The following is a 288358-nucleotide window of genomic DNA, read 5'->3' on the forward strand; positions in this document are numbered from 1 at the left end:
AACAAAGACTGAACTCTTGACACTTATATTCTAGAGAGGGCACAGAGAACTAGAAAATAGATGAATAAATCAATACATTTGTTAGGTTTAGTCTAGTTTGTAAAAATCATCAAACCCCCAAATTGAAGTGGCTTACCACAACACAATAAAGGAAGTTTATTTTTCACTTACATAATGGATCGATATAGGTGTTCCTCATGGGCTGGCAGGCTTTCACACTGAGATTTGGGGGGCCTGTCTCTTTTCATCCATGGATCTGCTATCCCCTTGAGTTTTGGAGTTCTCTGTATCCATCCAGCAGACAGAGAAACAGAGTGTGGAGAAAGTACACCTGTTTCTTCCTTGCCTTGTCTCAGATGTGATACACATCACTTCTGAGTATGTTGTATTACTGAGGACACGTCACAAGGATGAGAGAATTGGAAATGTGGCCCCTGATTGGACAACTCTACATTATGGAAGAAGAAACACAAACATTGTCCCTCTCTGTTCCAGTCTATCCCTTTGGCCACCAAATATCTGGTTTATTTTATTCTCAAATACAGAGTACATTTACTCCCTCTGTGAGGATGACAACAAAAGTCCTATCTTGCTGGATATTCAAAATCTCTGAGTGATGCTCATTTCTCTTCATTAGGCCTGGATGGGACTTGTTGTGTTCCTGGGGTCTATGAACTAAAAGATAAGTTCTCTTTACTTAATGGTGGAGCAGAGACAGGAAAACGGTCAACTCTCAACCCTATCCCAATAAGACTATATTTCCTGGATGTTCTTGCTATTAGGTGTGGTTGTGTGACTTAGTTTAGGCCAGTGGGATATGAGCAAAATTGATGTGTGCAACTCTTGCATCATGCCATATTGTAAAACCAAGCTGCTTGCCCTAGATCTCTTCTCCCCTTCCCAAGGGTTGGAAGGATTTGGGTTGATTTTGATAACTGACCATTTGGGCCACTTGTTTTTTTCCTGCTCCCATACTTTAAATTCTACCCTTTAAATTTGACTCCTATGTAAAGTGGAATTCACACAAAAAAGAGAGTGAGCCTAAGAAACCCTAGGCACATACCCTCAACCCCAATAAAAGCAGAATACTAGGCCCACTAGTGCTCTTTCTCTTTACCTGCAACTTTGCTATGTGGCCTGAGCTATGCTGTGTAATTTACAGGTCTTGTAAGTAATAAACCTTTATTTTTTTAAAGTCCCATGATAGTTGTTGCAGAAGAGTATTTTGCAATCATAAGAACCACAAGGGCTGGTCCAGCCACAACATCGGTTATTGATAGGCTGAGACCAGCACAAAACACTCCCATACTTCTGGGGCACCTGGCTGGCTCAATCAGTAGACTCTTGATCTCAGGATTGTAAATTCAAGTCCCATGTTGGTGTAAAGCTTACTTTACAAAGAGTTAACAAACTACTAAAACAATAAAACACTATGATATTTCTTTTTTTTAATATAATTTATTGTCAAATTGGCTAACATTCAGTGTGTACAGTGTGCTCTTGGTTTGGGGGGTAGATTCCCGTGATTCATCACTTACATACAACACCTAGAGCTCATCCCAACAAGTGCCCTCCTCAATGCCAATCACCCATTTTCCCCTCTCCTCCACCCCCTCATCAACCCTCAGTTTGTTCTCTGTATTTAAAAGTCTCTTATGGTTTGCCTCCCTCCCTCTCTGTTTGTAACTATTTTTTCCCCTTCCCTTTCCCCATGGTCTTCTGTTAAGTTTCTCAGGTTCCACATATGAGTGAAAATGTATGATATCTGTCTTTCTCTGATGGACTTATTTCACTCAGCATAATACCCTCCAGTTTCATCCATGTTGCTGCAAATGGCATGATTTCATTCTTTCTCATTGCCAAGTAGTATTCCATTATATATATAAACCACATCTTCTTTCTCCATTCATCAGTTGATGGACATTTAGGCTCTTTCCATAATTTGGCTATTGTTGAAAGCACTGCTATAAACAATGGGGTATATGTGCCCCTATGAATCAGCACTCTTGTATCCTTTGGATAAATTCCTAGTAGTGCTATTGCTGGGTCATAGGGTAGGTCTATTTTTAATTTTTTGAGGAACCTCCACACTGTTTTCCAGAGTGGCTGCACCAGTTTGCATTCCCACCAACAGTGCAAGAGGGTTCCCATTACTCCACATCCTCACCAGCATCTGTTGTTTCCTGAGTTGTTAATTTTAGCCACTCTGACTGGTATGAGGTGGTATCTCAGTGTGGTTTCGATTTGTATTTCCATGATGATGAATGACGTTGAGCATCTTTTCATGTGTCTGTTGGCCATCTGGACGTCTTCTTTGGAAAAGTGTCTATTCATGTCTTCTGCCCATTTCTTCACTGGATTATTGCTTTTCAGGTGTGGAGTTTGGTGAGTTCTTTATAGATTTTGGATACTAGTCCTTTGTCCGATATGTCATTTGCAAATATCTTTTCCCATTCCATCTGTTGCCTTTTAGTTTTGTTAATTATTTCCTTTGCAGTGCAGAAGTTTTTTTATCTTGATAAGGTCCCAATAGTTCATATTTGCTTTTAATTCCCTTGCCTTTGGGGATGTGTCAAGCAAGAAATTGATGTGACTGAAGCCAAAAAGGTTGTTGCCTGTTTTCTTCTCTAGGGTTTTGGTGGTTTCCTGTCTCACATTTAGGTCTTTCATCCATTTTGAGTTTATTTTTAACACTACCATAGTTCTATGTTCTTCTTTATCCTCCCCCAAAACAAAACAAACTTACATTAACTGTATTAATGATTCTAACAACCACCCAATTACTAAAGCCAGAGAGCCATCTACTTTCCTCCTGTCCTCATTCATCACACTCATTCACAAAGTCTACTTCCTAATTTTCTCTCAAATTCAACCACTTTTCTCCATTTTTATTATCAACACATTCATTCACTGATTCATTTGTTGACTCTACTATGGGCTAGGAATCTAGAAAACTGAAGATATCAAAGATAATTAGGCATGGTTTTTGACAGAGAAGAGTTTTCAGTATAGTGAGGAAAAAGGTAAATAAAACGATGCTTATAATACACTGTGAAAATCCCTGTTCCTCAGATTTGCCCAGGGTGCAATGGAAGCATTGGGAAGTGGTTGCTAATCAGCCATGTGGTGATGGTGAGGGTAAGTCAAGTAGTACATACTTCTCAAAGGATGTGATGCCTATTTTTGTAGACCCATACTATCAGGCTGGGCTCTTTCATGAACATGTCAAGCAGCAATATTACTTAGAATTAAGGAAATAATTTTCTGTGAGACCTCATGTTGCTAAGTGATCATCTCAACTAATCCAACATTACTTTACTGAAAAAACTCGTACATAAAGGATGCAAGAGGGAGAATTGCCATTAACACTGACTCCAAAATAGCCAGAGAACAATCCTCCATCAAATGCCCTTAAGGGACACTCTAAGTAGTTAAGTGCTAGTAACATCTCTAAAGATAAGTTTTAGCATCACCATGGAAATGACTCCCCTCAAATATACTAATGAGATGACAATGAAGGCAGCTGTTGTATAATGAACACAATATGGACAGAAGCAAAATTACCAAAAGAATGATCTAGGAAGAGACCAAGAAAAATTTTCAGCCATAGGCTTCTTGGGATAGAATGGAAAAGGACCTATAAAATTCTAATATGGAGTTTGAGTACTGTCTGTAAAGTTCTCGTAGTATCCAGCCACCGCTATGTACCATAAATTGGGTTTTGATTATGCCGTCTAGTTTCTCAGCTGACACTTCTAGTGCTTGTGCAGACCTCAGGGAGCTCACAAACATCAACCAAAGATCATTAAAAATCTTTAGAATTGTTTTCCCTCCTAATATATTGGAGAGTGTAGAGGAACACTGTAAATGACTGGAAACTTTCCATGAGGGCAACAATTTTAGAAGTCCCAACATTTACAATTAATATATTACTTGATCCCCCCAAAAGCTCATTAAATGAAACCTGTAGCTTTTGGTCCGTTAGCCTTTCTCTCTATTGTTCTACAGCTTTTGCTTTCTTTTCTCTATTTCCTGCCATCTCCTTCCTTGCATCTGGCTTCCTTCTCCTTTCCTTCTTCCATCTGTGCCCTCTCTCTTCAATTGCTTTCCTTCAAGAGTTGGTTTTATCTGTTTGAAGACTGAATTAAGATTCTTTTCTACTAAGTCACACTACCAGGAAGATAATTTCCTCCAACAGACTTTTGACTATAGTCACATATTCTTGGCTCATTCTTTCCCCAAGTTTATTGCATATTGGTTGCTGAATGTGATGGTTAGTTTTATATGTCAACTTAACTAAGCCTCAGGGTCCCAGACATTTGCCCAGGCATTATTCTGAGTGCGTTTGTGACGATGCTTCTGAATGAGCTTAATGCCTGAATCAGTAGACTGATTAAAACAGATCGCCCTCCCCAATGTAGGTGGGATTCATTCAATCAGCTAGAAACCTGAATAGAACAAAGAAGCTGAATGAGAGCAAGCACTTACTGCCTGACTGCTGGCCTGGGAAATTAGTCATTTCCAGCCTTCACACTTGGACTGAAACATTGGTTCTTCTTGAGTCCTAAGCCTGCTGGCTTTTGGACCAGAAGTATACCATCAGCTCCTTTGTTCTCAGGCCTTCAGATTCAAGCTGGAACTACACCTTGCCTCTCCTGGGTCTCCAAGTTGCTGACAGCATATCTTAAGACTTTTCAGCCTCAGAGATCCTGGGAAGATGGCGGCGTAGGAGGACGCAGGGCTCACTGCGCGTCCTGCTGATCACTTAGATTCCACCCACACCTGCCTAAATAACCCAGAAAACCACCAGAAGACTAGCAGAACGGAGTCTCCAGAGCCAAGCGCAGACGAGAGACCCACGGAAGAGGTTAGGAAGGGCGGCGAGGCAGTGCGCGCTACACAGGCTGGCGGGAGGGAGCTGGGCGGAGGGGCGGCCCGCGGGCCAAGCAGAGCCCCCGACTCTGGCTTGCAAAAGCGGAGGGGCTGGACGGAGTGTGTTCTGACAGCAAGCAGGACTTGACATCTGGAAGTTTATAAGCTAACAGCTCTGCTCGGAGAATGGGAGGGCTGGAGGACAACGGGAGGGAGAGTTGTTGAGCCCCGGATGACAGAGCTCAGCTTGGCGGGAACAAAGGCGCTCACCAGCGCCATCTCCCTCACCCATCCCCCAGCCAAAATCCCAAAGGGAACCAGTTCCTGCCAGGGAACTTGCTTGCACCGCTCAAACACCCAATGCTGTGCTTCTGCGGATCCATCCCTCTGGCGGGTCTGACTCCCTCCTGGTGCCGCAGGGCCCCTCCCGAAGCGGATCTCTGAAGGAAAAGGAGCTGAGCCTGCCCCTCCCGCCCCTGTGCACCTTGCCGATCCACCCCAGCTAATACGCCAGATCCCCAGCACCACAAGCCTGGCAGTGTGCAAGTAGCCCAGACAGGCCACGCTTAGTGGCCTCCTAGTGAATCCTGCCCCTAGGAGAGGGGAAGAGAAGGCACACACCAGTCTGACTGTGGCCCCAGCGGTGTGCTGGGGGCAAACATCAGGTCTGACTGTGGCCCCGCCCACCAACACAAGTTATTCAAGACAGCACAGGGGAAGTGCCCTGCAGTTCCACACAACTCCAGGGACTATCCAAAATGACGAAACAGAAGAATTCCCCTCAAAGAAAGTCCAGGAAATAACAACAGCTAATGAACTGATCAAAACCAATTTAAACAATATAACTAATCAAAACCAATTTAAACAATAAGTGAATTTAGAATAATAGTCATAAAATTAATCACTGGGCTTGAGAACAGTATAAAGGACAGCAGAGAATCTATTGCTACAGAGATCAAGGGACTAAGGAACAGCCAGGAGGAGCTAAAAAATGCTATCAATGAGCTGCAAAATAAAATGGAGACAACCACGGCTCGGATTGAAGAGGCAGAGGAGAGAATATGTGAACTAGAAGATAAAATTATGGAAAAAGAGGAAGCTGAGAAAAAGAGAGATAAAAAAAATCCAGGAGTATGAGGGGAAAATTAGAGAACTAAGTGATGCACTAAAGAGAAATAATCTACGCATGATTGGTATTCCAGAAGAGGAAGAGAGAGGGAAAGGTGCTGAAGGTGTACTTGAAGAAATCATAGCTGAGAACTTCCCTGATCTGGGGAAGGAAAAAGGCATTGAAAACCAAGAGGCACAGAGAACTCCCTTCACACGTAACTTGAATCGATCTTCTGCACGACATATCATAGTGAAAATGGCAAAATATAAGGATAAAAGAAAATTCTGAAAGCAGCTAGAGATAAACGTGCTCTAACATATAAAGGGAGACCTATAAGACTCGTGACCAATCTCCCTACTGAAACTTGGCAGGCCAGAAAGGAATGGCAGGAGATCTTCAATGTGATGAACAGAAAAAAATATGCAGCCGAGAATCCTTTATCCAGCAAGTCTGTCATTTAGAATAGAAGGAGAGATAAATGTCTTCCCAAACAGACAAAAACTGAAGGAATTCATCACCACTAAACCAGCCCTACAAGAGATCCTAAGGGGGATCCTGTGAGACAAAGTACCAGAGACATCGCTACAAGCATGAAACCTACAGACATCACAATGACTCTAAACCCATAACTTTCTATAATAACACTGAATGTAAATGGACTAAATGCGCCAACCAAAAGACATAGGGTATCAGAATGGATAAAAAAAAAAAAAGACCCATCTATTTGCTGTCTACAAGAGACTCATTTTAGACCTGAGGACACCTTCAGATTGAGAGTGAGGGGATGGAGAACTATTTATCATGCCACTGGAAGTCAAAAGAAAGCTGGAGTAGCCATACTTATATCAGACAAACTAGACTTTAAATTAAAGGCTGTAACAAGAGATGAAGAAGGGCATTAGATAATAATCCCAGGGTCTATCCATCAGGAAGAGCTAACAATTATAAAAGTCTATGCGCCAAATACAGGAGCCCCCAAATATATAAAACAATTACTCACAAACATAAGCAACCTTATTGATAAGAATGTGGTAATTGCAGGGGACTTTAACACCCCACTTACAGAAATGGAGAGATCATCTAGACACACGGTCAATAAAGAAACAAGGGCCCTGAATGATACATTGGGTCAGATGGACTTGACAGATATATTTAGAACTCTGCATCCCAAAGCAACAGAATATACTTTCTTCTCGAGTGCACATGGAACATTCTCCAAGATAGATCACATTCTGGGTCACAAAACAGCCCTTCATAAGTATACAAGAATTGAGATCATACTATGCATACTTTCAGACCACAATGCTATGAAGCTTGAAATCAACCACAGGAAAAAGTCTGGAAAACCTCCAAAAGCATGGAGGTTAAAGAACACCCTACTAAAGGATGAATGGGTCAGGGCGCCTGGATGGCTCAGTCAGTTAAGTGGCCGACTTCAGTCGAGATCAGGTCATGATCTCACGGTCCGTGAGTTTGAGCCCCGCGTCGGGCTCTGTGCGGACAGCTCAGAGCCTGGATCCTGTTTCGGATTCTGTGTCTCCCTCTCTCTGACCCTCCCCCGTTCATGCTCTGTCTCTCTCTGTCTCAAAAATAAATAAATGTTTAAAAAAATTAAAAAAAAAAAGAATGAATGGGTCAACCAGGCAATTAGAGAAGAAATTAAAAAATATATGGAAACAAACAAAAATGAAAATACAACAATCCAAATGCTTTGGGATGCAGCTAAGGCAGTCCTGAAAGGAAAATACATTGCAAACCAGGCCTATCTCAAGAAACAAGAAAAATCCCAAATACAAAATCTAACAGCACACCTAAAGGAAATAGAAGCAGAACAGCAAAGACACCCCAAACCCAGCAGAAGAAAAGAAATAATAAAGATCAGAGCAGAAATAAACAATATAGAATCTAAAAAAACTGTAGAGCAGATCAACGAAACCAAGAGGTGGTTTTTTTGAAAAAATAAACAAAATTGATAAACCTCTAGCCAGGCTTCTCAAAAAGAAAAAGGAGATGACCCACATAGATAAAATCATGAATGAAAATGGAATTATTACAACCAATCCCTCAGAGATACAAGCAATTATCAGGGAATACTATGAAAAATTATATGCCAACAAACTGGACAACCTGGAAGAAATGGACAAATTCCTAAACACCCACACGCTTCCAAAACTCAATCAGGAGGAAATAGAAAGCTTGAACAGACCCATAACCAGTGAAGAAATTGAATCAGTCATCAAAAATCTCCCAGCAAATAAGAGTCCAGGACCAGATGGCTTCCCAGGGGAGTTCTACCAGACGTTTAAAGCAGAGATAATACCTATCCTTCTCAAGCTATTCCAAAAAATAGAAAGGGAAGGAAAACTTCCAGACTCATTCTATGAAGCCAGTATTACTTTGATTCCTAAACCAGACAGAGACCCAGTAAAAAAAGAGAACTACCGGCCAATATCCCTGATGACTATGGATGCAAAAATTCTCAATAAGATACTAACAAATTGAATTCAACGGCATATACAAAGAATTATTCACCATGATCAAGTGGGATTCATTCCTCGGATGCAGGGCTGGTTCAACATTCACAAATCAATCAATGTGATACATCACATTAATAAAAGAAAAGAACCATATGATCCTGTCAATCGATGCAGAAAAGGCATTTGACAAAATTCAGCATCCTTCTTTAATAAAAACCCTCGAGAAAGTCGGGATAGAAGGAATATACTTAAAGATCATAAAAAGCCATTTATGAAAAGCCCACAGCTAACATCATCCTCAATGGGGAAAAACTGAGAGCTTTTCCCCTGAGATCAGGAACACGACAGGGATGTCCATTCTCACCGCTGTTGTTTAACATAGTGTTGGAAGTGCTAGCATCAGCAATCAGACAACAAAAGGAAATCACAGGCATCAAAATCGGCAAAGATGAAGTCAAGCTTTCACTTTTTGCAGATGACATGATATTATACATGGACGCGTCAGGCTCTGGGCTGATGGCTCAGAGCCTGGAGCCTGTTTCTGATTCTGTGTCTCCCTCTCTCTCTGCCCCTCGCCCGTTCATGCTCTGTCTCTCTCTGTCCCAAAAATAAATAAACGTTGAAAAAAAAATTAAAAAGAAAAAATTCTTTTTAATGGTGTTATTGTAGAGGCCCCTGGGTGGCTCAGTTGGTTAAGCATCCGACTCTTGATTTCAGCTCAGGTCATGATCTCACAGTTCGAGCCCTGTATCGGGTTCTGCACTGACATCACGGAGACTGCTTGGGATTCTGTCTCCTTCTCTCTGCCCCCCACCATACACTTTCTATTTCTCTCTCTCAAAATAAATAAAAATTTTATAAGTAAATTGATTAATCAATAATAAAATAAAATAAAATAAAATAAAATAAAATAAAATAAAATAGTGTTATTGTTCCAATCTACAAAGGAAAAACTTGTCCAGTGGGGACTTGGGTTCAGTGGTTTGCTAGGCATGACTCCATGACCAGAATTTCCTGGATCCCCTACGTTCTGGTTAAGCTAAGAAGTGCTCTTAAGTCATCCTTGATCACCATATTAGCTTGTGAGTATTTTTTTAAGTTTATTCATTTATTTTGAGAGAGAGAGAGAGAGAAAGCACATGCACATGTGACTGGGGGAAAAGCAGAGACAGACAGAGAGAATCCCAAGCAGACTCCATGCTGCCAGCATGGAGCCCGATGTGGGGCTTGAACCTATGAACTGTGAGATCATAACCCAAGACAAAATCAAGAGTCAGAGGCTCAACTGACTGAGCCACCCAGTCACCCTGTCTTGTGAGTATTTTAAAATTCACCCTAGAATAGTACTTTATAAGTTGGAGTGGCTTAATAGTACCTCTGATGTGGTGAAAATGTCTTTAGTCTTTTTCTCAATAACCTGTTATCTAGTCTTATCACAAGAGAAATATCAAATTCCAATAATGAGGCATCTTAAAAAATACCTGACCCATACTCACCCAAACTATCAAATGCATCAGAAATAAGGAAAGTCCATGAAACTCCCACAGCCAAGAGAAGCCAAAGGAGATGTGACAACTAAATTCAACACGGTATCCTGAATAGGATCTTGGAACAGAAAAAGGACATTAGACAAAAACCAAGAAAATATGAATATAAACTATTGACAATAGTTAATAATAATCTATCAATATTGGTTCATTAATTGTAACAAATGTATCACATTTATGTAACATGTCAGTAATAGGAGAAACTGGGTGTGGGGTAGTATATGGGAATTCTGTATTATCTTGTCAATTTCTCTATAATTATAAAACTGTTCTAAAAATAAAGTCAATTAAAAAATCCTAGGGTATCTATAAAAAAAAAACTACCAAACTAGTAACTAAGTTGGGAAGTTTGCAAAATAGAAGGTTGCACGCTAAAGAATTAACTCATCAGGCTTGAGATGTTCAAACCCTACACATGCCAGAAAACAGACTGGCTTTTGACAGACTCTGGGGAAATAAGCTCTAAGTTCTTAGAATCTCTTGCCTGATGAGTGTCTTTGTTGAAGACTATCAGTCTGGAGTACTCTCTTGTCCAGAAAGAGAGCAGTACAGAATTGAATACAAGAGAGACTAATGTCCAGGAGGGGACAAGAGCCCCAAACAAGGGTTTTGTCTCTGCATTTATTGAGCTCACAAAATATTACCCACGTGGTGAACATGAAGAAAACAAGATCTTACACACGTGGTCCTGGAGGAAACAATCAAACAGTAATCATTAACTTGTGTGTGTCAGAAGCAAAAGATCTGGGGGGCAAGTGGACTTTGTGATCGAAGTACAATAGTATATTGGTGTCAGATGGAAAGTAATTTCTTGCAGGTGATAAAACAAGTTTCTCATGATCCCATTACAATATCTCACTAACTAACCTCAGGTGCTTTTGCCCCATGGTGGCAGCTTTCCACCCTAAACTTTTTTCTAACCCATTTATGTAAGTAGAACCTACATCACCACATGTCCTTGTACACCTGGGGCCTTGGGCCACACAAGAGAGTTTCTGCTAATAAAGTAATTTATGGTAGATGGGGCACCTGGGTGGCTCAGTTGGTTAAGCATCCAACTTCGGCTCAGGTCATGATCTCACAGGTTGTGAGTTTGTGCCCCACATCGGGCTCTGTGCTGACAGCCCAGAGCCTGGAGCCTGCTTTGGATTCTGTGTCTCCCTCTATCTCTGCCCCTTCCCCACTCATGTTCTCTCTCTCTCTCTCTCTCAAAAATAAATAAACATTAAAAAAAAAGATTTATGGTAGAGACCTTAGGCCACGCTGTATCATTTCCACCTCTGGAGAGACTGGAAAGATTGAGTAACTATGGTCATTCACATTCTCCATTCTTACATTACTGACTCCCAAGAAATAAATCCTGGACACCAAGGCTTAGGTGAGCTCCTTTGGTGGGCCATTCTTTGTATGTGTTGTCACATGTCATTGCTGGGAGAATCAAGTTCTGTTCATTGATTCCACTGGAAGAAGAGAGCATGAATCTCACTTCTAGTCTCTACCTGCCTTTTCCTTTGCTGATTTTTTTAAATTTTTTTTAACATTTATTTATTTTTGAGACAGAGGGAGACAGAGCATGAACAGGGGAGGGCCAGAGAGAGAGGGAGACACAGAATCTGAAACAGGCTCCAGGCTCTGAGCTGTCAGCACAGAGCCCGATGCGGGGCTGGAACTCACGGACCGTGAGATCATGACCTGAGCCGAAGTCAGACGCTTAACTGACCAAGCCACCCAGGCGCCCCTCCTTTGCTGATTTTAATGCATGTCCTTTCACCACAATAAACTGTAATGGTGAGTAGAATTGCTTTTCTAACATAGACCCAAACTACAAAAGTGCACTAAATAATTCTAGAATTTCCATTTCACTCTCTTTTTTTCATTTCACTCTTTTTTATAGATTAAATGATTTGATTCCATTTTTTCTTCTATATTCTAAAACTCATTAATCATAGTTATTTCAATATCTCTCTCTGGCCACTCAAAATCTGGATCATTCATGGGACTATTTCTGTTGTCTGAGGTTATTCTCCTTTGCTTTTTGATCAATTAGACTGTTTCCTGGCATTTCTACTGAGTGTTTATTAAATGAACAGTGTGTGCAATGAATTGTAGAGGCTCTGGTTGGTTCGCTAAAGAGTTAATTGTCTTTTGGAAGTCAAATAGTATATTGGCAACCTCATGATGCAGTTAGTGAGAAGTAGACAATTTGGACACAACATTTCCTTTCATTGTTTGTGGGTTGCTTTGCTTTATAATACTTGTAATTATACTGTACTTTTATTTTCTCTCTCTTCATTTCTCTCTACTTTAGAGTCTAAAGAAGCTGTAAAGCCGCCATAAAATTTGAGAATTAGGGACATGTAGAAAAAGGGACCAATAGACACCGATAGGCATTTTGTATGATGTGATCTTCATCTCTCTTTCCAGGACATATGTGAGAGGCTCATTACCCAGGACCCATATCTGAACTTCTTTGAACACATTTCCTAATGACCCTGGACACCATTATGAAGTGTGCCTTCAGTCACCAGGGTGGTGCCTAGGTGAACAGGTCAGTGACTAAAAGGGGCTAAACTCATTCGCCATCACCTATTTCATCCATTAGCATGCTGTCCCATCTTTTCTCTTCTAATATCTCCAAATTCTGCCTGGAAGCAGTGTTTAACAAAAGCAAAATCATCCCCCTTGGAAAGCACAATTTCCTGCATCACCATGCCTGGTTTATAAATTCAGCCATCAAAACCTCCATTTTAGGGATGCCGGGATAGTTCAGTCAGTTAAGCATGTGACTCTGATTTGGGCTTAGGTCATGATCTCATGGTTCCCGAGATCAAGTTCCAAGGGGGGTTCTGTACTGACAGCGTGGAGCCTGCTTGGACTCTTCTCTCTCTCTCTCTCTCTCTCTCTCTCTCTCTCTCTCTTTCCCCTGCTTGCTCTTTCTCTATAAAAATAAATAAACATTTTTTTAAAAACCTCCATTTTAATAAATATTCTCTAGTGGCCAGTGAGCACACAGGTTTGTCTTGGGCTTTGCATTGCCTGAAACTTGCATAAAACAACCAGTTGCCATAATGATGATACATAAATGCCAATGATGGATGCTTCTTCAGTGATGGTTGGACAAAAAGTAGCAGACAGGTGGTTCTCAAGAAATAAATGGTATCTGGGGCACCTGGGTGGCTCAGTTGGTTAAGCATCTGACTTCAGCTGAGGTCATGATCTCACCATTCATGAGTCCAAGCCCCACATCAGGCTTGGGCAGAGCTGGCTTCCTATCTTCTGTCTCCCTCTCTCTCTACCCCTTCCCCTCACACACTCTCTTTCCCCAAAATAAAATAAAACATTAGAGTTAAAAAAAAAGAAAAAGAAGAAGAAGTTCATCTGGGTGGCTCAGCCAGTTAAGCATCTGACTTCCACTAAGGTAATGATCTCATGGCTCATGGGTTAGAGCCCTGAGTGGCGCTCTGTGCTGACAGCTCAGAGCCTGGAACCTACTTCGGATTCTGTGCCCCCCCTCTTTTTGTGCCTCCCCTGCTCACATTCTGTCTCTCTCAAAAATAAATAAACACTTAAAAAAAATTAAAGAAATGGTAGCTAAACTTGAGGCAGAGTAGGGCCAGTTGTAGAATCCCAAACTCCTGAACTCCAGCCAGGTTTCTATCCATTAGGGCCACCCCCATGTCTCCTCAGGAATCCCCTGGAATCCCATCAATGGTCACTCCACTCAGACCCCCAGGCTGAGCAGACTCCTCTTTCTCAGGAAAAGGAGAGTTGCTGGTCCAGCACCCATCTTCCCAGGGACTGTTTAAGCTTTGCCATCTGGTGGCAATTCAAGATATTACAAGCAATAGGGAGCCGATAACAGGAACAGACATTTGCAAAAAGAAAGCACTGTATTTTGTGAATGAACTTCTGGAAAATGGGCTCAAAGCAAACTGGAATGTTCTCTATCCTCTTATGGTTTACACTGTGGTAGAACTGAGAAATGTAAATGGATTCAACCCTTAGGGAAACTAATAAAAAGCATGTGCCTTTCAAGAGCCTTAGAAATGTTCATGTTCTTTGATGGAGTCATTCCACTCCTGGGAGTTTATCCTAAGGAAGGGTTATTGCTTCAGGGCTTTGATGAAAAAGGCACAATGACTAGGGTCATCCAGATAGAGAGAAGTCAGAGTGCAGAGATCCATGGGAATAGCTGGAAACCAGACCTTTGGCCCCACTGCAGACTGAGCTGGGATATCAGGAACCTGTGGACGGAGAAAGAGACCTGGGAACGCGGTTTTCTGGGATGCACAGTTGGGTTTCAGAGACTGGGAGACTAGGCTGTTCTTTTCAGGCAAATGGGAGCCCACTGGACTCAGTTATCTGTCAACCAAGCCTAGGTCCGCCCAGCCCAGCTGGCTTGCAGACTAACTCCAGACCCTATTTGGTAAAGAAAGACCTTTGGGAAGAGGTAAAACCATTTTTAATACCCTCAACTGGGCCAGGTGAAAAGAGTGAGCATAGGGTGAGCAATAGCTGGTAGGCAGTGGGAATAGGTGGTGAGTGATTGGCAGATGGCTGTGCATGGTGACCGTAGACTACAGCATGCCAGGTCTTATGCCAGGGCCTTACAGTGGACTCTCACTACAAATATGAAGTAGATCCTCTTTTTAATGTCCATTTAAAGAAAAGAAAATGGAGTCCTAGAGAGGTGAAGCGATTTGCTCAAGGTCATGCAATAGATTTAATTGAGCTGGGACTAGCTGACATATTCAGCCCATTCCACAAACACCAACCACTTGCTCTGTGCAGGGACTGTGCCAGATGTCCTGGGGGTGTTCTGCCCTCCAGGAGCTCACAGACATAGAGCGTGGGGAGGGAAAGGGGTGTCAGAGAGCCATCCTGAGGGGACATGAGGCTGGCAGAAGGAAAACTATGAGCCCTGCACATGAACAACACAGGCACTAAGATGTGGAGCAGCGTGACAGGGGAGGGAACTGGAGAACTTCAAGAAGTGTAAAGTATGTGGCAAGAGGGGGAGACCGGAAGCTGGAGAGGTAGAAGGAAGCCAAGTCACAGAGGACCCTCAGTGTGGCCATCTACTGGCTGCTCAAGATATTGCGGGCACAACAGAAAGGAAAATTATAATGGCTGTTGCTTTGAGTATTTACTATATGCTTTCTGTACATATATTAACTCATTTACTTTTCACCACAACCCTATATGATGGGCATTGCACCCTAGATTTTCAGCTTCAGACACTGAGGTGCCTTTGTTATGAACTTGCCCAATATTACACTAATATAAAGTTGACAGGGAGGGATTTGCTCAGGGAAGTTTGGCTTCAAGCTCATGCCCATAACCATTAAGCGGCACCTGCCTGGAGCCATGGAGTTCGTCTCACAGGTGTAAAGGGCTGGGTCCCAGTTGGCTCTGTGTTTGGGACAAGTCTCTCTAGTGGTAGCGTGGAGGCTGGTTTGAGCATGCAGCAAGATTGAAAACAGGAACATAGGAAAAATGGCTGCAAACATCCAGGTGAGCTGGAGACCTGAAACAGGGGAGCTGGAGTGAGGCTGAAAGAGAGAAATCCGGTGTGAATCCTGTCGCTGTCTTGGGTGGATGAGTGGTGGTGCCACTAACAAGAACAGGGGACTCACGTTGGTGAAAGATCAGGATTCCACTTGGACCTGAAGCACCTAAGGAGTGGTGCAGGAGGCAAGTGGGTACCAGATGGAAGGGCTGATCTGGAAGTTGATACTTCATGGGCAGTAATGGGAATGAACTGAATGCATGAGATCCCCATGTCATTCTTTCAACAAACATGTACTGGAGACCCCCAGTTTTCTGGGCCTGTGCTGGACACTCAGACACTACAATAAACAAGACAGATGTGGTCTCTGCCTCACAGTTCCACGTTCACAGAGAGCAACGCCAATGACCCAACATGAACCAACAGGCCTGTGGGAACCTGGTGAACTGAGGACACGTGATCAGGAGCCAGGAGGCTGCAGAGAAAATGGCCATGATCCCATTATGTTGTGAGCAGAAGGATCACCTTGCAACAAGAAAATGGGACTCTAATGCACTTGGTGAGGGCAGTTCAGCAGTGCTGCAGCTGAAATTGAGGCTACAAAGTTGAGGAGCAGGTAGGAAGGATGGAGACAGAACCGGCAAATGTGGACCACTCTTCTTAGACACTTGAAGGGATCCCTTTCCACCTGCCCAGATGCATCTTTCCAAACGCAGTTAGCTCTGCAATGGCAAACACTGTTTTCTTCAGCTTCCGATGTCGCACACACACACACACACACACACACACACACTACAGAGAACTCTATGATAGGGGACAATTAGCAATGGACTTAAAGCCAAAAGACTAGGGGCACCTAGGCGGCTCAGTCAGTTAAGCATCCAACTCTTGATTTCAGGTCAAGTCATGATCTCACAGTTGGTTCGTGGGTTCGAGCCCCACATTGGGCTCTGCACTGACAGCACGGAGCCTGCTTGGGATTCTCTCTCTCCCTCTCTTTGCCCCTCCCCAGCTTCACTTCCCCTCTCTCTCTCTCTCAAAATAAATAAGTAAACTTAAAAAAAATTTTAAAAATAAAGTCAAAAGACCAGAGCCCAATACCAATAACTAGGCCAATGTCGCTAAAGCCACCCCCCTTTCTGTGTCTGCATTTTCTCCTCGAGAAAATGGGCCCAGTTATATCCACCTGGTAGGTGATAAGAATGAGGCTCCAATCAGAACGTGTCCTCTCTGCTATATAGTAACCCTCAGTTTCCATGTAAAAACCAGCAGTGCCACCACCATCACTGTGTTTGGATTTGAGGGAAGGCTCTTCCCGGTCTCTTGCTCCAGCTTGTTAGCTTTTGGGGTCTGGAAGATGCTTCCCTCAGCTTCTCCCCATCTCTCCCTCTCCTCCTCCCCCCTGACCCTTTCCCCACTTTGTCAGTACCTGTCCTCACCACCCCCATCCCACATGCCCAAGCTCGTGGCCAGAACCGGTCAAGAGTCTGGTTATTCATTTGCAAAGTCCATGTGCAGAACTGTACCGGCCTCAGCGATGCAGAACAAAGCCACATAACCAGCTCCATTATGCCGGTGCCTCCAGAAGTCCAGAAGGGCAGCTGGGTCCAGCATGTTCTGTACTCACTAGCCAGGCATGTACTCATTAGCTACCTCTCACCCCAATTCGGTACATGATCTCAGGCTTCAGATTCCACAGTACAATATTAGCAAACTGGGCTAAATCATTCTAAATATTTTGCTAGCTCTGACACACTGTGGTCTTGCATGCAATTCCTCATCCTGTAATGATAGTAGAAATAAAAACAACAGCTAACATTTATTGCACACTAAATGTGGGCTAGGCGCTACTCTATGTGTCTTACGTGCACCGTTTCTGTTAATCTTTACATCTGTTATTAGATAGATACCATTTACTGCCTCCAATTTTACAGATGAGTAAACTGAGCTTAGTGAGTTGCGTTCACTCATCCAAGATCTCTTGGTATTAAGTGTCCAAGCAGTGCCGTATCTAGGCTGCCTGATCCAGACCTGGGGTCTTAACCTCCCAGTGGGCATCCAACTGGAAAAGGCAAAATGTCTGGCTCAACTACTAACTGCTCACCTGAGCTTCAGACCTGAACTGTGTACCCACCTTGCCCTCTAGTCCATCCCCAGATTCCACTGCCAATAAATGCAACCTTACCCCCACATGCACTCTTGCCTGTCTCCTCCCTGGCACCTGCCATTCCCAGCGCCATTCACTAGCCTGTATGGTGCCTTTGTGAGAATTGGAAAAAACCACCCTTCCCTGCAGGCAGACACAGGCCCAAACCAGCTTGCAGGGCCCGATTAGTGGAGACACAGCCTGTATAACCCAGCGCAATGTCCCAGCCTCCCCCACCTTGCACCTTGCTCAGGACAATACTGGAACTTGTCCTTGACTTCTGTCTCTCACACTTTCTCATCTCTCTCTCTGTCTCTCTCTCACACACATCAAGCTTCCTCTTTTCTGCTTTTCCAGGGGGTCTCCCAGGAACATATCCAAGAACCTTTGTCATCCCTTGTCCTCTGGAGTAGCACCCCAGGGCAGAAGCCACTGGCCTCCTATACCATTTCTGAGAGAAAAGGATGTGTGTCATCAGGACGAAGCCCCCAAGAGCCTGGCCCCCACCAGTAGTGCTTACAACCTAAGGGACTCACAGTCTTGGCCTTTGGGACCACAAGGAGGGGAGCACTGGAGGCCGGTGCCCTTGAAGCCTACAGAAAGTTGAGGACGTTGCTGGCACAACCTGTGGGGGTGTGGGGTCCCTGGAGCCATGCCCTGGGAAAGCCTCCAGTACAGCAGTAAGGAGGAAGAGCCCTGCCTGACGCTCAAGTTCAAAAGCTCTGCTGAATCTCCCTTCCTGTTGAGTGTGCAGCCACCAGATGGCAGCCGAGGCTATACGCAGACAGACTTGGCTGGGTGGAGCATGGATGTTCAGGGGGGCTGGCTCATCACTGACCCCACAACCTCCAACCAGAAACCGTGAAAGAGTGAGTGCGTGTGTGTGTGCAGTGTGTCTGCACCTATACGGGCTGAAGGGTATGGACAGACATACACCTGGATGGAAAACTAGGCTTAGCCCCTTCCTTTGGGTTTCCTCAGCACACCTAGGGGTTCCCTTCCCCTGAGTCCAGCCCTGCCCAAGGTGCCGGTGATGCAGAGGGAAGTGACCCTGTTTCTGTGCTCGAGGAGCAACCAGGCCTCACAGTTAAACAGGTCACAGGGTGGTGTGTGCAGAAATGGCTGGAAAGACCCAGGGGAATGCCCAGCCCCGGGGTGGGGAAGGACTTTCTGCTGCGCCTAGGGGGCTTTCTGGCAAATGACAGCTGCAATAATAGCATATATTATCTCTGTTTCCTCCCAGCAGCCCTGCAGGGAAGACACAACAGAACCAATCCTACTGGCAAGCCAGTGGGCACTAAAGGTGCTAGGCGGTCCACAAGCAGTGAGGAACAGAGATGGAATTTGAACCAGAGTCTGCATGATTCTCAAGCTCAAGCTCTTGGCCGCTGTGTGTACTTCTGGGGACTAGAAATGGAGAGGACACCCAGCTGGGGGCTCCAGGCCCTAGGACAGACTTGGAGGGGGATAGATGCCTCCCACATTGGTCCCAGAGCAGGTTCTGACAGCTTCAACTGTGTGGTTCACCTGTGAACTTGGTTCAAGGGGACAAGACAGTGTGTGTGTGTGTGTGTGTGTGTGTGTGTGTGTGTGTGACTAGGGTCACTCCTGGAGTGCCACTCTGCATCCCCAACCCCACCTGTACCCTAAGCTGGGGGAGGAATCCCTGGTGAGCAGTAGTCTTGATCTGATGGCTCCTGTATTTCTACTCATGTTACACTGAGCGTAAGGGAAGCAATCTTGAAAATCATTCCAACCACCTGGCACTCTGTCCCATAACGGGTGACACTCGAGATAGATTTCCTCAGACTTTTTTTTTTGACACCAACTCCAGACTGAAAGTTCCTCTTCCAGTCTAATTGAAGTAAGCAGTGTTGCCATCTACCTTCAACTCTGAAGTTCCTGGGCGGAGCCTTAAGTGGCTGAGCTTCATGTAACCTATAATGTAACCCTGTGAAATTCACACGTTTTAGGTAGAGAAGGAAAAAGAAAGGTGCAAGCCCTGTTCCAGGAAGCAGGAGGAGCAAGAAGGCCCTATAGCAGTAGGAGAATCTCCTGGTCTCCCTGCCAGGGCCTGGGCAACCTGGGCTTTCGGCCCAGAGAGCAGGTGGACAGATCAGCGGTAGATGGCGCCACACTGAGAGGTGAAACTCCAGTGAGGGAGGGCAAGGGACTTGCCCCAGCCAAGGGATAGGCACCAAGGAAGCCTGGCAGGTGGGGCCCGCGGGGGAAGAGGCAACACAGGGAACCTCCTGGAAACAGAGAAAGGATGCAAGGGGAGAGAGGAGCCGGTGTGCACTAGCTCAGGTGGAAGAAGGAGACGGAAGAGACAGGAAGATGGAGATAAAAGCAGAGGCCAAGAGGTGCACTCATAAAGAGAAACAGAGATGGATAAAGGCGGGGTGGGGGGGGCGGGGCAAAAAAGGAGACCAGGACTGGGTGGGAGAAAAGGGTGGGGAAGGAGCAGGAAGTCGTGAAGACATAAGGGCCTCGGCGCGGGGGGGGGGCCTGCCGGGCCAGCCCGCCGCTCCAGTCCCTCCCCTTATCTGTCACTCAAGGCGATCAGAATCCCCTCCCCCCGGGGCTGGCCGGGGGAGCTCGCCTCCCAACCTGCCCCAGCCCAGAGGCTCCCTTCCCCAGGCCCCCTGATCGCCGCCCCCTGGGACTGGCTGTGCAGCCCCGATAGATGGTGGGGGGCCCAGCTGGTGTGTTATCAGCCTCCTCCAGGAGCAAGCCTGAGCCACTCAGCGGCTGCCAGCCTGAGATTAGGCCCCGGAGGGTCATTAAGCACCGCCCTGGCCCGGGCCCAGCCTCCTTTCCCTCCCTCATCTGGCCAGGCTGGCAGGTGGGAACCGGCGATAAGGACTGGGGGCTCTGGGGCCGGCAGCCCCATGCCCCCTGCCCTCTGCCAGGGCAAGAACATGGGGTGGGGGAAGGTCAGTGCCAGCGCGACACCTGCAAGGACCCCAGGGTTCCCACCATCCTGGTCCTTCCACCATGGAGAGGGGGCTAGGGAGCCTCCCAAAGAGGCCAAGGCAGGGAGAGGGTGGCCTGCCCCAGGAACCTGGCAGGACAGCGACGGCCAACTGCCACGGGCTCCTGCTGGGAAGCCTCACAGGTGAGAGGGGCGGGGCTTCACTTGCTGAGCATTGGCAGGGCGCTTGTGGGGCCGGTTCTGAACCCACCTTCCACCCCTCAGGGACAAGGGGCGGGGGCGGGGAAGGAACGGAGCTTCCTGCCAGAAGAATGCAGGCAGCCAAAAGGTTCAGACCAAGGAGGCTAGAAAGGAAGAAGGGGGTGTTTGTGCCTTAGCAGAGGCCCTCAAGTAACCTCCATCTCTCCTTCAGGAATAGGCTGGTCTGGCTGCCCCCCTGGTTCTGCCCTCTGATCTAGTCAGGGAGGACTTCCTAGACAAAAAAGAACCTTGGCAGGGCCAAGAAAAAGGAATATGCAGAGTTTAAACTGACAGAGGTGGGTAAGAAGGCATCTGTCTACATGAGCACAGCCACAATTCTCTGAGCTTCAGCTCAGAGAAGGAAGGCAGCTTGTCCTGAGTCACACAGCAGGCAAGGGGTAGGACTGCCGTCCCTCTGCTCAGGGCTCTTCCCACTGCTGCAGGCTGCAAACTAGACCTCCGTGTGGTGAGAAAGGCTAATTCAGATTTCAGATGGATCTCTCCCTGAGTATCTGGCTGAAGCCTTTGAACAGCAAGGCAATGGCTGAAATGGTGAAGCTAGGGGGCTGTGATGGGTTGAGACAGCTGGCAGAGGGAGATCTTTGGGACAAGGTGGACTGCCTCCTACCCTCTAGCCCCACTCCTCTAGATCTGGGAGTGCTCCTGGGTGGGTCTCAGGTTGTCACCCACCTGCCCCCGACTCTGCCTGTTCCCATAAGAATGACAGTCACAGGGATGAGGGGCCTCCAGGGTCAGCCAGCCTGCTAAGTACACCTCCTCCCCTGACTCCCTCCTGCTTCATTCTCCTGGGGACCCAGTTCCCTGACTCCACCCCCACCCAGAACTAGGAGTCAGTGGCACTTGTGAGGATGATTTTACTCCAGCTCTGTGGCAAGACTGGCCAAACTGTCCCCAGAGGGGAAGCTCAGCTCAGAGAGGACTATAGCTCTCTCAAAGTCACATAGTAAGCCGGCAGGGGACAGGCACTCAAAGCTGGGCTTCCTGAGTCCTAGCCCAAGACTCTTGGAGCTTGCTAGAGCTGGCTGGATGAGGGATGAGTGAACCGCCAGCAATCAGGCCACATGGAGAATAGGATAGGGAAGGGGAATGCTGCTGCACCAAGAAGGGCCCAGAATCACAGTTGTTAAGAGCAGGTCAGGGGAGGGGTGCTGGCAGGAGGGTCTCTACAAGGGGTAGAGTGGCTGAGCTTCCTAGCCCCATGGGCTTCTCAGAGAGGGCTTCCTGGATAATCCTCCAAAGTCACCATGACAGTGGCTTTGGAAGGTGATTGTCATGATTCAGAAAGCAAGACTGGGCCTGGCTGTAAACCTGAGGGGCTCTTTCTGAGCCCTGGGAGCATCAGGCCTGGAAATATGAAACATCTTTATTTCACAGAAATAAGAGGCATTTCCAAGGTTAGAGGAAGACGGTATGAGGCAAGGCAGGAGGTGATGAGCTGACTGTCCTCTTCAGAAGGGTCTTCTGAATTGAATTGGGTAGGAGACCTCCTAGGAAACCCCCCAGAGCCATAGCTGAGCCCTAACCTGGATACAGCCTGAGCTTCGACTTTGGCTGGTGACCACTCCAGAGAAGGTGGGCAGTGTGGAGTTGGAAGAGTCGGCCCCTTACTGTAGATTCCTACACAGAGAAGGAGCGGCTTGAGTGGTGATCTGGGCATCCATCACAGGCACCTGGGCTCACAGCTGGGGCCCACAGGCAAGCGGGGGTCACATGGGGGTGCTTCGGACCCTGCCCTCCTCCTCGGGGATATTTTCATAGGCATTCTGGTGCTCGTTGGACCTGAAAGAGGATGACAGGGGTCACCACCCATTCCATCCCATCCCCTTCTCCCTGCCTTATCCTGCACTGGTGACAGCAGTATCTTCCAGAATAAATAATCCTTGAGTGCCAGAAGGGGTTCCCCTGCCCACATCTGGCCCCAGGTGCACCTGAGACTGGAGACCTCTCAGCACCCCTTCCTGAGCCCCATCTCTCTCCTACACTGAGCCCTTCCCCCACTGGGCCCCCACTGAGCAACCCCCTCATGGAGTCCACCTCCATACTGAGCTGCCTCCCCTACTCACCCCTCTCTCCACATTGAGTGCCCCCGACTCATCCCTTCAGAGTCACCTTCCCCCACTGCACTCCTCCCTATGAATCCCAGTCTGCCTGTGAGCTGCTCCCCCTACCCGTCCCTACCCCCTTATTGGGCCCTCTCCCCAGCTGAGCCTCAGGTCCCCAAGGAGCCCTGCACCCTCACAAAGCCCCCATTGCCACCTCCCTGAGCTCCTCTCTTCACTGAGCCCTTCCCCACATGAGTCCTCCTCCTTCCCTGCCCTCCCACCTTCTAGCCCCCTCCCACCCCTCAGAAGCATCTGGTCCTTCTGGAGCGCAGGGTGGTTACCCTGTACCATCATCTCACCTGAAGCTGGCCGCCATCGAGGAGTACCTTCCATCTGTTCCTACCAGGATTCCATCTGCCTTGTTTCCAACGGTCATGACTGTGTTCATGGGCTCCCTATGGATGGGGCTCATCAGTAGGGCTCCCTAGGTCCCTACCCTCTTTGTTCTCCCTCCTCCCCCTTGCCTAATCAGGCCTTTCTAGGCTCTGGTTCTCACGAGTCCAAGAGCAGTGGCTGGCCCTGGGCAGAAGCCCTTCTCTCCAGTAGGGGCCCTGCCAGTGGCCTGATTCTGGCCCCACTCCATGGGCCTTCCCACCGTTCTCCCTGCTCCAAGGTGGGGGCCTCAGGTCCCAGTCCAAGATTTGCAAAAGATGTATCCAAGGCCTCACACTTTGTGCAATTTTCCTTCTGGCCTCAGCTCAAGACCCAACAGGATTTAGTGTCTGCCCAGATTTCCACAGGGCTTTCCCCAGGGAATTAGGTACAGACATGGTCAACTTCCACTGAAGGCACAGCTTGGATCAGTTGAAAAAAAATAACATTTCTGACAAAAAGTTCCTGGCCTCTTATTCCAGTTTAAACCCAGTGACTGTGGCCTCTGCTCCTGCCTACCTGAAACTATTCTTACATGGGTCACGGGGACTCTTACTGCTTCTTGTCCTTCCTTGGACACCCCACAAGCACCTCAGACTTAGTATGTCTCAAATTAAACTCAGCAGTTGCCCCCAGATCTGCCTCTTATGCTCCGTCTCCATAAGTGGTACTATGTGAAGCCTGGACGCATCCTTGTCCTTCCTTCCTCCTGCCCCCTGCCGTCCCCATCCACCAACTTCTGGGGACCAGACCCCTAGACAGCCGCCAGACATGGCGCCTCTCTATCCCCTCTGCTCCCTCCAGAGTCCAGACTCTCTCCTGACCTCATGCTCTCAGCCCCCTGCCCTGCCCTTCTCACCTGCAGACTGGCCCCTACCCCACGCATGCACCACGGGGCAGCCAGAGTGCCTGTGCTCAGGCCAACTCTCATCCCAGGACCAGCGTACAAGCTCTCCCCGGATTCCCACTGCACGAAAGATAAAGCCCACAGTTTGGGGTATAGGTGTACGAGGGTCTGCCAGGCCCGGGCCCTGCCTACCTTGCCAGTCTATCTCAGGCCTCCCATCCTTCTCTCTACGCATGACTGCTCGTGTTCCTGCAGTGGGCTGTACAGGGCCTTGGCTAGCACCCTGGCACCAGGCCCTTCCGTGGGAGCTACTGGCAGGTGCAGCCTTATTCCAGGATCGGCCAGCACAGAGTGGACTGGATTTCAGCCCACCCCCCTCGACCTCAGTGTCCTGCACTTTGGACCCCTGGTGGCCTCGATGCCCTCTTCCATCAGCTGCAATGCTCTTCCCGTGCTACTCTATCCTGAGAGGCGCTCCTCTGCATTCTTTAGGCTTCAGAATAAACATGCAATTGGAAGCCTTCTTGGACTACCATCCCCGGCCCCCCAGACCAGGGCAGGCCCAGCACTGCAGTCTGCTCTCCCTTTTACCATTGGTACTTGCACTGGGATCAAGGGATCACTGACCCTGAAGAAAGATGGAGCCTTTCTTCCCAGAGATTTTCACAACCCCCATCACAGGCTAAGCCAGTGTCCTGACTCTACAGATAGAAACACTGAGACCTTGAGAAGAGAAGACATTGTCCCCAAAGCTCGCAGAACCGTGGAGGCCAACAGAGCCATGTCTGGGGGCCGGCGAGCCCGAGCGCCAGTCCTAGAGAACTTGGGCCTCAGTGTCACTTCTGCACAGTGACAGGACTGGACTCCGGGTCTCCGAGGCCCTCCTCACCACTACTAGAGCAGTAGCGGTGGTCCTGGGGCCTGCCCTGCCTGCCCAGCCCAGACCCCAGCACCCCCGCAGCACTCACGGCTCTTCCTGGCACCAGAAGTGGTTGACAGCAAAGGCAATTGCGACCAGGACCAGGAACACAGCCACAGCGATTAAGCCCTGCATCCAGGGCTGCAGGTTCCCCAGGCCTGGAAAGAGGGGAGCAGGGATGCTGCAGCAGGCTCGGCAGCAGTGGGGGCTGCAAGTGCAGAATGGAAGAGGGGGGGAGGGGGAGGGGAGCAAGGGCTAGAGCCTGTGTCACAGGCCATCAGCCTGCTGCCAGGACCAGAAGAGACATTCTGAGGCAGCAGGGCTGGCAAGGAGGACCGACCTGACCCCACTGAGCTAAAGTAAGGGATGATGGGGGGTGGGGGGGGCGGTGGTGGCGGGGCACCTGAATGGCTATCAGTTAAGCTTCCCGCTTCAGCTCAGGTCATGAGCTCTGCGTGGACATTGGGCTCTGCGCTGACAGTGCAGAGCCTGCTTGGGATTCTCTTTCTCTCTGTCTCTCTCTGTCTCAAAATAAATAAATAAACTTTAAAACAAAAAAAAGGGACGATGGTTGGAAAACAAGAATTCGAAGAAGAAATGAGGAGCCAAGGAGGGACAGCCCAGAGCCTCCACCTATCCCTCCATGTGAGTCACATGCAGGACGCCCTACAAGTGTCTGGGCCCCAAGGACCAAAGAGCAGCCCTCTGGATGGCCGGCCTGGGCCTTGCCAGCTGAGGGTATCTCCCCATCTCCCTGTGAGAGGGCGGGTCTGGCATCTGGAAGATCCTGTTCTGTAATGACTTTGCTCTGATACTAGGTAGGGGGTGGGAGTGTGGGACAGGCAAGACTGCTCAGCCAGGGGTGCCGGGGTGCCTGAGAGATGGCGGGGACAGAACACCTTTGGAAAGGCAAAGCAGAAGGGCAAGTTCTCCTCCAGGTCGTGGGGCCCAGGTAGAAAGCTTCAAAAGCTGCTCCCTTTCTGTCTTCTCCAGCTGGATGCCTCTGGGACTAGGCCAGAGACCAGGTTGAGGCCCCATCCATCTACCTTTTTTTCTTCTTTTTAATTTTTTTTATATTTATTTTTGAGAGAGAAAGAGAATGAACATGAGCAGGGAGGGGAAGAGAGAGAAGGATATAGAGGATGTGAAGCAGGCTCTGTGTTGGCAGCAGAGAGCCTGATGTGGGACTCGAAGTCTTGAACCGTGAGATCATGACCTGAACTGAAGTCGGATGCTTAACCCACTGAGTCACCCAGGTGCCCCCCACCTTCTCTATCTTTTGACCCTTGACCTTCGACACCACCTTTAACCCTCATGGTTTCCCAGAATCTCTGCCCTCAGTCACTGGCTGCCCCAAAGGGCTCTCCCCTCCCCCAGGCATGACTGTGTTCCATGAGCCTGAGGGAGCTTGACCCTGCAGAGGACAGACATGCAGTCGCAGGCAGGTCTCAGGAGGGGACAGAGGCCAGCAGGAGGCTCCCGAAGGGTCTTGCCTCCAGGCTAAAACACATGCATCGCTAGTGTCATCCTGTACTTTGAGGGGCCCAGGCTGGGCATCAAAAACCTCACTCGGCCTCACTCTCACTCAAAAGTCCTTCCTTGAGTCTACCTTAAAGCTCTCCTGCTGCAGCGAAGGCCCTGCCTCCTCTCTGAGCCTAGTAGGTACTGGGGACAAAGGAGGGATCTGGGAACTCTCTGGCCTGTCGCCAGGTCAGTGTGGTTATCTTGACTTCCATACTTGCCAAAAAGCAGTGCTTTGGCTTCATTGTTTGCCCAAGAAACAATGGTTCCTCAGGTCAGTGACTAGGCCTCAAGCCCTGGGAGGCCCCTCCCTGCCTCCTCCAGACCCTTCAGCCAACTCCCTCCAGACACACAGGGAACTCCGGTCCCTGCTTCTCCTTCCAGGTGGCTCTGAAGTGAACATGTAGCACAAGGGTCAGAACCTGGAGACAGAGGTGATCTGAGTTCTGTCCCCGCAGGAGGACTCAACCATCCTCCCTTCGGCCTCAAACTTTCACTTTGATTAAGTTCTTCTTTCCAGCTTATCTCTCAAGTCAGGCAAAATACCCTGAGGGCAAAGCGTCTCCAAAGGAAACCAAAACTACCCTCTCAAGCAATCAGGACTGCCCTGAGCCAGCAAGACCTCTGTGATTGACCCCAAGACAAAGACCTGACCTTCACTGCCCACCTGCAGGTACCCACCCACCTTTGTCCCACATTTTCCTTACATAAACCTGGAAGTCTTTTCTCCACTTTAGGGATAGCCTTTGAGACTCTGGTCCACCGTCTTCCTGGTGTCGGCCTCACTGAAATAAATCCCTTTCCTGTTTCCCCACCACTCGTCTCTCCGCCTTTGGATTTTGTCAGTGGTGAGTGGCAAACCTGGTCTGGGCCCCTGGAGCCAGGAGCTCCTGCACCCTGGCTACATCCCTTCTTGCTCTGCTGTGTGATTCACACAAGTTACTCGACCCCTCTGATCTTGTTTCTAAGAGGGCTGCCAAGACTGCAAGGCAGAAGGGAAGTAGACGTGCATGCGAGCTCAGGGCTCCTACAAGGGAGGGGTACTCTGGAAACATCTTTGCCGGTCCTCTCTGGACCCAAATCCCACCTGCTGAGTCCCCCACACTTCCAGATCTCAGGGTGTGGCTCCTCACTGGTGTGAAACTTTCCTGCACCCCAGCCCTGGCAGCAGCCCTGGGAAGTAGGCAGGGCAAGTTTACAGTCCTCGTATTATGGATGAGAAAACTGAGTCTCAAAGAGGGCCAGTGATTTTCTCCAGGCTACAAGACATAGGCAGAGCTGGACAAATCTCAGGTACGCGGTGGGGACCACACTGGGGCACTGTCCTCTTCCCAAGCCCAGGAAGCAGGCCCCGGACAACACTGCCCCTCCCCTGGAACAAGCCTGCCATTTGGGGGGTTGCTTGGGCCCCTCCCTCCTTCCTTGTAGCCCCTGACCCCCTGTCCTCAGGACCCTGCCATCTCTAAGGCAATTCCTGCTCCTAGATCTTGGGTCTCAACTCCTCTAGGTCTCTAGTCCCCACCCCCCACCTCCCCACCCTGCATTCCTCACTCGTGGAAAACAAGTCCCAGACAGAAGCCTTGCTCAGAGATCTCTGCCTTTGGAGGTTCCTCCAGTGAGCCCAATCCCTGCTTCTCCTTCCCAACTGTATGTGTCCAGGGTGGTGAGGGAGGCCAGAGGACCACCCCATCCTCTGCTGGGTTTCCACCACCCAGCCCAGCCCTCCTCGCCACAGCCACCACGGCAGGCCCAGTCCCACGCTACCTTGCTGACAGCTGGCGGGTGGCACTGCCGTGAACAGGCCCAGAATGAGCAGGATGAGGGCCGACATGGCTGCAGGAAGCTTCTGGGCCTTCTCTCTGGCTGCTGGTATCTGGGCTCCTGGAGCTGCCGTGGGGTCTGTCTGTGTCTGCCTGAGATCAGCCCAGGCTTAGTCTGGCCCTGGAGAAGAGGCGCAAGTAAGGAAGGCGGCGAGGGAGGAAGGAGGGGAGGTGGAGAGAAACCGCCCTCCCTCCCATGGTAATGAGCTTCCAGGCCTGGCCTCCCCTGGCCGGTGCCCTGCCCACTCAAGCTGGCATTCGAGGTCATCTTTCAGAGGCTGGGTAAGAAAGCAGGTCTGAGGACCAGGGAGACAGGAAGAGAGTTGGTGCCTCACCTCCAAGCCCCCGGCCTCCCCAGTTTTTGTGTCTGCTTTCCCCCTTCCTGGCAGCAGGGCTGGGCTCTGGGGAAAGGAGTGACACATTACTGCTCCTGCGGGCGGGGCATCTTGGAAGGCTGACAGTGGGATTAAGAAATCTGTTGTCTGGCTGCTCGGCAGGAGCTTGGGGAAAACCCCAGTGGCTAGGGAAAGGTCAAAGCTGACCCTCCCCCTCAGCCTGGTCTATTTCCTGTTCTCCCCCTCACCTGTCTCTACTCAGCCCAACCAGACCAAGGGGCTCCAGTCTTGGGACTCAGTCTTGGCTTCTGTCCCTCCATCCCTGGCCTAACTCAGTAGCTCTATAATCCACCCTCCCCCATGGGGACCATGACAGTGGGCCTGAAGGTCCCAGTCCCCAGCCTTCCCTACCCAACCCAGCTGTCCTGGCCCAGTTCAGCTTTCCTCTTGGCCCCACATGTGGTACCTGGAAGCTGGATGGAACCTCCCTGTGACAAGGTCAAGGCTCGGTCAGAGGCCTCTATACACACCTTCTGACCCACCCCCACCCAACACAGGGAGACTAGCGGGTGAACACAGCCCTGCCATGGAGGCAAAGAAAGGACACCCCCAAGTGGAAAGATCCAATAGAAGTCCCAGAAGCCCTGGGCATTCAAACCGCAGGGTCACGTGGAGTCCGTCTGACCCTCCAGCTAAGGAACTAAGAATGACCCAAGTACCTGTCCAGGCCCGGGACCAAAGGTCATGCTGGGTCTCCTTGCCTTACCCCTTCCCAGGAGTACAGGAAACCAGAGATGCTGAGAGTCTCACTCCACAGACACCAAGAACGGAGGACCCAGCACACCAGGGCAATGCCTCAGAGGGAGTGTCCCCAGAAGGCCCTCCACAGTCTCCCTGCCCAGAAGCCACCAAGCCGCTGCTCACAGGACCTCATGGGCAATCCTTTCTATAGCAAGATGGTTCTGCCAGGGGCAGCAGTCACGTGTTCTGCCACATCCCTACTTCCTGTGTCTACACATTCAAGCACAGCAGGTACCACCATCATCCAAAGATGGGGTGACGCAGGTGGTCTGAGGGAATTCAGCTCGGACTTGAATGATACATCCATATATGTCCTGTTCTCCCTCCCTAACCCCAACTTGGAGTCCTCAGAATCTTCTGGCACAAAGTTTGGCTAGAGTAGTCACCTTTCGTGTTAATGAATAGCTAGGGAATCACTGATCGGTATGCAAGGAATGGGGTTGAATTTAATAAACATCAGGATATTTTCTTGGAGAGTTTTAAGCAGAGGAGTCATGTGGCCAGATCTGCATTTGAGAAAACTTCTCTGGCCCGGGGGGGGGGGGGGGGTGGAGATTGAAAGGGAATGCAAGGGCTGGAGAAAGGGGAGAAAGGGCTGCTGGATGGCCACACACCCAGGGCCCGGGCTGCACCAGGGCAGCCTCGGTGCATCTGAGCCCTCTAGGAGATGGGGTGGATAAGGCGTGGCTTCTGAACACATGACTAGCTGGGGATGGCCGGTGAGGGACAAGGATTTGCCCAGGGTGATGCCTGGTGTCTCAGAGACCCTAGCAAGTTTCAGAAGAGGTGGGGGGATGATGGGCTGCAGGCTCAGATGTATTGTGGTGCCTGTGGATCCTCCATAAGGAAACATCCAGAAGGCAGCAGGATCTTGAGTCTGGCGTAGAGAGCTAGATCTGGGAGCCATGTGTGGCACAGCACTGGTAACTGAGGCACAGGAACACATGGTCACCCCAGGGTGTGTGTGCGCGCGTGTGTGTGTGTGTGTGTGGTGTGTATGGTGTGTGTGGTGTGTGGATGTGTGTGTGGATGTGTGTTGTGTATGAGTGTGTGGCGTATGTGGTGTGTGTGTGTGGTGTGTATGTGTGTGGTGCGTGTGCATGTGTGCGTGTGGTATGTGTGTGGTGTATATGTATGTGTGCATGTGTGCGGTGTATGGGTATGTGTGTGTGGTGTTTGTGGGGTGTGGTGTGTATGTGTTTGTGTGGTGTGTATGTATGTGTGTGATGTGTGGCAAATATATGTTATGTGTATATGTGTATGTGGTGTGTGTGTGTGTGTGTGCAGGGGAAAGGAGAGAAGCCAGGGACCAGGACACAGCCGCAGTGATAAGCGTCTGTAAAAAGGAAGGTTAGAGCAGGTTAGAGCAGGAGGAAGAAATCTCAGAAGAATGAGGTGTCCCAGAAATCCAGAAGGAGAGAGCCAGTAAGAGCCGGGCAGGGAAGTCACTGTAGTGACCCCCCCTCCAAGGAGTTTCCCCCAAAAGGAGCCCAGCCTCTCCCATTGGTCCCCAGGTCTCATGTCCTGCTTCCCTCACCCAAGCATTCCCCCCTTCCCTAAAGAATCCAGGAAAGGACAAGGACTCCCAGGGCCCTGTTTTTGGGTGGGGGGGGGGAAGGGGATGAGCAGGAAGGACATCAGGTGACCAACGGGAGGAAAACACACCTCCCAGGTCAAAGTCCCAAGCTTTAGAGCAAAACAAGTTGTTCCGGAAGAGGGGGGTGTGGGTGGACATTTGGCTTTGAGGCTGGTCTCTGCTGTCTGGGCGTCCTCATCCAGCTGAGGGGGGATCATCTCCCCAGCTGCATGGACACAGCCCTGGGTCCCCATGGTAACAAATTGGTCCCCCTGCTGGTCTGGTGTGGCCCCAAGATCTAGACTCAGGCCTCAGCAACTCCACAAGACTGGACGCTGTGTCCTCATCTCTGAGCTGCTGCTCCATCAACACTCAGTTCCTCCCTCGGGGTCCCAGCCCAGCTCTGCCACCATGAATCATCAGGCCCCTTGGACCAGTCCTCCATCCAGCATCCAGCTACGCCTTGTGTGATTCACCCGTTAGAAACATCCAAGTGGGCCTAGACTTTCCAGCCATCCCGCCTGCCATTGTAGTTGTTGCCAGCAGGTGGCAGAGTCCAGCTCCAATCCCTGCCAGGTTGGGAAGGACAGGGAGGGGGCCAGTTTGCCAGGGGAGATTCTGCAATTTCCCCTTCTTTCGGGCCCCCTCACTTCCGCCCCCTTTTGGGGGTGGTTTGGAGGAAGGGAGGGTGGACACTGACATGTAAACAGTCAGCCAAGCTGGGAACAGTGCCCATGGCATGCTCAGGGCTGTGCCGTAGAGAAGCACAGACCACTAAATTGTTAAGGAAGCCATCCTGGAGGAGGTGATGCTAGGAAGGAAAAAGGTTAGCTGTATCATTGGACCAAGCAGAAAGGCAGCCCCAGAGAGAGGAGAGAGCTGAGAGCAGAGAGAGGACAAGCATGGAGACACATTGGTGAAGGGTATCTGCTCTTAAGATAATATGCAAACTTTAGGGGTGCCAGGTGGCTCAGTCGGCTGAACGTTGGACTTCGGCTCAGGTCATGATCTCACAGTTCGTGAGTTCAAGCCCCACATTGGGCTCTCTGCTGTCAGCATGGAGCCTGCTTTGGATCCTCTGTCATTCTCTCTCTCTGCACCTCTCTGGCTCATTCTCTCTCTCTCTCTCTCTCTCTCTCTCTCTCTCTCTCTCACAAACAAACATTAAAAAGAAGAAGAAGAAGAAGAATGAAGGCAACAGGGGCTCCTGGCTGGTTTAGTACAGTGTGTGACTCTTAATCTCAGGGTTGTGAGTTTGAGCCCCATGCTGGGTGATGAGATTCCCTAAAGGTAAAAAATTCTTAAAAAGAAAAAAAGAATGAAGGTAACAAAGCACAGTCCCTCTGTGATATTTCCATATTACCACACACCATTGTTGCAGGTATCTGGATATATCCCTTATGCTCATCACTATTCGAAGCATATCAGTCATTGGACTGACTGCCACTAGATCTTACTGTCTAATACATTATCAGACTATAAGTAAGTTACTCTTTTGCAAACTTGCATTTTTAATATTCTAACAACTACATTTCGATATGATTGGTTTCCTTTTTTTTTAATTTTTTTAATGTTTTTTTCTGAGACAGAGAGAGACAGAGCATGAGTGGGGGAGGGGCAGAGGTGGGGGGGGGGACACAGAATCCAAAGCAGGTTCCAGGCTCCGAGCTGTCAGTGCAGAGCCTGACGCGGGGCTCAAACTCATAGACCTCGAGATCATGACCTGAGCCGAAGCCGGACACTCAACCGGCTGAGCCACCCAGGCACCCTGGTTTCCTTTTATTTTACACATTTCAGTCCACAGGCTGCACCAGACCACTCAAGGGTTTCACGGCACCAAAGAGGTTAAGGAGTCGTGACTCACAGGAGCCTAGGGCAGGTCTGTTCAAAGCAGTGCCATGTGATCTCAAGGTCAGACCTGAAGAAAGATTGGCACTTTCTGGACAGGGGCTTTCTGGGGCTCAGGGCTGGAGTCCATGGTCAGAGTGAATGGGTGCTCACCCTCATAGAGCACCCCATGCCTGGGAGCTGGAAAGGGCAAAAAGCACCAGCGTGGAGGCAGCCAAGCCAAGGAATGTACTGGCTGTGACTCCTGGGTCCTAGGCGACCCCACTGGGCTGGTGAGATTTATGACCAGGACCTCCCAGTTGGGGAAGATCAATCACCCCCTCCTGCTGCCTCTTCACTCAGCCAAGAAACTAAAGGGCTGGCCCTGTGCCAAAAGCCCAGCCTGCCAGCAGAGGTCCCGAGGCCAAATCCTTTGCCAGTGGTTCCAGCACAGCCCTGCTCCCCTGCCCAGGGCTGCAGGCCAGCAGTGGAGCCATGCTGGGGGTGCTAGTGTCTAGAATCACAATCTCCCCTGGCCTACATGCTCATCCTGAATGGTGTGACCTTGTTCCTCATTTTTCAGCTGGGGAAGCTGTGACTCAGAAAGGGACAGTCACTAACTGAAGGTCACACAGTAAGTTAGTAGGAGAGATAGGGCTAACCCCTAGGCATCCCGATGTGTAGCCCAGAGCTCAGTCCCTCTGTCAAGCACCTATGTATTGGTCAGTTTCCCAAGTGGCATTCCCAAATGGCTTGCTTTCATTCATTTGCTCAACATATTTAATGTCTACCATGGGGCTGGAAATACAGTAGTGAGCAAGATAGGGCTTATACAATTATCTAATTAACTATCTGATTACAGTTGACCCTTGAACAACGTGGGTTTGAGCTGCTTGGGTCCACTTACATGTGGATTTTTTTTTCAATAAATGTTGTACAGCACTGTAAATGCATTTTCTTTATGATTTATTATTTTCTTAATAACATTTTTTCTCTAGCTTACTTTATTATAAGAGTACAGGATATAATACATATACAAAATATGTGTGTCAACTGTTCATGTTATCAGTAAGGCTACTGGTCAACAGTAGGCTATTAGTAGTTAAGTTTTGGGGGGAGTCAAAAGTTATGTGTGGATTTGTGACTTTTGGGGGGATCAGTGTCTAACCCCCATCTGCTCAAGGGTCAACTGTAACCTAATTGCACCAAATATTTTAAAGGAGACGAAGAGTGCCAAGAGTATATAAATGGGGATGCCCTCTACGGTAGGAAATCAAGAAAGGGTAATATTAAGTCTAAAATTCATTCATTCATTTATTCATTCATTCAACAAATATTTACTGAATGCCTCCTGTGGACCAGGCACTCTTCGAGATGCCAAGGATACAGCAATGATCAAAATGAAGTCCCTCTTCTTAGAGAGCTTACATTCTAGAGGGGTTATCCAGGAAACAAATAAATAGATACAATAGGTCATATGGCTATATGGGAAAGACAAGACAGGATCAGGAGAATAGGATGCTATGTGCTATTTTACATAGATTCATCAGGGAAGGCTCCTGTAAGAGGGAACATTTGAACAGAGCTGAGTTGAGGAAGCAAGATGTTCAGCTGTCAGAGGGGAGAGGGTGACAGGCAAGGAGAATAAACAGCAAGTGCAAAGGTCCTGAGGAAGGGGCATGAGGAAAGCGTCTGTGTGACTAATAAAGAAGGGAATGCAGGAGAGGAGTTTGGAAAGGCTGCGTGAGACCCACTCACATGGAGCCTTGTGAGTGACTGTAAAGACTTCAGCTTTGAATCAGATGGAGTTGAAGAGGCTATTGGAGGGTCTGAGCACAGAAGACATGATGCTGCTGCTTTGTTGAGGAAAGATCCCAGAAGGCAAGAAAAGCTGAAGCAAAGCAGTGAGACTAGTTAGGAGGCCACCACAATACTACAGGCAAGGGATAACAGCAGCTTAGGTCAAGGCAGCAGCCATGGCACCAGGGATACGTGATTTGAATCTAGATACATTTTGAGGGTAAAGCCAACATGATTCGGCATGTGGGGGGAAAAGAGAAGCCAAGGATGGTTTCAAGGTTTCGAGCTTGTTCAACTACCACAGACTGAGATGGGGAAGGTTCAACAGGGGCAGGATTCACATGTTTTCTCTGGAGATGGGTATGTGGGTCTGGAGTTAGGAGGCGTGGTCCAGGCTGAAGACGTGTATTTGGGAGCTGTCAGGCAGCGATGGAGGGCTCCCCCGGACACAGGGAGACAAGATCTGAAGTGCCGGGCTTGGGAAGTCATAGGCAAGAGCTACTTCCAGGCTGGGGAAGAGCAGACAGGAAAGCTTGCAGGCAGGGGGAGCCATCGGGGCATCAGCCTGTTGAGAGAGCAGAAGGTGATCCGGAAAGGGGTCCTGATGGCCTTGCAGGACCTGTGAAGAGATTCGATCTTTCCCTTACAGGTAAAGCCACACCATTATAGTATTTTAGGCAAGGACGTGGCACGGGCAGTCTTGCATTTCAGCGAGGTCTTTCCAACCACAGCTGGAAGAATGGGTTCGATAGACAATGCAGTGAACAGTGAGCCAGTGGGTGGGCTGGGGGTGGGGGAGGGACCCAGGAGACAAGAGGCACAGCTGGAGTTAGGACAGCACGTGGAGCGAAGCGGGAGGGTGGGAGAGCAACTCAATGGGGAGAGCCGGCAGGCTAAGGTGACTCCCTGGATGTGAGGAGTGAAGGACTCAGAAGAGTAGAGTCAAGTTGCACCTAGTCCCCCATCTTAGACAACACTTGGATGTTGGTGCTAAGAATACTAGAAGAGCAGCAGGTTGGGGCCGGGGTGGGGAGGGGCGCGGTGAGGAGAGAGCCTGTATTCATTCAACAAAACTCTCCAGAGTGTCTGGCACTCAAGGGCTAATGAATGAGACAAGCAAAAAGCAATGAGCCAAATGCTGGATCCCAGGGCAGGTCATCTGAGTTCACGGCACCCAGGGCACATCTCAGGATGCAGCTCGGTGTGTGAGAGAGATCTGAGCCAGAAGTGGTAGCTTAGAATTCAGCAGCTTACGGATGGTAACTGAGGCCTTGCCAGGGCTGATGTGGCTGGAATAGGGAGGGATGAGAAGTAGGGCTAGGACCCAGCCCTAAGAAATGCCTGTGTGAATGGATGGGGAGTGGATCTCCATCTGAATCAAAAGGAAAATGAAGAAGGAACACATATCACCTTTACACCACTTAGGATCAAATTACAGGCATCAGGTGCACTCCACATTTCAGGACCTTTGGAGTCATGTAACTGATTTTATTTCCCCCTCACAAAAACTGTTTTCTTCCCTGGTTATCAATTTTGCCATTAGTCTATGAAATATTTGGAGAAGATGAGATTTTCAGCCTGAAAAGGAGCACTCTCAGGAGTCTCTGTCTCCAGTTATCTGCAGGGCTGTCCTTGACCAGAGAAAAATCATCCTCTGTGCCCTCTGAGCATGGAGCTGGGGATGAGAAGATTCACAGAGAGACTGTTTTTGGTTCACCGAGACAAAGCCTGTCTTGAAGAGTATCTAGTGATAGCAAAGAAGCCCCTGTAAAGTGATGAGCTCCCCGTCACTAGAGGTGTGCAAGTTGGAGCTGTGAGGTTGCAGAGAGAGGTAGAGTACAGGAAGGGGCAGGGAGGGGTGAGTGGACTCAATGGTGACGTCTCTGGGGCCCAGGAGGAATGAGCTGAGCGTCGAGACCCTCACCCAGCACAAGTTGTGTGACCCGGGCACCACTCCCCACTTCTCTGAGCCTCTGTTTCTCAGCCTCTGTTGCTGCACTGGATTGGTCAGAGAGTAAGGCATCTGAACACCTGGTAGCAGGAGACACTTGATAATGTTAGGAGCACCCAGATCTAAACACAACGTCCAGTGTTTGAGCTATACTGCCCTGTTCCAAACCAGTCCTTTTTCTGAACAGAAACCCCAGCAGGGCAGTAAGAGGCATTATGGGCACATTCTGTTGGCCACATGTTCACCACCTCTAAGTCAGTGTAGAAGAAGCCACACTCAAACCATCTGCACATTTCACATCTGGAGCTTTGGTCTGAAAGTCAGACTCTGGCCTTCGAAATGAAAATTACTTTAAAAGCCTGCAGCTTCACGCAGAAGTTAAACATAATGCAATCATAATTTCATGGTTGGGGGAAAAATATATATATTTTTTAAAGATTTTATTTTTAAGTAATCTCTACAACCAACGTGGGGCTCAAACTCACAACCCTGAGATCAAGAGTCTCACACTCCTCTGACTGAGCCAGCCAGGTGCCCCCAAATACAGACTTTTTTTTAAAGAGAAGAAATACAACAAAACATTCATTGGTGAACTGGGCCGAGTTTATGATTTTTGTTTTGTTTTGTTTACCTCTCTTTCTGTTCTTTCCAGAGTTTCTATAACAAGAAATGTTTGTTGGGAGAGAGGGGGAAAAAAAAAAAAAGCTCATAGTTTAAAAATAAATAAAATAGGGGTGCCTGGGTGGCTCAGTCAGTTGGGCTGCTGACTTCAGCTCGAGTCATGATCTCATGGTCTGTGAGTTCGAGCCCCACAACAGGCTCTGTGCTGACAGCTCAGAGCCTGGAGCCTGCTTCAGATTCTGTGTCTCCCTCTCTCTCTGCCCCTCCCCCACTCATGCTTCATCTCTCTCGCTCTCCAAAATAATAAATAAACATTTAAAAATGTTTAATAAACAAAATAAACCTGCATTAAAAGGCAAAATTAAGTCACTTTTCCAAATTTTTACTAGTGCCCTTACCTAGCGCAGAGTTAACCCAGAGCCTCTCTTTGCCAAAGTATCTGTCCCTGGCCAGGCAGGGGCACTAGAACGTTATGGCGGAGCCCAGTCTGTCTATTTTCTGGCTAATGGGAGCCTGCCCCCGTCATGCTCTTCCAGAGAGGCCCTCCAGGTGCCAGGACACACATAGGAAGCATCTGGGGCCTGCCCTGCAGCTCAGTCCAGAGACACCCGTAACACCAGAAATGCTAGCACTTTTTGAAGGCATGCTTACTATGCGCCAAGCACTGTGCTAGGTGCTGCGGACTCACAGCCCATTTAATCCTCACAATATCGTGAGTGCTATATCCCCATTTTACCATAGACAATATCATAGACAATTTCAGAGAAATTAAACTCAGAAAGTAAGTGGATCCAGAATTTGAATCCACATTTATTTGATTCTAAAGCTCTCAAGTATTACATTATACTTCCTCCTCATGTTAAAAACAAATCAATTACTAAAAAGCCATGAGTGCCGTGAAGGAAGCATACAACTGGAACCTCGGAGAAGGCACTATTAAAGTCCCCAAAGGGGTAGGAAAGATCAGGGAAGACTTCTAGGAAGAGGTGTCCATTGAACTGAGCTTTGAAGGATGAGTAGGAATTTACCAGAGCATAGCACACAATCAGTCAGAGTGGGTGTTCAGTGGATATTTTTAATTGTAAGAACTAACAAAGATTTTAACTGAATTTACAGATGAAATAACATGATGTTTGGGATTTGCTTCATGATAATCCATTGTGAAGACAGGGAGTATGGGGAAGGATGGAGGTACAGATGACACAAGATTACCCACGTGGCTGATTGTTGAGGCTGGTGATGGATGCATGCCATTTATTATATTATCCTCTCTATTTTCACACAGATTTGGAAATGCTCTTAATGAAATGAACGTAATGACCCATTTGTGCCCACACACCACGAGGACCTGATGAAATAATTCAGTAAATATTTACCGAGCACCTATGTGCACCCACACACTCTGGGCATGACGGAGCCGCCAGTGACCAGTGACACCCTGTCCCAGCACTGGCCAACTCACGGATAGGGAGATGAGGCCGGGACTCAATCCAGGGCAAGCGGCACCAGGTATGGTTCAAGGGGCTCTGAGTTCAGAAGTAAGGAAGGCCCCAGCCCTCAGCAGGGGGATGCAGGGGCAGGGGTGGGGGGGGGCGGATCCAGCAGATGCAGCATCTGAGCATCTGAGGTAGTTGAACACACAGGAGTGCACCTGTCGTGGGGCATTCAGGGCAGGCACCTGAGCCAGGGAAATGCTCAGAGGTGGGAACTAAGAGACAGTGCACATGAAACACGTGGGGAGCTCAATAGGCCCTTAAGGGAGGATGGAAGGCAGAGGAGGGCACAGCACTTTCCACTCCAGTCTTGAACTGGCCTGATTTTTTAGGACACTCCCTGGACCATGCTTGTTCCCCCCTTCCCTCCCTGAAACTGTCCACATCCCCAGAGCACTCGGAGCCATCAAAGTGAGTGACGGCAGGCTAATCACAGCCACTTGGGTGTGAGGAGGCCCCTTGTCTCTCTCTGAGGACCCTCCAGCAAGGACAAGTGCAGGACAAAAGCTGTGCCTCCCCCTCCTCGCCTGCCACAGCCCTCATTAGCATCATACAGAAAGCCTGCCCGCCTGGCAACTGGGCAGGCCAGCCCAGCTTTGGCTAGGCCCCAACCAAGCAGATGTGGACCCTGAAGGGGCCTGTGGGCAACCCTGCCCCCCCTCCTCAGAAACTAACCACGCCAGGCAACCATGGCCCTGTCCTGCCAGCCCCATCAGCCTTTCCTTGCATTGCCCCACAGAATCTGCTGGGACTGCCAAAGAGCCAAATGGAAGCAGAGAAGCAGAGAAGCAGAGTCCTGAACGATGACTCCTGGGGTCTTAGAGACCTGTCATTAGGCTCAGGGTCAAATCCTAGCATCCTAGACCGGGGCAGCCACTTCAGAGAGCTGCTTTAGAACGTGCCATTGCTGGAAAACAGACACGACACTCAGCTTCCCAGGACTTTAAGTCTCCAGCCTGGTCGGGCAGGTAGCCTGCAGCAGAGATCTGAGGTCCCAGGCGGTCCTGGACGAGATTGCCTGGGGGCTTGGGGCTGGGAGTGCCTGTGTCTGTCTGGATCCCACCTATTCAGGGGTAATGGAGAGGGGCGTGAGAGTGATGGGGAAGCCCGATAGCCCATTGAAAGCGCAGTGCCCTGGGGACTGCTGGAGAGAGGGGCGGAGCACGAGGGAAGGAACCAAGGCCAGCCTGTGTGGGAACGGCCAGAGGGCAGAAGGCCCAGCCTCCGGAGATCCTGCAGAGCCTGGGACCCAGGAGCACCACAGGTCCCAGGCTGCAGAGGGTAAGCTGGGAAGGGCGAAGGACCCTGGGCTCCCAGGTCGCAGCTGGCTGAGCTGTCACCAGGCATGGGGTGGGAAAGAGTTTTTCACCCTGGTCCCGTAGGTCCACTGGGTCTCAGAAAGGCAGGGGTCTTTTGTGGGGCCTAGTTATGGGATGGCAAGGGGTTGGGGGTTGCCTAGGGAGAGGGGACGTTATCTGCAAACCACCATCTGCATCAATGAAGCTGAGTCAGGAGAGATCACGTCTCCCCAAATCAGGGAGCTCACAGAATAACATAACCAAACATAACCTCCCTTCCCACAATGTAGGGGGGAGCCCTCCGATTTCCACTCCAAGTAGTCCCATCCTAATGGCCTGGGACTGGGTGGTGCCTCTCTGCAGTGATCCCAGCTGTATTCAGGGGTTCACCTGTAGTGGGGTGAGCAAACTGGCTCCCCAAACAGCCAGGGTCAGAATCCCAGCTGGGCTTGTCTCTTAGCCACTTGACCTTGGGCAAATCATTTAACCTCTCTGACCTCTGTGTTTCCTCATCTGTAAAATGAGGAGTGACTGTCCTCTTGCATTGGGTTGTTGGGACGAGTCAGAGTGTGATAGCAGAGCCAAAAGCCTCGCCCTTTGCTATAAACTGTAGACACTGAGCACAGGTGGGTGAGGCTAACCTTCAGTGACCCACTTCCTCTTCCTGAGCTTCCCAGGTCTGGGGCTGGGGTCCCTCGGCCTCTCTCAGTGAAAATCTGCTCTTTCCTAGGGGACTGGCATATTAACAGGTCTAAACTTATGTTAATTCAAATTAAACAAACTTAAAAATTCAGTTACTCAGTCACACTAGCCACATTTCGAGTGCTTGATAGCGGCATGTGCTCAGCGGCTATCATATTGAGCTGGGCAGACACAGAACATGGCCATCATCACACAAAGCTGTATCGGACAGTGCCGGCCTAAAGGCATGAGACAGCTCCAGGTTGGGAGTTAAGAGATCTGGACTCTGGTTCCAACTTATCTCCTAACTCATGCTGTTTAAACGAGTCCCTTTGCCCCTCAGAGCCTCAGTTTCCCCATCTGTGCAGCCTATCCCACACTGTGCAAGGCAGAGCACAGTCAGTGCTTGACGAGGCCCTTTTGATTGATTCTATCACCCCACTGCCTTGGATCAGGCCCACAAGGAAACAGGTGTGCGGGTGGAGCTCTGCTGATCTGGAGGCAGAGGGACTCACCTGCCCACCCTCATGCTCCAGCTGCTCCGGAAAATACCCTGGAGTCCAAAACTTGTCAGGCAAGCCTCCCTGAGTCTCAGTGTCTCAGACAATTGTCTGCAGGTCAGCAAAGCCGGAGCCTGAAGAGCAGGCCTTACAGTGGGCCAGCGTGTACCTTTCCATAGGCTTACACAGGCCTGAGAAGCCGGAAGACCCCAAACTCATCCCTCTCAAAGCAGGCAGGGCCTTGGGGAGGAGGCAGCCTCATGGAAGGCAGCCCGGAGGGGAGGAGGAGAGGGGAGGTGTGGAGTGGAGAGTCAGAGAGTCAGAAATGCGCTATCAGCACTGCCCGTCCTCCCCACTTCCTCTCTTGAACGGATCACATCCTGTTATTGTGTGGACAGAGAAGGCCAGGAGCTGGGGAGGGAGGCAGGGCTCAGACCAAGTGAGTGGCGAGAGAAAGGAGGAGCCAGAGGGAATGTCACAGTGGGCATCAGGTAGCTCTAGCAGCCCAGCCCTGCCTGACCCCAGGTGGCCTGGCAGGAGTAGGGCACCCAGGAGGGAGGACCAACATCCCCGGAGCAACTTGCATCTGCCATTAAGAGAAGATGCTGGAGCTCAGGACAGGCTGTGCCTCCCTGCAAAGGCACCTGGCGGGCAGGAAATGGTACCTTCTTCAGGAAGCCTTCTCCAGCCTCCTCCCCAGGCTCTTTTCAATTCAGCAAACATTTACCCTGGGCCTGCAGGGCCAGAGCCAGACTTCCCTCAGCCCTCGGGCCTCTCTCTCTCACAACACTTTCCTCTGGGGTTGTAATGTTCTGGATCTGTTCCCCTCCACCTAGCTTCCACCCAGCCTTCGTGCCCCCTTCGGACAAGGGGACAGGGAAAGTCCCTTGCTGGCCCCCCAGCATCGCCCAGCATGTGGCGGGTCCAGAGAAGTTCCTGCTGCTGTGAATGATTAGTGTTCCCACTTCCCTCTCTGCCCTCTTTCTCTCTTCTGCCGTTCCCAGGTATAGCCCTGTCCCAAACCCATTGCTAGCAATAACAATGGCTCTTTCTATAAAACACAAGCACTTTATATAGATTATTTTGAAATCCCATGCCAGCCCTGTTAGATGGGAGTTAATATCTTTACTTAACAGATGAGGAAACTGAAGCTCAGAAAGGGTAAGTGATTTACCCAAAGTCACACAGCAGTACAATCAGTGGTAGTCCTGAAATTTAAACCCAGATAAGTCTGACCCCAAGCCTAGGCTCCTTCTGTGGCCCACAAAGCGCCTCTCTTTCTGCCTTTCTTGCTCAATCCCACCCATGTCCTGGCCTCTCCCTTCCTGAACTGACACCACATCGACTGTCCTTACTGCCTGTCCTCAAGCTGAGCCTGTTGCTAGAGGCAAGCTCTCCAGTGCCCCCACCAATTGCTCATGGTCCTGGGCAGATTCTACAGCACAGCACGGGCCTGTCTGCTCTAAAAACACCCAACTACTTAGGGACTATTTCTTCTTCCTCTCTTGAAGGGCAGTGAACACTGGCTTTGGACTCAGACCTGAATTCAAATCCTGAGTAACTGGTGAAACCCCATCCCCTCTCTAGGCCTCATTTCCTTCTCTGGACAACAGAGAGGATGCTCTGGGTGTCCTGACTTACTCCTTTCACTCTGACTCATGATGTCCCAGCACCATGGCCTGTCCTCAGCACATTGGTCAGATGTGCTGGCCTGGCTCACATCAGCCACAGGGCCAGAGAGAGCACCGTTAGTTGTTTTGCACGTAGAGAAGGGGGAGTGGGCAGCACAAGGGGGCAGGGCTGGTATGAGCACAGGGATAAACAGCCTCCTGATCTTCATCAGCCACACCTCGCCCCACCCAGGTCCAGTATGATAACCAGGCCACTGGGGCCCAGCCCCAGAAAGCTCACACCCCGCCTCCCCACCAACAGAAGCAGCCCCAAGAGCAGAGCTGTCCATCTGCCCCAACCAGCCCAGAGCTGTGGTTTTTGGCCGGGGTGGGGGTGGGGTGGGGGAGAACATTGCAGGAGGCATCTTTGTAGGGATGACCCAGCCTCATACCTATCCCACCCACCCTCTCATTCCATGCTGGCCTCAACACTGAGCTAGGAGTTTCCATACGTGGGAACCTCATCATTCAGTCAATGTTGAAAGGATCCCATGCCAGGTCTGCCATGGGGCACTGAGGCCAATAGACCAATCAGGCATGGTCTTGCCCTCAGGGGGCTCATGTTTGATTGGGGAAGCAGACAAGTGAGCACAGAGGGAAGGGAAGCCCCATAGAGTCAGGACAGACTTCTGGGTGCTGGGGACAATTTAGCCAGACGAAAGGAAGATGGAAGCAGATGATAGATAGAAACAAAAAGTGCAAAACCGAACAGTTAAAAACACGATGGCAGCCAGGACAGAAAGGTGAGTACAATAGGGGCGGAGAAAGCAAATAGTGGAATGGGCGGAATGGCGAGAACATGGTCTCTTCCCTGAGGTGGGCAGAAGGTGTCCTGGGAGGCAGGAAGTCTAGTCTTGCCCTGCCTGCCACTATTGTCATTGTCCATGGGATGTGTGGCCCTGGGAAGACTCTTCCTCTCTGGGCCTCAGTCTTCCTATCTAAAGATGGAGACACTAGTCCAAGCGATCCCCAAGGGCCTGGCCCACTTGGGCAGTCAATAGCCCCACAGACTCTGCCTGGTGGCCACAGAGTCAGGTCTTCCTCACCTCTCTGTAAATGGAGTCCCTGCCCTCTCCTGGGAAAGATCCTCCTGGAAATAGGTACTCCTCCCTTCCCATTCTCCTCCTCCCCAGATGCCATCCTCACCAGAGCCTCGGCTATCACTGCATTGGTCTTGGCTAACCACTTCCTCGACCCCAAACCCCCTTTCACTATAGCTTCTGAAATGTCACTCTCTTGCTTGCATGAACATGCATCTCTCTCTCTCCTCCACCCCCTCTCTCACCACCCGAACCCCCTTCTCCTGCCCCAGGACCAAGTCTCCTCTTCCTATCTTCCCAAAGGCTTCCTTGCCCTGGGCCAGGGAGATGCATACTTGGGAGTCTTCTAAAATCTCAGGAGCTTCCCTACAGGCCAGAGTTTGACCCTCAAGCTCTGCATGGCCCTGGCCCTCCTAGATTATGGTTGGAAGCTTCCTAGGACAGGTGCAGCCAAGATCAAAGCCTGGCAAGATGAGCAAGGCTAATCCCAAAGGAGCCAGAGTCATCCAGGGGCCCCTTGAGTTCCCTTCTGGGCACATCTTTTTTCCCTGCTACTAATCACCTTCTAATGTGCTGTAACTTCACTGTATCAACACCATAATCAGCATATTTAATATGCGTGTGTGTGCGTGTGCGCGCTTACTATCTCCTTGCTAGAATTCAAGCAACTCGAGAACAGGGATTTTGGTTTTCTTCACTGCTGGATCTCCAGTACCTAGAATGATACCTGGCCCGTAGTAGGGCTCAAAAAACACGACTACATGGAAGGATTGGTACTCCACTGGAAATGCTAACCCACTGAGGCCCCTGAAGTTCCAACAGTCCATATGCAGAGCCCTCTCTGCCCCCCGAACCCAGAGTCCCTGTCCGTCACGGCATTTCCATTCCTAAGCCTCCCCTCACTGATCACTTCTCCCAAAGCCTCAGCCTGTCCCTGAGCCCCACATGAGACCTGCACCCCCCAATCCTCGAGAGTCAGGTATTAGAGCCGCAGCCTCCATGGAGTCATCAGAGCACCTGGGACCATCCTCTGGTGAGACCTTAATCTGTCCTGAACTTAATGAGGAAAGCCACTGCCCCAGCCATACAGGCTGAACCCAGCACACAGAGGAGGCCACCTGTGGGGTGGCCCTGCGCCACAAGTACAGGTACACAATGTTCATAAGAGGCCCCCTCTGTGAGGCCTGGGAGAGGGAAAAGAATGGAACCTCTAAGGCGGGGAGCCTCAGGGTGGGATCATCCCACCCTGAGGGAACAGCTGAGTCCTGGAGGCCCCTCTATATCCAGGGAGACAGACTCTTGTCAGACCTTTCCTTTTAATGTCCCAACTCTCAGGCCTGGGGGTGCAAGATCCAAGTACAGAGTCCAGGCCCCTTTGTAAAACTTTTATTTAGAAATCTTCCCAATATATCCTTATATATATACACACATCATCACCACAAGGGTTTTGTCGCTAAAGAGTCACGCCCACAGTGTTGGCCTCCCGGCTGTACAAAGGTCAAGGTACCCGGAGCGGTTACTCCCCTTCTGCAGAAAAATGCGGAGACCAACACAACTCATCACGTACAGTACAACATTGACGGAAAGTGCTGGGCCCGCCCACAGGGACAACGCGCTATGTACAGGGGCAAGGGCAAGCCTTTGGTGGGGGCCACGTACCATCGAAATCACAAGTACGAGACCAGACCAGCCCCAAAGGCCAAGATAGTTGTCAGCTGACTACAGATGCTGTGCCCTCTGTTCTGTTTTCGGAATAGGATAAAGGTTGTACCATCTTGTCGTTGCCACCACCAATAAAAGCATGTGAATTTTCCTGAAAAGATGTGAATCCCTCCGGTCATTACAATCATCTCTCTTCTCCACACTTTTTTTTTTTCCTTTACATTCCTTCCCTTTGCAGAGATATGATTCTTGGAATGTTGCCATCTCTTTACAGGTGAGGCAGAGGAAGAAGAAGGGTATGCTGGGTGGGGCGGGGGGTGCGCAGTTGGACATGAAAATGAAAATTTTGGATCTTCTGTAGGTCTTGCAAAGACATGAAGCCTTACCACTCCCTACCCAGGCCAGTTTGGGGAAGCTGTATTACGTTTTACATATTCCGCCCGTATCTTTTTCCATTCTTACTCCTGTGCCTCCCCTTGGAAGGCAACGAAAATGAGGTCAATCTGGAGAAATGTGGACAATCAGGATAATTCAGGCAAAAGTGGTTTGGAACCTAGATTACTCAAATGCTATGCAGTCAGGCAGGCTGGCCCACTGCCCAGGCCCTGCACTCAGGGTGAGAAACCCCACTGCAGCAATGATATTGAGGGCAGAAGGGTTCTTTCTGGTTTCAAAATGCTACTTTCATGATTCCACTCAGTCTACACCACAGCCCTAGGAGACAGGCCAAACCAGGGTGTTTATGAGAAACTGACATTGAGAGAGGTAACATCCATATTGTCTGAGAGAGGAGGAAGCCAGAAGGTTGAGTTCCTGATAGAATATGTGATCATCTCCTAAATCGTCTCCACTCATCCATACTGTGGCCACTTTTCACTCCCAAGTCAAATTACTCTGCCAGGAGGTAGAGTCTTAAGACCTAGGACAGGGGCTCCATCTTTAGACAGATGGGATTCCTCACAGGAGCTTCCAAGTACTGGAAAGAAACCAATCCTAAGTTCACCAAAATAGGATGTTGGGGGTCTTAAATGGATGGAGAATGGTACTATAAGGGTTACCATGTTCCCCCCTTACTCACAAACTGGACCCCACAACTTAAGAAGGAGGGGAGGGAGCAGGGATCATGCCATCTGCATTCAGCTGTGCTCAAGGTCCTTCACCACAAGGGATTGTTTTCCCTCTAACCCCAAAGGCAGAGCCTGGTGGGAGATGGCTGCGGTGACTTGAGGGTACAATGACAGGTATACAGGACTTGGGTGGAGTTTGTTCCACGGGGTTGGAATGCATGTCACAGGCAGGCCTGGCCTTAAGAAAACCATGTCCCACCATGTGGATTGACACAAGAGATCAACAGGACAGTGGGTCCACTCTACAAAAAAATTCTTCACTTTACAAAAGGACTTGCAGTAGTAATTCTTTAAAAGATGAAGGATAAGGGTTTGATTTACAAAACTTTCATGTACAACTTTTGGAGGGGGACACTCTTATTGCAGTAAGCCAGCCTCCCATACACACCCTAGGTGACTGAAAGCTGTATAACCGAGGGGTGTTGAAGATTCTGCTAAGTGATTGTGCATATGTCTGGGTCTCAGCCAGGGCCTGGTCTCTGGTCTCTGGATTTCCCATGCCCCAGAAGGGGGCTGGCGCCTGGATCCTATCAAGACCTAAAGATCCCACCAGTAACTGAAGTCAAGCAAAAATCCCAAATGCCAGAAATTCATAGGACAGGGTTTGTGCTCAATTGAGTTCAGAACACAGACCAGACCATCAGCAAGCAGACTTCCTGGGGGTGAGAAGGTCCCTCTGAGCATCTGCGAGGACACACAGATGGGGCTGTGCATCCATTGTCAGCACAAGCACATGCCCATCGGCACACCGGCATTCGTTCACCGTACAAACAGTGATGGGGAGCTCAGAATACAGGCAGGAAGCTCTGAGACACCATCGGGATGTGAACCCACAGCCCTAAACAGCTCTTGCTCAACTCATTCTAATCACTTTCCCTCTCTCTGCCTTCACATGAGGCCCAACAGGGCATGCTCCCAGCTACAGACTCGGTCCCCACAGCCACAAGGATTAGGAAGGCAAGTCTCAGTGGGGAGAAAGCAGAGCTTTGATCCTGGGGCAAGAGTAAGGGCTACTGGGTTTTCTGACCCTCTGGCCCAGCTAGTCAAGAGCAGGCTGTCCACTGGCCATCTTCTTCAACCAGGCCCTGAAGAAGGCACCTCGAGGCTTGTGACTCTCTGCGGCAGCTGGCAAGCTGGGTGGACCAACATGGGCCTGGGTGAAGATGGGGCTCACCCAGAAATGGGCAGCTACCAGGTACCTACATATTTGGACAGAGTGGCCACACAAGCCACTCCAGCCAGCTTGGGGGGGGGGGGTGGTGCTGAAGGCAAGGCAGAGGCTGCTGGATGCCCCAGGGGAGAGCCGACAACCCCAAGTCTCAGCAAAGACGGGGGTTCCCAAGCTCCAGGCCAAAAGCAGTGCCAGTTGAGCTCTTTACTTTAAAGTCTTAGGGATTTGGGGGAGGGGAAGACCGTGCCGTCTTCATAAAAAGTACCTACCACTTTGCTCCATTTTTCTGTTCTACCACTGAGTCAGGAAACAGGAAAGCCAGCCGGGGCAGTTAGGACTTCCCAAAGTTCAGACATCAAGGAAGGCTCGTCAAGTCCACTGCCCTGCTTCAGAGCTGCCCAATCCTCACCCCACCTGCCCCGAAGCCCACGGTCCCAGCAGCCTGAGGCTGCCCTCCTGGCCGGTCCTGAGTGGCCCTGGCCCCATCACCGAGGACCTGCTCCATCAGCGGCTGGCAGCATGGCAGGATGGAGGCTGCGGGCCGTGTGCTTGGGTGCCGGCTCTTCTGTGTAGCTGTCCGGGCTGGCGGCCCCATCCAGAGAGCTGCCACAGCTGGAGTTGGGGGAGAGCACGTCCTGCAGCAGGTCGTCTGCAGGTGCACCGCCCCCTCCCCCACCGCCTCCTCCACCAGCCCCCACCACGGGGTCCTTGCCAGGCTTGGCCCGTTGGGTACCCTCCTCCTCCTGGTCATTGAGCAGCTTGGCCAGGAAGTTGATGTACTTCATGGCCAAGCGGAGGATCTCATTCTTGCTGAGCTTCTTGTCTGGGGGATGTGTGGGGATCAGCTTGCGGAGCTCAGCAAAGGCCCCGTTCACATTCTGCTGCCGCCATCTTTCTCGGCTGTTGGTGAAGATGCGTCGCACGACTTTGGTGTGAGGACCTGGAGGTAGGGGGACAAGAGTTAAAAAGGTGAAATGGAGGTGCTCCAAGGCACCTTCTCCTGTGGGGAAGAAGAGAAACCAGTCATTGGGAAACTGGGGAAACCCAGAACGCCTTCCCTTACCTTTTACTTAGAAAACTCCTATTCAGCTTGTAAAGCCCAGTTCATCTGTTTCCTCCTCTCTGAGGATTTCCCTCCACCCCTTGGGACAGACCTCACCAACCATCACGGCCCTCCAACTGCCTGATCTCCATTACTTTTGATCATTGCTGTATGTGTCTATGCTTGTTGCCCTGTCTGGGCTGTGAAACATTTGAGGACAGGGACCATTTGTCATTCATTCATTCATTCATTCATTCATTGTGCCAAGAGGCCATACCACATTAGTCAGAAAGACAAACTCTGGAGCCAGACTTTCCGGGATGATTCCTGACTATTACTCACTAGAGAGTGACTGGGCAAGTTACTTAAACTCCCCGTGCTTTAGCTTCATCATCTGTAAAATGGAGGTAATACTAGCAACTGAAGTCACAAGATTGTCATATGGATCTAACAACGAACACAGGTAAAGTCCTTAAGACAATACCTGCCTCAGATAAAACATTCAATAAATGTCAGCTATTATCATCCAACCATCAGTTATTTACTAATAACCAGGCACCAAGGAACATGAGGAACAAAACAGACAGGGTCCCTGCCCTCACGGAACTTCCATTTTAATGGTGATGACAGATGATGAACAAGTACAAACAAATAACAAATGAACAGGAAGCGGAATGTAATAAAATATGGAAAGGAGCCACTACATTTAGCTGAGGTGGTTGGGGATGGCATACTGGAGAAAAGTGACATCTAGAAGGTAAGAACTTACGGCTAAACAAGAGCCAGCAGCCACAGGAAGGGAAGAGGGAATGGTATGGCAAAGGCCCTGAGCTGGAAAATGGCTGAAGCCAGCCTGGCTAATCAGTGTGGTTGTGATCAGAGTAGGCTGAATCTAGGCCCCATAAGTCTCTGCAGTCAGGGTGGGGACTTTATACTAAGGGTGATGGCAAACCCAGAGCAGGGGTTTGGTAAATGTTTGCTAACTGATCATGCTGGCAGGAGGGGGAATGGCGTAGAGAGCACAGACAAGAGGGAAAAGGGCCCACCCACCCTGTGGGCTCTCTCCCCAGGAGAGGAGTGGAGAGACAGCCATGCACGGCACGGCCTGAGGCTCTGAGCAGGTGTCTGGGGCTGCCTCAGTCTCTCCATGTCTACAATGCACTGATTACAGACTAGACCAATTTCAGACTATATTCACATACTAAGACTTGTGGAGCAGTAGCAGACACCAGCGTGCATGTATTGAGCACCTATGATGTTCAAAGCACTGCACAAAATATCCAAGCCTGACCTGGGATGCCCAAAGCCAGAGAAAATAGAACAGGGCCCTGCAAGTGTTCCTGATCTCCTGGGCTGAGGTGACTGCTTCCCTCCCCAACACTGAGGCACACAGCCAAGCTCCCAGCAGTCATCAGGAAGCTCTGTGCACTGAAGGAACTCCCAGTCCTGGGATATTTGTTTGCCCTCTTTGATGACCCCTAGAACCAGACCTCAGAATGGGGAAACTTGAGTAGGGGAGACGAGGAGAGGAAGGGTCAAGGCATCACCTAAGACCCATGCTCATTCCACTGAGACTGAGGCTGGGACAGCTCATCCATGCCAGCACTTCTAGCTTCATCATCTGTCTCTCTTACATGCACGTGCACACACACATACACACGTATACACACATGCACACATACCCACACACGATATTCTCTCAGAGCGGATCATTCACTCCCTGCCCACTGTGCCTCTGAAAGCTGTCTTTCTAAACCCCAACAGGCCCCAGCCCAATGCACTCTTCGCCAAAGGCCAGACCCAAGCTGGGAAAAACAGCACTGTGCTGGCAGTCCAACCCTGGGCTGCTGCGGAGGAAATAACTCCATGTTCTTTGGCCTCCAGGCCAGACAGAGGGGTGTCCCTCAGCTGTGACATAGAGAAGACCGTCCCTGCTCCATGGTAATGCTGACTGATCTTTAGGGAGCTCCTAGGTGAGGAGGGGCATTATAAGTGCTGTCACAGCTACAGCTAGACAGAACTCCAGAAGGAGCACCTACCCTGAGCCAGGCCCTAAAAACACTTTACCCCATTGTACTCTTTCAGCAATCTGTAAGGAAGCAATTACTCTCCCCACTTCACAAATGAGGAAACTGAGAGCCAGAAAAGTTCAGCAGTAGGAATCCACATCAAGTCCCGACTTTACACCTCGAATTAGTGCCACTTCTTTGGACTCTTTCTGGTTATACCTTTGACTTCCAAGTCTCATGGACAGATTCTGCACCCCCACACACATACCCTCCTCTCACCTCCATTTCTGCCTCTTCCTCGCTGGCACCTTCCCAGAGAACTCCCCACCTCCACCACCCTCCTCTTCCCCCCAGTCTGTCCATCCCTCTGCACCCTCTGACTCTCCGTGGCCAGGTACTGAGTAGGTGCTCAGTAAATGTTAGTGACATTTATGAGTAATGGTTTCCCTATACGTCTGTGCTCCCCCCAAATCCTCACCCTCTTGCCCCTCTCCTCCTTCCTCTCTTTTATGCCTGATTCTCGCTGCCTCTGCCCTCTGCAAAAAATGCCTCTTCCCTGGGGAACTTCGGGACTGGTTCTGCCTATTTCCTGTTTGGTACACCCACCTCCCCTCTCTAACCTAACAGCACTGACACGTCATCACCCTTCCCTCTTGGACCTACACCCCATATCCCAGGCTGATCAGGTCTTATGAGGCCTGTTCCTTGTCCAGACTCTAGGCCCCCTCCCCTCCAGAACACCACAGAGGACTCCTCTCCAGAAGCTCCAGCTCAATACATATCCCTCTTACTGGCTCCTTGAATAAACCCAGTGTGGCTTCAAGGCCTCAGGTGCCCTTCTACTGGAGCCCAGGCCCCAGCCAGGCTGAAGCACTGGAGGCTCCAGGGATTGGCTCCAAGTCCTGGGCTCTGGAAGAGCTGCTCTCCTGCCCCCTGGTGTTGGGTCCCATCTACTGCATCAGATCAACACTGGGGAGAAGGAGGGATACTCCAAATTTCCCATTCTCCAACCCCTTCCCCCAAGCTAAGTGCCAAAGATTACTCAGGTAGTTCACTGTAGTAGTGCCAAGGACCTTCTCGGGGAATCTAGGATGTCAGGAAGGGAACTCCAGTTCTCAGTTCTGGGTGTGGAACGGAGACGAGATGGCCCCACATATAGGGTCCTGGGACAAGCCCTTAAATGTGCAATTCCAGGCAGGGAGCAGACTCCAGACTCCAAAAAGGACTTGGGAGGTGCACGAAATCCCTGAGGGCAGCGCTTAGAGGCAGGGAGCACCACGTGTTCTGCCCTCCGCCTGCGATTCTTGCCAGGGGTTGGAACGGAGCTATAGTGGGGACTACAACTGACTCCAGGGGTTTGGGTTAAATGCCTCAGTGTGTCCTCAGCACCACTTCCCTCTTCCCAGGACCATGAGGGTGGCCCCCAGCCCCGCCCATGACTTCCCCTAGTCCCAGGTCTAGTTGCAGGGTGAGGATTCTGGCAGACTCGGGTTCCAAGGCAGCCAACCCAGCTATGTGAGACACCCATGGAGTAGTGTCCAAGGATCCCACCTTCAAGGGGCTCTAAGGAGCATGAGGGATGACACAAAGGTGGAAGCAGGTACACTCACCATCAGTAATCTCCATCTCATAAGGGGAGGGCCTCCTCTTCACTCGGTTGTTGGTGGCGAACATAGGGAAGGCATCTGGCTCCCCAAAGAACCCACTGTGGGAGGGAGCAGGCAGATCACAAGATCACACGTAGGTGGAGGGGAGAAAGCCTCCTCAGCGATCCTCCCCACGTGTTCTTGAGCCTCCCACCACCCTTGGGAAAACAAGGGGGCTCCTGCTCCCTTCACACCTGAGTTTGGAATAGAAGGAGCATCACACACACACCCAAACACACTCACAGAATGCTCCCACCCTCTCTCCCCGGTGAGACAAGCAAGGGAAGGAGGGACCACACTCCCACACACCCCTCCCCCCACACAAATGATAAGTGAACACATGGAACAAATGCAATAATGAACACACACGCAACTCACAGGCAGGCATACTCCCCTTCCCGGTACAAGCACAGGATCCCCAGACACCTCCCCTCCCAAACAGGTACTCATACAGGCAGATGTGGCCTTCATACCTTGTGTGCTGTGCAACTCTAGCCCCTCACAAGGCACACCATCCCTTTCCCCCCAGATCGCCCCACCTTCATCGGGGGTCCCCTGGGGGCCGCCGACATTCAACAGAAAGGAAACCTTGACTCACCACTGTTTACATGCCCCCCCCCATCACCCACTCTGTGCTTTCCATGGCTTCTTTCTCGGAGTCTCCCACAGACTCAATAACTGGCCCACATTATCAACCCCTGCCTCGTCTTCCTGTCTGCGCGCCACCTCTACCTCTATCTCCCCGCCATCTCAGTGGCCCCAGCAGGAAAATGGACACCCTCACACCGAGAGGGGTATACACCGCGCCCCCCCCCCACCGCCGCCCTGCCCAGCCCGGCCGAGGGGCAGAGGGGCTCAGGAGGGGTTCAGGAGGAGAGGGAGGGATCCAGTCCCCAGATGCGCCCTGGAGCAGTTTCCGAAGAGGGAACCCTCTTGCAACGACCATCAGCTCCGTATCTCTTACCTGTCCACTGAGGGCTGCAGTTTCCAGAAGAATCTCACAGCGGAGCGCATTCAGACACATTCTTGCCCGGTACTCACACTCCAGCGGCTCCCTTCGGGCCACTAGCCACCACGCACGCACACACTACCAACACCCAGCACAGCCAGCGCGCTTCCACTCACTGCCGGCCACATGCCTGCACGCCCGAAGACGTGGACCCCTCGCGGGCTCACGCACACCCACGCAGGCCGCACACGCACGGGGCACGCCACCCCCGGCCCCGCGCACACGCACACTCCCACAAAGGGCTCCCGTCTGCTCGCGCACGGGCTCCAGCGAGCAGACTTTTCCGCCCTCGGGTCTACTACTCCCTTCCCTTCCTGCGCTCCCGCCGCTAAGCGCGGTCGCTCCAAGGGGCACAAGGGGCGCCCGGCAGGATGCTTCCCGGGGTGCCGCCCGCCCACCCCGTCCCCTCCCGCCGCGGCCCTGACCTGCCGAGCGAGGCCAGCGGCTGGCTGAGGCTGTAGAGCAGCGCGCGGCCGGGGGCGGCGGGGGCCGCCAGCGCGGGTGGGCTCAGCTGCACCATGCGGCCGTCGCCGGGCAGCTCCGCGGGGGCCGAGGCGGGCGCGGGCCCCGGAGGTCTGCACAGCTCGGTGGTGGGCACCCGATGGCGCGCTTCGGCCGCCGCCGCCGCGTCGCGGCCCTTTAAGTCCCGCGCGGCGCCGCCCCACCGGCGGGGCCGCCCCCGGACCGCCGCGCGCGCCCAGCTCGATGACCGGGGGCTCCGCGGGGGCCGCGCGGCTCGTCTCCTTGGCGACGCCGTTCAGCAGGACCAGGTGCGGAGGGGCCATGCGGGCCTCGGCCGCGTCCCGTCCCTCTAGCGGGGGGTCACTGCGGGCCGCCTCGCTCGGCGGCCGCTCCGTCATCCTGCGGGCAGACAGACAGACAAGCGGACGCCCGCTCTGACAACCGCCCCCAGCCCACCGAGGGGTGGGTGAAGGGGGTGCAGGGCTCAGAGAAATTCTCGCACCGAGACGTGGGAAGAGGCGGACCAACTTAGCGCCACGTGGACACACGCCCTCCCCCGGGGCCTGAAGGCCCAGCGGGGGGCTGGGGCAGGAGGGAGAAAGTGGGGGGGGGCTCTAGTTTGGGAGAAGGGAGAGGGGCCTGGGAGACACAGAGACTGAAGAGATGGAAAAACACGACAGGCATTGGAGGAAAAGGAATACAGCCAGCGAAAGAAAACAGAAGGGGGAAAAGGAAGGAAATGTAGAAAGAGGCGAGAAAGAAATACCATCTTGTCCCCCTGCTCAGGCCGCAAGGGAAGAGGAGGGAACAAATCCCCTGACCATGTCTTCCCGCCCCCTTTTGGTTTTGGCGGGGAAACTGTGGCGCGGAGGTGGGGTGCTTTTCCAACCACCCTCAGCAATACCCGCCCCCAGCCTGCCGCCCGCACATCCAGAAACCTGGGAGGGGTGCAAGTAGGAATTCAGGGAATGGAGGCTACAGGGCCTGGGGGTCCACTGTGCCACAGCTGGCAGCGCTTCTTGCTCTCTTTTTCAACACATATGCACCCCCCTGCAGGGGTTGTCTGTCTGTAGTAAGTAAATACACCGTGTATTCTGGGCAGCTGCTGGAAACCCCGGTGGCCCTTTACTCCCACCGAGACCAGAGATGAGACACTGGGAAGGAAGAAAATGATCCTAGCCCTACGTCCCCCGCACACTCCATCTCCTTCTGCCTAGCTGGACTCAAGTGAGGTGGGGTCTGGAAGGGAGGCTTGGCTGAAGGGCTATGGAGCCTCAGCATTCAGAATGCTCCTGAGGCCACCGGGGTCTAGGCTCCCATCTGTGAGCAGGAAGAGGTATCACGAAGGCCCTTGAACTCTTCCATCCCCCTCTCCTGCCGTGGTGTTGTCCTCTGGGAAATGGGGGCAATACCTCATTTATGCATTTAAAAGCACCTGCAAATGCTCAAGTAAACATTATCTGGACCATCCAGGGGAATGCCTTGCCCAAGGTCACATGAACCTATTGGCCACAGAGCCACAGAGCGGGACCAGAACTTCTATCTCACTCTGTCTGAGCTATCCTCCTGTGTACCCCCTCCCATGTATATCCCTGGGGCTGAGGACACTCCTTCTCTTCTCCACAACCATACACCAGGGTGACCACAGAGGCTCCAGTCCCCATTAACACCGACTGGGGGCCTTCCACCGCCCTGCTTCGATGTCAATAGAGCCAGGCTCCCGAAAGAATGAAAACCAAAAAAACCATGAGACTCTGGGTCTGCAGTTTAGGGATGCTTGTGAGTTCTTTTAATAAAATACATATATAATCAACCCAACAGGCTTCATAAGATGTCCAAAAGAAGATTTCTGCTCTCTGAATTAGATGGTTGGGATATTTTATAGCAGAAAATACACAAAAATCCAATTCATCCCCAACCAGAGGGCATCTAATCACTCGCGGCAGCCATTCTGCCACTGCACCGCTCTGGACAAGAGTTGGCCTGGGAAATATCCTCCAGCTCCAGAAGAGAGACCCAACCTTCTGAAACCTCTTCGGGGCTCAGCAAAATTGCCACCAGACACACAAGCTGATGGAGAATTGTCATTCAGATTGCACTTCTGCACTGGGTCTGCCAGCTCCAGGGGCTCGCCCTGGAGACAACAGAATTCCCCAAGACCTGGTGTACATGAGCTGCAAAAGCAGTGGGTTCACAAGGCTTCATTGGAAATGAGTTTACGATTATGGCGGAAACAATAGATCTGTATCCACAGAATGGGACTGCCAAGACACTGCAGCCACTAGAAATGCACCAGAGGTATACCAGTCTGGTGTTCCTGGCTCCCCTGCAGCAGTGAAATGCACCAGTAATATACCATCCTGTGGCAAAATATACAACCCCCAAGGTGCTGGTTCCCTACCTTACTGTCCCCACACACCGTTGTGTGCCCGGTGACACGTGCTTCAGCCCCAGCTTCTAACCAGAGTGACCAACGGTGCACACTGCAATCACCAGACTGAGTTCAAGCTCTCCTTATGACACATTTATACCCTCTGATTAATTCTGAGGCTTCATGTAGGCGCGGGTCCCCAAGGGGCAAGAGGAGCACATATTCCAGATGAGTTGACTCTGGCCCCAAATGCCCTCCCCAGAGGCCTATAAATATCTGTATCTCGGAGGCTCCCCGTGAGAAACCTTTGATTGGCCCCCAGGGTCTGTGGCCGACCTCTCCCCGCCCATCCCTGGACCTTAGGAAAACCCGGCAGGCTGTTCTGCAACCAGGATCACCCATGCCAAGGGTCCATGCTCCAGAAGAAGCCAACAGCGGACTCATAAGCACCTCTGGTTGTAGGAGACTAACCCAATCACTTGGCTTTGGTTAAGATTACTGAAAGGAAAGCCCGAGTGATTCTTACTTTGTTCATTGTTTTTATTGGGAAGACAAAGGAATGGGGAGAAGCTTTTGAACAGAATCGCACTAGACTATTTTGACCATTACAACTCCTCTGTCTTTGTGCGGCCCAGAACCCAGCTCGCAGCCCCCAACACCGGATCCTCATCTCCTGTTGCCTAGCTCGGCCGCAACGTTTCCGTTCGAGACCTGAACAAGGCAGGGATCCCAGGAGCTCCTGGGGGGCAGCAACGGGGTCTCCGCAGCTCCCAATTCCGGGCAGGGAAAATTCTCATGTGAAAACAGCCTCCGCTGGTACCTGGGGTAAGAGCTAGCTTCCTGCCCTTCATATTGCACCCACACCCAAACGAACCCCCGGGGGAGCCCCAAGCCTGCGCTGCATTCGCGAGAACAGAACCATATTCCCTGCTACTACCAGAGTGGAGGAGTGTTTCAGCGGCGCTCCGCTCTAGGCCTCAGGCCCCGGTCAAGGCCCACCGGAGTTGGGACTGCACTAGCCAGGATGGCTGGGCCTTCTTCCTGCCAGCGGCCCAGGCACACGCAGCCTGCACCACCCAGAAATAGCTGCCCCAGAGTTAGGAGCCTTGTGAAGCAAGCACAGGACCAGGACTGATGGGAGCGGCCTGGGGGGCTAAGTCCAGCTAGGTGTTTTTACCCAGGACTGAAAAAAGAAAGGGTCCCGCTTGAAACCACAGAGGCACAGATCCCGGATTCCCAGCTCTGGGCTCGTCCTCCCCTCACCCAATCGGAGACCGGACTGGCCTCTGTCCTGAGCCTCCCCCACCCTGGGCCGGAACCCAAGGTCTTCCTGGACACTGTTGCCACCGATAACTGTTCCCCCAAAACTCACCTGGGGCATATTTAGAAAGACAGGCCCCTCTGAATAGGATCTCCACTCCGCCGGAGAGGGGCGGGAGCCAAGGTCCAAGTTGTGGACTGGGGTCTTTGCTTTCCCCCTCTCTCGCTGAGAGACCAGCAGTTAGGCCACGGTGTGGTCCTGGGCAGTCTGCCGCGCCCAAAGCGAGTTTCCAGGAAAGATGGGGGTGGAGAGAAAGAGGGAGGGCGAGAGGGAGGGAGAGAGAGAAATGGGGGTCAATGGCTGGGAATTACCTCATGTCCTCGCCGACCAGCCCAGGGAATTGCAAACAGCTTTCTGCCCCCAACTTGCAGGTGCTTGAAGCCTCCCCCCCAGCCCCCCTTTAAAAAGAACCCTACACCTGACCAATCAGGAATAACTATTTACTCCAACAACAAAAAAAAAACGAGCTCTCCACAGACTGCCAGAACATTTTCGGGCCCTCCAACCGGGATGTCTGGTTCAGCGCGGCCAGCCGAGTTTGTTTTCTAAGCACTGACGTGTCTATGCGGTTGGCTGGCTTGGGAACCGGGTCAGGCCCAAGCAGCAGCCACAACGCCTAGCACGGGTGGGTGGGAAATGTGTGTTGGAAAAGGGGATTCCAGTCTTCAGACCCTGATCTGTGGGGCAGAACCTCCAAGGCCCCCATTCTCTCCATATCCACCTCTAGCCCAAAGCGAAACCAGAACCCAATTCCAAAAGCTACTTTCTCAGAGAAATGGAGTCAGAACAGCACTGATCCAAGAGGATGGGGGAGGGGAGGGAGAGATATCTTGATCTATCTAGGTCCCCTCTTTTCTTCCCATTGAGAAAGAAAGAAAGAAAGAAAGAAAGAAAGAAAGAAAGAAAGAGACACAGGCAGCCCCCGTCTTCCTTTCAACCATCCCCACACAATGATTTTCAATTTTTCAGTGTTCAGACTAGCAGAGTAAAGGAGAATTCTAGTAATTCCTTGCAGCAATAAACAAGGCAAAGGGAGGAAGGATAAACACAAATCCAATACTGCTTCCCAGGGTGTAGTGTAGTGAGATTTAGGCTGCTTTTTTTTTTTTTCCTCCGAAGGGTTTTAATTTGTTTTGCCTAAATTGTCCAGTTTATGATTACACATCGAAGCCTTGGATTAATTCCAAAGGACTCTTTTTTTACCCCCAGCTTTGGTAGAAATACAGGAATAATTCTTCCCTGCAGTTTCAGTCCAATGCGGGAGATTTTCTTTCTCCTCTTCTAATCGAAATGGGGGGAGGGGTGGGAAGAAGGGAGAATTCACTCAGTCCCGTATCTTAGGTTGGGTTAATTTTTGCTTTATGACAGAGTCTGTGTGTCCGTCCTTCTCTCCATTTTCTCTCCCAACCCCAAGCTCAGCAACTTAAAAAATAGAGCGGGGGGGGGGGGGGGCGGGAAACGGCGCTGCTTTGTTATCGCTCCAAAGAAGCTAAAAGGGACAAGCCGCTTCGCTTCTGAACGATTACTTTAATTAAAAAGGATGATGATGACGATGAGGATGAGGATGATGGCGACGACATCAGTAACCATAATAACTGGCAAAACAAAATCCATTTTTTCGCAGCGAGGGCAGCACTAACCCCATCCCTCCACAAAGCCTGGCCGGGGTCACCGACGCGACGTGTACCTGACCCACGCGGCAATGTCGCTCACCCGGGGAGGGGATAGGAAAGTGTTCTTTGGAGATTATCCCGAGGGTCCCCACCCAAGGCGCGAAACCTGGAGAATGCGCCCATTGTCTTTTCCAGGCCTCTCCCGCAGACCCCGGCCGAGGTACCCGCGAAACTGACCAGAAATGGATGAAGCCTGGGTGCGGCGGAAACCGAAGCCGGCGGCTACCGGCTTGAAGGCGCGGGCCTTGGCGAGCGCTGCTCAGCTCCGAGCCTGAAGAACCTCCCACTCTAACAAACCCCTCGAACACCGGGGCACAGGCTGGCCTCTGGACAGAGCAGCCGCCGACCGGGCTCCGTCTGCCCATCCAAGCCAACACTGGCTTCCGAATACATCATAATTTGGAATAAAATGTGAAATCCCTCTCCCCGCCCCCTTGCCGCCTCCTCAACTTGCGGCCGCATCTCCTGCTCGCCCTCCCCTCCACCCCCCAGCGATTTGCAAATGCACTTCTAAAGGACACAAGCACACAACCCAGTATGGACAGGACCACACACGGTCCAGCCCCACAGAAGGGAAGCAAAGTAAACACAACCCAACACTGCCCCGCAAGTCGACATGGTCGGGCCCGCACATTGTCCAACGCGCCACAACGAAATCAGTCCAACGCAATCGCTCACGGACAGACAGCTAAGGTAGTCAGGATCACACACGCCCGACACAACGAAACCACCCAAACACAATCGCCAAGGCCACACAACCCAACACCCAGAGGCAGACCCGTGTCGAGAAAGCCAACGAGCATAACTGTATACAACGATGAAAACGCAGAAGGGCTTGAAGAATCCAAATCAACAACCCAAAGGGCGCGGACACCATCACACTCGGACACACAGCCCATCGCCTGGGAAGACCACACTCGGAAGAAGTCAGCATTGCCGACGGCTCACACACGCACTCACAATCCCACCGCATGCACACAACCACCAAGAAGAAATGAAAACCAACCACCGCCTCGCGCATTTCTGTATATTGCGTAAGGAAAAAGGGGAAGGAAGGAAGAGAGTCTCCGTGGCGGGAGGGGCGGCGGCGGCGAGCTGAGGGCGTCCGTGGAAAATGCCCCCCATCGAAAGAAACCCAGGGAAAAGGAGCGAAGACCTCTTCTGCGAGCGGGGGGAAAGGGAGAGAGGAACTGACGGGGAATTCCGCGGGAGGCCGTAGGTTGCCTCCCCCTAGAAAAAGGACAGAATGCTCACGTTTTGCCGCTACGGGGGGACGCGTGTGGCCATTTTGAGGCCTGGTCCTCAGTGCGGAGGCCCGCCCCCGCCCCCCGTCCCCGTCCCCCGCCCGCGCGCCCAGGCTCCTCCAGCGACGCGCGCTAATCCCCGCTCACGTTCTGGGCCTCGTTAGCATGGGCCGAGGCGCGCCGGGGCCGTGTGCGCCGCCGAGATAAGGCACTGCCGCGGGTCCGCTCGCCCCCGATAAGCGCCTCGGCCATTATGGGCCAAATGATTCATTTTAATTTGGCAATTTCACCGGAGGGAGCGGGGACTGGTTGCGCGGCGCTGGGACCGGCTCCGGAATGCGCCACGGAGAGAGTTGGGCGCGCGGTCTAGGACTCGGCGAGTCCAGCCCCATTTCTGATCCCGAAGCCTCTGGGGAACCGGGCACCCCGCAACCTCAGTCCCACGGCCTTCGAGACACCTTTCTTCAGCGACTCTCATCCCAGCACCCCGTCCCTACCTCCGACACCAAAACCATCACTCCCAACCCTTCCCCGGCATCCATTCTTTCTCCAGTCCTAGACACCCGGATTTCAATGGGCAGTTCCTCATCCCAGGAAGCTCCCAGCATCCCCCCACCCCCACCCCGGCCCCCCAGCCCCTTCAGCCCTGGCTCCTTTCTGCTCTAAAATGGAGCTTGCTTGCCTCCCGTGGCATGGACTGAGCTCACAGCCGGGGGCTCTGTGGAGGCAGAATTGCTGTCAACGGAGCGATTTAAACGTCCATTCCGCTTGAGTTCCAGGCTGAGCCCAGAGCCTGGGGAACATCCCGTCCCTCATAATATTTTAAACAGTTTAATCCTGCTACTGAAGCGCCGTTCTAAGCACTCTACACATACAAATTCCTTTCGTTCTCATAAACAATGCTGGTGCTATTACCATCCTCCATTTAGAGATGAAGAAACTGTGGCACAGAGAGTAAAAGAAACTTGACCAATGTTACACATCTGGTGAGTGGTGGAGCCTGGGTTGGAAGTTCATTTGGCACCAGTGCCTACCTGGAGCCCAGCAGATGACGAAAAGCAGCCAGAGCCTAGGCTGGGATGACAGATCTGGGTTCAACTCATTGCAGGGACCAAGATCTTAGTGTGGGGTAGAAGTCTGAGTTCAGCGAGGAGTGGTGACAGGCTCAGCTCATGGAGGGCATCTGGTTTCATTCTTTTATGGTGGAGGGGAAAGCCCAAGTTTAAATCTTGCAAGTCGCTTGGCTCCGAACCTCTGTTTCCTCTTCTGTAAAATGGGGAGATAATACCTACCTCCCAGATTTGTTGTGAGAATTAAATGACCTTTAAAAGGCAGTTGTGAGAACAGTAATCTATGGAACCCTCACAGCCCAGAGCCCAGGATGACATCATATGCACTTGCATGGCAGTTCTGGTTATTGTTACAGACAAGGAAATTAAGGCATGGAGAGATGTGACTTGGCCAAAGCTCACAGTGAACTCAGGAAAAGCTGAGACCCAAACTCAGGTACCTAGTTCCCAGTCCACAGGTTTACCCACCATGCCAGGATGCTTGGTCTTCCCCATAGCTCTGCTTTGGAGCTTCTTTTGCAGCCTGAAAACTGGGGAAATCCCTTCATCTGGTCCCGGACTGAGTCCCAGTCAAGGACAGTGCCCAGAGTCTGGTCACAGTCTGAGTACTGGCCCCTCCTTGCCATCAAGATGACTCTCTGTGAAGATAGGGTCAATTCAGTGCAGGCTGTGGCCTCTATCCCCCCTGTGCTCTCTGGTGGAAGTCAGGGCACCCTGTGCATACCGGTAACTTTTACAGAATCTTCTGGGAGAAGGACCATCCAAGTTCTGTGAAAAATAATTTAATTCTTGGACATGTCACAAGGCGTCCCCTGGCCCAGCCATTCCAGCCTTCCACAGGGACCCTGAGGAGAGGCTTCTGGGGTCTATTAGGCCCGATCTCTTGCTCTCTCCCCATGGCTCCAGCCCTGCCTCACCCACTATCATCACACTGAAACCCCCCTTGTGCCTCAGCTACTGCTGCTCCTTCTGCCTTATTGGCCTTCTCTTGTCTCCTCGCGTTTCTCACGATTCAACCTTTTGGCCACTTCCTCCCTGAAGCCTCCCTGCAACGGGGCTGGATTTCATCTCTCCTCCTCTGGTCCCCGTTGCCTTTGCCTGACTGCATCATTTAACTGAAAGCGGGGGACTCCTGTAATTCTGAGTTCCAGAAGTCAGTTCGCTTCTCTGAGCCCCTGCAAATAGGTGCTGGCCATTCCCATATCAGAAAGCCCCGCCAGGGAATGCTTCCCCGAGAAAATGATGCCTGGATGGAGAACTGAGAGTGAGATCTGAGGGTGGGTAAAAGAGTGAACATTGAGAGCCTTCTGCGTGGGCCAAGGGCTGATGCGGAAGAAGGGCTTTAGTTTCATGCAAGGAACAGAAAAGAGTCCAGTGTGGCTGGAACAAGCCTGTGGCCAATTTAAAGGATTTAGGAGGAGAAACCATTTTGTTTATTTGGTTCCGGGGGAGGGGGATGCATAGTGTCCTAAAAAGGATCAGATTTGCATTTCTAGAAAGCTCTTTGGCTGCAAGGTGACGAAGGGGTGGGGGGGGGAGGGTAAGAAGTGGGAAGACCAGTTCTGACACCAAGGCAGTGGTCCAGTGGGAGGGTGGACTAGGGTGCCGAGGAAGAGATGACAAGAGGCAGATGAAGACGACCTGTATTTAGGATACAAAACTGGGGTTGTACCCATAGGGTTTGGGGGATGAGAGGGAAGCAGAAATCCAGGACCCCTCTGGGTTTCTGGCTCTCCTTGGCTTAGGCGGTGGTGTTATTCCTGGAGATAGGGGCCTGGAGGCCAGGGAGCATGGGGAGAGATTTTCCATTTGGTTTCGAATTTCTTGAGTTTAGGTGTCCGGGGCAGCTACAAGCTGTCGGATTCTCCTACCGGGCATTAAATGACCCCGCAAGGCTGTAGGGAAGGAACACAGGCGGCAAGGCTTTCGTCAACCCTGCGGCAGAAGAGTGTGCCCAGGTATCCGTGGCAGGGCGCAGAGGTGACGCTCACCACCCCCTCTGTTCGCAAAGCTCGCAAAGCTCGAGATTCTGACAGTCTGGCAGCCATCGCGGACCTGCCCCAACCCCCGCCCCCAACACCCCCGCCTGAAGCGAGGAGGGGGGGCTCGTGACGTCTACACCCTCCTCCCCTGCCCTGTTTCCGACGGTCGGTGGAAAAACGGAAACTGCGCACTGAGCAGGGCGCCGCCTGAAATAGCATCTGGTGCCTGTCGGTCAGCGCTGTCCGAGCGTCCAGGAGCGAGTGACGCGGCCCGCGGCCCCGCCAGGAAATGCCACCCCTCCTCCGCGAGCCTGGAGCAGGGGCCTCCGGCGGGCAGGAAACCCAGAGCGCCCGGGCTGGGGTGGGGAGCAGGGTAGGGTGGAGGGGAGGTTGGGACCCAGACAGGTCAGTCTGGAGTCTGGTCCTGGAAGGGAGCATCCTGGAGAGAACAGCCTCGCCAGGTTTGGGGCCTGAGGCCGCGGTGGCCACTCTCCGACCTGTCCCCTGCCTCCACCCCTACCCCTACCAAAGGCTGGGCTCTTCCTAACCCCCAAATTTGAGGTCTTAATTTTTTCAAGCGTTTCAGCCCACTCTGTCTCTGGGTACTAGCTGATCTCTGAGCTTTCTTCCCTGAGCTTGTCCTCTGGAGGAATGCAGGGTGTGTGCGCTCTGGTGGACAGCCAGGTTTACTTTCAGTGCATTTATGTGGAGGCACAATGTGCCAGGTACTGCCCTAAGCACTTCATAAGTATTAATTCAGTTAATCCTTCCAACAACCCAGTGAAGTCGGGGCTGCCCTCACCTGCATTTTGCAGGTAAGCAACTGAGGCACAGAAAGGTTGAGCAACTTTGTGGAGAACGCCCAGCTGGTAAGTGGTGGAGCCAGAATCCCGGCCCAAGGCAGTCAGGCTCCAGGCTGTGCGGCTTCCAAGGGCAGTCCTGAGTTCCCATCCCTGCTCTCTCACTTGTCAGTAGTAGCTTTGTAGGAAAGTGTGTCAGTCTCTGTGCTCCACTTTCCTCATCTGTAGAAGAGGGGGTGATTGTTGTCCATACATCATAGTGTTCTCATCACAGGGTTATTTGTAGTGGTAAAAACTCTGGGGGCACCAAGGTGGCTCAGTCGGTTAAGGGTCTGACTTCGGCTCAGGTCGTGATCTCCCGGTTCATGAGCCCCCCGTGGAATCGGGCTCTGTGCTGACAGCTCAGAGCCTGGAACCTGCTTCTGATTCTGTGTCTCCCTCTGTCTCTCTGCCCCTCCCCCACTCATGCTCTCTCTCTCTCTCTCTCTCTCTCTCTCTCTCTCAAAAATAAATAAATAAATAAACACTAAACAAATTTAAAAATAAAACCAAACTCCGACTTGAGGAGGTGACATCGTTTCCCCCCTCCACTTCCATGGGACCACTGTCTCCATTTTGGCCTCCATTCCCTGCCCTGAAAGAACCCGCCCCCTGCCCATAGGTGGGGCTGAGAGAGAATTCCAAGCTGAAGCGTGGTGAGTGCCATCTGTATGCTGCCCAAGCCCAGCGCGGACACCACAGCTCCCACGGACGGAAAGGGCTTCAGCCCAGAATTCTGCTTCTCAGAGTGGGACATCAGCACCACCTGGGAACTCATTAGAAACGCCAAATCCCAGGCCCTGGGCCTGATGCATCAGAAACTCCGGGAGTGAGGCCCAGAAGCCTGCATGTCCACAGGACGTCCAGGGGATTCTGATGTTCACCAAACCCTGAGAAACTCTGCCCTAGTTACCGCTGTCCTCTGCAAGGCCCACCATAAAATAGTTGAATCTGTTAAGAAAGCACCGTGCTTCCTAGTGCTTTGAAGCCATGTCCCTGTCCCTGCCCCATGCTTCTGACAGGAGCATGCGGAAGACCAAGGCTGCTCCCCAGACCTGGAATGGTTAGTGCCTAAACTCATCTGTCCTCACAAGGGAGCCGCCCAGCCAGCTCTGCCCTCAGTGGTCGTGCTCCCAGAGCTGTCAGAAAAGGAGAGGCACGGGTGCTGCCCCCAGCCCTCTGGGCAGTGAACGAACAGTTGCTGGTGGTCACTCAGACAGGCCCTGGGCCTTGGGTACACATAAATACTTGTGGGCAGGACTGCTAGACCGCTGAAGGGGGCTCTATGTCCTGAGCACCTTCCGCGTACGCCTGCACAGCTCCCTGTGTCTGGCTCTTCTCTGCCACGACACCCTCTATGATAACCCTGCCAGGCTGCTAGTGTGACCCCAGCTTTCAAGATGAGGAAACCGGCTCAGCTCTCCCGAGGTCACTCAGCTGGTCTGCAGCCACGTTACCTTGGGCCCAATGTCCTCTTCATGCCTTCTGGCTGTAATGACTCATTTGCTACATCGAGAGAACTTTAAAATCGTGGACACTTTGGATGGCACTGTGATATGTCCCGACGTAAATCCCTTGTGACCCTAAAAAATAAAAACAAATAGCCAAAAAACTCATGAAGAGGTGCTCAAGTTTACATTAGGGAAATGTGAATTCAAACTGCAATGAGATACCTGTGACACACTGACTAAAATGGCTAAAATTTAAAAGACTGACACTAGCAACTAACGGTGAGGATGTGGAGAAACTGGAATTCTCATAGTTGAAGGGAAACGCAAAAATGACTCAAGCACTTTGAAGAACTCTTTGACAGTTCCTTATAAATATACAGTTCATAGGGACGCCTGGGTGGCTCAGTCAGTTAAGCGTCAGACTCTCGATTTTGGTTCAGGTCATGATCTCACAGTTTGTGAGATCGAGCCCCGGGTCTCAGCTCTGCGCTGAGCATGGATCCTGCTTAAGATTCTGTCCCTCTCCCCCTGCCCCTACCCTGCTAGGGCTCTCTCTCTCTCTCCCTCTCTCCCTCTCTCTCTCTCTCTCTCTCAAAAAAAAAAAAATAGTTGATAGACATATACTTATTTGGGAGAATTGAAAAACATATATCCCCAAGAACTCTGGGATGCAATATTCATATAGCCGCTTTATTCATAACAGCTAAAACCCAGAAACAATCCAAATGCCCATCAACAGGTGAACAGATAAATTGTGGTACATTCACGCAACAGAATACTACTCAACAGTAAAGAAAGAACCAACCTACTGATACATGCCAGAATACGAAATCATCTCAAAAACATTATGCTCGGTGAAAGAGGACAGGCACAAAAGAGTATACTTGTGTATGATCCCATCTATAGAAAACTCCAGAAAAGGCAAAGCTAATCTATAATGGCAGAGTTCAAGTTAGGGTTGGTGGTAGAGGAGAGATGACAGCAAAGAGGCACAAGGGACGTCTCTGGGGATGAAAATATTCTCTGTCTCGATTCATGGTGCTGCTTACACGAGCGTATGTGTGTCAAAAGTCAATAACCTGTACCCTTCAAATGGGTGCATTTCATTGTGTATAAATCATGCCTCAGTAAGGTTGATTGCAAACATTTTTTTTGTGTGGCCTGGCTTCGGTCTTATCCTGTCCAGGATGCCATCGCTGATCAATCCTGCACTGATACCCCTCACTCTCGCTGTCCTCCCGAGCAGGCCCCAGAGCCCCCGGCGGCAGTCTGACGCACGCTGCTTAGGGCCAGGCACACGAACAGCAGTAGCTATCTGGGGACATGAGAGGAAGTGGATTGATGGTGTTTGCAAAAGTGACAGACACATCTGCCAGGAAGTAGGGTCACTTCCTCTGACCCTCAGTTTCCCCATCTCTAATAGGGATGGGGCGAGGGGACCACAGGATCTCTCTCCCTTTTATCTCTTATCATCTCTTTCAGTGTGCCGTCTCTATCTCCAGCTCTCACTCTTTGGGTCTGCTCTTCTTTCTGTCTTTAATCTGGCTCTCATCTGTGCCTCCTTCCTCTTTCTGGGTCTCCGCTCAGGTTCTTAGTGAGAGCTCCCACACCCCACAGGTACCCGGAAAAACAAGGAACCCACTTCCCTGTCACATCCTAACAAGTCAGGCCCGACAGAGTCATAGCCGGTCTGCCAGCTCCTATGGGGTGACAGTGAGAGGGCGATGAAAAGGAGGGTGGGAAGGGAAAGGGAGAGTTGTTTTAAAGGCACCATTAAGGAGACACATGGGCCTACCGGGCTCTGTCACACAACCATGAGTCGCCAGGAAAACCTCTCGTCTGCACGGCCCTGCGTGGCCTGGGTTCTGCGTGTCCAGCCCAGAACCCATTCCACAGGACAGGGCCCTAATGGAGTGGAAGAGAATACTTGATGAACTGTCTGCCCCACCAGGCTTGAGTTCCTCCTCAACTACTTCGTGGCTGGTGGCCCTAAGCAAGTTACTGCACTTTTCCCTGCCTCAGTTTCCTCATCTCTAAAATGGAGGTAAAAAGAACACATGATTCACAGGGTTGTTGGGAACCTATGACACATATATAAAAAGCTGAGCACAGAGCTGAGCGCCGTCTCATAAATAGAAACTGTAATTTTCTTATGAGCCTCTACCCCATCGCGTATTCAGGCCTACAGATACTGAGATGGAAGAGAGAGATACAGTAGCAAGGATTACATGTTCTGCCAGACAGGGGTATGCAAAATGCTTTGGAGACCCAGGAGAGACTGTGTGTGTGTGTGTGTGTGTGTGTGTGTGTGTGTGTGTGTTGGGTATTCTTGCTGGGAAGGATCAGACTAGACTTTGCAAAACTGGTGTTGTCTGTCTTGGACTGGGAGTAGCAGGGTCAGATGATGGGGAAGTGCGATAGCAGGTGCAAAGGCCCAGTGGTGGGAAGGGAAGGGTACATGTGGGGATGGTGAGAAGTTCAGTGTGACTGTCACTGTTATACAAAGGGGCTACACAAAGCGGTAGATGAGGCGAGCATGGTGGGCCAGGGCTATCCAAAATGCATGCCCACCCAGCTTCACTCATTCCTTTATTCCACACTTGCTAAGGGTCTAGCTTGTGCCAGACAATATCCTGGGTGCGGGGGTGACATGCTCCCCTTGCTTGGACAGCATGCTCTGTGCTAGGTTAAGAAATCTGGCTTCCTTCTCGTTCTATTCCTAAAAGCTGTGATGGGAGAGCAGTCATCCACCCTGTCTGGAACTCAGTTTCCTCACCTGTACAGTGGGCATGGCCCCTGCTTATGCATTCATTTTAAACAAACACTTTTGAACAGTAATTCTGGGCCCTGTGCTGGCTGCTGGGGATGTGACAGGACTCAGAGCCCATCTGGGCTGCCTGCCAAGGCGCCGAGGCTTGTGCCTGCGAGGCTTGGGAGAATGCAGAGTTGCCGAGTGGATTAAAATATACATGGGCTGGGTACTGTGCTCCTCCCAGGTCAGTCCCACCCTGGTCTTGTTTCCCAGGACCATACACTGGGGCCCTGTTGCACTGGGTGGCAGGGGGAGGAGAGGGCGGGATGCACACCAAGTAAATCTCCTCTAAGCAGAGGGAGCCAAGGGCTTTGGCTGCCCTAGGACTTCCAGGAGAGCAGAAGTTCCTGCCTCCAGCTTTTTCTCCTGTGTCCCTTAAACATCCCTCCAATATGGTGCCAACCACTACATCAGGGGGATTGTGTACCCCAAAGAGCTCCTCAGAGACAGGTCTGGTTTATCTGTGCCCCAGCATATCATAGAGACAGAGTAGCAGCACCGCAATGGTATGTTGAAGGAGTAAGAGTGATGGAACTGGAGAAAGAAATCGAGCGAGAGGGACACCACCCAGCAGGAACCTGGGCTGTGAACTTGGAGGAAACCCAAACTGCCAGCCCTCCTGGTCCTAGAAACCAGCCACCAAGAAGGTGCAAGGGCACCCTGTGTGGCCCTCACCAGGAGAGAGGAATGGTTCCACAAGCACACAAGCTGTGAGTCGCAGCCCCTTCCTGGGGCAGCCCAGGAAGTGCAGGCTCTCGCGGGGGTAGGGCTGCTGGACACCTGGTCTCCACAGATACTCTCTGTGCTGGGTGGAGAGGAGAGCACAGGTGGGGGCTTCAAGAGTCACAGTGCAGGCCCCTCCGGGTGATTCTGGGGGTTTGGAGCAAGTCACTTACCAGGAGTGACTCCGCTATGGTCCCTGTATCTGCCCCCTTCCAACCAGCATCTTATCAAGGTAGGAACTGAGCTTTATGAAACTGACACACATGCTTACTTCAAGCCCCTGCTGCTGCCGAGGGGAAAGGAGGAGGAGAAAAAGAAGGAAAGGATAACACGGGCTCTGAAGCCAGACAGGCCTGAGTTCAAATCCTGACTTCACCTGTGTGACCTTGGGCACATCACTTTACCATGGAGTCTCCATTTCCTCTCAGGGGGAATCCTGACATAATGCCCAGGTTAAGAGCAATGGCTCTGGAGGCAGACTGTCCAGATTTGAATCCTTGTTCTTCCTAGTGGCTGTGTGACCTCAGGGAAAGTTACTTAACCTCTCTGTTCCTACTTTCTAGCCCATAATGGGGGTAATAAAAGTATCCACCTCTTAACATTTGTTGTGAAGAATAAGTTAACAAATGTTAGAACAGGCTTAGAACAGAGCAGGTGTGCTCACTGAACTATTGTTATTACTTCACCGAGAACTTCTATGAGTGTTTGCAGGTGAACCCTCATGTTTGCTTCTGTCACTTCACAGGGCTATTGTGAAGTCTAAATTAGGTTCGAGTAGGACTTGGATAAATATGGGTGAATATGATTTTGCACATGTGTGTCTGTGCATGCGCAAGTGCATTTCTACAACAGCAGGGTCTAACGGTGCCTTTTCTTCCTCTGTTATGCTCCCCAGGGTCTAGCACAAGATATAGCAGGGACGTTCGGCAAACCTTGTGCCTGTGACTCTTCACTGGATGAGGGGATCGTACATGGTCCCTGACTTCAAGGAGTTCCCAGCCATGGGTACACATAACCAACACACAAGTTGGCTGTAATAAATCTAGAAGAAGACAAAAAGAGAACCGGAGGGAGGATTATGTAAAGTCAAAGGAGAAAAATGTCACTTCCACAACAGGATTCTGGGAAGGTTTTCTGCAGGATGGGGAGGGGATGTGGGACAGAGTAGACTTTAAGCTGGGTTTTGAAGGATACACACAGGGTTTGAACTCATGGCGGGTTTAGAGGCAAATGAGCTGGGAAGTATGTGCGTGCACACAGACACTGCCTTTTTTTTTTTTTCTTCTTCATAGTATAGGGAGAAAAGGAAGGGCCTAGGTTATTGCTTGATACCTAACTTACTCAGATACCATGGCCTATGATAGGACGGTCTAGAGTCCTGAATTCCAGTCCCAGCTCTGTGCTTACTAAGCTGTGTGGACTTGAGCAAGTCCCTTCTCTTCTTGGGGTCCCAATGTCCTCATTTGTACAATGAGGACCCAGTGATTTCTGAGGACCCTGAAGCTCTGACACCCTCGAATACCTGATGTCATCTTTTCCATTGTGTTCTTAATTAGTCCCTCTCATCCTCCTGGTCCCAGACCACCCACGAAGAGGCAGGACACAGGGCTCTCCCTAAATCCATCCTTTTTCTGGAGTTCAGCCTCTGACCAGGAAGTGGAAAACAGGATTTCCTCTGAGGATGTTCTCTGTGACCGACAGTTCCGGTTTGGGGAATGGAGAGGAGATAGGGAACATCACCTATGCTTCCAAACTCTAAAAACCCCTTTTCGTGGGTTTGAGGTTTCTTTCCACACTGGACTTTGAGCTCCTTCAAAACAGGGAATGTATAACTCAGAGCTGGAGAAAGACATGTTGCTATGGGTTCGAACAGATATTCCTCAACATTTTGGTGGGGGAAAACTGAATTCTCTTTTTCTTTTTAATTCTTTTTAATGTTTATTTATTTTTAGAAAGAGACAGAGATGGAATGTGAGCAGGGGAGGGGCAGAGAGAGACACACAGAATCCGAAGCAAGCTCCAGGCTTGCTCTGAGCTGTCAGCACAGAGCCCAACGTGGAGCTTGAACCCACAAACTGTGAGATCATGACCTGAGCTGAAGTCTGATGCTTAACCAAGTGAGCCATCCAGGCGCCCCCTTTTTTTAAGTTGTGAAATACATTAAGCATTATAAAAAGTGGGGAAATTTCTTTTTTCTCACCTGTGACTGTGGCAATCCTTCAAAACCCTTCACGGCCCAACTCCAGTGCTATCTCTTGCAGAAGCCTCTCCTTCCTCTGGACTTACAAACCACTCCTCACACCCCGTATTTCTGCATCACTGCTTCATAATCACAGCATGCAGGAGATCAACAGGCTAGCCCTTCACCTCAAAAATGGGGAAACTAAAGCCTAGTGACAAGAGGTGACTTGCCCAAAGGGACAGAATTCGGGGCAGAGCAACAAGAGGGACCCAACAGTTGCTCCCTCAGGGTTCTTTCTAGCATATTTTCTCCCTATCTTTGGTTTCCTGCCTCCAACTCCATCCTCCAATGCTGTGCCTCTTCATTTCTCCTTGCTTTCCAACAAGCCGTTCCCACTGCTGGAAATGGCACTTCTTCCCCTTCCCTATTCTATATAGTTCCACTATGAGGGCTGGCCTCACTGTCCTGCTAATGTTTGCATGTCTCTCCCCCGTTAGATTGAGATCCGACAGGGCATTTGTCCCATGAATCACCTTATGCTCAGCATCTAGAGTGCCCAGCAGAATCAACAAGGGATACCTGTTGAATGATCAGGAGGAAAACAGGTGCTGGCGAGGAGAGGAAGAAAGGGGAAGAGGCCTTTGCTGGGGCTAGATGCTATGGAAGAACACAAGGTTGATGTCCTGGTTGTTAACTATAGATGTGTGGCCTTGGCCCAGTTGTACCTTATCTGTCTTTCTCATTATGTGTTAAGAGGGGGTTACTGATGCCTGCCACACATACTTCAGTCTGGTCCGGGATGGGAGGATTACATGAGGAAGTAGTTGGAAAGCACTTGGACAAGTGTGAAGCAGTCTGCTAACCTAAAACACTGCCAATAAGTTTATTTTGCGAGCTTAAAGCCCTCTCGGTTAATCTAGGAGGCTAGGAAAGGTTCTGCCCGCCCCACCCCCACCCCCTTAGTAACGTCTAGAAAACAAAGGCACAGAAACTTTTGTTCTTCTAATTTCCTGGAGCTCTTACAGTAGACTCAGTTGAAGATTCCCAGGATGTAAAATCATTGAAGTGAGCTCTTTAACATTAACAGAGCTGGGACTGCCTACTTCAGGACACGAGGGAAAAGGGTAACTTCTGGTGTTGACTAAAGGGAGAGCGGACTCCTTCTTCGGCACAAGTAAGGCACGGCCCCTTGGAGGACAGCACCTACTCAAAACCGCACTGACTACAGTATTCGGAATCATTCATTCAGCTCAAGATGTTTGTTGTAGGAAGCTCTTCCAGGATTCCTCAGGCCTCAAGAGGAGTTGTATTTCTCGGTGGGCTTAATAAGAGCTTGGGCTCTGGAATTCTACTTGAGCTTGCACCTCTGCTAGCAATTTGCTTGGGTACATTATTCCCCTCAGGCTGTCCCCTCATCTAAGAGAATGACAATCACGAACCAGCTCCGGTCAGCAAGGAGGCTTAAATGAACCGCTGCATGTGAAGTGAGCACGGGCCCGTGCTAAAATGATGAAAGCGATCAGGATTATGCTTCTGTGGCTCCTTGCAGTCTGGATCACTCCTTTTGACTTTTCAACTGTCTCATACTGTGGTCTGTTTCCAGGGTGTATCTGTTTTCCCATAGAGTCTCTGCAGCTGGCAAAGGCAAGGTTCAGGTCTAACTTGCCCACACCCACTTCCGTGCCCCTTAGCACAGTAAGGTAAGGCAGAGGACAAGTGAGCACAGACTAGCCAGCAAGGGGTTCAGAGGCTGAAAGAGGGGACATTTGGTGAAGGCAGGGGTGCCAACTGGCCAGGACCTAGACGAATGGGTTTGTTTCCCAGAAGCTGGGTAATGGAAGCTCCATTGTTTCCTTATTCCATTTGAAGAAGCACCCGTGTATCTATAAATGGTATGCCGTGGGACTGGATGAAAGGGAAAACTTCAGGCAAATGTCACTTGAGAGGCAATCATATCCAGAGTCTTTTAACCCAATTTTCCCAGTACTCATGCTTTCCCCAAAGATGCTTGAAAGCTACCTTAGCAACTAATTTACCAAATAACTTCCCACAGTAAAACGTTCTTAGACAACTTTCCAGAGGAGGCTTCAGTGACGGCCCCTCTTCTCTAGACATGCGTTTAGTAGAAAGAGACATGTTTGGTTGAATTAGTCTGCGGTCTAAATTCAGTCTCCAAAACTGCTTAAGTGTCTTATCAGAGGCCTTAAATTAGATGTGGTAACAGAGGGGACGGAATTAGATTTTGCCTAAAAAGCCTCAGGTTCAGTTTTTATTGTTCAGACAGAGAGCTTCTTGTTTGGTGTGAAAATTACAGGGTTCCCAGTGATAATGGTATAGTTAATGAGGCTGTCAGTTAATTCACTAGCATTCTCAGTTTTTTCAATAATGTGCAATCTAAATTATACCCACACTCGCTTCTTGGATGAGACATTGCAGGCTAATGTTAAACGGAGCACACTTGAAGTAGCATTGACAATTCCGTTCCTTAAAAGTTGACTCTAGTGAAGACTTTAAGTGGGTTTTTAGGCTATTTATTAAAATAACTAAAGTCCCAAATGTAGCCTATGGAAACAAAGGGAAACACAGAATCATTATGGCCATTTCTACATCTTGATTTTAACCCCAAATAGCAGCACTGCAGGGAAACAGACACCGACTGGTCCTGGCTCCAGTGGGGAAGAGCACAGAGCAACCAGGCTGCTAACTAACTAAAAACTGTTTTTATCAGATTATTACCTCAGAAGGCCCCAAACGAGCTGGAAAGTATTTAGAGATACAAAGTCCCCTTCTTTCCAGCTTCCATATCAAACTTTGATAGAAGAAAGTGACATCTAAGTTAACTTCAGCAGAAGAGCTTGATCTCTCAAGTGAATGAGGGCTTTTTCCTTTTAGATTTAGAAATACGAATTTTAAACTTAATTTTTTTTGTTTGTTTGTTTTGTTTTTTTTAAATTTTTTTTTTCAACGTTTATTTATTTTGGGGACAGAGAGAGACAGAGCATGAACGGGGGAGGGGAGGGGCAGAGAGAGAGGGAGACACAGAATCGGAAACAGGCTCCAGGCTCTGAGCCATCAGCCCAGAGCCCGACGCGGGGCTCGAACTCATGGACCGCGAGATCGTGACCTGGCTGAAGTCGGACGCTTAACCGACTGCGCCACCCAGGCGCCCCTTAAACTTAATTTTTAAGAAGGTGGGAGAAAAAAAGAAGCAACCCTAACAACTTGGATGGATCTCAAGGACATTAAGCTGAGTGAAGACTAATTTCATCAAGTTACACACCGTGATGCCACATTTATATTAACATCCTCAAAATGACAACACTGGAGTGATGGAGAACAGACCACTGGTTGTCAAGGATTTGGGCTGGAGGCGGGTATATTTTAAAAGCATAGCACTATGGAGTTTCTTTGCTGTGATGAATCAGTTTTGTATGCTGATTGTAGTGGTGCTGAATCAAATCTATAACAAGTGACAAAATTTCATAGAGTTATACACAAAAAGTAAATAAATGAGTGCGTGTAGAAACCTGTGCAACCCAAAAGGTCTGTGGTTTAGTTACTAATATTGTACCCAATGTCAATTTCTTGGTTTTGATCATTTGCTATGGCTATGTAAGATACTATCATTGGGGGGTCACTGGCTAAAGGGTACACCAGAACTCTCTGCTATTATTTTTATAATTTTGGGGGAGTCTAAAAAGTTTTTTTTTTTTAACAAGTGTAGAAAGAAGGACATGTTATAGCAGAGTACAAAGGAAAACAGTAAATCTGAACATTTTTATTAAGTTCTACTAAAAAATATTAAAACACGTGAAATACTCAAAGTCTGTAAAACACACTCATACTCAGTAATTTTCTTATTTTGTGATAGCTAGTGCTATAATGTTGAAAATGTTACATAACATCAACCTACCAGACTGCAAGAGTTTTACTTCCACAGAATTCGACAAATATGCATCCTAATTAAGAGAACATATATACTTGTGTAAAACATCTTCAAGTTATTTTTAAAAATAAAACTTTCCCCTTAAATTCAATAAGGGTGGGTTTAGTTAATTTAGTGAGGGTCATGATAAGTCTATCTCATGTTCTTTTAGGTGATAGTGGGTAGACGCAGAGATGCAACATGCTAGGAAAATGGACTTACTTTTCACAAAGAACAGTTCAGATTTAGAGCTGGATACTACCTGTGTACGTAAATTTGTTTAAATGACTGGTCTCGGGATTTTTTTTAAAAAAGTCGCAGTGATGCTGAACGGCTCTATTTGAACAGAGAACCTCACCTCCCACCAGTCAGCCATCTCCCAGACCATCAGGTTGCTTGTTCGGCTCTTTGCCATCAGCTGCTGCCAAGAAACAGAGCGGCCCTGAGAATGCTTAGGGATCCCCAAACCACCAAGCGGCTCTGGCTTCCCTAAGTCTCTTTGGGAGACACCCCATCCTCACATCAGGAGGGTGGTGAGTTTAAGGTTCAAAATAGTTTTGGCAACTGTCTGAGCCGCTTTACATCTAAGAAGGTGCCTACTGAATTCATACTGTTCATCTGCTTTAAAGTTTCAGGTTTGAAACTTTCAGGAAGAATTGGAGAGTCCCTTTCATTTTCTTTCTCAGGATGTTGGGTAAACTCTGCTTTTCCAGTTCGGAGGTTCACTGCAGGACTTGGTTTAAAGTTTTTTAATAAGAAAGCTGGGTTTTCATTCAATTGCTGCATTGCTTTTGGCCGCACAACTTCATTTGTAATATTTCTCAGTACTGGCATATCTGTGTGGGTGCTCACGGGTTCACAGTTGTGACAATTAGTTATTTCACAGGTGTTCCTAGAGGGCTCTGTCTGACAGTCTAGTTGCTCAGGTGTGGATGTAAGGTTTTGATTCAGTAAATGTTCACTCTTGCCCTCTGTATGGTTTGGAGGCTCCTCTTCATCTTCACTGTTGTCACTGCTTTGAATGAGTCCGTATCGCTTCATATATTTTTTGGTTGCAAATGACATGTTGTTTGGTGAAATTAAACTAAGCCCCACTGTGCTTCTGTCTGTATTAATATGTAGAAGACTAAAAGATGAGTCACAGTTATTTTGGTTTGATCGACTGAGGGATAGTTGTGACAGCTGATTTTCATTTAAATATTTCAGAGCTATAGCATTCGCCTCCATGCTCAAATCCACGCCGTTGGGGCTTAAGCCACTCATACCAACATTAGCAAATGACATGTAGTTTAATCCAGAAATCACTGCTTCGGGGCTGATGCATGCCAACACACTGAAAGACACAATGGAGCAGGCCATCATTTATCTTATTTTGAGTACTAAATGCTGTTATTCTAAATGTGTTCCATTCTAAGAAAGCAACAAAAGGTTTCCAGCTTCAAGATTCACGGTGCTTTTTTATCTGAGTGTGCAAACATCTAAGTCTTAATGATCCAGGTACATTCAAGAGATAAATATGGTAAACTAGAAGGTAATCCATGATTCAAAGACTAAAAGTGGACCACAAACTAGTTCTCCTAAATTTATACATCAGTCATGATTTTAAGAACAAATACAATGCCCCCAAATGTAAAAGCCGTTCAATTTTGGCAAAAATAAATAAATAAATAAATAAATAAATAAATAAATAAATAAATAAATAAAATCAAACAGAGCAAATATCTGATTATGTAACATTTACAAGCTTTGGTGAGTAGCTCAGAATATGAAATTGTCCGTAGTTGAAGAGACTCCATTTGTAATGAGTGAAAAACATCAACCAGTCTCTGGATATGGGCTTACTGTATGTATCTCTGTATACACTAATTTTCTTTCATTAGATATAATCCTCAACTTACTTTTGGTTGGTGTCATCTCCTTAATATTAACTGACTTGCCTTTTTCCTTTATATCATAAATACAATAATAATAGCTGCTAATTTTTACTGATGCCTGATTATGTGCCAGGCACACTCAGTATCTCATTTAATCCTCACAGAAACCTTTCTCAGAGGTATCTTGCCTTTCAAATATTCCAACCTCATTGTACACTCTATACAACACTTCACATTTACATCATTTATTGGCATTCCATATATTTAACTCACATTTCTTTTTTTTCTCTTAACTTTTTAATGTTTATTTATTTGAGAGCGCACAAGCGTGAGCGGGTGAGAGGCAGAGAGAGGCAGAGAATCAGAAGCAGTCTGTGCTATCAGTGCAAAGCCTGACGCGGGGCTTGAACTCATGAACTGAGATCATGACCTGAGCTGAGGTTGGTCACTCAACCAACTGAGCCACCCAGGTGCCCCTCTTTTTTTTTTTTTTAAATGTTTATTTTTGGGAGAGAAAGAGAGAACACGAGAGGGAGAGGTGCAGAGGTGGGTGGGGCACAGAGGATCTGAAGTGGGCTCTGCACTGACAGCAGAGAGCCCAATGAGGGGCTCAAACTCACGAACTGTGAGATCATGTCCTGAGCTGACCTGGACGTTCAATGGACTGAGCCACCCAGGAGCCCCTAATTCACATTTCTTATTTATCATCTAGCTCCTTCATGAAAGCCCATGAGGGCAGGTATTTTTAAATCCACCACCTCATGTCAATATCCTTGGTGCCTAAACAGTGTCTGGCACATAGTAGGCACTTACTGAATATTTACTGTATGAATTAAAGAAATAAGTACTATTATCTTTATTTTTTTTTTAATTTTTTTTTTCAACGTTTATTTATTTTTGGGACAGAGAGAGACAGAGCATGAACGGGGGAGGGGCAGAGAGAGAGGGAGACACAGAATCGGAAACAGGCTCCAGGCTCTGAGCCATCAGCCCAGAGCCCGACCTCACGGACCGCGAGATTGTGACCTGGCTGAAGTCGGACGCTTAACCGACTGCGCCACCCAGGCGCCCCCTATTATCTTTATTTTATAGCTGAAAACACTAAGGAATAGGGATTTTTTTTTTTTTTACTAATTTGCCTAAGCTGAACAGCTAAGAATTGAAAAGCTGAGCCCAGGTTGCCTTATTCTCTAGGGCTCTACCACCCCTGTGTTTCACTATTATTTTGGTATCAGTTTTTCTGTTCCCTAAAAATTAGAGTCTTTTGTGTACTGTTTGTTGTGGTAAACATTATATTCTACTCAAATACACTGTAATTTTGCATATCACCCGATGAAGAAATTCAGTTGTTTTGTATGTGCCAGCCACTGTCTGCATCCCTACCCCCATAAAACCCAAATAATGAGCAGGTATTTTCATTCTGAGAAGTATCTGAAATTTTGAAGAAGCTATTTTCAACCGTTAATATTCCTGAAACCAATGATATCATCATCAAACAATGAAACAGTGTGCTCAATAATGTTGGTCTTTAAAACCACCTTATAATTTTCCCTTAATCTTCTTGGTACTTAGGTACTTAATACGATGGAAGAGACACCAATATATCTAGACATTATGCTTTTATGAAATGTTCACAGTGATAATATTTTCTAAATATAAAATCTTTTCTACTTTCTTTGCCTATTTCTTCAAAATTATAAGCAATTTGCATATTAAATCAGAAGACCTGTACATGTTAAAAAATATATATCTCTAGAGATAATATTAATGTAAATAAATTAAAACTTCTAATTCAAAATGCTAAATATTTAGAAAAAGTAGGTCTAATTTGAGTTACATCTTCTTTTATTATAGAATAGCTAAAGAATCTATATACATCCACAAACCAGTCACTATCAGTTTGGAAGGTTCTTCAAGTTTCGTTGTGTAACACAGCTAGCTAATTTCAATTAGGGGTTAGGGGAAACAACACTACTTTGAAAACAAAACAGATCAATAAGGCTCAAAACGAATGCATATAAACACTAGGGTAATTAAAGATGAGAAACAACAGGAGGCCACTCACTAATCAAATCCTAACAGCCTTGAGCACAAATATACTATGTTAGCATCTCATTAGATGGACAGTCTCAGAAGGATGATGAGAGTCCATTTATGCTTCTATAGGAGAGTCCCAGGCCAACAACTATTCCAAAATTACAAAAATTATTCCAACTTATTTAAAGATGAAAACTAACTTTGACTTTATTGTTCTGTTTGAATACCAATTAGTAAACTCCTACTTATCCTACACTGGGTTTTCAACTAATAAGTAGAAAGGAAGGAAGCGACTAAAGAGACTGCTTAAGATCTGTTTTGAATTTGAAAGGAATTGGAAATATGCCTGTAGAGGCTGCTGCCAGACCTCAAACCACAATCTCCATCTTCCCTACAATTTCTAGGGGTAAACTTGTTTAGCACCTTCTTTCATTGCTCTCCTGCCTTTGGACCCTCCTAATCTCTGCAGTTCTGAACCTGGAAAGCAGAAAGGAAATCTTCCTTCCCTTGTCTCAGTTACTCATCTGGTGGGAGGATCTAATTCCGAAGTCTGTACATGAAATGAGTTCTCACATAGGTACAATGACAAAGAATAGGTGGTTTATAAACTAGGGGAACAGTGTAGATTGTAAGAATTATAAAGAGTACTTTCCTGGATTACTAAACTATAATTTGTAACACTATTTCCATAGGAAAATGTACCTTAAATTCTAAATGCCTGCCTTATGAACTTTTAAGCATACCAGTTATATTATACTCATAGATGTTAAAAGGTAACAAGGCCACAAATACGGACAATAAGTACCGAAGAGGTGCTAAAAATAAAGCATTCACTGTATGCTTCAATAATGACCCAAACAGATGGGATTTCACTAATTCAGCAAATGACTCATGGAAGACCCACCAAGTGTGATAGAAGCAATGAAGATTCAGAGATATATACTACTCATGATCTTGCTGGAAAACCTATCACAAGAATAGGCTATAGAATAGGATATATTAGGAACAAGGTAGTCTGAGTAAAAACATCAATATTCTGGTGAGGGGCCCAGGAAAGCTTGACAAAGGAGCTGCCATCTGAGTTCAGCCTTGAAGGATAAGAGGATTCTGGCAGGCAGAAAGGTGAAAAAGAATATCCCAGGTGAAAGTAATAGTGAGGAACCTTGCAAATCCCAATGGTGGGTAAGCTGGAAGGCTGGCAGACAGTGGGAGGAGATTATACTAAAAAAAATTAGTTTGGGGCACCTGGGTGGCTCAGCCGGTTAAGCGTCCTTCGGTTTAGGTCATGATCTCATGGTTCAGGAGTTCGAGCCCCAAGTCAGGCTCTATACTGACAGTTGGGAACCTGGAGCTTGCTTCAGATTCTGTGTCTCCCTCTCTCTCTGCCCCTCCCCTACTTGTGCTCTCTCTCTCTCAAAAACAAACATTAAACAACAAAGTTGTTAAAAAACAGAACAGTTTAAGACAAAAAACAATATGAATTAATTAATTAGGCTTTAGATTCTTTCAGCCTAAGATTAATGACAAACAAAATCTCACTTCTTTGTGTTGGAGAAACAGTTTCAGTGTGGTTTCATTTTTAATCATAATAATATGCAGAAGCCATTAATAATCAATAAAATATAAATTAAATAGTTTAGGGGCGCGTGGGTGGCTCAGTCGGTTAAGCGTCCGACTTTGACTCAGGTCACGATCTCACGGTCTGTGAGTTCAAGCCCTGCGTCAGGCTCTGGGCTGATGGCTCGGAGCCTGGAGCCTGCTTCCAATTCTGTGTCTCCCTCTCTCTCTGCCCCTCCCCCGTTCATGGTCTGTCTCTCTCTGTCTCAAAAATAAATAAACGTTAAAAAAAAAAAAGAATAGTTTAATATATTTTTGGTCTAAATTAGCACACGTGTTCAAAAGGACAATTTTAATATAGGGTAATTATAATACAGTATGAAAATACTGCTAATGTTAGGGACCTCTCCTATGTGTTTCTACAACATACTATATATATCCTTCCTTTTCATAGGCGGTAACAGAATATATCATAGTTGACTATTTATGTGTCTTTTCCACTGCACAATGGGCTCTGTGAGGGCAAAGATGTCTTCAACAGGTTATCTTGTATACCATGATGTCTCTCAGAGCTGGCTCAAAATAGAAGCTCAATACGTATTTATTGAAGTAAAATGAATGAAAGTATTGGCGAAATAATACATATAGCTGGTAAGACTATAAAACCTTCTCTTTCAGAAAGCAATGTCACAACAGCTTTAAAATTTTCCTACCCTTTTGACTTAGTCTTTCCATTTCTGAGACTGTAAGGCAATAATCCTAAAACTAAAAAAAAAAAAAAATGCAATCTTTGCAACAAGATGTTCATTACAGCAACATTTCAAAAGGGGCACCTGGGTGGCTCAGTCGGTTAAGCGCCTGACTTTGACTCAGGTCATGATCTCACCGTTTGTGAGTTTGAGCCCTGCACTGGGCTCTCAGGCTCTCTGCTGAGCAGGAGCTCACTTAGGATCCTCTGTCTTCCTTTCTCTGCCCCTCCCTGAGCTCTCTCTTCCTCTCTCTCTCAAAAATAAACAAACATTAAAAAATTAAGTAGTAAGAAATTGGGGCACCTGACTGGCTAGCTGGAAGAGCTTGTGACTTTTCATCTCAGGGTTGTAAATTCAAGCCTCACGTCAGGTGTCAAGATTACTTAAAAATCTTTTTTTCGTTAAATGTCTGATTATTTTTTAGAGAGAGAGCGCAAGCAGGGGAGAGGTATAGACAGGGGAAGATAGAAGATCCGAAGTGGGTTCTGCGCTGACAGCGAAGAGCCCGATGTGGGGCTCAAACCCATGAACCACGAGATCATGACCTGAGCCAAAGTTGGACACTCAACCGACTCAGCCACCCAGGCACCCCCAAATAAAAATCTTTTTTTAAAAAAATTAAAATTAAAAAAAATAAAATAGAAATTGAAGCCAACTTGACAAGTTCTTTTCTGTTCTGACAAAAGGGAAGGGTTAGGTAAACAAATGCTATATATCCCACTTAATGGATTAGGATATATCCCCATTAAAGATGATGGTTAGTAAGAGTTACAACAATTTGGAAAACATGCTTATTTCCCAGTGTAAAGCCAAAAAGAATTTGGTTTTTTTTTGGTAGACACACACGGTCAAAACACAAAGTAGCAAACTATACACCACCATCAGACCTCACCAAAAAATTAAATGAGCAAGAGAGCAAAACAGTAATAAAACAAAACAAAAAACAAACTATGGACTTTGGAATTAGAGAGAGTAGGTTTAAAATCACAGGTATGGGGGCCTTGATCAAATTGGTACTTAATTTCCTTATCTATAAAACAGGAATAATAATAGTGTCTACTATATAGATTACTAAGGGTTAAATGAAAAATACTGCATAAAAATTCAGCACAGTTCCTGACACACTATGAACGCTCAATAAATGGTTGCTGTTAAAAATTATTTTAGAGGGGGGAAAAATTAGAGTGGTACCTCAGTCAGTTGAGCGTCCAACTTCGGCTCAGATCATGATCTCACAGTTCGTGAGTTCGAGCCCTTCATCGGGCTCTGTCCTGACAGCACGGAGCCCACTTCAGATTCTATCTCCCTCTCTCTCTGCCCCTCCCCAGCTTACACACTCTCTCTTCTCTCTCAAAAATAAGTAACATTTTTAAAAAATTAAAAAAAAAAAGAAATTCTCCAGAATTAAAAAATTATTTTAGAAAAAGAAAAGGAAACACAAAAGCAAAGTTCTAATAATAAATGAGTTTGATTGGGATGAATATGGTTTTTCTACATTTTACAAAATAAGTTTATATTACTTTGACAATGAAAACAAATATCAAGTTCTATTTCCAAAGTTCTACAATATTTTATACAACTTATACCATATAATAAAATCTAAAAGATTTTTTTCACATAAAGATATAACTATGTTACTTACCCCTCTATGGAAATACCTAATTTAACATATTGTTTCGAACTGAAAAACAATTTTTTTCATATTGGCTTTCACTTCCTTGAGAAAATTATCTTATATGAAATTAAAATCCTATCTATGAACGTATATCTATGAGTTTTTCAACTGGTAATCAAATTTTAAAAATGGGCATAGCCCACAGTATTAAAATTCATAAAGAAAAATGGTAAAATTGTATATATAGTAAAATTGCAACTGTTTCTTTTTTTAATTTAATTTTTATTTATTTTTTTTAACGTTGGAATCATACTGAAAATGCTTTATTTATTTATTTATTTATTTATTTTTCAATATATGACATTTATTGTCAAATTGGTTTCCATACAACACCCAGTGCTCATCCCGAAAGGTGCCCTCCTCAATACCCATCACCCTCCCCTCCCTCCCAGCCCCCTAATTTTTATTTTTTGAGAAAGAGAGTGAGTGCAAGTAGGAGAGGAACAGAAGGAAAGGGAGGGAGAGAATCTAAAGCAGGCTCCATGCTCAGTGTGGGGCCCGATACGGGGCTTGACCTTCTGAACCCTGGGATCATGACCTGAGCTGAAATCAAGAGTCAGACGCTCAACCAGCTGGGCCACCCAGGTGCCCCTAAAACTGTTTCTTAAAAAACTGATTTTCTTTGGATGTTATCAGTTCAAATGACATTCTCTTCATTTTCTAAAATGCCAACCCTGAGCATATATAATTTTCATAGTATAGATTTACAATGTAAATTGTTATGTAAATGAAGAACAGAACAATCTTGATAAAACAATGACTACCCCACAATGGTAAATCAAAAGGCTCTACTTTCCATTTCATTCTAAGCATCTAAAAAACAAATCAAGTTCATTATATGCTGAAAATTTATTAATTCCACTGTTTTACTGTAAAGACATTAAAACTGGGTAACTACTACGAAGAAATAATTACCTAAAAACTACTCCCCAAAGGCACCACACCAAAACACAGTGTTCCACAGATAGCAGGATAATTTGTATATTCTCTCACAGTATTGAGATAAAACCTTCAAAAATACTAGCCTTACTCTCTTATACTGTTGGTAGGAACATAAACTGGTACAACTCATTTGGTGGGCAATGGCAACAACTACCAAAACTTTAAATGCATATATCCTCTGATCCTGCCTACTTCTAAGAGTTGATCCTACAAAGATATTTGTATCAGCTCCTGTAGAAAGATGTTTATTTAGCATTGTTTGAGATAAGAAATAAGAGATTCAGTCTAAGTCCATTAACAGAGGTCAGGTTCACTATATTCTGTGTACAACAGAGTATTACGCAGCTGTTTAAATGCATGAGAAAGAACTACATATACCTATAAAGAAAAGTATCTAAGACATAATGTTAAGCAAACAAAACAAAAACAGATTGCAACACTCTTCACACACATATACACCTGAATATGCACAACATTTTTGCAGAACGCAAAAGAAACAGTTAAGAGGAGTCAAACTGAGGAATTTGGGGAGTGGGAGCTTTTGCATTTTATCTGATATTCTTTGTATTATTTAATATTTTCTCTTTTTTATTTAATATTTTCTTAAAATATGAGACCATGCTACTTTTGCAACTATGAAACAAAAATAATTAACAGAAAACAGGCTAACCTTAATAATACAATTTTCAGATTTTTATCCTTTTAAAAATAAGTATGTGATAAAGATCATCTTTGATGAAGAAGAATCTGAACAGAAAAATATGGCCAATTGTAATCGGTAAGCAATAAGTAAGGTTTGTATGACTAGACTGTTGAAAACCCATTTCTAGGGAAAGGAATGTTTTTGCCTTTTAGTCGACACAACTGCATAACCCAACGTCCAATAGGTGGTGCAGACCCTAGCCTCCAGGAAGGCCTTCTAGACACCAACAATGAGTAAAGTCCATTTCTTTCTCCAAGCCTTCCAGAGCATTTTGTTGGCATCTTCCCCCAGGTGGGATTTATGTATATAAAACCTACTCTCCTACTAAAATGAAGACCCTAAAGGGTAGAGATGATCTCTTAGTCATCACACACATAGTAGGCCCTGAATTCATGATGCATCAATTGAATGGAGTGGCGAGCTTATACTTTTTCTCATGAGACTGCTGCAATACATCTACAATTTTGTTTGATCTTTTAAAACAAATTTTAAAGTTACCTGGCATGATCCACTTTATGTGCATTTTTATTCACTTTAGTGGGAGAATCAATTTTTACTCCAAGGTTTCTTAGTTGTTTAAGGGTTGCATTAAGAACACAATCTTTGTCTGCTGGCCCTGAATCACGTTTTTTTTTCTTTGTATGGTAAACATTTTGTGTTCTGGTACATTCATGGCTGATAATTACTGCTTTGGTGGACGGCTGCTCAGTTTCTTTGGAGGAGCTATTCAGTAGGTGGTTCACTTGACTCTGATGAAAAAAAATGTATTTGAAAAATCACTATTAACAATCTTAGGAAACAAAAGTGTAAATAGCAGCATAAGCAAGGCCAGGGAAAAGCGAAATAATATCTTGCCAAATTCTATAAAGAAGCAAATATATTTGGAAATTTTTTATACTATGGGGTTTTTATAAAGGAAGCCCATCTTAACAAATGATTTCATCAGGCTCTGAGGAAATTTAGAACGTCTGTTCAGAACTTGTTCATTTTAAAACCAAATTTAAAATCATTTCAGTAATATTTCAAGTGTTTTCAAGGGTTTATAGTAGCTATAAAGTTCTAAATCATGCTTTCATTTGAAAAATGGTAATGTTTCGGGCACCTGGATGGTTCAGCTGGTTAAACATCTGATTTTGGCTCACGTCATGATCTCACGGTTTGTGAGTTCAAGTCCTGCATTGGGTGAGCTCAAGCCCCACTTTGGGTGAACACGAGCCCACTTCGGGTAAGCCCTGCTTCTCTCTCCCCCCCACTCTCTATGCCCCTCGCTCACTTGTGCACACACACTCTCTCTCTGTCAAGAAAGGAAAATGGTAATGTTTCAGAGTTATAAATTAGATCTTTATGTTCAGAATCTGACTCTTCTCCTTTCTCCCTTTGAATGAGAATGACCTGTGATACTATCTCTGCCTTCCTGGCATTAGAGTACATTTCATTCGCTGAGCCACAGCTGCTAGCACCAGTATAGGACCCCGCAGGCAAATAACAATTATGTGTTCATTGATGGATACTTAGGGCCCTATGAAGCATGGAGACATCCAGTGTTCCAAAGTCTACAGTTTGGATGGAAGTGACAGCCAGGGTCATTCAACCTTCAAGTCTCAGTTTATATTCCAACTTTTCCAAGATGACTAGGTGACTATTTCCTCCAACCAGAATTATCCCTTTTTAGTCCATGCTGCCTTTGTTTATAGCACTTCTCGGCCTGTCCTATAATTGCTTGCTACTAGTATCCATGTGCTATTTCCCCTAGATTCTCACGAGCAGAGACTACCATATTCATCTTTATATTATTCCCTTTACTTAGTTTATTTCTTAGACTAAGCTAAATATTCTATAAAAATCTGCTTACCTGAACTCAGTAAATATTATCATCAATATTCTCCTACTTTTCAACTTTCAAACTTCCTGCAAATTGTTGCTTGTTTTTTCTGGTACTAGCTTAGTTTGAATTTGGCATAATATCAACACTTCTGTTTTAAAATCAGGTTCCACCCCCCCCCCAACCTATCTAAGTATCTGATGACTGGCATGCTTATACTGAATTTAGGTTATCATAATCACGAAAAGCTAAAGGAAATAAATTATGTATCATTAATTTGGGGAAATCTTTTTATATCAAAGTCCCAATCAGTTTAAAGACAGGAAAGGCTTAACTAGTCTACTTTAAACTAAATAATCATCTCAGAAAAAAATGAAATGCATTACATTTCTTACCAATAAATCCTGGTATATTTTCTGCCTGTCTGATGGTTGAGGAGGCAAGGGTTGTATCGCTTGCTCAGTTTTGGGTTCACCTGATGTTACAGGGTTGTTACTAGCACCCTCTGTTGGTCCACTCTGTAAGCACATGCTTATACTCTCTGCTGGCACAGAATTTGCAAGGAACACGGGCACATCAGGTTCTTTTCTCACACCTGGAGAAGAGCTGCTTGGATGGATATATAAATAATGTAAGCGTTAGTTATCAAGACACCTTTAACATATATTTGAAGTGCAGTAACTTTGAAAGAAAGGGATAAGACTCAAGCAGCATTTTGGCTTGTATTTTCAGATCTCATCTTGATAAGGCTGTATATAAACCAGATCATGACACCCTTTTTAAGTCGTGTTATTTACATTTAGACAATTTTTTTTAAAAAGGCAAACAACCTGCTGATTTCTCCTGAACTTGATACAAAGGAAATTTTCAGAGTATCTAAAAATTATAAATGTATCATTTCTTCACTTCAAGTTTTAAAATATAGTTAAGGGGTGCCTGGGTGACTCAATAGGTCAAGAGTCTGACTTCGGCTCAGGTCATGCTCTCATGGTTTGTGAGTGTGAGCCCTGAGTCAGGCTCTGTGCTGACAGCTAGAAGCCTGGAGCCTGCTTCAGATTCTGTGTCTCCCTCTCTCTGCCCATCCCCTGCTCGTGCTCTCAAAAATAAAACAAACGTTAAAAAAAGAATTAAAATATAGTTAAGATTCCTGGCAAATGGAGAGTTCATAAGCTGCCATTTATAATCACATTATATATTTGGTAGTACTTCTTTTCTTCTTCATGCTGTTCTATATTTTTCAAATTTTCTACAATGAGCATTTATTACTTTCAAACTTAGCATATAAACACATATCTTTACATTTATTATGGAACACAATGTTAAAAAAACATTTCTTGTAAGAACAATAATCTGTGGCTAAAGTAGAAAAATAATAAAATATCAGCTAGCAGAAAGCTTACTGTAGGCCAGGCACTGTTTCAAGTGCATTACCTTGTAAAATACTTACCATATACCGAAAACACATATAAGATAGTTACTACATATTATGCCCATTTGAAAGATGAGGAAATTAAGGCAGAGAGGTTAGATAACTGCCCAAAGTTATACCAAATATGAAGAAAATAAAACTCATACATAGTTTAATGCCTAGAGATAACCACATTTTAGAGTACTTCCATTTATATATATATATTTTTTTACAAGTAGTATTTTCTCTGAAAAACTGTACCATACCAAAGGTAGTTTGGAGGCAGCTTTTTAAAACCTAACATTAGGGGCGCCTGGGTGGCTCAGTCAGCTAAAGTGTCCAACTTTAGCTTGGGTCATGATCTCGCAGTCTATGAGTTGGAGCCCCTCATCGGGCTCTGTGCTGACAGCTCAGAGCCTGGATCCCGCTTTGGGTTCTGTGTTTCCCTCTCTCTCTGCCCCTCCCCTGATATTGCTCACACGCTCCCAATCTCTCTCTCTCTCCCAAAAATAAACAAACATTAAAAAAAAAATTAAAACTTAACAACATAAGTATCTTTTCATTTCACCAAATATTCTTGAAAACAAGCTTTGTTACACAGTATTTTATTTTATAGATATAGTATAATTCTTCTAACCACAAGTCTTCTTTAAAACTCAGCTTATTTCCAATTTTCCCCATATTACTTAATTTTAACTTGATATGAAGTGCCTAGTACTCATTTTGGTACTTGACAAGCTCAGTAAATATTAGCTGAAATGAATATTTGTAAAATACCAGTTAAGTCATAATTCTAAGGAAAAAAATCCATAAATTTGACTACATGAAATAAAAATTTTTACATAGCAAAAAACATCAAACAAAATCAAAAGACAACTGACAAACTGGAAGAAAACATGCACAACATATACTACAAAGAGCTAACATCACTAATGTAGAAGAACACTTAAAAAGTAAAGGGTGAAGGACCTGAGATTCTAGCAGAAATATGTGAGAGACGTAAACTTACAATTCACAAAGTTATCAAAATAAATCTTGACATGAGGAAGTGATCCGACTCATTCATAATTTTTAAAATGAAAATTAAAACTCCACCAATATACCATTTATCACCTATCAGACTGGCAAAAAGTTTGTTTTAAATATGCCAACATTTTGTTGGCACAGCTCTGGGAAAATAGGTAGTCTCATACACTGCTGTTGAGACCACAAACTGGTACAATTTTCTGCAGGGAAACATGGTAATATTTAACAAAATTACATATGCACTTAACTGTGGATGCAGAAATCCCACTTCTAAAACACTTCAAAAATGCACATACCACTAGGTAATCACTATAGCAATACTTATAACTAACAATTACTGGAAACAGTCAAAATGTTCATAAGTAGGTGTTTATTAAACTATGGTACATCCACATAGTGGAGTACTATATAGTTATATAAAAAAAGAAGATCACTAGGACTGATTTGTAGTAATTTCCAGTATATACTGTTAAGAGGAAAAAAAGCTCAAAAAATACCTATGGTACGCTACCTTTCTACACTTCACATAAGAAAGAAGTATAGAAAATAAAGACACAGGGGAGCCTTGGGTGGCTTAGCTGGTTAAGCATCTGACTCTTGGTTTTGGCTCAGGTCATGGTCTCAGGGTCATGAGATTGAGTCCCATATTGGGCTCTGCACTGAGCATGGAGCCTGCCTGCATAAGATTCTCTCTCTCCCTCTCCCTCTGTCCCTCCCTTGCTCACACACACGCTCTCTCTCTTTGAAAAAAGTAAAAAGAGAAAAAGAAAACATAGACATACATGCTCGTTTGTGCAAAAGAAATACAGGAAACCTGGGTGGCTCAGTCGGTTGGTTGAGTGTCCGACTTAGGCTCAGGTCATGACCTCACAATTTGTGAGTTCGAGGCCCACGTCGGGCTCTGTGCTGACAGCTCGGAGCCTAGAGCCTGCTTCAGATTCTGTGTCTCCTCCACTCTCTCTCTGCCCCTCCCCTGCTTGCGCTCTGTCTCTTTATGTCTCTCAAAAATAAATAAACGTTTAAAAAAAAAATACAGGAAAGGTAAGCCAGTAACTAAAGAGATTGGTTATCTAAAGGAGATAGATGAGTGGGAAAGGGGGTAGTAAAAAGGGAGATTTCGGAACAGGGAGGCAGGAATGAGAAGGGAGCAACACTCCTTTGAGTATATGCCTTTTTATGTAGTTTGGTCTGTTAAAACTACAGTAAGTTTCAGGTACCAAAAAAAACCACAAATAAAACCAACCAGAATACGGAGGGACCCCCAAGTGGAACAAACAGTAACGAATCAACCTAATGATATTACAAACAAATAACCACATAAGGAAGTGTGGAAGAAAATAACCTACCTAAATAACTATGGAAAGAGGTATTTTCATTGGATACTGTAGGGTTAAAGGTAAAAAGAATTATAAAGAAACATACTCTAGTAAATCCATTTCAGAATTCTTAAGCAATTCCAAAACTACTTTATGTGTACACTAGAACTAAACAAATAAGTATAGTGTACATGAAAGCCAGGTTTCTCACTGTTAGGAAAAGAAGGTATAAATAAGAAAAAGGGATATGTTGGACTGGAATCAGAGGATTGGTATGAAGTCAAGGATTTTCAAATATAGATAGATACATATAGAAATAAATATGGGGGGGGGGGTGTATCCTAGATAGGAGGGCCTAGAAGCACAGATACAAGGTAGCAATGAGTACACCTAGTGCCCAGATCTTGACTTCTAAATACGTTCTCTGGTACCACTGCTCCTGGTTTCTGTGTTTGAATCCAGGGTTGGGGCAGGGAAAATACAAGGCGGGCCTGGAACATCCTGTGGTACCAAAAAATAAGAACATATGTGAAAAAGGATGGGGGCTTTTCCAGAGGTAACAGAAGCCAATCTAAAAGAATTTCCAAAGACCAGGGCGCCTGGGTGTCTCAGTCGGTTGAGCATCTGACTCTTGATTTCAGTTCAGGTCATGATTTCCCACAGTTTGTTGAGATCAAGCCCCATATCTTGCTTGGGATTCCCTCTCCCTCTCTTTCTGCCCCTTCCCTGCTTGTGCCATGCATGCTCACTCTCCCTCTCAAAATTAATAAAAGAAACACTTAAAAAAAACATCTAAAAGAGTTTCCAAAAACCTAAACTGGAACAATTTGAGCAAATAAAAATAAATAATAATAGTTTGAATGATAACTCTTAGAATAAAAGTAATGCCCAGGAGTACACACTGACATAAACAAATGAATAAACACGTAAGAAGAGAAGGAAAACAGCTTTTCCTTACAGAAGAAATCCAATTTACAAATGTAGAAGGAATGGGGCGCCTGGGTGGCTCATTTGGTTGGGCTTCCGACTTCGGCTCAGGTCATGATCTCAAGGTCCTTGAGTTCAAGCCCCGCCTCGGGCTCTTTGCTGACAGCCCGGAGCCCGGAACCTGGAGCCTGGAGCCTGCTTTGGATTCTATGTCTCCCTCTCTCTCTGCCCCTCCCCCGCTCGCACTCTGCCTCTCTCTGTCAAAAATGAATAAACGTTAAAAAACATTTTAAAAAAATGTAGATGTAATGAGGAAAATACAAAATCATCAGCAAGCAAATACTATGGTAATCATCGCTACAGGCAAAATCCATAGATGGATGCTAAAATCAGAGGGAGAAAGCTCAAGAAGTGAATATTTAGAGTCTCAATGTATTTTCCTTATTTATTAACTACAAAGGGAAAAATTTTAACTTTGTAACAATAAAAACTAGCATATGTCACCTTAACTGGGGGTTCAAAGCTAATAACCTTAAGCGACATCATGTAACCCGCTGATATGATGCACCAAGAGGGCCATAACACCTCTTTTGTGGTAATCTTGCCAAAAATACAAAAATTCATTTTGATCATGGGAAAGTATCAGACAAACCCAAATTAAGAGACACTCTACAAAATAACTGACCAGTCCTCATCAAAAGTGCCAAGGTCATGAAACACAAGGTAAGACTCAGGATCTGTCACTGATTGGATTAACAAGATGTAATTAATACACCAATGTGAAATCCTATACGGTTTCTTGGAAAAGGACATTATTGGAAAAACTGGTACAATTAGAATTTGCAATTTAGTATAGTATTATACCAATGTTAATTTCCTGGTTTCGATCATTTTACTATGGTGATATAAGGTATTAACATTATGGAAATCTGGGTAAACTACGATTTTTCCAACTTTTCTATAAATATAAGATTTTTAAATAAAAATGTTTAAAGCAAGACACAATTCGGGGTGCCTGGGTGACTCAGTCGGTTAAGCGGCCGACTTCGGCTCAGGTCATGATCTCGCGGTCCGTGAGTTCGAGCCCTGCGTCGGGCTCTGTGCTGACAGCTCAGAGCCTGGAGCCTGTTTCAGATTCTGTGTCTCTCTTTCTCTGGCCCTCCCCCATTCATGCTCTGTCTCTCTCTGTCTCAAAAATAAATAAACGTTAAAAAAAAAAATAAAAAAAAAAAAGATACAATTCTACATTTGGTTTGTTTTTCTCAAATATAATTTGATTAAGAAGTCTGAGATCCTAAAGAAGGAATAATACAATAAAAATACAAGGCACAAATATTTTAACAAATAATAAAATTTACAAATAGAGATTATTATAATCACCATTTGGCTTCTCAGACACAAAGACACACTGTTCTTAAAACCAGGAAGGAGCTCTCCAAGTCACCCACTCCATCCCTTCCTTAAGATGAAAGTACATTTACACCAGTAAAGACACCAGTGAATTTATCCTAAACTTAAAAGAACTTCAGTGTAATTATGTTGTATAATTTCCTTTAGTATCCAAATCTGGTGTAATTAATTAAATACCGAGAATTAAATCTTAAAAAAAAAATTTTTTTTTGGTATAGTTGACACACAATGTTATATTAGTTTCATGTATTATTAGTTTCAGTATATTAGTTTCAGGTAAATCTTATACACAGAAAAAAAGCATGTTTAAAAACCTTAAGTGGGAGAACTATTTGCAAATTATGCATCTGATGAGGGGTTCATATCTAAAATACATAAAGAACTCTAACTCAACAACAAAAAATCAACTGAATTAAAATGGGCAAAGGGCATTTCTCCTCAAAGATGATATAAAATGGCCAACAGGTATATGAAGAGATGCTCAACATCAGTAATCATGAGAGAAAAGTGTAAGTGAAAAACAATAAGATATTACCTCACACCCATTAAGACTACCACTATAAAAAAAAAACTCCAGAAAATAACAAGTGCAAGTGTTGGCCAACAAACCCTTCGTACTGTTGACAGGTCTGTAAAATGGTTGCATCCACAATGAGAAACAGTATGGAGGTTCCTCAAAAAATTAAAAGTACAACTACCTTGTGATCCGACAATCTCACTTTTGGGAATATATCCAAGTGGATCGAAAACAGGGTCTCAAAGAGATATTTGTACACCTATGTTCACAACAGCATTATTCACAATAGCCAAAAGGTAGAAGTAACCCAAATGTTCATCGATGTGTGAATGGATAAACACAATGTGGTATATACATACAATGGAATATCACTCAGTTTTAGAAAGAAGGAAATCCTGTCACATGCTACAGCATAAGTGAAACTTGAGGACATTATGCTAAGTCAAATAAGGCACTCATAAAAAGACAGATGCTGTATGATTCCACCTATACAAGGAATCTAAAGTAGTCAAATTCAGAGAAATAGAAAGTAGAATGATGATGACTACCAGGGGGTGAGGCGGGAGGAGAAAGGGGAGTTGTTCTTTAACGGATATAGAGTTTTGGCTTTACAAGACGAAAAAGGTCTGGAGATCTGTGTTACAACAATGTAAACATACGTAATACTGCCCAAGTGTACCTTTAAACATTAAGATGGTAAATTTTATGTAAACGTATTTTTTAGCAAAACAACAAATACCTTAAATGATTTCTTAAAACAAATACAATTTCTTATTCTGCCAATCAAAGCTCTCCAAAATTTGGTAGCCAATTTGGCTTTTCAGCCAATTTCTCACAATGTCCCCTGTTTTACTTCTGAACAAAATGGATAACTAGTAATACTCTAAATTCAGCCCATACATTTTAAGTCCCCAGCGCAGTAGTTCTCAATCTTGGCAACACAGCAATATTACTTGTATTAAGTAATAAATAAGTAAGTTTTTAAAAAACACAACTGTTTGGCCCGCACCCTTCAGAGACGCTGAACTGGTGAAGGGCCCAGATATCTATCTGTACTTTCAAATGCCATGGACTCAAGAATTAGTGCTTGAATGCATCTGTGTTGGCACACTCTTGTCAAACCCTTATCTACTCTTGAAGGGTCATTTTAAAAGTCTGCTTCCTCTAAAACCCTAACTGGAGGGGCGCCTGGGTGGCTCAGTCGGTTAAGCGTCCGACTTCGCTCAGGTCACGATCTCACGGTCCGTGGGTTCAAGCCCCGCGTCGGGCTCTGGGCTGACAGCTCAGAGCCTGGAGCCTGTTTCGGATTCTGTGTCTCCCTCTTTCTCTGACCCTCCCCTGTTCATGCTCTCTCTCTGTCTCTGTCTCAAAAATAAATAAATGTTAAAAACAAAATAAATAAAAAAATAAAACCCTAACTGGATATGTTCTCTTGCTTCTTTTAGCCACCATTAGCACTTCCTTTTATCTTTTATGTCACATATATTCTCATTTATGATACAGTCATCTGTGTGTTCATCATACTTTGGGCAAATTTTTTAATCTGGGCCTCGGTTTCCTCATCCATGAAAAGGGAAAAATGATATCCATTTCCCTGGGTTGAAAAAAATGACACAGGATTAAAGGAGACACAAAGTGCCTAGCACAGTACCAGACAATCATAGTGGGTGAATCATAAGTGTTAGTTCTCTTTATCTCTTGCTGCTTTCCCCTTATTCCCCAAACATCAGATTGAACCTTTTTATTCAACCATGTTAACTAATCTCACTTTAGTGAAAACACCAAACCTCTTAAATGGAGAAGCAGAAATCTAGTCTTTATAGAGATTTTTATGGCTTTTTGGGAAATTACTTGTTCTGAGCAGGGTTTTTATCATCCAAACAGTTGCAAAGCACTTTATTTTTATGGAGAATCCATGTCAGTTACTGAGTTTGCCTTACTCCATCTTTAGCTAGATGATAAAAGTAATTAGGCACTAAGGCACTGTTCTAAGTGCTTTACATATATTAACTTATTTAATCCTTACAACAACCCTATGAGATAGGTGGTTTTATTCTCTCCATTTACAGATGAGAAAACTGAGTCATCCATAAATTATGAAACCTGCCTACAGTCACACTGCTGTGATTCAAATCCAGGCAATCTGACACCTGACCCCATGATCTTAATCATAATCACTCTTCTAAACTGCATTTTCAAGAATCTTAAAATATCTGTTTAGGGGCACCTGGGTGGCTCAGTCGGTTGAACATCGGACTCTTGATTTCAGCTCAGGTCATGATCCCAGGGTCATGGGATCAAGCCCTGTGTTGGGCTCCACACTAAGCCTACTTGAGATTCATTCTCTCTCTCTCTCTCTCTCTCTCTGCCCTTCTCCTTCATTCATCCTCTCCCTAAAATTAAAAAAAAAAAAAAAAAAAGACATACATATGCGTATCTGTCTTAGTGTTTAACATAGCAAGCAAAAACAAAAGAAAAAGAAAAGAACCAAAACATTAAAGATTTTAACCTCAAAAGATTTAAGATTAAAACAAAATTTTATTTTATTTATCTTTTTTTTTTAAGGTTTTATTTTTGGGGCACCTGGGTGGCTCAGTCAGTTAAGCAGCCGACTTGATTTCAACTCAAGTCATGATCACATGGTTCATGAGTTCAACCCCCACCTTGGGTTCTGTGCTGACAGTGTAGAGCCTGCTTGGGATTCTCTCTCCCTCTCTCTCTGTTTTTCCTCCACTTGTGCCCTTTCTCTCTCTCAAAGTAAAGAAACTAAAAAATTAAAAATAAAGATTAAAAAAAAATTTTTTTAATTTTAAGAGAGAGAGAGCACTCATGCACAAGTTGGGGAGAGGGGCAAAGGCAGAGGGAGAGAGAGAGCAGGAGAGAGGAGCAAAGAGAGAGGGTGAGAGAGTCTTTTTTTTTTTTTTTTTTTTTTCAACGTTTATTTATTTTTTGGGACAGAGAGAGACAGAGCATGAATGGGGGAGGGGCAGAGAGAGAGAGAGACACAGAATCGGAAACAGGCTCCAGGCTCTGAGCCATCAGCCCAGAGCCTGACGCGGGGCTCGAACTCACGGACCGCAAGATCGTGACCTGGCTGAAGTCGGACGCTTAACCGACTGCGCCACCCAGGCGCCCCGGTGAGAGAGTCTTAATAGGCTCCATGCTCAGCATGGTGCCCAACTCCAGGCTTGATCCCATAACCCTGGGCTCAATCCCTCAACCCTGGGATCATGACCTGAGCCGAAATCCAGAGTTGGAGGCTCAACCGACTGAGCCCTCCAGGCACCCCTAAAAGATTTTATTTTTAAGTAATCTCTACACCCAAAGTGGGGCTTCAACTTACAACCCCGAGATCAAGATCACATGCTCTACTGACTGAGATAGCGAGGCACCTCAAATCAAAATTTTACAAGATGACTCTAGGGCACATGGGTGGCTCAGGCATTAAGCATCTGACTTCAGCTTAGGTCACAATCTCACAGTTCGTGAGCTTGAGCCCCACATCGGGTGACCTCAAGCCCTGCTTCAGGTGAGCACAAGCCCCACTTCTGGTAAAAACACAAGCCCCAGGTTTAGGGGGAAAAAAAAGAGCACCTGGGTGGCTCAGTCGGTTAAGCATCTGACTTCAGCTTAGGTCATGACCTCATGGTTTATGGGTTCGAAACCTGCATCAGGCTCTGTGCTGACAGCTCAGAGCCTGGAACCTGCTTTGGATTCTGTGTCTCCCTCTGTCTCTCCCCCACTTGCACACACACTCTCTCTCTCTCTCCCTCTCAAAAATAAATTAATATTAAAACAAATTTTGAAAAAGGGGGCTCCTGGGTGGCTCAGTCGGTTAAGTGTCTGGCTTCAGCTCTGGTCACAATCTTGTGGTTCATGGGTTTGAGCCCCACGTCAGGCTCCGTGCTGACAGCTCAGAGCCTGGAGCCTGCTTCAGATTCTGTGTCTCCTCCTCTCTCTGCCCCTCCCATGCTCATGCTCTGTCTCTCTCTGCCTCTAATAAATAAACGTTAAAAAAAAAACAAAAAAAACCCCACAACAACACAAGCTCCAGGTGAGGCCCGTTTCTCTCCCTCTCTCTCTCTCTCTCTGCCCCTTGCTCACTTTTGTCCTCTCTCCAAAACACAAAAATAAAAATAAAAAATAAAAGATGACTCTAATAATACAGCAAGTGGTATACCCAAAGTGTTTTTTAAAATGTTCTATTTATTTTTGAGAGGGTACGAGTGGGGGAGGGGCAGAGAGAGGGGGACAGAACATCCGAGGTGGGCTCTGCACTGACAGCACAGAGCCCGATGTGAGGGTCAAACTCACAAACCGAGAGATTACAACCTGAGCTGAAGATGGACGCGCCACTGACTGAGTCACTCAGGTGCCCCCAAAGTATAACTTCTAAAAGAAAAATAAGGATTGTTTCACATGAAAGCCTATAAATACCACTACTCTTCAGCGGCAAAAAGCTTTTAATTACCAACTTTCCTTCAAGGCAAATAAATTTATCCCTCATAGACTGCTTTAACATCGGAAAGAGAGATCCAGGAAGACATCCAAGGGGGACAGGGAACCCGGATGCCTAGGTGCCATGTATGAACACTTAGCAGTGGGAAGCATATCATGAATCAGACCACATGTTTGGGAAGAATCCTACAGAAGCACCAAAGCCACTATGGACAACAATGGAGACAGTATTTAATCCAAATCAATACATTATGCTGAACAAAGATCAGATTTATATCTAGCTATGTGTTGGAATCAATAGAGCTGATTAACTGCCCTGAAAAAGCAATTAACTAACAGTCTACCAATTAACTGAAATATGTTTCAAAAGTTAAAAACCACATTGGATTGGAGATGTTTAAAGTTCTGACTTAGAAACTATTTCAGGGGGAAGACACCCATAATGCTAGAAAGAAGCCTGCAGTTTACAGAAGTCCAGAAGGAGAAATAAGGATAACCATAGTTCATTCCTTTGTTCTGTTTCTATAATTAGTCCAAATAAAATGTGGATCTATCTCGGGGCTCACCTTAAATTGCTCTTCCTATCACAGAACTCATATGAAGTAGGTAACATGGGGAACCATACACTAGGTCGAGTTCTAAAGACACAGAATATGGTAATCAGAATAATTAAAAATGTCAAATATTATCACAAGGCTTATAATTTAAAAAAATAATCAACTGTCTGCCCCATGCCATCCCACCACCAAATTCACCTCTTTTAACTGCTGTTGCATGTGGTGTGTTACACCTACATCATTCCTCTACTGTCAAGATGCACTCCATGTATTCTACACCTGATCCCTTCCGGCACTTCCACAAGTCCAAGCGCCTTCGCCTCCTCTGGCCTTGACTATACTAACCGGTTTCCCTACTTCCATTCTAAACCCCTTTAGTTCATTTGACACAAAACAGCTATTTAAAAAATGAAAAATCAGGGGCGCCTGGGTGGCTCAGTCGGTTAAGCGTCCGACTTCGGCTCAGGTCATGATCTTGCAGTTTGTGGGTTCAAGTCCTGCATGGGGCTCTGTGCTGACAGCTCAGAGCCTGGAGCCTGCTTCAGATTCTGTGTCTCCCTCTCTCTCTCTGCCCCTCTCCTGCTCATGTTCTGTCCCTCTGTTTCTCAAAAATAAATAAATGGTAAAAAAAAAAAAAAAAAAATCAGATCACACTACTCTATTGTCTAAAATACACCCAGGCTTTAATAAGCATAGAGTAAATTCAAAGCTCCTTTCTACATAATGCAAAGCCCCCACATAATTTGGTTCCTGCCTGTATCTCTGACCACAGTTCCTAAGCTCTCTCTCCCTCGGTCACCATATCTGCTGATGAGAGAAACAAAGGCAAGAGAAATGTAACATAAGTTAAATCTCTTTACAGCTTGCAGCCCCCTGATAGACACCTGAAACCTGCAGAGTGTGACCTTCCTCAAGCAACTCATGGCTGCCTTACTTCCTTAATGTTTTTGTGTTATTAAAGACTAAAAATAAGAGTAGCCTTGTCTTAACAGTAGCTAGCCCCTCAAGGTCCTGAAAGCCTTGGTTTCAAATTCCTTAGAAACTACGCTATCCCTAACCCCACTAACTTAAAAGTATATAATCAGTCACTCCTCACAACCCCAGTGCAGCTCTTTCTGCCCACAGGTTCTGTCCTGCTGCTATAATTAAATCACCCCTTTGCACCAAAGAGGCCTCAAGAATTCCTTCTTAGCTGTTTGCTCGAGAACCCCATTATAGCCACAACGGCTTTCCTAATTGTTTCTTGAACGGTCAAGCTCATGCATACCTCAAGGTCTACACTTGCTATTTCCTCCACCTGGAACACTCTTCAGATGTTCTTATGGCTGGCTCCTTCTCATCATATTAGTCACTGTTCAGATGTTATCCCTCAGTGAAGGCTTTCTTCACCATGCCCTACTTAATATATCCCTCGCTCCCATGCCACCATCCCAGTCACACTCCACTTAATAACCCTGGTTCTTTTTTTCTTTTTAATGTTTATTTATTTTGAGAGAGAGAGAGAGCGAGCATGTGCATGAGCAGGGGGAGGGGCAGAGAGAGAGGGGAGAGAGAATCCTAAGTAAGCTCTGCTCTGTCAGCACAAAGGCTGATGCAGGGCTTGATCTCATGAACTGTGAGATCATGACTTGAGCAGAAAACAGGAGTCAGACACTCAACCAACTGAGCCACCCAGGCGCCTCCCTGGTTTATTCTCTGAAGAGAGTAGTATTCTCTGAAGAGCAGTAATCATTATATGACATTAAATTATGTGTTACTTATATGGTTATTGTTTGTCTCTTTTAAGTCATGAAAATTCCATTAAGTTAGCAGCTTTTCCTGACCTACTGCTCATCTCTAGGGCTTCGTTCTATGGCAGCACATATCAGAAGCTCAAAGATATTTGAATTTGTTTCTTAATTTCCTGAGGATCTTAAGTTACTTTGAAATCCTTGTTTAATAAAAAAAAAAAAAAATTCATAATGAAAAATTTCAAACACAAGAGAATAGTATAACAAACTATTATACACAGTTTTAAAAATTACCTACTTGCAACCAATCTTATTCCAATTATCCCCTTAGCCATTTCATCTCCCACCAGATTATTTTGAAGTAAATCTCAGATAACATTTCATATATAACACCCAGTCTGTATCTTACAAAAATAAATTCATAGATATATAAATTTTTGCAATATGCAGAATCTTTAAAAATTCACAAAATTCAGGGCCCATCTCCATCTGGGATCTAGCTATCAGAATCTACAGTGAGGCCTAGGCATATGTATTCCTGAAATTTTCTTCAGATATTCTGATTCAGCTAGACTGTAACACAACCAAAGATTGACATCTGGGAATGGTTCTAGAAGAGTCAGAATTGTCGATTACATAAGAACCATCTAAGGAGAGTCACTACAGCTGAAAATACCATTTACAAAACAAAGTTTCTGAGTTAGAACACCAAAAGAATATTGGAATTTAAAAAGAGAAACGGGAGGATGAATACTGAATCGAAGACACCTTACTTGGATACAGAAAGTGGCTGATTAAATTCTTCTTCCGCAGCAATGTTGCTCTCTTCAAAGCTGGGAATATCAACTGCTTTTAATGAAGATGCACTACCTGGAGGACTTGTGACTCCATTATTAATATCAACAGAAAAATTCATGTCCTCACTGGAAATCTTTGTATCATCTTGCCTCAGCTGAGATTCAGGCTCTTGACCATCGCCTGCTGCATTCCAAAACAAGCTGGCACCTAGAGGTTAAATGATGAGCCAGATACTGAAACAAATATTTTACTATAAAAATAAACCTCTGACAAACCTCTAAGACTAACTATTATTTTAACACTATTACCTAGAAATGTCTTCAGATTATATTTTTTTCAGAAATGCCATAAAGAGATTAGGTGAAAAGACAGAAAACTGGTGCACAAAGGTAAAGGGGACATTCTGGGCCCTCTCTTCAAGATGTGTGGCTCTCAAATGATGTGTTTTACATATTAAGGTTCTGAATATGATTTGGGGTGTATGTATGTGTACTGAAAACTGCTGTTATGAAAAACAAGGGAAAATAATATAAATACAAATTCCTAGGCTCTGTGATTTTTATCCTTAAACACGGTATTTATGAGACTACTCAGGGGCATATCAGGCAAGTATTAAGAATCAAATGTTTCCCAAACTTTATGGAGCATTTGCACAATTATTTGCAGAACTATTTACATTTACTCTTATTGGCTTACTGTTTTTCTTTAAATCAACTCACTTTATTTTTACCTAGCTTCACCATTTCTGTGAAACCACAGATTTGATGTGCTGTATTTTTCCAATACTCATAAGAATAAATGTATCTACAAAATATAAAACACTCATCTTTAAACCATCCCAAATTATCTTTTGAATCTGAGTGGTATGCATTCCACAACTTGGGAAATACTGCTATGCATAATGACTTAAAGAAATAGTTAAAATCAACAAGTACATCCAAGTCAAAATGGTTTCTACTTTGAGGGTCAACCTGGGTGATTAAAAAAAAATAAATTAATAAATGAATGATTTAATTTTGTATTCGTGAAACATTAAAACCTGTCTTAAGAAAGGACAATTATAAAAAAGTTACATGAGTGCTGCTACTCTTCTGGGATATTTATCAATATATACCTTCAGGAAACTAAGTATCATTGTAAAAGAAACATGTTTCTAAAAGTCACTTATTCTAATGATTATTAATAACACATTTTTCTGCATATAAGTAATAACCACCCTAGATCATCCAAGCTGAATTACTGAATATGAATCTACGCAGTTTCAAAATAATTTCAGAATGTAAGTTTAAACATGTAAATGACTTCATTCAATGATCTTTTACTCAGCACACATGATTCAGGCATCATGTTAACTAATGAGATACAATAGTGAATAAGGTAGTGTTTCAGATCCCCAAAGCTTACGGATGAGAAGCAACTGTAATATAGTAAATAGAGAGTTTTATAGGAGCAAACATAGATGTTTGCTATCTATGTACGTTTGGTTGGCTCACGATACCCGCAGCTCCTTGTCCACCACCCCTCTACATTACACACACACACACTTTCTCTGGGGACTACCACCCCTGCAATTAACAAAGGTAGGACTCCAAAAGACGTGTTCCTATTATGTGCTTCTCACCCCCTTACCGCTGAACCAGGGATTAAACCCTAATCCAAACTAGGCCATTCAGGTTCTCTGCAATTTGAAACAAGACTGAAGACAGTAACCTGGTTTGTGTAACACACGCCCTTTGGAGCTTTGGGTGAGCTGTATTTTAAGATGCAAAGCAGTGAAGAAAGAATGAATAAATCAGCCACGCACAATAGTTGAACAGGTCCTAATGGTATTCCAGTTTCCAGTTCTAGTTTTTTCCTGAAGTCCAGCCCCATTCTTGGCCTTGGTTTTCATGAAACATCCTCATATCCTTCCAGTAAATTCCCCTTCCTTGCTTAAATTATTTCAAAGAAATAATTTAGCCAAAGAATCTTGACTAATAATTTAGCCAAAGAATCTTGACTAATATTCAGTAATAATTGACTTACTGTACATGAGGTTCTTGCTCCCCTCCCTCCGTGCTCCCCTCCACGTGGATAGTTAACAAATGGGTTCAGAAATAGAATACAGAAATCTGCCTTCTTTCTTTTTTCTCCCTCTCAAATCTTTACTTTCCAGCTCAAATCTCCATCTGCTACTTTTCCAAGTCTTAGGTCATCAGCCCACCTCCACTCTTCTGATATTTGAGTATCACCATCTTCATTTCCAAAAGCAGCTCAAATGCAACAGATATTTACACTGAACTCATCCTCTCTTCCCTGCTTCCCTAGGTCACCTAGGCTGAAAATCCTAGGATAACTTTTATTTTCATCTTTAATAAACTTTCAATATTAGAATAGGTCTAGATTGATAGAGATGATAATACAGAGTTCCTGTACACTCTCCTCACCCAGTTTCCCCTGTGCCATCTTATGGCACACTTTTCAAAATCAAGAAACCAACGTTGGTGCATGACAAAAATCTCCAGATTTTATTTGAATTTCACCAATTTTTCCACTAATGTCCTTTTTCTGTTCCAGGATCCAAACCAGGGTATTACACTGCAATTAGCAGGAGTACTTTTGAATCCTACACCTCCTCCAACTGCCACATCTAACTAGTTACCAAATCTTATTAACACCCTGCACAACTCTTTCTCTTCATTATTGTCACCATCACTCTATGTACTAATAGGCATCTTGCTAGATCTTGGAGACATTCTTGAAGACATTCTTAAAGATCTCAAAGGGTCTGGTGATGAGCAAACATGCAAGCAAACAAATATACATCATTTACATTATTAATCGATTTTTTAAAAAGACCTTCAATGATGCATACCAAATAAAGGAGACTTTCCTTTTTAAAAGATGTAATAAAGGCTCTCCATAAAATATTACAGCACTAGACAATTCAGAGCCTGTGTTTTCTCACTGTGCCCATACTATTTTCTCTACCCACCCTATTCTGCCATCTCTCAATTCCACCTACTAAAATCCTACATACCCTTCAAGGCCCAGAGTCAGTAACACCGCATAGATGAAAAAAACTTTCCCTGATCCCTCAAACCACAGATGATTTTTCTTACAAGAATTGGGTCCAGCCTAGGAATGTATCAAATACTATGCATGATGTCATGTGGTTTCACATTTGTTTTCAAATACAGTTCTCTTTCATGAAGAGTAAAATTACACAAAGACTTAAATAAGTGATACTCTCATCACCCTGGTTTTGGTTCTATTTGTACCATGCACCAATTTCAACATCAATATTTTAAAAGTAGATATGAAAAGCATTTTTTAAAATTCCTTCCAAATAAAAAAAAACAATTACCTGTGCTCACAGCAATGCTCACACTTTTTCTCATGTGCAAGCCAGGAGAAGACTGTGCTTCCATGGAAACCAGCTCCATCTGTCTTGCTGCTTGTGCCGTGTTTTCAACAGAGGTTGTCTTAGGGGAACAGGGCTGCAGAGACTGTGCCTCCAATAAACGCTGAATCTGTATCAATTAACAACATATTTTAAACCGGCCATGGAAGTAGTCACCAAATTGCAGTGGAGTTTAAAAATGAATTACAAAGTGTCCCAATTACAAATAAGTGGCTTTTAACTAGATTTTTTTTCACATTTCAGTTAGATCATACCATAAAACTTATTCAATGCAGAAATCACTATCCTTCATTATTAAGACCCACTTAAGTGGGCTAAATGTAAATTTTATTTTATTTTACTATTTATTTATTTATTTTAGTTTTTGAGAGTAAGTGTGAGCAAGCAGGGCAGGGGCAGAAGGAACAGGAGAGAATCTTTTTTTTTTATTTTTTTAAAAAAAAATTTTTTTTTCAACGTTTTTATTTATTTTTGGGACAGAGAGAGACAGAGCATGAACGGGGGAGGGGCAGAGAGAGGGAGACACAGAATCGGAAACAGGCTCCAGGCTCCGAGCCATCCGCCCAGAGCCCGACGCGGGGCTCGAACTCACGGACTGCGAGATCGTGACCTGGCTGAAGTCGGACGCTTAACCGACTGCGCCACCCAGGCGCCCCATGAACAGGAGAGAATCTTAAGCAGGCTCCACTCCTAGCGAGGAGCCCAACATGGGGCTCGATCTCATGACCGTGAGGATCATGCCTTGACCCAAAATCAAGGGTTGGACACTCAACCCACTGAGCCACTCAGGCACACTTTTATTATTTCTTTTAAAGTAAACTCCAGGCCCAACGTGGGGCTTAAACTTATAACCCCAAGATCAAGAGTTGCATGCTCTACTCACTGAGCCAGCCAGGTGTCCCATGGCTAAGCATAAATTTAAAAGTGAAACACAGGGGCACCTGGCTGGCTCAGTCGGAAGAGCATGTGTCTCTTGATCTCGGGGTTGTGAGTTCAAGCCCCATGCTGGGTGCAGAGATTACTTAAAAAAAAAAAAAAAAAATTAATAAACCAAAAAAAGTAAAAACATGAAGGTATTTAGATTGACATTCATAACTTTAAACTTGTGTAAAAAAGCCTAAATGTTAGCACTTCAAATAAATATTTCAAGAGTGCCTGGTTCGCTTAGTCAATTGAGGGTCCAGCTTCGGCTCAGGTCGTGATCTCATGGTTCATGAGTTCAAGTCCTGCATCAGGCTCTGTGCTGACAGCTTGGAGCCTGGAACCTGCTTCGGATTCTGGGTCCCCCTCTCTCTCTGCCCCTCCCCCACTCTTTCACTATCTCAAAAATAAACATTTAAATAAATAATAAAAATTTCATTCCTATTCCACCTACAAATCAAAAGTAAGATAAGAGCTACACTTAACCAAATATTCAACATTTTTACACAAGGTTCTTCTTATAAAGGTTAACCAGAATAGCCCATGTTTGGCTGTGCTAAACTGGAATTATTAGTTTTTTTTAATGTTTATTTATTTTTGAGAGAGTGCAAGGGGGAAGAGGCAGAAAGAGAGGGGACAGAGGATCCAAAGCAGGCTGTGCACTGCCAACAGCAAGCCCAACGCGGGGCTCGAACCCACGAACTGCGAGACCACGACCTGAGCCAAAGTTGGATGCTCAACAGACTGAGCCACTCAGGCACCTCACAACTGAAATTATTAATAACAGTAGTGAACACTTACTGTTTCCTGTTTACAAGATACTGTATGAAGAGTGTTTATGTACGATTAATACAACCATCCCATGAAGAATGTACTATTTTTTAAATGACATTTTTTTTTTAAGTTTATTTATTTTGAGAGAGAGAGTGCTCACATGAGCAGGGGAAGGGCAGAGAGAAAAGGAAAAAGAGAATCCCAAGCAGGCTCCACACTGTCAGCACAGAACCCAACACAGGGCTCGAATTCTCGAACCATGAGATCATGACTTGAGCTGAAACCAAGAGTTGGACACTTAACTGACTGAGCCACCCAGGTGCCCCAAGAACGTACTACTATTTTAAGTTTACTTATTTTGAGAGAGACAAAGACAGCACAAGTGGGGGAGAGGCAGAGAGACAAGCCTGACACAGGGGTCAAACCCACAAAACTGTGAGATCACAAGCTGGGCCGAAACCAAGAGTCGGATGCTTAACTGAGCCACCCATGCATCTCAAGAATGTGCTACTATTAAACACACTTTACAGATAAGAAAACTTGAGAAATTAAAAATAAAGTCACTTGCCCAGAACATGTAACTAATAAGTAGCAATGCTAAGGTTCAAACACCAAGTTTTCTTTACTCCTTTTAAAACTGAAATAGAATTCACATACCATTTAAAACTCATCCCTTTAAAGTATACAATTCAGTATTTTTTAGTAAAGCCACCACAAGTTTGCAACCATCACCACCATCTAATTCTAGAACATTTTCATCAATCCCCTGAAAAAACTCTGTAACCATTAGCAGTCACTCTCTATTGCCCATCCCTAGCTTCTGGCAACCACTAATTTACTTTCTGTCTCCACATATTTGCCTATTCTAAACATTTGATATAAATGAAACCACATAATATGTGGCCTTGTATTTTGCTTCTTTTACTTAGTATAACATTTTCAAAGTTCATCCATGTTGTTGTATCTACCAATACTTTGTGGCTGAATAATATTCTGTGTGTGGATATGTCACAGTGTGTTTATCCATTCATCAGCTGATGGGCATTGAGTTGCTTTCACTTTTAGCTATTATAATGTTACTATGAACATTTGTATACAAGATTTTATGTGCTCATATTTTTTCATTTCTCTTGGGTATATACTTAGGAGTGGAAGAGCCTCACTTTTTAAACACTGTGATTTTCTACTTCCCTGTAAATTACACTAATGTGTTTAATTCGTCTCACTTATTTCAGCAAATTAACTTTACTAATGTAAGAAAATATAAGTTATCCACAAATTATCAAGATAGGTAGAAATACAGCCTGCATTAATAATACAAAATAGCCTATGTACTTATAGTGGTTTGTAGCATGGACTTTGGTGTCATGATGTAAGTTTAAATCCTACTCTGCTACCTTTTGGATAAGCTATTTAACCACTATGAGCTTCAATATCACCTAAAGCTAAAGTAGTCGTAAGGATTAAGAGACAAATAAAATAGTTGTAACTTTTTGACTGCTAACTACAGTCAGGTCCTACACTAACCACTTGATACACGTACATACACACATACACACAAACTCATTTAACCATCAAATCTACATGTAATAGCAATCACTGCTCCCAATTCACAGATGAGAAGAGTGAGGTTTAGAGAAATCACACAAGAAACACTTGATAATAAAGCTATAGTGATTAACTAAATAGTACTGGTGCTGGAATAGACAGGCAAATCAATGGAGAATATGGTACAGAAATAGATACAAATACATGGTACTTCTATTATAAAAAAATATATCTCCAATCATTAACAAAAGATCCATTATTCAATAAATATATGAGGCCAGTTATCTGATTATTAAAAAGGGAAAAACTTCTTATCTCACATATCAAAATAAAGCAAAAAATATAATTCTGAAGGGGGAGGGAAGATGAAGAATATATTTTTTACAATCTGGAAGAGAAAAGGGCTTTCTAAACATAATTAACACCCAAAAAGAAAATGATAAATCTAATTATATCTAAACTGGAATATTCTGTACAAACAAATGGTTAAAACACAAAACATTTAACACAAACTGTAAGAAATGCTTACCACATACATATGATAAAAAATCAATTTCCTCAATATACAATGAGCTCTTAAAAATTTAATTAGAAAAAAACCTAAAATGGGTAAATGACAGACTTTATACAAAGAAAAAATAGCCAATAAATAATAAAATGATCAATCTTGATTATAATAATATAGTACAAATTAAAACAATTTCTACTTATGACTGATACTCATTTTTTATTTAAGAGAGAGCATGCGAGCAGGGGAAAGGGGTGAAAAGAGAGAAAGAAAGAGAGAAAGGGAGAATCTCAAGCTGAAACATTTAGCTACATTAAAATTTCTGCCAAATATCTGTAAGGGTTTATAAAAATCAAGCTTATATTCTACAATTTCAGAGAATTTACCTAGGTTTAAAAAAGAGCAAAACTACATTTTTCTCAAGTGTCTCATCTATACCATTTTTAAGCAGCATTTTTATTTATTTATATTTTATTTATTTTAAAAAGTTTACTTTGAGAGAGAGAGAGCACACGCACAAGCATGCAAGGGGGGGAAAGGACAGAGGGGGGGAGAGAGAGAGAGAGAGAGAGAGAGAGAGAGAACGAACCCCAAGCAGGCTCCACACTGCCAGAATGGAGCCCAACACAGGGCTTGGCCTCAGAAATGAAAGATCATGAACTGAGCCAAAATCAAGAGTCTTTTAACCAGCTCAGCCACCCAGACACCCCTATTTATATATTGATTTTTAACTTTACTTATCTAAGTAATCTCTACACCCAATGTGGGGCATGAACTCATGACCCTGAAATCAAGAGTCCCATGCTCTTCTGACTGAGTTAGCCAGGTATCCTTAAGCAGACTTTTTTATATATCATTACCTTTTTTTATTTTTGCAAAATGCAAAACAACTTTACAAAACAAAGATGTTAAAAAATCATACATGCATATAATGCCAATTATACATATATTTGCACAGTTATAGGATGATGGAAGAAGTATAGAAGAATATATTTCAGGTTGTTTTCATTCATACTCATGGGAACGGGAAGGAAGATGGTAGGGGATTTGGGGTACATATGTGGAAGAAAGGTGCCAGTAAGGAAAGGAAAAAAAAAAAAAAAAAAACGGCACAAGACTGAATGGTGTAGAATATAATTAAAAGACTAAAAACTGCCATAAATGCCTGAAGAAAGGAAGCATTTCATAATATAATGAATAAAATCCATCTAGTATAGATACACAGAAGATGTTCCGGAACTACTCTTGAAAGGTACACTGGCTGAAACTTATTAAACATACTACAGGGTTGACAAGTTAGAGACGCATCAGAATCCATTATGCAGGCTTTATATCTAGTGGTATACCAAGGTCTAGTAAATTACATAGACTTTCTGTTAGAGGCAACAAATGAAAAGAAAAATGCAGTTATATTGCAGGTTAGGATACACACCAGGCAGAGAAGAAAGGCCTGCTTTCTACTCCTGGTTCTACTCCTAACTAGCAATGTGTCATTGGCTAAAGTATACTCTCTCTAATCCCTTTTGCATTTATCTGTAAAACAACAAGAACTAGAATCCACTTTCCAAGTTTCCTTCTAGTTCTGATATTCTACAATTTTTTTTTAATGTTTATTTATTTTGAAAGACAGAGAGAGCAAGCAGGGGAGGGGCAAAGAGAGAGAAGAAAGAGAATTTCAAGCAGGCTCTGAGCCATCAGCACAGACCCCAATGGGGGGCTCTAAGTTAGTTACGAATCAGGAGACTGACCTGAGCAGAAATCAAGAGTCAGACACTCAACCAATGGAGCCACCTGGGCACCCCTGATATTCTACAGTTTTACTCCATAAAATCTAATTACTGAAGAATTGCCAGTTATTTTTAAGTAATCATATTAATACCAAGAACTTAGAAGAAGTAAGAAAGCTCACAAACCTGTGCCTGAAGCAGTCTCAGCTGTCTGTCCTGTTCTGTGAGGAACCTATATGCATCCGGAGACAGTCCCATCATTCCATTATCTGGCCCGGTCTTGGGTGTGTGTGTGCACACTGCACAGGGCCGTGAGTTACATGCGTCCACGTGTGAAGGCAGTCTTGCCACAGGCGATGGTTCTACAGTGCTGTGGGGAGGGCAACCACCCGTGCTTCCCTGGGGTCTCAAGGCTATAGGACTACTTGAAGCACAGAATGCATTAGAGTACAGAACTGGACATCCACCTGGGTGAAATAACGAATGTTTGTGAAGGGCTTCAGACTGGAGATCTTGAATGGACCCTACGGTATTCATTCCTTGCCAAGAATTTACTGGACTATACTGAATATGGCCATGATGCTGACAACAACTGCAGACATTTGTAGAATAGTAAGATGGTGGTGGTGGAGTAGGTATCTGAAGTTCCATTGGTCTTCCTGAATTACAGGATGAAAAAACAAAATTGTGTGGGTGGGACTGTGAGGCAAGAGAAGACTGCTTGGAATTACATGTGGAGGATCCTATAAGATATTCTTCTTTGTGTAAATTTGTATCAGGAGATGGCCCATTAAGAGAAGATGGTTTACCACTGTTCCTGTTATGGGGGTTCCCTTTTTTACAGGTAGATGATTGTCTTACTTTGCCATGTCTTAAAGGAACAGTGCTCTGGGTTAACTGATTTGGTAACCCTCTCAAGGAAGGCTCTCCAGCTTTAGCTTCTAGGCTGTGTTCGTCATCGTAAAGCTGGGGTTGCAATGGATCCAAGTGTTCAGAGTGGTTAATCAACAAAGAAGGGTTTTCATTATTCACCATTTCCAATGGCTTAGGGAGAGGATTTGATTCTAAGAAATTGCCATCCAACACAAGCGAAAGTTCAGGAACTGATGGTTGGATCTTAGAAACCTATAAATGGGAAAGAAATGAAAGAGGGAAAGTATTTTTTAGGATGCCTCACTTTCTTCACACTAATATTTTCCAAATTATATCCAGTTACTTATTAAAAAGTGTTTATTCTTTATTTAGACAGTTGACACATATTTTCTGGGCATCTTCTACGTGCCAGCACTAGGAATGTAACTGTGAGGAAAATAAACAAGGTCCCTGCCCTAACAAACTTACTTAACAATGGAATTCCTTTTATTGGAACACTGATTATTGTTGCTTAAATCACATAACACAATATGGGAAACTGTTTTATAATAGACTTTTTTTTACCCTCTCCCCATAAAAAAAATTATCGCTGGCAGAATGCTTTAATAGATCTAGTAGCAAATAATGTTTCTGTATCTTAGGTAATAAAAGATCTTTCAATAAATATTTCAGAATATTTTTCTACTAAGTAAAATTATTCACTGTTCTTCTTTTTATCAATACCAACTAGTAATTGGAAGAGCAGAAAAAAGTAAACAATACTCGCTGTGGTAAATTTGGTTATAATTTGATAGTAATTTTTAAAAATCTTTCCCATTCCTGGGGCACCTGGATGGCTGTTGGTTAAGTGTCCAACTCTCTCTCTCTCTTTTTTTAATGTTTGAATGTTTATTTATTTATTATTATTATTTTTTAATGATTTTTTTTAATGTTTATTTTTGAGACAGAGACAGAGCATGAACGGGGAAGGGCCAGAGAGAGGGAGACACAGAATCTGAAACAGGTTCCAGGCTCTGAGCTGTCAGCACAGAGCCCGACGTGGGGCTCGAACTCACAGACTGCGAGATCATGACCTGAGCCGAAGTCGGCCGCTTAACCGACTGAGCCACCCAGGCGCCCCTATTTATTATTCTTAAAATCATGTTCATTTATTTGTTCTTGAGAGAAAGAGACAGAGTGCACAAGGTGGAGAGGGTCAGAGAGAGAGGGAGACACAGAATGTGAAGCAGGCTCCAGGCTCCAACCTGTCAGTGCAGAGCCTGACGCGGGGCTCGAGCCCACAAACCATGAGATCATGATCCGAGCCAAAGTCGGATGTTTAACTGACTGAGCCACCCAGGCACCCCTAATGTTTATTTATTTTTTATAAAGAGAGAAAGGTAGAGAGAGAGAGAGAGAGAGAGAGAGCGCACGCATGAGCAGGGGAGGGCAGGGAGAGAGGGAGACACAGAATCCAAAGCAGGCTCCAGGTTCTGAGCTGTCCACACAGAGTCCCACATGGGGCTTGAACTAACGAACCATGAGATCATAACCTGAGCCGAAGTCAGTGTCTTAACTGACTGAGCCCACCCTGGCGCCCCCGACTTTTTTTCGCCTCAGGTCAAGATCACAGAGTTCATGCGATCCAGCCCTACGCCGGGCTCTGCACTGATAGTGCAGGGCCTGCTTGGGATTCTCTCTCTCCCTTTCTTTCTGTCCCTCACCTACTTTCTTCTAGTAAGTAATTAGTCCAATTAAGGCACAACAATTCTACAATCAAAAAATTATGACAGATTAGCAATCTCCAAAATCAAGTATCATGTTTTCTCAGATTTGGTTAATAAGAATCACTGTCAAGTTCTGGTGGTAGTACAGAATGTTGAGTCTACATGGGTTTTTTAAAAGCACCAGGTTCTGAAACCAAACCTCCTGAACTACTAGCTTTACTGAATTCCAATTTTACTACTTACTAGTTGTTTAATACTGGGCAGGTACTTAACCAATCTGTGCCTCAGTATTCTCTGGAAGTAGTAATAAAAAGTACTTATTACAATATGTACACACATATGTATATATATCGCATACAATAATTACATATACTTGTGAGAAATATCTGTATCTATATATATAGATATAGCCACATTGATATATATAGCTAGATACATCTTAGAATAAAAATTAAATAAGTTTCAGGTAATATTATTGAATGCTTTAACATGAAGAGATTTTCGGTTTCTAAACAATAGGTGGGTTCTTTATAAGATCAGTGATACCTTCTGACTCACAGGATGAGGACTAGGAATTGGTCTTGGAGAAAAATCTTCATCTTCAACACCAGAGTCATGATCATTTATTGGCATTTTCCCTGGAGATAACTTTTGGGAAGACCTAAAAAACAGAAGGGAATAAAGAAAAGTCTTCAGTAATCTTATTTGTTCATTTGTTCTTTCTTTTTGAAAGTGAATAAAGTCCTTTAATAAACCAGAGTAGTATCTGGATCATTTAATTTAGTATTTGACAACCACAAATTATTTTTTTTCGGGCCAGTGTTAGCTGCCTAGGAAAGCTGGTGCAGTCAGATTCATGCTTAATAAACTACCTCTCTTTGCCTGATCGCGGGAAGTTTACAAAATATCAGGGGCACCTGGGTGGCTCATTCAGTTACGCATCCGTCTTCAGCTCAGGTCATAATCTTACAGTTCATGGGTTCGAGCCCTGCATCAGGCTCTGTGTGGACAGCTCAGAGCCTGGAGCCTACTTTGGATTCTGTGTCTCCCTCTCTCTCTGCCCCTCCCCTGCTGGCGCTCTGTCTCTCTCAAAAATAAATAAACATTAAAAAATTTTTAAAAATATGTATGTATTTAAAAAATTTTAAAATATGTATTTTAAAAATAAAGTATGTATCAACAGTTACTGAGCATCTTCCGATTAACACTTTGAGGAATGTAGTTATAAATAAGGCATAGGGCTTGCCATAGCAAAACTTTAGGGGCGCCTGGGTGGCTCAATTGGTTGAGCATCTGATTCTTGGTTTTGATTCAGGTCATGATCTCAGGGTCGTGGGACTGAGCCCCTTGTCAGGCTCGGTGCTGAGTGTGGCACCTGCTTGAAATTCTTTGTCCTTCCCCTGTGCACGTGTGCACAGTCTCTCTCTCTAATTAAAAAAAGAATTATAATCTGGTGACAGAGCTGTACACTCACTGCATTAAACACTGTGTTAAAAAGGGAACTTAAGAGAGAACTACTACACTTTCCTGTGCACTGATAGCTGTGATGGGAGAGCTTGGAGATATTAACTGAGGTGCCTCCTCCTACTGAGTCAGTTGTAATCATTGGGTGACAGCTGCCTGCTCCAATAGAACACAGACACAATTTTGAGTACTGAGTTTCAAAAGCCAAAATTAGAGTTTAAAATAAAATTTGGAAGACTATATGCATCAGATTTTTTTGCATCCTAGATAAAGTCTCAATAGGATGAGTTCAGGGAAGAGAAAAGCCAGAAGGAAGCTAAAAGAGCATAGACATTGATGGAATCCCTAGAAAGTGTCCTACATCCTGTCTCTCTGGTCAGGGAGCACAAAGAAGCCCCCAGGTAGGAGGTGTGACAGCAGAAGAGACCTTTGCCTAAACCCTGGTGGTCTGGAGAAGCAAACACAGAGTTCTTTCTGCACCAAGGTGCTGCAGTGAAACAATCCGAATGTCTGCATGGTGTGTTTAAGCAGTAGGGTCTGCACTCAGTCCCATAAAGTTCTCCCCCTACACCCAAGAATGACATGGAGAATATTATTGTATCCCCTGTGCCTCAGGGGAGCACAGACATGACAGAGAACCAACGACCTGACTAGAGTAAGGAGGTCACAGCAGAAGCCTGCACAAACCTACTGCCAAAGACCAGACGCAAATGAAAACATCTCAGCAGATGGCAGCTTGGATGGATGATAATCATGTCACCCCAGGACACTACTACTGGCACAGCATTAATTCCTCCAAATTGCATATAACCTCAGAGGAAAGAAGACAAACAGAACTTGAATTACTGAAATTTGGTTTCTATAACCAATTGGGTGGTCAAATTAGAAATTAAGTTCAATTACTTTTAAAAAGAAAAAAGTTAACATTTTTTGAACACCTGAGTTTGTGGCAAGGAATTAATATTTGCTACATATTTACTTGTGGTAACACAAACATGTAAACACACATAAAATTTCTGACATTCAGCAATAAAATCCATTTCTGAGCTTTTGTAGGACCCAAGGCAAAAAGAAAAAACTTTATGTTGTATAACTATAACATCAGTTCTTTAGGTGAGATGAACATTTTCCTAAAATCTAAAAATGATCATTCCTAAAGCTCTGATCAGAGTTGAAAACTGGCAAAATTTTCAAAAACAATGTTAAAGAAATTGGGGCACTGGGGTGGCTCAGTCTGTTAAGTGTCCGACTTCAGCTCCAGTCACGATCTCATGGTTTGTGAATTTGAGCCCCGCATGGGGCTCTGCTCCGACAGCTCAGACCCTGAAGCCTGCTTCAGATTCTGTCTCCCCTTCTCTGTGTCCCTCCCCCACTTATGCTCTCAATCTCTCTTTCAAAAGTAAGTAAATAACTTTAAGGAAAAAATGAAGAAAAAAAAAGAAATTATAAGTGTCTCCTAAATTTGGCTTTTTCTTCCATAAATAATCCATAAAATCTTGAATAAAGACTTCAAAAGACAGTGATGGTATTCCTGAAAACCTGTAGGAACATAGGTTTCCGGTGATCTAACCTATTCCCAGGATAAGTTAAAATGCCCAAAGACGGAGAGAGCACACCTCGGGTATCTGTCTAATCTTCAAAACCTGTAACTATGTTTACCGCACTTGGGAAAAGGAAGTTTGCAGATGTGATTAAGTTAAGATCTTGAGATATGGAGATTATCCTAGATTACCCAGGTAGGCTCAATGTAATCACAAGGGCCCTTATACAATGGAGGCAAATGGGTCAGAGTCAGAGAAGAAGATGTGAGGATAAAAGAAGTCAGACAGAGATCTGAAGATGCTATACTGCTAACTTTGAAGACAGAGTAAGAGGCCACCAGACAAGTGATGCACATGGCCTCTAGAAGGTGGAAAAGGGAATAAGATGGATTCTCTACTAAAGCTTCCAGAAGGAATGCAGCCCTCTCACCACTTTGACTTTAGCCTCAAAGACCATTTCAGACTTCTGACCTTCCAAACTGGAAAATAATAAATTTCTTACAGCAGCAACCAGAAACTAATACAGATTCAGTCATAATTCCCATTTTACAGATGGAATAATGATGTATAGAACCAGGACTTGAATGCAGATGTCTTATACCATAAACTGAGCTCACAACTATTATGTTGTGACCTCTATAAATAATTGGTATAGTTGGCATTTATTTTAAAATCATATCATAGTTAATTTCCACCTACAGAATCAAGTGATAAATGAATCCTATAAAAAAAATCAAGCCATTTTCTCAATCACCGCAATAACCTATAATGAACCTTACACCTCCTGTTTTGCATGCAAGATACTAAACAGTATTATAAAGGGACCCAAAGACAGGTTAAGGTTATATTCAAAACGTTGAGAAAAGGACAAATTAACCACTAGGGCAAGTTAAAATAACATTTGTAGGAGTATCTGGCTGGCTCAGTCAGTAGAGCATGTGACTCCAGTAATATGGAGAACATTCAACACTTCATCACTGGACTATAAATCTCACAAGGGAAGAAATCATGTCTGTATCTGTTTTTAATACCACCATATCTCTAGTCTTTAGCACATTACCTGGCATACAGGAGAATACATAAGAAAGCTGGGATAGGGATATGAAGGGTTAATTTTATGTGTCAACTTGGCTAGGCCACAATAACCAGATATTTGGTCAATCGTTATTATAGATGTTTGTGTGAAGTTACTTTTAGACGAGATTAACATTAAAGTCAGTAGACTCCAAGTAAAGCAAATGATCCTCCAAAATGTAGACAGGCCTCATCCAGTCAGCTGATGGCTTTAATAGAACAAAGAACGACCCCCTGCAAGAAGAGGGAATTCTGCTGGCAGATTTGGACTCTAAATGCAACTCTTCTCAGCCTCCACAACTGCAGGAACCAATTCCATAAAACAAAGCTTTCTCTCTCTCTCTCCCTCCCTCTCTCCCTCCCTCTCTCCCTCCCTCTCTCCCTCTCTCTCTCTCTCTCTCTCTCTCCATCCTGTTGGTTTTGTTTTTCTGGAGAACCCTAATACAATGGAGTATCTTTTTTTTTTACCGGGACAAGTATACACTGACCCAAAAAATCACAGCCAGTATTCACTTAATAGTCCCCAAGAGCATTTTCTTTTTTAGGTAGAGAAGTTTTTTTACCACAGTTTCTCGGATAGACCCAAGTTTAAAACTACAAGTCAGAGAAGAACAAACAGAAGGCAAACTAAACAAAAACAGGAGCTTCTTCCTAAGCAAGATAATTTCTTGACACTTCCTGCCCCTATGTAATAAAGCAACTCAAATGACAACTACATTAAAGTTGTCACTTCATCCGAGTATGAAGTAATGCATGGACATCTTATGATATAAGATAATACAATCAGTTTCATCAGATTAGGGAGTTACTTTCATTACTCATTAAAGCTAATGAATATAATAAAAAAAAGTACACATGAAAATAGTGTCTTTTACCTTTTAATTGAAAGATTCTTGGAAACTTTGTTGAAAAACTCTGTTTCTGCATTTTGGCTTTCAGCAGTCAGTTCAAAATGGATTGACTTTTTATCAGAAGGTTCAACATTCTGAAATAAAGAAGGGCATACTTGGAGAGCTGACTTAAATAGAAACAACAGAGAATTCTATTTAGATGAAAAGTAGCTCTGAGGGGCACCTGGGTGGCTGTCGGCTAAGCCTCTGACTTGATTTCAGCTCAGGTCATGGTTCGTGGGTTCAAGCCCTGAGTCAGGCTCTGTGCTGATGGCACAGAGACTGCTTGGGATTCTCTCTCTCTCTCTCTCTCTCTCTCTCTCTCTCTCTCTGCCCCTCCCCCACTCCTACTCTTATGCTCACTCGCTCTCTCAAAATGAATGAATGAATGAATGAAAAGTAGCTCTGAAACAACGGGAAGTAGGAGACTTATTTCTATTACTGTAACCTTTTTAAAAAAATTGTTTTTAAAATTGAGATATAACAGACACGTCACATTAGTTTCAGGCATACAACATAATGATTTGATATTTGTATATACTGCAAAATGCTCACAATAAGTCTAGTTAACATCCATTACCGTACAAAGTTATAATTCTTTTTCCTTGTGCTGAGAACTTTCTTTTTTTTAAGTGTTTATTTTTGAGAGAGAGAGAAAGAGAGTGTGTGCAAGGGGCAGAGAGGGAGACAAAGGATCTGAAGCAGGCTCTGTGCTGACAGCACAGAGTCTAGTGCAGGGTTCAAACTCACAAACTGTGAGATCATGACCTGAGCCAAAGTCGGACGCTTAACCAACTGAGCCACCCAGGTGTCCCGCTTTTGCTGAGAACTTTTAAGATCTACTGTCTTAGCAACTCTCAAATATATATTATTAAATATAGTCAACATGCTGTATGTTAGATCCTCATGTCTTATTTTAGAACTGAAAGTTTGTACCTTTTTTTTAAAATTTTTTTTTAACGTTTTTTTAATTTATTTTTGAGACAGAGAGAGAGACAGAGCATGAACAGGGGAGGGCAGAGAGAGAGGGAGACATAGAATCTGAAACAGGCTCCAGGCTCTGAGCAGTCAGCACAGAGCCCGACGCGGGACTCGAACTCACGGACTGTGAGATCATGACCTGAGCCAAAGCCGGATGCTTAACTGACAAGCCACCCAGGCACCCTGAAAGTTTGTACCTTTTGACTTCCTTCACCCATTATGCCCACCCCAAACCACACTGCAACAATATGTTTTCTGTATCTATGAGTACAGTTTGATCATTTTTTTTCACTTAGCATAATACCATGTTGTCACAAATGACAGTATTTCTTTTTTATGGCTGAATAACATTCCACCGTGTGTGTGTGTGTGTGTGTGTGTGTGTGTGTGTGTGTGTGTGTGTGCATACACACATTTTCTTTATCCATTCATCCATCAATGGATACGATACTTAGATTGCTTCCATGTCTTGGCTACTATAAAATAGTATTGCACTGAATATGGGGGTGCAAATACCTTTTCAAGTTTGTGTTTTCATTTCCTTTGGATAAATATCCAGAAGTGTAATTCCTTAAACATGTTAGTTCTATTTTTATGTAACCTTTTTAAATTGTCCATTTCCCTGCTACATAAATGAAAGCGAGAACTTAATTACCTGTATTATGTAACTTACTCAATAATCAGGGACTCAGTGAAAATAATAACTGAACTGAGGATATAACATAAAGAATGAGTAAATGATATATGTGTCTAAAATGGAAGTAAATTATTAGACCTCACTTAAAATAATTATATTTATAATTAAAATACAAAAACTTGATTCATGAACTGATAGCCTATAAATGAAATTAAAGAAGGCACAAAGGGTGCCTGGGTGACTCAGTCAGTTAAGCATCTGACTCTTGATTTTGGCTCAGGTCATGATCTCATGGTTCGTGGGTTCTGCACTGACAGCAGAGAGCCTGCTTGGATTCTCTGTCTCCTCCTCTCTAACCCTCCCTCTCTCAAAAATAAATAAATAAACAGTTAAAAAAAAAATAAGGCACAAAATAATATCAGAGCGAAAACACATGATTATTTAAATATATTCAATATTTTTGTAATAAAATACAGAATTAAAAAAAAAAGTTTTATTTAAGTAATCTCTACATCCAACATGGGGCTTGAACTCACAACCCCAAGATCAAGAGTTGCATGCTCTTCTGACTAAGCCAGACAGGTGCTCCCAGAATTTTTTTTATTATTAGTTTGACCTAGGACGATCAATCATTTTACTGAAAAGTGGTCTTTGAATGTTTTTACATCATGACACTTATGGTTTCAAAGATCTACTTTTTCTGTGACCATCACCTAGATGTATTTTTATGTGTTTTATGAGCTATAGCAACAATCTATTCTGATTCCTAGGATTATATATAAACACTGACTTTCTTGAATTTTAGAGACAGAGAGAGGAAGACAGAAAGCGACAGCACACAAGTCAGGGAGAGGGGCAGAGGGAGGGGGAGAGAGAATCTTAAGCAGGCTCCATAATCCGTGCAGAGCCCAGTGTGGGGGTCAATCCCATGACCCTGGGATCATGACCTGAGCTGAAACCAAGAGTTGGATGCTCAAATGACTGAGCTACTCAGGTACCCCTAAACACTGACTTTCAAATGTGAGAAACCATTTGTTATATCTACACATTTAAAAAATAACAGGGCACACAAAATGCAAAGATCACAAACTAACTCTCAATATCATAAAATGATATATAAATTTCTTGATACTCTTCAAAGGTTTCAGAAAAAATTGGGTAAGTTATTCTGCGGAAAAGCTCTGATCCTGTATTACAGTTTGGTTCTGGAGACATGGTCTAAAATTTATAAAACGATATTAACCATAAATGAAGTTAATATTTAATAAGAATAATTATAAACAAAGCCTAATAGTCTGAGTTACTATTTATTTTAAAGGGTAAAAATCATTGGGTTTAAACTGCCAACAGGCAACCCTAACTAGTGATTACATGTTAGGAATCAGGGGCACCTGGGTGGCTCAGTTGGTTAAGTGTCCGACTCTTGGTTTCAGTTCAGGTCATGATCTCACGGTTCGTGCGATTGAGCCCCGCGTCAGGCTCCGCATTTACAGCACAGAGCCTGCTTGGGATTCTCTCTCTCTCTGCCCTTCCCCCGCTTGCTGTTTCTCACTGTCTCAAAAAAAAAAAAAAAAAAAAGTGCTAGGTAATCAAATCACTTACTTTGAAAAGATGTAATGTTTCCTTGCTGGTTAGTAGCTGGAACTGAAGGTCAGATGACCTGCCATCACAGGGGAGGCATTCATAAAACTCAGGATCCTTATGTGTCACAGAATAGAGAACTATAATGAAATTTCCAGATTCTGAAAAAACCCTGGACAAAAAAATGCCATTAAATTAAAATTTACTGAGGATAATGAAAGTACACTTTTAAGAACTCCTACAAGAGCCTCTCAACCTAATTAATAAACTACTTAAACAGTCCAATTTTGGGAAGAAAACTGGGGAGCAAATTTATGCTTACTTTTTTAGTGTTACTGATTTTTAATTTTTAAAATACACTTTATTATAAAGTACATATTCCTTGTAAAAACTTTAAGCAAAATAGGGATATATAAAATAGAAAACCAATTCACTTTATGGTTTAATGTATATAATTTTCTCCCAGGCATGCAAAAACATCTTATACAATCTAACAAAAATAGACCATACCATACATACTACAGTTGACCCTTGAACATAGGTTTGAACTGCACAGACCCACTTAAATATGAATTTTTGCCAATATAGCACAGTACTATAAATGTATTTACTCTTATGATTTTCTTAAGAACTTTCCTCCAGATTGCTGTATTGAAAAATACTTGTAATACTGTCAGAACACGTAAAGTATATAATACATAGAACACAAAAAAATATGTGATAACTAACTAGGTTATCTATAAAGCTTCTGGTCAACGGTGAGCTAGCTATTAGTATAAGTTTCTGGGGAATCAAGTTTTATGCAGTTTTTTGTTGTTGTTGTTTTTAAGTAGGCTTCACACCCAGCGCAGAGCCCAATGCAGGGCTTGAACTCACGACCCTGAGATCAAGACCTAAGCTGAGATCAAAAGTCAGAGGCTTAACCGACTAAGCCACCTAGGTGCCCCCAGTTTTGTTTTTTTGTTTTTTGTTTTCTTTTTTTAAATAAACTCTACACCTAATGTGGGGCTTGAACTTATGACCCAGAAATCAAGAGTCACATGCTCTACTGACTGAGCCAGCCAGGCGCCCCTATATGCAGATCTTTGAACCTGCATTGTTCAAAGGTCAATTGTATTCGCAATTGCTATTTTTAAAACTTTTTTTTTAGTGTTTATTTATTTTTGAGAGACAGAGCACAAGTGGGGGAGGGACAGAGAGAGAGGCACAGAACCTGAAGCAGGCTCCAGGCTCTGAGCTGTTAGCACAGAACCTGACAGAGTGCTCGAACCTGTGAACCACGAGATCGTGACCTGAGCCGAAGTCAGTCACTTAACAGACTGAGCCACCCAGGCACCCCTGCAATTGCTATTTTTTTATTTGACTATCTTGGATTTCTTCCCATGTCACTATTCTATATTATACCTCAGACCTCTTTATTCTTTTTTAGTGACTAGCCAGTATTACAATTTATAGTTGTATCATTTTTAACTTCTAAGTGGGTATTTTAATTATTTAAACATTTCATGATTATAAACACTTGACAAAAACCTTCATTTTATTATTCACTCTATGACTCAACAAAAATATTTATGAAGTCATCATGAATCCTTAAAACCAGTGCAGATATCCCCTCTTTTCAAAAGTTCACATTAGGCCACTTCACTTTTATAGGAGACAACATTAGGAGAACCTGTTTTTACTAACCAAAAGAAATCTGAAGATTTTTGCTTTTACAATACAAAGGCAAAACCGAAAATAACGTGCAGCATCTGTTTTGCATGAGCCATTACAGAGACAGCACACACTGCATGAGAGGGGCCCCACCAGGCTCCTTCCCCAGGAACCACACTCAGTAGCTCAGTATCGAGCAGTCATAGCTTTGAACTCTATCTGTGAGTATTGTGTTTTATCTCAATTTATTTTGTGCATCCATTAGCAAGACATGACCTAAGGTGTCAGAAAAGCCAGAGAGGTTATTTATTTTCTAGGTCTGGGAACGCTCAAAAATTTTCCCATATATATTAATGGTAATCTTTGCTTTACATCATTTCAACTTAAGCAAGGTTTCATAGAACGCTCTGATCTTTCAAATGGTGGGGGGTGGGAGGGCGGGAATGGGATGACAGCCTATAGTTAAAAATACTTTTAGAAAATAATAAACGAATAAAAACACTTTTAAGTAGTTGTCTCTCCTTGGTAAAACACTGAATGAAAAATAAGTGGGGATACATTACACCCTTAATTTAAAAACAAGAAGTGAGTGCTGTAGAGGCAGAATGTGTATTCTGCTCAATTCCTCTCTCTTGGGTCCGACAAGACCACTGTTCAGAATGTTGTAAAGTACCAACCTAAGCTATGCTAAGCAGTGCTAACTCTTCTTTGGTTCAAAGGGCTGGCAGAAATTAAGGAGTTCAGGTATCAAAGAAATTGCCTGGGGCGCCTGGGTGGTTCAGATGGTTAAGCACCTGACTCTTGGACCCTTGATTTCAGCTCAGGTCATGATCTCATGATTTGGGAGTTCAAGCCCCGTGTTGGGCTTTGCGCCGTGTCAGCTTGGAGCCTGCTTGGAATTCTCTCTCCCTCTCTCTCTACCCCTACCCCACTCATGCTCTCTCTCTTTCTGTCTCAAAATAAAGAAATAAAATATTTTTTAAAGTATATTATAGCTACTCAAGGTAGACACAAACCGACCTGGAAATTTTTAATAGACGAGAAAGCTAAGAGGCAAATGTGGTATCACATACAAAATAAAAAATTAAATGAGGAATTGAGGGGCGCCTGGGTGGCTCAGTTGGTTGAGTGTCTGACCATGATCTCATGGTTTGTGAGTTCGAGCCCTATATTGGGCTTGGTGCTCTCAGCGAGGAGCCTGCTTTGGATCCTCTGTCCCCCTCTCTCTTTCTGCCCCTCCCCAACTTGCACTCTCTCAAAAATAAATAAAAAAAACATTAAATTAAATGAGGAGTTGAGGTTAGAAAATTTCTTTGTTAGTTCCAATGCTTGTGCTTCAGCTCCAGAAGAAAACTAAACATTTCATCTCAAATATTTCTTAGGGTACTAGTAGTAGCACTGTGTAATTTAATAAAACACAATAAGGCAACACACTCAAACTCATTTTCAATCATTTCATTGAAAACTGATCTCTTTATTTTTAAAATAAGATGCTAGAAGAGAGGATTTCTAGGGTTTTTTCCCCACACCTAAAAAATGTATCGTCTATGTTACAGTCCTGTGGTTAGACAAGTGAATTCCTTCACATTTCTAAGTATCCTGCAACCTCACCTTTTTTGGTCTGGTTTTATTCCCATTTGATGTAAGATTTGTTTTTTTTTAGTGCGCTTTCTTAGTCTTACAGTTTTTAAGTATTATAAAAGTCTTCTGGTATGTAAACGTTATAAAAGTATTAAGGCACTGCATGAATTTTAAATGAGACCAGTAAAATATGAACAGGGGAGAAGGTCAAAATAAAATAACTACAAAATAAAATATCACTTGCCTTTCTTGAATAGAAGAACTGAACATGTATCGTAAGCAGCAAGCCCACACCTGAGGACTATAAATATGTATAATTCCAGACAGCCAACTAAAAGAAAAAATAGAAATTAAAAGCTTAGTAACTTCCAAATTAACACTTAGTGTGCTTTAGATTACCTTCTTCTCAAGGTAATAATATGGCAGAAATTCTTGGTATTCAGCAGCAATACATTTAATGGCTCATAAATATGAAATCTATAAACACTAGATCTCACTAATAATTAAAAGGAATACAGAGATATAGATATAGGTGTAGGTATAGATACAGACGTAGACATAGATATACACATAGACAAAGAGAGTTTCCTCTCTGCCCTCTTCTCCCTGAGAGGACAAGAAAATAGTGGGAGACAAAATGGTTAACAATAGAAAGTAGGAATCAATTAGAATCAATTAGCCTGGACTAGAAAGAATGGGCTGAATTAGGGGAGAATGAAGTGAGCAGGAGAATATAGTTAGCAAACTATAGGTATTGAGAGGATTAAATGCTGTAACATATATAAATTGCCCAATATACCCAAGGCTCTTACTAGGCATTCACTTGGTATCAATAATCCATAGCAAACACTGTACATTTCGTAGTCTACAGAACATTTGTGCCTTCTCATTTTTTAACTGTGCACATACCAACAATCCTCCCTTCTATTATCCAAACTCTTCAAGGTCCAGCTCAAATTTGCCTTCTTTAAGAAAATGTCCCTGGGGGCGCCTGGGTGGCGCAGTCGGTTAAGCGTCTGACTTCAGCCAGGTCACGATCTCGCGGTCCGGGAGTTCGAGCCCCGCGTCAGGCTCTGGGCTGATGGCTCAGAGCCTGGAGCCTGTTTCCAATTCTGTGTCTCCCTCTCTCTCTGCCCCTCCCCCGTTCATGCTCTGTCTCTCTCTGTCCCAAAAATAAATAAACGTTGAAAAAAAAAAAAAAAAAAGAAAATGTCCCTGTCATCTCTCTAATAAATACTAATAACACGCACTGTCTAGATTGCTCATTTCATAATAAATCATATACTTCCTTATTATTTTTCTATTTCTACTTGTATATTTTATTGCCCTTTATTATAAAATTCCTTGGAGAGCTTTAAATCCCAACATAGTACTAATAGTACTATGCATAGGGTAAGCACTCAATAAATACTCAAAGAACATACATTTCTGACTGAATAATCTGTCTAAATGTTATTAACCACAAACTCTAAAGAAAACGCCATTCGTACTAAAGGGAATTTCTGCAAAAACTGCCTGGCAGTGAATTTTAAAGTGTTATTCTGAGCCCTGGGTTCTTTAAGGTGCCTTGAATGAAAGGGGGTAGTAATGAAGATTAAAGAAGCAGGGTTCGAAGGCTTCAACTTCAACCAGAAGAATTTGACTTTATGTGCTTTATTTATTGGAGTTCTTCCTAAGATTGGGCAAAATATGGTTTTAACTGATTCTGCTATGAAAATAAGAAAACTTAAGAATCATTGGTCTCTGTGGCTTTATAAGGTGACTTAAGTATTAAGTTTATATTCATAGTACAACAGATGAACATGCTTATCATATACATTTGAATACATATGTGGCTAAAAAGGCTGTCATAATAATACAACACTTACATTCCCACTAATGGTAGAGAGCAAATCTTGGGATCTGATTCCAGCAAAAGTAATAATTTGCGTGTTTCATCCATGGTAAGATATCTAAACAGAAGAAATTCATGTAAAAACAATTAAGAGTTTGTACTTTCTACCTAAAAGAGATAACCTAAATACTTGAAGAAGCATATTTTAGGCAGAGAAGATGATTCAAATGAATGTCCCTCCCACCCCACACAGAAAATAGTTCAAAATGTAGAAAAAAGAATTCAGTAATAGAGATGAAAGAGATTTAACATCTTAAATTTCTATTCAAATGGTCATTGAAGATCACACATTTTTTTAAAAAATTGTGCTCTAAAAGTGTCCGCTCTCTTTAAAAAATTGTGCTCTAAAAGTGTCCGCTTATTTTAATTGGGAGTAGTAAAATCAAGGCTGACAATTTCAGATTCAAAGAGGTTTCCCAAGGAGAAGTGGATTTCCTATTACTAGAAGTGCTCAAGCATCCAGGTGACTTCACAAGAATGCAGAAGATGTGACTTCTCACTGAAGGTAGCTGAATTAGGTGAGTTATGCTCAACCTTCCATGCACTACATTCCTCCAACCATTATCAGAGAACATTAGAACCAACATGATAGAACCTCAAAATTCACTTTTTCCTAAAAGGACATTATACCACATTTTACTCTGTTATTGTTTTATTATTTACAGTAAGGTTTTTTTTTTTTACAGTAATCTCTACACCCAATGTGGGGCTTGAACTCAAGACCCCAAGATCTAAAGTCACATGCTCCAACAACCAAGCCAGCCAGGTACTCCTATTACTGACAGTAAGTTTTAAGGGCATGAATAACGATAGAATTGTCAAGAATTAATTTTATCATTATGGTTTTTTTTTTTTTAATTTGAGAGACAGAGCGAGTACGAATGTGTGTACGTTCAAGCCGGGGAAAGGGGCAGAGGCAGAGAGAAAAGAATCTTAAGCAAGCTCCAAGCTCAGTGCAGAGCCCAACGCGGGGCTCGATCCCAGGACCCTGGGATCATGAGCCGAAATCACAAGTTGGACGCTCAACCAACTGAGCCACCCAGGTACCCCTATCATTATGGCTTTAAAACACAAAAATAAAAATACCATTAGTCTTGGTAGTACCACTGAGGACATATTTTATTGCTACAATAACCTTAAAACACAAAGATAATGAGTTTTATCGGGCCATGTGACAAGATGATTAAGCCTGAGTTGGCAGGGAGATTTATGGATCAATAATGACACTTAGGAGTGCCTGGCTGGCACAGTCAGTGGAGCATGTGACTCTCGATCTTGGGGTTGTAGGTGCAAGCCCCATGCTGGGCAAAGAGACTATTTAAAAATAAAATCTTAAATAAAAAAATGACACTTAAGCCTGCTTTGAAAGCTCTTCTGCCTTCACCATCTGATAACTTTCTATTCTTTAGTTTGGACACACATTCCTGCTTTCCCTGCACTATATATAAGCCCCTATTATGTTTACCTGCATCATGTTTATGCAAGAATATACTTAACAGACAATAAATATGGTTTTTACCTACTTAATTCTAGTGTCTAACACAATACTTATTCCATAATGGATCCTAATAAATATCAGGGTAAATAAATGAATGTGGTCAAGGGAAAGGACAAACGTCACAAATTAAATAAATCTAAGTAGGAAGGGGCTACGGGAACTAGGTGATTAGACAGAATAGTGAATATCCTGGGTTACTACTAGCATGTCAAGGGGTCACAGAAAGAAAATTCAAAGAAACAGAAATTCATGCTTCACTAGTAGATGGTCATGGGGACTATGAAAAACAAGTTCATTTTTCTGGCTAATTTTAGCACAAATTCCCATATCCCAACTGAGAAGCACTTTATTATTCCAAGAGAATCAAATGTTTCACTAAATTCATACACCTTTTATCACTATCACCTCTGACCATACCATGACTTTGGAACACACACTTTTTCTTTTGTACCGCTCCAGCCAGAAAGGCGCTCTGGTCAGCCTTTGGGACTCAAATATAGGACTTTTCTTGCTATTCCAGGGACCCTCTGAAAAGAAAACCCTCTCTTTTTCTTTTCCTCTTTTGAAGAGGCATTTTTAGATTGGACTTAGAGTGGAGTGTATCTTGGCAAACACTTTTGGCTCTAGAGACCTAACAGGAACTAGGGTGGAGTCACTGGCAAAGGAAGCCAGAAGCGAACTGCTTAGACTTTAAAGCAGACGGTGCTTACATTGTCTAACCTAACTCAGGAAACAACGGATAAAGAAAGTGGATGAGGATCCAGGGAAGTATCCCTGCTGAGGGTCAGAAAGCATGCAATTTGGCTTTCCGTCCCTCAAAAACTAAGAGTGGTGATAGGAAGCTGGAGAGAATGCTGCTCTAGCTCTGTGGGGAAACTTCACCCTCCAGTGGCTGACAATTTGGCAAGCAAGAGTACTACAAAGTTTGATTTAGCAATCTCCTTTCTCTCTCTGCAGTGCTCACTATTATTCACAATTAATACTGCAAGTTATTAAAAAAAAATTCAGCCTCTATTAGGCTCATAGTCAGATTATAGCTTAAAAAAGAAAAAGACAAAGACAAAAAGATGATAACCCAAAACTCGGCAAAATACAAAGGGTAAAATGACATGGAGGATAATCTCTCCTATTTTTCAATTACAAAATACAACCAATTTTTAATATAAATTTTACCGGTAATTTTTCTTGGGGTGATAGGCACAACTCTGAACTACATTCAACAAAATTTAACATCACATTTTAACCTTCTATGGTTATTTATCTAGCCACCACAGATCTCTGACATGTCAACTGAATGCACAAATATTTCACATGAAAATATACTAATGTGACCAATATTTAAAATTAATTTCTCTGTTACTTACCCATATTTATAGGTACCTTGAACTTGAGAAATATTCAGATTACTGCTCAAGTTTCTTGCCAGGGCTGTTGGAATAATAGGGATGGGCTTCACAGGTGTGCATTTAAAAGTATGCGCTAGAGTTACTGCTGCCCAATGCAAGTCCAAATCCACATTGTCCAAACTTTCCCTGGAAGTGATATGAGCTCTTAGGGAAAGCAGTTTACCACAATCCAAGGAATCTTTGCTACATACATGGTGCTGCAGAGCCTGAAGAATCAATATTATACAATTATTTTAAAACTGTGAGGGGAGGGAAATAAAAAATAAAACTTTTTTTTTTTTTTTAAGTAGGCTCCACACCTAGTATGGAGCCCAACACAGGGCTTGAACTCACCACCTTGACATCAAGACCTGAGCTGAGATCAAGAGTTGGACGCTTAACCAACTAAGCCACCCAGGTGCTCCATTAAAAAATAAAACTTTAGGGGCGCCTGGGTAGCGCAGTCGGTTAAGCGTCCGACTTCAGCCAGGTCACGATCTCACGGTCCGTGAGTTCGAGCCCCGCGTCAGGCTCTGGGCTGATGGCTCAGAGCCTGGAGCCTGTTTCCGATTCTGTGTCTCCCTCTCTCTCTGCCCCTCCCCCGTTCATGCTCTGTCTCTCTCTGTCCCAAAAATAAATAAACATTGAAAAAAAAAAATTAAAAAAAAATAAAATAAAATAAAAAAATAAAACTTTGAGGGGCGCCTGAGGGGCTTAGTTGGCTGAGCACCTGACTTCAGCTCAAGTTATGATCTCGTGGTTCGTGAGTTCGAGCCCCACGTCTGGTTCGCTGAGGACAGCACAGAGCCCACTTCAGATCCTCTATCTCCCTCTCTCTGCCCCTCCCCAACTCACACTCTCTCAAAAATAAACATTAAAAAATGTTTATTTTTTAATTTAAAAAAATATAACTTTGAAATTTGTCCACATCTCTAAAGGTTTTGTTTCATACTGGTGCATGTATACACATATATACCTTGGATTAACAAAATTAAACAATTTCTGATTTGTGATATTTCAATTCTCTCATTTCTTCCATGTGACCAAAAAGCTACATGCATAATTATGTCAAAGCAAGTAAGAATTACTGTACCAAGCTCCATCATCTATTGCCAGATGTGCCAGCAGCATTTCAAATTCTTATCAGAGAATGTCACTTCCAATAAACATTCATCACATGAAAAAAATGAATGTTAAACTAACTCTGACTCAATTCAGAAAACCTAAAGTCCATTCTTTGATTATTTTCTTATTGCCCTAAAGTGTCAGGTAAGTTCTTCCTGCATAGTTGCTCATGCCCACTGTGTCCTTCCTAGAATCGGCCACCACTCTAGAGGCTAATTACACCCTAATACACATCTGACTATTGCAATGGCTTACCTACTCTCTCTGACTTCAGTCAGGCTGCCGTATCAAATAAACTATCCTTGATTTCATATTATCTCCTCTTTTCAGAAACTTTCAATGACTCTACATGGCCCATATAACAAATGTCAAATTCCTCAGCCTGGCAGATAAGGCTCTCTATAATCTGGCCAAGCTCATAGTCCAATCTGATTGCCCACAAACACAGCAAAAATCTACATCCTTAATATCACCCTGAGCACATCCTGCACTTCGTTATCTTGGCCATATTGCTTCCCCTTCTGGAATGCTACCCATATTACCTCCCCAGAATTTCTACCCTCAGAAACCACATTTAACTGTATTTTAACAACATTCAATCAGAAATTATTACGAATACTTGTTAAATATGGGTTTATTGAAATACAACACAGGACATATAATTTGATACTTGTGTTGAACTAAGAATAATCAAGTTATCAACAAATCCCACCTTAAAAGCTGAACTGAAGTCATCTGCATCATGAACTATTACTTCTTTTGAACAAACTCCATGAGTATAAATTTTGCAAGGAATCACAAAGTCCCCAGGAAGAGCAGCAGTAGGGGTTCTTTCTAAACATTCAGGTACTTCTCGACCAGGATCAAAACGATCTACTGTCAATGTCACACTTTCTTCATCTGAAGAACAAAAATAGCAGTTATTATTATAGCATGACAATAAAAATTTGAAATCAACCAAGCCAGCCTACAACTACAGCAAAGCATTTTGTTCATAGCAATAGTACACTAAACTCTTATTTTAAAAAATGACTTGCATATACATTCTTCCACGTTCACAGACTATGAAGTCTGTGATGGGTAGTGTCAAGTTTTACTTACCTTTGTAACCTTGGTATACAGCAAAGAAAATAAGCACGAAGAATATTACAATAATTGGCTGAATTCAAAAGACAAATTCTATTACAGTTATAAAAATATTTTTTTACATATATTACCTTCATCTACTATGAGAGAACCAAGTAAAAAGCATGGCAGGTTTTTTTTATTCTGCTTAGCATGACGATAAGCAAGTCGGATGGTCTTTTCAGTTACCACAAGCTTTGGATTTCTGAAAAATAACAGAAGTCTTTTATGAATGTGATAGATCTGATATCCTAGAAAACCCTCCTGCCATGATAATGCCTAAAATATAACACACATCTTTTAATATGTATAGAAAAATCATTGTTGGGGTGCCTGGGTGGATCAGTCAGTTAAGCATCCAACTCTTGATTTCTGCTCAGGTCACGATCTCACTGTGAGATTGGGTCCTACATGGGGCTCCATGCTTCAGCACAGAGCTTGTTTAGCATTCTCTCTTTCCCTCTCTCTCTCAAAATACATAAACTTAAAAAAAAAAAAAAAAGAAAAATCATTGTTGAGAAATCCTAGGGTCAAAAATGGGCAGGAGGTGGGGAGTGGGTAGAGAGAGCTGCCTGGAAACCAGGATTGTAACAAACAGACACTGAAGATATCGTTGTTCTCTGAATCTTTGCTGAATTTTATGAACCAGAGCAAGGATCAAGAAACTATGAGGCCAGGCTCCTGTTTTTAGAAATAAGGTTTGATTAAAATATCACATCCATTTGTTTACATATTGTCTATGGACTTCAGATACTAGCATTATTGAATCCAAAATATACAAAAATACAATTCAAATGTGTAAAAGCATATAAAAGGGACTCTAAAATACGGTCAAAGAAGAAGATACTATCAAAAAAGACTAGGCAGGGGCACCTGGATGGCTCAATTGGTTAAGCTTTCAAATTTTAGCTCAAGTCTTGATCTCAGAGTCTTGAGTTCAAGCCCCACATTGGGATCTATGGTCATAAAGCCTACTCAAAAACAAACAAACAAACAAATAAACAAAACTAGGCAAATTTAAAAAAGAACCACAAAGGACCTGCAGAAATAAAAATATAATCAATTAAAGACTCAATATAATGAACTGGGGATAGGTACATGGATTCTTATTATTATTTTATAAACTCTGCATAAGTATTATAAACAATCATATATATAGTATACTTCCACATTTAAAAAACCTAAATGAACAGGTTAAATGGTAACAAAGTACACTTAAAGAGAAAATTAGCAGTTGAAGAAAAAAACATTGTAGTAAAGACAAATAAAAAATATAAAAGATAGGTCAAGAGACATTAAGAATGAACAAGTCTAAGAAATATTTAACTGAACTTTCACAAGATTGTTTTTTATCAATGATACTATCCTTCTGTGCCATCTGGTCTAGAACTTAAATACTTTGTGACTTGTATCTCTCCTTTATTCGACTGAATCCATCATCAAATGCTACAAGCTATTTTCTCAAAATACCGGTTTCATTCTTTCCTTTTGATCTCAGTACTGCTACACTGCTCTAAACCCTTATAATAGCTCCCGTTTATTGAATACTTCCTATGTTCCAGGCACCATGCCAACTGCTGCTTTACAGAGTCTGTCTCATTTAATCCTTACAAGAGTGCTATGAAACAGGTATCATTATTCCCATTTTATAAATAAGGAAACTGATCCTTGCCTACTTTATTGAGGTTGCATTCATAAGTGGTAGAATCAGGATTTGACCCTCTAGGCAGTCTGACTCCAGTTACAGCACCTTAAACAAACCACTGTGGCATAAATCTATGTTGCTTAGATTACAAAAAATCATCTCACAGCCAGGCTAACTCTAGACTCTCCCCACTATGACCCATCCTTCTTAGAATTCTGCTATTAACAAATAATTCCCTTACATACAAAATCGCAGTGAATCTCTATCTTCTATTAGTTTAAGCCTAAGCTGTTATGTCTTTCTTTCAAGATCCTGGTTATAACCATATTTTACAGTCCTTCTAACATGATCTATCCACTCAAAATCAGTTCAATCTTCTCAATGCTCTACAAAGGTATTTATCATATTTTGTCTTTTGAATTCCTGTAAGACTTAGAACTTTAGATCTGCGAACTGTGAAATTAATATTACTCCTCAAAAGCATAAGAAATAGATTTAGGGGCCCTGGGTGGCTCAGTGGGTTAAGAAACGAACTTTGGCTCAGGTCATGATCTTGTGATTCATGAGTTCGAGCTCCGCGTTGGGCTCTGTGCTGACAACTCAGAGCCTGGAGACTACTTCAGATTCTGTGTCTCCCTCACTCTCTACCCCTCCCCTGCTCACGCTATCTCAATCTCTCTCAATCTCTCTCTCTCAAAGAATGAACCAACATTAAAAAAAAAATTTTTTTTTAAAGAAAAGAAACGGATTTAAGAAGTAGCAGAAGGGATAATTTGTTTGAGTGGAGGTTTTGAATGGAAAAGTTAAAAAAAAAATGAATTAGTCATAGTAATCAACTTCGCCTTACACATCCTTTCGACTCCTGTTTATACTGGTTTGATCTGAAAAAAGACACATCTTATACCTGTAGTAATTGAGGTGTAAATAGATGAAATCTCCTATTGGCATCGGGTTCCAAAGTGCACATTTTGATGGAGGAAAGTAGAAAGGTACCATTCTGCTTGTAGGAAACCTTTAAAAAGAAATTTAAATCAAAGCACAATGAAAAGCAAACTTGGCAGAAATTTTATAAGAAAGAGTTTAAAGTTAAATGATGAGGGGGCACCTGGGTTAAGTGTCTGATTCCTGATTCTGGCTAGGTCATGATCTCATGGTCGTGAGATCAAGTCCCATATTGCACTCTGTGCTGAGCATGGGGCCTGCTTGGGATTCTCTCTCTCTGACTCTCCCCTGCTCACCCAGTGTGCTCATATGCACTCACTCTCTCAAAATAAATAAACACTAAAAAAAAAAAAAAAAAAAAACAGAGTTAAATGATGAGGCTTATCAAACTACTTTTGTAATTTAAATTTTTTTTAATGTTTATTTATTTTTGAGACAGACAGAGACAGAGTATGAATGGGGGGAGGGCAGAGAGAGAGGCAGACACAGAATCTGAAGCAAGCTCCAGGCTCCGAGCTCCAAGCTGTCAGCACAGAGCACAGCACAGAAGGGCTCGAACTCGTAGACCGTGAGACCATGACCCGAGCCAAAGTCAGATGCTTAACCGACTGAGCCACCCAGGTGACCATTTTTATAATTTTAAAAGAGCTTAAAAATATTTTTTAAAAGTAAAAAAAAAAAAAAAAAGTAACTTTATTTCAAGAGAATAAGTATTCAAAATTTAGGTATAGCTTTTCCCTATCCTTTTTTTCCTATGCATACAGAAATTTATGTACACATGTTTAAAAAAAAAAAAAAGCCAGGAGGGGTGCCTGGCTGGTTGTCAGTAGAGCATGCAACTCTTGATCTCAGGGTCAGAGTTCAAGCCCCACATTGGGCATGGTGCCTACTTAAAAAAAAAAAAAAAAAGCAATTGGTAGCATCCATTCTATATATCCTTTTTAAATAACAGAGAAATAAGTATAAACCATGAATTTACATTTAAATTTAAAATTAGAGGCACCTGGGTGGCTCAGTCAGTTGGGTGTCCAACTTCGGCTCAGGTGATGATCTCACAGCTCGTGGGTTAGTGCCCTGAGTCAGGCTCTGTGCTGACAGCTTAGAGCCTGGAGCCTACTTCGGATTCTGTGTCTCCCTCACTCTCTGTCCCTCCCCTGCTTGTGACCTGTCTCTCTCTCTCTCTCTCTCAAAAATAAATAAACATTAAAAAAAATTAAATTTAAAATTAAAATGCTATCCTTCTGAATTAATTTCTAGATAGTATCTAATAAAATTATGAAAAGCACAAAAACTTAATACAGTCTTTATTTTTCAGTGGTTCCAAACTTGGTATCTTGGGTCCTATCACTTAAGTTTAATTACTGAAGCATCAAAAGGACATCATTATAATTCCTTAGCAAAGACTCTAGAGGCAGTGTAAAGCAAGGCTTCAATGTTAAATCATACAGAGTGCCATCACAAAGTTTATTTTACGTAAGTGAGTGACATGAGAACACCACAATAAGAAAAAACAATGGAAAGAAAGGACTGGGGAAAAAATAGCCAGTCACACATAATTAAAGCAAGAAAGGGACGCTTGCCAGGCTCAGTCAGAAGAGCATGTGATTCTTGATCTTGGAGTCATAAGTTCAAGCCCCACATAGGTGTAGAGATTACTTAAAAATAAAATCTTTAAGGGGCGCCGGGGTGGCTCAGTCAGTGAGGCATCTGACTTGACTTCGGCTCAGGTCATGGTTTCAGTTCTGAGACTGAGCCCCACGTTGGCATCCATGCCCAGCATGGAGCCTGCTTAAGGTTTGTTTTCTCCCTCCCTCTCTCTCTCTCTTTCTCTCTCTGTCTCCTCCCTCTCTCCCCCCCCCACCCTGCCCCTTTCCCACCCAAGTGCACTCTCTCAAAAAAATTTTTTTGTTTTATTTAAAAAATTAATAAAATCTTTAAAAAGAAGTAAAAAAAAATCAGGAAAGTTCTGACAGTGTATCATGTATTAAGGATACTTTATTCTAGACTCCAGACCTTACTTTTACATTATCAACTGATGAGGCTTCTCAACTAAAATACTAGCCTCGGGGCGCCTGGGTGGCGCAGTCGGTTAAAGCGTCCGACTTCAGCCAGGTCACGATCTCGCGGTCCGTGAGTTCGAGCCCCGCGTGGGGCTCTGGGCTGATGGCTCAGAGCCTGGAGCCTGTTTCCGATTCTGTGTCTCCCTCTCTCTCTGCCCCTCCCCTGTTCATGCTCTGCCTCTCTCTGTCCCAAAAATAAATAAAAAAAAACGTTGAAAAAAAAAATTAAAAAAAAATAATAAAAAAATAAAATACTAGCCTCATTTTACTGATTACCTACTACTGAGCACTTTACGTACAGAGGCATCCTGAGCACTTTACGTACACAGTATGTCTCACTAAAACTATTCTAGAAACACTTTATTATCCATTTTATAGATAAAAAACTGTAACTTTCCTAACTTCATACAACAATTAAGTAGCAAAGCTGGGATCTGAATCTAAGTGTGGCTAATTTGGAGTTTATACTTCTAAAAGCTGAATGGTATAGTGCTTTAGAACCTGGGTTCAAATTCTCGCTCTACCACATTGCTAGCTGTATGTTTTCAAATCCACGTCTAATTTGAATTCATAATATCTATGAGAAGGATTTTTAATCTCCTTTTTTTGAAATGAGGCCATAGTCTGAAATTGAGAAATCTGTTCAAGGTCACAAAGCTAGTAACAGTTTATCTATGTTTCTATATCTAATATATTTATCACTTATCAATTGAGAGGCAGTATGATGTGGTGGGTGAAAGCAAAATGTGGTGGAAGTCAATTGTTTAGGTCTGAAAACTTGTTCCAAAATCTGCTAGCTGTGTGACCTCGATCACATTACTTAATGTCTCCGTGCCTCAGTTTCCTCATCTGCTGAACAGAATAATACTGGTATCTCCTGGTAGTTACACTGAATATTAAATGAGTCAATATATGTAAAGGGTTTAGAGTAGAAGTCACATAAGGTTTAAATCCTGGCTATAACACTTACCAACTGGATAACTTTGGGTTGGTTAATCTCTCTACACTATAGTTTCCTCATTTAAAAAAAAGGCGGGGGGGGGGATTGGATAATAACAGTACCTACACCTCATAGATTTGTTGTGAGGATTAAATAAGAATAGTGCAGGGTGCTTAGCACAGTACCTGGCACATAGCAAAATTTCAAGAAATGCTGCTATTAGTCCTTTTCTTAATCTAAGGTATGCAGGTAGACTTTAGAGGCACAAACAAAATTTTTGATAACAAAATTTTGTGGTACAACATTTTACATGTATGCATATAAGAGTTTTTTCTTAAGGAAGGGGATTCATGTTATCAGATATTCAAAGGAGTCTGTAACCCCAAATTAACTCAGAACTGCTGCTTTAAAGCCCAGAGATTACTGAAAATCAGAGGTCATTAAGTTAAAAAAAACAAGAGTTGAGTATTTTAGGAATAATCAGTTTATTTTTAAAATTTTTTTAAGTAATCCCTACACTATGTGTGGGGCTCAAACTCATGACCCCAACATCAAGAGTTGCATAACCTACAGATTGAGCCAACCAGGTGCCCCAGGCAAAATGTGTAGTTACCTAGAATGTAAGGCATGAATCTGACTCAATAATATTATCTTACCTGGAATATAAGAAATGAATTTGACTCAATAATAAATAAAAAAGGGAACGTATTGACTTGTTGCAAACACAACAAGTTCTTCCAAAGAATAGAAGTTGACAGATTTTCAAATAACAGGTGGCAGTAGGATAAAACAGAAGGGTCAAAATTAAGCAAAAGGATTATGATAGCCTCTTTGGGTTATGTTTCCCATTGTCTTCAAAAACACCTGGCACAAAAGAAAAATATGGAGAATGAAGGTAACTCATGGATGTAGTTATAGTTTAGAAGAAAAAAATTCACATGTCACCGTTAATTGTTCCTCCCTGGGGGAAAAAAAGAATAATGAATGATCCAAACAGCCGCATAACACAAGCCAATTTGCCTTGTCCCCATAGTATTGACAGACTGCGAAAATTAGGGGACAGGTGGCAAGCTCCTCCTTCCTATTCCACATGAGTGGGGAAAGGCTTAGGAACATTTAAAGAAACTTGGGACATCCAATGTGCAATTTTTCCCATCAAGGATTAGGGTTTAAACAAGGGAAGGAACCTAACCACTTTCTCATTTGTCTAGGATGTAAATAAGTATGTACGTGATTTTTAGCCCCAAGAACTCAGGTTCTGTTTCCCATCAATAAAGATGCTCTGTGAAACCAAAAAAAAGGAGGTAGGAATGAAACTGATATTTACTAAGTGCCTACTATGTACCAGACCCTTTATTTTAGTGTTCTTATTTAATCCTTCACAATAATCTTCTGTTACATAGAGATTACTATCCCCCATTTACAGATGAGGAAATTGAGGCTTAGAGAATTAATTAACTTGATCAAGGTCACCCACCTACCAAGTGGTAGAGCTAGGATATGGAACCAGATTTTCCCAATTGGAAAGTTTGTGTTTTTTTCCTATTCCAACCTATCTTTCCAACTTATGAGAAGCAGTTAAAAAAACATTTTGTGAAACAATTTCTATACCTGGTATTCATCTGGGGCCCTGTAAGAGGATATCTAGGCTCCATGATAGTTGGTGAATGATGTATTCAATATCAAATGCTCAGTATCCTAAAGAAGTAAAGAGAATGTTACTAATGAGTGACAAAAAAAAAAAAAAAAGAAATACGATTTAACCACATATTAACAGAAGTGTAGGCAAAATTAGGTAACTTATATTAAGTACTTTCATCTATAGAACAGTAAGATAAAATGCTCATGGATTCTGAACATTTTCATACTTTATAGTCATTTTGCCTATAAATTAATATTAACATTTATTCTAGGCAGCAATACCTACCAATGTATCTATTCATTAAGGAAAGCACAGATTCTGGGTTGCCTGGGTGGCTCAGTCAGTTAAGTGCCCAGCTTCAGCTCAGGTCATGATCTCAAGGTCTGTGAGTTCGAGCCCTGCATCAGGCTCTCTGCTGTCAGTGCAGAGCCTGCTTCAGATCCTCTGTCCCCTCGGCACCACCCCCCCCCCCGCCCCTTTCCCACTCACATTCTCTCAATGATACATAAACATTATAAAAAAATAAAGAAAAGCACAGATTCTTAAAAAAAAGAAGAAAAAAGAATGAAAGAAAAGCACAGATTCTGTTAACAAGATCCTCATAACCATTTAGTAAGCTAGGTATAGTAGGGCAGGCAATACTTAATACATGAAATTTTGACCAAAAGTGTCATAATCAGAAAACCACAAAACAGGACATCGGAACAACTTGAACTAGATATTTACTGGATCTGTAATGAGGTTAACAAATGTTAAATCTCATGGAGATGGAAGACAAATATTACATCCCCACAAACTGACTTGTTCCCGTGAAAAATCAGTGGTCTTTGTTTGGCTGCACATGCCCTCTCTGGGTACTTCTTTTCCACTGCCGTTGCTTCCACACCCACCTGTACATAGCAAACTTTCAGCTTCCATCTCTCTTCTAAGTTTCAAAACCGTATTTCTAATTGCCTGCTGGGTATCTTCATTTAAATATTATCAAAGCAAAATACAGGGCTAGTCCTTTCTTTACAGTTCAGTATTTCCTATACTCTTTTATTAGGCCTTAGAGTTCTTTAGGCTCTGTACATTTCACTTCAATTTTAGCAAGAAGGAATCGTCTGAAGCAAGATAAGAGAGGAGAGTTATAAATGCAGGTACAGAAGAGATTTTTCAGACAAAGCCAGAGGCTGAAATTATTTACTATAATAATATCTTATTCAAAGTGCTCTTGTAAGGTTGATAAAAAGTCCCTCTTGGAGACATCTGGACTTCATGTGTCTTCTATAGAATGAAGGCTTTAAACTTGAAAGCCCTTCTACACCACTTGGTTGTTACGGATAACAGTATTCAGATTGATAACTAACTGTAGGAAATATATAAAGTGCCATCTTTCTTCAATGAACAAGAATCTTAAACTTGTCTCTTCTTCCTTTATGTATTAGGATAAAAAAATAATGTTGACCTATTTCTCATATTAAAACAATACATGAGTTTATTTTTACAGTATCACGTAAGCAGTGAAAGCTAGTGAAACTGAAACCACACAACACCTATACCTAGTAAAATATATTCCCCTCGGATAATGGCATGCATCATGGTTTATCAAAATGGAAACCCTGAAGTCATCCTTACCTCTTCTTCCTCCCTCTTTCCCATATAAATTCTGTCTTTCCATCTCTACCACGGTAGTTCCTGACTACATCAACTCTCACCAGATTTACTGAAAAGCCCCCACAGTGCTCCTAGAAGGGTATTTATGCATATCTGACCAAATTACTGCCTCTGCTTTAAAAGCTGATGGGTCTTGTTTAAATACAGAAAAAAACACCTCCACGATCTGGCCCCACTCTATTATTCCAACCTTATCCCTCATCCACTCATCCTACATTCCAATCAAATTGAACTACTTACAATCCCCCGAGTTTGGGTGTCTTTTGCACAGGCTGTCCCTTTAACTTTAAATGTCTTGGTAAATCCCCCTCATCCTTCACAATCCAAATCGAATGTCACTTCCTCTGGAAAACCATCTCCTAAACACCGCCTGTGTTCACACACATAGCATTTTCACACTTTATTGTTCACACATTTCTCCCAGTAGACCGCGAACTGCAAACACTAACTGATCCCTTACCAAGAAGCCATCTGAATTAGATGTGAGAAACACAGGAACGAACATGCAGGGCTTCAGTCCACAAATTTTCATAGTAAAAACACCTTTAAATGGCACGTTATCGACTGCAAACCTCTTTCACATACCTAAGGACAAACGATTCATAGGAAATTCACGGTCCGCTTAGTTTATTTCTTCCACTACTTCCCCTTCACGTCATCAGCCCCAGGCTCCAGGAGCACTGAGAAGCCACCACAAGGCCCTGAATGTAGCCCACCGTCCTTCTCCGTGCTCCACTGCCGCCCTTCGGGAGAATCCGCGACACAACGCCCCACTCACCGCCACCGCCGCCCAGCGGGGTCTGTTTGTTGGGCCGGAACAGAGGTCGGCTCCAAGGAGCGCCGCTGCCGCCTCCGCCCCGCCTCTAGGACGTTGGGGTCGCGGGAACCAAGGCGGCAAACACAAGCTCGGTAAACCGAAATCCGCGCCGCGCCTACTGACTGGTCAGAAACCCAACCCTTCAGGGACAGGGGCGGGGCTAGAGGCAACGCGCACGGTCGCCGAGGCGTGCTAGTACGCTAACCAATCAGCTCTCTGCGCCGTTCCTGTGCTTGACCAATCCCAAGCCTCACTGGAGAAATAGGGGCGCCATCGGCTCTCCACTATCAGGATCCGGAGGATTTAAACACTTCATTTTGGTCAACGGTTAAGTTCCGGGCAGGGGAGGACATTGCGCAGGCGCAATGAAGAACTTAACCCGATGTAGTGAGGGTGGCAGAGGAAGCCGGAAGTGCTTGTTGTGCAGATTGTTTGTGGGAGGTTAGAAGCGAATCAAACCGTTTGCTTGAAGGAACAAAAGAGAGGAGTTAGATTTCTTTTCGTTTCTTTCCTCTTTTTTTTTTAAATGTTAATTTTATTTTGAGAGAGCGTGCTTGCGAGTGGGGGAGGAGGGTAAAGAGACAGGGAGAGAGAGTCCCGAGCGGGCTCTGCACTGTTAGCACGGAGCCCGGGCTCCATCTCCTGAATCGTGAGATCATGACCTGAGCCGAAGTCAAGAGTCAGATGCTCAAATGACTGAGCCACCTAGGCGCCCCTCTAGTTTCTTTCCTAAGAAGAATCCTCTCTGAATAACAACAAAAATTTTCTTTTAAATGTCTTACCGTTGAGGGGCTCCTGGGTGGCTCAGTTGATTGAGTGTCCAATTCTTGATTTCGGCTCAGGTCATGATCTCAGATATTGAGGTGGAACCCCTTGTCGGGCCCTGCCCTGAGTGTGGAGCCTGCTTGAGGTTCTCTGCCTCCCTCTCCCTCTGCTTCTCCCTCAAACGTGCCTGTGCCTGTGTGCATCGTCTCCCCCTCTCCTCCCCCCCCCCGCCAGTAAATAAATAAATTCCTTACTATTGAGGAAAAAAATAACGTGACTTAAATTTATAAACCATTTATATTTAGTGTCTACAACTAATGTTGGTAATTGGGCCTTTTCTGTCATTTTTTATATGGTTGTCCTGCAACAACCGAAGTAGGTATTAGTATCCCTACTCAACAAACGAAGAAATGTAAAAGATGACACAGCTAATTAGTGCAGAGTCAGGATTCCAAATGCCACTTAACTTTCTTCCACATTCCATTTCTGTTAGTTTCCTGAGCAATATGGGAGCGTCAAAGTCGAGATGTGTTTGTAAGCTGTATTGTTCTGAAGGAGCTCACCCTTTTGAGGGAGTGAAGACACTCTCCTGAAAAATGTATCAAACTAGCCAAGAAATATATGCTATATAGAATGTCATTCTCTGCTTTCCCGGAAAAATTCCTAGAATCTAAGGCATACATTTTAAGAGAAACGATGGTGAGTTCCTCAGTGTGAGAGTAGGAAGAGCCAGTGATGCATGTCTGACAAAGTGTTGGCAAACCCAATAGGGAACTTTGGAGCAAAGATTGTCCATTAGAGGAGCCCCACATTAGGCATAAATGGCTAGAATCCTTGCTGCGTTCAGTCATTGCCTGGGCCTTCCCAGAGAAAGCAAGCACCAAGGCAGATTCAGAAGGGCACAGCAAGAGGCTGATAGCTAAGTGTATGTGATTGGCATGCTCTTTCTGGAGAGAAATTCAAGTGACACGCCTTGATGGCTGTCATGAGTTATGTTAAGTGCAAAGTCCCTGGGGTGGGATCTTCTTGGCATCTTTCAAGGAAGGCCAAGTAGGCTAGTATGTCCTTAGCAAAGTGACTGAGGAGAAGAATATTAAGGGTTGAAGGGGGAGACGGTGTTGGTAAACCACACAGGGCCTTAGAGGCCATGATAAGGATTTGGCTGCACTTTTGAGTTAGATAGGAAGCCTCTGGAGTATTTTGTTTTATTTTTTAAAGTTTATTTATTTTGAGAAAGAAAAGGGGGAGGGGCAGAGAGAGGGCAAGAGAGAATCCCAAGCAGGCTCAGCAGTGTCAGCGCAGAACCTGATGCAGGGCTCGATCCCATGAACCATGAGATCATGACCTGAGCCTAGATCAAGAGTTGGGCACTTAACTGACTGAACCACCCAGGCACCCCTACTGGAATATTTTAGAAAGGGGGCTGACATGATCTGATTTTAGGTTTTGGAAGGACTACTGTGGTTGCTACTTTGAGAATAAACTGTAGGGAGCAAGGGGAAGCAAGGAGACCAGTTAGAAAGCTGTTGGAACGACCAAGGGGAGACAATGATGGTGGCTTGAACCAGAATGGTAGCATTGGCGGTGGTGAGAGGTTGTTGGATTCTGGATATGGTTTGAAGGTAAAATCAACAGGATTTGATTACAGATTGAATTTAGGATGTAAAAGAAAGGGACTTTGTGTGGGGCCCTCATGATCTATGGTTTTCTTTAGAACTACTTTAAGATATCTGAAAGAGAAATGTAAGATGAGCTGCTATGAATCAGACAAAAAGGAAAGGATGAGTGTAACACATAATTCCCTACTCCTTAGGTGTGTGCTTGGCATAGTGAAATCCTTCCAAAGTGTACAGTATAGAAAGGATGGAAGGAAAGAGTAACTTTACAGTGGAAAAACAACGAAAGCTACTTCAGCCAGGTGATTAACGCCAACATTAACCATCATACGTCATGTTGATAGTATGTCCACGGGATACGCTGTGTTGAAAACAGCTCTTTACCTTTGTGGTCCTCCTTTCAGTAACCTATAGACCCAGTCGTATTCTGAGAAAAACACTGGACAAATTCTAATAGTGGGGAATCCTATAAAATACCTGACCTGTACTTTTCAAAACCATCAAGGTTGTCAAAAATAGGGAAAGTCTGAGAAACCAGCCAAGAGGAGCCTAAAGAGATATGACAACTAAATGTAACGTAGTCTCATGGATGGAATCGTGGAACAGAAAAATGACACGAAGTTAAAAACTATGAAAATCTGGATGAAATGTGGACTTTAATTCATAATAATGTAGCAATATTGATTCATTAATTGTAACAAATGTACCATACTAAATATAAGATGTTAATAATAAGGGGAAACTGTGTGTGGCGTATATGAGAACTCTGTACTATATTCTTAATTTTTCTGTAAATCTAAAACTGTTCTAGGAAATAAAGTCTACTAAAAAGAAAAAAGGAAGGGACACCTGGGTGGCTCAGTTGGTTAAGCATCTGACTCTTGATCTTGGCTCAGGTCATGATCTTGCAGTTTGTGAGTTTGAGCCCCACATCGGGCTCTGCGCTGACAGTGCAGGACCTGCTTGGGATTCTCTCTCTCCCCCTCTCTCTGCCCCTCCCCTGCTCTCTCTCTCTCAAAATAAAGAAATAAACTTTAAAAAAAATTAAGAGAAAAATATAAAAGGAAGGGCAATAGGAGAGTTGAAGCATATGCTAATTTTTTGAGCAACAACAATAAAATAAAAAGTATTTTTTGCTTAATAACTCAAATACTAATAAAACTTCAATTAAACATCTTATTACCACTGGATTTTTAAGCAGGATATACATTTAATGATATACATAAAATAGATATTTTTCAAATTAAATGATGAGAAAAGTAATTATTTATTTTAGGATTGGAATGACTCAGCCTTATATTTAGGACAGCTTAGAGGTGCCTGCCTAAAGGACCTACTGCCCCAGATATTAAAAAAAATTTGAATTTTGTTATAATGTAACAAGCACTGGCTTTGGGGATCTGGCCTCAATTCTGCCATTTAATCTCTCTAGGATTGACTTTCCTCATTTGCACATTGTACATCATCATAAAAAAGAGTTAATGAGTGTGAAAGTTAATTAAAGTTAATTAAAAGAATACCCATATATTATTATTTGTCCAGTTATATTCACCACAGACAGTGTTAATAAATGAGCAACACATTCATAGAGATTAAGGGAATTGATTTGTATTTGTAAATTAGAGAATTACAAGTTTGTAATTGTAAATTAGAGAATAAGCTTAAGGAAATAAAATCTACAAATGCCATTCCAAGGATCTACTATGCAATGGCATAGGGAATTGGAAGGATATGACAAACATAGAACAAGGAAGGCACAATTCTATTTTTGTTAATGTTTATTTATTTTTGAGAGAGAATGAGAGAGAGAGAGCAAGCAGGGGATGGGCAGAGAGAGAGGGAGACAGAGGATCCAAAGCTGGCTCTATCCTGACAATGGAGAGCCCGACATGGGGCTTGAACTCATGAATCATGAGATGATGACCCGAGCCAAAGTTGGACGCTTAACCAACTGAGCCACCAAGGCCCCCCAAGGAAGGCACAATTTTAAAGGTGGGGTAATAAGAGGTAATTATCCAAAGCAAATATAAATCATTATTAGATTTCAGGCCAGTTTGAACAGACTGAATATATACTATGCTATTCTTTAATCCCCATTTTTATATATTTATGCCATTTCAAGACTGTATGGAATTGCTCTGGTTATAGGTCCCCACAGAGAAAAGCTACAGGCCATAATTTTCAAATTTGCAAGTGCTTTAATTTGCTTCACAGAGAATCATTTCTAGTATTTCATACTTTTTAAAAAAAATGTATGAGTTTGTTGACAATGCTAAAACAGGGAAAAAAATTGTAAAGGGCAAAGTTCATCCAAAATTCTACATCCTAACACATCAGTTGTTTTTACTTTACCTTATTCCCTTTCAGTCACTGTCCACATGACATAGTCTTTATGATTACATAAAGTGTAATCAACTGGGTACATATTCAGTGTCATAAACCCTGGCGTGCCTGCTAGAAGTCTGAGAGAATTAAAGAGCAATTGTTATCACCAGGAACAGGGAAGTTGGAATCAGTTATCAGTTCTGTTACTCAATTTCTCCAAACACCAATTTTCCCTTTCTCTATTTACACTTCTGAGCTAAGCTAGACTACTGCTCTTTAAAAATAACTATAGCTTTGCTTTTTTTTTTTTAATGTGCAGTGTGGGGCCCAATGCCAGGCTTGTCTCATGATCTTAAGATCAAGACCCAAGTTGACTTATTTTACTTATTTTTTAAAAAATAGGGGCACCTGGGTGGCTCAGTCGGTTGAGTGTCTGACTTCAGCTGAGGTCATGATCACGTGGTCTGTGAGTTCAAGCCCCTCGTCAGGGCTCTGTGCTGACAGCTCAGAGCCTGGAGCCTGCTCTGGATTCTGTCTCCCCCTCTCGCTGCCCCTCCCCCGCTCATGCTCTGTTCTGTCTCTCAAAATGAATAAACGTTCATTTTTTTTTAATTTAAAAAATAAATAAAAATAATACATAATCTTTGTGTGGGGCATCTGGGTGGCTCAGTTGATTGAGCATCCACCTTTGGCTCAGGTTATGATCACACGGCTCATGAGTTCGAGTCCCGCGTCATGCTCTGTGCTGACAGCTGGAAGCCTGGAGTCTGCTTTGGATTCTGTGTATCCCTCTTTCTCTGCCCCTACCCAATTCATGCACTGTCTTTCTCACTCAAATATAAATAAAACATTTAAAAATTTATAAAAAAATAATAATCTCTACACTCAACTTGGGGCTCAAACTAATGACCCCGAGATCAACAGTCACATGTTCTGCTGACTGAGCCAGCCAAGTGCACCTTATTTTACTTTTTTTTAACTTGGATTGCTTGGAATTAAGACAGAAATGATTAAACAACACACACAGTTAACTTCTCTAAAATTATTTGCTTAACTGAGTCAATGTAAAATCATCCTGATTTTGCAGGCAAGGAAACTATAGGTGTAATCACCCTACCTATAGTTTCAGAGTTAATCAGCAAAGACACTGTAGGACCTGCCAAGACAATCTCCCTTCACTGCTCAGCCTGCCATTTTACAGTATAGACCTGACTGAGCTCAGCTGACACACTCCTGAGAGGTTAGGCATATTGTTTGTTGTTAGGTTTGACACATCAGCTTTTTAAAGGCCATATTTCCTTTAACTAATGTTCTCAGAATCTTTGCTAAAAAGGTCCTTTGAGAAAGCATTATAGCAAGAACCATATCTGCAAAAAATGCAAATCTAAGTAACAGGAATCTTCATTTTAGAAACTCCACGAAGCATCGGGTTATGTAACACACTAAGCGTCTGCCAGGAAATAGATTACAATATAATAGGTGGCAATGAAGGCCTGAATGCAAAACATATGGCCTGTCATTCACCCTTCTATGCCTCCACACACCAGGTCTTTGTTTCATCACCCAGCCTGATCCTACAAACCAGTTCCTACATATAGGCAAGAAAGGTGTTTTTGGAATTACAGGGAAGTAGCTGCCAAAGACCATCACAAGTAGAACTTGAGTGGCAGCAACGAAATTAGTCAAAATCTTCCAAGGACCTTGGAGTAGTACCCTTAAGAGAGTGAATCATATTGTAAAAAGAGCAGGTTGTCATGCTGCACAAAGAGTAATCAGACATGGTCTCTTCCTTTCAGGAGTTTTTTTTTTTTTTTTAATGTTTATTTATTTATTTTTTTTGGGAGAGAGAGAGAGAGAGAGAGAGAGAGAGAGCATGAGTGGGGGAGGGACAGAGAGAGGGAACACAGAATCTGAAGCAGGCTCCAAGCTGCCAGCACAGAGCCTGATGTAGGGCTCGAACTCACAGACTGTGAGATCATGACCTGAGCCAAGGTCAGACGCTTAACTGACTGAGCCACCCAGGTGCCCCTCCTTCCAGGAGTTTTAAATCTAGTATGGAGATACACAATATACTACAACAGAAGTAAAGGAGGGAAGGAATAGGTGTGTATGGGTGCTGCTGGTGGTGGTGTGTGTAGAAGCACAAAAGGGGGGCACCCAACCCAGTCTTGGGAATTTGGAGAGCTTCCTGGAGGAAATAAAATCTGAGGGGAATCCTGAAAAATGAATGGTATGTACCAGCAAAGAGGCATGGTCAAGAATGGGAAAACAAAAGTGTGGGAATAGATGATTTCTCTCTAAAGGGCAATTATGATAAATAGGACAGATACATGGTGACAAGACTCTATTTCTTAAGATCCTATAGAATTCCCTAGAACATAGCCATACCCTGGAAATAGTAGGCATGCACTGAATATATGCCCCAAAGACCTAATGTACTTGATAAATAAACACATATGGGTTGGAGTTAGTTTTGAGGACACCTCTTATTATACATTTTTCTGAGATCAGTCTTTTCATCTGTAATGAGAACTAAGTTGGAAGGGATTTTATGAGTATGGAACTTTTTATCTTATAAAGGGGTTTCTACTGTACAGAAAGAATGCATATTTAAAGCCATCCACATGGAGTTTGTATTTAACTTTGCTATCTACTTCTTACGTGGTCTTGAACAAACTACTTCCACTTCCTGGCTGTTTCTCCAGCTGCAAAATGACAGTGCTAATGTCATAGCATTATGATGATTCTACAAGGCAAGGCTGATATGTAACCAACACACAACTGGTAAGACCGTATTGGTGGTTAAAATAGTGCATTATTTTCATATGAGTTGGTATATAACTACTCCCTTGAGCACTTTGAGAGCCCTCCATCCTTCTCCTGGAACACCAAGGACCTCCCCATGATCCAGCAATTAGAGGGCTGATGCCTAGTAGAGCAATCTTGGGACAAAAATACCTACAGATATCCTGATTGTACTGATTATTAAAAGTTTGAATATCATCCAAAAAATAGGCAATGTAAGTCAAATGCCTGGTACTTAGTGGATATTCAATAGATATTCATCAAATTTATTTAATCTATGAGTTCAATCTATGTGTTTAGCTAGGAAATGACCCTCTACTGGGTGACATCCTTTTATTCAGTATATAATTACTAAGGCATATTTTCATTGAATATCTGGTTGTTTGCATGTAGGTGGAATTCATTCTTTTCTCTGCCACCTCCAAGGAGTGGGAACACTGATCTAAGGCTAAAAAAAAAAAAAAAAAAAAAAAAGATTTCTTTGGGGACAAATTAGGACCAAGGTGCTAAGAGTTAGACCTTTCACAGTGAACAAGTAGAAGGGTTAAATGTTAAATTGTTAGAGTAGCAAGGTGTCTTTTATGAATCCTTGGCTTGGCTCCATGGGACTGCCTGGTGTGGTAACATCCATGTTTGGAAAAACTCCTCCATGTTTGTCCTCTTTCTACTCATAGCACTACTCACACTGAACACTCCAGGTCAACGATGTGGGGGAAAGGGGGAAAGGGAGAAGAGAGGGCGGGGTTCCCACACTAAGCATTTTACGTTGTGAGCCATTAAGTTTTGGGGTAGGTTTGTTATGTAGCAATAGATAACCAGAACAGGCCTAAAGTGCCAACAAATAAGAAATTGTTCTTCGGCCTAGGCTTGTTCTTCCTGAAAATAATTCCCTGGAAAACCCTTGGCAGAGATAGGTATATGGGTTTCACTTTTTTATTTATTTCCACACCAGTATTTTCCTTAGTTGCCTTGCATGGTTGGCACAAAGAACTGGGCAAGGTACAAGACAATAAGTACTCAATCTATGGTGGTTATAGTTCTCCAGGGCGACTTAGAGAGAAAAGTCACCACATCTTGCTATATATAGGTATTCAATGACATTTTGGACCCAAACTCCTGTGTGGATTCCTTATTCTGGTGGACTCTCTCTTGGAATCAAGAAAGGCTACTTTTTTGTCTATGGCCTAATGCCTTCACTAAAAGCTTGTGAATAGCTTCCTAATCCCTTTCCCACAGACCCCATATGTTGAACATCTTTCAACTTTAATTGCCAGGAGAGATACAGAAAAGACACTTAAGAGAACACGCACCAAGGAAAAGAAGGCACATTTGCTTACAGTATGGCCCTTTTTGTACTCCTACTCTCAGTATTATGACCAAGTGTTCTTATTTTCAGCGGACTTATCTCCTAGCTCCTCTTCCCCAGGGGGTGGAGGGGCTCAAACAAACAAAAAAAGGAATATTGTGAAGGCATAGGAGTAAGCTATTAATCATAACGTTTCTTTAGCTGCGATAATCTGAGATATCCCATTCCCTCTTCCATGGTGGGAAGGAAAAGGTAGAAATGATGGCAAGGTGGGAATGCAAGCTGGTGCAGCCACTCTGGAAAACAGTATGGAGGTTCCTCAAAAAACTAAAAATAGAACTACCCTATGACCCAGCAACTGCACTACCAGGTATTTATCCAAGGGATACAGGTGTGCTGTTTCGAAGGACACATGCACCCAATGTTTATAGCAGCACTATCAACAATCGCCAAAGTATGGAAAGAGCCCAAACGTCCATCGATGGATGAATGGGTAAAGAAGATGTGGTATATATATATATATATATACACACACACACACACACACACACAATGGAGTATTACTCGGCAATCAAAAAGAATGAAATCTTGCCATTTGCAACTACGTGGATGGAACTGGAGGGTATTATGCTAAGTGAAATTAGTCAGTCAGAAAAAGGTAGTATGAGATGGGGAAGAGGCTGGAAATACTGGGTGAGGGAAGAGGAAAGGAGCAGTAGAGAGGAAAGAGGCTGGGGGGCAGCCAAACAGAGGCTATACCACCTTCTTTCCCTCCTGTTTGCTATCATTTTCCAACCCTCTGGTCATTCTGTCTTCAACAACTTAGTTCCTCTTTCATAGTTTCTCTGTTTACTCTAATGCTAATTCATGCAGACTGCTTGGATGACAAATCTAACACTTTGGCCACCCAGTTCTAACCACAGGGCATGCTTTCTGTTTCAGCCTTCCATTCTCATGGTCTCACCTTGTTTGGGCTCATCCTGGATTTCAACATCATCAAAAACTTACAATTTCCAATCCAAATATCAACTTGGCCAATTCCAAATATCCCACTCAGACCACCAGCATCTGTACTGCCAGTTCACTTGCTCAAGTACCCTGCTGCAGCCATTCTTCAACCTCAGTGCTTCTAATGCCTTGGCCCCCTCCTCACTCCCCTCCACGTCCCCACTAGCAGCCCTAATATGCCATAATTGGCTTTCTGTATGTTTTTGATTCCATATACATCATCACAAACATTCTCTTGAAAATACCATCTTGGTCCTCTCTCCCTCTGTTGACTTGCTTGGCAAAAATCCAATCCTGGATGACCTCAGGAATCCGTCTTCTCTCTGCCTGCACCTGAACAAACACCTTCAATGATTTAAAATCCATGATCTCGGGGCGCCTGGGTGGCTCAGTCAGTTGAGTGCCTGACTCTCAGTTTCTGCTCAGGTCGGGATCTCACGGTTTGTGGGTTTTGAGCCCCGTGTCAGGCTCCGCACCAACAGTGCGGAGCCTGCTTGGGATGCTCTCTCTTTCTCTCTGTCTCTTTTTCAAAATAAATAAATAAACCAGGGCCTCTGGGTGGCTCAGTCTGTTAAGCATCTGACTTCAGCTCAGGTCATGATCTCACGGCTCGTGGGTTTGAGCCCTACATCAGGCTCTGTGCTGACAGATCAGAGCCTGGAGGCTGCTTCAGATTCTGCGTCTCCCTCTCACGCTGCCCCTCCCCACTCATGCTCTGTGTGTGTGTCTCTCTCTCAAAAATAAATAAACTTAAAAAAATAATAAAATCCATGATCTCAAATACCAAGTGCGCTTTTAATATCACTCAGAAGTCATACTGATTGGTTTTCTTTAGAAAACCAACTTTTCCATTCTCAAAAAAGTGTCTATTTCATATCTTCTCTCCTCAAACATCCTACTTCAAAATCTTTACCTTCATCTAATGTTGCCTTTTCTTTACTGAGAAAATAAAATTTTCAGACAGGAACTCTTCCTAACTTCAAACTTTCCTGAAACTGTGCCCTTCTTGCAATTCCTATTGCCAATTTATGTGTTTGTTTCTTAAGATCTTCTAAGTCATCTAAGGCCCTCCATGTGCCCCTTGGAACCCATCTGATTTTTCTTCTCAAGGGGTTACCTCTCTCCCTTTCTATCAAACCATTCCCAGGAACTTAAATACAAGGTCTAGTATAGCACTGCCCAATAGAACCTTTTTTTCTTTTAAAGTTTATTTATTTTAATTTTTTTAACATGTTTATTTATTTTTGAGAGAGCCAGAGCACGAGCAGGGGAGGGGCAGAGGAAGAGGCAGACACAGAATCTGAAGCAGGTTCCAGATTCTGAGCTGTCAACACAGAGCCCGATATGGGGCTTGAACTCATGAACCATGAGATCATGACCTGAGCCAAAGTCGGATGCTTAACCAACTGAGCCCCCAGGCGTCCCTATTATATATTTAAATGTTTTATTTAATTTTTTGAGGGGGTGGCAAAGAGAGAGAGAGGTGACAGCAGTGAGTCCGGTGTGGAGCTCGAACTCACAAAATGTAAGATCATGAACTGAGCGGAAGTCCGAAGTCGGACACTCAACCAACAGAGGCACCCACGTGCCCCTTATTTACTTTGGAGAGACAGAGGAGAGAGAGAGAGAGTGAGAGAGAGAGAGAGAACAAAGGAGGGCAGAGACAGCGAGGGAGAGAATCTCAAGCAGGCTCCACATTGTTGGCGCAGAGCCGGATGAAGCGCTCCAACTCACCAACTGTGAGATCGTGACCTGAACTGAAATCAAGAGTCAGGCATTTGACAGACTGAGCCACCCAGGCACCCCTAGAACCTTTTGTAGTGGCTACATTCTGTATGCTCACTGTCCAATTCAATTGCCACTACCCCATGTGACCTTTGAGCACTTGAAATTTAGTGTGAACGAAAAACTGAATTTTGTTTTTAATATAATTAATTTAAATCGTCACATGTGGTTCATTCCTTGGACGCCTTTTCTTCTCCCTTAAGGTTTTTCTCTCACGCAGGCAGGCAAGAACTGGAGTTACAATTAAAGGGCTTCCCACTGCAGTTAGAATGTAACCCCAACTCCTTTCCATAACCAAAGGGCCTGAACGACCTGCCTGGGCCTGACCCCCCCACTTTCCATCCTGTGCCTCATTCCTACAACTCAGGTCTCTCTGGCTTTTTCCAACAGAAGCCATTTTAGGGTTTTTTTGCATATGTTCTTCTTGTGGGAACTACCCCAGTCTTTACCTGCTTTCGCTCTTTCCTATGCCCTATGTCTTGGCTTAAATGTTACCTGACTACCGCCTCCAAATTGTATCCATCCTTTGTTATTCTTCCGCTTTTTTCCTTCAAAGCCTGTATCGCTATTTCTTTCTCCCTTCTTTTCTGTCATCTATCTATTCTTCCCTTGGCTTGTTCAGGTCGGCTGCCTCCCCACTGCAACTTAAACTCCTCGCAAACAGACAATAGGTTTTCTCTGTCGTGTGTCGCGTCGCACACTCCAGCACAGGCCTGTCAGACAGGCGCGCGATGGGGACCTGCGCACTGGACGAACTGCCTGCGGAGGGATGAATGAGCCGGCTGAGGGGCGGGGACTAGTAGGGGGGCGGACCCGCACGGGCGGCGCCGGAGCGCAGCCGCCTAGAACGCAGCAGAGGCACCGCCCCTTCCGGCCGCGGCGCGGACGCCTCGGCAGCCACTGCGGCGGGGCCGCGGCGGGCGCCGACTCGGCCCGCCCCCTTCCCCCCGCCCCGCCCCGCGCCGCCGCCGCCGGCCCGGCCGCTGTCAGCTCCCTCAGCGACCAAGACGGCCAAGACGCGGCTGAGACGCGGTGTATGCTGAGTGGCTGCGGCCGGAGGCTGCTGCACGTCCTGGGCCTTAGCTTCCCGCTGCTGACCTGCCGGCCGCTTTTCCTCTGGCCTCACCGCCTCATGAAACCGCTGGTCGTGTTCGTCCTCGGCGGTCCCGGGGCCGGCAAGGGGACCCAGTGCGCCCGCATCGTCGAGGTGAGGCCCGGGTAGCTGGCGCGCTCCCTGGGCTTGACCGGACGCTGGGTCGGCTTGTCCCGCAGCGTCGGGCGGTCCGCGCGCCTCCCCCCCCGCCCCCCCCACCGGCAGCCGCGGACTCAGCGGACTACTAGTCCCGGCGACCATCGCGTCGTCCGCGTGGCGGTTATCGAGGGTTCTGCGGTGCGCTGCCTGTCGGGACTCGTAGTCCACGTCCCCTCGCCGCGGGGGGTGCCCAGAAGGGAGGGGGACCGCTTGGGGTCGCTTTGTTCCTGCACCCCTCTCTCCTTAACGTTTTGGGGACCAATTTCATCCGGAGAGTGGGCTGGGAGGGGATCCGGGAGGATCAGCCTTCGGGGACCTCCGGCGCGCCGAGTTCAGTGTGTCACCGGTTATGGGGTGGGTGAAGGCGGCGGGAGCGTGGATTTAGGTTAGAGGCGGTGTGCGCTCGCAGCTGTGTGGAAGGGAGACCGGTTTGTCTACTTGGCCCCTGCCCGCAAGCCCTCTAGAAACGCCAACATCTCAACTAACCTTACCGTGGTCTTAACCCTGGAAAGGAACCTCAGGGGACAGGGTGTTGCTTGAGGTAATAATCTGTGATCTGCCCGGAGCACTTTCCCGCTCTGTCAATGGCAGTACCGGCTCTGAGGCTCAGCCCAGATTCGTGTGGTCGGAAAAGCCGAGGAGCCGAGTCTGAGTTCAAGCTTCAACGTCTGGTCTCGCTGCCAACTCAGGCTTTGTCCTTGGCCAAGTCACTTCCTCTCTCCGAGTCTCAGTTGCGCCCTAGACCATAGGAGGCTGTGCACCCAGATTTAAACTCAATGTAAAATACCTCCCAACTCTAAAATTCTGTTACTTTTTTTGTTGTTGCTTCACGGCGTGTTAAGGTTACCGGTTCAGTTCTGTTAATTTTCGAATAGATAACGTGGTTAGTGACACTGTGAGGAGTAAGGCTTATTGAAGAATCTGGGGAATGATGTTGGGAGTGAAGAAAAACAGAGGGTATCTAGAAACAAGAGACGACCGGCAGAGCTGTAAAACACCCAAACAATCCCTGTGAAACTCGGTGACCACAAAAGTTTTGACCCAGAACTTCTAAAATATTTCCCTCCTCTTTTCCAGAATATGGCTTATATTAGCTTTGGGCGTTCACTTCTCTCCTCTGTGTTCATAAAATCCACTCCTGTCCTATATTTTATTCTCTAAAGAACATCTCTAAAGAAGATCGAATGGTAACATCTACTTCATTATGTTTTGCAGCTGTCTTTATAATTATTGATCATTTTTAGAAATAAAGGTGGAACTATTTCAACCAAAAACATATTTTCTCCTTTTTTTTAAAGATTTTTTTTTTTGAGAGGGAGAGAAAACACGTGAGTGGGGGAGGGGCAGAGAGAGACTTCCAAGCAGTTTTGGTGCTGTGAGCACAGAGCCTCAGGCAGGGCCTGATCCCACAAATCATGAAATCATGACCTGAGCTGAAATCCTGTCCCATGCTTAACGGACTGAGCCACCTAAGTGCTCCCTCCCTATTTTTGTTGGTTCTTTTAACTTTTTAAGACTAGTGGCGATTGGATGATTTCAGGTTTGGGTTTTTTGTTTTTTAAATATATGAAATGATTCTTACATGTATATAGCATGATAGGGGAAGGAGAAAAGATCAGAACCAGACACATATGGTTTCAAACCCTTTGTCATTTACTATTTCTTGTCTTCTCTTTCAAGATTTGTAAGTAATGTCTACATCCCACGCGGAACTCGAACTCTCACAACCCAGAGATCAGGAGTTGCCTGCTCTGTCTGCTTTACCAACTGAGCCAGCAGCCAGGTGTCCCCCCCCCCTCCCCCCCCCGGAAGTTGTTACTTTTGGCTGGCCCTCCTCTGTGAATAGAGAGGAATAATACATATCTGGTATGGTATTTCCAGATATTAAATGAGGTAAAATATCTGGCACACATAGATGTAAATAATTTTTTTCTACATTTTGACTTCCCGTTTGTAATTTATGAGATTGGTTATTTTTACTTTGAAATAGTATTACTTTAAAAATTGGCTTACGGCTGCTATATTTGAATGCGTTTAAATATTTTGTTTCTGAATCATAACGTGGCTTTAAACATCCACATCCAAGCTAATAATAGTCAAATTACTCCACTGCTTTAAAAATAATCTACACATTCTGTAACTGGTATTTATTCTTTACTCTGTTCAGCAGTGGCTAATAATATTTTAAACCTATTAATTATCAACTATAAATTTCCATAATTAAATGTTTCATAATATATTATTTTTTAATATTTTGGCAATTATATGAGCTCAAATTGTTTTAAACTGTCATCTTCTTTCATGAAAATAGTTGCCATTGATTCCAGTTGCCGTAAACAATTAAGCTGATTTCTGCAAATTCCAAATAGTTTATAATTTAGCAATTGCTGTCTCCTAGCTGATGTCTAATGAGCAATTAAGGCAGAGGGCTTTTCTTTTCCTCTTTGTCTTTTGTATTTTGAACCAATATTTTATTTCATAGGCAAACATAAGCTGAATCCTAAACAATTGTAATTTTGGGGACTAAGTTTTTTCTGTAAGGAAAGATTATACGAGTCAAGGTTAAATTCTCTATCTGTGATGCCAGTGCTAATTTAGCTCACAGGGTACCTGAAATGTGGCTGAAATACAATTTGAGGGGGTGAGTAATTATGTTGATTTCCAACTCAGGCTGCCAGAAGTACCTTTTTAGGTCTGGCTGCAGAATCAGAATATCTGGCCCTCCAGTGTCCTGGGGCATCACAATTAGTGATCAAGGCTGTAACTGGAGGGAAGCTGGTATATATGTATGTATGTATGTATGTATGTATGTATGTATAATTTATTTATTACCTATCTGTCTCTTTCTTTTCTACCTCCTTTCCTCCCCCTCTTCCTTTCTTCTCTTCTTTCCTTCCTTTTTTCCAAACTTCCTTCCTTGCTTCCTTGAGGTGAATTCTATCTCTACTACTTATGCTCCCAGACCTTGAGGGAAGAAAAGGCAAATCTGATACAGTATCATCTGAAAGTGTTCTGAACTGAGAAGGAATGATCTGAGGGAGATTTAGGGGTTGACTTTGCCCATTTATTTGTACTGGTCTTCGTCAGTTTTATTTATTTGTTTGTTTGTTTTTTATTTAAGTTTATTTATTTATTTTTGAGAGAGAGGGAGAGAGAGAGAGCGCATGTGTGAGCAGGGGAGGGGCAGGGAGAGAGAGAGAATCCCAAGCAGGTTTTGTGTTGTGCTGACACTTAACTGACTGAGCCATCCAGGCACCCCTGTTTGATTTTCTAATTGTTTCTAACTCTGTGTCCTCTTGTACTCTATTTGTTTTTGAAAATTGACTGTTTTCTAAATCATGCAATCCTTTCAGGGATACTTCTCCTTTTTTAATTTTTAAAATTAAGCTTTACTTATATTGCTTTGACCCAAGAAAAATTATGATGCCATAACCTAAATTTGTCTTTCAAAATAACCCCAATTTTGCATGTGTTAGCCGGAAAGGATATTTTAACCTCTCTTTTAAAGGTGGTGGACATTTTGCTTACATAAACAAATTATGCTAAAGCTTATCTCCATGCCAAATTGATTTCTCTAGTACCCTAAAAGGATTCTTATCATTTTCTGTTTTATAACTTTCTCCTGACCTGTATGGAGGAACTTATACTTTGTGTGGTCCTCCTACCTACTATACTTAGAAATTTGGGGACGGTATTAAATTTAAACATGTAGAAATCAGAAAGTCGATTTTATGTATCTTTGTGTTTCCAGTGTGGAACATTGTGCTTGGCACTTAGTAAGGGCTTAATAAGTATTTGGTGGGGGGCGGGGGGAATGTTTTTTGAATCCGTTTTAGAGGACACTAATTTGTCCTAAGATGTAAAAAGTTTTAAGAATTTGGTCTTTAGGGGGCGCCCAAGTAGCAGTTAGCTCTCCCAATTTCAGGTCAGAAGTGCTTGAGTGAGACCTAACCCTGTCATATAAATATTTCTTATGTAACACTTCTGCTTACTCTCAGTGAATAAATGGTATGGTTGTGAAAATCTGCTGAGTATTCTAAAATATCCAAGCTCCTAATTCCAAATCCCCAAAGATTACCTCTCATAGAAGAATGATGATAGGATGATCCACTGGACATTAAGCTTGTTTAAGAATAGGCCTTTCTCTCCTTTTGGTGGGATAGGGTAGAGTAAGAGATAGGTTTTTTTGTTTTTCTGGTTTTTTTTTTAAAGAAAGTTTAAATTATCTATAAAAGACATAGTCCACAGTATTCTTGACTCTTCTGAAGTACCACCTTTTTATTAAAGGTGGTTGTAACTTAGAATTTTTTTTTTTTTAATAAGAACTTGGAGGAGGGGAGAATATATTGAGATATTACTGTCATTACTTTTCGAAACTTCCTTTTTTCCTCCTGCTTTGGTTTTCAGTTATAAAAACAATACTTACTTGGATGCGAAGAGTTAAATCTCCTCTAATTCTGATGTCACTCGTATTAGCTGTCTAGTATTAACTGCTTCCCCATCTCTCTCAATATTCATAGAAATAAAAATACCAATATATGTTTTTTACCTCTAGATGGGATTTTTCTATTTTCTGCTGAATGTATCATGGATACATTTCAGGTCTTTACATACCTTTCAGGTCTTTACATATAGATTTAACCCATTCTTATTAGTAGCTGTAGAATATTCCGTAAAATACATGTTCTATAGCATAATTGTACCATTCCCCTACTGATGGACATTCAGGATAGTCTGCAGGAATTGTTTTACTATTGCAAACAGTACTTCAGAAAACTTCCTTGTAAAAACAACAGCAAAAACAAACTTCCTTGTAAATATAACATTGCATATGGATACTATTATTTTTGTAAGTTAGGTCCCTAAAAGGATTGCTGAGTCAGAGGATATATGCATTTTTAATTTTAATTGATAATTCTTTATCAGAATTCTTTTCAAAAACATAGTTATTACAATTCCATTAGCAGTGTATGATTCTTTATTAGCACTGGATAGTTATCAATTTAATTTTTGCAAATTTGTAAATCTCCTTTCTAAAGTTTTTCTGAGTAAATTCCTTATTTTTTTCAAGATGTCCATAAAGAAGAAAAGGCATAATTTGAAAAATTTCCCTTGTCATTCATTCCAAAAACAGTTTTTTTTTTTTTTGTTTTTTTTTTTTTTTGTTTTTTTTTGAGAGGTAGGTACTCTGATTGTTGCTGAAATGAATAAGGCTTAGATCCTGCTGTTGAGGGAAGTTTACAGTTTAGAGTGGAGTCAAGGAAGTTAATTGGTGACTACTACAGAATAGAGTGGTAAGTCCTATGGTAGAAATAAACTAAATATACCATTAAATAAGGGACATTTCAATTTCAGTCCAGTGACTTCCCAGTGGGTCAGGGAAGTCTTCCCAGGAGAGGTGATAGCTCTGAACTCAATTCTTTTTTTTTTTTTTTTGAAATTTATTGTCAAATTGGTTTCCATTCTGAACTCAATTCTGAAGGGCCATAGGAAAGAAGCAGCTAGGAGATGTGGGGGAGTAGAGAGTACTTAAAGCCCTTGAATAAGGTAATTTGAGGTTTCATTTTTGAGAAAAGCCTAAGGAGAGTAAACCTATATGAGACTGACCCAGAATGCATTTCCTGAATGTAGACTGTGTGTTCTGTCTATGGGGATATAGGCTTCTAGGGGCTTTCAATTTAGTGGAGATAGACACACACTAACAGAATTTTATGAGAAAAGATATGAAAAACTTTTGCAGATATTAAAGTTTAACATTACATTGTTTTAAAATTGTTTATCTTTTAGTTTTACCTTAACTGTATTGTAATGTTTTAAACAGTGGAGACCTGGTCTTTTACTCCTCCTGCAAGGCGTTTGAAATGCCTGCTTATCCTTCAGATCTTAGCTTATACAGAGATTCCCAGATGTCCTCAGTTCATGGTGCCCTTAGTGTCTCAGTAATTTTTTCAAACCTAACCTGGTCCAAAAGAAATATCTAATAGTTGTATTTGTTAAGTAATTAGATCTGAACAATACTCAGGTATTTTCTAACAATTTGTGGTCCGTAGTTCCTGACTCACGGCTCCCACAAACCCTTGGAATTTCCCAAGTGTTGAGCATTACAGAAATGTTTCTTGTTGTGTTAATGAAGTGACTTTTGGACCCCACCTAAGGGCTGGAGCTGGTTGCCAGGAAAACCAACCAAGTCATCAGAGGGTTGGAACGTTCAGTCTCGCCCCTCCCTCTTCCCTCCAGGGAGAGGAGTGAGCCTGGATGTTTAATCACTTGCCAGTCACCAGTGATTTAATCAAACATGGCGATGCAAGAGGCTTCCAAAAAAACCCCAAGGTCTGGTTTTAGAGAGCTTCTGGGTTGGTGAACACGTGGAGATCCAGGGGGAGACATTCACCTGGAGAGGGCAGGGAAGCTCTATGCCCTTGTGCTGCATCTCTCTGGCTGTTCCTGAGTTGCTCCCTCTACAGTAAACTGATGATCTAGTAAGTAAAGCGTTTCTCTGAGTTTTGTGAGTTATTCTAGCAAATTAATCAAGCCCAAAGAGGGGACCGTGGGCCCTCTAATTTATAGTCAGTTGGTCAGAAGTACAGGCAATACCTTTGACTGCAGCTGGTGTCTGAAGTGGTGGTTGGGGGGCAACCCCCTCGGACTGACCCTTTAACCTGTGGAAGATGACAATATCTCTGGGTAGATAGTGCCATACTTGAGAATTGAGAACACTCTGCTGTGTTGTTTGTTGTGTAAGGGAACCTACTCCTTAAGTTAGAATTGGGTCCAGGAACCCCACAGACTCCCCCATTAGACCATCAAACTCCATAAGGGTGAGAACCCTGACTTTCTGATTTACTCTCATATCTTTAGTGCCCAGCACAACATCTGGCACAAATTGAACATGTAAGTAAATCTTGAAGCCATTCAGACCTGGGTTCCTGCCCCTTGGTGAGTTACTTAAATTTTTGGCTTTTTAAAAAGTTTCTTCCACTGAAAAATGGGATGTTAATCTACTTTTCAGGGTGATTGTGGAGATTAATCAAAAGAACCTGTGTAATGTCTGGCAGACTGCCTAATATGTATTATTACTTCATATATGTTAGCACCCCTCCCTCTTTGCCTATTCTGTATCCATAAATAGTCAATGAAGCAAATGTCTTGAGCAGTGTAAGTAGCAACATTTTGGGAGGCATTCTGAGTCATTTAGACTGAAGAAAAATTTAATTGAAAGGATATGAATAAGTGTCAAAGTGATGATCTCAAGGTTCCTGAGATCCAGCCCTACATCGGGCTCTGTGCTGACAGCTCAGAGCCTGAAGCCTGCTTCGGATTCTGTGTCTCCCTCTCTTTCTGCCTCTCCCCTGCTAGTGCTGGCACTGTCTCCGTGTGTGTGTGTGTGTGTGTGTGTGTGTGTGTGTGTGTGTGTGTGTGTCTGTGTCTCTGTTTCTGTCTTTCTCAAAAATAGATAAACATTAAAAATATATATATATATCAAAGTGTCATACCTATGAAGTATGTAGAGCTTAGGTTCTAGAGTCAGACTGCCCGGGTTTGATTTTCACCTAACACCTACTGTATGTGTGACCTCAGCCAAGTCATTTAATCTCTCTATGCTTAAATTTCCTCATCTGTAAAATGGGAATAATGATACATAGTGTCTACCTCATAGGGGTGTTGTGGAGGTAATGAGCTAATATATGTAAAGTTCTTAGAGCAGTGCCTGGCACATGGTAAATCATATATAAATGTTAGCTGTTTGTACTATCATCTTTTTATGTGTTAATTTTACCTGTCCACCTCCCCCCATCTACTTTCTTGAACTTGATTGAGATCCTGCCTCCTGCCCCATTTATTCCCTCCTACTTTTGTAGCTATACAGTCTGTTTTTAGTGTTTGCCCTAGAAACTTTAAGCATACATGTTATTTAACTTAAGTCTAATATTGATTAATATTTTTACTCTCCTCCCTCTAAACAATAGAAACACCTTAGAATACATAACTCTATTTTCCATCCTCTTCTGTTTTCCAGGATTCAAATTGTATATTGATTTTTTTAATCCCTACAAATGACTTGTTAACATTTTATAGCAATGATGTAATGTTTGTGTAGAATAACTCACATGTATACCAGCTTCTCTATTCACCAATTATTTTTGTACCTCAGAACTTCCTTCAGAGATAATTTTCCTTTTTAAAGTATATCCTTTAAAAGTTTCTTTATATGAGCTTATGGTTAGGAATTTTTGCTGTTTTCTCTGCATAGTGGGTTCTCTTTTCTAGTTCAGCCACTGAGGGTGTCATCCTTTAGGACATTCTTTACATGGAGCTCTTTGATCTGATCTCCAGTCCTATTTAGGCCTCAGTCTCTGTCTCTGTTCACCAGTTTGTGGGCCTTTAAATCCCATTGTGTCTGGCAGACACAACTCCAGCACTCACTCACTCACTCACTCTGGATTTGTGCTTTCTTGATTTTTCTAAATCTGAATTACTCCTTTAATTTTCTGCCAGCTCAGTTATGCATTAAAAAAGAATTTGTAGGGGCGCCTGGGTGGCGCAGTCAGTTACGCGTCCGACTTCAGCCAGGTCACGATCTCGCGGTCCGTGAGTTCGAGCCCCGCGTCAGGCTCTGGGCTGATGGCTCGGAGCCTGGAGCCTGTTTCCGATTCTGTGTCTCCCTCTCTCTCTGCCCCTCCTCCGTTCATGCTCTGTCTCTCTCTGTCCCAAAAAATAAATAAATGTTGAAAAAAAAAAAAAAAAAGAATTTGTAGGGGCGCCTGGGTGGCGCAGTCGGTTAAGCGTCCAACTTCAGCCAGGTCACGATCTCGCGGTCCGTGAGTTCGAGCCCCGCGTCAGGCTCTGGGCTGATGGCTCGGAGCCTGGAGCCTGTTTCCGATTCTGTGTCTCCCTCTCTCTCTGCCCCTCCCCCGTTCATGCTCTGTCTCTCTCTGTCCCAAAAATAAATAAACGTTGAAAAAAAAAATTAAAAAAAAAAAAAAAAAAGAATTTGTGGGGCATCTGGGTGGCTTAGTCTTGGTTAAGTGTCTGACTTTGGCTCAGGTCATGGTCTTGAGGCTCATGAGTTCGAGCCCTGCGTGGGACTTTGGGCTGACAGCTCAGAGCCTGGAGCCTGCTTTGGATTCTGTGTCTCCTCTCTCTGCCCCTCTTCTGGTCATGCTCTTTCTCTCTCTCTCTCAAAAATAAATAAACATTAAAAAAAGAATATATGAATGATGCTTGGCTGGCTCAGTTGGTAGAGGATGCAACTCTTGACCTTGAGGTCGTGAGTTCGAGCCCCATGTTGGGTGTAGAGATTATTTAAGAAAATAAAGGAAAAATGTTATTAAAAAATACTCCATTTGGGATGTTTGGCTGGCTTAATTGGTGGAGCATGGGCTCTTGATCTCAGGGTTATGAATTTGAGGTGCATGTTGGGTATAGAGATTACTTAAAAATAATATATATACATATATATACGTTTATATACCCATGTAGTTGGATATATACCATATATGGGTGTGTATATATATAAATGTATTATATGTATACCCAACTAGTTGGATATATGTGTACGTGTGTGTGTATATATATGTATATATATTATATATATCCGTATATATAATATATATGTATATATATATTATGTTATAATATATATATTATATATTTACTATATGTCTACCATAATATACTGTATATCTAATATTGTATATATCCTCTGTGTCGCTGTCATCTCTATTGTGTCTCCTCTAATCTCTCCTGTATATATACATATCTCTGTACCCTCACACATCTCCTATCTCCCCTGCGTTGGGTCTCCCTCTCCACATTTCGATTATCCACCCCCATCCTGTATATATCTCCACTACAGGGTAATAAAACGTATATATGTATATAGATTCTTTTATTTTTAAGATATATATATAATACATATATACATCTATATACATATGTTATATAGATGTATTGTATATAATCTATATAATTCTTCTATATAGTATTATTATATAATGTATAGCATATATATACATATATGTATGTATACATATATACTATATACATATATGTATGTATACATATATATACATATATATGTATGTATACATATATATACATATATATGTATACATATATATACATATATATGTATGTATACATATATATACATATATATGTATGTATACATATATATATACACACACACACACATATACATATTTCCAACTACATGGGTTTTCTATGCAGGGGGGATTTCTCTGAATGTATGTATATAGTCCACCCCCACAAAAATTAGATTCCTCTACCTAAGTCTTAACTGAAAGCGTCTCTTCAGTATCAGTTCTTTCCCTTATCCTTACTCTTTTAAAGTCTGCTTGATGTGTATGTACCGTTTGGGTTAAAGTGTCAGTGACAATAATGGGTTAATCTAAACACCACGTTTCAGTTAAGACACCAAGGGGGAGAGGACTGTAGTCCCTGAAGACCTCTCAGTCACAATTTCAACAGTTATCCTTCTGAATTTAAATTCAGAGAGTTTAAGAGAAGTTGCTCCAGTAGTGGGAGTTTTATTTATTTATTTTTAATTTTTTAACGTTTATTTATTTGGGTGAGAGAGAGAGAGAGACAGAGTGTGAGTGGGGGAGGGGCAGAGAGAGAGGGAGACACAGAATGTGAAGCAGGCTCCAGGCTCTGAGCTGTCAGCACCTAGCCCCATGCGGTTCGAACTCAGGAACCATGAGATCAAGACCTGAGCCGAAGTCAGACGCTTAACTGACTGAGCCACCCACGTGCCCCTAGTAGTGGGAGTTTTAGATCAGGTAAGAGAGAAAGGGTGGAGATGGGGGATAACTGTCTCATTCTTTGTGTCATGTTGGCCTGATCACACTGACTCTTGTTCACCTTAAAGCTAATACTTTTAGCCCAGTTGCCTATGAAAATGTATTTACTCTGACATTTCTATTGCTTTAACCTGGCAAATCAAGAACATTTTTACAGACTAAACATGTGATAAGAGCACTTAGAATTTAATAGAGAACAGGTGTGATTGTACATACTGTTTGCTGACATTTTTTATGCTGCCTGGTAAATCTTAACAAAACATTACTTTGGTAAAGGAAAAAGCACCAGTTGTTACCTACCATTGTCAGAAACTTTCATTTTGAGGGACTGGGTCCCATGAATCATGTTCCATGCCTGGTTTCCATCAGTCTTCTCCAGAAGACCCATGAGTTGGTTTTATTCATCATTAGAACATATGTTATATCAACAAACAAATATGCTTAACTTGGGGCTATACAAAATACTGCTTCCCTGCCCACTTTCTGTTTGGAACTTCCCTAGTGTGTTTGTCATGGGTGTATGCCATTAGTTTACCCTACAAGATTTACCTTTATAATTATGTATGATTTAGGTAGATAATAACATGAATTAATATTTTCTTGGTGTCTACAAGGAGTAAAGAGACAGCCCAGATGTTTGGATTATGTGATTGGGAACTGACTTATTAGCTAATTTAGGTTTTTAAATAGTGGAAAATTGTATCTGGCACTTAGTGATTATTGGGTGAGGCAAGTGGAAAGTGAAAACGGTAATGGTGTCAGAGTGGTAGTGGGATCATAAAGACAAGAATGAAGCAAATGAAGGAAAGATGGTTAGAATCTGGCTGGATGGTAGGTCAGACATGCCTGGCTGTTTGGTATGGATGAAGTTCTGATCTCATCTCCGTGCTAGGATACAACAAAATTATAAAGTACATCAACTTTGAGTTTCCTTTTTAATTTCTGCCAGCAGATTCTGTTATTTAAAGGCTGTAAGTGCCTTCAAGGCAAAAGACTGTCTCCGTGTCTGTCACCTAGGAATTGCCTCAGATGCCCACTGTGTGTGGATTGATAGGAGACTTGGGTTCAAGTGCCAGTTTCCTCTCCACTAACTGGCAAGTCTGTTTATCTCAGTTTTCCCTCCTGTGAAAGGAGGAGTGTAGAAGTAGGCAGTTTTGCCAGCCTTAAAACAAATCTGTATCCTGAGACTTCAGTGTTAGCATGTAATCCAGTATAGTACAATCAGAGGCAAATTATCCAGTCACTACAAATATGTATACCTTCTTTGCTATTCTGTGCTTTATGAATGTGAGCACCAAGGAATTGTATTTAATAAATTCCTGCTGGATTTCATGTTTACATAGAGCTTCAGACTGGTAACAAAGAATGTGTGAAGTTGGGAAAAAGAATAGCTTTCTGAAATAGAATTTTGTATGCATTTTTAAAATTTTAAATATGTAAGAAATGGGATATTAGGACTAACTTTCTTACACTCTAGCATACTATTAGAAAGAATGTAGACTTTGAGGCCAGGTGTTTGAATCTCAGCCTACCACCTACAGCTACATTCGCTAACTTTTCTGATTCTGTATCTTCATTTGTAAAGCGTCTGATTCTGTATCTTCATTTGTAAAGCGATGATAATGCCAACTTAACTGGGTTGTTACAAAGATGAAATTATGCTTCTACAGTATTTAGCACAGTACATGACAATGTGTAAATGGTAACATTATTTTAAAAAAGATGTTTAGGAAAGAGATCGAAGAGTAATTTGGATAAAAGTAGTTTGGGGAAGCATTATATTCTCATTGTTTACTCTAACATAGGGAATGATTATACTAATCAGTTTATAGATTTTAGGAAATCTGGTATGGTATTTTAGAGTCTATTGAATATGAACTATTTTTGTACTTAGAGAAAATATTTAGAGTTAGCTTACATTGAAAAATCCTAGAAAGGGCACATAGATTTAAGGAAGTTTACAGCATAAATGCTGTTTATATTCAAAATAGGATATTAGTTGCCAAATGGAGCAGATGTCCTAATGATGGATTAAGTATTGTAAGCTAATACTGTATATATACTTTATTAAATTTTTTTTTTCAACGTTTATTTATTTTTGGGACAGAGAGAGACAGAGCATGAACGGGGGAGGGGCAGAGAGAGAGGGAGACACAGAATCGGAAACAGGCTGCAGGCTCCGAGCCATCAGCCCAGAGCCTGACGCGGGGCTCGAACTCACGGACCGCGAGATTGTGACCTGGCTGAAGTCGGACGCTTAACCGACTGCGCCACCCAGGCGCCCCTATACTTTAACTGTCTTATTAAGGATGAGCACACTTTTTATTTTGATTACCTTTTTTTTTCTGGATACTTTTTTATTATACAAGTAGTATAGACACATTACACAAAATTTAGAAAATACAGGTATATAAAAAGAAGAGTATAAAAATTACCAGTAATCTTACCATCCAGAGAAAGCTACCATCAATCAATATTTTGGGGCGTATTCTTCCAGACTTTTTTTTTTTTTTTCAAGTAGGCTCATGCTATCTGGAAACCGGCATTTCACTTGTCATATCACAAACATATTTCCATCTTAATGAATGTACTTTTACCATATAACCTATATAATTATATCATACTGTATAGATTAGATACATTACATAATTAATTAATTCCCTGTTTTGGAAATTTTGTGATTTTTCAGAAATTCTGTGTTTTTTAAAAAATAACTTCATTGAGATATAATTTACATACCAAATAATTCACCCATTTAAAGTGTCTAATTCAATGGTTTTGGTAATTACATTGTTAATTTTTTTTAATTGTGGTAAAATATAAACTAAAATTTCTCATTTTAGCCATTTAAAATGTATAATTGAGTGGCATTAATTGCATTTGCAATGTCGTGGAGCCGTCATCACTTTTCTAAAACTTTTTTGATACACCGAACAGATATTGTACCACTTAGTCGTAATTCCCCATTCCTCCCTTTACCTCTAATCCGCTTTCTCCTCCCTTTATGAATTTCCCTATTTTAGGTTCTTCATACAAGAGGAATCATATTATTTGTCATTTTGTGTCTGGCTTTTTCACTTATCATAATGTTTTCAAGGTTCGTCCATATTAGCATGTGTCAGAATTTTATTCCTTTTTATGGCTAATGTTTTCATAGTATGTATATGTCGTATTTTATTTATCCATTTAGCTATTGTGGGACAAGGGCTGCTTCTGACTTTTGGTCCTTGTGAATAATGCTGCAGTGAACATTGGCATACAAACATCTGTTTGAGTCTCTGTTTTTAGTTTTTTTGGGCATATAGTTAGGAGTGTAATTGCTGGGTCATATGATAATTCTGTTTAACTTGTTGAGGAACTGCCAAACTGTTTTCCCCAGTGGCTGTACCATTTTATATTCCCATTAGCGATGTATAAGGGTTCTAGTTTCTTTATACCCTTACCAACACTTAATCATTTTTTGTTTGTTTAATTATAACTATCCTACTGGTGTGAAGTGGTATCTCATTGTGGTTTTGATTTGCATTTCCCTAATGACTGACGTGGGCATCTTTCATGGACTTTTTGGTTATTTGTATATTTTTGGAGAAATGTCTATTCAAGTCCTTGACCCATTTTTAGTTAATTTTATTTTTTTTAAGTTTATTTATTTATTGAATTTTTTTTTCTTTTTTTTTTTTTTAGAAAGAGAGAGCATGAGTAGGGGAGAGGGGCAGAGAGAGGGGGAGAGAGAGAGAGAGAGAATGAATCCCAAGCAGGCTCCACACCCGGAGTGGAGCCTGACTTGGGGCTCAATCCCACGACCCCGGGATCATGACCTGAGCCGAAATCACCAGTTGGAAACTAAACCGACTGAGCCATCCAGGCACCCGAAAAGTTTATTTTATTATTTTGAGAGAGAGAAAGAGAGTGTGCATTTAAGGTGCAGGTAGGAGCAGAGAGAGGGAGAGAGAATCTTAAGCTGGCTCCATGCTCATCATGGGGCTTGATACCACGGCCCTGGGATCACAACCTGTGCCCAAATCAAGAGTCGGGTGCTCAGCCAGCTGAGCCACCTAGGTGCCCCATCTTTTTATTATTGAGTTATAAAGTTGCTTATGCATTTTAGATAGAAGTCCCTTACCCAGATAAATGATTTGCAGATATTTCTCCCATCCTATGGGTTGTCTTTTAATTTTCTTGATAGTATCCTTGGAAACACAGTAGTTCTTAATTTTGATGAGGCCTTACACCCTGCACATTAGAACATACAGTCTGCTTTCTATTGCCTATGATGCAGAGATCAAAAGACTGATAAGTAAGTTAAAAACTAAAAAAGAAGATAACTGGTAAGTGTATGTCTTGTACCTGGGACTGAGAGTTGGGGATGAAGGAGAAGAAGGGATAGTGGTGGATGGAAAAGAAGAGTGGGAATAACAGATTGTTATTACTTCCTTGACTGATTCTAGGCATGATTGTGTCCAAGTTAAGTCAGACTAGTGGGGTGGGTGAGAGAAGTTGCTCATTCTATAGAATGGTTTCCAGCTTTCTTCCTGTTGTATAGTGATGGCAGGAAAGAAAATTTGCCATAAAATTTCCCATAGGCTTACTACTGTTCCCCTTCTATGAAGAAGTTAGTCTCTGATCAAGAACGGAGGGTCTTTTATATTCTGCTCTATATTATAAAATGGATACAGGTATCTGTGGCCAGCATTAAATTCCAGGCTGGGCTAAGATTTGATGGCTATGCCATAAAAAATGTGTATTCTTAGGGGTGCCTGGGTGGCTCAGTCGGTTAAGTGTCTGACTCTTGATTTCGGCTCATGTCATGATCTCAGGGTTCTTGAGTTTGAGCACTGATAGTGCGGAGCCTGCTTGGGATTCTCTCTCTCTGTCTGCCCCTCTCCCGCCTGTGCACGTGCGCCCTCTCTTTGTCTTAAAATAAATAAACTAAAAAAAGTATATTCTTAGACTGACTTTTATTGATTAATTGATTGTTGGTGCACAATGATGTTACATTAGTTTCAGGTGTTCAGCATAGTGATTCAGCATCTATAGGTTATGCTATGCTCACCACAAGTATAGCCACCATCTGTCACTATTCAGTGCTATTACAATATTATTGACTATGTTCCCTATGCTTTATCTTTTATCCTCATAACTTATTTGTTCCATAACTGGAAGCCTGTGTCTCCTACTTCCCTTCACCCATTTTGCCCATCCTCCTTCCCTCTGGCAGTCATCAGTTTATTTTCTGTATCTGGAGATCAGATTCTTCTTTTGCCTTGTTTATTCATTTGTTTTGCTGACTTTAATTTATTTATTTATTTTTTTTTAATTTTTTTTTTCAACGTTTATTTATTTTTGGGACAGAGAGAGACAGAGCATGAACGGGGGAGGGGCAGAGAGAGAGGGAGACACAGAATCGGAAACAGGCTCCAGGCTCTGAGCCATCAGCCCAGATCCGGACGCGGGGCTCAAACTCACGGACCGTGAGATCGTGACCTGGCTGAAGTCGGACACTTAACCGACTGCGCCACCCAGGCGCCCCTTGCTGACTTTAATTTAATATTGAGCAAAATGTAATAAACTGAACTTTATACCCCCGAATTTTAAAAACATGCACTACCTTTTCAAGCCTAATAGTGGTTTTGCTTGCACTTTCTTCTATTAACACAGATTGGTATATCAAAATGAAGATGGTTCTTTGTTGTCTAAGCAAGATTAATTATGTATAAGGAATCAGTTGAGAGATATTGCTTGGCACAATAACAGTCTGAAAGTGCCCTGGAGACTAGAAGTAGTGTGAGTATGTTGTCTTTGCCATGAAGGTGTCCTTCCCAGAACAACTTGCTTACAGTTTTGAACCCTAGTGTCTAGAGTAGGGCTTCATTAAAATGTTTCCTTTTAAACCTTTGCTGATGTGCTTTTTGGATTCTTAACTGAGTGTTGTCTCTAAATTTCCATCTGTTTCTAGGCTATAAAACTGGACTGTTTTCTGTCTCCTATAACTCTTGACTTCATGCCCATGCAGTACGTTTTTGTGTTGCTATATTATACTTTTGTTTCTCCTTTGTTTAAGAAATGGGTCCCTTTCCAGGGAAATTTTTGTTCAAACATTTGAATTGATTTTTGCTATTCTCTACAATGATTTAGTTTTAAATTTTAAGTAAGTTTTTGATTGCACAAGTCCTGTTTCTCTTTTTTCTTGAAATCAGATGTTTTTTTTTTTTAACATAGGGATTTTTATCTTTAATGTGAGGCTACTTTGAATTTCATTTTGCTGTTTTGTTAGGATTTTATATTAATAAACATTTAAGTTATGAATTTTTCTTTGTGATATTTGCCATTTAGAAATGGGTGGTTAGTGTATATGCTTTATGTAAAAGCATATGTATATATATATATTAAATTAAAACTTTAAAAAGTTTATACATATATATGTACATTATAAAAGAGTCAAACATTTGAAAGTACGTAAAGTAAAAGTGAAAGTTCTCCTTAACCTCAGATTATGTAATCACATCAGTTTTTTTGTGTGTGCCTTTCTTTTCCTTTTTTGATGTATCTATACACAGATACAATGCATGTGCACATACGTGCACACACATTGCCTATTGTTTTTGACTTGCATTTTTTTCCCTAACAGTGTATCTTGGATAGCTTTCCATATCAGAACTTATAGATAGCTCTACTTCATTCATAATATATACAGTGGTATATTTAGTGGTATATTCATATATTGGTGAACATTTTGATTTTCTGTTTACAGATGATGCTTATGTGAACATTCATTTATGTAATGTCTTTGTGTACATGTACAACTATTTCAGTAGCACAACTCCTAGAAATGGACCAGAGGGTATGCAGACTTAAATTTTGATAGATTCTGCTAAATTGCTCTCAAAAAAGGCTGAACTAGTTTACGCTTCTGCAAAGTATGGTTCCTCCCCACCTCCACCTCCATTCTTGGAAAAGCCAGATATAACAGCCTTTTTATTTTAACCAATCTGATGGGTGGAAAATGAATCACATTGTTTTAATTTAAATTTTCGTGATTACCAGTGAGGTTGAACATCTGTTCTTTTCTTCTTTTCTGTGAATTGTTTATTCTTATCCTTTGCCCATTCCTGTATTTTTTTCTTTATTTGTTAGTGTGATTTTTTAAAGTTTATTTATTTATTTTGAGAGAGACACATGTGTGCATGTGCGCGAGTTAGGGAGGGGCAGAGAAAGAGAGGGAGAGAGAGAATCCCAAGCAGGCTCCACGCTGTCAGGACACCCTGACTTGGGGCTCAATCTCACAATCCATGAGATCATGACCTGAGCCGAAATCAAGATTCAGATGCTTAACTGACTGAGCTACCCAGGTGCCTGAATATGATCTCTTTATGTACAGTGTATATTACCCTGTCACCTTTGTATGGTGAAAACATTTTCTTCCATGCTCTAGCCTGTTATTTGATTATATTTATGATATCTTTCTTTGTTCATTAAGTGTTTATTATTTATGTTGTCAAACATAAACCTTAACTGACTTGGTTCTTGTTTTAGAATGCCTTTTTCTATCTCAGGATTATTTTCCTCCAGTACTGTCATAGAGTTTTTTTGCTTGTGTTGTTTTAATTTTGCATATGGTATGATGTGGGTATCTAATTTAATTTTTTCCCAGGGTACCTAGTTGCACAAGTATCATTTATTAAATAGTTCTTTTCTGTGTTGAGTTTTACTCTATGCCAATATGGGGCTCAAACTCACAGCCCCAAGATCAAGAGTTGCACACTGTACCAACTGAGCCAGCCAGGCGCCCCCGCTCCTTGAATTTTAGATGCTAAGTCTGTCATTTATTGAATACCCATTTACACTTACTTGGCTCTGTTCCTGGACTGTTCACTTTCATTGTTCTGTTTGCCTATTTTTATACTAGTATACTGTTTTAATTACTGTAGTTTTATAATATTTTATGCCATGTGGTGGGACAAGTCCCACTTGTAGTTGTTAAAATTATTTTCAGTTTTGGCCATTCTCTTCTCACATTTACTCTGATAAACTTGAGAATCCGTTCATTAGGTTTCATTAAAAAATCAATTCCAGTTGAATTTTGATTGAGGTTGCAATAAATTCATAGATTAATTTGTGGAATTTTAAAATACTTACAGTATTGCATCTTTTTGTTGAGGAACACAGAAGCAAAGAATGCCTTGTTTGTTTATTTATTTATTAAAAAGATTTATTTTTTTAAGTCAGTTTTTTGCCCAACATGAGGCTCTAACTCACAACCCCAAGATCAAGGGTCACATGCTCTTTGCTTCTGGCTGAGCCAGCAAGGCAGCGCCCCATACCATCTTTTGATAATAATAGTTTCAAGGGTTTCTAATTTCTTTATATAACTTTTACACATTAGTTGTAGGCTTAATCCTAAATTTATGTTTCTATTGCTGTTTTGAATAGGATCTTTTTTAAAATGTGTATTTTCTAATTAGTCATTGCTAGTGGGTTTGAAATTGATCTGTTTGTTTATAAGAAGATAGTAAGCAAGATAAATTCTTGTTGGTTCTCATAAATTTTTAAATGTACTCAAATATATCACTGTTGCCATTTGTTGGAGACTCTGTATTTGAGGCTATTTGCATAGTGGATTGGACTGTCATTTATCATACTATACTTGTTCTATACTTAGTTGTTATTATTATTCTTTTGTTCCTTTCCTGTGTACATTTCATATGCTGTTGAGCCAGTTTGGTAGTATTTTTCCTTTGTTGGTATGTAATTTGTTAGGGTAGCCACTGATTATTGTGGACTTTGGAATAACTGGAATGGGATCTGGGAGTTTGCGCTCTCATAGTAGGTCTTGAATCTAGCAATGTTTTTAGGAGTATGTTCTTTAGGAGACACCTCTAGTTATAATAGCTAATGATACTATGCTGCAGCTGATAGTGTAGTGTAGGTATTATTTCTGGTAATATAAATAATAATTCTGTTTTACAGATGAAGAAACTGAGCTCTAACGTTACATAAATTTTCCAGTGTCACACAGGGTTGTGAGCGTTTAATTTTAAGACTTGATCCCTTAACTTTCAGTTCGGTGTTCTAAGTATGTGACTTCATGCAAGGTTCTTTTCTTGTGGTTGTTGCTGGATTCTGTATTTCTGTAGCTGCATTTTGCCATTAGTATGGTAATTTTGCAGATGCTCAAATGCTATGTTTGCATATATTATTGAATTCAGAGTTTGTTATCCTTTGCACATTTTACTCAAGTTGATTCGTAAATCCAGATAAATTCTAGCCCTTAAGGAGAACCTGAGCTATTAAAATGTGGTTATTTAAAAACTTTTTTAAATGTTATTTATTTATTTATTTTTAATTTTTTAATGTTTATTTACTTTTGAGAGAGTGAGAGACAGAGTGCAAGGTGGAGAGGAGCAGAGAGAGAGGGAGGCACAGAATCTGGAGCTGGCTCTAGGCTCTGAGCTGTCAACACAGAGCCCGATGCAGGGTTCGAACTCTCAAATTGCAAGATCATGACCTGAGCTGAAGTCAGATGCTTAACCGACTGAGCCACTCAGGTGCCCCATAATGTTTTTTATTTATTTTTGAGAGAGAGAGACACAGAGTGTCAGCCAGGGAGGGGCAGAGAGAGAGAGAGAGGGAGACACAGAATCTGAAGCAGGCTCCAGGCTCTGAGCTGTCAGCACAGAGCCCAACGTGGGGCTCAAACTCATGAGCCATGAGATCATGACCTGAGCTGAAGTTGGATGCTTAACCATCTGAGCACTCAGGCGCCCCAAAATGTTGTGGTTATTTTGAGTCTTTTTACAAATTGCATTCTCAAGTATCTCTTAGGGTGGCTTTATTACTTTTGGTATTCCCCAGGTAAATGATATTCTGATTTTAATGTTATTTATTTTTTAAAAATAAGAAATACAATTAGGCCTGCTTAATATTTTAAAAACTCTCTTTCCTAAGGTGAAATAGAGAGGCAAGGGCTTCATGTAAGTGGTTTCATTTATGTCCTCCAAGTGTTCTCACAGGAAATGAATTAACTGAACTCTAGGCTCTTAGGCCACCTGCAACAACATTTGGGTTTTAGTGATATGAGTGTGTAGCTTGTAGGCTCTACAGTGACTATAAGAATTGATCATTCAGTTAATAAGATCAGAGAGTATTTTCTTTTTTTTTTTTTTTTTAATTTTTCTTCTTAAGGTTTATTTTTGAGACAATGTGGGAGACAGAGTGCAAGCAGCGGAGGGGCAGACAGAGGGAGACACAGAATCCGAAGTGGGCTCCAGGCTCTAAGCTGTCAGACCAGAGCCTGATGCGGGGCTCGAACTCACGAACCGTGAGATCATGACCTGGGCCGAAGTCGGACGCTCAACCGACTGAGCCACCCAGGCACCCCCAGAGAGTGTTTTCTAAGATTAACAAGACATCTGTACCTATCCATTAATGTTGGAAGTTTTCAAATTACTGCCCCTGAGCTCCTGGAATCCCATGAGGTTTCTGGGCCTGGTCTTCATCTTTGACCATTTTCCATGCCCTTCTAATGTAGGGAAGACAGATTGATTCAGAATGAATGAGATGAATTAAAAGAAAAATACTGGAAATGACCAACTGGAATGAAATTGGAGTGTGAAAATTCCAATTCACAGTTGCTATCGGGACCATTTGGTATATAAATCAGATACCCAAATCCTCAGTTATCTGAGGATTTTTGGAAACTGTTAGAGGAATATGCAGGCTTACAGAAATGGGGAAACAGTATTGGGTGGCTTCTAACTCACCTTTGCTCTGAGTTTTGTTTATTGTTCTGTCTTCTTGCACTGCCTCTGAAGAATCAACTTTTTCCCCCAGCAGACAGTGCTGGTAAAGACTGAATTCCTTAGGAAAAGCTATGCAAGATGAAGAATTGTCTTATTAGTTAATCGTACAGCTCAAGTCACTTTAATGTACAAGTCACTATTGCATCCTATTTACTTCCCCTGAAATCAGCACATTGCCTGGCACTTCATAGGCACTCAATAAATATTTATGGATTTAAATTAAGTTCCAAGTATTGCCTGAATTAAGGTTGTCTTCTAAGAAGAGCAAAACATTGAGGAAAATGAATAGTGTTGTAATTGTGTGCAGTTGAATGGATTATATCCCTCTTTTCAGGGTATAAGCTTTTAACCAACTGAGACACCCAGGCACCCCCTGGGTATAAGCTTTTAAAATATCACTCTTTAATTAGAAAAAGAAGTATGCTTCATGTTAATTTAAAATCTGTCTGCTAAAGCTTTTTGTTTAAGAAAAGATTTAGCTCAGTTTATAATTTCTGTAGTTTGTAGTTAATATGTAGATTTGCAATTAAATAGGCATGGTGAAGTGCAATTCATGCATTTGGAAATACAGCAAGGGCAGACTAAAAGTGAGATTGGAAATCTACTAGCAATTTAAATCAACTATTACGCTCAGTGTTTCCTGCACTGAACAGTTGTTTTTTTTCCTTTCTTTTAATGCTAACCTTTCTTTAATGGTGATTATAGGAAAGACCCTTTCTCTAACCCTCTATAGGTAAAAACTGGAAGGAACCTTAAACGTTTGACCAGTTTTAAGCATCTGGGCACTGTGCAGCAGTTTTTACATTCCAAGTAAAGTAAGTTCCCCAAGACTGGCAGATTCTGTTCTTGGAAGGTCCTTATCAGACATCTCATTTAGAGTAATTGGAAAAAGTTCTATTGGAAATGCCTTTGAAATAAATGAGAGCCTTACATAAAGTGTTGCTGGGAGGCTGTAGGCTCTAAAGCTATTGTTTGCAGCAGGCACCAGACTAGTGAGTCTGGATGGCTTGGGATAGTCCTTGCAGCATTTCTGGGTGTGCTGCTGAAGGTACATTGTTGACAGTACAGAACCAAAATTTAGATTTTAAGGGTCACTAATCTTATAAGGAATGCAAAGTAAACGTAGTCTTAAATGCTTTAAAGATGCATCCACTATTTAAAGGATACCCAGTAATTTTAACTCACACAGTTGCATTAAAAATATATTTGTAGCAGGGCACCTGGGTGGCTCAGTCTGTTGAGTGTCTGACTTTGACTCAGGTCATGATCTCACAGTGCTGACCGCTTGCTTGGAGCCTGGAGCCTGCTTCAGATTCTGTGTCTCCTTCTCTCTGCCCCTCCCCTGCTCACACTTTGTCTCACTCTGTTTCTCAAAAATAAATATTAAAAAAAATTAAAAATATTAAAAAAAATTAAAAAGATATATATATGTATATGTATATATATGTATATGTATATATATACATATATGTATATATCTGTATATGTATATTTGTAGCTAATATATCTGCTCTGTTCCCTCTCTTGTGAGGCTCAGTCACAGTCTGTGGTACTTTCTAATTGCCACACTAACAGGAGGAGGTGTCTGGCATCTGGATCTCTTCTTGCTTCCAAGGACTTGCCATTTATGCATCATTTTTACCTTGAACTCTTTTTTTTGTTGTGGTTTTGTTTTTTATTGTTTTTATCGTTGTCTTTGTTCACATAACACCACATTACCTAAATTTAGAAAGAAGGAAAGATGATTGCTAAGAAGGGAGAGAAGTCCATCAAGATGATTGGAGATTTGATACCATAAATTGTCAACCTTCACCTAGTTATAATTACACAGAGTGCCATTCTGTCCTTATGGAGAACATGGTGCTTTTTTTTCCCTCCTTCCAAGTCTTAGTATATGGTTTATAAAAATTTATTGAGTTTTCAGTTTCTTAAAGGAGAAAATGAAAGTAAAAAATTTAGACCGTTACTCTAAATGAATTGAGTTTATATATTTGTCACTAGAAAACTATTTTTAGTTGAATAGTAGCTTGTAATTGTATTTATTGTAGTTTATAGTATTTATAACCTGCTGTGGTTTTGAATGTTGTTCTTAAGACTGCAGTTAGTGACCCACTAGGTTTTAATTGCTAGGAAATTCAGAGAATGTGAAAGAGTTTTGGTTAAGCCTGAGAAAAAGCCATTCTTGCTTTCCTCAGAATTGGCATCAGTGACTACTTAATGACAACAGAATGCTTTAAAAACATGCTCTTTAAAGTCTAGCTGTTATTAAAATACCATAATAGCTAGTGTGTAAGTGATAGTTGCTTTTTGTTGTAGAAACTCTGTGGTAAGAGGAAAGCTTCGGCAAAATCCTTAAGAAAAATATAGTATAAAAAAGTGGTAAATAGAGGATTTTTAAAGATGGAATGTGAATGAACAGTAGGAAGACACATGTATAGATTTGACATCGTTCTAATTTAAATTCCTTGTTTCCTTAGACTTTGCAGATAAGGTTGTTTTCTCTCTTTTTGACCAACTGTGTGTGATTTTTTTTTTTTTTAATATCATTTGTATACTTCAGTTTACAACTAGTTTCTCTTTTAAAAAAGTGATATACCAGAACCTACTTTAATGCAATATAGAGCTTGCAAATTTGAGTGCTCCAGTGTCAGGAAATAAACACTGTATATACTAATTTCTAAATTGCTAGCTGGGCTTCTAAATGTATGTTGTTCATGCAGCAGAGGCAGTCTCTACAGAGCGATCTGTGTGGTTTGTGTTTCACTAAGCATTTGCCATTGTTTAGTACTGTTTGTCTCTGCATTTATTCAATATTACCATATGCTATAATCTCTAGACCAGATGAGAACATCCAGCAAGCATAGACTTCCAAGCAGAAAACAAAGTAAACTGTAGGAAATGGGACTGCTATAAAATTTTATGGACACTAGTTGCAAACTGCTTTTTGAAAATTGTAATAGTGAGTGGGAAAGTGGGTCACGCCTCATTTTTTTTATAAGGCCTTTTCTACAACACCCATTTTCAGAAGTTTGCTTATGCTTGGTGATCAAAGTAGGCATTTAAAAATGGTGTGTGGAAATAATTTTAAAATAACAGTTTAAATAATTAAACATTTTGTATTTCCATTTTCTGTAAACGATGGAAGGGTTTTTTTTTCTTTAAGCCCTATTATAACAACTAAATACACTTTTGATTATTCTAATGGTAGGGACTGTGTGACTAAGAGACATGAGTGACACTGCGGTTTTGTTTATTCTCCTCCAACTTTATGCCCAATTTTAGTCAGCAAATAAACTATTTAGAGTTTGTTTTCCTTTGCTGACTACCTTACTGCTAGCTTAGAACTAGTTCGGCAAGAGTAAGTTTAGCCAACAATGTTTGGAAATAGAAAAGGGGTAAAGAATGTAAGGCTTCTGTAATCCAAAAAAAGAAGACTCACCATAACCTGGGTAATTGAGAGAGTTTTTATGAGTGCAATTGAAACATTGTACTTTATTTATTTTTTTAGCGTTTATTTATTATTGAGAGATAGAGACAGAGCATGAGCATGGGAGGGGCAGAGAGAGGAGGAAACACAGAATCTGAAGGAGGCTCCAGGCTCTGAGGTGTTAGCACAGAGCCCGACACGGGGCTCGAACTCACAAACCCAGCGAGATCATGACCTGAGCTGAAGTCAGACCTTAACCGACTGAGCCATCTAGGCGCCCCGAAACATTGTACTTTAAAAGTAGGAGGTGGGATTGTAGGCTTCCTCAAATCTTAATGTTGGAATTAAAGATAAATTTAAGATCTTAAACGTTTATTGCACACTTAAGTATGCATGAGATAAAGTCTCATTTAGGGAGTCTTAAGAATTTGGGGAGAGATGATTTTTGTAACCAAAAATTGAATATAGTTCTGAATGCCCTGATATTTGAGAGTAAAAACGTTGTAAAAATAGATTTTAGGGGTACCTGGGTGGCCCAGTAAGCGTCTGACTCTTGATTTCTGCTCAGGTTATGATCTCATGGGTTTGTGGGATGGAGCTCCGTGTTGGGCTCTGCGCTGACTGTGGAGCCTGCTTGGGATTCTCTCTCTCCTCCTCTCCCTGCCCCTCTTCCACTCACATGGTCTCTCTCTCTCTCAAAATAAATAAATAAAAACTAAAAAAGATTCTGTAGTTCTTTTGACTTAATAAAAGGGAATGTATATGTTCATGTAGAGGAAGAAGCTTTTCATTATTCAGAATGGTCTCTTAGATCAGCATTGTTTTCTCATTCCAGTCATGGGGAAACGGCAGAGCAATACTGTAGCTTTTTTGTTGTTGTTTTTTGGTTTTTTTGTTTATTTATTTTGAGAGACAGAGCAGAGGAGGGGCAGAGAGAGAATCCCAGGCAGTCTCTGTGCTGTTAGGGCAGAGCCTGAAGCCTGACGCGGGGCTTGAACTCATTAACTGTGAGGTCATGACCTGACCTGAGCGGAAACCAAGAGTCGGACACTTAACCGACTGAACCGCCCAGGTGCCCACAATACTGTAGCATTTTATATGACTTAATTCAACTACTACCTTGTACCCTGCACCTAGTGCATCATTTGTAAGTCCTACATAATAATGATCGTCACAGTCATACTACCGACTTTTCGTTGGCTATTCATAGCTATTACCTCAGTTAAGCCTCTTGATTGGTCTTTCTATAAAAACCATCAAAATGAGTACATATGCATGTGTGGGTATTTGTGTACACACATATAAAATGGTGTATATATAATAGAAAAAATGCTTCTAGCTTATTTAAGATAAGTATCTTCATAATAGCAATGAAGTAATTGGTGACTTTTATCCCCTGCTATGTGCAGGCTTTTTGGTAGGCAATGTATATACATTATCTTATTTAGCCATAACTTATAAAATAGCTATGTGTATTCCCAATTTACAGATGAGACCTCTAGTTGCAACTAGAGGAGGAAGAGGCAGTGGACTTTGAAGAAAGGTAAGGAAGGTACTGGTCTAGGTAGAGAGACAGTGATACAGTGATAGGTAGAGAAGGCTCTATTTGATTAATGTGACCACTCTCGAAGCTAATTTTGTGTAGGAGGTAGGACTTGTGCTATTTACTGAGAAAGGGAACAGACCAGAAGAATGGGGTTAGTGTAAATGCTGATGAGTTCAGTTTAGGTGTGTTGAGTTTAAAGAACGGAAGTAGAGATTTTGTAGAAGGTGGATACAGCCAACACTGGTAGGATTTTTTATTTTTATTTTTTTGCCTTGAATTGTATAGATTTTTGTTATGCATTTTTGAACATTATTAATGACATTTAAACTTTGTGTTTTGTGAGGGATTATAATGAAATGTTAATGCCTTGAATAGTTACACAAATTCCTGGATGATTTTGTGGTGTGTGAACATTGTGGCCACCATGCCCTACCAGGTTAAGAGTATTTTTTAAGCAAATTTGATTGTATGAAATCTCTTTAAATTTTTAACAATTATTTGTTTAATGTACAAGCAAAGCTTATTTATTGTAGAAAAATTAGAATATAGAAATTAACATGAAGGAAAAAAATTGATAGTCCTATCATTGGGTTGAATATATTCTAATTTTTTTCCCTATGTGTTGTTCCTTTCAGAAATATGGCTACACACACCTTTCTGCAGGAGAACTCCTTCGTGATGAAAGGAAGAACCCAGATTCACAGTATGGTGAACTCATTGAAAAGTACATTAAAGATGGAAAGATTGTGCCAGTTGAGATAACCATCAGTTTGTTAAAGAGGGTAAGGAGTGAATGCCAACCAGTTCAAACCAGCAAGGAAATGAGAAAGTAAATCTACCTTTCCTTTGAGTAATGAAAAAAAATGAGAGTACTAAGTTTCTTGCTTGTGGTAGGTGGTCATGGTGTTTGAGAATGGCAGAACTAGAAATTCTACTTTTTACCTGGGAAGAAATTGGACAGTAGCAAGCATTCTCTGCCTAGAACTAGGATCAGCTACAGCTGAACTTAACATCCATATGTGTGTACTTGATCCTTCCCCAACGTGCGGAAATTGTCTCACTTCCATTTCTGTCTTCTTCCTTTTTTCCTTCCCCTCCTCTTCTTCCTTCCCCACGTCCTTTCCCTTTTCTGTTTTCTTGTAAGCCTTCTTTCTTCCTTCCTTCATTCTCCCCCTTCCTTTTTTTCCTGCTTCCCATGACCCTCTCATTGTTGCCGGTCTCTCAATTTCGATGTTTCCTTTTCTGGTGAATGTGTCACCATCTTCGGTGTGAAATGCCAAGATTAATAGCTATGAAATTATAATATGTCCCATCTTAAAAACAGAGATCTTGGATTTACATGGTAACTCTCCACTATAGATTTCTAAGACTATTTATTAACAGGTTTTTTCATATATAAGAAATAGTGAAGGAGAAATGCAGGAGTGAGAACAGTAAGAAATAGTTGAAGCCCAATGGAAAAGAGATATCTGAGCACCAGGACAGAACCACAGAACCTTGAGGATGAGGAGTAGTGCCTCATTTACACACATTCTTACCTTTTGTTTCAGAGATGGGAGTAACCTGCTTCCACTCCAGAGTGTATCCTCCCCTATTCTCTGGATTTAATGTCTTTTTCTCCACTTTATCACTAAGCACTGTGAAAAAGTGGTCTGCATTTTTCACTTTTTTACTTCCTACTCTTCAACCCTTTGGAGTCAGGTACTGTTTCCATCTTCACTGAAACGATTCTTGCTGTTGTTACCAATGTTCTTCCTTATCAAATCTAGGGGATATTTGTCGTCGTTTTTCTCATAGCAGTTAACTCTATTCATATCTTCTCAAACCTTCTTTGTTCTCTGTGATACCACTTTTTTTTATTCTTTCCTACTTCAGTGGCTGTTGTTTCTTTTTTTTTTTTTTTTTTTTTTTATATATATGAAATTTATTGACAAATTGGTTTCCATACAACACCCAGTGCTCATCCCAAAAGGTGCCCTCCTCAATACCCATCACCCACCCTCCCCTCCCTCCCACCCCCCATCAACCCTCAGTTTGTTCTCAGTTTTTATTTATTTTTTTTAATTTTTTTTTTTTTTAATTTTTTTTTTTTTTTCAGCGTTTATTTATTTTTGGGACAGAGAGAGACAGAGCATGAACGGGGGAGGGGCAGAGAGAGAGGGAGACACAGAATCGGAAACAGGCTCCAGGCTCTGAGCCATCAGCCCAGAGCCTGACGCGGGGCTCGAACTCACGGACCGCGAGATCGTGACCTGGCTGAAGTCGGACGCTTAACCGACTGCGCCACCCAGGCGCCCCTGTTCTCAGTTTTTAACAGTCTCTTATGCTTTGGCTCTCTCCCACTCTAACCTCTTTTTTTTTTTTTTTTTCCTTCCCCTCCCCCATGGGTTCCTGTTAAGTTTCTCAGGATCCACATAAGAGTGAAACCATATGGTATCTGTCTTTCTCTGTATGGCTTATTTCACTTAGCATTACACTCTCCAGTTCCATCCACGTTGCTACAAAAGGCCATATTTCATTTTTTCTCATTGCCACATAGTATTCCATTGTGTATATATACCACAATTTCTTTATCCATTCATCAGTTGATGGACATTTAGGCTCTTTCCATCATTTGGCTATTGTTGAGAGTGCTGCTATGAACATTGGGGTACAAGTGCCCCTATGCATCAGTACTCCTGTATCCCTTGGATAAATTCCTAGCAGTGCTATTGCTGGGTCATAGGGTAGGTCTATTTTTAATTTTCTGAGGAACCTCCACACTGCTTTCCAGAGTGGCTGCACCAATTTGCATTCCCACCAACAGTGCAAGAGGGTTCCTGTTTCTCCACATCCTCTCCAGCATCTATAGTCTCCTGATTTGTTCACTTTGGAAGTGGCTGTTGTTTCTTATGTTTCCTTTGATAGCTCATCTTCTGCAAGTTTCTAAACCATGATGCTTCTCAGGGTTTTATCCTTGGTTCTCCTCTCCTTTTATATATTTCGTGATGGATGGTTTTAGCCATGCCCAAGGCTTTCACTGTGCTAATAAATGCTAAAACCTACAGCGCTGGCACACATCTTTTTTTTCTGAACTCCAGACCTATATTTCTGACTACTAGACATCCATCTGAATATTTGACAAGTATCTCAGCGTTATCAGCATAACCTCTAGAATGTGATCACCTTTTATTTCTTGTCCTGGTCAATGGTTCTGCTATCTGTGCAGCTGCCCAAGCCAGAAACCTGGGGCCATCCTGTATTTTCCACCTCTTCTTCACTTTCCCAAATCCATTCAGTGAGCAGATCTTCCAGTGACTTTCCTTTTTTTTAAGTTTATTTATTTATTTTGAGAGAGCAAGAGAGAGTGCAAGTGGTGAAGGAGCTGACATAGGGAGATACAGAATCCCAAACAGGCTCCATGCTGCACCGTCAGTGCAGGGCCTGATGCGGGGCTTGAACTCATGAACCATAATCATGACTTGAGCTGAAACCAAGAGTCAGATGCTTAACTGACTGAGCCATCCAGGCACCCCGATTATCTTCCTCTTAACCCTCTTTGACTTAGTCTGTTTTCTCTATTACTACTGTCACCTTAGTTCAGATCCTCTTTTTCTTACCTGGACCATTATTGGAGCCTCCTCATGAGTCTTTTGCCTTTAATCCATGCTTGTCCCCTTCTAGCTCGTCCTTCATGGTACAGTCAAGGTGATTTTTTTCCAGAAGGTGATGTAAGCATATTCTTCTGCTTAAAATTCCTTAGTCGTCCTCTGTTGCTTCCAGGATAAAAACCAGTTCCTTAGTGTGACATAATAAGTTCTTCATTAATCTTGCCCCTACCTACTTTCTAGTCCTATCTCCCACTACTCTCTACATGTGTCCTAATATTCAACTGTCTCAGCTTACTTCAGATTCATCAAAGCTGTTATGCTTTCTCATTTCTGAGCCTTTATCTATCCAGTTTACACTCTTTGGAGTACCTTGATCCCTGTCTGCTTGCCACTTCATTATTTAGGACTCCATGGCCACCTCCCTGGTAAAGCTCTCTCTAGCAGTTTCCCAGGTAGTTTGTGCTTAATTTCTTTGTTTTATCATAGCATCCTTTCATACCTCATCATAGGACTTAGCACATTTACTTACACATATTTGTTACCTGCTGAACTATGAGCCCCGAGGAGCCATGACTTTGCTCTTCATGTTCCCTGGTTATAGGCCTTGAGTAAATGTATGTGATGGTGGAATATTGATGCACCTCTTCAGGTATCTTCCACTACCATAATTGGGGTAGAAATGCTATAGCAGGGGCCCAAAAACATTCTGTGATAGTTTTGTATTATTGGAGAATATTGGAAAAGCTAGATGATGGGACAAAGCCAACCCTCAGACAAAGAAAGGAATTAGGGGGCCTGACAGCCCTCACTCTTTTTGAAGAACTAGGAAACAGTTTGAGCACTGAGGGGACTAGATGTTGGTGTCTGGAATAGAGGCTGCTCTGGAGTTGGTCAAAGTCATGTGTCAGTGTGTACCCAATGGGGGCTGGCAGTGGTGAGGATTTGGAGACTATAGATCTGCATCACCTGTCACATATTGTCACATTGTGCCCAAATTCACACTGGCACAGGATGGTGAAACGTGCTGCTCTTGCTATCTTTCTTGAGTCTGTTCTTTCCTCTGCTACCTGTGTTTTGGGTAGCTTAATTAGCTTTAGTTGAAAAAACTATTAACTTTATACTAATAATTAATGCTGGCAATCTCTTTATATTTGTCCAAGGATTTTCTGCAATTGGACTTGAATTATTGCAGAGAATCTTAATACCTGAAGAAGTAGCATTCTTCTTAGCACAGCAAAAATGACTTGGGAGAGGGGAGAGGAAGGAATAGGGTCTCTGGTGGCTAGAGCAAAGATACTGGTTAATGCCTATTTTCTTTTTGCTGTTTATAACTTTGTGAATCTATATGTGAAAGTAATATATGCTTACTGTAGAAAATTCAGAAACTGCACAAAAAAGAAACTATATGTCTATTAATATGTATAAATGGGGAAGGGGTATATACCATAACTCCACCAACTTGAGGTGACTGTGTTACTACACTGGATCATCTTTTTTTTTTTTTTTTAATTTTAATTTATAACCTAAAAATATTAAAGAAAATTTTTTTAACACTTCATTTATTTTTTATTTTTTATTTTTTTAAATTTTTTTTTCAACGTTTTTTATTTATTTTTGGGACAGAGAGAGACAGAGCATGAACGGGGGAGGGGCCAAGAGAGAGAGAGACACAGAATCGGAAACAGGCTCCAGGCTCTGAGCCATCAGCCCAGAGCCTGACACGGGGCTCGAACCCACGGACCGCGAGATCGTGACCTGGCTGAAGTTGGACGCTTAACCGACTGCGCCACCCAGGCGCCCCATCACTTCATTTATTTTTGAGAGAGAGAGAGACAGCGTGAGCGGGGGAAGGTCAGAGAGAGAGGGAGACACAGAATGCAAAGCACACTCCAGGCTCTGAGCTGTCAGCACAGAGCCCGACGCGGGGCTCGAACCCACAAGCTGTGAGATCATGACCTGAGCTGAAGTCGGATGCTTAACTAATGGAGCCACCCAGGCGCCACCCCCCCTTCCAAAATTTTTTTAATGTTTATTTATTTTTGAGAGAAAGAATGCAAGTGGGGAAGGGGCAGAGAGTGAGGGAGACACAGAATCCGAGCTGTCAGCACAGAGCCCAATGCAGGGCTCAAACTCATGAACTGCCAGATTATGACTGGAGCCAAAGTCGGACGCTTCACCGACTGAGCCACCCAAGGGCCCTGCCTGATCATCTCCTTTAAGTCTTGTTGTTGTTTTTTTTCCCCATGCACCCTCCACTCTACTCATGATTTGAAGAATAATAATAACAAAGCAAACACTCATATATCCCCCCCCTTCCTTAAGAAGTTGTATTTTGTTAATGTTATATTGAACCTAAATCTTCCTTTTCTTTTAGGAAATGGATCAGACAATGGCTGCCAATGCTCAGAAGAATAAATTCTTGATTGATGGGTTTCCAAGAAATCAAGACAACCTTCAAGGTTGGAATAAGACCATGGATGGGAAGGCAGAAGTGTCTTTTGTTCTGTTTTTTGACTGTAATAATGAGGTAATGAAGACCTTCATCTGCCCACATGGGGTTTAACCAACTGATGGTCAACTATTAGAGAAAAACAAAGTGATTTTTTACTTATATTTAAAAAAAAATTTTTTTTTTTAACGTTTTATTTATTTTTGAGACAGAGAGAGACAGAGCATGAACAGGGGAGGGTCAGCGAGAGGGAGACACAGAATCTGAAACAGGCTTCAGGCTCTGAGCTGTCAGCACAGAGCCCGACGCGGGGCTCGAACTCACGGACCGTGAGATCATGACCTGAGCCGAAGTCGGCCGCTTAACCGACTGAGCCACCCAGGCGCCCCAATTTTTTTACTTATATTTTATGTCAGCAGCAGTATTGCTTTGAACTGGTAAATTGGTTGGATGGAACAGCACTGTATTGCTGTTGGACTATTAGAAACTATTTGGCATCAGCAACCTTGTGGACCTAAAATTTGCTTTATTTTCAAAATAGCAGTACTGTGTTTGTTTTAAGAATTGACTTGTACAATAATGTTAGGTAATGAAACTGCAGTGTTACCTCGTAGGTATGCACTCTTATCAGAGAGTATCTTGCCTTAGGACGTTAGGGCAACATTTTTGGGAAGTTGGGAAAACTTACTATTTTTAAAGAAACATACAAGATAGCTTGATTTGTCTTCTAAGAGTGAAATGATCTTGCAAAAAGCAGGAAAGCGTTCTTTTTCTTTCTGGCACTTCTAATAACATACCCAGACATACCTTTGAATAACCAAATTTCTCAGAGTCATTTAATTAAAAGGCCTGACTGTTTGACAGCTGCAGTAGAACTTCATTAAATTAATGCCAACAGCCTGGAAGAATAAGAATCTAAAGAACTGCCTTGAAGGAAGTTGGCTATTCTTGGTCTGAATTGCAAATGTGCCTCTGGTGGAGAGGCTTGCTGCAGCCTTTGAGTTGTTTTAAAATGTAACTCTCTTTTTCCAACCCCCAAAAATATGTTTTCACTTATTCTTCAAAGTTGACTTTAGAATGTTACCACAGCTTTATAACTAAGGAATGTTTATTCACGATTAACAAGGGATACTTTATTCAAATGCAAATATGTTGACTCTTAAATATTTGGATATTTATGGAATTATCAAAAAGTAAGCAAAATGGAACAAAGTTTGAGGCATGTAATTCATACCTAATAAGTTAATAATATATCCTGGATGGAAGCATACACATACAGATCTTCTTTTTATTGCGGTTTAAAAAAAAGCACACAGGAAAAACTGAGTCATGAATGAATTCTTATTATGCTCTGTGCTTATTTAACCTAGTTTATATAAATTGAACCACATGTTTAAATTTAAAAGGACTTTGCATGTTGATTAATGAATTAGACAAATTAGTTTTAATGTAGGGTTTTTTTGTGATCTCTTCAAACTTTGTTCTCATTCAGGTTAAAAGAATGGCAAATGTGAAATTCACATCTTTTTTTTTTGTACTATTTATTTCTCTTTCTAGATCTGTATTGAACGGTGTCTTGAGAGGGGAAAGAGTAGTGGTAGAAGTGATGACAACAGAGAGAGCTTGGAAAAGAGGTACTTTGCAGACTTTACACATCACCACCTTGGGCTCATTTTGGAACTTGAGTCACAGATTAAATACCTGCCTCATTTTGGTCCAGAAAAAGAAACTGGCATGCTTAAATATGTAAAGTGTGTGGTCTAAGGAGATGGTAAGGGAGTTGGTTGGGTTGGGTCTGGGTTGTGCTCTGAGCTGTTCCATAACGTGGGGGAGAGCGGGTGGATACTTAGAACCTTGCAATATGTGCTGCTTTTGCAGAATTCAGACCTATCTTCAGTCAACAAAGCCAATTATTGACTTATATGAAGAAATGGGGAAAGTCAAGAAAATAGATGCCTCTAAGTCTGTTGATGAAGTGAGTATCCCTAGCTTGCCTTAAAAGAAAAGTCCAGTAAAAATGTGATTTAGGGGATAAGGGGTAGGTAGGCAGGAGAAAAAGAAGTATGACAGATTAGTTTGTTTGCTTTTCAAGACCTGGGAGACTAAGTGAAAAATGAGATTTTTTTTCTCCTTTTTTGAATAGAGTCTAAAATAGATTTTACAACTTCAGACTTGTTCTTCATAAGAAGTGGGTGGTTTATTAATTCCAAACCTCTTTTCTCAAGCACTGGAAAATTGGCATTTTGAGAACTGTGATTTGGACCACATTCATCTTTTAAAATCTCTAATGTGAATGGCGAGTCCTCTAGAGCAAGGGCCCCAGGCAGCTTCCATCTCTTCGTCACAGAGCCCCAGGGGCGCAGGGCTTCCGCGCCCAGCCCTTCCCTCCCACTCTGTAAAAATCCTGATCTCTAAACTGCTGTGCAAGCCCTCAGTGCCCAGCAGCTCTTTTCTAGTGTCTCTCTCTCTCTCTATTTTTTTATTTTTTAAATGTTTTTTTATTTTTGAGAGAGAGAGAGAGACAGACAGACAAAGCACGAGCTGGGGAGAGGTCCAAAGGAAAATAGATGAAACCAAGGAATTAATGTATTTTTTTAAATGATACATCTTGAAAATTAATAAAAAAATGGACTTCTAAACAGGAACTTAGCCATATAGTATTTTAATAATACTTCCTTTTTAAATTACTGCTCTTTGTCCTTTACAGGTTTTTGATGAAGTTGTGAAGATTTTTGACAAAGAAGGCTAACTCTAAACCTGAAAGCATCCTTGAAATCATGCTTGAATATTGCTTTGATAGCTGCTATTACAACCCCTTTTTAAGGCAATTTTAATCTTTCATAATTACATCTCAATGAATGGCTGGAAAGTATGTAGTAAGACAAATTAAATTTTTTATCTTCAATTTTTCTGGTTACAGGAGTAGACAGTGAATTCGGGTCTAACTTCATCTTAGCTATGGTGCTCACAAAACAAAGAAGGATATCAGCTAGTTCTTTGTTTTTCCTCAAAAAGCATATCCCTTTTATAGTTTGTGCCTTCTGTGAGCAAAACTCTGTAGTCTGTGTGTATATCCCTTTAGTAATTACAACATGTTAAGATTAGGGATTCCCCACTTCTTTGTTTTCTTGTAGGTTTTACATTTCCAACCTGTTAAGCGAATTTGTGGACCAAATTCCAAAGGAACTTTTTGTGTAGTCAGTTCTTGCAAAATGTGTTTGGTAAACAAACTCATAAAATGAATTCCTAGAAGTGTTTTAGTATTTATCAAATAACTGACCATTTCCTACAGAAAGATAAGAAAACTTAAGGCTTTGTTTTATTACAACTTATACAAAGTTGTATGACAAGGCATCTTCTTTGCTTCCAGGGATTGGGATGGGGTCGCTGGGGGTTCAGAGCCTGGGAGAATTGTCAGCTTTATTCTGACATAAATCTGAGGGTAAGGGGCAGGATCACATCAAATGACATGTGTTCCTGTGCTCCATTATATAGTGTTATTATTATTAATGATTAAACTGATCTTAACAAAATTCCTAGCAGGGGAACCTTGAAATGCATGTACTGGGTTTATGGTAAAATGATTTGGTTAGCATTTTAATAACATTTCATTCAGAGTTTTTTGTTTTTTGTTTTTATTTGTTTTCTAGATTAAATGTAGGGTTGGTATGAAGTAAAAAAAAATCTAATGGTTAAATTTCCCATTTTTGTTTATTTTCTTGAATCCTTTTTTTTTCAGTTATTTAAGGACATTTAAAAATCATTGCACTTTGGTCAGAAAAATAATAAATATATCTTATAAATGTTTGATTTCCTTCCTGGCTACTTTTATTTAGTAAATTCTTTTTTGGCATCATGTTGAAGCATTGAAAGGTACAGAATTTTAAAAAGGCTATTTTAAAAAGGCTATCAAGTCCAAAGGAATTTTCCCTTAAATCCATTCTTCCTTTAAAAAATCTCTGAGAAATTTGTGTTCCCCTTTCTTATCTTTTTCTGCCATTACTAATGAAGAGTTATTTCCAAGGTTCTTAATGTGAGATTTATTAAAATGTTTCTCATTTTTAGCACTTACACTGTTTGGTATACAGGGTTAAATAGGGTAAGGAATTTTGTTTTTGTTTAATTAGATTTTATATTTAAAGTCATTGGGAATAGGAGCGCCTGGCTGACTCAGTGGTGTAAAGTATGTGATTTTTGATCTCATGGTTTGAGTTCAAGCCCCACATTGGGCGTAGAGTTTACTTAAAAAAGAAGAAGAAGAATTAGAAGTATAAAGTCATTGGGAATAGTGAGGACAACTTGTGGATGTTCTTACATTATAATAGGTTCATTTATTTCTATGTGTGTTATGAAATTCACTTATTAATGATATATTTTTCAACATACTTGCCATTAGGAAACAAAATATAAGGGATGGATCATATTAGCCACCAAAATTTGTATTGAGATTATCTTGGTTTCCTGGAAGAGACTATAACAAATTCTTGTCTGGTGATTTAGTTCAGCAGATACAGAGGGATTTTGCTGGTGGTTTAATCAAAAAGCTGCAGTATGAAGCAAGAGTAAAGACTATAAGGTTTTGAGAGCATTCCTGCTCAAATAAGTGAAGAAATTCATCAGATGGGGGAATCTAAATGTTTATACTGATTTTGGGAAGCAAACGTGAGGTTTTTAAGAAGACTGCTGAGACGAGGCACTTCGCTTCCTTTCATCACACAGCCTTTTGTGGCATTTGAGAACACAAATCAAGAAACATCGTAATTACGAAATTATGAGCCTTTGCTAGTTTGCTTTTGAGTAGAAAAACATGTTGGCAATATTGTGTTTAGGATTTGACTGAGATACATCGGACTTCATTAGTTTAGTCATTCCGTTTGTTAAAGTCACCAAGGAGGTTTTCACTGTTTTGAAAGACCTTAGTGGAAGCTTTGCTTTTTTTTTGCTTTTCTTTCTTTCTTTTTTTTTTTTAAATTAACTGACATTTCCTGATGTTGGATGTATATGAAATTACTTGGTAAATAATCCTAATAAATTTTGTGCTATGGCGTTTGCTGTTTCAGATTTCCATTCTCTCAAGCATATTGAAGACTGAGAAATATCCTGTATTTAACATGTGGGTTTACAGCAAAAGCAGAGTTCAGGATCCAGGAGAATTTTCTGCTCTGTATTATGTTTGCACATCTTGAATTAAGTAGAAAGCATGACTTTATCCCATTCCTTCAAGAAGTAATCTGGATCGAGGCACAAGTATAGCCTATTTCATTACCTACCTACAGCAGCAATTGCTTGTCTCTTTGAGGGGGAAATTGGCATCAGGCTATGTCTCAAGATGCCTCAAGGCAATGTCTCAAGATGCCTTGGGGGGCTTGTGTCTTTGTCATGTAATTAAGTAGTTGCCTGACACTCTGGAGATAATAGTGACTGAAAGTATTGGCCAGAGTAGGTCAGCTTTTTTTTTTTCCCTGGAGGTTTGGTCCTTCTTCAAACTCATAATAATTGCACAAGCTGTAGGTGCTACAAACACATACTCTGCCTTCCAAGAGTTTTCTATCTGAAACTAACACCCTGATGTGGGTAGACCTTCACATGTCTTTTGATGGGTAATGATCATTATTATATAGCTTATTTCACTTCTCCCTAGCCTGCCCGCATGTTTCAACTAAATTAAGTACTCCTTAATCCTAAGCATTTTTCTTTTAATGAAGAAAGTAAGCTCATTTGTTGTGTACCAAGGAAAAAGGTAAAAATGGTCCTAATCACCTATCCCTTTATTTCCTCACCCCTGACCCCAGTTTAAGTATTCTCTTGGATCCAGGTTTGCTTTCCTTTGAATGGGTGTGGTTATTGTGACTGTGGTGTTAATTCTGGGCCTCATTTGTGCTCCACAGGTCACCAGCTTTCCTGTCCTTGGGACAGCTAAAGGACGAAGTTGAATTTCTGGCTATCACGCTGTATACCCTTTGTCAGCCCTGCCACCTCCAGGCCATCACCAGGGCTCAGATTTTTGTGAGATCCCTGCTGTCCCTGCTCATCAGAGCAGAGCCTGGTTTTCTGGAGTCCATCTTCTTCAAAAAGGCTCTTTCATGAGTTTGTCCTCCTAAGACCTAGCCATAAGAGAAGAGGGCTTAATTATTTTGGCCTATTCAGGGAGAGATGAGGGTAATAAATCAACATTTCTCTAAGTGAGGTTCTTTCAGCCACAGAAAGTTGTTTTTTATTTATGATACATTTTGAAGTAACGCACAAAGTGTTACCTTCTTAACACTGGCCTTCAATGCCCTAACCAACCAAAGGAAAAGCATCTGTAGAGGTAGGTTACCTCATCCCAGCCCTGATGTAGATAATCCAGACAAACTTTGAAAATTGTCTTCTACACTGTAGAATCGAGCAGTTGAGCAGTTAAGCAGCATTTTGCATAAATAGCAGATGCATTCTCATTTGGTTGAGTAACCACATCTAAAAAGAGAAAATAAAATTCAAAAAACATGTATGTGAGCTTTCGGAATATTTGTATTCTACCCTTTAGAAGGCTTCCTAGAAGAAGTATATTCTTGGTAACTGCTTCTCTGAAATTAAGGGGGAAAACTGATACAGTGGACTCGAGATGGACTTCCAAGAAACCCCCTGAATTGGCTGAGATTCCTTGCCAGTTTGTAAATGCTTGCGGCCCTCTGAGGACTCGGGGTAGAACTGGCCCTCTTACGACCACCTGGCTCCAAAGGCTTCCAGAACCAGAGGGAGAAGACATTGAATCGGCTCAGCAGTTAGTACTTAAAAGCACAAAGCTGTTGTGCATGGCTCACCCCAGGTTTGTTGGTCCTTAGTTTTACAGAGAAGCATTCCAAACCAGCTGCCAGAATTTGGCCAGAGTATGATTGTGACAAGGCTGCATCAAAATAGCCTTGTCAAAATGGAAACCTTTTTTTCCTTTTAATTACCAGGTAGAGCACAATAGGCACTACCATTATCCTGTCCTGGATTGGGGTGGTTTAGACCACCATAGACACGTCATTTACATTATTTGGGGGAGAAATGCTAAAGTTTAATGGTCAACTTTCATGTTGGGTCAAAAGAGTCACATCAAAATGACCAGTTTAAAACAGCTACATCAAAATCCCCCTGATGTCAAGGACTGTGTCAGAATGTCCTTGTCACATCCAGTATCAAACATGATTGAGCAGAGACCATTCCTCTGCCTAGGGCCTTTCCTGCTTAGGTCTGGCTAAGTGCTCTTTAGAGAAGGTAGGTGCACTACTGGACTTGAGGCTGCTGCTGTTGTGCTAATGGAAGAGTCAGAAATGGAGGGGATGGATGGGATGGGATGAGGGCAGGGAGAGTAAAACCGTTTGTGTAGAGAAGCAGGAGTTGGTTCATTCCAGTCCTTTGGCCATGATGGTCCTTGTAGGAGACTTACTCTACCCATAATCACTCCTACCAAACACCATTTCTTAATCTGTCCAGTCTTCATGATCATAGACCACATTCCCACTACTCTCCAGGATTATTTTGTTGATGAAAATGGGCTTCAAGAATGAGACTCCCTTGATACTATCTTCATTTATCCTTAACTTATGGTTTCAGTAGTTTTATGGATATTTGTGAGTTTAGCTTGTGTATATGACTTTAAGTATTTATAGTCAGCTAAATCGTTGTTTCATATGACAATACTCAGACTGGCCAGTTGCTGAAATAATAACTAGATTGATACAGGAGGCATTATTACAGTCTGTAATCACATTCATGGATCTGCCATCTTAATTGAGCTAACTGGTTGTGTTAGCAAGCTACCTGGCAGAGATACTAGCTTTTAGGATTGAGATCAGAGAATTTGTTACAGGAAATCGACATCTTCCTTAATTAGGCAATGTGTCTGTCATCAGACCAGGAGATGATGAGCACTAAAATGGTGACATTACAAAGAGTTTGGTGGCAAGACGCCTGGGTGGCTCTGTCAGTAAGTGTCCAACTTTGGCTCAGGTCGTGATCTCATGGTTCATGGGTTCAAGCCCTGCATCAGACTCTGCGCTGACAGCACATAGCCTGGAGCCTACTTTGGGTTCTGTGTCTCCCTCTCTCTTTGTCCCTCCGCTGTTCACACACTGTCTCTCAAAAATAAGTAAATATTTTAAAAAACGTTGGCTGACCATTCATTCAAAATATGTTTGAGACACATTTATTAAGGATACCACAAGCAGTAATACGTAGTCCCTGCCTTCAACAGGCTCACAAGTTAAGCTCAAGTCTAGCAGTTTCTTAACTGTGTTGTGTTTTTGTATAGTGCTTTAATGCAAGCACACTTTTACCTCTGTTCTCATCTTGTTTTCCCAACCATTCAGGTTGGGATGATGGTTTTCCTGTTTTGTGAATGATTAAACTGAAGCTAAAGGAGCCCAAGTCAATTGCCCAACAATATTTACAGCTAGGTAGTTGTGAGTCTGGAATTGGAGCCCAGACCTTTGGGTCTTACCAGATCTGCCTCCTGTCTTCCAGTAGCCCATGTTGCCTACTTGTAATAAAGCCTGATTTTGAAGTGTATGCCATCATGCTAATATGCCATCATGCTTCCTCTTCACTACCCTGTTACTGTTGTTTATTTTAATGTTTATTTATTTTTGAGAGAGCGGGAGCAGGGGAGGGGCAGAGAGAGAGGGAGACACAGAATCCAAAGCAGGCTCCAGGCTCTGAGCTGTTAGCACAGACCCTGATGCAGGGCTTGAACTCATGAACTGTGAGATGATCTTAGCTGAAGTCAGATGCTTAACCGACTGAGCCACCCAGGCACCCCACCCTCGTTTATTTTATATATATTTTTAAGTTTGTTTATTTTGAGAGCAGGGGAGGGGTAGAAAGGGGGAGAGAGAAAGAATCCCAAGCAGTCTCTGCACTGTCAGCCCAAAGCCACATGCGGGGCTCAAAGTCACAAACCATGGGATCTTGACCTGAGCTGAAATCAAGAGTCAGATGCTTAACTGACTGAGCCACCCAGGTGCCCCTCATTTGTTTTCACTATTACACGTATCTGCAATTTGTGAAGTTACTTTGTTTACTTATTGGCGAGTCCCCTGCTAGATTGTGTCAGGAGAGCAAAAATATGTTTTCATCTCTGTTTCCTAGTGTCTGCACATAGTAGGCACCCAGTAAATACTTCTTGAAAAAGCAAAATGAAAAAGTTATTTTTGACTCGCTATAGCTGCCAGTTGCATCACTGAACTTTGGATCCTAACTGGGTCCACCTGCAGTTTCCTTAGGATTCTATTTTCATCTCTCCCAGAGCCTGGAATCAGATAACCATGGAGTACAGGGAATAGGAGGGGAGATGAATCTTTCACCTCATCAGCCTCCCTCTACTTGTAGCTCACAGCTCAGAGAAGACCATGTGATTGGCTGTCTTGGAAGGAAAACCAGGAGAGACTAGGGCCCGAAAATAATAGTTTTGGCGAAAATCTCACCCACCCACTCATAATTCAATCTAGTTGATAGATTTTTGACTTATTATACCTCCATTGTCATGTTACTGTGTTATGACTTAGAAAATTTTTTACTTTATGAAGACTTGATAGTTTCCAGTTCCTGTTCCTGATCTGAAACTCTTTAGTATAAATTTCTACTTGAAGCCTTATAAGACTACGGTGTCTCCTCAGTGCTTTCACTGACCGTATTTACTGGATTGGGAAAGAACAGAATGAGGTTTCCACCTACTTTCTCCTCAGTGGGTAATGCATTGTAGTTCTTGATGCATGGTGTCTTTGGGAAAGAGATTTTAGAGGTCTTTAGCTGTATGTCTGTATTCTCTTAGTGACCTGGCACAGAGTCCATTCTTAATACATTTTATTTTTTTTAACGTTTATTTTGAGAGTGCAGGCATGAGTGGGGGAAGGGCAGAGAGCAAGAGAACCCCAAGCAGCATGGAACCCGACATCGGGCTTCATCTCATGAGCCCTGAAATCATGACCTGAATGAAAATGAAGAGTCAGACACTTAACCAACTGGGCCACCCAGGCATCCCCTACACTTTATTCTTAAGACATTCTTAATACATTCTCTTGAATATTGAAGCCCAGATAGTAACAGAACTAAGCCTAGAACGCAGGTCCCCTTTTTCCCAGCCCTCATTCCTTAACACCAACATGCTTTAATCCACCGTCATTCCTAACAAAAACCTGGAAAGGCAAAGTTATAACTTGTGATGCTCGAGAGTCACTTCTATTTAATAGGATTTCATTCAGTGTGCCAAACATTTGTTGAATGTCCTTTAAACCATTTTTTTTTTTTTTTAGGGGCACCTGGGTGGCTCAGTTGGTTAAGCATCCAACTTCAGCTTAGGTCATGATCTCGAGGTTCTGTGGGTTCGAGCCCCGCGTGGGACTCTGCTGACACCATGAATGAAGCCTGGAGCCTGCTTTGGATTCTGTGTCTCCCTCTCTCTCTGCCCCTCCCCCAGTCATGCTCGCTCGTTCTCTATCTCAAAAATAAAATTAAAAAAACATAAACCATGTTTTTAAACCAATGTCTCAGGTATCACTCCCAGAAATTCTAATTTCATTTTAAAGACGCTCCAGGTGAATCTAAACCAATGATTCTGAAACTTTCAAGTGTATCAGAATCATTTGAAGGGCTTGTTAAACCCAGTCTAGGGGGCCCACCTCAGTAGATATGGGGTGGGGTCCACAAATTTGCATTTCTTATAAAATTCCAGGTGATAGTGATATTTTGAGAACCAGTGTACTAAATAGGAACCAGAGCTGATATTGGAAACTCCTAGCCTTGCATCTTTGTGGACAAGGGACCAGCTTCTTGGTCTTTAGGTCCACAGTGCCTAACATAGAGGAGGTACTTAGTGCTGGATAAATGACAAATTGATAACCCTGGTTGAGAGCTCACAAATCAAACAGTTCCCTAGTCTACCATCCCTGAAGTTCCTGGGTTGAGGAGGGGAGGGGTAGAAGGACTAGGAGAAGATCACAAATGTTCTCTCTCTAAAGAAGTTGTCAGATGGGTACTAATTTGACATAGTAGGGTGGCTTTCAGCTCACTTCACAACTGCCATTGTCATAAAAGGTGAGGAGAGCCTGGGGGCCGCTGTCACTGTCCAGACTTTTTTTTTTTTTTTAATTTTTTTTTCAACGTTTTTTATTTATTTTTGGGACAGAGAGAGACAGAGCATGAATGGGGGAGGGGCAGAGAGAGAGGGAGACACAGAATCGGAAACAGGCTCCAGGCTCTGAGCCATCAGCCCAGAGCCCGACGCGGGGCTCGAACTCACGGACCGCGAGATCGTGACCTGGCTGAAGTCGGACGCTTAACCGACCGCGCCACCCAGGCGCCCCAAGACTTCTGAGGGGAGATGGGTTTGAGGGCAGAGCTAGGGCCCTGGAAGCAACTGAAGCAACTGAAGTTGCCACACGAGGGGCAGAGGGGCAGTCTTAAGCAGGCTCCATGCCCAGTGCTGAGCCCAACTAGGGGCTCGATCTTAGGAATGAGATCAAGACCTGAACCAAAATCAAGAGTCAGAAGCTTAACCGCCTGAGCCACCTGGGCGCCCCTAAAGAAGACCTTGTAAAGTTAGAGCCACCCAGCACTGAATTGGGATAATTTAGGACATGAGTTCCCCATCACTGGAAGTGTGTAACCAGCAGGATGTTTTAGAATCTTCCAGCCCTTAGGTTCCATGGTCACATCTTGTTCAAGTTGTAGCTATCTAAGTCTGAGGTCCATCTGGAACCCCAGCCACATTCTTTGGGCCCTCCTGAAACTCGGGATGCAGAACAGCTCCCTGTCCATACGGGCAGGGAGGAAAGGCTAAGGAACATCATGGGAGTCTGTGCCTTCCCATAGGAACCCAAATATTGAGAAATTTCCTTAAGCTTCTGTTTCTACTTCCTGGGTGCCCTCTGCCATGCCTGGGATAGGTATTCAGCAAAGTTTGCTGATGGTAATGCTGCTGGTGGTCAGGAGGTGCCTGCTTTGCCTCAGGGGAGAGGAACAGCATATTCTGGGAGAGAAACCACGCTAGCAAAAGCATGACAGCCAGGATGGGTGGCTGGACAGGGTGGGGGTCCATGTGCCAAACAATAGGAGATAGGGGCATGCAAAGACAAGGCAGGGAAATGTAATGGACAAACCATAAAGGCGGGTAGAAGAATGCGGGCTTACCCTGTGTCTGTTTAGCTGAGTCCAGACGAGAATGCTGGGTAACTGCTAGGCTGGACGGGGAAGTTTGACAAAGTCCTCTCAGATTTTGGAGGCTGCTCTACTCCTCAACCCCTCCTCTTTTTCTACTCTTTCTCCTCCTTGCTGTAAGCTGTCCCTTGAGTTCTATTCTGAACACTTAATGGTTTTCCCATCTCACTAGGGACAGTTTGCAAACCCTCCCTGGCTTGGCCTGGGTTAGGGCTGGGCCCAGGGCCGGCCTGCCTGAGCCGGGGAGAGGAGGCGGCTCCTAGCAATAAGCAACCCACAGAATTGTGTCTGTTATTTAAGAAAAGTTTCTGGGTTTTCGGCTAATTGCAAAAATACATAATGGATGCTTTTCGCATCTGCTAGTTATTCTGGAACAGGCCTGCATCCAAGAGCAAACTTTAAACAAACAATAAGATTATGGAGCTTAACTATTTCAATGTGTAACAGAAAAGAAAGCCAAGGCCCCAAAAGTTACATTAACACACATCCACTCAGACACAAGCAGTCTTACCAACAGATACACATACATACAAACATACAGATGCACATCCTGGCTCCAGTGCTCACAGAGCTTGCACACTAACACGTACACATGTGCACACACAACCTGCACATACGCCCGATCACTTGCACTGATACACGTACTCAGACACATACACGAATAAGCATGCCTAAATTCATATCAGGCACACTCCTACCCAACACAGGCACACAGACGCACTGCCCCGGGTACAGATGCATTCACGCAAACCATTTTTATTGCAGCGTGTGGTCCTCTTTTGTAGGTGAGTGGGCCCTTCTAGCCCTGAGGTAAGTCAGTCAGTTGGGCACTGGCTGTGTCTGGGTGGTATCAGGTGTAGTTATTCAGTGTGGCCACCGAGGGGCACCCGTCAGCCATCGTGCATCCACCTTCCGCTCCTGCCAACCCGTCAATTGTTTCTGTACCCACAAACCTGCACCTTCCTGTTCCGGCTCCCTGCACACAGCTGGGAGGCTCCTTGCCTCCAGCCCCAACCTTCTAGGATCCACTGTACTCATTCTCACCTTTTCCCTCTTCCAAACCACTGAAACAGCCACAACCCCTCCTCTGCTTCCTCCTAGCTGAACACACACCATACTTCAGAGTCCCCTGCTCAGTCCTGAGATTGCTCCTTGGGGGCTGGATCTGTCAGGTCTTTTTTTTTCTTTTAATGTTTACTTATTTTTGAGAGAGACAGAGACAGAACGCGAGTGGGTTAGGGGCAGTGAGAGAGGAAGACACAGAATCCGAAGCAGGCTCCAGGCTCTGAGCTGTCAGCACAGAGCCCAATGCGGGGCTCGAAACCAAAAGCTGTGAGATCATGACCTGAGCTGAAGTCGGACGCTCAACCAACTGAGCCACCCCGGCGCCCCTGGATCTGTCAGGTCTTAATCATAATGTGGCCTCTACCAAAAGCTTCTCCCCCAGAAGCAATTGTCAAAATCTCATCTCTTTTTCAAGGTGTGAGATAGCATCTCCCAGTGCAGGACTGCCAAAAGTTAACAGTGCATGGTAAAATAATTGAACGAATTAATGCCCAACTCAACTTCCCCATCTGCCCTGGCTGAAGAGGTCTTCCACTCTCAGCACCTGCCTCTCGCAACCCCCACCCCCCCACCCCTTGTGGTTCTATGAAACAAATACTGGCTTCAAAACATAAGCTAGGGTAGAAAGACCCAATATGTCCTGAAGTTTATCTCTTTCAGCATCCCTGACAGGTGGCTACCCTAGTAACAGATTACTCACCCCAACCTGAACAGTTGTCCTCACTGGGTAGTTCACACTTCTCGAAAGTGTCTTTACGTTCCTTCTCCACAAACATTCCCAGAGCTCCGCCTTCATGACGGGCTGTGGCAGATTCTGAACAGACAGGATTTCTGCCCTTCCAGAAACTAATAGTCTGGGAAGGGCATTTGACCAGCACAGCATGAGACCTGCAGTAGTGCAGCAAGTACAAAGTGCAGGGGAGGGTGGGGTGAACTTTCCAGAGGAGCGAGGCGGGGAGTCAGGGAACATTTACAGAGGGGGTGAGAACCGAACAGAGACCGAGTGAATAAGAACAATGGTTACGGTTCTGTTTGTTGAATGTTTACTGTGTTTGTGACAGTCCTCAGAGAGGAAAAATTCTAAGCTAGGTCAGCCTGTCTGCAGTCTGAGAGTTTAACCACTCAACCCAAAACAGCTCTTGTAACAAAATAAGTGTTTGGGGGCAGACATCCCAGGTAGATTAGTTCTCTGTGACTCTGTAACAAATCATCACAAACTTGGCAATTTGAAGCAACGCTCCCCTGTTCCCTCACAGTTGCTCAGAACTCTGGGTTCTCTGCTCACAGTATCACAAAGCTGAGATCAAGAAACCAGCTGGGCAGGCCTCTCATCTGGAGGCTCAGGAAAGAATCTACATCCAAGCTTATACTCACTGTTGGCAGAATCCAGTTCCTTGCGGTTGTAAGACTGAGGTGCCTGTTTCCTTGCTGACTATTGGTCATGGGGCGCTCCTGGCACTAGAGGCAAGCCTCAGGTCCCTTCCACTCGCCCCTTCCATTTTCCAGACAACAAAGGCAGATGGAATCTTTGTCATGCTTCACATCTCTGATTTCCTCTTCTGTCGCCAGCTGGGCAATCAAGGCTTTCATGCTTTGTTTATAGATGCATCCCAAACTGCGAAGCTAAGACACTGTCTTTCATGTAGCTGTGTTAGTATCACATTCACTGCAGACCCGGTGGTTACCAGGTTGCATTTTATTTCTTACACCACTTTTTCTTTTCCTCTTTTCCTAATGGCCTTTATCTTTCCCTCATGTTTCCCCAGTCTCTTTTTCTCCCCGGAGACCTTTCAGGGCCCCCTATTCTCACACTCCAGTCTGGTCTGCGAGTGTCCAAACCTGTTGGACATCCATCAGTCTCACTTCCTTTCCTAGCTTTCTGCACGAGGCCAGTCTTTTCTGGAGCTCAGTCTTCTTTCATGGCTTATTTCCATGTTTGGAGAAAACCCTCCAAGTAATCACCTAAGGGTACATAGGACATAAATGTTCTGACTCCATATATGTCTCTATATGTATTTATTACAGCCCAATAATGGACGGTTCAGCCTAGCTAGAGCTCTAGATTGAAAACTCTGTTCTCCCAGCATTTGGAAGCATTTCTCCATTGACTGCTAGCATCCCATGTTGCCGCTGAGAATTCTGAGGTCATTCTGATTATCGTTCCTTTGTGACCTTTTTTTTCTTTATTTTCATTTTGCTCCCCTCTGAAAGCTCTTAGATCTCTCTCATCCCTGTTGTTACAAAATGTCAGGATAACGGACTTGAGTGTGGGTCACTTTGTCCTTCATTTTGGGGGCACATATTGAGCTCTTTTAATGTGGAGACTTTATGACTTTTGTTTATGAGACATTTTCTTATGTAACTTTTATTTATTTTTGTTTTTTAATATGAAATTTGTTGTCAAATTGGTTTCCATACAACACCCAGTGCTCATCCCAACAGGTGCCCTCCTCAATGCCCATCACCCACTTTTCTCTCTCCCCAACCCCATCAACCCTCAGTTTATTCTCAGTTTTTAAGAGTCTCTTATGGTTTGCCTCCCTCCCTCTCTAACTCTTTTTCCCTTCCCCTCCCCCATGGTCTTCTGTTAAGTTTCTTAGGATCCACATAAGAGTGAAAACATATGGTATCTGTCTTTCTCTGTATGACTTATCTCACTTAGCATAACACTCCCCATGTTGCTACAAAAGGCCATATTTCATTCTTTCTCATTGCCAAGTAGTATTCCATTGTGTATATAAACCACAATTTTTTTCAATATATGAAATTTATTGTCAAATTGGTTTCCATACAACACCCAGTGCTCATCCCAAAAGGTGCCCTCCTCAATACCCATATCACGATTTCTTTATCCATTCATCAGTTGATGGACATTTAGTCTCTTTCCATAATTTGGCGATTGTTGAAAGTGCTGCTATAAACATTGGGGTACAAGCGCCCCTATGTATCAGCACTCCTGTATCCCTTGGGTAAATTCCCAGCAGTGCTATTGCTGGGTCATAGGGTAGACCTATTTTTAATTTTTTGAGGAACCTCCACACTGTTTTCCAGAGTGGCTGCACCAGTTTGCATTCCCACCAACAGTGCAAGAGGGTTCCCATTTCTCCACATCCTCTCTAGCACCTATAGTCTCCTGATTTTTCATTTTGGCCACTCTGACTAGCATGAGGTGGTATCTCAGTGTGGTTTTGATTTGTATTTCCCTGCTGGGGAGTGACGTTGAGCATCTTTTCATGTGCCTGTTGGCCATCTGAGTATCTTCTTTGAAAAAGTATCCATTCGTGACTTCTGCCTGTTTCTTCACTGGATTATTTATTTTTCGGGTGTGGAGTTTGGTGAGTTCTTTATAGATTTTGGATACCAGCCCTTTGTCTGATATGTCATTTGCAAATATCTTTTTCCATCTTATGTAACTTTTAAATGATTCCTCTTCTCCATTTGTATCTGTGCTAGAATTCCCCATTTGTTGGATTTTTAACTTCTTGGATTGATCCTTTATGTTGCTTATATTTTCTCTCATATTTTCTTCTTTTTTTTAAGGTTCATTTATTTTTCTTAGTAATCTCTATATCCAGTGTGGGGCTTGAACTCACAACCCCAAGATCGAGAGTCCCATGCTCCTCTGACTGAGCCAGCCAGGCTCCCCATTCTCTCATATTTTCTACCTCCTCATCTTTTTGTTTCACTCTCTGAAAAATGTCCTTTGTCTATTCCCATTATATATATTTATATTATATAAAAATTACATATATAACTTAATTTACATGATATTATATAAGTTATTTATATAATTAACATATACATAAATATAACATTTTTTTTCAAAAGTTCTCTTTGGTTCTTTTTCCTTCATACCATCCAGTTTTTATTTTATGGGTACAACATGTCCTTGAATCTATGTGAGGATCTTAATAGAGTGTAAACTTTTTTTTTAGTTCTCTGTTCCTTGCATTATTTCCATTTCCTCTGAGGTCATTTTATTTGTTTGTCTTGTGCTCAGTTTGGAGGTTTTCCTCAAATGTGTGGTAATCTTTGGCTGTCCATTCATATTTAAGAATGAAGAACTGAAAAGCTACTTCCTCCCCCCACTCCCACCCCAATCCCAGAACGTGAGGGTCCTTCGTCTGGGGACATTAGATTTCTCCAGAAACTGCCCACTCCCACTTGGAGAGTAGACCCTGACCTCTTGGTGGTCTGTGCCCAGGTGTGGGGAGGCACTGTCCAGTGTACAGATTTTCATTTAATCTGCTGATTTAAGCTCTGTGTTTTGCTGGGGCTGCCAAGAGGCTGGTGCTGCCTCTTTCCGTGGCTGTATCTTCTCTGCATGCTCTGTGCCAAGGCTTTCTCTGTCCTACTGCATTAGTTACCACCCTTCCATCTGCTTTCTGTTGTCCTGACATTTGTTGAGTATCTCCCCTACTGATGATGCCTCACCCATTATTTTTATTGTTGTGGGTTCATATCCTTTTTATTTCTTAACAATCATTTTAGAAGGCTCTCAAGAGAAAGGGGAATAAAACAAGCCATCAGTTTAACATCCCCAGTGACATGTCAGCCCAAGGTCTTATTTTCTGGGTACAACGTTATTTTATGGGATTATCTTATTACCACACTGGCCCAGTTGTGAGGTCCTCGAGGTGTGTTTGAGGACTCCTGTGCTCGCTCCTTCATCTCCAAGCTTCAGACACCTCTTCTTCACCTTTCCAGGCTCTTTCCTCCACCGGGAAGGACTGTAGACCTCTTTACTCTGAGTGTGCGTGTCAGGTGAGAGCTTCTGGGAACATAGTTCTTATTGGTTCTCACCTAACAAATGAAGAGTGAATGGTGGTATTTCAGTTCTAGAACTTGGTTTGGGAAAGCTATATCTCAGGCATACACACGGTTTTTATAGGTCTTGAGCCCCTAAAATGATCTCATATTTCTCCCTGGTGATGACAGCACAAGTGTGAAAGTCCCAAAGGGCTGAGACAGGCTGACTGTGGCTGCAGAGACGTTGCTGCTACTCCACACTACATCCTCTGTCTCCAGACCTGGAAGTGCACTTTGTGGTCACTGAGGGCCATTGCTGTCCCTGACCTATAAGGCTGGTTGCCTGGAGGTGGCTCTGCATCCTGGGTCTCCATGGGACAGACTATTTAGCCAGGATGTTATCCCTTATACTGGGACACAGGACTCCCTGAGTCCCAGAAGCTTCCACCTAGATGATCCCCTGCAAACAGGATCCCACCAGCCATCCTGGTTTGCCCTGTACTGAAGGGCCTCTCAGGATGTGAAAGGTCCAGTGCTAAAACCAGAAAGTCCTGGACAAACTAGTTAAAATTGGTCACCCTACCTGCAGAGGACTGTTCCCTGTCCCAACCTCAGACTTCCATAGAGAAAGGTTTGGGGCCTCACAGACCGCTGTAAGCAATTGTTTGGGGATCCCAGCTAGTGTCCTCTCACCAGCTCCCAAATTACAGACCACTCCCACCTCTTCCCCATCACTGAGCTGCACAGGACAGTCCAGCTTCTCCCAGGCCAGGAGCCCCTCCTCGGTCTCCCTCACAGGGCCCCGCAGCTCTGCTTTTGCCCCCAGACATGGAAGGGTCACAGCCAGAGGCAGCCATGTCCGCCAGAAAATGCTTTCCTGATACTTCCCCCTCAGTGGTCTCAGCAACAACATTCGGAACCACACAAAACCAAGTGGGTTACTTTTCTGCCTCTCAATGAATAATTTGATAAAGTAGTCATGATTAAAGACCACTTATTCTGTGGTCTCATGCTAAGCTCTTACTATGTATCATATCATTGAGTTCTCAGAATGGCCTTAGAGGCAAATGTTATTATTCCTATTTTACAGATGAGGAAGTTGAAGCTCGGAGAGGTTAACTTGCTCAGACTCACACAGCTAGTAGTAATTGCAGAAATAGAACTCAAACCTAAGAGTGTCTGATGCCAAAGAGTAAGAACTTGAGATGGTCTTAAAATATCCAGTTTAAGTCCATCTTCTCTTAGGAAGTCTTCCCTGGTCATGTTTGCCTCCTGCTCCACATTTGGACAGAAAATCCAGCTCACGATGGCTTAAACTTTTAGGACATTATTTGTTTACTTGAGAAGTACAGAAACGGTACTGGGCTGGCACAGTGGCTTATAGGTAACAAGTACCATAACTCTTTCCAGCTAACCACATCATGGTCTTCAGGGTGTGGGGATGGTAGACTGCATTTTCCAAAGATGGACAGAGCAGTATCTCCCATACTGCCTGCTTTTCTGCAATGTCACCTTGTCATTCGCTCACCTAGAGATAGAGTCTAGTTCTCTCTTCTCCCTTGAATCTAAGCTGGCCTTAATAATGCGCCTAACCTGGGGCACCTGGGTGGCTCAGTTGGTTGAGCATCCGAATTTGGCTCAGGTCATGATCCCACGGTTCATGGGTTCGAGCCCTGCATCGGGCTGTGTGCTGACAGCTCAGAGCCTGGAGCCCGCTTCAGATTCTGTGTCTCCCTCTCTCTCTGCCCCTCCCCAGCTCATGCTCTGTCTCTCAAAAATGAATAAACATTAAAAAAATTATTTAAAAAAATTTGCTTAACCAATAGAACATGGTGGAAATAACATTTTGAACTTTCAAGGTTACATCATAAGCCTTGCAGCATCTGTCTGAGCCTCTTAAAATGATTAGTGCTTGAACACTTGCCCTCAGAAACCAGCAAGCAGCCTGGGGCGCCTGGGTGGCTCAGTCAGTTAAGCATTGACATCAGCTCAAGTCATGATCTTGTGGTCTGTGAGTTTGAACCCCATGTTGGGCTCTGTGCTGACAGCTCAGAGCCTGGAGCCTGCTTCAGATTCTCTGTCTTCCTCTCTCCCTGCCCTTCCCCTACTCATGCTCGTGCTCTCTCTCTCTTTTTCAAAAATAATAAACATTAAAAAATTTTTAAAAAAGAAACCAACAGCCATGGTGTGGGACACCCAAGCCACATGGAGAATCTCTGTGCAGGTGTCCTGGTCAACAGCCCTAGCTAAGCTCCCACTGGACATCCAGCATCAACTGCCAGCTATGTGAGTGAGCCACCAGGACATCCAACCCCCACCTCTATCAGACTGCAACCACATAAGAGACCTCAAGTAAGAGCCATCTAGTTGAGTCCAGTCAACATATAAAATGGTGAAAGATAATAATGGATTGATCCTTTAAGATACTGAATTTTGGGGTGATTTGTTATGCAGCAGTAGATGACTGGAGCAGTTAGTTTTCTTCTTCTAGTTTGTTGCCTCAAGTTACAAGATGGTTGCCTCAGCTCCACACATTGCTACAAACACTCACAGCTAAAAGCAGAAGTGAGGGAGTAAGTATGGAGCAAAGGCATTCTTCTTAAGTGACTCGAAGGCGTAAGAAAATCTACCAGAAGTCCCCCAGCAAAATCCCCCACTTATCCCATCAGCCAGAACTGGGTCATGTAGTCTCTCCTAACCACTAGAGAGGTTTTGCAGAGCCTCGTTAGTGGGAGGTAGGTGAAGGAAAAGGAGGCTGGGAATGACTGTTGGGTGGACACCAACAGTGTCTGCCATACTTGTTGACACTGGTGGTTGTTCAAGGAGAAAGAAGAGTCAGGTGGAAAAAGTGAGCCCGTGCTAAAGAAGGAGCCTTCACTGCTCCTCCTAGGAGCAAGCAAAGCTGCCAGTGGGAACAGGTTTACTAAAAACGCTTTCTTCAGATGGAAAGCCTGGTGTAATGGCTAGAGTTTTACTCTGGAAGGCAGAACCTGGCTCTACTGCTTGCTAGTGGTGCAGGATTGGTGGGTTGGTTCCCCATTCTGTGCCTCAGTTTCCTCATCTATACACTGCAAGGTTTCCCTCCAACTCCTTCCGACTAGGAGAAGAAGCCAGGCCAGAAGGGAAGTGTTGGATGCTTCACACGTGTGGAGGCTAACGCGCTGCCCAAGCCAAGCTCAGCAGAGCCTGCCTCTGGCCACAGATGTTGGGATTTGCCAAACAAACCCTAATCACTTAATGAGAAACGAAAATGGTGCCTGGTTCCTCCACTTAATTGCCCCTTTGAAAACAACACACGGGAGATTTATAGTAATCACCATAATCGCCTCATAAAAACCCGAGAATTTAAAGACTGACACGCCTCATTTCTGGGAGGAATTAGAGGCAAAAATTAAGGCAAGGAATTCCTGGCCTGCTTTGGCCTCAGCTCGCTGGGAATCCAGGACTCTGCCCATAGAGAGCCTGCCACTCTGGACAGCCTCCTGGTCCCAGCCAAACATCACTCCAAACGCTCTGCTGCCAGTGTCTCCTGCAGCCTCAGCTGTCACTTGTACCACCCAAGGCAGGAACCACATGTACCCGGAAGGCTCGACAGCCCCGAGGGTCAGATGAAGGTCCTGGAGGAGGAGACAGGACCCTTGCTGCACCCACTTGCAGCTAGAGCTAGAGGACAGGAGCCGAGGGACACATAGGCTGTCCCTCACCCATGAAAGCCACAGCTTCTAGTTCTCCTGAGGCCACCGGGCCCGACTTGCATATCTCCCGTGACAAGGCATTCTTATGACCTCCTGGGACATTTACTAAGATACCCTGCCAGAAGGAAGGTTCACACTCTGCTAAGTGGTATTTGTTCCCTTTCACGTTTTTATAACTGGGCTCAGAAGCACTGAGCGTCAAGGTTAGAAGCGTCCTCTGGGTTTGCCTCTCCAGCTTCTTCCTTTGATAGCAATTCTTTCTTTCTTCCTTCTCACTCTTTGCTCAATCAAAAATACCTATTTGATCCCTGAGGGGCCTTGAAACTATCAGTTCTTCCCAAGGTAGCCAGAGTGGTCCTTTTAAATATATTTTTTAATGTTTATTTATTTATTTTTAGAGGGAGGGCAAGAGAGAGAGAGAATCCCAGGCAGGCTCCCCACTGTCAGCAAAGAGCCCAATGTAGGGCCTGAACTCACAAACCACAAGATCATGACCTGAGATGTAATCAAGAGTCGGATGCTTAATCGACTGAGCCACCCAGGCGCCGCCACAGTTGTCCTTTTAAAACCTAAGTCAGATCAACTGACTTGTCTGTCACTCTCCAGTGGCTTCCCAACTCAAAGGGAAGGGGAAGACTTTATGGTATCTGCACTGCTCTCATGCCCTGCCCTTAGACACTTTGCTCCAGCCTTGCTGTTGTTCCTGGAAAATGCCAGGGACCCCACCCGACCGCACCTCAGAACTTTGGTAACTTGCTGTTACCACTGTCCGGAATGCCCTTCCCTCATATATTCAAAGGGCTCTGTCCTTACCTCCTTCCAGGCCCTTCCTCCCCTCCCTGCATAAAATTGCACCCCTACTCTTTCTATTACCCCCGCTATTTTATTTCTGTCCATCATGCTTAATACCTTCTAAGACGTAATACACTATAAGATTTGCTGATTGTCTATGCTTGGAGGGAAGTTCCAAAAGGCAGGGAACTTTATCTTTTTTTTTTTCACTATTGAATCCCAAACACCTAGTACAATGGCTGTCACAGAATGGTGCTCAATAGATTCTTGTTGAGTGAGTAACAAATGGGGATAGAGCGGTGACAAAGAGAAAGCCCCTCCCCTCGTGAAACTTATAGCCCAATGGCAGAGGCAGACATCAGGAACACCGTCACCCACAGGACTAGATGCTAGAAAGAAAGGGGCAGCTGTGACGAGGGTAATCTGACTGTGGTCCAGCGGGGCCAGGCTATGGACATCTGGAGAGCCGTTTGCGAGAGAGTCGAACGCGAAGGGGGCTGAGGGTTTAAGGCCATGAAGCTTTGGGAAGAAAGGGTGCTGCTTCTACACTCTCTAACAGCAATGGGACTCCATGATGACAGGGTGGCATCTGCCAGCTGAGTTCATGTCCCCCCTGGGCCGTGCCCCAGCCCTTCACCCTGGGGCAAGCAGCTTCAGTGCCTGGATACTTGCCACGGAGAAGGGGTAATAGCTCCCAGGCTTGTCGCGAGGAACAGATGAAATATGTGTCAGAGCCGGAACCTGCAGGTACAGAGTGCTCGCTTACGTCCTGCTCCTTTCCTCTTTGCCAAGCCTTTAACAGCCAGTCTCTTCATCTGCCCTGCCAATCTCGCTCCCGGCCCCTCGTGAGCCTTGGGGTGTATCAGCCTGGATGTAAAACTACAGATTAACAGAGATCAGCCAGATCTTTGCGGAGCATCATTTGACAGAAGATTTGACTGATCTCTACTGTGCCCCAGGCCCTCCTGGGCTCCAGGCCAAACTGGGTTGGCTTTGGAGCTATTGACTATATAGCCCATCAGCCTCCGGGCCTGATGCCTGTTGGCCCAGAGGACCATGTGACTAGAATGAAGAGTAGGGGTCAGGGGTGGCTGACACAGCTGGGCCTGTAAAGCTGCCAGCTGCTTTGCTCTTGGGGGAGCCCTCCTCGACTCACAACCTAGAGAGCTCCCGGCACATACCTGCGCACGCACATACCTGTGCACGCACATACCCGTGCACGCACATACCTGTGCAGTACAGTGCTATCCATACACAGCTCCCAACTCCTCAGCTCCCTGTGTGAGGACAGACTCTCTACCCCCTCAAACTCTGCTCTCCCTCCTGATTAGTAAGTGGGGGAGGGAGGCTGGTAAGGAGGCAGCAAACACATCACTTCTTCCTGTGCTTAGTATGGACAGTGGATATGTAGAGGTGTTTAGCAAATTCTTCCCATTGTGAGCCAGCCCCAGCATTGGGCAACAGAGAAGCAATGAATCCGATCTGAGTTCCTGGCCTCAGGGTTCACGTTCTAGTAGGGACAGCAGATACTTGCACAGATCAGTATAATAGAAACTACACAGTAGAGGGTCCAAGTGAGAACCCATAGAAAGAGAGCCTGGATTTCACTTTGGGGGTTTGGGGATGGTGACAGGACAAGCTCTTTGGATAAGGAGGACTTGGAGGTGCACTGAGGTTTGATAAAGGGCTTCTCGGCTACTATACCTACAGAAATGGAGGCACAGAGGTGGGAGAGTGAGGGGCAGGGCAGGAAATGGTGAACTGACTGATGTCATGCTAGATAGAGCCCGGGGTGGGGGGTAGAATTGCTTTCACTGCAATGATTTGGTTTGTAACCAGCCCTTAGAAGTGCTTAATGCTTCCCAATCCCTCTCTCCACCTGTCTAGTAGTACCTTGGATGGCTTTGGATGGTTCCTGGGGAGCAGAAGACCACCATCTTTCTTGTTTACTACTTCACCTCCCTGCTTGGCCACACACTCAATTCCTTCAAATCAGCCTCCCTTTTATCACCTCGAGTGCCCCCTGGGAAGCACTCCACCTCTTCTCTCCCTGCTTACACGACTCTCATCCTTCAAGGACAGAGGAGTCCTGCTTGCTCCAGGGACACCCTCTGACCACTCCAGCCCACAGTGGCCTCCTCGTCAGACCACTTAAAATGACTGAGGTAACCCTGCAGCTTCATGCAATGACCCCCTTTCCAGTAAACGCTTTGCCACATGCTATATTAGGATGCTATTTTTACAACAAGAAATCCACTTGACTCTAGGATGGGGAATTGATTGCAAGGAACTTGGAATCTCAAGCAACCTGATACAGGAAAGGACTTGACCTGGCTCAGCAATCCAGGGGGTGGCATCTCCCTGCTTCTGTCTCTGCCTCTGTTCTGTTCTCTTCCCAGACTGGCCTTCTCTGCCTTCTATCGGATGGGTGGGGGCGGCAACGTGACTGCTCACAGCACCTGACAGGTCCAGCCATGTGAAAAGAATCTCCAAATTCCCAAGAGAAGGTGATTGGCCCAAATGAAGCAGGTGTCCCACACTGGCCCAGTTGGCTTTGGGAAAGGGAATGGGGTCACACAGTAGCTGCCAGGCTACTCCTTTGGGAGTCATTCCCCATAGTCATCAGGCCCTGGGCTGTTCTGAGAGAAGGAAAATTGTCATGAGCAGGGAAAATACCCCAAAGATGTCTATTACTTATCTGTAATGTAATGTGACTAAATGCTTGTGAGTTCCTATTCCAGACTATTCTATTGACCTCCTTTGTGACTTGAGGCAAGTCCTTCCCTTCTTGGGCTGTAGTTTTCACTGTGCATGGGGAAGGGTGGGGCTAAGTGTTCTGTTGGGCTCCTTAAGTCTCTGGGACTTTGGGCCAATTACTTACTTTCTCCGAACCTCTGCTTTTTCATCTGGGAGCAAAACAGCAGCAACAATATCCATCTCACAGAGTAATTGGAAGACAGTACGCATGAGATTATCTAACATAGGCTGGTACTGAGATGCTCCAGAAATGCTAGTGCCTCTAGTAGATATAAATTGGGGTGGCCTCCAAGCTCACAGTGATTTCCCCTGGTGGTCCTGGCCATGATACCCCATGTGTTTGGGAGAATTGTTTCTTCTCTAGCTGGGAGCTGCCACCCTCCAACAGTGATTTGTCAAGGGGACAGCACGTCCCAAATCGGATCCCTTGGAATGCTTCTCTGGGGCTCTCTTTTCCAACTGCAGCTCTTCTGTCCCCATTTGCAAAATTCTAAGGACGGGACCATAAAGCTGCCAACAGCCAGGCCCCCAAACTCATGGAGAAAGTGGTCTGCGAAACGGAAGCCAGTATGAAGAGGATGTTTGAGTTCTCGGTTCCGAACATCTCAAAATCCTGTTTCACCCTTACCATAATTTATGAGAGGGTACATGCTCCTCATTTATCTAAAGTTGGTTTCAGTTGGTATTCTGTTACTTGCAAGCAACGACCCCTGATAATACATCTCCCTCCCTGTCCAAGCCTCAGAAGCCTTACCTATAAGATGCTGGGGCCACAGCCCGCCTCTTCATCTGGGATGTTCTACCACTGCATTCATCAATTCCTTCATTTCATCCATTACTTATCTGTAATGTAATGTAATGTCAGTCAGTCAGCATCTGTAATGTCAGTCAGTCAGCATCCGTGCTGCAACTGTTCTGTCCCTGGCCCCATGTTGGATGCTAAGAGTCACTCTAGAGGAATAATTCACACCGCCAGTTCCCCAGACTCACAGAATTAGGGGGAGCTGAGCAAGCATTCAGTACTGAGTATGGTAACGGCTGTGATGGAGGGAAGCATGGGCATTGTGGGGAAGTCAGAGAAGGAGTCACAGGTCCATTTGGAATGCTTCCTGGAGGAGGTGGCATGAGCTGAGTTTTCCAGATGGGGGTGGGAGCAGAGAGAGGAGGAAGGGCATTCCAGGCAGAAGAAGCTAACTCTGTAAGGGCCCAAAGGGGAATGAGGGAAAGCAGCAGCCTGGGGCTGGAGGGAAGGGACACAAGCGATGAATGGATTTGTATTTTCCACCCATGCAACTTCTGGGGGAAAAAACAATAACTAAGCCTCCATTTTTGAAGCTTGGAAAGTCCCCGGGGTGGAGTCTTTGAACAGGGATGAGAAGAAGTGACTCTTGACCACAGTAAAGCACTGGAGCAAATGATCCTTTCTCCAGTAGGCTGCCGCACTGGACGTTGGTCCCGCCAGGACAGCCATGCTCGCAGCTGCATCCAGCGGCCCATGCTAGGCTGTTGTTGGATCCACCTAAAAATAGGAAGGCAGGGAGCCTAACGCCAAGCAGACGGCAGGAGAGCAGCCCAGGCGGGCCAGGGAGGAGCGCAAACATCCCCCCCTCCTAGGAAACATACTCATTACATTCTGAGCAAAGGCGGTTCACAATGCATCCTGGAGAAAATATGCAGTTATTGCCCCCAAACATGCCAAAGCTCGACTAATGACTGCACGCCTGCTCCAAAGGCTTAAACTATTCCAGATGCTGCTTCTTGCCTCTGGGAGACTGCTTCCTTCTCCCAGCCTGAGGTTCTGGACTCTTCCTTGGGTTCTAGTCCTCTGGGAGACATACAGTTGGCTGAGGGTCTTGGGGTAAGTGATCGCCCTCTCTGGGTCTCCTAGGGGCAATCTACAGGATCTTTGCCTTAACCGACTGTTGTGGAGACTATGCCTACCTGCCTGATGGGGCGGTGGGGGAGGGTGCCAGGTGGGAAGCCCAGAGCCAGGACTCTAGGCGATTTGGGGTGAGGCGAGGGGTTCTGAACTTGAGTGTGTTCAGTTTCTGCATCTATCAGATGGTGATAATCCGTAGGGAAACAGTAATTAGAAGACTCAAATCTCCAAGCACACTCAGGGATGGCTACCACCGGACAGCACCGAAGCTTGGACCTGTCTTCCGGCTGAGTGACCCCGGGGAGCTCCCTCCCCCTCTGTGAGCCTCCCTTCCGTCATCTGTGAACCGGGGATGGCTGCTGGTTAAATAACTCATGCATGCTTATTGTCTATTTTTTTTAAATTTAATCAACCCATTTGAGCAGATGATACACTCACGTGATTCCAAGTTCAAAAGATGCAAATGGCGCAGAGTTAGTCTCCCTCTCACTCCTGCTCCATAACTACACCGTTTTCTTCCACTGAGGCAGCCACTGCTATTGGTTTCTGGTGTATTAAATATGGATAAATTAAAAGGATTTTTACTGCAGTATTCACACACACACACACACACACACGCAGCCAAGTGACCATCTCAAAAACACAATTCAGGGGCGCCTGGGTGGCGCAGTCGGTTAAGCGTCCGACTTCAGCCAGGTCACGATCTCGCGGTCCGTGAGTTCGAGCCCCGCGTCGGGCTCTGGGCTGATGGCTCAGAGCCTGGAGCCTGTTTCCGATTCTGTGTCTCCCTCTCTCTCTACCCCTCCCCCGTTCATGCTCTGTTTCTCTCTGTCCCAAAAATAAATAAACGTTGAAAAAACACAATTCAGTGAATAATGAGCATAGTTCTAATTCTCAAAAAGAAAAAAGGAAAAATCACCTGAGACTCATCACCTAAAGATAAAATTGTTGATATTTTGGTGTATTTTTCTTCCTGTTCCTTTTCTATGTGTGTATATACATACACATTGGAACCATGCCATGTATCTTCTGTACGCTGGTTTGTCGTTGTTGTTGTTTTGCTTTTGTTTTTTTAGAGAGAGAGAGAAAGCATGAGCGGGGGGGTGGGCGGGGAAGGTCAGAGGGAGAGAGAGGCAATCTTAAGCAGGCTCCACGCTCAGCACAGAGCCTGATGCGGGGCTCTCGGATGCTCAACCGACTGAGCCACCCAGGCACCCCATACCCTGTTTCATGTATTTAACACATATCATGAACGCTTCTTCAGGTCACTAAAAATTCCTCAAAATTGGTCTTTCAATGTTTGCCTATGTTTCAAGGAATGGACCCTACTTTTTACTGTAGAACATCAGGTTCAATTTCCCGTATTACAAATGACAGTCATGAGCACCCTTGAGCATGCATGGTGCAGCACATTCCTCTGGATGAACTCCTAGCAGGGGAATCACTGAGTCAAACAGTATGAACTATAGCACTATAGCTCAGGAGAAAGTGTGCAGGGTCGGCCCGATGCACAGAACTGCTGTGCTAGAGGTGTTCTGTAAGGCTCTGGCCTTGTGCTGGGCACAGACACGGGGCTCCATGGTGAGCCAAGTGGCTGCATAGAAAGAACAGGTAAATGCTTGCTCCTCCTCTTCCTAGAGCTCTACACTCTAGGCCCTCCCTCCCTGGGGTGGTCGTCTTCTTCTTTTTTAAATTTTTTTAAATGTTTATTTATTTTTGAGAAAGACAGCGGGAGCGGGAGAGAAAGCATGAGCGGGGCAGGGACAGAGAGAGGGAGACACAGAATCTGACGCAGGCTCCAGGCTCCGAGCTGTCAGCACAGAGCCCGACGTGGGGCTCGAACTCACAAACCGAGAGATTGTGACCTGAGCCAGAGTTGGACGCTTAACCGACTGAGCCACCCAGGCGCCATCCCCACTTTTTTTTTTTTTTACAAAATTTTAAATTTTATTTATTTTGGGGGGGAGGGGCAGAGAGAGATGGAGTCTTCTGACAGCCACAAAAAAGGGGCTCTGTCTAATCTGAGCTTTATCATTCTAATCATTGGAGACTTGTCAAGTGAATGTTTAACAGCTGGCTTTCTGGGGGAGGGAGGTGGCAGTAGGTTCTGATTGGTAGCACTGGCCCATTTCCATGGTGTAAAACCTCCCACTGTGACCATTGTCAAACTGCCAACACGTCATCGTCATCGTCATCAAAAGCAGTGTTGGGATGAGATGCACCTAATCTCATAGGCTGTCTGGAGCTGACTTGTCCTTCCATCTGTCCAAGTTGCCCTCTTGCCCCTCTTCTTCCTCTTCCCCATTCATCCCCCAACCTGAGGATCATCCAGAGTGATAGGGATTGAATATTTTTTGGGGGGAGGTGGGTGTTGCTAAAGAATGAGAACATCCTGAAGAAGGAGAAACTGAGACTTCAGGAGGTCCAGATGATTGTCCCAGGGCACCCAGCCAGATGATGTTTCACAGGGTGTCAGTCCCTGCTCCGTGCTTGGGACACTTCTCAGATGGGAGCCCATGCTTCCTACTGCAGAAATACACTGCCTTTTCTAACACTCTTCCTCTTTGGTGACTCTGGCACTGGATCCACAAGAGTATGAGTCCCAAGCTTTGCCCTTCAGGAGCTGAGAGCCAAGTGGGGAGGCAGAGACACATGGGAGGTTTATGCAAGGCAGGGGGTGAGTGCCTTACAGGAGCTCCCCTGTTCATTTGACTCCAGTCTGGGCTTCCCTTCTTCTCTCTTCTCACCTTGTAACAGACATTGTTGAGGGCTCCAATTCCTCCTTCCTGAGGGAACCCGGTTTTTCCGTATCTACTCTCATGCAGCAGCCTGTTTTGTGGGCAAGCGACCCATCCTCAGTTCTGGGAGTGGGTAAGGTCTGATTAGTCTTGATCAAACCTGTAATTTATTTTTCCTTGCCAGAGATTGTTTAGGAACAGGAGGTGATCCAATTCTGGCCAATGAGAGCTGAGGAGACACAGCCCGGGTGGTGAGACAACCTCTCTTCTTCTGGATACTTGGAACTCAGTGTTTGGGTGTTGTAATTGTCTTGTCGCCAGGCTGAAGATGAAGCCAACCCATGAGGGACAGCAGAGCCAAAAGAATTACAGAAAAGGAGAGCCAGAGCCCTAACTGCAGCCTGCCTCTGACCTTCTTGTTAGGGAAAAAATATATAGATATATTTCCTTCCAGCCTAAATCATTTTGAGTTGATGTTTTCTGTTACATGAAGCCAAAAACATCCTAAATGATAAAACACTTCCAGTCCATCATCTGCATTACAAAGGTACTGGTTATTATACAACAGGGATCTTATCATACCACTTCCTGACTCTAGTTTTTCAATGGCTTCTGTAGAAAGTTAGGATAAGGGCGCCTGGGTGGCTCAGTTGGTTAAGCGTCCAACTCTTGATTTCAGCTCAGGTCATGATCTCACGGTTCACCAAGACTGAGCTCTGCATTGGGCTCCGCACTGACAGTGTGGAGCCTGCCTGGGACTCTCTCTCTCTCTCTCTGACCCTCCCCTGCTTGTGCTCTGTCTCTCGAAATAAATAAATAAACGTGAAAAAAAGGAAGTTATGATAAAATCTTTGTTCAGTGTCTCCTTTCCCTGCATAACGCCCACCTACCTCCCAGAAAATGTCAGGCCCTGCGGGTGGCACACTTGGTCTTCATCACTGGCTCCCTAGTGCCTGGCGTAGAGTCTGTTGCAAGGCAGGTACTTAATAAATACTGTTGAATAAGTGCAGAGGAGAGGAGCTAGGGCTGGGGGGTGGTCAGAGTTCTAGGCTTCATTTTTGGCTTTGCGCTGACTTATTTTGGGACTTTGGGTGCATCTCTCTCCTGTCTGGACCTCAATATCCAAAACTGTAAAGAAGGCATATCAGACTAAAGCAGTAGCTTAAGAGTGGGGTTTAGGGGACCCTGGGTGGCTCAGTCAGTTAAATGTCCGTCCTCGGCCCAGGTCATGATCTCACGGTTTGTGAGTTCAAGCCCCACGTCGGGCTCTGTGCTGACAGCTCAGAGCCTGGAGCCTGCTTTGGATTCTGTGTCTCCCTCTCTCTCTGCCCCTTCCCCACTCATACTCTCTGTCTCTTTCTCTCTCAAAAATAAATAAACATTAAAAAAATTTTTAAAAAAAAGAGTGGGCTTTAAAACTACCCCTCAGTGACTCCATATAATAGCAGTTGTGCTTTTAGTGTCCACTGATGCAAAGCTTTATTTTAAAATTTTTTCTTAATGTTTATTTATTTTTTTACATGTTTATTTATTTTTTTACAGACAGAGACAGACAGAGTGCAAGCAGGGGAGGGGTGGAGAGAGAGACGGAGACACAGAATCCGGAGCAGGCTGGGCTATCAGCACAGAGCCAGATGCAGGGCTCGAACTCATGAGCTGAGTTGTGACATCATGACCTTAGCCCAAGTCAGACGCTCAACCAACTGAGTCACCCAGGCGCTCCGGAAAGCTTTACAATGCGGGTACTTGTCTGTCACAGCAGCATCCATGGCCATTTGAAAAGCCTTCATACTTGTGTGTAAGACACACCGTCTATCCTCCTTATAGACAGCACTGGGTGCCATGTGGTTTCCAGATGCCTTACTTGAGCTAAGGGGCCCACAGGCTGGGAACACTGGCCTGGACCATCACAGAGTTCTTCAGGCACTAGGGGCTTATGCATCTGGCAGGGGCCACAGCAGTTATAGCTCTTGCTCAGGGTCACACAGCAATTAGTGGTGGATTCAAACTCACTCTTCTCCGGCCTGGGTTCCTTTGGCTCAGTCAGTCTGGCTGATAGCACCAGTCCCCCTCAGCTTCCCTGGAAACGAGAAGCAGGGAGGCCGGTGAGCCCTGAGATTGCCTAGGGTGGGGGGACGAGGTAGATGGCAGAACACACAACGCTGACAGCCCGAAATGACAGGAAACATACTTCAGATGCCGGGGGTGTGGTTTAGGAGCGGCTGGAATTACACCCTCAGGGCTGAGCCAACATTGTCTGAGTCTGAGCCTGAACCGGGTCTGGACCCTGCAGAGGCAGGGACAGCGTGGGGGGTCTCGGCCCAGGGCTGCGGAGCTGAGCAGAGAGACAGTGAAGGCAGGAGGCGGATTCCCAGCTGGCAACCAGGCTCGGGGAACTTTTGCCTTTCCAGACACGTGCACTCATTTGTTGATTTGTTCATTCATGATTCATTCATTCATTCATTCATTCATTCATTTACCTAGGTAGTAGTCACTCAACAAGGCTCACTGAGCTGTGCCGCCTGCAGCCTGGCATAGGGTCCGAGGAGGAACTGGGCACAGAGGGAGGCAGACACACAGTGTGTACTCAAGTCTCTCTGGGTAGGGTTAGCCGGAGGCGCCAGCCGGCCCTCTCCCTGGGGAAGGGAGTGGAGGGGGAAGTTGGGAAATGTGTTCTAGCGGAAAGTGCCTAATGCGAGTGGTACTCAAAGGACAAGGAAGAATACGCCAGGCAGGTGCCGAGGGGGGTGGGGAGTCTCTCAGAGGGAAAGATGTTAATAAAGTTCTTAGGAGATGGAGGGACTGGTTGGAAAAATAAATGAGACTGTATTTTTACCTAAAAGTGGCAAAGTAGGGGCGCCTGGGTGGCTCAGTCGGTTGAGCGTCCGACTTCGGCTCAGGTCACGATCTCGCGGTCCGTGAGTTCGAGCCCCGCGTCGGGCTCTGGGCTGATGGCTCAGAGCCTGGAGCCTGCTTCTGATTCTGTGTCTCCCTCTCTCTCTGACCCTCCCCCGTTCATGCTCTGTCTCTCTCTGTCTCAAAAATAAACTTAAAAAAAAAAATTAAAAAAAAAAATAAATAAAAGTGGCAAAGTAGGCTGTGCTCATTGTACTTCCCAAAGCCTCAGAGTAGGAGAGGACCTGGCGCTCGGTGACAGTGGCTCTGTACAGAATGTATGTGCACTGAGGGCAAGCGGGCACAGGGACCCGGCCAGGCGGTGGGGCCGCAGGTCAGGCCACGGTTAACATTGTGCTCTGAGTCTCGACGGGAGTCAGTGACGGGAGCCCCTGAAGGTGCTCAAGCAGGGCTGCCTGCAGAGGACGTGTCGCTCTAGCTACTAACTAGAGGCAGACTCGGAGGGGGAGGTCGGGAGAGCAGTCAGGAGGCTACTGCCCTGGGCACTGTGAGAGCTGGTATTGGCCTCAACAAGGATTGGGACAGAGACAAGAGCAGAGGACAGATTTGAGGGCAATTTCTGAGAGCTGACAGGTCTGGGTGACTGGAGGTGGTCAGAGAAGGAGAGAAAGGGGCACGTGGTGATGGACGGGATGATGGCCAATTCCTGGACTGTGTGGCATGGATGTTTAAGCCACTCTCTGAGATGGACGGTGGAGGGTCCCTCTCTGACCTGGTCTGGAGTGAATGGCAACAAGGGGTCTGATGCTCCTCCAGAGCCAGAGCCTTGGTTCACACCTTACTGTCTGCTCAGCCTCCCATCTGGTCTCAGCCTCCAGCCTCTTGCCTCTCTAGTCTCTCTGTGGCCACACTGATCTCCACAAGGGTTGTGACCATGCCACTCCCCCGCTGAAAAACTTCCAAGGGCCACCTGTTGTCTGAAAAGATCTGAGCTCCTAGCCTGGCAAATAAATTCATCTACAATCTGACCCCGTCTACCTTCTCTGTCTCAGTCCCTTGGCACTCTCTACTAGCCACAGTGAACAATCATAGTAACAACAACAATAAGAGCGACAGCAAACAACAGCTGACACACAGCACTGATGTGTGCTAGGCAATGTCCCAAGAACTTTACATATATTCGCTCATGTAATTCTTAGCAGAAAAACACGGCAAGTCTTGGACTTCCCAGAATGGACCATATCCTCTTGCCTTCAGCTCCTCACCTTCCGTTTTCTTGTTCTGGCATCCAGCCATCCTTCCAGCCGTGTGATACGTATTTATAGACCATTGGCTTATGCCAGGCCCTGAACTGAGTGTCTGGGATCCCAATATAAGTAAGATGTGTACCTGTCCTCAATAGGTACAGTCTAATGTGGGAGACGGAAACATAAAGAGTCAAGGTTAAGTGCAAAGTGACAGAGAGAATGAAGGCAGAGAATGAGCCTCAATCCAGCCTGGGGCCTGCCAATCTGGCCCACTGCTGCTTTACCCCCTCCAGGAAGCCTTCCCAACTTTGCCAAGCTGGGTGAGGTCCCTCTTCTGTGCCCCTTCAGTCCCTTCTCTGCCTGCATCACACACTGCCCACCGTGTATGGGAAGTGTCTGTGTGGCTGCCCCCTCTTGAGCACCATGAAGGCAGAGAACAGTCTGACTTATCACTGACACAGCACCTGAGGCAGCCTGGACACAGGTCCTTAGGATTTGCTGAATAGAAGTGCTTGAAGCATGAAGAGCCACAAAGAGGGGCATCCTCTGCTTGGGTTGTTCTCTGGTGCTCTCCCCACAGTCAGGCCTGACTTTATTTCCTTTCCTGAGCCTGGTTCAGGCCCCTCAGCCCAGAGGGCACCCCACAGGGATCAGGCCCTGTCGGTAAGGGTGGGGCTGCTGCTTTCATTAACTAGTTCAGAAGCAGCCTGGCTAGAAAAGGTCACACCAGAATGGGGGCCCAATATACCCTCAGCCAGATTGGAGGTATCTGGCCCAGGCTCTGAGAAAGGAGCAGTATCCTGGGCAGTTCTAGTCTTGGGGGTAAGAGGGAGGAGGCCCTTCAGCAGCCCTCAGGATCCCTTAGTGGTGGGGGTGCAGGCGGGTGTCTCCTAGAGTTCCTTTGGTTCCTGAGCCCTTTCTGCAGCCTCTGGACTATGGGATCTGTGGATGCTGTGATGAGGGCTTCAGGAATATATGACTCTGGAGTGGTCTTTGGGGGTATTTGAGGAATATTCCAGGTCTGGTGATAGCTCAGGCTGGCCCCTTGGACTCTCATTGGGGTAACACAGCCCTTTCTCCCCAGAGCTCTGGAGTAGCAATCATGGGCTCTCCTAGAGGCACTGTGAATCTTGGGGCAAGGACCTGAAAGGACTCTCCCAGGCAGAGGGGTTGAGAAGCTCCGGCCCCCACCCTCTGCTCCTTGCCTCGAAGCCCATCTTGGCTCCTGGTGCCTCTGTAGGGGTGGGGCTGGGGGCAGGGAGCCTTGGGGGCTGATGCTAACAGCTTTGGACAGGGTGGGAATTTCCATTCCTATCTAGGGAGCCATCAACGCTGTGTGCCCTGACCTGGGCCTTTGGCCTCCAAAGGGCAGTGGGAAGGCCGGCCCCAGGGCCAATCCCTGGCCATTAATCCCTCCTGCCAGCCTGAATATCCACCCAGCGTGGTCAGACAAAGGACTGCCCAGCCCAGCCACTGTGTTCCTCCCGCCCCAGGGGCTCCACTCAGACGCTGGGCCGCCTGGAATCCAGGCCCATGAGAAAGGGGCCGCCTTCACTGGCCATCTTATGCCCGGATGCTCAGCCGCATCCCGTCCGGCCCAGGGCCTGTGAAAAGAGGGCCCAGCCACGCTGAAAACACGGATTAGCCCTTGGGCCACCCCCTGACACCGGCCTGCTCGGCTCCGGGAAGCAGGCCCAATGGAGGGGGCCAGGCAGGCACAGAGAACTGGAAAAGTCTGGGTTCTCACCCCTTTGGCCCAGTTCCCTGCCCCCACCCTCCCCATGATTAGCATAGCCAAGTGCACATTCAGTATCATTTACTGAACATATACTATGTTCCAGGCTCTACATGGATTGGAAAATTGAAAGTATAAGAAAATTGCTGTCTGCCATGGGAAGTAATAAAAGTCACTCGCCATAACTGCCTCCCACCTCCCCACACGCGCATACACACACACACAAACCAGATCTGTAGGTGTGAGACAGAGGCTGGGGTAGGGGTCTTCAGAGCGGCCTTAGGCCCTAAGGGAAGGCGGGAGAGATGGTGGCTCTGATTCTGTGCCTGAGTTCAGCTGCAGGATTATGCTGCACCTGAAAAATATGCAGGCTCTGAGATCACTTCTCTGGCTCTGCCTCCCTCCTTCCCTTCCTGGTTTAATACTGGAAATGCCAACTGGGGAGCAGAAAGAAGAATCTCCTGTTACCAAGTGCCATTGTGGGCTAAGCACCTTTTCCTACATGATCTCATCTGAATCTCATGGCAATGCTGAGAGGGTTCATTACTGCCCCCATTTGGCAGGCGAGGAAACTGAGGCTCAAATGATCACTGGCCCCAGGTGGCTCCTCTCGCCCAGCGAGATTCTCTGCTCCTGCAGTTGCTTGTCTTGTCTTATGTGAGCTGTTCTTTGTGCCTGTACCGTCTTGTGTTCCGTAAGGCCTGGGCTCAGGCAGTAGAGTGCAGTGTAGAGAGGGTACTGAGGGGGAAACTGTGCACATAAACCAGCCTGGCTCCCCATGGTTGTAGGGTTGGGGGGGCGGTCATCTCCAGATCTCTGAGTGTCACCTTCTCCTTCCCCTCTGCTTCTACAGCCCCCCTCTGCCCACCTCTCTCATAGCTGTAACTGTCTGTGTGTCCATCTCCCCACCAGATCGAGAGCCTCTTTGTCTCTGTCTTCCCTGAGCATGGGCAGAGGGCCTGGCACAGAAGTGCTCAGTGAGTGTTGTGGGCTAAACTGAGGCCAGGAGGCCTGAAGGAGGGGTGGGTTTGGGGTCCACGAGGAACTGACTGGCACTTGCAGATTGCTGAGATGTGGGGAGTGGCGGGGGAAGGAGGAGCCTAAGGTGGTGCTCATTATTTCTGCTCCAGGTGATGAGGGGGCAAGGGCCCATTTGCTGAGATCTGGAGGGCAGAAAGGGGAGCAGGATGGGGTTGGGGTGCACCGGGTCGAGGTTGATGTCCAGTGGACACTGGAAATGCTGACCTGGAGGTCAGGAGACAGGCTAGGCATCAACTCTGCAGCCAAAGTTGTGAGAGCTGGAAGAACTCCAGAGGAAGTCGTTTCTACAGTTTCAGCTTTAACATATGGTGTTCTTGGACGAGTCCTGATGCTGGTGCCCTGGGCTCTGGGTTTAATTCCAGCCCTGCCACTTACTAGCTGTGTGAAGTTAGGTAGGTCCCTTAACCTCCCAGAGCCCTACTTTCCTTACCTGCAAAACAGAGATTATGGAACAGTACTGACCTCACCAGGTGTTTGCCCTGAACTGAGATAATGCATGTGACACAGACAAAGGCTTGGTAATGGTGGCTGTTACACCAGATTGGAGCTGGGAGAGTGGGGCCCTCAAGCTTCGAGTTTGGATTTGGAAGCCCTAGACCACAGGCCTGCAGTAGCTAGCTTTGGTCATCTCTACCCCAGGGCACTCCATCCACATTAGGGCCAGAATGCAGATGAGGCATCTAAAGCCACAAATTTAAGAAGGCCCTGGCTCTCAAGTGCCGACCCTGAACTTCCAGCACCCTGAGAGCGAGTGCCCCCTTAAATTTAGGCCTTAGGCACTTCACTTGCCTCACCTACTCCAGCGCTGCTCCAGTGATCTTGTCTCCCCCCCCCCCCGCCCCACCCCCCAGGACAAGCCTCTTTAAGGCAAGGTTTCTGCATTCTTTGGTTCCCTTCAAGCCAGGGCTGGCTGCCCTGTCACTTTGGAAAGATTTCTTGAAAATAGGCTCAGGGTGACATCACCTCTGGATGGTGGTGGTAGGTGGTGTTTCCCAGAGTGAGTTTTTAATAAAAACCACTAAGTCACCCCCATCTCCAATGAGATGTGAGTGTGGCATTTCTGGGTCAGTAAGCACTTTTCTCAGACCTCCAGTCTGTGGAAGCACTTAGGGAGTCTCTCTCTGGCCCAGCAACTGGTCCTTGGAACTTCGGGCTCTGTCGGCCTGTGTTGGTTGTGTTTTGTGCCTCTCCCCAGTGTGCATGCGGGGTGTGTGTGTGTGTGCATGTGGGAGAGAGAAAGAGAGAGGAAGAAGGGAAGGAAACTCTTTCTCTCGAACAGAAGGAGCACGAAGAGGGATCCAGAAAGGCAACTCTTATATTATGGACTTTCTGGGACCCCTTGATTTAAATTCTTTTTTAGTATTTATTTATTTTTGAGAGGGAGAGAGACACACACACAGAGCACGAGCTGGGGAGGGGCTGAGAGAGAGGGAGACACAGAATCCGAAGCAGGCTCCAGGCTCTGAGCTGTCAGCACGGAGCCCTATGCAGGGCTCTAACTCACAAACCATGAGATCATGACCTGGGCTGAAGTCGGAGATCAACTGACTACAGCACCCGGGTGCCCCTGGGGGCCCTTGATTTAAAGCAGCCAGTCCTCTGGTCCCCAAATGTGCTAGCTGGATCACCTTTCAGGATTTTGTTTTTTCAAAGGATGCTCACAAATGTCTTGGACAGGGCAGGGGTGTGCAGGAGGTAGCAGAGAGAGGAGATGGTGACCCTGGAACCACCAGACATCCTCCTCCCAAACAAAGCTGGCCTTCTCTCTCTGCCAACCCCCTCCCCCCCACTCTACCCTTTTAATGTCCAAGACCAGCATGGTGTCAGGACACAGAAGGCTGGCAAGGTGATCCTGGGTGGCTCTCATTTCTGCCCCAGCTGGGGTAGGAAGGACCCAGAGGAGGCTAGGAGAGAATGATGAAGAGGCAGGACCAGGAGGAGCTGATGGGGAAGGGGCCCCAAAGAGCACTGAATGGGTGGATTGGTGATTAGCACTGAGGAGACTCAAAGAGGAGGGGGTCGAGGGACAGGTGGAAAGGGCGACGGGGCCAGGACCAGGACCGCACTGACCCAGTGGACATGGGGAAGGGATGAGGCTGAGTCCAGAAGGACTGACCCAAAGGGACGAGACCAAGGGAAGGGCGACATGTAGGTGGCGGGAGGGGAGGGGGGGTGGCTGTGAGCCTATTAAGGGGATTGGGAAGCAAATCAGGGAGGAGGCGCTGTCCGGCGGGGAAGATCGGAGCTCTCTCCCCAGGCTGGGGAGGGGGAGGACGAGGGAGGGGGGCCGCATCCATATAAGGCGGGTCGGCGGCCCCTGCTCTCTCCGAGCAGCGCGGGCAGGGGCGGCCGCATCCCGATGACTGGGCGCAGCGACATGGAGCCGCCGGCCGCGTTCTCGGGCTTCCCGGCCCTGCCCGCGGTCGCGCCGTCGGGGCCGCCGCCGTCGCCGCTCGCCGCGGCCGAGCCGGGGCCGGAGCCCGAGGAGGCGGCCGCGGGCCGCGGGGAGCCGGAGCCCGCCCCCGCGCCCGGCCCGGGGCGGCGGCGGCGGCGGCCCCTGCAGCGCGGGAAGCCGCCCTACTCGTACATCGCGCTCATCGCCATGGCGCTGGCGCACGCCCCGGGCCGCCGCCTCACGCTGGCCGCCATCTACCGCTTCATCACCGAGCGCTTCGCCTTCTACCGCGACAGCCCGCGCAAGTGGCAGAACAGCATCCGCCACAACCTGACGCTCAACGACTGCTTCGTCAAGGTCCCGCGCGAGCCGGGCAACCCGGGCAAGGGCAACTACTGGACGCTGGACCCCGCGGCCGCCGACATGTTCGACAACGGCAGCTTCCTGCGGCGCCGCAAGCGCTTCAAGCGCGCCGAGCTGCCCGCGCTGCCCGCCGCCGGCCCGCCGCCCTTCCCCTACGCGCCCTACGCGCCCGCGCCCGGGCCCGCGCTGCTCGCGCCGCCGCCCCCCGCCGCGCCCGGGCCCGCGCCGCCCGCGCGCCTCTTCAGCGTCGACAGCCTGGTGAACCTGCAGCCCGAGCTGGCGGGGCTAGGCGCCCCCGAGCCGCCCTGCTGCGCCGCGCCCGACGCCGGCGCCGCCTTCCCGCCCTGCCCGGCCGCCACCTCCCCGCCGCTCTACACGCCCGCCCCCGAGCGCCTGGGGCTGCCCGCGCCGCGCCCCGGCCCCGGCCCCGGCCCGCTCCCCGCCGAGCCCCTGCTGGCCCTGGCCGGGCCCGCCGCCGCGCTCGGCCCGCTCGGCCCCGGGGAGGCCTACCTGAGGCAGCCGGGCTACGCGCCCGGGCTCGAGCGCTACCTGTGAGCCTCCGCGGCGGCCAGCCCCGCCCTGCGCGCTCCGTCCTGCCCGGCTCGGCTCGGCTCGGCTCGGCGCGCGCCTCGGGGACGGAGCGCGCCTGTGACACCTGGCCGCCCCCACCCCATTCCCACCTGTGAGCCCCCTCGGGGCGCTCCCCGGGCGCTGGATCGGGTCCCAAGTCCCAGAGCTGGAGCGCCACCAGCGAGGGAGCCTCGAGCCTTCGGAAGCCAGACTTTCGCTGTGAAGCCGCCTCCTCGACTGGCTGCTAACTTCTTCCGCCTTCCCTCGAGTTTTCACAACACATTCGAGGTCAGACTTCTGGGTTCATGACTCCATTGCTGTCTTGCCTCCATTTCCCCACAAGTTTGCCCCCACCCCCACTTACCTGTCTGCAATTTTTTTAACTGGGAGAGAGCGCCCCTTCTGCACAGACACACCTGTCTATTTCAGTCCGGGAGGACAGTTCTTCGAGATTTCTGAACATGCCTTACCAGGGGCTCCTGACTGAAAGGGGGGTTAATGGGCTGCCCCACCATTTGGAAAACGTAGGGCTTATTGGGTTATTATTTTTTTAATTAAAGTTGGTTTGATTAAAAAGAAAGAAAAAATCTTCTTCTGGGCTCGGTGTGCTGGCTGGTGACTTGGGAGAGTGGTTTGGGGGTGAGATAGGGGGTGAGTTTCATCCAGGGTCTTGGGTTGCCACGGGGTGAGCACCTGGTCCGTTATCAGGCAAAAGTTCACGAAGCAGAACTAGGATGTGATTAAGCCATAGCTGTGCACATAGTGGGCCTAGTAAAATGCCACCACTTGCTGTGTCCCAGAGGCTGGGCCAGATGAGAGGGTGTGCGCATGGCTGTATTTGGCTAGTGAATTTGTCTGCTGTGTGGGATTATTCCCAGCTCCCATGGATAAAGGAGCATTGGCCACTTCTCTAACAAGCTCTTCTAGAATGTGCCAAGCACTGTTCAGGCACTGGAAATACATCATTAAGCAAATGGGTGAGATCCCTGCCTAATGGAGCTTATGGATCTGTGGGGGAGACACATTACCCATCAGTCCTCAGAGAAATGAGATAAATGCTGTAGAGCCTTGCTCTCCAACTATGGTCCACGGACCTTCAACGTCACTTGGGAGCTTGGTAGAAGTGCAGAATCTCAGGCTCCACCTCAGACCCACTGAATCATCAGATTCTGCATTTTGACAAAATCTCCAGGTGGTTAGGATGCACGGTACTCTGAAGGAAAGGCACTGAATCAAGACTGGGGGCTAGATTTAAAGGGCTAAATCTCCCAATTTTAAGGAGGGGGACCATGAACCACACGTTCCCCCACCGAACTTCTGGAGCTGGACTCTGCATCATCATCTATGCCCCCTGTTGTACCTACCCTGCTAGATTTAAGCTGGGGCAGCTGCTACCTGAGCTGGTTACCTACTGTCCCCAGCACCACGGACAGGGCAGCTCAGAGGAGAGACTCAGAAGCTGCAGTTTGAGGGAGTTGGCCTTTGACCCTGTCCTGCTCCCTGGTGCTGACCCAAATGGTAAGCATCAGGCTTTTCCAAGCTCCCCTGCCCCAGGACTGCCAGTCTAGTGGGACCTGGATTGGGGGTCGGGGAAGGGGATCATGTGTCAAGTTCAGGGTGAATGTGACTTGCATGATGGATGTTGGATGTGCCTGATGCACCTCTTAGTGACAAGGATTTAAAGCTCTGGAGTGGTGCTGGAGGGTGAGGGTGGAGACTCAGCAGCTCATAGGGGAGAAAGGGCAGGAAATCTGAGAAGGCAGGGAAGGCCCTCTTTGGTGGTAGGACACTGGGTAATGACTGTCTGGTATGAAATGCCCCGAATAGACACCCTCCTTTAGCTATTAACCCCTTTGAGGAAGAGTCAGACCTAAGCTGCCTGAAGCATAGGAGCCTTCACTTAATGCTTGTTGACTGACTGACTGACTGACTGACTGACACGATGTTGTGCCTAGCTTACTGAATAATGACTGGGCTGACAGTACTTTGGCAACTTCTTATCCATTCCTACTTGCAGTCCTTGCAGTGACTTGCAAAAGAGGCAAAAGAGGTGGAGGTGGGGACTATTTCCCCATTTGTCACATGAAAAAATCGCCCCTCCTTGGAGTCCAGCAGGTAGCAAAGATCCAGCCAGTCTCTTCTCTAAGGAGTAGAGTTCCATAAACATCAAAATATAAACTTTCTTCTGTTTCAAATGATGTTACAGCTCTTCCTCCTGCCTCAGAGCACCTCTTGATAAAATCCTTCCAAATCCAAAAACTTTCCAGAGGAGAGGAGAACCTTTCTCAGTCTATTGAAACAGGAAGTACCTTGTGAGCTCTGATTTCCATTCTCGTCACTGTCCTACAGTTCTCTGTCTTGGAACTCTGGGATCTTGGGACTCTGAGGACAAGGTGGGAAATGTCTGTCCAGAAATACTAGAAAGGTCACTACTAAACTGGAAAATCAGAGAGATTTTTTAAATGCCTCTTTAATTTTCCTTTATTCAACAGTGTCGGGCTTGCTATGTGCCGGGCCCTGTGCTGGGCTGTGAGGCCAATACAGAATCTGTTTATGCCCTCACAGAATATGCTACATGTCATAGAATGCCCTAAGAATTTTGACACCTTGGTAGATGTTGAACAAACAAAAACAAAAGCCCTAATTCAACTCTTGTCTTTACAAGTGCCAACCACTTATCTAGAAGTAAGATTTCAATATGATTCTCTCTTCCCCCTTTTAGGGGAAAATAATCTGAATAGAGCCTTTAGGAACCTTAAGCAAATACTCCCCCCTTCATCCTTGTAGAAAACTAGAACCTATCTTTAATCTGAAGACACATTTTTGACACTTAATTTTTGTTTTTATTAAATCGAAACAAGCATATAATCTAACAAGTCAAATAGCAAAGGCCTATGAGAGTGCCTTGCCTACTGTCAGGATCCCTGTTTTGTTCCCTAGAAGCATTTACTTTCAATTCCTGTTTGTCTCTTTTGGAATATACTTCCACATTTCTGTTCTCTTGAAACAGAAATGATTAATTTCCTATCATAATAATCATTTACCTCTAAAATCATTATTTCTTTCCATCCCTGCCCAAACCATCAGCTTTTAGCATTTACATTCTGTTACCACATGAATATTGTTCTCAGATAAGCTGCTAGTGCATCATGACTACAAATTTTTTTTTTTTGGTGCAACTTTTAACTTTTCCTGGAGTCAATGCCTTATTTTTTCATTTGCCTAGCTTTCTTTGTCCCTATGGCTAAATCTTCCTGTATTTTCCGAAAGCATTGGGGTATACTTTTTCATGAGGTCAAACTTATCAGGAAGTCTGTCATTGCTGTTGGTGGTTGTATTCTTCCTTTCCTGGGAGTATTTCTCTTAGAGTTCTCTGTCTTCCAGATCCAGTATGAGCTGACTGCTCTCCATGTCTGCTGCACAGATGTGGACCTGAAATTTCTCATCAGTGTTATCCTTGGGATTCCTTGAAATTCCCTCCCTTCTGTCCAGCGCTGGATTCTCTGCTTCCTGGATTCCACCTCATCTTTTTTCTTGGTTTATTTCTTTGTTTCAGTTGAGGTAAATTGTGGGAGAAATTTTGCACATCTGAAATTAAGATAATTATTTTAGTACGGGAAGCTAAGTGTGCACTTTGACAATGAAATGGTTGGCCCAAAGCTCTACCTTTGTAGAGTCTTATTTGGGGAGGCTGAGGAGGAGGGGAACAGGAAATTGTTTTATGGGTTCAGCATGCACTATGTATGGGGAAGCTGGGATGGTGGCTCAAAGTTATGGAAATGAGGGGTGCCTGTTTTGGCAGGAAGATAAGGCAGGGGACAGTTCTGAGTTCCTTATAGGAATATATAGGTGAGCTGAGGGGGTTGCTTCCTAACCTAGGGAGACTTGGAACACTGGATGGATGGCTTTGGGCCCAGGATGGTGCTGAGCTGGTTAGACAGTCTGTTAGACCCAGTTCAAGAAGTGGCCAACCTCACCCTGACAGGGGGAACATTGGGTACATAGAAAAGTGACATCCTTGGAAGGGACATAGGTAAGCAGATCAACAGAGAGGCTCCTTCGTGAATTTTCAGGGCCGTGGGCTTCACTTGGGAAGGCAGAGGGAAAAATGTACAACATGGAAAACCCTCTACTATTAGTGACTTGGTTGGTTTTAAGCCCATGTGAAGTACCTGTTTGGGAGATCCTGGAAGTATGAGGTTGGGGAGGATTTTGAAAGATACAGGAGGCTAAAGTAGTCTTTTTTAAACAAAAAAAATTCTGTGGACCCCCAGTATTGACCTAGACCTTAACTTTTTTTTAAGTTTATTTATTTATTTTGAGGGAGAGCGTGCGCGCACGTGTGCATACACACACACACATGCACGCGCGCGTGAGTGAACGGGGGAGGGGCAGAGAGAGAGGGAGAAAGAGAGAATCCCAAGCAGTCTTTCCTGCTCTCAGTGCAGAGCCCATCTTGGGGCTTGATCCCATGAACTATGAGGTCATGATCTGAGCTGAAATCAAGAACAGGATGTTCAACTGACTGGACCACCCAGGCACCCCAATCTTAACTTTTTATTATAATATCATTTAGTATGTGCAGATATAAAATTTTTAGACTTGTATCTTGTATGCAACTATAAAACAAAAATTTAATTCACAAATTAAGTTCAAACAGAGCTACAAAATAAAAATTCATATTCATAACATTAATCAAATGTAAAAAAGATATTGTTTTGCTGAAGCTAAATAAATCACTTGCACCATAATTGTGGCCTTGAGCACTCCATCACAGTCTTTTGGGTTTGGTATGGCTTGAGCCACGATGCCTAAATTCATCCACCATTGTTTTCTTTTGAATGAAGTACAAGCATTCCTTCATATAGCAGGCCATGCCACCAACTGGCCCAAACACAGCATTTACTTATAAAGTCTACATTATTTTTTTGCCTTATCTCAAGATTAAAGTAGTATTACTTGGGGTTCCTGGGTGATTCAGCCAGGTAAGTGTCCAACTTTTGATTTCAGCTCAGGTCATGATCTCGGTAGTTCCCGAGATCAAGCCCTGTGTTGCACTCTGTGCTGACAGTGCAGAGCCTGCTTGGGATTCTCTTTCCCTCTCTCTCTGCCCCTCCTCCGCTCATGCATGCTCTCTCTCTCTCAAGATAAATAAACATAAAAAAATAAAAGTAAAACAAACAACAAATGTAAATGAAGACTCTAAATATCAGGTCTCTGATATTTATATCAGGAGGTCATGGAAGTGGTCAATTATATGCTTATATGAATGTGTTTATGTGAATGTGAAATGAAAACACAACATTCAAAAAATGTTCATAAATTCCTACATGTATAAGAATATGTTCTTGGCCACGTTTTGAATTAAGTCCTTGAAAATTAAAAAATGCTTATCTAGGGGAGCCTGGGTGGCTTAGTTGAGCGTCCAACTTCAGCTCAGGTCATGATCTCGTGGTTCATGAGTTCAAGCACCGAATCAGGCCCTGTGCTGATAGCTCAGAGCCTAGAGCCTGCTTTGGATTCTGTGTTTCCCTCTCTCTCTGCCCCTCCCCCACTCATGCTCTGTTGCTCTCTCAAAAATAAATAAACATTAAAAAATGCTTATCTAAATAACTCTCAGGTTAGAGGAAAATTACTATGTATAAATTAATAAAGGTGAGAAGAGTACATATTAATCCATAGGATGTAGTCAAACCTGTGCTCAGAGGAAATTTCATAGCCCTAAATATCTATTAGAGAGGATCTGGGGTGGGTTGGGGTGGGGAGACCAATGAAAAGGTTACTGCAGTATCCAGGAAGAGAAGGATGGTAGCTTGGTGGAGGTAGCAGTAGCAATGGAGGGAAACAGGTATACAAAGGTATAGAAATGATCAACCATTTGGCTAAAATCTTTCTATTCCACAGAGGTTACAAACTTTCCCATTTAATCATAGCCTCATGCCGACCCTGAAAGCTTGGGGTGGTCAGTTGACTGGCACACAACCTGGTCTGGCTTGACTGATTTGAGGAGTGACTAATCTCAACACGCCGATTAGTACAGAAGAAATGGAAAACACTGTCAGAAACTGTCCCTCCATTGCTCCCACCAGAGAGCACCTAGACTAGCTGATTTTACCCATGAATTCTTTCAAACTATCAAGAAACCCATTTTTCCAGTTTATATAAATTGTTCTAGAACACTGAAGAAATGGAAGACATTCCAATTCTATTTAATACGTTGTCGAAGCCTGATAAAGAAGGGGTGAAAATGCAAAATATAGCCATCCTCGCATCTGAAAGCAGATGCAAAGTTCCTCAATGAAATAGCAGCAAGTCGAATCTAGTGGTGTATTACAAAAAAATGCACGATCAAACAGTTTATTCCTGGAATGCAGGGTGGCATTATTAGAATTATCAGCTCCAATTTACAGGATATGAAATTGGGGCTCATAAAGGTTAAGTGACTCACCTGGGCGAAGCTTAGAACTTGACTCTGGTACACCTGACTCCAAAGTCATTCTCTGCCTCTGAGGAAGAGGCAAGTGGAAGTGGAAACTGGGCTCAACCCCCCCCCCCCCGCCAATTCCTCTATTCACCCTATTTTCCGCCACGCCCCTCCACGGTCCTGATCTGGAAAGGTATCTTCCAACCCAAGTGACAAGTTTTAGTCTCCTTTGTCTTTCAGTTTTCTACTTCCTTCCCTTCTGAGCTCCATTCTCTCTGACCCCTTTCTCTGTACTCCTCTCCCCTCATCAATTTGGTGGAGACAAGAGCGCCACCTATTGGCCACCTTTTATGTACCTGATAGGAGCAGGAAATCCAGGGAAGGAAGCCAGGATGCATTCGGATGCTGTTTTGGGCTGGGAGTTGCTTCTGGTGGCTGAAAGTCACTTGCTCCAGTGGGGAACCCAGTTGCTTAGTGTGGAAGAGGAAAACTAGCTGCAGTTACCACCTCTCCTTGGAAGCGCTCCCAGGTCTCCCGTCCTCCTCCATTCTTCTTGGCAGCTCTTGGTAGCTGCCCCGTTGTAGGGGGGCTTGGAATGGGGTTATGGTAGGCAGTCCCAGCTGCCAAGAATTGATCTACTCTGTGAGAGAGAAACAGAGGAAAGTGTGCTGAGCTGAGGTCAAGAAATATGAGGTCTGGTCAAGCACTCAGGCAACCCCTTTCCTTTCTCTGTCTTTCACAGCGATTCTCAATGCTCTCCAAGCCCCATGACTGTGTGCTCCTCCCCAGCTGAGGACTCACATGAACCAGATACTGGCCCTGCCTCAGAGGTGTCAAATATAGGTGGGAGACAATATATTGTGTAGTGTGCTGGCAAGATGAGGGGGCTTGTAGGTCACCTTGGTCACTCACCAGTTAGAACCTCTGCTCAGCCTCAATCTCCTCTGAAAAAGGGAGAATGTGCCCTGCCCTCTCTGCCACGGTGAGATGGCTTTTGTTTTTTTTAAACAACTTTTTAAATGTTTACTCATTTTTGAGAGACAGAGAATGAGCAGGGAAGGGGCAGAGAGAGGGAGTCACAGAATCTGAGACACAGAATCAGACTCCAGGCTCCAAGCTGTCAGCACAGAGCACGACGCAGGGCTCGAACTCACAAACTGTGAGATCATGACCTGAGCTGAAGTCAGACGCTTAACCAACTAAGCCACCCAGGCACCCTGGGTGAGATGGCTTTTGTAACTGCTAACGTCACTGTGATGGTGGATGAGGATATTCTACCCTGTCTCGCTCATTGGGCAGCCTCACCAGGCTGGGCATGCAGGGCCTTGTCCTGAAATACCCCTTGTCTGGAGGCTGGGCTTGAGGTTTGGGCAATGGAGAAGAAGTAGAGACAAGAGGGCTCCATCCTGCTTGAGCATCAGACCTTAAGCCTCAGACTGGCTCCCTGAATTGTGTAGGGGCTAGGGCTTGGCGGGCTTCACAAGGAAGTCTTCCTGGAGGAGGTGAGCTCTGGTTTGGGGTCTTGAAGGAAAGGAGAAGGTCTGCTATTCCGGTTTCTATAAAACCCCCTTTCCTCCATCCTAATCCCTGTCCAGCCGGGCAGACTGAAAAAGTCTGACTACTTCCAAAGCAATTTAGGTGGGTCCAAGACAGGAGGAAGAGACAGAGGGATGGGGAAGAGAAGAGCAAAAGGGTAAGGTAGAAAGTTTGGGGTCCTAGCGAGCTGACTCACCTACTTCCCTGCCTGATGGGCGACAGGCCAGAACCCGAAGGCATCCACTAGATTGGGCTTCTATGTCCCTGCCTTCAACACTAGCCACCAACCATATTTTCAGGTTGGGGCCCACAGGAAGTGTTTAGCACATAGTTACACTTTTTCTATTCACACGTTCCACATACTTAGCCTTATTCATTAGGATGATTCCATCGTTTGCTTGAAAGTATTTATTCAATTGTCAAATAGGCTATAAATTTACTTGGCTTTAAAATTATAAAAAGAAAGTATTCAGTGAAAAGTCTCCCTTCCATTTTTGTCATTTATTTGCCCCAACAGATAATCAGTTATTAGTTTTTTATTCATCCTCTTAGCTATTTTTGTTGTATATACAAACCAAAACAAATATACATTATTTTCTCCTTTAAAAAAAACAAAATGGGAAGCATAATGTTTACCCTGTTGAGTATCTTGAATTTTTTTCACTCAATAATATACCTTGGGGTCTTTCCAGATCAAAAGATAAAGGGCTTCTTTATTCTATTTTACACAGTATACTATTTCCTCATATAGATGTGCCACTATTTGTCCTCCTATCAATGGACATTTACATTGTTTCCAAGCTTTTGGCATTCCCAAACCAGTTGCAATGAGGCCTTATACATATATCAGGTGTGCGGGTGTATTTGCAGGAGAAATTTCTGGAAGTGCATTTCCACACAGTCCTTGTCAGGACACCAAGCTCCCTGTGACCACACTGGCTCTTTTGGTAACTGTCCACTTTTATTTCTCAAAGGGCCCCTTGGTGACTGTGGTCAGAATTCCACTTTCTTAGGGCTGTCCTCTCCCCAGTGATCTTCCCATCAGAATCTCTCACTAGGGCCCCTCACTAGATGTTTTGCTCTGGATCTGGGAAGACTGGGCACTTGCCACCTCCACTCTGGGCGGGGTCTGTGCCCTGGCCATCGATCTGTCCAGAGTAATAGGCTCCTTCTCCTTTCCAGTCCCCAGACCCTGGGCATCAGTGGCAGGTGTAGGAAGCTCGCTCTTCGGACCTCTACTGTTCAGGCCTCAGGCCTCCTGCCAAATGCTGCCATCTCCCCTTCTCTGCCATCCCCTGTCTCCAATTGTGATTCCCTTCTTCTCATCACAGGGCAACGTTCCTCTCCGGCCTTGGATTTCCCATTTCATCGGGAGCGGCCCCAGCTTTGTGGGAGAAGTGGATGAGGGAAGATCCAGCAGCAGACTCCCTGTGAGAGGCATGCATGTGACTAAGGGGGAGCCAAACTCCACTTCGTAAAACAAGGCCCTCAGCAGCCTGGGAATGTCTGGGTTGGCCCAAACCTGTGACGTCAGCTCCTGTAGCAGATAGCACCATTCTGGCTGACCTAGATCAGGATGAGCAGGAGCCTGGGCAGGTCAAGACCATGCAGAAACAGGGTTATTATTACTGCTGTGGATGGCAATCACTCATGTTTGAATTGTACGTAGGGCATGGTAGTTAAGAGCCCTGATTCTTGAACCAGACTGTTCAAAACAGGGGATGCACTTCTTACATGTGGATAAGGATAAGGAAACAGAGGACCTGGGAGGGGCAGAGGCATGTTTGAGATTATACAGGAAGGCAGGCACAGGGATGAGAGTAGATCTCAGGCCCCTCGACTCAGGCTCCACTGCTCCTCTCCAGTCACAAGAACATATCAGGGGGAGATGCATTCTGCTAGAAGGTTGGAGCAAGCATCCTCAACAATGTGAAGGTTGGAGAGGCCAGCCAGGATCCTCACGGAGGCAATCTGACCCATAGTTGGCTCCAGCTATAGTACTAGGTATCAGGAGTCCCTGTGAGGTGGCAGGCTAGAGAATTTTCTTGGTTTCTGTCTCCAACCCAGCTATCTGGATCCTTCACAAATGAGGAAACTGGCTTCGGAAGGTTATTTGTTTGAGACAACTACGAGGTGGGGACATAATTTGAACCCCTCTCTGACTTGTAGTCCATCTGCTGTACCTAGATGCCTCTAAAATTCCTATCCAGTGAAGGGCACCTGGGTGGCTCAGTCTGTTAAGTGTCCGACTCTTGATGTCAGCTCAGGTCATGATCTCATGGTTTCTACGACCCGTGTAGGGCTCTACACTAACAGCTTGGAGCCGGCTCTAGATTCTCTCTCTCCTCTCTCTCTGCTCCTCCCCGGCTCATGCTAATGCTCTCTTTCTTTAAAAATAAGTGAATAAACTAAAAAAAAAAAAACAAAAAAAAACTACCCCAACATTCCTATCTAGTGATTACCCAGCCTCTGCTCACACATTTCCAGCGATGGGGAGCTCGCCACCATCAATGTAGCCTATCACACCTCTGAGGGACAGCCCTATTGGAATGCTTTCCTTCCATTGGAGTCATGGATGTTGAGTCTCCTGACAACCTTCAGGCTCCCTTTTGCCTGGGTTTCTGTGCTCCAGGTCAACGTTGTAGAGATTTGAAGATGGGGACTGTGTCAACCCTGGGCCCTTTATTCTCCAGGCTAATGACCCTAGACTGGTCCTTTGTGTCTTTGGGCATCTTCCCATCCCCTCCTGTATTAATTAGGGTTAAGTTCAGCTGTGAGTAACAGACTCCACCCTGCCCCCTGCAAAGAAACTTCCACAACAGTGGCTTAACCAATATTGAAATGTGTTTTCTTTTCACATAAGTCTGTGCGGGTGGTTCAGGGTGGTGTGGTACCTCAAAGGTTTCAGGGACCCAGGATTCTTTTCTCTTGTGGTTCTGCTGTTTGTGAAATTCAACTCAAACTAGCAGAACCTCGTTAAACTTAGCTTAAGAAAAGGGAGAATATCATTAGAATGTCTGGAAAGTCGAACATGATAAAACGCTCAACATCACTCATCATCAGGGAAATACAAACCAAAACCACAATGAGATACCACTTTACACCTGTCAGAATGGCTAACATTAACAACTCAGGCAACAACGGATGTGGGCGAGGATGTGGAGAAAGAGGATCTCTTTTGCATTGTTGGTGGGAATGCAAGCTGGTGCAGCCACTCTGGAAAACAGTATGGAGGTTCCTCAAAACACTCAAAATAGAACTACCCTACGACCCAGCAATTGCACTACTAGGCATTTATCCATGGGATACAGGTGTGCTGTTTCGAAACATGCACCCCCATGTTTATAGCAGCACTATCAACAATAGCCAAAGTATGGAAAGAGCCCAAATGTCCATCGATGGATGAATGGATGGAAGAGGTGGTATGTTTATACAATGGAGTATTACTTGGCAATCAAAAAGAATGAAATCTTGCCATTTGCAACTACGTGGATGGAACTGGAGGGTATTATGCTAAGTGAAATTAGTCAGAGAAAGACAAATATCATATGACTTCACTCATAGGAGGACTTTAAGAGACAAAACAGATGAACATAAGGGAAGGAAAATAAAAATAATATAAAAACAGGGAGGGGGATAAAACATAAGAGACTCTTAAATATGGAGAACAAACAAGGGTTCCTGGAGGGGTTGTGGCAGGTGGGATGGGCTAAATGGGGAAGGAGCACTAAGGAATCTACTCCTGAAATCATTGTTGCACTATATGCTAAGTAATTTGGATGTAAATTAAAAAAAAAAAAAAGAATGTCTGGAAAGTCGAAGGGTTCTAGTTTCAGGCAGAGCCAGGGGACTCGGCACTGGTGTTAAGCTGTCTCTCTCTTTAGGCTGTTTCCCTCTGTGTACAGGCTTCAGTGTCAAACAGCATTCTCCATGTGACCTTCTGGTACGAAAGGAGAAGCACCCCTCCTGCAGTCCCAGAGCCCATATATCCCAGAGCCCCAGACTCTCCATATCCTGCAGTCCCAAAGCCCAAAAATCCCAGAGCCCCAGAATCTCCACATCCTGCAATCCCAGAGTCCATTTGTCAAATCTTGTTGAAGGAATGACCAGCTCGGCTTAGGTCACTTACTCCTGCATAGACCAGCCACTGGGCCTTGAATCTGCAATGCTATGGTTGATCACGCTGGGTTGTCTGTCTGCTCTTGGAAGTAAGTGTGAGGGACACAGAGATTGGACAGTCCCATCAGGGGACTATGGGAGGGGAAGTCTTACCCAGCAGAGAGCTGGGACATCCAAAAACTGTGAATGTGTTCAGTTCATCATGGTAAGGAGATTGAATTTTGTCTTACAAGCAATGGGGAGCCCCTGGAAGATTTTGGCAGGATTTGGCTGGTTCTAGTGGTCATAACATTTTTAAAAGAAGGAAACTGAGGCAGAGAACACGAGAGAGAAATCCAATGAGTGCTGGGGTCAGGGACCATGGAAAAACTATCACAGGGGGGACATGTTATCCCTTCAGTGGGGACTGATGGAGGAGAAACATGTCTGTCTTCAGAGAACACATATTTCCATTGGTGATGTCATCTATCTTTCTGGGGAGTCCCAGACAAGAGGGAGAAATACGTCATGCCATTCGTTCATTCACTCGTTCAGTCCTATATCCACATGTCTAACATCCACTGAATACCTACTATGTGTTCAGTTTTGTCCCTGGCAGGAGGCAGAGTGATTGAGAATGATGAGGAACATGTAATGAGCTCTTTCAAAGTTTCAGGCACTGGGCTGAGTGCTTTATATGCATTATTTCATTTGATGCTCACAACAACTCTATGAGGTAGGTAATTATCATCCCCACTTTGTAGAGGAGCAAGAGCGAGGATGAAGGCAACATAAGGAGCATTCTCAAGGAGCTCACAGTCTACAGGGGGTGACAGACCCGAAAACCAGTCATGACAATGGAGGGAGCTAAGTGCTTTGGGGGCACACGGGCAGGAGCCCCTCAGAGCCTGGCCAGTGTGAGATGTTGTCCGGGGAAGCATCGCATGAAGCCTGAGATTTGAAACGGGTAGAGGGTTAGGAGGACTGAGTCAGGCAGGAGTGAGCCTCATGCAAAAGTACAGACATGAGAAAGGGAGAGCAGTTGTGAGTGGAGTGCAGGGGTTGCAGGGGAGGCTGGACAAGCAGGCTGGGGCCAGGCAGCCTGGTAACCTGGGCAGACAGATGAGCAGGTTTGGGGCAGTAATTACTGGGGCCTCATGGAAATTGCATGAAATTCACCCTCCTAGCTTCTCCTTTAACTTATTAATTGCAAGCACTAGATGGCCTCCTCCTGGAGCTCTGAGGTCTCAGCAGCACCCCCTGGGTGTGCATTAGCAGCAGGGGTTTCTTGGCTCCCCCTCCCTTCCCAGGACAGAGGGGAGTGTGGTAGTTGCTTGATTCGAGGCTGTGCCCAGCCTCCAGCCCATTCACCTCCTGATGTGGGACACTTAGCCAACCCCTGAAATTTGTTAGGGCCCTTCAAAGTAGCTTGATCTGGGCTAGGGTTGAGGAAAGGGAGTCTGACTTTCCAGGGCAGCTCTGCTCCTTCTTCCTTCCTGCCCCACCCTGGAGCAGTGACCACTCCCACACCCCATTTGGCCTGTATTTCCCCTCTCCTATGTCAACCCCCCCCCCAACCAGTCCTCACCCCACAACATAAGCCCTTCCCCACATCCAGGTGAAGTGGAGAGGGCTCTTGGCTTGGGAAGTGAGAGGTTAGGGATCTAGTTCTGCCTCTGCTACCAATTTGCTGTGTGACCTTGCGCAAGCCAGCCCTCCCTCTGGGTCTCAATTTCCCCCTCTTGGAAACGAACTTTGAAAACCTACAGTCCAATTTTGGGATAAATGACTTCAGTCTTTATTTACTGGAGGGAAAGAAAAACAGCACACCCAGCGTGCAATGCAAAGGGTGGGTGGAGTATATGGATTAACGGTCTTTTGGGGAAGGGCGAGGCAGGAAGCAGGTCGGCTGTGCAGCGCGGTGTGCGAGCGCTGGAGTCAAGGGTTCAGGCTTTCAGTTCTGAGGAGCTCAGAGCAGAAAGAGAGCAAGATGCTTTGGGCTCTCCAGAGGGCTTCTTTCTGGAGGAAGCAGGATTTGAGCAAGGCTTTGAAGTATAAGTACAGGTTGGGAAGGGACACAAGCATGCGCAAAGAGGAGTCCGGAGGTTATGAGTCTCTGGATGACTTTGCCAAAGGGGTGGGGTGGAGAAAGGGTGCTTTGGTCCTAGACCTGGTCGTCCAGTTCCTGACTCTCTGTGCGGACGCGCCGCTCCTCCAGAGGTCGCTGTTCCCCAGGAATCCGTCACCTGCATCTACTGGGCAAGGCCGAGACTCCCTCTGGTCTCCTCGCTGTTTCTGTGGGGCTTACGCGGCTCCACACGGGCTCCAGAGAGGTCAGGCAACCAGCATCATGTCTCCAACCACCCAGGGACTTACGGTCTCACCAGCTACCCTACCTGGGCCTCCGAAAGGCTAAAGGCGACGGCGTGTGTGCGTGTGCGTTGCGTCGGTCACCGGGTTCGGGCGGCTGGGCCCCCTCCTCCCTTCCCTCCAGTCTTGCCCCACTTCAGGGCTGCCGAATTGCGTCCGGGTCCGAGGTCTTGCTGCTCCAGCGGCCGACGTGCAATGGGGTGGGCAGGAGGCCGCCGCTAGTCTCCTGGCTCTCCGCAGCGCCGTGACCGTACGCTCTCCTCTCTCTCCCGGCTGTAGTCCCAAACCCGTACCCAGGTTTGCACCCACACATCCTCCTTCCCCGCCAGGGTCACGCGGTGGGCCTGGGGTGGGTTCGCAATTCCCACGAGGTCGCGCCGCTTCGGGCTCTGGGGTAGAGCTGTGGGCCTGGATCGCAAGGCTTCCAGGGCAGTCCCCTCAATCGTGCGGATGGCAGGATAGCACTCGGGACAGGCGCCGGTCGGACACAGAGCCACCACCGTCCGGAAGGGCACACACACGCGGACAGAAAAACAGACCCCCGGGCCCAGAAACCCAGGACGCACTTAGACAGTAGGGGCACTTACCCCTGAGGCTGACGCTCTGACACACCTGGAAGCGTCCCCTTGACCCCTGCCCCCAGCTGCGTGTCTCTCAGGCGAGGGGGAAGCCTGTGGCAATGCGGTCGCCGGGAAGCCAGAGCCCCAGGTCCGGCGGCTGCGGGGCCGTGCTGTTTTCACCCTGGGCCCGCAACCCTCTTCCCACGAACCAGAGTCCGCAGGCTCCGCAGCTCGCTCAGGTCTCAGCCGCCGCGCGGTGCTGAGGCCGTAGGGCCTCAAGCGAGCCCCCCCACTACGAAGTCCCAGGGTAGGGGTGCTGGGAGGTGACCGTGGCCAGGCAGGGTGAAAGGAGAGAAAGACGTTTCCTCCGAGAAGTGGAGGGTACGCGAGGTGTGGGCAACAGCGGGCAGGGCAGGTGGTCGACGGCGGTGAAGGCGCACCCGCTGGGAGCTCGGTCATTTCTGTGCAAGCAGTGGGTCCGACCTCTCTCTGAACTCTGACCCGCAGCCCGGCTCCTGTGTGGGGGTAGCCCCGCCGCCTGACGTTCGTCCTTGCAGGTCTCCGGATCTGGAGTCTCCCGCCTCCCGCCCGGGCCCGGGAAGCCAATCGCTCTGGAGCAGGCGGAGATCCGGGTGGAGGAAGGGATCGAGAGACGTCCCGGCTTCGGCCCAACAACTGTCTCGCCCCAGAGCTGTAGCCGGATGGGGGAAGGGGAAGTGGGGGCGGCTGCGCAGGTTTCGCCGCTTTCCCCTGGGCTGGCAAGGTTTGTGAATAAAATTAGAGAAGTGTGCGGGCGGGGTGTCCCCCTGTCCGGCTCAGGCAGTGCTCGGCTCGCAGAACTCACAAGGAGGCAAGGCCGCGTGCGGTCGGGCCTTGCAGCGTCCCCGCCTCTTGCTAGCTCCGCGCCGCAAGCTCCGCGCCGCTCGCTTTCCCCTCGCAGAGAACAGCACGGTTACAGCGACCATGAGAAGGAAAGGGAGGGGCCATAAACGGAGGGACACCACCGAGAGCTAGCAACGCATCACGATAAACAGGCAACAACTCCCCGGTCTGAACATTCTGGAGAGGACCCTGCCCCCCCGCCCCCCCCCCCCCCCCCGGTTCCCCCGACACCCCGCCCCCCGGCAATGGGCGCCCCCAAACGCCTCCTTCCAGTTGTTTCTTGGCGGCTGGAGGGAGGTGGCCAAATAGTAAGGCAGAGAAAGGAGGCTGCAGGACCCCACTAGTGATACTGTAACCAAGACCCACAGAGCCTGTGGCCTCCTGCTTCTTGAAGGCTTCAGGCATGGGGGCTGAAGCACAGGTTTCGCCAGAGGAAGTAACAGACTCACCAGAGATAGCGAACGCCACCGGAAGACATAGAAGAAGCTGAGCCCACTGTGGGAAAGCTGGTGCCAGGGTACAAGTGCAGGAAACTAAATGCATTCCATGTGTCCCGTAGCCCTTCTCCCAGCCCCCAGTTTTCACCTACTCCTGGCATTGCTCAAGACAAATTGGCCCTTCTAGATTTACACTAGAACCTTGGAAGGGATGAGCGACTCCCAGAAACACCTCTCCCCAGGGAAGAGTGGAGCTTGGTCAGGGGCTAAGCAGACTTATTTGGATAAGTAAAGGAGCTCTGGCCTGAGAGTCTTGACACTTGGGTCCAAGCCAACCCTGGGAGTAGGGTGAGGGGCTTTAAAAGCCTGGCCAAGTCACATGATCTCCTGAGCCTGTTTCCACTTCTGTAAAAATGTATGTGGGCTTGAAGGGTCCGGATGATTCCTTAAGATCATGTTCCACCCCCACATTGCAGAATAGGGGCTAGGCGTCCAGTATCCCTTTTTCCCAACCTGGGTCTCAGCTGCAGGGCCAGGCAGAGGCTGGGGTGGCAGCCGCAGCTGCTGGGTAGAATTTTGCCTGGACCATCAGAACCCAGGATATCTGGGCAGCAAATGCCTCAGCCGGTCTTACCCTGAAGCTGGGCAGGAGGCTGGAGCCTGGGGAATCCGAGAGTGCTGACAAAGAAGGGAGTTACTGGTTCATGCCTGCCACTTTGGAAATGAAGACATTCTGAAGGTGAGATGTAGTAAGACGATGCCAATGTCGTTTTTCTATTTTCTTAGATACTAGCAGAGAGAGCTGGGCTGGAGCTGATATGTGGTACACAGTGTGGGGTGTCTGTGAGTGTGGGAGAGTCTCCATGAAGTAATAAGCAAGCTTAGGGTATGTGTAGGTTGCCAGATAAAATAAATCTGCTAACTCTAGAAACCTAGGTATGTGAGCTTATTTAGGCTGATGCAAAATATTTCTTTCCAAAGCCCCTTCATCTTTTCTTTTCCCTTTTTTTCCCCCCTAGAGGGCCTTATCTCCTAGAAAATTCCAATCCCTCAAGGCCTCTAGTCCCTGCCCAATTTCTTGTCCATGGTTTGAGGACTGGCCCTCTTCTCTTCTCTCCAAAGACAGTCTGTTTATGTACACCCATCACGCTAGGTGGATCCCCTTGGTCTGAGGTGTGTGGTTGTGAGGGGATCCGAGGACTTTCTCTCCCAGGATAAGAGCAGCCAGACCTGCTTGCACTCTCCTCTGCTCTTAGCCAGATGACACGGGAGGATGGAGACCTCTATCATGAAGATTAAGTGGCAAGCACCCAGCCCTGCTCTATCTTGTAGGAGCCTACGTGAGTCCCTTCCTCCTTCTGGGCCTCTGTTGCCACATCCGTGGAATGGGAGAGTTACATTTACACCAGATTATTCCATAGACTGGAGACTTAGATAAAAGAGAGAATGTATTCACTCTCACATCAACCCTGCTGAGATACAGCCTGCAGAAGCTGCAGCCCCCACCCTTCTCCCAGCACTTATCTTCAGGGGACCTACTTCAGCAGTGACCCGAGAGGGTTAGATAACTCAGTTATCCCAGCAGAGGTAACCCAGTCGAAGGCTAGACCAGAGCTTGGGATCAGGATGGGAGGCTACCCCACCCCCACCTTCTTTCTCTCTCCCCAAGAGTCTGCAAAATGCTCGCAATACCCTCTTCCTAAGTAGCCTAGAGTGATATAGCTACTTTTAGGTATTAGCATGAGGTAGGTGCTTTTAAATCTCACTTTTATAGAGGAAGAAATAGAACACAAAGAGTTTAAGAAATTTACCCAAGGTGACAGAGCTGGGAAATAATAAAGCCAGGACCAGAATCCCAGCAGCCTAATTTCAGAGTCCCTGCTCTGAACTACTAGGCAAAGGAGAAAACTGAGGCTGGGTAGGGGAAGCAGCTTGCTGATTGTCATACAGCCTTGTAAAGGCTGAGGGTGCTGGGTCTCAGGCCTCGCATGCCGGAGCTTTGACCACTGCGCGGCGCTGGCGGGGCAGCAGCCCGTCCATCAGCTCAGTTCTTGCCCACAACCAGTGCCCTCACCTCTGTCTCACCCCCCCTCCCGGGTTGAGACGGGCCCAGTCTGAGCTGGAGATACTGGTTGCTGGGTTCCTGGTCAGGGGAGAAAGAGACTTAATGGGATGGGCAGAAACCCGGCTGGTGAGAAGAAGAGCACAGGACCAACCTTGTGTGCACAGGATCCTGAGAGATGAGGCAACGCTGGCCCAGGGCTGAGGTCAGGGTTCATTGAGGAAGGTCTCTGTGGGGGTCCTGCTGCTGGTCCGTAGAGCCTAAGGGTCCGGGGCCGGCCAGAAAGTGGGGGGGGGGGGCAGCCCTGCAGTGCGACTGGGGGGTGGGGGAAATTGAACGAGGGATTCTCGACCCCCAGAGACACCCAGACAAACGCAGGGTTTCCACTGGAAACGGAGGCAGAGATTCACTGAAGGCGAGAGACACAGAGTCACTGAGCCCAAGACAAACGGATACAAAGACGAAAAAGGGCGGAGTACAGGCAAACTCAGAGCGATGGCTCGGTCCGGGCTCCCGGAATGCGGCCAGAGCGCCGCAGAGAAGCTTCGGGGAAAGCCCGACAGGCGGGCGACGCGCTCCCGGGTCTTCCCGCACACACTCCCGCGTCTGGAGTCCCGTGGCGCCGCAAGAGGATGTGTGGCGGGGTCTCGGCCTTGGAAGGGAGGAGAGGAGCGCAGCCGGAATCTCTCACCTCTCCGGGGCCCGGGGCCGAGAGCGCCAAGTTTGCTCCTCGCGATCACTCAAGTGCGTCTCCCTTTGGGCCGGAAGCCGCTCGGGCTCCGGCGGGCCCCGCGCTGGCAGCTTGCGTCCGCGCTTCTCCGGCTCGCGCTCGCGCTCCAACTGCGCTTCGGTCTTGGTGGCCCCCAGGCGCTGCCTTGGGAAGATGATAGGTGGGGGCGTCGCTACTTCTCCCGGCGCCAGCTGGCGCCCTCGTGAACCTTAACATCCAGGGTCTGAGCGCACTGAAGGCAGCGGCTCCAGGGAGCGGAGCGTTTGCGGGATCTGCGGGAAAGGAAAGACCCGCCTCCGGCCACCGGAGCCAGCTCCCGCCGCGGCGGCTGTTGGTTCCCGCCGGGCCCCTCCGCCGAGGCACTCCGCCCGCCCCCTCCCGTCCCGCCCCACCCCGCTCGGGGAGCTCCGCCCCGGGCTCGCGCTCTTCCGCCTTAGGCAGCCGCGAGGCGGGAGGGACTAATCCCCCTACCCCCCATCCCGGGAGGGACCGGGGGCCGAGACCGGCCGGGGTCAGGGGAAGCCTCAGCTTCTTCCGCCCGCGCCCCGGGTGCAGGCGCCCTGCTGGGGCTCCCGGGGCAGAGGAGGGAGCAGCCAGTCGGGTGCTCACCGAGAGGTGAGAGCGGCTAGTTGGGCCACGAGGGGGCGCTGCGGAGCTGGGGACACCCCTCCCTACCCGCCTCGGTCCCCCGCCCCCTCCCCGCCCGCGCGCAAAACACACTCGCCCCAGAGGCAGCGCGGCGGAGCCCGAGCCGCGGCCGGAGCGGAGCCGGGAGAACGGCGGTGGCGGCGGCGGCACCATGACCCTGGGCAGCTGCTGCTGCGAGATCATGTCCTCCGAGAGCTCCCCGGCCGCTCTGTCCGAGGCCGACGCAGACATAGACGTGGTGGGCGGCGGCGGCGGCAGCGGTGGGGGGGAGCTCCCTGCCCGCTCCGGGCCCCGCGCCCCCCGGGACGTGCTCCCCCACGGCCCCGAGCCTCCCCCGGAGGAAGCCGAGGCGGACGCAGCAGAGGACGAAGAGGAGTCCGGCGGCTGCTCGGACGGCGAGCCACGAGCCTTAGCGTCCCGGGGGGCGGCGGCCGCCGCAGCGGGAAGCCCCGGGCCAGGCGCGGCGGCGGCCCGGGGCGCGGCGGGGCCCGGGCCGGGACCGCCGTCGGGGGGCGCGGCGACGCGGAGCCCGCTGGTGAAGCCGCCCTATTCGTACATCGCGCTCATCACCATGGCCATCCTGCAGAGCCCCAAGAAGCGCCTGACGCTGAGCGAGATCTGCGAGTTCATCAGCGGCCGCTTCCCCTACTATCGGGAGAAGTTCCCCGCTTGGCAGAACAGCATCCGCCACAACCTCTCGCTCAACGACTGCTTCGTCAAGATTCCCCGCGAGCCGGGCAACCCGGGCAAAGGCAACTACTGGACGCTGGACCCAGAGTCGGCCGACATGTTCGACAACGGCAGCTTCCTGCGGCGCCGCAAACGCTTCAAGCGGCAGCCGCTACCGCCGCCGCATCCACACACGCACCCTCATCCGGAGCTGCTGTTGCGTGGCGGGGCTGCGGCGGCGGGGGACCCCGGCGCCTTCCTGCCGGGCTTTGCCGCTTACGGCGCCTACGGCTACGGCTACGGCTTGGCGCTCCCGGCCTACGGCGCACCCCCGCCGGGCCCGGCCCCGCACCCGCACCCACACCCGCACGCCTTCGCTTTCGCCGCCGCCGCCGCCGCCGCCGCGCCCTGTCAGCTGTCGGTACCCCCGGGCCGCGCCGCTGCTCCTCCACCCGGACCTCCGACGGCCTCGGTGTTCGCGGGCGCAGCCTCGGCTCCGGCCCCTGCGCCTGCCCCGGGCACAGGGTCGGGCCCTGGCCCCGCAGGCCTGCCCGCCTTCCTTGGCGCGGAGCTGGGCTGTGCCAAAGCCTTCTACCCTGCGTCGCTGAGCCCTCCCGCAGCCGGCACCGCGGCCGGTCTGTCCACCGCCCTCCTGCGCCAGGGCCTCAAGACGGACGCGGGTGGTGGTGCGGGCGGCGGGGGCGCCGCGGCCGGCCAGAGGCCTTCCTTCTCTATAGACCACATCATGGGCCACGGTGGCGGCGGGGCAGCACCCCCGGGCGGAGGCGAGGGCTCCCCGGGATCGCCATTCGCGGCGGCGGCGGGTCCTGGGGGTCAAGCCCAGGTCTTGGCCATGCTGACTGCCCCAGCCCTAGCTCCCGTGGCCGGCCACATCCGCCTCTCGCATCCCGGGGACGCGCTCCTGTCCTCAGGGCCCCCGTTTGCCAGCAAAGTCGCCGGCCTCAGTGGCTGCCACTTCTGACCACGTCGAGCTCAGGGCCAGTTAGGCCCGCACTCCTCAGCCTCTCCCGGGAGCTCCTGCGGTCCCAGCGGAACTCAGGGAGTCTATTTATGAAGAGTCTCCAGACCTTGAGTCGGCGCGCGTGACTTGGCACTTCAGGAACAGGCTCCATGCTCAGAATCTTGCCGATAGTTGGGACGAAGCGGGCTCCATCGCTCAGGGAGAGGCCCAGGTCTACGCGATGAAGTCGCAATTCATGATCCCATTCCAATTTGAGCAGTTAAGGGGGCGGCGGGGGGTGGGGGGGGGGGCCTTCACTTTTTCCCAGCCTCTGCGCCTCTCAGAGGCCCCGGAGGAATGCTTTCCCGGAGGGATGTCTGCCCAGGCCCTGCGGATTCCGCCAGAAACACCAACTGCGCACAGAGAGGTCTCCGTTTCTGCCTCTCCCTTACTTCTTCCCCAACTTTGAGGCCCTGCTTGTCCAATATTATAATTTAAAGACACTTATTATCCGCTTTGTGCTTAAAAGAAAATTTCAACTTTTTTTTTCTTGCTGTTTTCCAAGGAAGTTCATTTTCTCTGAAGCCTAAAGCAGTGTCTACACAGGCAAAGTTGAACGGAGAGGTTAAGTGAGGGGTCTCCACAATCCCTGCAGAAGCTCTGGATCCCACTGCGCTGAGGAACATCCTCCCTCTTTTGTGTTGGGGGTGCTTTTGAAGGAACTTTTCCCCTTTCCCATGGCCGGCTGGGTCCAGCCATCCAGGGCCGGCAGCCCTCACAGCATTCTGCTCTGTCCCAGGCCCTGGGATATTTATTGTAGCTAAGGCAATGAGGTTGGGGTGGGAGAGGAGGGTCTGGGTCAAGGACTGGAGAGGTGGGGGTGGGGTGGGCAAGGGCACATCCTGTGGCAGGGGGTCCTGTAATTATGTGTAAATATCTGTACAGCGGGCTGCTATCTGCGTTCTCTGTCCACTGGGTGTGCATTGATTTAGACTTCTCCACTGCGGGGAGACTCTGAAATCGTCTGATGGTTTGTGTGGAAGAAAAGAAAAATCTGTCTTCCCCCCCTCCCATTCCCCATTGGTGTCAGTTGAATAAAGGTATGTGAACTCAGCAGTCACCAGCTCTGTCTGCTTGCCTGCACTCCCCTTTGCCAGTTGGGGCTCTCCCAGACCCCTAGCTCTGGGGCAGAGAGGGAGTGAGGAAGGGCCCTGGGCAGCCCAGACAGGTAAATGAGGGCTGGGGCTTATCGGGTACAGGGGATATCGTGGCCTTGGCCTTTGGCTGTCAATGGGGCCAGGATTCTGGGAAGCCTGTGACCCCTCTAGCACTTTCATTTTCACTCTGGTCCTAAATATCCGCCTGGGGTTCTGCAGAGAGGTTTTGTTTCAAATGCACCTGGGAACTCTCATCTTCTCGTTTAGACTTTAGTGTGGCCTGGGCTTATTTGGGTGCCCAGTGCTCATGGCCATTATACCCATGAAGTACAGTTTCAGTGAATGTGTCTTGATGCATATTCTGTACGCCTCTGTGTGTGGAGGCTTTCGTGGAGCTTGTGATTCCTGTTTGTGTCTCTGAGGGCCATCACATATCCCTGCTTTTTGCCCTTCTTTGGGAGGGGGAGGTGAGTTGTATTTTAGGATAGCTGTGTTTTTTATTCCTCTGCAAGTTCATGAATGTGTGTCTGTTTGTGATTCTCTGTCACAGTCTTTTTCTGAGTCCCTGAGAGGAGAGAGATTTCTCTTTAGCCGCTGTAGATCGTTCCTTGGATACCCCTCCCCCTCACCACCGTGGACTGGTCAGAGTGAAAAGCTTGCACTGGGGACTGTGGAACCCCTCTCTCCTTCAGCCTGCAAGAGTTAGAAGTGCACACTATGAGCCAAAGGGGAGAGTTAGTGCGGTCCTCCTACTCTGTTAAAGCAAACCTCCTGAACCCCTGAGTCTTGCTCAGAGCCAGAACCTACTGCAAAACCATCAGGCTGGCTGAGTCTTCCATAAGCCCATTGAGCTTCCCAGCTTGCTGCCTGTGCCTGGGACTCCAGGTGGCTGGACTCGCAAGCATGTTAGGCGAGAGGTGATGCTTTGGGGGGAAACAAAGATGGTTAGTTAGCTCTTTCTCTGTACATTCAACCGGGGAAATAGAGAAGGAGAAATACGGAGGTGCAGAAAGAGGCAGTGCTGCCTTCACAGCAAATAGATGCACGCTGAGGGCGAGTGTTGGGTGACGGTGGGTGACACACTGAAGGAGGAAGACAGGGTCAGGGAACCAGTTGTAGAGAACTTGAGAGGGTCAAGCAGGGAGAAGCCCCACAGACCTCTTGAGCCAGATTCTCAGGCATCAGCAACAGTAGGAAAGGAGGAGGTAGAGGACAGAGTGCTCTGTAGAAGGAGGGTCAGAACCAGGATCAGGGTAGGAAGAACACACCAGGGCTGAGGAGCTTTGGTCTCCTGTTTGAGGAGAGGCTCCGAAGTCTCTCAGCCCATTCCCCAGTGGAAGAGAGACAAGGTTGGAGGCGCGTGGAGTAAATGCAGCCCCTTTGCCAGAGGTGAGGTGCCTTCTCCTCCATCTCGTGGAGACACTGCGGGAGGGTAGGGAGGTAGAATGCGGTGGGCCACCTTCCCAGGGTTTTATCAAACAGCCCACAAGAAGTAAGGTTAGAGTCAGCGGTCAAAAGAGCGAAATGCCTGCTGATACGGGGATAATGGCTCTGGCTGGCTGCTTGGTTGGCTTCGGTTGCGGAGTTTGATTTCATTTCTTTTGAGAACGGTTGGACATGACCATGTGTGTGTTTGCCCCTCGATAAAACATTTTGTAGCGTACATGGTCTCATTTACCATGAGTATGTCACTCCCAGGTATTAGGTTGGAGCTGCAGGTAAAAGATTTATCAGTTGGTTTTTTCCTCTTTAGAAGAGAAAAAATTAAGTCAGCCAGAAGGTGGATAGATAGATAACTGCTTCAGCTGTTACTTCCAGGAGAAGCAGCAGATCCTTCTGGACTCCTCAGTGTGTGATTGTGAAAGTGTGTGTGTGTGTGTGTGTGTGTGTGTGTGTGTGTGAATTCATCTGAGCATGTTGCTTGTATCTATCTATATGTGTGTCAGAGGGTCCGTAGCAGGAAAAGATAGAAATAAGAGCATTGGGAAGAGTGAGATGCACCCTTCCAGGGGCTTCTAAGAGACTTGAGGCCACAGACCCATGGTTCAGATCCTAGTTTCACCATGGGCCAAGAAGGCCAGATCTGGCTCAGATTATGGCTGGGGGGTGGGGTGGGCAGAAAGAAGCCACAGATGCCCAACTAGCCTTGAAAAAGACCAAAAAAAGAATTGCTGAGAGACCTGCACTACTGAAGGCAGGGGAGATGGGAGGGTGTTTAGAATTTGAGAGTCCTTTGGGTTGTGTGGGCCCAGAACCTGTAAATGAGGAACTGGCAAGGACCCACCTGAGACCTGGACTGTAGGGAAGAGCAGGAAGAAGGATGAGGGAATTGCAGATTTGTAAGGTAGAGCCCTCTGTCTTGTTCCTCCCAATCCACAGACCAGAGGGATTCTGTAAATGGCTCCTTCCCACCCCGTGGGTGCAAAGGGTGCGTGTTCTGTGTAAGGTGGCTTACTTAGGGATCAGCCTCCTGGGAGGAGAAAATAGGCCATCCCATTTGGAGCAGCTTCTGTGGGTTCCCTCCCAGTCCTGGTAGAGACAACTGAGCTTCTACCCCCGCAGGCCCCAACAATCGGTGACAATAAGAAAATATCCAGGGCACACCTTCATCTCTCGAGGTGAGAAAAAAAAAATGCTAAGAAATCGGCCTGGGGTTCAGAGAGTGCTGTTGAGAGCGGGCAGTTTAAAGGGGAAGAAAATTGGCGAATTTCACTGGTCAATTTCACTTCATTTCGTTCAATTTCGTTCAATTTCATTCCTTTTCATCCGGCGCCGGGAGGCCCGAGGCCACAAGGAGGGGGAGGGGTCTTTCCGGACAGAATTTACCCCATCTTGCAGATTTACTTTCTATGGCTGAGAACAGCCTTGATTCTCAAACTTTGACATACGTCTTTCAGCCACGACCAGGGGCAGGCATTTTATTTTAATTTATTGAAGGGCATTAGGTTTGGGTGATCGAGGCACATCGGTGAACCTCTCCCCACTTCTCTCTTGCAGCCCAATTAAAGTGGTTAATTCTTTTCACCGCCGATTCCTCCCCATCTTTCTTTTCTCCTGGGGCTCCCCGGACCACCCAGGAGCGGGAGTTGAGGTGGGGGCGGACACTTCCCCTCCATATCCAATTTGTTCTCGCCACAGCGGGCGCGTCTTCGTGGTTACAAAGCGCTTTTCCCCTGATGACTTTTTTCCCCTTTTCAAAAACACTTCTCTCTCTCCCCTTCAACTAGCAACCCTCCCCAGGCCCACCCCTCCTCCCTCTCCGCTCGGGTTTATTTAAACTTCGCCTCCTCCAGAGCCGCCGTAGCGCGCACTTAATGAAGTTGAAGGCTCGGTGAGCCCGGGTGAAGAGGGTTTGGAATCCGTTGAAAGGGGCGTTTTTGTGACACTGATTGGGGCGGGGGTGGGGGCGGTCGCGGACCAGACAATGACCGATCAGGCGGGTTTTCCTTCGCATAGGGTCAGGCGAATAAAGGCGCCGATGCTGTTTAAACGAGGGACCCTGCAAGAGAAAAGGAGAAAAGATTTTGAGTGTGGAGCGTGCCTCGTAGGATTTCGAGCGGTTGGAGCAGGCAGCTCACATAGGGTCTTTACGGACCGGATTCGGAATTTAATTCATACCCTGCGCATCCAGCCAAAGAGAAGAGAGGCGAGTTTGGGTTTGTGCCTAAATTATTACGATACGTGGTTCCAAAGGTTGTCTAGGCTAAGGACTGGAGATGCGTCCTGGAGGACCAACCGGGATGATGAGACCCAGCTCACATTAGTCCTTGGGGCTGGCGCTCTGGGATTTATGGGGAAACGGTGAAAGAGAACTTGAGGTGGGCAAAGGTCGTACAGGATAATCCAGCCTCCTAAGCGTTTCGTCTGTCAGGGTATTTGAGCGCAAAACAAATGTTCATTGGCGTTTTGGAGCGTGATTGTTTTGTTCTTTAAGTCGGCGTAGACGCGTACCAGCCTAGAAAGCTGTAGGAAGGCTAGAGATTCCTAGCTGTAGGAAGGCTAGAGATTCCTCGCTGCAGTTTCGGCAACGAATTTGTCCGCGAGCAAGTGGGCGCGGCGCAGCGCGGGGCGGAGCGGGCACCGCCTCCTTTCGTAGCCGAGAGAGCGGTGCGGCCGGACGCTGCGGCCGCGCCGGAGGCCGAGACCTCGGACTGCTGCGAAGCAAGGCGATTTCCTCCCGTGCCTGCGCCCCGGGGGTGCACTGGGCGCCCCCATCCTTGGGGTCGTTTCCCACCCGCGCTCGGCTCCCAGCTCTGAGTCCCGGGTCTCCGCGGAGCACTCTCTTTTCGTTCCACGCGGACTCTGAGCGGAAGTCGCTCGCGGTCTGCGTCTTCGCTTTTCTCCTTGCGGCGGGGGTCTACGCCGGGTGCCCTCCTCCCGGCCACTGACAGCCTCCTCGCCGCAATTTCATACTCCTGGAGGGGGTCGACAGGGTCCCGGTCTTCACCCCGCTCTTCAGTTACTCGGAGATGCGTGGCTCCCGAGGGATGCGCAGCGGCCCCGCAGGAGCGGCTGGGGAGATGCGCACAGTTACGGCTACAAGGGTCCCGCGCGTTTCGCCTTAGGAAGCCAGGGCCTTGTAGGTCTGTGCTCCGTTACCCCGATGTTGGAAAATCGCCTTAGACTGGTCTCACCTCCGGGACATTTCTGTCTCTGCAGGCAGAAGTACCGTTGGAATTGCGGTTGCATGGATTTTAGGACTGAAAAAGACAAAATATTGGGGTAACAATATATCTAAATCTGTTCCTTCGATTCTGTCCCTTCGATTTGAGAAGCATATTTCGAATGATCTGTGTAGACACTGCAGAACACAGTCTGTGTGGAGGAGTGGGGGGCGCTGAGGGGACAGGATCGGGGCTTACTGTCCAAGTTAATTCCTGCCGCTTACAGGGTGCCCTCGTTTTGCGCCCCTCTACACCAGCAGGTGTTGGTGCTGCTGGGACTCCCTAACTTAGATGCCCCATCCCATTTAGATGCAGATGTGTGGGGACCCCGCCGAGTGTGGGGAGATCTCCACCCCTGCCGTCCACTTGGTCCTTCCCTACGCTCGGAGTCCCCTCTTGTCCTGGGCCCAGTGGGTTCACGTCTCAAGTGCAGAGTTCCATGCAAATGTTTCAATCTTTTTGGGCCAGTTCTCACTTCCTCAAGCGTCACCCTAGTCGAAGAGGGCCGCTGGTGAGGTTATCGCTTAAATTAGCCTCAGACCCAGATGGCAGGAGCCACTTTCTGCACCAGGGCGGAAGGTACCAGGCCGTGATCGCACCGCAGATCAGTTTCGGAGCCCGGGAGTGGATCCAAAGACCCGGACTCCCAGTACAAGGAGTCGGATCCGGGGCTTGGAGGGCTGGCTTTTCTCCCAGTTCCCAACGTCCTGGCCACTCTGGCCAGTCACGCTTTGTGGAGCCCCAGGCAAGAGGGAGGATAGAGGATCGTCCTGAGTGTCCTTTTGCAAACCCATGCGTCTTTGATATAGTAATTCGAGGGCAGATGGACTGCTAGGCCGCTCCCGGGTTCTGATGCACTCCAGGCAGCTGCTCTGGCCTCTGATCTGGGTTCCTCTGTTGATCATCTGAAGATTGTAAGTGAGGTCAACATCAGGACTTAGTCTGGTGTCCAAGAGCAGTTTTCCTGTCTAAGGAGTTACCTGATGAGAATCAAACACAGGTAATTTAATTTGCCTCCAGTCCTGGAGATCTCTTTCCTGTCTGGCTTCTTCCTTCTTCCCCCAAATATTTATTGAGCACCTACTATGTGCTGGGCATTGTGTCAGATATACAGCAGCAAACGTCTACCTAGTGTCATTACGTGCTATCTAACTTCAGTAGTTGAGAACCAAAGGAGAAGGCAAAACAAGACATTATCACCATATTTGAGGTAAAAAAAAATTGGTGTTTTAAGAGTTAAGGATGGTGGATTTCCAATTTATGATGATGGTTCCAGGTATCACAGCTTTTTGGATGTTTGGGGTCCGTGACTGTGTATATGTTGTGGATGAGAGAGGACCTGTATGTATCGGTGTATCTGGGTGACTGTGCTTGGGGAGAAATAGTTGTGAGTGATTCTATGTGCTATATTTGTGACTGTATCAGTATGAGTCCAAGAGTGTGGATCCCCCTCCTTGGGTAGCTGAAGCAGAGGCTGGAGGGATGTAGGTGTGGAGGGCTGGGGTGAAAGGGTTAGGAATGGGTGTCTGTAGGGGTGTAGAGGAGGAGGCCTAAGTTTTGAGCCTCTTCCCCCATTCTTCTAGCAAAGACTGAGGCCTGTCTTCCCCCTACTTCCTTCCCCACTTCAGACAAGGCTCAGAATGCAGAGCACCCAGTGAGGGGGCTGAGGGGCACAGTGACTTGACCAACAGTGGAGCAGGCTGGATTCCTGCTGAAAGCTCCTGCTCCCTCCCTTTCCTGGGGGTGTCTAACCCTCTTAGCCTGCCTTTGATTCACCACGGCTCCAGGTTGTTCCAGAGTAGCCAAGGGGCTCCATTGTCTGGCCTCTGACCTACTCTCATGCCAGCTGCAGTGAACCTCCCTCCCTCCAGCCTGCACGGAGGGACTAGGCCTGGGATCCTGGGGAATTTTGGAGCCTCCCCTTCCACTCCCAGGAAACTATCCTCCAGCAGGAAGGGGGTAGGTGCAATTTGTGGAGCCAGTAACACTGGAGTTTGCAAGGCTTCCAAGGCTAATATTGAGCTGATGGGCAAATAGGTCAGGGTAAGGAAGGGTAAGGGTGGGAATTTGCCCAAAGTTGCTCAGCATTGTGTAGCCTGCAGCCTCTAATGCATCAGCATTGGTAATTAAATCGTTTGGCTAGATATTTTGAGGAAACTAAAAATCCAGCATCTCCCTTTGTACTCTAGAGAAATCTCGAAGTGTTGTCTGGCTATGGATGCTTCTGAATCTCCTTCCTTCCCAGAGGCAGGGTGTGAGAAAGTCGAGATCAAGGTGTGGGAGAGCAGTCAATTATCCAGATAAATCAGGGCAAGAAATCAGTTCACCTGAGGTGAACGAGGTGCTGGCAGCAGTCAGGAGGAGTGCAGGGGAGCCACAGCATCTTGTGCTCTGCCATATTCTGGGTTCCTGGGCTGGGGAAGGCAGCTGAGTCCTTCCCCCAGCCCCAGGCTGTGCAGAAGGCTGGGTACCAGCTTGGCTGAGAGAAGGGTTTGGGGGGTGGTGATCAGAGTTTTCCAGTCAATCACTGCTCTTCCTTCAGTTTTCCCAGGCAGTAGCACCCCTCTCTCCCTACTTCTATGAGTCTGTTGTTGGTGAACCTGGCGATTCCAAGCCTTGCTTCCTGTGCCCCAACTGACTTCAGACCTTTTAGACTGTTGTAAACACGGGAAGAAAATCCAGGCCACCTAGGTCCCAGGCTACTCTGGCTAGAGCCATTCCTTCCCAGATGGGAGGTGTTGGCTGAGCTTCAGGGCTTTGAGAGGTAGAGGTCTGGGGAAGTGTTGGCCTTGTGTGTGTGTGTGTGTGTGTGTGTGTGTGTGTGTGTGTGTGCGTGGGCGCACTGGGGGTGGGTAGGGAGAGCGCGTCTGAGGGTGTGCACATGTGCCAGGCAGGCAGCAATAAAGATTCCGATCTTCGTACCAGAGATCTGATGCCTCTTTCCCCCTCGTTCTCAGTCTTCATTTTAATACCTACCTTGAAGATGGTTAATTGTCTCATACTGGTGGCTGAGAAGCGGAAGAGGAGAGAGGATTCATGATTCCAACCAGGGTGCTGCCTCTCTGTGACCTTGGGCCCATAGTTCTCACCCTTACTGAGCCTCAGTTTCTCTGTCTGCGAAATGGAGCTGGAACACGTTAGCCTGGACTTGCCTTTCAAGTCTGTGGTCAGTAGCTTCTCCCAGCTCCTTCTTCTAGTCTGCAGAAGAATTCTCACTCCTTCTTCAGCTCTCCCTCTGCAGCAAGGGTGCAGAATTGGATGGTGCTGGCTTGTCACAGGTTGTGCTGGGGCTCCAGGGACATAGAATGGTTGGCTGCTTAGGGGCTTCCATTACACAAGGGGCAGAGAAAGGACTTGGCTTCCTCCTTTCTGGACCCGAGGGGCTTCTACTTTAGACCCGGAGATTTTCCCTCCTATGGCAGGGCCAGAGAGAGGTGGCCAAGTGTCCAGGGATGCCTCCGTTCCTCTGTTCTGAATGCACTTGTCTCCTTTGGGAAGATAGGGAGTGAACGTGATGGGGAGTCACCACTGGGAAGCTCATTGAGCTTTCAGCCCTGTCCCTTGCGTGTCTGCACTTGGCATTGAGATAGGGTGGCATGGAGTAGAAGGCTGGCCCCAAAGGTGAAAGGGAGCCTCTACCCCAGCTCCTTTTACTCCTGTCTCTATTCACCCTGACGTCAGAGGAGTGTGTGAGTGTTTAGGGGGGAGGCAAGAGAGCAAGAGAGGCAGGGCACTTCATGGGAGCTGGAGAACTGGGCCCCTGTGCAGGTGGTGGTGGTGGTGTAGGGAGAACAGTCCTAAAACCAGAGTGGGGAAGGGGCCGTGGTTCTGTCGCTTCCCAGTGTCCCTGTCCAAGGCCAAAACTGGAGAACTTCAGACTTTGTGGGGTTGTGGCCAAAGCCCCCCAAAGCCTGGGGGGGGGGCGTACCTGGGGGCAGGACGGCTGCTCTCAGAGGCAAGTCCGAAGAGTGGGTGTCCCTAGAGACCTAGGCGAATGGGCACGGCCAAAGCGGAAGGGCCGGGCCTCGTGTTTGCTTCCCCTGTAGCTGGGGTGACTTTCAGGTGACTTATCTCCTCTGCGCTTGCGTCTAGGATTCTTGTTCTCAGATGCGCGGGCGCAGCCACTTGCATTCTGTGAGCAGAAAGAGCCCCAAAGATGCTTGCAAAGAATATTCAGAAGCAGAAGAAACTCCTGAAAGGCGAAGCCCGGGTCGAGTCCGCGAGGCTCCCTGAAAGAGGGTGAGAGAAGCGAAGTTCCCGAATCCTTCCCCGACCCGAATCCGGAGCGCCGGCGGGGCCCTGCCACCTGGGGGCGCCGCTGGCCCCAAAGTACCCTGAGAGTACCGGGCGCTAGCCGAGTGACCCCGCCCCGCCCCGCCCGGGTCTGACCCTCCCTTAGAGGCTGGTTCTGCAAACCCAGACGCTTTTGCTCCGAAGCTGGCAGACCTAAGGCTAAAACGGGTGACCCCGCGCTCAGCGGGGCGGCTCAGCTCTGAGCCCGCCAGCTTCTGAGCTCCAGGCATGACCCTAAACTGCCGGGGGTCGATCTCGTGCTAGCGGTTGTGCTTGGGCTCTCTGCGCCGGTTAGGTGTCACAGCTGTCAGGTCCTTGTAGATCCCTTAGCTCTGGCACGGAAGCAAGGCTCTCCTTCCCCAGCCCCCACTGGTCCTGCTCCATTCCTCCTATCTCCCTGGCCCTTTAGGGCCGTTCTGGGACTTCCGTTTGAGGAGAATGCTGTGCCTGTTTTGCAGCCTCGGGAACAAGGAGTTTACAAGGCCAAGAAGATGGCTGAGGGTGGGGAAGGAGGGATCCTAAAGGGACCGAACTGATTCTGAGGAGACTGAGGCATCCTGGGGGCCAGGGCTATGCCTTTCTGTGTCTGTGTTCGCGCCCCAGTAACAGGCCTGGCTGCATCCCACCACCTCCAGGTACATTGGCAGCTTTGTCTTGGGGCAACTCCACCCTCTTTCCGACCCAGTGTCCCTGTTGGTGAAATGAAATGAGCTCATCACCAGGCTGCCCTCATCTGCTGGAATGTCCTTCCACATCCACCCATCAGTCTCCATTCATTTCGACAAGTCTTTTTAAGACAGCTTTGTGCCTGTCTCTGCCCTGCACTGAGGATACAGTGGTGAACAAAACAGATGTTGTTCCTGGCCTCAGGGTGGTGGTGATCTAGGGGAGGAGAGGAAGAAACACACAAATGCATATCTAATTAAAACTGTACTCTGGGCTCTGAGGGAAGAATAGCTAGGGCTTTGATTGAGAAGAGCTGAAGAATGTATTGTGGAGGTGAATCGCTCCTCGACTGTGCTAGGCTGGAAACTACTGGGACAGGCATCGCCCCAAACTCCCTCCTGCTCAACTCTGATTCCAGTCAATAGCGCTCTGACCATTGGGATTGCCAGTCACTGCAGCTGCAGGGAGTCCTGGCCAGGGAACCAGGACAATACCATTGTCCATCCACCGCCAGGCGGGATTCACCCTGCATTCTGACACCCTGGGCATCTTCAGGCTTCTTTTCCTCTCCCCAGGTGCTTGGATTTGGAAGAGGTAGTCTGCCTCTCAAAAGTAGGGTGTGGAAGCCAGGCTGGCTTTGGGATATGAGATCCCTTCAATTCTGAGTGAGATCTTTCTCCCCAGCGTGGCATCTGGTACAACAAATAGTTGTTCACTAAAAGAATGATTGTAGGAGTCTAGGTGTCTACCCTTTGATAAGCCCACGAGCCAGCGGTTCTCTGTTTCATGCATTGATTGTCCCTTCTTTCCCTTTCTACTTGGTTCCGTCCCAATTCAGGTGTCCCCTCCTTCAGGATACCTTCCCTCTCTGCCCCTTGTACCCAAGCCTGGGCTTAGATCCTGTCCCCTGGGCTCCTATCTCCCCTGGTGCTTCTAAAGAACTGATTGTGGTGTATGATTTTCTGCTTACTGCTCCATCTTCCTCACCAGACCGGGAGCCCCTTGAGGGCAGGAGTTGAATCCGATGCATCACACTGGTCCCAGCACACAGCACAAGGCCTGGCACGTGAGTAAATGCATCAACCATGGGTCTGGCAGTGCTTCCAAAGTGTGTCGCATTCCTAGAGATGAGCACAGTTGATATTATTCAGAGGTTTGATCCTTAATAGAGCAATATTGGTGTCTGGTGCCCGGTGCAGCAGGGAGATGGGGTGGGCACAGCAGTACCCAGGGCAGGACCTGGGGGGCCCAGAGCCCCACTGTAGCAAGATAACCGGAAGGGAAAGAGGGGCCATTACTCCAGGTCAGTTCATCTCCTTTCTCATTCCATTCCAGAAAACTCTTGGGCTATTGGGTACCCTCTCCTGCCCCCCACCCCCCCCTCCCGCCCCGCCCCATGCAGCAGCTGTCCAGGGAGAGAGGACTGGTTTTCCAGAGCTACACAGAGCTGAGTGCTCCCAGCCCAAGGGCAGAGGCTCCAAATGCTTGTTGGGGGCGGGGCAGGCTGGGAGAGGAAGAGGGGTGGGCAGAGGGAGTGGCTTTCAAGGGTGTGGACAAAGAGCTGACTCAGCTGGGACCCACCAGAGGTATCTTTCTGTGGGGTTGGAGAGGACTCGGCTTGTTTTTAACTCCTTCCTAACTTCTAAGTCTTATCTGGCTACCCAAATGACAGAGGCCTGGAGGTTTAAAATCCAGGTTGGGCAGAACTAGTCTCTGAGGAGGGAACCTGTGGCTCCAATTGGGAAAGCACTAGCTATCTGCCCCCTGCCCCACCATCACACATTTTTCTTGAACGCACATACTGTCTCTGTGGACCTGAACCAGGCTGAGAGAATAGAGATGAATCAGACAGACAGTTCCCTGACCACCCACCTGCCTCCCATGAAGCAAATATTTACTGGCCCTGCTGTGGCTGGGCCTCCTTGGACTGGGCTCATTGTAGGGGTGGGGTATAGGTTGGGGAGCAGGGAGGGAATTTATCCAACTGTCTACCCCCGGGGAAGCTCACAGTCTGATGTTGCTGGCTCTTGGTGCTTCGGGTCAGGGCTGACAAGTTCTGTGAGAGGAGAGGAGGCACAGAAGGCTTTCTGGAGGAAGTGGCATTTGAGCTGGGCCTTGAAGGTTTGGGAGAATTGTGATAGTAGAAGATTGGCTGTGAGGGAAGGGCATCCTGGAAACTCCATCCTTTGTGAATAAGGGCATTTAGGAGAGCTAAGAGTGAGTCCACAGTGAGCTTAAGCTGAGAGGTGTACCCTGTACTCCTACCCTGGTCACAAGACTCTCCTCTGTATTATAATTATAGGTGGTTCTCAAGGTCTTAGTAGTCTTAGTAGTTTAACAAATAAAGATTTTTTTTTTTTATCCATCTCTTCATCCAAAGGTTGGTGGTGGTAGTGGGTGGAGGATACTTTGTTCCATATAGCCATTCAGAGACCGAGGACCTTCTATCTGGGGGCTCCACCATTTTCTAGGGGAGGAGTTCCTATCTTTTTTTTTAAATTTTTTTTAATGTTTTTATTTATTTTTGAGACAGAGAGAGACAGAGCATGAGCAGGGGAGGGGCAGAGAGAGGGGGAGACACAGAATCTGAAGCAGGCTCCAGGCTCTGAGCACAGAGCCCAACATGGGGCTCGAACTCACAGACTGTGAGATCATGACCTGAACTGAAGTCAGACGCCCAGCCGAATGAGCCACCCAGGTGCCCCCAGGAGTTCCTATCTTTTTTTGTACCATGGATCCCCCTGGGAAGATCAGTGAGGCCTGTGGACCCCTAAGAGTAAGGATGTGTCGATGGATAAAATCCAGTTCACAGGACTATAAAAGAAACTAATCATATTCAAGTTCAAGTATAAAATATTTTTTAAATTTTGTAATGTAATAGTATATGTGGTAAAACAATAGAATAAATGTTTGATACAATAATAATATAACACGTTGAATAAAAAAAGCAATGGGATTAATGGTACAATTTCTAAGTGTTCTTAGTATAAATGACCTTTTGATTCTTCTGCAACAACTTAACATGATGCAGAAAAATACCTGCAATTTCTGTGGGTGGCAGAATCACAGGCATGGGGAACACTACTATGGTTTTTCCCTTCATAATTGAATAAGGTGCTGAATTTCAGTTCAGAGGTATGTCAAAATAAAGATAAACGTTTTCCCATCCAAGTTTATGGAACTCCCTCATCACGGATTCTACCACTGACCCCCTGGGGGTTGTGGACCCCAGGTCTAGGTCCTTGGCATTCTCCATGGGATCTTCTAAACTCAGAGGAGGAGAGAGATCAGAGAATTCTGGAGGAGGTTAAAAAAATTTTTTTAATGTTTATTTATTTTTTAGAGACAGAGCCCAAGCAGAGGAGGGGAAGAGAGAGGGAGACACAAAATCCAAAGCAGTCTCCAGGCCCTGAGCTGTCAGCACAGAGCCGGAAGCTGGGCTTGAACCCCCAAACTGTGAGATCATGACCAGAGCCGAACTCAGATGCTTAACCAACTGAGCCACCCAGGTGCTTGATGGGAGAGACTACTTTTTAAACGGTCAGGTCTGCAGGTAGCAGATATCACTCACTTTTGACCACTTTCCTTGGCCAGAATCCAGGCATATGGCTCCACTGGACTGCAAGGGACCCTGCAAGGGAAATAGTCTCCAACTGTGTGTGCAGGAGGAAAGGAAGAGGGAAAGGGATAAATCTACATTTGCCATGCTTCTATCCCTGGTTAAAGTCACCTGAAATCAAACATAGCGGATGCTTAGTAAATAAATGTTGAATTGAGCATCTGAATGGAGGACTTTTCATTCCTTGAATGTGTCTTGCCCTCTTCCTGCCCCTGTCTTCATTCCTCTGTTCACCTATCTGTCCTGTGGTCGGTCTGTCAGGGATTTTTTCCTCTTCCGTCAGCTCAAATCCTCTGTGGGATGAGGCAAGGCATAGAGGTATATATATGTAAGTATTAATGATGAAATCTCCATGTTGGCAGATAACTGCTCACTCTCATCTCCACCCCGTCCGTGACCTCCCTCCTGCTGGCAATCTTGAAAAGCGAGGAGGCTCACAGACCTCCCTAGAAAGCCTTTCCACGCCCTCAGTCTTATTTAGTCCTCACAGGGCCTTGAGATGGGTATTTGCAGCCTCTGTTTGCAGGGTTGTACCATAGGTAGCGGTAGGACCTGAATTCCGATCTTCTCACTCCATGGGGCCATCTGCTCCCTCGCCCCCACTCTCAGGTTTTCTTTTCCTTTTCTCCCACTGGCTTCCTGCTGCTCCCTGGACCCGCAGTTGGGTCCTGCCGCAGGGTCCGCTGAGGAAGGTATGCTCACTTGCACTCGGCCCTGCACGGCCCTGGCCCCAGGGAGGTGTCCTTGAGAACTGGCAGCAGCTTAGAGGTACACCGGGCAGGACTCGCTTTTCATCAGTGGCTTACAAAGGCTGCAGGAGCCACCCTGGTCCCGGGTCCTTACCTGACTCCTGCCGCAAGAGTGTCTGTCGTTAACGCTGTCAGTGCAGGCTGGGTCTCCTTGTGGGCTCAGTTTTCTCATCCCTTGGACTCAGACATGCTTTTTTCCTTCTCTCATTCTTCCCTGTCTTTCCTTCCCCATTGAGCCTTTTGGCCTTTGTTTGTGCCCAGTGTGAAATCTGTAAGAAGCCAGCTCTACTGAGGCCCCTAGCTCAGGCTCACCCTGTTGTCTGCACCCATGGGGACTCCCAGGTGCTCCAACCTCAGGAACCTCCAGGGAGTGGGGCTAAGGCCGATCCCTGTCCTCAGAGACACGGTGACCCAGAAGGCCTCAGAGGGGCTGGGAACCTGTGTCCTCCTTAGATCCTCCATCGGTCTGCTTCCACTGCCCTGGGCCATCTTCTTGGTGATTGTGGATGAGCACATATTCCCGAATCTATTCCCCCTAGGGCTGATGGGCCCCAGTTTCTTCCTCTGCCCTCACGGTCGTCACCCCCTCTCATTTGCCTGCCTTATGCCCTGCTCTCTTACCTCTTTCACCACCACCCCCTTTCATTGTTACACTAATGGAGGGTGGCGTGGGGATCTGGTTTCGGTGATGTGTTTGCTCTTGGCTAGTTAAGTGGAGGGTAGCCCCACGCTGCAAAGATGCCCTGGGGAGAGGGCCGGCAACAGAGCCAACGTGCTGGGTCTGCTTTGTGCAAACAGACACACAGAGGCAGGCGTGCTAGTGTGTGAGCACATGCACCACCCTCAACCCCTACCCTACTCCACGGCACACGCAGACGCCGGCGCACAGATGGAGAGTCAGGTACACGCATCAGGATGAACATTTTCAAACACATGCAGAAGTAGAGAGGACAACGAATTTCCCTATCTACCTACCACTTAGGTAAAAAGTGATCAGATGAAAGCACATCCTGGTGATGGTGGCATTTAGCACAAGCAGGTGAAGATCTATCTTCGGTATTTTTCTGGTTACACTAATGCAGAGTTGAGTATGTGGATAGTTTTTGCATAAATAATTATGTGGGGAGAACGTATCTCGTGGGAATATACCTGGGATAGGTGTGACCAGCAGCTGCTCCCCTGTGCATTCTGCTTTACCTGGAATGTCCTCAGCTTTTACTTTGTAGTCTTGGGTGTGGATGACAGGAGGTGTGTGCGTGGGGTGGGCTGGGGGCCTCTGTGGCACATCATGCGTATTGGGGGTGCGTTCTGAGCAGTGAACGTGGACTGTTTCATGGCGAAAATTGAGCATGAGGAGTTGTCTGTGTGATGGCGTATTCAGCCTGTGTGCGTGTGTGTGCACGCCCGGGGCCAGCAGGAGAGGTGTGCAAGCGTCAGGAGCAGCCGAGAGGCAGCCAGCCCGGCTCTTGGGAGAGACACTCATGTATGAAGAGCTCAGTGCTCAAAAGCGGCTGGTTAACAGCTTGAGCATCAAATTATAGCCCACGTGGCCAGAGGTGGCAGCGGTCGCTGGTTGCTGTAAATACTCCACTGCAATTGACAACAGCTTGTGGAGGGCTAAGTGAGATGGGGAGGGGGCGGCGGGAGGGGCAGTGCCTCCCGAGGGGACCCTCGGCCCCACAGTCCTGTCTCTGCTGGATCGAGTGCTGGTGGGGAGGGGGCATGGGGCATGGAGCAGGGGCTCTGGGATGGGGTGGGCTGTGGAGCTAGACTGGTTCTACTCATCCATCATTTACAGCTGGGTGATCTTGGGCAAAATGATGTACCCACTCTGTGCCTCAGTGTCTCTACCTGAGAAAAAAACCCAGCCAGTAGAGATCGTGATACCCTCTGAGATCTTTATGAGGAATTATAGGGACTTCTCTCACCTGGGAGCACTTGTGGTTATACAGGCGTTAGCTTTTATTGACTTGTGCAGGATAATGCACGGGCAATAACACAATGCCTCTCACGTAGGAAGCCCTCAGTAAATGTTAGTGAATGTTGTTAGCCTATTGCCATTGTCTTCATAAGCCTGGACCCATAGCTGGAGATAGCACAGCCCTTCCCAATATGCATGGAAAAAAAGGCTTCCCAGAGGGCAGCCAGTGGGTCTTTGTGGGTTTTCAGAGAAGATGTTTTCAGTCTCCAGTCTTTCAGAGAATCCTGCTGGACAGGATCTGAGAGAGTCTGCCCAGGGAGCTCTCTCTGTAGATCTGCCTGCCTTCATTAGTGCTTTGGCTGCTGTGTTCTTGAAAAGTCATGTGTAAATGGGTTTCTGTAAACTCAATCCCGTTTAAAATGCACTAGCAGGGCTGAGGGCTTAAAGGGCCCCTGTGGCGAATTCTTTTATAGAGCATAGAATTTCCTGGATGTGTCTACTTTGTAAAGGACAGATCTTGGTAAAGTAGTCATAGTCGGGATTTCTTGAGTGCCTACTATGTGCCAAGTACTCAACATCTGTTATTTAATTATAGCTTCACAACAAGCCTGTGGGGGGACAGTATCCTAATTTTCCAAAAGCAAATATATATGCACAGACAGTAGCACGCACTTATCCACAGTCACACAGCTAGAGTGTGGAGGAGCTGGGATAGGGACTTGGTTGGGCTCCTGAGAAAGCTCATGCCCATGGTCCTCAGCGCCCTCCCCTACTTTGCCCTGCCCTGCCCCCCCTTCTCCTCTTCCCCTCTCCTTCCTACCCTCCCTCCCTTCCCTCTTTTTCCTGCAGCCACACAAGAATCTTTATTTTGCATATACTACAAAGAGGATAGTTCTAAGCCTGATGTAATCAGTAGTCCTAAACCACAAAGACTTCAACAGTGTTTAAAAAGTAGAAGCAGTAGCTATAATGAGCCTCTGAATTTTTGAGAACTTGCTAAAAGCTTTTTCTTATGAACATTTTCTTTTTTTTTTTTAATTTTTTTTTCTTTAACATTTATTTATTTTTGAGACAGAGAGAGACAGAGCATGAATAGGGGAGGGGCAGAGAGAGAGGGAGACACAGAATCTGAAACAGGCTCCAGGCTCTGAGCTGTCAGCACAGAGCCTGACGCGGGGCTCGAACTCACAGACCGTGAGATCATGACCTGAGCCGAAGTCGGACGCTTAACCGACCGAGCCACCCAGGCGTACCTCTTATGAACATTTTCAAACGTAGGCAGAAGTAGAGAACAGTACAACAAACTGCATCCACATTCACTGTTAGATTCGGCAGCTATCGACACTTGACTTCGTCCAGCCTCTATTTTTTTTGAGATCCTGTTTTAATTTTGGGAGAGAGGGATTAATGCATTATCGGCATTGGGATTCTGGTCACCCACTGAACTGTGTATACCCTTGCAGGTGTTTGTTTTTATTCAGGAGTACTGATATGTTATCATATATTGCAAGCAATTTTTCTGCATCTCTATGGCAAGTTATCCCAGAGATCCTTCTAGGCCTTGTGATTGCATTGTTTTTATTGGTGCCGTCTCCCGCACCAGGTGAAGTGTTTCCTCATTTACTCACTGGAGGAAGGAGGTTCCCAGAGATGGAAGGGACCAAGTTCCCCAGCAGCCCATTCTCCATGGCTGAGGACATTTGATGGTCACCAGACTATTTGCTTTCTTCTGTGAGGATGCAGTGAGTTCCTCTGTTCCTTCTCATCAACAAGTTTCTCTCATTCCTTCTCTGTTCCTTCTCTGTTGCCTTCTCTGTTGCCTTCTACAGCTTTCCATTCTCCAGAAGGACCTCTTTTTTTTTTAATGTTTATTTATTTTTGAGAGAGAGAGACGGAGTGTGAGTGGGGGAGGGGCAGTGAGAGGGAGACACAGAATCGGAAGCAGGCTCCAGGCTCCGAGCTGTCACCGCAGAGCCCGACGTGGGGCTCGAACTCACTGAGCGTGAGATCATGACCTGAGCTGAAGTCGGATGCTTAACTGAATGAGCCACCCAGGCGCCCCTATACCATATCTTCTTTATCCATTCGCCAGTCGATGGACATGTGGGCTCTTTCCATAATTTGGCTATTATTGATAGCGCTGCTATAAACATTGAGGTGCATGTGCCCCTTCGAATCAGCATTTTTGTATCCTTTGGATAAATACCTAGTAGTGCAATTGCTGGGTCATAGGGTAGCTCTATTCTTGAAGAACCTCCATACTGTCCTCCAGAGTGGTTGTACCAGTTTGTATTCCCATGGCAGTGGGGCACTGACTTCCAAAGCGGCTGGCTGAGTAGGGCAGATCCTCCTCAGCATGACAGATGGCTGCCTGGGCACACGTCCCTGCAGCTGCCTGGGTGGTCATCTCGTGGGATCATCAAGGAGAGTATGGTGGGCTGGCAGCAAAGCCGTCCCTTCCCCTCCCCCTTCACGTGCCCATCCTCTCTGTTTAAAACAGGGCTGGGTGGTAACCTCCCCTGATGAGCTAACACTCCAGGAAAATGGAACAGTTTCTTAAAGAATTTTGAGGCATGATTGCATCTTGGACTCAATTCTCATTATCTTCGTGAGATACTGTCCCCTCCTCAGTGCTTGTTGTGATTACAGAATTTGATTTAGCTTTCTCCTGCTTTTACTCTAGAATGAACACTGCCTTACCTTGATTTGGCCTTTTCCTCACTGAGTGTACCTTGTCCTACCAAATTACCTTCGAATAGCCGTCATTAATGAAAACATTTTCATTGTTCCCATTCTGGAACAATTTTGGGGACAGGAAATGGCAGGATGATATTCGCTGGCTGCAGCTGTGTCTTTTCACCCCACGGCGTTTGTCTGTCAAGCAACCCACTTACAAATTATTAAAGAGATATCAAAAAGCTACCTAAGAGTGGGAGGGGGGATGGGCTACATGAGTAAGGGGCGTTGAAATCATTGTTGCACCACATGCTAAGTAACTTGGATGTAAATTAAAAAATAAACAAATTAAAAAAAAGCTACCTGAGATAATAATTTGGGGCAAAATTTAAGAATAAAAAATGAGCCAACATTAACCATAAGAATGACACTGTTTGGCACCGACTTCTAGGCCTGTGCAGTTAACATTGAGACATTTGAGGCTTGCCTCACAGCGCATAGCAACATCAGACGGGCCCCATAGGCATCATGACTTCACTGGTGCACTTCCAAACCTTGTTACAACATGGCGCGCGCAGAACATCGTGGTCTCTGAATGGCACAGTGGGGTAAGTGGAAAGGGATGTGGTCAGGGGCCCCAGGGCTGCGGGATCAGGGATTACACCCACTGTGTAAGTGCAGTGATGAGATCTGGAACAGGGCTGCCCATGGAGAGGGTCCACCAAAGCCAGCAATGGGTGTGTGTGTGTGGGGGGTGAGTTCACAGGCAATAATTACATCTGGACAGGGGATTCTGGAAGGTTCCCCAGAAGAGGTGGGCATTGGAAAACCATAAAGATTTAAGAGAATCTCATAAATGGAGATGGTGGTGGAAGGGAGAGACCCACTAGGCGGAGGGGGTGTGACTAGAGGCGGAACAGGGAAGCTTTTCACCATTTGTCATTGTGTAATTTCTTTCTAATGACTCTTTTGAGTGCAGCAAACTTCCCTGCCTTCTTCCTCATGGTATCCCCAGCACTGCAGCACATGCTAGGTACTAGTTAGGTTTGACTAGTCCTTGTCTCCAGCAGGGCCTCAAAGGAAGGTAGATTTTGATGCGGGGGGAGGAGAAGGGAGGGCGGTCCTGGAGGGAAGCGGTGTGGGCAAAGGCACCGAGGTAGGAAAGCATGAAACATGTGTTGAGATCAATGAGGAGCCTGGTTTGTCTGGAAAAAAGGGTTCGTGCCAGGGAGTTGTGGGCGATGAGGTTGGAAGGTGGGCAGGAATGCTACATTTTCCAGGTTGGGTTTGAGGCCGCGACAGTAATTCTCTGCAGAAGGGCACTGGAAGGGACTGGGCAGCAGAGGGCTTTGCTGTGTGGTGCAGGGCAGGATGGGGTGGGTGGGCAGGAGGCTGCGGCCACCTCCTTGAGTTTCTGTCCAGCCCCTCGTCTCTTCCGGTGTTATGCAACTGGAGTTGAGGAAAGCGCCAAAAATGTCATTTTTTTCTACGGGCAGACACACACACACACACACACACATGCACCAGTCCTAAGAATGATTTTGTTTTCCATTTGTCAAGAGCCAGAAAAGGGCTGAAGGTATAAAGTTCAGAACTGGCAGGGCCGGAGGGCCGACAGGAGAAGGAATGAGGATCTTTAAGTTTCCTAAACTGTGGCAAGAGCTGGGAGCTGGGAAGAGAAGAGAGTTTCCACGAAGCGTCCGGTGGCCTGTGGAAGTCTGGGATGAGTTTCTGGAGGAGGGTGCGCTCTCTCTCCAAGGCCGTGGCCACGCGGGGGTGGGAAAGGCGTCTGTACCCACCAAATGCCTCCTGGGCCTTGGAGGATGAGGCCCTGCCTGCCAACGCTGGACACCCCACTGCCTGGGTTCAAATTCTGACTCCACGGCCTGCCAGCCCGGTTACCTTGAGCAAGTTACTGAAACTCTGGTGCCTCCCTTTGTCTGTAAATCAGGAGTAATAACAACATCCACCTCCCAGGGGTCGGACAATGACATGAGTTCATACTTAGAACAATGCATGTGGTAAGTGCTCAATCAATATTAGTTATTCTGATTGTTACTGAGAAAATGGAAGTCAGAGAAGAAAGGGACATGATGAGGTTATGTACACTCAGGTACAGCTAGGATCAGAATGGCTATCCTTAGGCATTAAGAAAAGGCTAAATCACTTAACGTATGTTCTGATTAAGAAGTCAGGGAGGGGGCTTCTGGGTGGCTCAGTCGGCTGAGTGTCTGACTCTTGATTTTGGCTCAGGTCGTGATCTCACAGTCATGAGACTGAGCCCCGAGTTGGGCTCCATGCTGGGTGTGGAGCCTGCTTAAGATTTTCTCTCTCGAGGGGGCACCTGGGTGGTTCGGTCGGTTAAGTGTTCGACTTCGGCTCAGGTCATGATCTCTCAGTTTATGAGTTCGAGCCCTGCGTCGGGCTCTGTGCTGACAGCTTGGAGCCTGGAGCCTGCTTTGGATTCTGTGTCTCCCTCTCTCTCTCTGCCCCTCCCCTGCTCACGCCCTGTGTCTCTCTCACAGCAATAAATAAAAACATTAAAAAAGATTTTTTTTTTTAAAGATTTTCTCTCTCTCTGTCTCTCTCTCTCTCTCCCTCTCTTCCTTCCCCTGCTTGCTTCTCTCTCTCTCTCTCTCTCCTACACACAACATTAAAAAAAAGAAGTCAGGGAGGAGTATCATCTTTCTAGAGAACAACTTCTAAGAACGATCTAAAGATGTTTAAAAAGTTGATACTTAAGTTTGTAGCTGTTCAGAAACTCAGGTGCCAGGATTCATGTGTTAATCAAAGGTCTGGGATGGCTGAGGTTTCGCTGTATATATATTTAGATTTGTGGCACCCGGACACACGTGATCATTAAAAATTGAACACGAGCGATGTCAACAACAGGAAGACGTCCTACCAAAGTATGTTTGTTCCATAACGTGAGGACCGCTAGGTGCTGGCTTGGCAGGTGACTGGCCACAGGTGTCAGGGCCAGTTACCTAGTGTCCCTGAGTCTCACTTTCCCCACCTGTTAGATGAGGCTGAGCACCCACACTCAGGGATGATGACGGTAACAGTAATAATACCTGGGAAAGAGAATCCTCACATGAACTAGCAAAACAGGAAATGCCCCGATCCAGTTTTAAAATACTAGTCCTCTCTCAATTCCTGAGTATCATTTTTTTTTCAAACTTTAGTTTTCTGACCTTATTAAATAAGTAATTCTTATTCACTGTAAAAACATTAAAAACTACCATGAGCAAAGAGAAGAAAAGGAAGAGTCAGCTTAATGTAATTATGTCGTATTTGGTTTCTACTGAAACCAAAAACCTGTGTACCTTTAACACAGTAGGTGACAATTTGCATTTCATTTCATTCTCATTAGAGCGCTGTGGGGTAGGCAGGGCTGGGGTTATTAAATTTGTTGTATACGCAAGGAAATCGAGGCCCAGGGAGCTTTCTGACTTGACTGAGGTCACACAGCTAATCTTGTTTCTTCTGGATGGAGGAGACCTGTCTCCCTTCCAGTTAGGCCAGGAGAGCTGGGGAATGCGGGCGGCCAGGCATGCGGACCGGGATGCCTGGGGAAGAGGAAGAGGGGATGGTGGCCAAGCTGGCCCAATACGTGCGGAAGGGCACGTAAGCTCCAGCGGGAGCCGTGGTGCAGGTGAAGCCTCCTGCCACCAGCTGTGGGTGTGCCTTTCCAGAACATGGTCCCTGGTTACCAGCTCATCCTCACCTTGGAAGGATGGGTGATTTTCCACGGATGGGAAGATTTTCAGGTGGATGGAGTAGATGGAAGGAAGGGGACGGGGCAGGTCCCTCAGGTGGCAGGAGCAGCACAAAGAGAAGTACAGACAAGGAGACCTCAATCACTTGGTCCCTAACTGCATTTATAATTTACCAGCTCCACGTGCCCTCAGCCTCTTCTACCTCTCCCACCAAACTGCTTCTCCTCTGATGTGCTTGTCTCAGCAAAAGGCACCATCCTTCACCCAAGCTTAGGTATTACCTCCTCCAGGAAGCCTCCCCAGTTCACTCTGCCAAGCTCTGGTTGCATCAGACTAGCTTGGACTGGCGCCCTGGTGTGGCCTCCGTCTAAGGCATGTGTGTACTCCCACTTGTCCTTTCACGTACCCTCATCACTCTGTCCTCCTCCTTCCCTCTGCCTGATCCAAAGGGAACCTGTGTGTCAGACTTCTGCTGTCACTGACTGGTTGTGGACTGGAGCTTCACTGACAGTCACAACCACTCCCAGATGCTCCAGGACAATACCTGTGGCATGTATCCCATTCTGTTGTCACACTGTTCCCTAGAGCTGGCGTTAGCCGGGCGTGCTGCGTCTCAGTTCAGGACTCCCGTTCCTGTGGCGGTCCAGCCTCCGGGTGAGGCAGCGATAGGTACCACCCCCGAGCTTCACGTCTTTGAAAAATTCCAGGGAAACAAAGCAAATAGGTAGGCATTCTTTGTAAATGTCGGAGTTCTCTTTAAAGATGAACATTCACCGTCCCCACCACTGTCACTAGTAGGGTTTCTACATCTCCCTCAAGGTGAGAAATTTTCTTCTCGATCTGTCTGCACTCCTCCTAGGTCTCCTTATGGATGAGTAGGCTCTTTTGCTCTCAGGCCACCCATTCGTCCGGATTCAGCTCCAAGAAGAAGACCCTACGGAAGGGAAGGGGGAGGAAGGGAAGGGGAAGGGACGGGAATGAAGGAGTGAAGGGAAGGGAAGGTAAGGGAAGGGAAGGGAAGGGAAGGGAAGGGAAGGGAAGGGTAAGGAAGGGAAGGGAAGGGAACAGGAAGGGCAAGCGAAGAAGGGAAGAAGGGAAGGGATAGGGGAAGGGAAGGGAATGGAAGAGGAAGTGTAAGGAAGAGAAGGGGAAGGGAAGGGAACGGCAGCAGGAAGGAAGAGCAGAGAAGGCTCCTATCTCTCTCCTTTCCTTTCCTCCTTTCCTTTCCTTTCCTTTCCTTTCCTTTCCTTTCCTTTCCTTTCCTTTCCCTTCCTTTCCTTCCTTCCCTCCTTTTTTCCAACATCTGTGCTCATCTACCAGTAACCAGCCATTCCCCAATTTAATTCACCAGATGCTTATAAAGATAACATGCTAGATAATAAATTGAACTTTCCATCTGTCTGTCCATCCATCCATCCATCCATCCATCCATCTGTCAACTCATTTATTATTTCCTTTCCATATCATTTCTTCACCTCAGCCACCCCATTCCTGGGAGTGGCCTCTCCAGTCTCCCACCCTTCCCATTTAGAAATGTCCCTTTGAAACTATAGGTAGCTTCTACAAAGCATCTGTAACCTTTTCCAGCTCAGAGGGTGTTTTTCTGGACTCGTCAGGTTGTCCTTCCACTGGGGACCTCCTTGGCCTGGTTTGCCTTCCAAGTTTCAGTCTTAATGTCTGTTTCTTGAATTCTCCCTCAGTCTGGCCTTTCTGTATTTCATCCACCCTATCATGCCCTGTCTCAGATCATTTCCTCTGCCTAGAGTGTTCTTCCATGCGCCCTCTTCTGCTGGTGACCTTCTGTGTATCCTTCAGGACACTCAGTTCAAATGTCACTCTTTTGTGATGCTGTCTCTTCCACGTCTTCCCACCTCACCCTTCCCAGCTGAATTAATATTCCATTCCTCTCTGTTCCTGCAACAATTGTATGTCTCCCTAACATGGCGCTCACCACTCTGAATTTTAATTAATTGCTTGTTTGTCTGTCTCACTGGCTGGAGAGAGCTGCTTAAGCCGTCACTGCATTCCCAGTACCTGGCACAGAGCTGGGCTAGTAGTAGCGTCTGTCTGTCCGCCTGCCGTCATCATGGCTTCTCCATTATTTATTATCTGTGTATCTATTATCTATCATTTTCTACTTAGCAATCATTTATCATCTATCTCCTGTCTGTCTATGTATCTGTCTTTGTCATCATCATCATCTATCCATCCATCTATCTCATTTGCAGAATGAGAAATGAAATCCTGCTGTAGGTGGGTGACCTCTGTCCCTTACCATGGTCTCCATTTACCTTTTCACAGCCTACTTTTCCTTGGAAGTTTTGCTCAACTACTTGCTTCATGGAGTCGCCCTTGACTTTGCTCCCCTAGTCAGAATTTCCACTCTGTTTTTTAATGTCCCGGTGATTTGTTGAAGGGGCGTTGGAGAGGGGTGCACGTGGACACTGACAGGCACCTCTCCTTCCCCCCCCCTCCTCTCTTCGGGCACTGTCGTAGCTGTGTGTCCTCACATAGGACCCTGGCCAGTCTGGCATGCTTGATCCTTGGGAAGCCGGTCCCCCAACCCATGCCCCAGGTGACCTAGGCAGGCTAAGAGAGAAGCCTTCAGAGGAGTTGAGACAAGGCTGGCATTTTCCAGGACAGGACAGACCTAGAGAACTGCCTAAGAGAAGGCCCAGGCTAAGGGACTTATGCAAATCAGAAGCAAATTGAATGCAAATATTATGCAAATACACATGTGGTTCTCCTGATTGCTTCTTTCAGTGGGAGGGGGCCCCTGGCAAGCCTTTTGCCTGGGTCACTGGGAACAAGATGAGCAGGGACCCTCCCCCATGCCCCCCACCTTGTGACTACAGCTACAGCTGCTGCTTCTGTAGTGAGTGTGGGGCTAGGGTTTCCTACCACCCTCTCCTTAGAGGTGGGCTGACTTGTGTCTCCCCGGTCAGACTGGGGGTGCCCTGAGGGAACGCGTGGGCAGGAATGCTGAGGTTGGCTTATTCTCTGGTTACAGCGAAGGCCTGTGAGGACGCCTATGGGAAGGGATCTTTCTCCATGGCTGTCTCAGCAAGCACCAGTTTCAGGCCAGGGAAGGATCTCCATCTTCTCAGTGAGGTCAAATAGGGCCAGCTGTGTGAAGCAGGAAGGTGAGGGCGTGGAGGTGGACAGGGAGGAATGTCCCTGTCCCTAGAAAGAACAGGATGGTGCTAAGAGAGCAGGAGTGATTCTGGTCACACAGAAAGTCTGTTTTTAAGGTTAAGAGAATATATTATAGTAAAGAAGAATGGAGGGAAAGTGGAGTTTCTAGTCATGACTTTTTAATTAAGAGATTAAAAATTGGTCACTCCTGGATGGAGTGGTTCACTGGGGTGAGGGCAGCTGGAGTTTACTTCTAGTATTCCGCTTATCATTCATTCATTCATTCATTCATTCATTCATTCAAGGTCTTATTGAATACTGAGTCTGGCATTTGCTAGATTCTAGGTATCACTTTATAAATCTTGACTCCATTGCAATTCTAGTAAGTGACCGATTAAAGCCTGACACATAGAACTCATGGGGCATTTCTTGTCTCAACCTATGAACTCACTGAACTCACTTCATATTTTCCTTATTTTGCTCTGAAGATGTTTAGCTCAACTTGCTTTTTGTACTGAGCACTGGGGAGACGCTGAAGAGACCCAGGGTAAGATGCACTATCAGAAAGGGGTCAGACAATGTGCCGGGATACAAGCTACCCTGGGCTCTGCTGGAGCAGGTGGTGGGGAGGATTCTGCCCCACACTGGGCATCAGGATGGCCTCCTAGGGCATGAAGTGTGATGGCGTCATCAGGAGGTGCAGAGATGGCCATGGAACTGGTCTTCTCTCATTTTTCAAGGCTGTGGGGGAGGCACTGGCACACGAGTCAGGGGGAGACCTGCTTAGACTTGGGTTTTAGCCCAGCCCCCTTGCACGGTGTGAAGGGTGCACTAGAGAGCAAGGGCGGATGTGAGGGAGGGCGTTTAGGAGCCACTGCAGCGCTGTGGCCAAGTTGCCTGGGCTGGGGCGGCACTATGTGTGTGGGGGGAGGGAATGGATGGATCTGTGAGCGCCCTGGAATTTGAATCAACAGGACTTGGGGACCCACTGGGTGTGCGGTGTAAGGGAGAGGAGGGAGCTGGGAGAAAGCCGGGTTTCCGGCCGGAGTGATTGGCAGGACAGCAGGGAACCCTGAGGGGGCACATGATATGTTCAGTGCTAATGCGCTGAGCTTGAGGTGTTTCGGGATATCCAGAGGGGGCCCCTGGAGGCTGGAGTTGGAAGCCTCTTATCTGGGCCTCTCTAGACTAGAGATGAAGATTCAGAAGGGGGCAGGACACCTTGGAGCTGAAGCATTGCGGGGTATCTGAGGCAGTGTGCCTTGGGAGTGGGGTGGATTTCTATCCATCTTGACCCACCGTCTTCTGGAACATCTCAGGGGCTTCTAGTTATGGGAGGTGCATTCTTACCTGAGGAATCCTGTCCGTTTATGTCCCATTGTCCCTATAGCCCATAGTCCCAGAGAGGAGGGAAATCCAGGGAAGGAAACAGAATGAGACTTGAACTTCTTGGCTAAGAGTATATAGCAGAATCCTGTTTTGTGTCTTACACACACACACACACACACACACACACACACACACACACACACAAGAAAAGAAAAAAAGAAAAAAAAATGATTGTTTTTCCTGAGGGGGGAAAAGCTCAAGTCATTTCCATAACAAGGTCCACTCGTCCCCTGAGCTGGAGAGCAGACTTGGCACAGCCTGGCTCATGGTCCGAGTGTAAATGAGTCAGTCCCTACTGGCTCCCTCCATAATCCAGGGCATGTCTTTCATTAAGGGGACAATTGCTTTGGCTCAGGGGCTGGGGTTTCCAGCCAATAGGTCCACCCCCTGGCAGATCCATGATGTCCTGTGAGTCTTTTCTCAGCCTGGCTCAGAGTGAGGCCTCTGTCTTTCTTACCAGAAAGGACAAGATGTGGGCAAACTGGAACCAGAGAGATGGGGGAGGAACCACCTTCTGTAATCATGTCTGGCCACTAGTGAGTGTTTCTCTAAGAAGCTGGGGGTGATAAGAGCACAGTCATGCTGCACCAGAGCCCTTGACGTGTGTATCATTCCGTTCTAGGAAGGTGCAGAGGCCAACCCCTCAATTTACAGGGGCCCAGGGACAGAAGGCTCTTTTTAAGGTGGCGTAGGAAGCCAGATGCCAGAATTCTGATCTTAGGTTGAGTTATAGTTCATTGGCTTCTTTGTGCAGTGGGCATCCATCCGAGGAACAAATAGGTAAATGAGGAGATACAGACTCGGCCCGTGGGCTCAGAACTTAGCAGGCGACTTCCCCGCAGTTGTGTTCACACCTGTTGGATACTTTCTTTTCCTCCTATTTCTACACTGGGCTGCTTGTGTAGATAACCTCTGTCTGTTGTTCATACTGCTGGTTATTCTGCCCCCTGGAAGCAGAGTCGTAGAAAGCCTTTGTCGTCTACAAAGGCCACTGGCGTTGGAGCTGGTGTGTTGGGGTTCCGGAGACCCCCAAGTCTGGGAGGGACACTGAGGCTGAGAGTGGATGGTTGTGAGGTCTGTGCATTGGATGGAGGGAGGGCTGGGCATTTCCCGAGCCTGCTGGGTCCTAGATTATCCCTGGAAAAGAGGAGTTGGGCCCAGACATCCAGGATCTGTGGGGAAAGGGAGAGGCCGAGAGGCCCTGAGCCCTCCTCACAGTGCTGAATCTCCTCACTTTTACTACTCCAAGACGGATGAAAGCTGGGGACACACGCCTGCTGGGTGCAGGGAGGGTCACGGCACCATGGATCTGCTTTCCTGCAACTCAGTCAGGACCCTAGTTCCTTCTAAGGGTGACAGGTGGACTATGGTGAGGTCTTGTGTGTAGAGGTTAAGGTTAAGGGCAGAAGATCTGGAGCTAGGCTACCCAGGTTCAGACCCTGGTTCTGCCACTTATTAATGTCATGTAAATGATCTTGGGCAAAGTCATGCCACCTCGCTGTGTCTCAGTTTCCTCATCAGTGAAATCGGGATGACCCGCCTCATAGGGTCGCTGTGAGGATTGAATTCACGAGAACTCTGGCACCTAGTAAGAGTCGAATAAATGCTCATTCTCATTTGTATTATTCTATGCAATACTTCCTACTGGTCGGTCTTATGAGTGAGTCTTAGGCCTGGGGTGAGCAGCGGCTCCACAAGCATTCACTGCTTTCACTGCTTTCAGAGGAGGCCTGGATCCGGGGCCAGCATCGTCCAGCAGAGCAGGTCCGGGCTTACACAGCCAGGCAGACCTGGGTTCAAAGCTACTTACAAGGCATGTGACCTTGGTTAAGTGACCTCACATCTCTGTACCTCAGTTTTCCCATCTGTAAAATGGGGACAAATCTTATCTCCCAGAGAAGTTGTGGGAATTAGATGAGAGGATGTGTGGAAGCTCCTGGCTTACCATCTGTCTGGCATAGCCTCCAGATGATTAATGTGGTTTTGTTCCTTCTTGCCATTCAGAATGGCCACGACAGGATAGAATCTTCACTCAACCTATTTTTCTTTAACTGCCTTGACTGTTTGGTTGGCAGTGATAATAAAGCCAGTAATAGTCATACCCACTATGTCTAGTAGTGTGTCAGTTGCACACTGTTCATATATATTGTTACCTGTCCATCATGTGTGAGGGCAGGTTGTGAAGTATATGACCTCATTACCCTCACTTTATTGAAAAAAAATTATTTTTTAGGGGCCTGGGTGGCTCAGTTGGTTAAGCGTCTGACTTAGGCTCAGGTCATGATTTCACGTTCGTGAGTTTGAGCCCCTCATCGAGCTCTGGGCTGACAGCTCAGACAGTGGAGCCTGCTTCGGATTCTGTGTCTCCCTCTCTCGCTGCCCCTCCCCCACTTGCACTCTTTCTCTCAAAAATAAATACACATTAAAAAAAAAATCTTTTTTTTTTTTTTTTTTTTTTTTGAGAGTGCGAGTGGGGGAGAGTGGCAGAGGAAGAGAGAAAGAATCCCAGGCACTCTCCATGCTCAGCGTGGAGCCAGACACAGGACTCAATTCCATGACCCTGGGATTATGACCTGAGTGAAAATCAAGAGTCAGATGCTCAACCTTGACCAACTGAGTCACCCAGGCACCCCCATTACCCTCCCTTTAAAGATGAAGTCAAACCACCTTGAGATAAGGCACCAGGCAGGCTCTGCAGAGGGAGACCCTCTCCAGCAAGCAGAGGCTAGGCTCACTGGGCTCTGGGGGGCCTCTGTGCTTATGCAAATAGATGAGTGCTAATCTCTTTGCTAATAGAAAACACTTGGGGAGATAGGATCTGCAGCAGAGCGGAAAGGCCTTCCTGAAAAGCAGAGCTGGGAGAAGCCGAGAAAAATCTGGGAAGATGATAAGGTACTGCCCTGAGAACTTGCCATGCTGTGTGTGGGGGTGCGGGGCAGAGTGGGGCCAAGGGAGGTTGGGATGCGTATAGTTAACTGGCTGTCTTGGGCCTAGAGCAGTGTGGACAGCAGGATTCCACTTTCTGAGCCAGGCCTGCTGGCCAGCCAGCCTCGACAGGATTCTGAAACACCTCCTTTTTGCTTTGCCCTGTACTGGGTCCTGGTGTCACCTTCTGAAGGGTTCAGCGTAGGAGTGCCTGGGCTCTAGAGCCAGACTGCCTGGATTCAAATCCAATTTCTGCCAGCTACTTGTTGTGTGATCTTGGGCAAGTCACTCAACCTCTCTGTGCTGCAGGTTCCTCATCTGTAAAGTGGGGGATGCTATATGTTAGTAATGATGGTATAGTGAGGATTAAGTAAATTGATCCACGCAGGGAGCTTAGAAGAGTGGCAAAGACATAACAAGTGCTGGGTAAGTGATAGATGTTGTTGTTATTATACTATTATTATTCTAGGAAGGTAATACAATTTCTTAAGTCCTTCCCTTGCTGAAGCTCTTTCGATATTGTGCCATTGCCCTCCGGGTCAAGAGCACTCTCCATGCTGTCCTACATCTGGTCCTTCCTCATGCTCCAGCTTTGTCATTCCTGATCCACTACCCTTTGGTAGCCCAAATGACCTGTGTTTTCCTGAATGTACCGTACTCTTACCTCTGGGCCTTTGCATATTTGGTTTTCTTGGTTTGAAATTCCCCCTTACCAAGGGTGTACCCCACCCCCGACCATGTGTGTGGCTGTTGCCAAAGATGCTTTATTTCTGATGCTCATCAGGTTTGATGTCCGCACCTGGGTCCTCCTGGCCTCCTGCGTCCCACGATCCCAGCACTTACCACCTGTTGTGATGGTTCAGGATTTGTTGTCCCCCGGGCTGTGTTGCCTCTCTGTGCCCGGTGTGCAGAGCAAGTCCTGACCTGGAGGAGGTTTAACAAAGACTATTTGCTGAATGAATCTGGACGGGGGCACAGACAAGTACACCAAGCTGTCTGTCCTGAGGTCCTGTGAGCTTCTACAGAAGAGACAGTGCAATCTGAGAATATGGAAGTTTGATAGGCAGTGAAGGGTGGTGGTTGCAAGAATGGGCTCTTGAGGCCAAGAGACGGGTTGGAATCTTGGCCCAACCACCTGTGAGGTGTGTGACCAAGGGCAAATTGTGTAGCCTGCCAAAACTTCAATTTCTTCCTTGGTAAATAGCAATAATAATAGACACTTGAGCATGAAATGAAATAATGCTATAAAGCTTTGTCCTATGTCTGGCACACAGTAAAGGCCATTAGGTGGTGGCCACGGAGGCAGAAGCCAGATGCGGCAAACTGCGTCCTGAGGTAGTAAACCCTCTCTGGGCACTGCCTCTCACACTGTCATCGAGGAGAAGCCACCTGGAAATTTATAGTGGAGACAGGACCTGCTGGGTGAGCCGACAACTAGCTGTCTGCCCTGTAGGAACAAGCCAACCATTTCCAGAGATCTCTTCTGGCATTTGGGTTCTGAGGGTTGGTCCCCTGGCTTCTAGAATTTTGCTTTATTCTGTCTAGGATTCTACCGTATGGTTAAAGTCACCTTGTGGACGGACAAGTGCTGACATTCATTCATTCGCCACCTGCTGAGCACCTGCTCTGGGGCTGGGGTTGGAGATGATACCAAGACTGATTGCTGCTGGGAGCCTGTCCTCGAACCGCTCACAGTCTGGAGGGGCAGGCAGAGATGTAAACAGGAAAGTAAAGAGCTAGGTGTCAGGGACTGTGAAGCGGTCTGGGGCTGTGGCAGCGCTGACCCAGATACCTGATACTCCCGAGCCCTTTCTCTGTCTCAGATGCCATGCAAAGGGATCTCTACGTGGATGCTATTTATTTGGCCCTTACAAGAGCCCTGCGGGTAGACATGAGCGTTGCACTCATCTGAATTCCTTTCCTGTTGCTGCTGTCACAACAAATAGGTTTGTTTGGTAATCCACAAATTTAGTGGCTTAAAACAACACAAAGTTATCGTCTTACAGTTCTGGAGTCCAAAACCAGTTTCGCTGGACTGAGGTCAAGGCATTGGCAGCGCTGGTCCTTAATGGAGGCCACGAGGGAGGAATCCATTCCCCTGCCTTTTTAGCTTCTCGAGGCTGCCTGCGTTTCTCTGCTCCTGGCGCTTGCCTCACCCCAGTCTCCGCTTCTGCCGCCACATCTACTCTGAGCCACCCCCCACCCCTTCTGGGGATCCTTGTGACCGCATTGGGCCCGCCCAGATAATCCAGGATAATCTCCCCACCTCAAAAATCCTTCAGTTAATCACACCCACAAAGTCCCTTTTACCACGTAAGAGTGACATATTCACGGGTTCCAGGGATTAGGATGTGGACACGGACGTCTTCATGGGGAGTGCGTTATTCAGCCCATCAGACCGTGTCACAGATGAGAAAACTAGGGTTGAAGAAGGTTAAGGGATTTACCTAGATCACTCAGCCAGTGACCGGCGAATCCAGCACTCCCCGGTGTCAGGCCTCAGGCTCTCAGTCTCAAAACAAGAAGTTGTCTGGTGGAGGTGACTTCGTACCAGGTTTTGAAGAATGCATCGGAGTGAAAAGGGGTGTCAGGTAGAGGAATGGTGTGTGCCAAAGCATGGTGGTGAAAATAAGCGTGGCGCCGGTGTGTTTTGGGGCCATATGCTGCTCTGATTGGCTGGACCAAGAAGGGGGTGAGAGGGGACAGGTCAGCAGGGTCTGGAGCACGGAGACCCCAGGCTGAGGCGTCGGCAGAAGACCCACTGGGGTGGGGGTTACCTGGATGTCCTGGCTCACATCCCCTCCCCTCTCTGAACCTTTATTTCCAGGCAAGAGAAGTGGTGGGCCAGCTCCTCTGCTGGCACTGTGAGTCTGCCTCACCCTCCCACCCTCCCCTGCCCCCTGGCCTTCTGCCCCCTCGCTTGCCTGGCTGGGTCCCATCCGTCCCGGGCGGAATGGAGGGCTGGATGAACCGCCCCTCCCCCCACATCCAGGACAGCGACGGTTTCCAAATATCTGTCTGTTGAAATAATGTTCTCCGGGTGCTGGGCCTCCCTCCCTCACATTCCTGGGCGAGCCTGCCTGTTTGGCTTGCTCGGACAAATATTGACTTTCTCTGTCCTTCTCACTCTGGGTCTGTTTAAAAGGCATCAATCTTTGCCGGGGTGTGAGCTCCCTCTCCGTAACCTGTGGCCTCTGAGGTCCTGTCCGGGCAGGGAGTGGTGGGGAGGGGCTCACAGGCCCCAGGGACACCCCTTTCTTGCTTGGCCGCACAGAGAGGCTTTTAGTAGAATGCTGTTACTGGTCAGGTGCCTTCCATCCGTCCCACCAGTCCCATTTACTGAACGTCTGCCACATCTGCTCCAGTGGGTCCGGCCTGTGGCAGCGTGGCAGAAACCCTGAGACCCTCCACACGCCTTTCTCCAGACTTCATGAGAACCGGGCAGGATGGTTATATGATCTCCTGTCAGAAACCCTGTGGACTCTGCCTTCAAAAATGTCTTCACAATCCACTCACTTCTCAGCCTCCACTGCTGCCAGCCAGGTCCAACACACCATCGTCTTGCTCCCGACTCTTAAATTAACCTCCTAACTGGTCTCTCTGCTCCTGCTCCCATTCCCTCAGTCTGGCCTCAACAGTGGAGCCAGAATGATCCATGAGAATGGTTGTCAGATCATTCCTGTGCCCCAGCCCTCCAGTAGCCTCCCAGTCACTCAGAGTAAAAGTAAGATTCTTCCAGGGGCTTAAAAGTCCTCTGTCCCGCACCCTCCTGCCCTGCCCTCCCGTCCTCCTCACTCTGCTCTGGACACACTGGGTTCCTGGTTGTGCCTCAGCCCGAGAAACCTAGTACCTACTGTTCCCTCTGCCTGGAACAGTTGCTCCAGGGTCTGGCAGACCCCCTCCCATACCTCTTTGTTGTTTCTGCTCAAAGATTACCTTTTCAGTGAGCCCTTTCCTGGACAGCCCTCCATGGCCCCCATCTCCCCGCGCTGGCTTTGCCTCCTCCGTAGCACTCCCTGCCATCTAGCCCATCCAGCACGTTGTCGATTTCCACCATGTGTCTTGTTTGTCATCCATCTCTCTGCTTTACTTGTAGCTGCATCCCTGGAGCCCAGAACAACGCAGGAGCACAGCAAAGGCCCCGAGGGACCATGGGCATCCCCGCTCTGCAGGCGCGAGTTAGTGGGGTTGGTAGGGTAATAGCCACGTCCACTTACTCACTGATGCTCACAGCAACCATCCATAAGGTGGGCACAGCTACTGTCCCTCTTTCACAGATGAAGAAACTGAGGCACCAAGTGGTGTAGGGTCAGTCCTGGCTGCACTGCCACCCAAAGTCCCTCTCCCTGCCTCACCATGCTGCGTCTTACCCGGAGTGCCTTCGTGGGTCACGACATGGCAGCGGTGGGGATGAGCTGGTGTCCAAGCCCATGAGCCTTCGCCACTCCCTGCCCTCCTGGCCTCTCCGCCTGGACTCACCTGTGCGCGAGCTGGCGAGCCCTGCTTAGTCCATCCCATCCCGTGGCATTCTGCCAGGCCTCTTTTCCTCTTCGGTTCCTCCCTTCTTCCAGCCCCTCTCGGTCTCTCTGTCTGTCTGTATCTCTGTCCCTGTCTTGCTCTGTGTCTCCCAGAAGCACTGCCCCCATCTTGCTGCCCTGTGAGTCGCCCTTAGACCTCATCTCCCTCCTCTCCTTTCCTCAGAGCTCTCGGATCGTGGCTAACCCCCTTTCTGGATCTCAAAGCCCTATGTCATCTGGCTCAGGAAACCCACCGCCCCACACTCCATACTCCATACTCCGCCCCACCCATACTCCCTCAGTGAAGGCTGGCCCCATTATCTCCCCACCAACCCTGGAGTCACATCCATCACTGCTTTTGGGATGACTTCTGTTTTCTCAGTCTAGCCAAACTCTTACCCCTATTTCATTCTGAAAAATTGTGAAGAACAGAGAAGTTGTAAGAATCATCAACAGACCTACCTATACCCTTCCTGTAGATTCACCTATCAAGGTATCCTCTCTCCTTCCCTCCCTCCTCCCTTCTCTCCCTCCCTCACCGTTTGTGAGTAAATAACAGCCCTCACCCCTCGGACTTCAATATGTAACTCTTAAAAAAGGACATTCTCCTACATGACCACAATATAATTATTGCCCTGAAATTTTAACCTTGATACTATGCTATTATCTACTACTTACACCACATTCACATTTCCCCAGTTTTCTAAATGATGTCCTCTAGAACATTTTATTTTAGTTGTCATGTCTCCTCAGCCTCCTCTAATCTAGAAAAGTTTCCCAGCCTTCTTTCTTGTCATCTTTCACGACACTGACATTTTTTGAGTCCAGATCAATTATTTTTTTTTATTTTTTTTATTTTATTTAAAAAAAATTTTTTTTTTCAACGTTTATTTATTTTTGGGACAGAGAGAGACAGAGAATGAACGGGGGAGGGGCAGAGAGAGAGGGAGACACAGAATCGGAAACAGGCTCCAGGCTCTGAGCCATCAGCCCAGAGCCTGACGCGGGGCTCGAACCCACGGACCGCGAGATCGTGACCTGGCTGAAGTCGGACGCTTAACCGACTACGCCACCCAGGCGCCCCGAGTCCAGATCAATTATTTAGCAACATGTTGCCTGCTTTGGATTTGTCTGAGTGTTTCCTCATGATTAGGATCAGGTTCACCATTTTTGGCACAGGTACTCTCATCCCTGCCCCTAGCCTTTCTCTTCTCTCTCTCTCTCTCTCTCTCTCTCTCTCTCCCTTTTTCTCTGGATCATCCCACCCACACTGCTGCCCCATGCTCTGCCCTTGACCTCACCAAATCCTGCCAGTGCTTCTCCACCCAGCCCCAGCCCCACCTACCAGGTCAGCAAGAAGTTCTGCTCTGGCACCAAAGAATGGCATGAGAGGAGCGGGGAGGCCACCCTGCCCACCTACTAGGAAGGTGAGGGAACCGGGACTCTTTCCTTGGAGAGGCTCAGGAGGTGATGGTTTGCTCCTCAGATAGGTTTTCACAGCAGAATCTTCTGTTCAGACACATGGAAAAGCAATGGAGACCGGCCCTGCTCTTATATGTATGTGCACACGTGTGTGCATGTGTGTGCATGTGTGTGTGCATGTCTGTGTACATGCACAACTATGTTTTTGGACTTGAGTTTTGAAACTCCAGCCACCCAGGTTCCCTCTCTGCCCCAGAATGCCCCCTGGAGGCTTTCATAGAGCCTTTGGGGCCCCACTGATCCAAGGAAACTGAGCCCCACAAACATCCATGAGATTTACTGTGTGTTGAGCCTGGTGCCAGGCCCAAGGGAGGAGGGATTGAAGGTGGTATAAACACACTGGCTTTGGAATCATGTAGATCCGGTCTCCAGTCTCTGCCCTGTTTCTTTCTGGCTGTGTGGTCCTGGGCAAGTTACTTAGCCTTTAAGCCTTGGTTTCCTAATCTGTAAAATGGGCATACTAATAGTATCTATCTCTGGACGTTCCTTGTGGAGATGAAATAAAAAGTGTCCTTGCAGGCCTGGCACATAATAAGTGGGTGCCTCCAATAAGCAGAGTGAGAAGAGCAGCGAGGGGTTCCTTGGGCTGGGATGCTGAGTTCCCCTACCCAGCAGGTTGAGGAACTAATTGTCAGAACATTTGTTTCTGATACATAGAAGGCTCCTTGCTTTCCCCTCCAAGCCTGTCATTCTGTGGTGGGTAATCAAGTGGGGCTTTGATGGTAGCTTCAGTAGATTAGGGCTGGGGGAATTTCCAGGCCCAGCCCTTGGCAGTGACTTTGGCAGGAGAGACTGTCAGTGCCGAGGGAAGAAGCAGGGAGGCAGGGAGCCGTAATTCCCATCAGCCTCTGCCTTGGACCTTACCCCACCCTGTGCTTGGAGACCACACCAGCTTGTCCAGATGTGGGAGAGGAATTGGGCCCATAGCTCAGCAGTTGGGGAGTCTGAGTTCTAGTCCTGGCTCAACCACCAACTCTGTGTGAACCAGGGTATCACTTCCTGGCTCCCAGAATATTCTCCTCATCTGTATGTGTATGTATGTGTATTGAATTCATTTATTCATTCATCAGTATTAGTTGAGCACCTCCTAGGTACTGGGTGCTGGGAACAGTGATGAACAATAGAGACAAGGTCCCAGCCCTTACGGAACTTACATTCTAATGGGAGAGATACACAGATAAGTACAGGTGGCCCTTGAAGTATGGGTGTGAACTGCACGGGTCCACTTACATGTGGGTTTTTGCCCATAAATATAGTATCGTACTGTAAATGTATTTTATCTTATGATTTTGTTAATAACATTTTCTCTAGCTTACTTTATTATAAGGATATAGTACATAATGCATATAACACACAAAATAGGTGTTCATCAACTGTTTATGTTATTGGTAAGGCTTCTGGTCAATGGTAGGCTATCAGTTAAATTCTGAGGGAGTCGAAAGTTATATTGAGATTTTTGACTACAGGTGGGGGGAGGGGCTGTGAGCACCCCTAGCCTCTGCATTGTTCAAGGGTCACCTGTAACAAGAACTGTGATGAACGCCACACAGGAGAGGTACAGAGTGCTCTAACAGTGACCAGTGGTGGTTGGGGAGAGTCAAGGAAGCCATTTCTGAGGAAGTGACGTCTACGTGGGGCCTGGAGGATCTGTGGGAGTTGATTGTGCAAAGGGAAGGCAGGGGTGTGTTGTTAAAGGCAGGAGAGAGCTCCAGGTAGGGAAAACAGTGTGTATAAAGGTCCTGGGGCAGAAAGAGCACAAATGATCTACAAGGACTGTTTCAGTTTTGCCACCTGAGAGTGCTTGACGCTAACCCTCTCCATCTTACTCGATTCATAGGAAACCGCTCTCACAGTAGATGGGATGCTCAGAGCTCACCTTCCTTTCCACTGTTTTCTGTGGCCCCAAAGAGTGGAAGGGCCAGGGAAGAAGCAGGGAAAGGGGGGTTCCGTCTTCCCTGCCAGCCTCACCAAAACATTTCTTGTATCTTGGGCTCTCCCTTCCATTTCCTTGCTCCCATAGTGACATGATAGTTGGGATTTTCTTATTTCTTATTTTTTCTCCTCTCCTTCTGCCTCTTTCTCTCTACTTCCTACCAATGCCTATTGGGAGGAGAAAGGCCTAGAGATTTTTGTTTATTTGTTTGCTTGTTTTGTTATTTGCGTTAAACTGACTCATTCTCAGGGCAGGTGACCCAAATGTGCATGTGTGTTTGTGCTCCATGAAGTCACGGCCTCCACAGAGTCCTAGGGAAATCCCACCCAGTTCTGAGAGTTGATGGGAGGAACCCCAGCAAAGGCCGGGAGGTGGTGACAAGACTGGGTGGTGGTGGTCACAGCCAGGAGGCTGCAGGGGGGGAGAGCCCAGCCCTCAGCCCTGCTCAGGCTGTGGAGCTAGCATGTGGATGGCAGGAGGAGGGGCGAGAAGAGGCCCTCTGGACCTTGAAGTCCCCCCCTGGGCAGACGTGGCTATGATTTCGCTCAGGGCTCAGCTGGGAGGGGAGCAGGATGTTGTCTTGGGTTGGCTCGTTCCAAGGAGCTGCTGGTGGTGCCCTGGGGCCGTCACTGAGGGCAAACTGCTCTAGCAGACCCTTGCTAGCATTCGAGGGAGTGGGGGCTGCTGCTGGGATCCCCACTGCGTGCTGCGCGTGGTCAAGGAGGCTGAGTGCACTCTGCAGCCGAGTCTCCCTGAGCCTGGGGAAGCGGACACCAGTCAGGAGTGGATGGAGAGGCTGGCGAGCGCAGAGGAATCTGTGCACACGCAGCCTGTTACTATCTGCCAGTGTCTGTGGAAAGAGGATCAGGGTAGGGGACGGTCTACAGATCTGGGTTTGGGGACCTCCAAGGGACTCGTCTGAAATAGTGGTCAGAACGGTTTGAGGTTGAGGAGCTGGAGGACTTGGCCTCTCCCAGCCTGGTGGGAAGGCAGCCCTCCACGGGCTGCGGCCAGTTCCGGAGCACATTGTGAAGAGAAGGAGTGGCCCTTCCCCCAAGCCACCTGAGTCTGGGTCTGATGGCAGTGGCATTATTTCAGGACCTTGAAGGTCTGGGCAGCCTAGCTCAGCACTGATCCAGCTGTTCATACCTTCTCTAACCTGAACTCCAGCCAGCTTTCCTCAAGGCAACTTGACTCAATATGACCCAACTTGACACAGCTCACTCAGCACAAACTCCCTCCTATCCAACTCAGTGGAGCCCTGTTTAATCTAACGTTACTCTGGACAATCCATCCCAACCTCCAGACTTAACTCTTGGGGCGCCTGGGTGACTCAGTTGGTTAAGCGACCGATTCTTGATTTCGGCTCAGGTCATGATGTCACAGTTAATGGTTTTGAGCCCCGTGTTGGCCCCTGCACTGGCAGTGCAGGGTCTGCTTGGGATTCTCTCTCTCCCTCTGTCCCTGGCCCTCTCCTGATTGCACATGCACACACACACACACACACACACACACACACACACACACACACTCTCTCTCTCTCTCTCTCTCTCTCTCTCAAAATAAATAAGTAAACTTCGAAAAACAGAAAAAACCCTTCACTCTTAGCTCAATCTATCTCACATCTCTTCAATTATTATCTTGACTCAGTTTAGCACAAAAACAGTTTTTTCAGCACAAATTGCACTTTCAACTTGACTCAACTAACCCCACCCCCCCTCAGCTCAA

The 288358-nt window shown here is 45.9% G+C and overlaps 6 protein-coding genes and 2 long non-coding RNA genes across 10 annotated transcripts; 3 read left to right on the forward strand and 5 right to left on the reverse strand.

Annotated features, from left to right (window-relative positions):
- Window positions 1–22201: 22201 nt before the first annotated feature.
- On the reverse strand, window positions 22202–28879 carry PDZK1IP1 (PDZK1 interacting protein 1). Of its 2 annotated transcripts, XM_030326574.2 has the most exons (5): window positions 28775–28834; window positions 28384–28560; window positions 25148–25256; window positions 23260–23355; window positions 22202–22637 (listed from the first exon to the last, which is right to left on the reverse strand). In XM_030326574.2, exons 2-5 carry the CDS (start codon window positions 28448–28450, stop codon window positions 22565–22567), a joined length of 345 nt encoding a protein of 114 aa, XP_030182434.1. In that variant the 5' UTR covers window positions 28451–28560; window positions 28775–28834; the 3' UTR covers window positions 22202–22564. The 2 variants fall into 2 exon arrangements, with proteins under 2 accessions (XP_030182434.1, XP_030182436.1); XM_030326576.1 differs by lacking the exons at window positions 23260–23355; window positions 25148–25256 and having other exon boundaries at window positions 28775–28879.
- Window positions 28880–48385: 19506 nt separating this feature from the next.
- TAL1 (TAL bHLH transcription factor 1, erythroid differentiation factor) lies at window positions 48386–60855 on the reverse strand. Its single transcript, XM_030324368.1, is given in 5 exon segments — window positions 48386–48932; window positions 52654–52748; window positions 54124–54363; window positions 54365–54559; window positions 60780–60855. Coding segments are annotated over 4 exon segments (984 nt in total). The 5' UTR covers window position 54559; window positions 60780–60855; the 3' UTR covers window positions 48386–48477.
- A 14774-nt stretch (window positions 60856–75629) lies between these two features.
- On the reverse strand, window positions 75630–140901 carry STIL (STIL centriolar assembly protein). The gene is made up of 17 exons (XM_030327177.1): window positions 140619–140901; window positions 138347–138433; window positions 133698–133805; window positions 131241–131353; window positions 130736–130923; window positions 128878–129125; window positions 125990–126073; window positions 124366–124452; window positions 120909–121059; window positions 117674–117783; window positions 113266–113380; window positions 110327–111265; window positions 104606–104771; window positions 101235–101466; window positions 87508–87718; window positions 85789–86039; window positions 75630–77086 (listed from the first exon to the last, which is right to left on the reverse strand). Exons 2-17 carry the CDS (start codon window positions 138388–138390, stop codon window positions 76300–76302), a joined length of 3834 nt encoding a protein of 1277 aa, XP_030183037.1. The 5' UTR covers window positions 138391–138433; window positions 140619–140901; the 3' UTR covers window positions 75630–76299.
- Window positions 140902–153414: 12513 nt separating this feature from the next.
- Window positions 153415–191393, forward strand: CMPK1 (cytidine/uridine monophosphate kinase 1). The gene is made up of 6 exons (XM_030326252.2): window positions 153415–153667; window positions 180943–181089; window positions 186272–186424; window positions 187904–187980; window positions 188225–188321; window positions 189054–191393. The coding sequence occupies exons 1-6, from the start codon at window positions 153497–153499 to the stop codon at window positions 189093–189095; spliced, it is 687 nt and encodes a 228-aa protein (XP_030182112.1). The 5' UTR covers window positions 153415–153496; the 3' UTR covers window positions 189096–191393.
- A 12319-nt stretch (window positions 191394–203712) lies between these two features.
- On the reverse strand, window positions 203713–218284 carry LOC115521377. The gene is made up of 4 exons (XR_004343928.1): window positions 218215–218284; window positions 213902–214009; window positions 212339–212427; window positions 203713–204394 (listed from the first exon to the last, which is right to left on the reverse strand). It is a non-coding gene; the product is annotated as an uncharacterized LOC115521377 (long non-coding RNA).
- A 7155-nt stretch (window positions 218285–225439) lies between these two features.
- On the forward strand, window positions 225440–226393 carry FOXE3 (forkhead box E3). Its single transcript, XM_030326569.1, has one exon. It carries the CDS (start codon window positions 225440–225442, stop codon window positions 226391–226393), a length of 954 nt encoding a protein of 317 aa, XP_030182429.1.
- Window positions 226394–228878: 2485 nt separating this feature from the next.
- LOC115521191 lies at window positions 228879–245845 on the reverse strand. Of its 2 annotated transcripts, XR_003970984.1 has the most exons (4): window positions 244932–245845; window positions 240863–242151; window positions 233189–233472; window positions 228879–229996 (listed from the first exon to the last, which is right to left on the reverse strand). It is a non-coding gene; the product is annotated as an uncharacterized LOC115521191 (long non-coding RNA). The 2 variants fall into 2 exon arrangements; XR_003970985.1 differs by lacking the exon at window positions 240863–242151.
- A 172-nt stretch (window positions 245846–246017) lies between these two features.
- On the forward strand, window positions 246018–248894 carry FOXD2 (forkhead box D2). The gene has a single exon (XM_030327948.1). It carries the CDS (start codon window positions 246307–246309, stop codon window positions 247804–247806), a length of 1500 nt encoding a protein of 499 aa, XP_030183808.1. The 5' UTR covers window positions 246018–246306; the 3' UTR covers window positions 247807–248894.
- Window positions 248895–288358: the final 39464 nt, after the last annotated feature.

Source organism: Lynx canadensis, chromosome C1 (assembly GCF_007474595.2).
Source record: "Lynx canadensis isolate LIC74 chromosome C1, mLynCan4.pri.v2, whole genome shotgun sequence".
NCBI classification, from domain to species: domain Eukaryota; kingdom Metazoa; phylum Chordata; class Mammalia; order Carnivora; family Felidae; genus Lynx; species Lynx canadensis.

Bases quoted from the DNA above. Each gene is read 5' to 3' on its own strand.
- PDZK1IP1 (XM_030326574.2), bottom strand. From the start codon at position 28,450: ATGTCGGCCCTCATCCTGCTCATTCTGGGCCTGTTCACGGCAGTGCCA. The intron at 25,257-28,383 runs GTAGCGTGGGAC...CCCTCTTTCCAG, and splicing joins ACCCGCCAGCTGTCAGCAAG to GCCTGGGGAACCTGCAGCCC. The intron at 23,356-25,147 runs GTGAGTGCTGCG...CCCCATCCATAG, and splicing joins TTCTGGTGCCAGGAAGAGCC to GGAGCCCATGAACACAGTCA.
- STIL (XM_030327177.1), bottom strand. From the start codon at position 138,390: ATGGAGCCTAGATATCCTCTTACAGGGCCCCAGATGAATACCAG. The intron at 121,060-124,365 runs GCAAGTGATATT...TTTTTTGTCCAG, and splicing joins AGTTCTTCTATTCAAGAAAG to GGTTTTTTCAGAATCTGGAA. The intron at 86,040-87,507 runs GTAAGAAATGTA...TTTTTTCATCAG, and splicing joins AAATATACCAGGATTTATTG to AGTCAAGTGAACCACCTACT.
- CMPK1 (XM_030326252.2), top strand. From the start codon at position 153,497: ATGCTGAGTGGCTGCGGCCGGAGGCTGCTGCACGTCCTGGGCCTTAGC. The intron at 153,668-180,942 runs GTGAGGCCCGGG...TGTTCCTTTCAG, and splicing joins AGTGCGCCCGCATCGTCGAG to AAATATGGCTACACACACCT. The intron at 188,322-189,053 runs GTGAGTATCCCT...TGTCCTTTACAG, and splicing joins CCTCTAAGTCTGTTGATGAA to GTTTTTGATGAAGTTGTGAA.
- FOXE3 (XM_030326569.1), top strand. From the start codon at position 225,440: ATGACTGGGCGCAGCGACATGGAGCCGCCGGCCGCGTTCTCGGGCTTC.
- FOXD2 (XM_030327948.1), top strand. From the start codon at position 246,307: ATGACCCTGGGCAGCTGCTGCTGCGAGATCATGTCCTCCGAGAGCTCC.